At 42.3% G+C, this 285,682-nt stretch overlaps 2 protein-coding genes across 7 annotated transcripts; both read right to left on the minus strand.

The window, feature by feature from the left end:
• Positions 1–1,726: 1,726 nt before the first annotated feature.
• On the minus strand, positions 1,727–242,835 carry RERE (arginine-glutamic acid dipeptide repeats). Of its 5 annotated transcripts, none has more exons than XM_074609419.1 (22): positions 242,458–242,835; positions 169,677–170,147; positions 151,141–151,211; positions 120,189–120,294; positions 118,587–118,683; positions 114,870–114,974; positions 99,066–99,114; positions 95,237–95,361; positions 94,276–94,375; positions 79,679–79,777; positions 54,043–54,123; positions 16,898–17,060; positions 14,596–14,688; positions 13,626–13,825; positions 12,202–12,363; positions 10,619–10,729; positions 8,336–9,720; positions 7,704–7,926; positions 5,934–6,657; positions 3,923–4,069; positions 3,504–3,684; positions 1,727–2,435 (listed from the first exon to the last, which is right to left on the minus strand). In XM_074609419.1, exons 2-22 carry the CDS (start codon positions 169,999–170,001, stop codon positions 2,402–2,404), a joined length of 4,581 nt encoding a protein of 1,526 aa, XP_074465520.1. In that variant the 5' UTR covers positions 170,002–170,147; positions 242,458–242,835; the 3' UTR covers positions 1,727–2,401. The 5 variants fall into 5 exon arrangements, with proteins under 5 accessions (XP_074465520.1, XP_074465519.1, XP_074465517.1 ...); XM_074609418.1 differs by having other exon boundaries at positions 5,934–6,654; positions 10,619–10,732; XM_074609416.1 differs by having other exon boundaries at positions 10,619–10,732.
• A 15,366-nt stretch (positions 242,836–258,201) lies between these two features.
• Positions 258,202–273,518, minus strand: ENO1 (enolase 1). Of its 2 annotated transcripts, none has more exons than XM_074609502.1 (12): positions 273,064–273,518; positions 268,183–268,276; positions 266,770–266,865; positions 264,126–264,184; positions 263,155–263,224; positions 262,802–262,935; positions 262,412–262,634; positions 260,642–260,839; positions 260,190–260,391; positions 259,691–259,799; positions 259,211–259,269; positions 258,202–258,681 (listed from the first exon to the last, which is right to left on the minus strand). In XM_074609502.1, exons 1-12 carry the CDS (start codon positions 273,226–273,228, stop codon positions 258,612–258,614), a joined length of 1,479 nt encoding a protein of 492 aa, XP_074465603.1. In that variant the 5' UTR covers positions 273,229–273,518; the 3' UTR covers positions 258,202–258,611. The 2 variants fall into 2 exon arrangements, with proteins under 2 accessions (XP_074465603.1, XP_074465604.1); XM_074609503.1 differs by lacking the exon at positions 264,126–264,184 and adding an exon at positions 264,476–264,534 and having other exon boundaries at positions 273,064–273,188.
• Positions 273,519–285,682: the final 12,164 nt, after the last annotated feature.

Raw genomic sequence — 285,682 nt, forward strand, 5'->3', positions numbered from 1 at the left:
AGGTTTTTTTTTCTTAAAAACTGTAACTAAAAATAACAGCAAAAGAGAAGGATCGGAAGAAATGACTGAAGTGGCTGAACTCCCCCAAACTCCCAAATTCCACATGGTAAAAACAAGGAGGAGAGGTTTAACTGAAATGTGCCTAATTAGACCTTTAAAGTAAACTGAGGCACTCTCTCTGCTGAGCAGACCGATCTTACTAGCTACTCCACTGCTAGCAAAAGTAAAAAAATGTTACTCAGAAGAAAACCATTTCACCTGGTCACTGCAGAGCACGACTGAAGACGACTTTACCATCCTCAATTCTAGCTTGACCTCATGGTTTCCAAATCTCAGAGACACTAGCTGTTCCTCCTAATACCTTCACAGAGAGTTCAAATATAGCAGATGGAACTAATTAAATGCTATTACAGTTCTTGAGCACTGAGAAATCTGGAACAGAGGACAGAAAAAAAGGAAGATCGACATCAGCTGAAACAGTCCTCCTCTCCCTCCTATACACTTTTGCCTGAAGTGGACCGAGAATACCCCGATGCCTTTTTTTAATTGGTAAATTGATGTTACCAACAGGAATCTTTGGGCACTAACACTGCCACCGGTGTGAGACCCATGAGGTGGATAAAGCACTGTGCATGCCGCGCCTTCCATCAGAATCTATGATTAACTACAAGTTTATCAAACACGGCTCAGTACAGTCCTATGACACAACCATCACACTGAACAGTCTACAACAGCAGAGAGAGAGCACTCGTCAGTTAAGAGAGAGAATGGGGGGAAGTTATGCACCAGCAGAAAAAACAGCCAGCAGATTCAGATGTCCATTGGTTGCATCACCCTCTGCTCTGGCAAAGAAAACCCATGGCAAAACAGTCAGAAAAAAATATTCTGCCTAGACAGTAAGCGGAGCTGTCTCCAAAATAACGCTCACTGGCCTTCTGTGTATTCCTCTCCTTTTACCATCCACATGGGAACTAGCCAACAGGAGTTATTCTGCATGGACCTGTTGTGTTGGGAGTCAGTAAACGTTACTGTCCGTATATCCGGTTAATCCCAAAGCAGTTAAGTTCCTGAGATACAGAACACTGGTGGCAATTAAGAAGTTTTTGCTTATAAAAACAAAACTAAAACAGTCAAAGAGAAATACAGACTAGTTTGTAAAACAATTTTAAGAACACCGAGTTGCCTATCCACTTTTCTTAAGAACGTATCAAACGTACGAGGCCAGAAAGAGCACATCCTCCAAAAATATGCACATGCATACAAAATTCTGGCTGTACTAGTAGGAGCCACGGAAAATTTTTAAAAAGATATTTTAGGACAGATTATTTCTTTGAACCTTTGCCTAAAGTCTAAACCCAATGTAGTTAGATTAAGTTTCAAAAGGTAATAGGAAAGAAGTGCATTATGGCCACGCTGAAAATCAACCCTCAAAGTAGGCATCAAAAGGGTAAGCTAGTTCCAAGGGACACCTGTACTGCTGAGAAACCCAACTCAACAGAAATCATCTGCAGAACAGAGAGATGTAACACTAACAAAAAAACCCAACAAACCCAAACAAACCAAAAAACCAAGAACAGAAACAGTCATTTGCAACATTATCCCTGCAACTCCCTTTAATGCTTATTGTTGATATCAAACCAAATTTCAAGCTTTTACCCATTTGAAATTATTGATACCCATCACTCCCTTTAATTAAAGGGATAATTATATATATTTTTTTTTTATTAAAAAATCAACTCTGTATTCTGTCAATACCAGGTAGGAATTCACAATTTGTGATGTTACTGAAAATCAAGATAAATGTTTCTGGAGTTTTGTTTTGTTTTGTTTCTCCCCTCTACCCAAAAAAGTTATTTACAGACTTAAAAAGCCATGCTGCAGAACTGAGCTCTCTTTAAAATTATGAAGATTTCCTACAATGTATTAAAATAAAAGTAGATTTTTATTATTATAGCACTTGGATTCAGAGCTTGTTATGTCACCTACTTGCAATCCTTGTTTTTTTTAAAATAGCTATAGATGCATTGAGTGTCTCTTCACGCACAGTGACTTGTGTTGTGAACCTGATTCTAGCACCTACTCAAAACAAACTAGTAAGAAAAAAAAAAAAAACAAGATTGCAGGAAGTTCTCTGAATATTCCACACAGTCCTGTATTTTCAATAGGCTTCTGAATACGTTGTCATGCAGGGAGACCCACACCAGTCTTGAGAAATCTTCTCTACAAATGAACACTATGCTGATAAGTCTCTACTTGTTGGGTGGTTGTTTCTGTTTTAAATATATAAAGAAATCTTTATAAGATATTCTTTTCCTTTTGTAGCTCTTATTGTATGTAAAAATGTTCCACTCCTTCCCAAGGACTGGGGTTTCCATAGCCAGCATTACAAATAAATAATTTATTACAACTGTTTGTCGCCTTCTTTCTTCAGTCGACTGAAAGAGAAAGAAAACTCATTTTAACAAAGCGAAGGAGGTGTCATGACACTTCAGAGATAGCTTGCCTTTCTGCTCACCTCACCCGGGTGCCCTGAAGGGACCAGAGGTTGCAATAAGGACTCGTGAGCTCTCAGCACAAAAATGAGCGCCGTTGGAACAGCAGTGATAACACTGTCTGCGGCGGGAGGAAGCGATGACCTTTTGCCACTGAAGCGCTCCTTACATGTGAGCAAGATCACTCGTGCCAGCTCATCAACCTTCAGCTTTATCTGCAGTTGCAGATATGACAGTCGGCTTCAGGCAGACTGGCTGCCCCCGTGGCACAAGGCCAGAGGGCAATTCTGCGTAGCAGAAGCGAGGACTGAAACATCAGAGTAAAGCAGTGCAAGGCAGGTATTTAATATGCTGCTTCCTGTATATCCCTGCTACCCAGACATGCAGAATGACCCTTGCTAGGCGCTGGTGGCTTTTTCTTCTTGGCTGACATATTGTCAGTGGTCATTGCCAAACAGGAAATAAGGTAGCCCGCGTAAGGTGGGCTGAGAAGAGAACCACTTTACTATCAACACCATATAGCATTCTGGGGAGAAAAATCTCACATGACTCATCTAGGCATTCTCAGCTGGTATGCAGGATCTGTATTAGTCATACATTTCGACTTCCTATTGCCTTTAGTAATTTCTTAAGATTTATTGAATTCCTCCCCTCTTTTCATTCATAAAGCTTTTACCCACCTTCCTCCGCTGTTCTCAAGGAAGAGAGATGTGGAAGCAGCAATCGTAGGATCACACTAAAAAACCCCAATCAGAGGTAATTCTGCAATGTAAGACTCAACTATTCTACATCCTGTGCCAGTAACTGGGACCTAGCTTCCAATCTGCCCCATCATCTAGGCCCAAATTAGGTTTTAGTATAGCTTGACCATCTTCCATTACTGTATCAGGACAGTAACTCACCACACAGTAAGAAAGGCAGTAATTCATAAGAAAAAAGACATAATGTGGAGAAAGAAGAAGGAAGCTGTAGCACCCCTGAGTCTCCAAAAGCCCTCACTGCACCTCTCACCTGTAATAATCTTCCTGACTCGGTAGATGACCACCATGCATGTGAGGATGCCCGTGTAACCACTGCTGCTCCATTGCCAGTCTTTGCAGCTCTGCTGACTGGGCATGCATGGCCTGCAGTTGGTGGGCTGCTGACATAGGAGGTGGAATGGCACCAGGCAGATCTCGTGGATAAGGAGTACCTAAGAGAGAGTTGCCCATTTTTAGACACTTGTTCGCTATGAGCTCTGCAGAGAGTTGTCCTATGAAGGGCTTTTATTTATATTTTTAAAAAAAACAAAAACAAACCAACCAACCCTTGGCTGTAACCCAAGTTACAGCCCAACTCCACCAATTCCCCTCCCAGGAAATGCTAAGACCCAGAAGGTGACTGTTCAGGTCGAGAGACAATCTTCGTAGAGGACCATAAAATGCTCTCACCAAAGACTGGATGTCGGAGCATTTCATGCTCATGAGGTGGCTGTCCGAGCAATGGGTTGGGGATGGTCCCAGGCGGGTAGGGAAAACGTGCCAAATGGGGTCCAGCTGCTAAAGGATCCACCAGTGGATGAACAGGTCCTGCTGAACCTTTAAAAGAAGGAAAGAAAGCAAGCAATCAACTGCTTTGGGAAGCATCGCTCACTGTTGGGAGATCAAAAGCCCTGTTAGACTTGAGCTGGATCAGCATTTGGCCCAACTGGCATGTAATTACCAGGAGCATAGCTCCATCCAATTTGAAATCCACTTTTCTATCTTCAAGTGACATCTGCTTACCAGTCTTAAAACAACAACCCAGGGCTTCCAATTTCTACAAGAAAAAGAAATCCACCAAGCAATAGGAAAAACAAGAAAGATGGTCAACATTTAGAAAAATTTTCCCCGAAACTCTCTCCTGTTTCCCCTCTACACACATAAAATTGAAGGATCAGTAGTGACATTTATTACAGAAGCACTTCAGCATCCTTCTGACTTTAACAATACTACTCGATAGGCCAAAAGCTGACACTCAAGAGCCTCTAACTGTATTTTAACCTGGCATCCAAAATTAAAGCCAAATTACTTCCAAATAGAGGTGAGTGACTTACTTGACAATGAATTGACTTGGCTTTGTCTGTACCAGTCTCTCGCTCAGAGTGAGAATGTACTAGCCATATTTTTGTCCGCAACAAATAACTGGGGAGTATCGAGACTTACCTGCGCAGAGTGGTAAGTGCCTTACCTGGCAAGAGAATCCCTGTATAGACACAATCTATGACAGATTTCTCCTGGTATCAGTGGGGTATGCAAGCCTGCCTCAAACTGCACCAGTCTCGGCTGCAGTCAGCATCAACCAACGTCCATGCTGACAGCTTTAGGGATGCTGATATTCAGCACTATCATCTCCTACCTGTAATCCCTCGCCCCTTAACAGTCTCACAGGACTCTGCTGATTTCCTTGTTACACACAATTTGGCTTCTGCCACAGCACTCAAATTCCTTCCAAACTCCAAAAGCAGACATCCCAGCTACATTTAAAGCACGTTGCTCCAAGGCGAAGTAGGCTGTATTTGCTTGCACAAATACTACGTTTGCAGCCAGCTGCACCAGAAGCTGCACTTTAAGTACTTGGACTTTTTTTTTTTCCCTTACTTAGCAGCTACTGCACCTGGTGCCTTGCTTGCTATGATCTTTCCAGTCTCCCACAAGAAAATCAGAAAAATTTTAGTGGCTCATCTTCCAGACTTCAGGTTCCAGACTTCTAGAGGAGTAACCATGTCGCTTGCTTTAGAAATGAGCAAGGCATCAATTCATTTTTCAGACCATTAAATACTTGGAGAAAAAAATTCCATACAAGAAAACACTGTAGCTAAAAAGATGCCAACCCTACATTTAGACCGTTCTTAGTGAGACTTGACAGAGAATTTCAGCTCAACTAAAGCCAGATGGTCGGCATGTCAAACGGCTAAAGGCATGAAGTTCTTCTCTCCTAATTTTTTTTCCCAGCTCCTATATGGAAACACCAGCTTCAGCTCCTTTACTCGTAATGTAACAGCCATTAGCAGTGTTACCAGTTCCATAACATCTCCCAGTGAATTCCCTTCACCCACTGGAGTCTCCACCTGTACACCAGACACCACTGTAAGGTGGTGCTCTAGGACTCCAGCGCTTTACATAAACAAAACCGCAAACCTTCTACAGCGATGGCGTGCAGTCTCAATGAAGACTGCTGTACTGTTACCATCATTTGCTTTAGCACTGTTACTGGTCCACCCTCCCAAAAAATAGTCATTCGCATTTCAGTTATTGCAACTTTAGACAGTATAGACGTCACATCGTATACGACAAAACAGGGATTTTGCCAGTTGAATTCCAGAGTCACATTCTGCCTTGTTTTGGGCAGACTGCTGCTAACAGCTCATGGGAGAGGCTCCCTAGGAAACCGCCTACCCCATTCCCATTTCCCTGGGCTCACCTTGATGTAAGGGATCCTGTTGATGTAGGTGTAAATGCGAGTGTATGTGTGAATGTTGGTGATGGTGAGGCGTGACGTTGAACATCTGGAGCCGTGCCAACGGGTCGTTTGTCAGCGATGCCATCCGCTCAGCGTGTATTCTCTCTGCTGCCAGTCTGTCAGGGTAGCTCATTTCAGGCCGTAACTGCGGGCCTGCCAGTGCAAGTCTCTCTCTTTCAAGGGGGTTCAAGCCCGGATGGAAGGAAGCAAATGGGTGAGGTCCTGCTGTTGGGGGAATAGTCAGTGCACCATGCCTGGCAAAATGCTCCATGGGGTTAGTAGCTGGGTGAAGCGCATCTAGCTCTGGGGGCTTCACCTCAAAGCCAGGTTTCATCCTCTCTCTCAACTCCCTTTCCCGAATTTCTCGCTCCCGGATTTCCCGCTCTCGCAGCTCTCGTTCCCGAATGGTGGGATCCACATTGTAGAGGCCAGGCATGTGGTAGGCCAGAAGTGGATCAGTGGGGTTCAGGGGGACAAAGAAAGGATGATTACGGTTTGTTGGCGACATGACATGAGGACGGGCGTATTCACTCAGTGTTCGTAAAGCAGGTGTATCTGGACCAATATAAGGTGGTACAGCAGCAATGGTTGTTGGGGGAGGTTCGAATGAAGGTCTCATATGTGCTGGCCCACTGAGCTGAGACTCTCCAAGACGGCCTTCATGGGAGGAGCTGGATACCTTCTGCTGCACGGAAAGGGGGAAGAGAATTTTAGTTCAACTAGTTGGTACATGTCACCGCTATGGTCAACAGCTGGCTGGTGCCTGTCACCACAGACTATCAGTCCCATTTGCAGGGTGTTCTTCCTCTCCTCTACAGGCTCATCTGTACCCTAAAACTTACTAAACCCAAGGAAACTCATCTCCATGATGTGCAACACAACAAATCCCACTCCTTTCGCATCAGGACTTTGCATCCTGCTCTCCCCTCCCGCACGAGGGCAGCACAGCACTTCTGGGGAGGGCAGTAAGCACAGTTTACCCACACAATTGCCTAAGGATTCCTGTTCCCAAAATAAAGCAAAGTCCCCATACATGACACATCCCTTAATGGACAGATACTATATCCTTACTTTTATAATTCTACAGAAGCACATAGCTGTGATTCAGATCTCTGAAATGCACTATGGAATAGGAAGACTTTAGCACCTTCTTCTTCAGCATCAATAATGTATTACCAACATACCAATTCTGTGGGCCCAGAAGTAAGTAACCATTCCTTTCCGGCAGGCCACACAAAAATGGATTAGTTGTGTTGGGTCTTTATAGCAAGGCTGAAGTTTGGGTCTCCACATGAAGAGAGCTACTACGTGCCTTTAAGTTTACTTCAAATTTAAAGGCCTTCAGATCCCCTTTTTCTAGCAGACAGCACTCTTGCACCTGCGCAGTAGTACAAGGCAAAGGCATTCACTATTTCTGCAGAGTGCTTTTCTACTGCAAGTAAACGTAAATACTTGGCCTAGTTATCCCCAGCTGCTTGGGCTGCAGCACATCAGAAACAGACCAGGAGTAAAAACTCTCCATTTCCTTTAAAGAGAAGAAAGTCACGGGCAGGCCAGGAGGTGCTCGTAGCTGGTTGGCTTTCACTTAATACACAAGGCTGCCATATTCACAAATACCTGATTGCACATGCCTTAAAGCGATTGCGGGGATTTGCATTCTGTAGTCACCATCCAGGTCAGATCCTACCACACCAACTCCCTTAAACAGCTCTTAGCTACAAATCAACCTACCGCAGCTCTTTCTGCTTCTCTTTCACGCTCCCGCTCCCTCTCTCTCTCCTTCTCTTTTTCTTTTTCTCTTTCCCTCTCTTCTCTGGCTTTCTGTTCTGCTTCTCTTTTGGCCTTTTCAATGGCCTCTTCTCTCTTCTTGGCCAGTTTTGATCCTGCCAGAGGCATGAAGTATAAGTCTGCTCTTGAGCATGAATTGTAGCCACGGTCCAGGTGCTTATAGAACCTGAAAGAAATAAAACAGAAAGAGCTTAGCCTGGGTATAGATGCAGGAGTCTGGGATTTAAGAGCTGGATGTCAAAAAAAGAAAAAGTATTACTCTACGCTTATACAATAGCACCACCAGCTTCCCTGAAAGCCATGAGAAAATTAATTGTACTACGTTAGTCCACAGACAAGCAGAGTATAAAACCCCTCTCACAATTACAAGCCGTAATGCCCTGTCTGAATTCACTGGCTGAAACAGCACCTTCCCAGAAAAACAGAGCAAAATCATGCTAGAAAGAGAGGCCGACAAGATGCACGTGTGAAATACACTCAGCTCCCACAGGAGCTCGTTTCTCGGCTTTTGGGAGTACCCCTGCTACACAGAAAAACAGAGCACATTAAGGAAGCACTGCTGGCAACCTCCATACCTGGCTGATTGACTAGCATGACTTGGTGTATCCACCACGGTAGGTTCTGGTGATGGACTTCTGGGTGGAGGGGGAGGGCTTTCTGGTTCCTCAGCTTCATCTGGGACTTCTTCTTTGATCTGAATAGGTGGTAGCGTGCAGGCTGTCACCACTGGCACGTTTCCACTAGAAGCTGCTGACGTGGAGATGGAAGTCTGAAGTGGAATGCCAGGCACAGTGGGCGGCGTGGAAGTGGAGGGGCAAGAAGGAGGGGTGATGGAAGGTGGACCTCCTGGGACAAATGGATGCTGAGAAAAGGGGGGCTGGGAGGATACCTGATGGAGTCCAGATGGGGGGTGATTAGCAGGTGGGGGAAGGCTCTGACTCTGCGTCAGTACAGGAGGCTGCGCTTGCGAAGACTGCAGCGGCTGGCTTTGAGGCATCAGCTGCAGAGGAGGAGGGTGTGCAGATGGAGGATGATGAGTTGAGAGGGAGCTCAGAGGTTTTAAAGCAGGTGGTGGAGGCAAGTTGGAGTTCATTGAGAATGGAGATGGGCCAGAGAGATGAGGAGGGTGCTTGTGGGATGGAGCAGTGGGGAGCTGAGGGATTGGGGTAGTAGGGGGAGGTTTGATATGAGGCATGGCCATGGGCGCAGGGGGCAGGGGCTGCTCCCGTGGAGGCTGAGCCTGCTGCAGCGAGGTTGCAGTTGGCAGGACAGGCTGCGTTACCTGAACCTGGAGAGCGGAGTGAGAATGAGATGGTGCTTGTGTCTGAAGGGGAACCTGAGACTGAGATGACTGAGTGGGGAGGGAAAATGGCTGGGAAGGTACAGGATGAGGCAGGAGGGGCTGAGCCTGCAGGCTGTGAGGGGCGGGCTGGGCCTGACTGTGGAGCGGAGGCTGCGAGTGGGGCTGTGAAGAGGCGGGGGTCGGCTGGCTCTGCGACACACTCAAAGGCTGCAGGGGCGGGTGAGGAGACGGGAGCCTCTGCGGGTGCAAAGCAGGGGCCTGCTGTATGTGCGAGTGAGGAGGCGGCGGCGCGGGGGCCTGGGGCTGGCTGGGGGGCTGGGATGCCGATGGCGAGACCTGTGGCGGAGCTGAAGCAGCACTTGACGCTGCTGGCAGCGATGCTGGTAACTGGGCTGATATAGGTGGCGTGGGAGGAGGAGCCTGGCCAGAACCGCTCTGTGCCTGAAGCACTTGGGGCTGTGCCTGCAGCACTTGCTGTTGAGCAGATGAATCCGAGTCGCTCTCATTGTCTTGAGGGCTAGGGATGCTGGGTGACGTGCTCCGGTTATCCTGGTCAATGTCCTTGGGATCACTGCTGCCTTCGTCATTGACGCTGCGGCTGTCAGAGCTCTCGCCTTCACCCTCGCCCTCTGAGGGAGAATTTGGCCTGCTGATCTCCTGCAGGGAGAGGGGGAAGCGTAACCACTGTGCACGAGAAAACTGCACAAAGAACATTATCGGCATGCCACAGGATGCAACCTGTTACACATGCCGTGCAAACACAAGTGCGAGTAGCACCCTTTGAACCTCACAGGGCTTAAAACAGCAAAAGGAGGGTGCAAAGACCACGGAGCCCGTGGCAATGGGCACACATTGACATACATGAGGTTCTGGCTCAACCTAACAAAATGCTTTTTCACTATGAGGGTGAGCAAGCAATGGAACAGGTTGCCCCGAGAGACTGCGGACTCTCCATCTTTGGAGGATATTCAAAAGCCATCCGGACGTGGTTCTAGGCAGTCAGCCCTAGGTGGCCCTGCTTCAGCAGAGGGGGTGAACTAGATGACCCCTAGGTCACTCCCAACCTCATCCATTCTGTGGTTCTGTAATATGGAAAGCTCAGTGCCAAAATTCCCAAATCCTGTGCAGAGTGAACCTGGTCAGGTACACGGAGCTGAAAGACATCTGGAAAGTATTTAAATTGAGCTTTGATACCATTAAATTAAGAGAACGTCGGTGGTGGTCTTCTAACTTGCCACAGAGGAGGAAAAAACAAATTTCAATTACACAAAAATTGGACGGAAGGGGAGTGGAAAATAATCCAAGTACACTCCTATTTGATTGATAATTTATATTAGAACATCAAAAAAAAGGACTTCTGGACTTACACTATATAATTCCACTGTTTTTCAACAGAAGGAACACATTATAATATGGGTTGCTTTCCAGCCGCAGATTCGGTTACAATTTGCTGTGGCTTAAATTGATTTCATGTTTTTGGTTTGTTACCGGGTTTGCACCCCCTCCCACTCTCAAACTATTCCCTTAAGTGAAAATATTCCTCTGTGGGACTCACTTGAGTTTTGGATTTTTTGGCATTGGACCTGTCAGGCTCCTCTGTGTCAGAAGCCGCTTTTTCCCTCTGCCTCTTGGAGTTCTTGAGAGGAGAAGATACCTCTTCTTTTATCTTCTGCCACAAATGAAGCAGAACACAACAGTTACCAGTGATATAAATGCAAAAGTAAACTGGGCATATGCCAGTAGTACCATATTTTATACAAATGAATGAGAAGAGTTCCCGTGTAGCAGGAGAACTGATCAGAAGTCGAGATAGTCGGTATTTAACAACAATCCAACACGCATCTGCCCCTCTGTCCAATTACAGCTTGCAGAGGAACCTGTTCTGGAGCTGCTGCTGTATTCACCACCTGCCAGGAGCAGCTCCCGGAAGACATGCACCTACATAATGCTCCAGCCACTCAAATTTAAGACAGAGGAGGGCAAATGTAAGACAGAACCCCAAACAATTTTACTTCTGCAGACAGAAACCCAAGGGGCAGTTTGCACACAACGCCTGCACACGTTTCTGACACAAGCTAGTAAACGTCAAGGTAGAAAAAGGAATGTCAAGTAAAGCATTCATCGTCAGGCAGATGTGGTTTCGAGCTTTGAAAGTGAAGGATTAGTTTAAACAGAGCAGTTGTCTTCAGCTGTGCAGAATCAAGTCCATCAGGAACTCACACCGGATCAACTGGCCCAGGATACTCTTCTAATGGAGACCAACACCAGTTGTTAACAGAGGATGGAGCAAGAATTTCTGCAGCAGACAGGCACAAGATAAGCCTCTTTCTACTACATGAAAGTCTTGGTTTACTCCTGATACTCTGAGAGGGATATTTTTATACCCCCTCAAATATAGGGCTAACAGCAAGTGGCTATTACAAGATTACTACCTTCTTTCATGGCCTGGGACAGCTTTATATGTCACATAATTACCTACCCTAACTTCAAATTTTGCTAAGTTCTCAGTTCTAGCATGTGAAAACTTGCTCCATACTTCTGTTTTGACTTGGTTTTTTTAAGAAAAATATTTAACTTGCTACTTTTCAATTTACACTGCTTAATGACAAGCCTTCCCACTTCATCTGGCTTTTTTTCTTCAGTACTCTCTTGGAAAGGCGCTTACTCATTTAAACAGACTAAACTGTCAGCTTGCTCTGAAAAATCAAGCAAATATACATACAGGAACAGAAGTAGTCTAAATTACTACATATTCATATTCCTTTGTAAACAAAGATTAAGTACTGCTTAAAAAAAATCCTCAAAACCGTCTACTTGTCTCAGATATAGCATTTCTGATCTGTATTACGTCCACGAGCCTAATGCTTGCATTTGCATCCGAAATTGAAGGATTAATTTATCATAAGAGCAGTGAGGTTATGTGGGGATACTTTAATGGTTTCTATCACGACGCATCCTTATGTACAGGAACAAAGCATCAGTCAGATGCACCATTAAATTTTTTGCTTATCCACACAAGTAGGAATTTCTAGGTCACCGAGAGATTCCCTGGCCCCCTAGAATCTGCATCTCATTTTGCTGACTGAAGAGGCCTCAGGTGTCCAGTCCTAACACAAAAGAAGAGTGGGAAAATGTTACCTTGGTAGACTTCTTCACTGAATCTGCTTTGCTGTCATTACTGGAGGTGCTGGCAGCGCTAGGAGAGTTGCGGCCACTGGAACGGATGTCTTCATTAATGGGTGAGGCTCTACCATCAGGGCTGGCTGGCTGCTTTTTACGACCACTACGTAGTGTAGACATCTATTTGTTTAACAGAAACAAAAGCGTATCAAAGTCAGCATTTGTCCAACCTCTTTACTGTTTTCTGTCTTACAGCAGAGCAGGAGCGCTCCATCTATGCCTAAGAGCTTTAAAAATGAAAAACCAAGAGCATCTAGCATTGTTACAATTTTTTCTGGACTTAAAAGGAGACAAATCCTTAATTTGCCTGCTCAAAAACATTAAGTGACGATTATTTTATTTAGTAGCATCTGCTAGAAATGACAAGATTAGAAAGATGTTCCAAAGCTGCTGCTGTTTGCATGCTAGATTTACGTCATAAAACGCGTGCACGCACGTTTGCAAGCGTGTGTACACACAGAGCGAATGAGGTAGGATAGGACCCTCACGTTCCATTAAAAAAAAAAAATTGTCTACCTGTTGGCATTCAAGCAGTCGAGACCAGTTTCTAAAACCCCAGTTTCAATGTGCTCCTGCTATGCCATCAGGATCCACAGTAGAGTATATTTCAGTAATTAATGCTGTTTCCCTCCCAGTTTGGCGGCTTTTTTGGTGAGTGGCTACCACAAGAACAACAACGCCAATCTCACCTGACAGCGTAGCCGCCCAAGATTGTTTAGAAGCAATGATCATATCATCATGATCAAAAAGACAGCAAGGAGAGGGCAAGGAAAAGAAATGTATCTGCTGCTTTCTATCAGCCAAAACCCAAAGCAAACATAAATTAACTGGAGCTGCTGTCAGAGTTCTCACAAGTCACTTGGGCCCAGTCAGGCTCCCGGCATCTCACCCCGAGTAAAAACTCTGCGACAGGGCACACTGACCACAGGAGCAAACTACACTTTTCTGCAGGGAAGAGATTTTTTAACTCCAGTAATACGAGGAGATCACATAAATAACATTTAATTTTTTAGAACTCTTCCTTTAAAATAAGCCCAAGGGCTTACCTCTGACAGATCCAGCTGAAAGAAAGATATATACTAGTTCAAAATCTGTAACGATACACTGGTCAAATGCCCCCTTATGATGACAGCCCACTGCCAGTCATTAAAAACATGGAAATTACAAGTTTTACTAGAACTTGCAGAAGAGACATTACAGCTCATTTCCAAAGAAAGCTTCAACTTCAGCAAGTCTCACACAGACAAAAGCGGCAGCAGCAGGCATGTACCACGGCAAACAAGCAAGAAGGAAAAAGCGTAATTTTCAACGTTTGACTACCTTTTTCCAGACAACGCCTCCTCTTTAGAGAAGAAGCTGCAATGCAAGAGTGTTAAGCCTACCGAGCCCCGACTCCGCCTTGTCCTCATGCTATGCTTTCCACTGAGTCCATCATCTTCCTCTTTGACAGGCTTAAACATAAAGGGTGGAGGGTCTACAGGCTTCTCAATGGGTGGCAGCTCTCCGTATTTTTTGAAGTGAATGCGACAATCAGTGCACAATAAAATGTTTTCTCGACCGCCGTGGTGCCAGTCCTTGGAGGCTTGGGGCAGGAAAAGCAACAGCTTAGAAATACGCAGCGTACCAGATACTCAGCACAAACACATTGCATTATTAAAAAAAGCGCTCAACAACTAGAAAAGTAGCTGCTTTTCTACGGGCAACAAAGTTGGAGAAATTTCTGGAAAACTTTGTCCCATTCCAGGCTTAGTCTGTGTTCCAGTGCACATCTTCAATTTCAGTTTACAAACTATTCGTTTACTTACGCAACTACAGCTTTGAAAACAAAGAGAGAAGCCTTATTTGCTCTACCTGGGAGCTAACAGGCAGCTATTATTTTTCGAAGCTGTGGTTTCTTAAAGTGAAGTCAGCTACGAACTTCTCCTTTCCTTCCCTTCCCTATTTTGGGGCTCACGCTTCCATGACACGCGTATGCCCGAATATCAGACAACCTTGAGGAAGGGGGCTGCTGCAGAGGAGATCTGGTGCAGCGTAAAGAAGTTTTGTGTGTGACAGTCACAGTCCAATATCCATTTGCTCTATCACAAATTGATTATATAGATTACGGATTACGTAGGGTTTTTTTCCTGTATAAATGTCTATCTCTCGGGATTCTCCTTTGTCACCGCGCTATTAATTTGCAATGGCAAAGCACAATTAACTCTGCTAGGAACGCTGTATATTTTAGCTGACTCAACCCCACATTTTGTTGACCAGCCGGACGTGCACACGAACTGCTCGTGCCTGAATGAACTCGCATGAAATAGGCAGCAGCAGAAAGGAGAGAAATACAGCGAGGGAGCAGGTGCGTACTGGTTGTGAAGCAGTGACGGCAGGCGTAGCCCTTCAGTTCCTGTTCACTGTCCTCGCTGTCAAAGTCATCTTCGCTGGCCGAGCTCAAGTCCACTGAATAAGTAAAGAACAAGGGAAGAAGAGGAAAATGGAAAAGCAAAAACTCAGCAGTATTTTCTATTTCCTCCTGCTTGTCCAAAATAACCATCGATAATAGTTCTTGCATAAATTTTGTGACTTCCTATAACCCACCTTGCCTTGGATGGCCATTATTTCCAATTTTGCAAACTAAGCCTACAGATTAAAGGAGGATTCCAGGAACATGCCAAGTGATACAATTCACAGAACTTTTGATTTGGTACATGGTAGTTTTCCAATTAAGTTGTCTTTCAAATACTGTTTGTGCTTAGTTAGAGAGGCTGTGCTCCACAAGCACAATTCTCCAGAGAAAGGAGGTTTATTCTTTAGAACCTGGTAGAATTTAAAATAAAGTATTCTATACCTAAATCCTACTTTACTAGATTCCGTGGGCAGATACTATGGTGGCTTTTCTGGTTTTTGTTTCTAGACTTCATCTTCTAAACCAGATGGGAACCGCTGTTCTGCTGCTGGACAGTGGCTACGTTTAACCCCAGAGCCAGATGTGTTTTGTGGGTGGACGAAGCAATGCTTACATATGACGTACCTGTTTGAAAAACATGTTGTGATTCTTTTGGATGAGAGGTACTACAAGGTTACTATCTGCTTTCCAATCCTTACCGCAAGCCTCCTTGAGGGCTTTAACCCACGGCAAACTTACATTTCAAAAATGTCACATTTTGAAGATGTGGAGAATACAGAAAGGGTCGTTTTTCCTTTGCAGCAAGCAGTATATAGCATGTTAGCCCATTACAAGCCTGTGAGCTAAAAAGCCCCATCTAAACCACTGAAAATCCGCAGATCACAAAAACTGTATCTTACCTCATCTTCTGAAACAACTCCGAGGTAAACCCTTTCTTATTGGCAGTACTGCGTTTTTCTAGCACCACCACTATAAATTCACAACGTAACAGGTCTGTAATTTGTCACAAGCAGAAAGCCCTGTGGCTTCTTTTGGTCACATCTTTAATTAGAAAAGAAGTCCTTGACGCAAGAATACTGTTTTTCTAAAGGTTCCAAGAGGATATTTTGTAATACGTGCAGGTTATAGAGAGGGAGGGATTCTACAGTACTTGCCATTAGCATCTGTCACGAACTCATTACCCTTCAAATTAAAACAGGGTCCCATTTAATAACAGTAGCTGCTAGCACTCCCATAATTTCTACATTAACTCTTGCAGGTGTTTAAACCCTGACTGCAAAATTGACACCAGGCTAGAACTTGCTTTCTTTTACTAAATTGATTTTTCTTCTCTTCCTGAAGTCGGATCCACATGGATGGCTCCTTCCAGCCACATGCGCTCTGAATTGCTGAGCATCTTGGATTGAGCCGTAGAGTCAAGATCCTCAATTCTTGTGCACACAGAAATCAGCAATAAATCCTACCAATTTCAGCAAGAAGTTGTTAATAGCCCTTTCTTACCACCTCACTAATACCCTCTCCAGAATTCTCTACCCTGCCTGCTCACCACATCCTCTACCTCCCCCATGTTACTAAGATTCTGACGATTTCTGCCTTCCACATAGTGCCTTTTCTTTAGAAGGCATGTGAACTGTGCTGGGTTTAGTCCACAGAAAGACTTCAAACTCACAGGGTAACATAAGCCTTTTACATACGGATAAAAGTTTATATATCCATATGGACATGACTAATCAAAACCCTTTGGAATGCAGTATATTTCCCTGGTTTGGGCAATTATTTTTTGTTTAGACACTTCTGCTTCAGTCACAGCCAAAGTTCTTCCAAGGTGCATTAAGAGACAACAGCGCTGGCTGCGGCACAGTGAGATCAAGCAGAAGGTATGGGTCACCAAGTAAGGATGAAAGGGACTTCCTTCCAAAGGGATGGAAGTTTTCGCATTGGCACTTTTTTGCCTTTTCTAATTCCCAGTACTGTAATAAGCCTGGAGAAAACACAACACAAAACCCAGAAAAGAGCAGGAAAATTCAGTACCAAGGCAATGTTTCTGTCCTTACAGGATGCTTTTATGTTTAAGAACTGCACAAAGCACTTGGTGATCAAAGACGCCTACCACATTCCAGCATAATGGTATAGGAACAGGAGAGGGCAACTGCCTGAACTCCATTTCCTTGCTTCATTCGCTTGAAGGTACAGCACCATTACATTACTGTTGCTCCCTGCATCTAAACAAAGATAAATGCATTGCTTTTAGCTTCCACTTACAGAATTCACTGGAGGGGGGCCTGGAGGGAGTGTTGACTGGAGTGGAAGCAGTTCGAGTTTTAATTCTCCGAAACACAGCCTGTCTTCGATGCCTACGGTGGGCTCGAGAACTTGCTGCTTCAGGGGTTTTCTTCCAATAGTAATAGAAGGTGATTAGTTCTCCCTGCAAATACAGAAGGAGTATGTTAGAGGGGCATGCAAATCTGACTCGTCAGCTTTTTTCCTCCCTTTTGCTCTCTCTATGCGTGCACATGTATTTTTGTAGGAAGCTCCATGACATATTTTCAGACGGACAAAAGAATTCTTTAGCTAGGACAGGAAAAAAAACCCTCATTATTTTTTGTTTGCTTTTGCAGGGGAGGAACAGGAATAAATAAATGCCTTCTCACTCCTCTCCTAGAAGAGAAAAGAGGTCGGGCAGTTCGTATCCGGCCCCCGCCCGGACGCTGCTGGCACTGCTGCTCTCAGCCACGCAGAAGCGGGTGCCCCTGCCTTGCCATCAGCATCCTCTCCATGCCTCCGGAGACACTGCATCCGGACAGGTACTACCTTTCAGTGAGCTGTCAGAACAAATAACTGATAACTGCTAAGAAGTCTCTGGGGTTTACAGAAAGAACAGGGATCAATTCAGACAGACACTGCCATTTCGTCAACCTACATTCTGCGTCGATATTTTTCACTACGCCTGTTTAAGAAGCTGAAAGTTAGAATAAAAACGTGTTCAACAAGACGTCTATAGCCATAATTAAACCCTGCTACAGTAAATCGTGTTTTAATTTGAATCTATATGCCCATATCTAAATTAATTAAGCAGTTAAAAAAGCACACCTAGAGAAATGAGTGATAATTTCACAGCATCACAAATCTGGCTTACATTCAAAAACTGGAGCAGCTGCCATTCAAACTAGCGGATGTAATGCCGAACTAAAGAACAGCATGTGGTTTTAATCTCTTTTCTCTTGCTTTGAAACCCCATCATTTCCTGGCGACTTTGTCTGCCTCTAAGGTAAAAGGTGTTGTTTCTTTCAAGTTGCAAGAGAAAAACCGAGAAGTTCTAACCAGCCTCTTGAAAAATCAACATCAGAACAAACATACCTGAATTGCCCACAGAAAGGGTTTCTTTGAACTGCATTTTATGTGATCAAATAACATAACCTCAGCCTGCTCCCTCTGGGGGGAAATCCTGCAGCCGGCACTGGGGGCAGATCACTCAAGTTAACACTAATAAAGACACACCCTTAATCCAAACTCTCCCAAGGGCCTCAACAAGCAATTACAGCCCCAACTAACATCTGTACCACCGAAACACTGGGAAGACAAAAGGAGGATGTTGTTCTAGGCATTAACTGCTGACATTTAAGACACTTAGGAATTTTACCGATGCGTAATTTAAAAATAGAAACACCAGAAAAACAACAAAACCACAACTTTGATTTCTGGCGACAGGCAGAAGAGGTGCATTTTTAATCGGCACTGCTGCAGACTGGGATTGCTGCTTCTGATCTCCACCACAGACCTCAACAATATTCCAGCAGACTGGATTCAGAGTGATACTGAATTAGGAGGAGGAAGGATTAAGTGGGCAAAATTAATCGTTACCCACAACTGTTGAATCTGAAGGACAAATGCCATACTAAAAAAAAAAAAAAAAAAAATAAAATCTCTCTCTCTTTCCTGAAAAGAATCTAAAACTAAAAGGAGTGCAGGCTGGTGCTGAGCGTTCAAGCTACGTCCGAGTTCTGACAGCCAGCACCCTGCTCTGCTGCTGCACGTCCAACTGCCTGTGTTTGCTTTAGAAATACCATTTTACTCCGAGTCCATTAAGCGGGCTCAAAGTCCATCCAGCACAACTGTTTGTCAAACCCAGGCCATGCCCTGTGCCAGCAGGCGGACGGAGCTCTGCAGAAAAGCATATGCAATGCTTTTCGGAGGGAGAAAGTCTCCTGCAAATGAAACCAGCCACATTTTACCTATAAATTCATTTATATCAAATCTGAGGTGTCAGCACCAAGAAACAAGTCAGTAAATCCCATGGCTTTATGTCAGTGAATTAATGTGTCCTCTGACATATGGCAACAGCAGAGTGCGAACCAATCTGTTTTCCTCCCATCATAAAATGGGAAATGAGAACCTATTTGAGCTCTATTTACACATCGCAAACCCATCAGGTCCCAAGGGAAGTTTAACACATGCACTACATCATAAACCAAACTTAAAAAAAAGATATGGTGTATATTTATAAAAAATACTAACTTCATGATGATAAAGCTTTTCTTCCTGAGACCCTCCCAACACTGCAGTCACAACCGCGTGCAGATAAAGATGACGCAGAAGTTTATTCAACAACTTGTTTTACCCCATCTATGAAATCTGAGTATATGAAAGGCCTAGAGAATATTCTGTACTTCACATTCACCGGCAGACTGCACGGCTACATGACTCAGTACATGACTCAACCTTCTGACAAAGGCGGAGAAATAAACGTCAGAGAGGAAGCACACCCCAAGAATGTTGATGTTATATACAGACACAAGGTTAGGCATGTACTACACCAAAAAATTCCATGCCGGATCTTATTAGCTGCCTGGCTATCTAATGTTGTATTTTCTACCTAAGGGATTAAATGCTGGAGTGGAGTGAGGCTGGAAGGATTAGAAACAGCATACAGCGGTGACTGCAGGGGTGGCAGAAGCTTGAGCACAAAGGAATAAGTCAGGAAAGCTTTGGTTCTACAAACAGGGAGTAAAAACAGCTTCCAGCTTCCCTGCAAGTGAAGTCAAATGAACTTTAATCAAACATGCATAGTGTGCGCCGCCGAAACCCATCGCACATAAATTCAGGGAACAAAAGCTGTTGCAGAAATCAATAGCCTACTGCAACATTAACACAGGCAAGCATTGATCAAAGGGCCCTTTTACAAAAGGCAGCCTTGCAAATTAGCTGCTGCTTTTGCTTGCAAGCAAACAGAAAAGCATAAACGCTGCCGACATGAATGGCCTGTAATGATCATCTTGTTCCTGGCGATCTCACCTCACCGCAAGGTCTCGCGGTCAACACATCCTACATCTCCGTGCTGTAATTGGGAACAGCATGACGGACCCTGGCTCTCGGGTGCCTGTTCGCTGCGGGAGGGCTGAGAGCAGCTGCTCTCCACCTGATTTTCTGGGTAGCAGGTCTACACCCGGGGGAACAGCCCTAACCTAACAACCTGCAAATACATCCCATGTCTCCTTTGAAGCTTTTTGTGCCAGGAACTGGCTATTGCTAGCAACACACGCACTAAAATAGCGTGTAAAATAGAATCATCCTTCATTGCATCATTATACTCGTTCAACTTAAGAGCAACATCCCCCTCATCTCCAAATTTCAGAGATAAATTAAGGAGACCCAGGTCATATGAGGAGAGGCTGAGGGAGCTGGGCATGGTTAGCTTGGAGAAGAGGAGGCTGAGGGGAGACCTCATTGCCCTCTACAACTACCTGGAAGGAGGTTGGAGAGAGGTGGGGGTTGGCCTCCTCCCAGGTGAATAATGACAGGACCAGAGGAAATGGTCTGAAGTTGCAGCAGGGGAGGTTTAGATTAGATATTAGGAAGAATTACTTCACTGAAAGAGTGGTCAGGCACTGGAACAGCCTGCCCAGGGAGGGGTTTGAGTCACCATCCCTAGAGGTATTTAAGAAATGTCTAGATGTGGCACTTCAGGGCATGCTCTAGTGGCAGAGATTGTAGGGGGTTTTTTTTGTGTGTGTGTGTATGGTTGGACTCGATGATCTCAAAGGTCCTTTCCAACCATGAAGATTCTATGATTCTAAGGAAGGGGTGAGACCCCTGAAGCAACTACTGCCTGCGGTGAGGTCTCTGGCTGATGGGGGAAGGGAAAGTCAAGGTTTGCAAGCCAAGTTCAGGCAGGGCTGAACCTGCTGCTTGAAACAGTGACCGTGTTCACCACTCTCTACTCCAGTTCAGCGGCCCAAAGCGCACAGACCACCTGACATTCAGAGGAGCCCATCTCCTTTTGCAATAAGCACTGTCCGCCTGCTTCTGTCACCCTCTTCTCTTCCCCACACCCAATAACACGTTCCTGCTTAACCAAGCTCTGGGACCACTAATAAAGCTGGCATTAACAACCACTGCAAAGCCTCACAACAAAACGTGAACTCCAGCGACGCATGACAAACTGATTTACATTCAGCTTATCATGACTTTGGACGTCAAGTAGCAAGATTTTATACGGCTGCACATACATGGATGTCCCGTAACACATACGCAAATGAGAAACATGAGCGTTCAATGAAGCCATCCCTCATAGCACACGCAAAGCCATTCTTCAGCAAAGCTCCCAGCCTAATGAATCAGAGCAGTCACAACGTTCCAGATGTTCGGTGGCAACACAGTCAACTGTCCAGCAGGAAGGGTTTCCATGTCCAAGTCGCTGCTTCTTTCTCCAGAACTGTTCATGGGCTGCCTCCCATCCCTGAAACCCACCTCATCTCTCAGACCCCCAGATACCGATGTTGCTGGCACAGTTGTCCATTTTTATCAATTACCAGTAAATCCAATATTAGAAAGGCAGTCCCAATAAAGCGACCCACAAGTCTACTCCAACACCACCCCTCAAATGAGCAGCTCTAATTCCTGTACTGTGTCACATCCAAGAGAGATGCTATTAGCCCCTTCCCAGATCAAATCCATCAAGGAAAAGCTTTTTCCATCAGCGTGGGGAGAAGATTCATTTCTCTCACAATCTCCTTCGTTGCTCACGGTAGGAGCCTCACCTGCACTTGATATAACGCCACCTCTCTTTTCTGCAAACATAACTCCATTTTTCTACATTAACTTCTGAATAACCATCCCAAGCAATTTATCAAACACATATAAAGCAAAATGAGAAGCATTATTCAGGCTTTTAATGCCACCTTTCCTCCAGAACATCTACTTTCCCACTCCTGAAGTTTCACAAGACCGAGGGGATATCTTCTCCACTAAAAACCATGGCTCAGCTTTCATCAATTCTGAAATACATCTGCAGCTCCCAACTCCTCAAATCTCTTCCCGTTTTCTGCCAATGCCATTTCACCCCACGTTGTAGGTACATAGAAAAAAGTCACGCTTCATCTCCTTTTAGCTCTGTTCTAGGGATTATTTTTAAAGAGAAAGAAATGGTTCAGGTCCCCTCCCGCAGGATCAAGTGGCAGCGAGACTTTCTCTGCAGTTCAGCTCTGGAGGCTGAGCTGCCACATGAGTCTCCGAGTGCCCAACGCCCGCATCCTCCCCAGCCCATCCCAGGCCATCTCTATTTATTAGACTGCTTTCTTCGCATGCGGCACCTTTCTCTTACCACTCCCCTTGCTCTCACCCCTGTTTTTCTGCAGCTCGCCCAACTCTCCAAGCCACACCACCAAACCCCGGGGCAGGCTGAAGGAACTCTGCCATACCCCGAACAAACCAAGCGCTGCATGCCCTGGTTTCTCACTTCTTATCAGTAGTTTTCAAATGTAAAATACACAACACAAGCTGTGCCCCATGTTTGTGTTTAGTCTTGCCTTAGGTAAACAACGGATTAACACTGTGTATGCATTTCTGGATTTGAGAGGTTTTGACAGCCCTGCTGCAGCAGAGGCTGCTCCTGTGGAAGCCAATCACACAAACACATCAACCTACCTTCAAGTATCTGTTATGGTATAACAGAGTGAGCAAACATAATAATTGCTGTTTAATTTCCCCAGAGCCTAGCTCTGCCAGGGAAAAAAACAAAGTCACGGGGGAGGGGAATAGCTTTACAGTAATTAAACCGAAAAAGTAAATGACAACTCTCTTCAATGGCTATAAGCTAGTCATGGCAGAGCAGAGGGGAACAGATTGTCCAGCTGCGGTCTTAATGAATTCACAATCTTTCTGGAATGCATCAAGATTTTATTAAGTCAACTCAATTTAGCTAATGCTCACTGTTACTAAAGTCCTGTGGTAAAAACCCACCGTCTCCAGCGCCTCCTCCCTCCTCCACTCAATCCCCGGGCTTGAACAGCCTGGGTTACGACATCTGCTCAAACGCCGGCATGCCAAGGGGCGCGCCAAGAAGGTGGACTGCAACACACAGGTTGCCTCCTGAAACACCTTCATCGAACCACCCAGAATATTGCCATGCACTGTTAGACTGGGAGGCAAAATTGAAGGTATCACGCATATCTCCATACCTAATAGTTGCTAACACAAGAGGCGCAAACGCATGCAAAGGGTTCGACCATGCACGATCACGGGGCAAGTCCTCTGACGGGCTGAGCAGCGCAGCCCACCACGGCAAGGTGGAGACGGACAGTGAGCGGAGAGCATGGCACGGCTACATCCAGGGAGAGAAAGTTCCCAACTATTGTCTTGGTCTAAACAAGTTGAACTATTGAAAAAATGCAGCAGGGAAGAGAAAGAACAGCTGTGCGCAGCTCCGAAGAGCTGAACCTAGGCATTTTTACAATTTTAAGCCTGGTCTACACGCCTCTGCCAACTATGACAAATAGGTTTGCATACGTTCTAATTAAGCAATAAGTCTCAGCAGCTTATTCAGTAGCGCTGATTAATGTCCACCTTGGGTGCACAGGAATACTGCATAATCCAAAACATTACTGAAATTTTAAGAGAGGCTTTTAAAAAGCCAAGCAATACTTTACTAACACTACAAAAAAACACATCAAAAATTGTGGGATGCCCTCTAAGGAATATCCTGCAGGTCTCTCAGTTGTCTAGGCAGTTTATCTAGCAGTTCCTGTAGCCATTCGTTATCTTTTGGATGGCAATACATTCGTCTCTCCCTGATCTCTGCTAAGAACTCTACCTACAATTTTAGGAGAAGATTGGCTCTCCTAATTCTCTGTTCCCTTGTTCCACAAAGAGCAAGGTAAGCTAGTTGGTTTCGACTTTTATTTGAAACTCCTGGCAAAAAAGGCTGGCCAAGGGAGATTCAAAAGAGGAAACAGGTGTATAAGAAACCCAGGCGAACTCCCTCATTTTTTGTGTTGTCAGTTCACCCCCAATCCAGGAACAGTCACAGAATTTCCTGGGAACCCAGCCGAGGCTCCATCTGTATTTTCTGGATTTCATTTTGCTGTGGAAAAAACCTGCAATCGGATACAGCTTTATGCTTTCTAATTGTTTCTGCTAAATGAGCACTGCTACCCTGCCTAGTCCCCTACAGCCCAGAGGAAGAGCGAGCTTCATCTCCTACAAACGATGCTTTTGTTCAGGTAGCTGACACGGTCCAGGAGACAACAGGCCAGAGAACAGCATCGCTCCCGGCAGTGCTCAAACAACTCTGGGAGCTGCACATTTCACTTCAAAGTTCCTCAAGCAGTGAAAAGACTGAAATAATTTCATTTTTCATGTTACCTAAACACACAGATCACTCTTGTAATTCTCGTAAGAGAATGTATTTGCCCTCCTTCACAGGTGATTTTAAAAAAATCAACATAACGGGCGAGCGCAAACTAAACCCAACTCTTACAACAAAATGACGCAGCGGAACTGGACGTGGCCAGAGACACAAAATGTAACAGAATCACTAATAGAAAAGAGTCAGTGAACAGGGACTGTGAAGTGGGAAGAGGAAAGAAATGAACAGGATAGGATGTAAATAATCGCTCATTTGAAACAAACATTTATCTGCAGTAACACTCAGCCATAACACCCAGCATCTGCCATCTGATGACGAAGTCAATGAAGTATTTACAAATTAAGTCTCAGCACATCCTTTAAGTTTTACAGCATATAGAAAACAAAGGGACAAAACATTCGTAAATTGGCCAGGATCGATCCTGTGTGAGCAGCACAACTGTAGTGATTAACCCCAGAGGACGGGAACAGCTCCACCAGCGACAGCCAGGCTCTACAATTCCTTCGTAATTCAAAACCAGTCCCACTGGGCAGGCTCAGCCAGCCTCCTTCAGCGCAGACCCGGCCGACTGGTCCTCAACAGCTCAGCCTTCCTTTTGCCCTCAATACAAGCTGCCTTTTCTTTCAATTGGATATTCCTGTCTCATCCCTACCACTTGATTTATGGTTTTAGCAAACCACAGAGAAATCTAAACGTTATTGTCCGGAGCCTGAAAAAAAAAAGGCCAGTAACACGTCTTTGTGCCACATCTAACTCAAAATTTTCACGCGGTTCATTTGCTAACCTTTTCCAGTGTTTGTAATTAAGGTTGCATATACTGGCAGGAAGATAATAAGCATTATCTTACCCCCGCTATCTGCTCTATGCAAACAATTGTTTTTTAAAGAAAAAAATAAAAGATTTTATTTTCTTTTTTAGGGATTTAAGTACCAGCTTTAACAGTTCTGCAGAAACAAACACACAGCAAGCTAGCGCATTGTTTTAAGCCTCTGCCACAGTTAAAAGCTGCTGACCCTCTCTCCAGCTGTACGTCATGCCAGAATGAAAAGAAAGCTTTTGTAATTAAGGCTTCTTCCTCCAGAGACTCCTCTTTGTTAATCAACAGAGTTCCTAATCCCCGTAGGAACTCACAGACTGTTGGCTGCATCCATTATTAATTATTAGAGCCTATCTCTAGTAGTGTCAGTTCCAGCTCTCCAGGACCGCGTAACCACTGCCAGTGTCACCAGGTACGCCCCACAGGGATCTCTGGCGCCTCGTCAATTAAGAGGTTACCAAAATAGTGAGACAGTTAAGGACCTGCTTGCCTTACACACATTTGTCAAGGATTTATTTTCTACTCAGCTCTCCTTCGCAACTTACACGATCAAAATTTCTGAGGTGAGAAATCCTGATTGGCCTGACCACTTTTAACTCCGATCATTTAACTTTGGTTCCTCCCCCCCAAGTTTACCCCCTCCCTCTTGTCCTCCTGCACGCCTCCACCAGCTCCTGCCCGGGCACGGCTGCCCAGCCGGCAGCGCAGAGGGCTCTCCCGTTCCAGCAGAGCCCAGTTCTCCAGTACCAGTGGGATGTCTCCAGCTGGCACAGGGCACGAACCGCCTCATGCGGACAGACCCCGCAGAATGGGATTCAGCCCCTGTGGAGCCGGGGCATCTCTACTCCCACTGGGGCTCAAGGCCAGCATGCATTGCAGGGTCCTTCCAACCCACTGCTCAACATCCACGTGTTCTCCCTGGCAAATACACACATTCACCCTTTTTCCCTTTTCACTTACATCTTGATGCCCAAAGCGTAGCTACCTCTAAAAAAAACCACATGGACCAGGTGAACTAAGCACGGCGTAGTTCTGAAGAGCAGAGATGAAATGCGTTTGCAAAGACGGGAGAAGCTCCTATTTTCTTGAGCCAGCAATTCTGTCATTCCATTTTACAGCCCACATCAAAGTCCTGGGGTTCCCAGCTGTTTCCTGCAACATCGCTCACTGCCGGCCTCTTGTTAACTAGAAGTTCTCAATATTGGAGCTCACGCATCAGGACAAAAAGGGGAGTGGGATAAATACCCAGACAAATTAAACACAAGGTATGGAGAAAAGCTTTCAGAGCAGAGCTCACCATAGTCCTGGATCACGTCTTTCCCCCTTCACGTACGCTTTTCTATCAATTCTGTTGACTTCAAAAATTTAGCAGCACAAAACAAGGAACAGGATTTTCTCAATGAAGGTGCCAAGCACCAATACACCACCCCTTTAACTGCGCTTTCTTTTTGCACCAGCTCAATAATTAAGTTTACTGGTTGCATATTGCTAGAGTTCAGGTGCGGGACAAAAACCCGTTTCACTGCTACTGGCTACATCACAATGAGCTCTTTCTCTATGCCCATAATACATCACATTCTCACTATTTAAAGCAAAGGTATCGGTGGTGGTTCACGTGGGTGTGTATGTGAGAGAGAAGCAAGCCATAAAGCAGTTAAAACTACCACCCTCCATCCCGTAAACATTTTTCTATTTATCTGCCCTTCATTACATGCACAATCTTATTATCTCTGCACATCCTCAAAGCGACAGCCGTCAGGGTCACCCTATAAAATATACATCGGCAATGTTACATTTAATGACTGGAGCGAGAAGAAAAATGAAAGATGGGAGGAGTGGAATACCGCAGGATGTTTTAAAGGGATCATCAGTTATATCTATGCATTTCCTGAGGTGATAATTGAATGACAGTGGCTGGGGGGAAATCCATTTTTGAGCTTGGGAAAGGACTGTTAGGGAAAAAATGTTTTTGTACTGGCAGCATGTAATGGCTGCCAGAAAATGAAAAAGGTTTCTTCAACCACAGCAGTTGCTCTATTTTTATGGATTTTATATAGGGGCTGAAAATAATATCAAGTACCATCAGCTATTCAAACCAAGCAAAAAATATTGACAGCCTTTGGTCATTTCATCCCCAAGTAGACTACGTTCTGTTGTGGTTTGCATGTCAACTTGAATTAATTTAAATGGAAGACTAATTTGTGTATGCGCATGCGTGTGCAGAAAGTGACATTCCAAACACAAGGACAGCAGCATTTTCTACGTTCATAATTTTTGTTTAAACAAAGTATTAAAAATTTAATGCAACTATTCAGTGGGGATCTTACATCCTCCTGCATTTCAGTAAGGTATACAGGTGCGAATTTGTTTCCTAATTCTGCACAATTGAAATTAGGCTTGCAATTATTAAAAAAGTTTTACTCCTTTAAAAATATTTTTATTCTTGCACGATGACAATTTTACAAATAGAATCAAACTGCATTTATCAAACCATTTCCCGTGTTATATTGTTAGCTCTATTTGTTCCGTTAGTTGACTACTTCGCAGCAATAAGCAGGTTGGTATTTCAACAAACCACTGGCAGTTAATTGTCCCTTGGAATCAATACTCCGCATCACTGCGGGACTCCGCCGGCTGCCTCAGGCTCACCGGAGGACACTGACACATAACCGAAGGGAGGATGGAAAATACTGACTTGAAGCTCATCAGAATTAGAAAGGTTTTCTCTCCCTAGAAAACTGGGAAGGGGCAAGAACTCCCACACATTCACGCTCATTAGCTAAACCAGACAATCACTACATAGCTCAGCAGATTCCCCTTCTGTTCAGCTGGAAATTCACACAGTGCTAAGATGGATGACATTTCACTGATCTGAAAAGATTATTTCAAATGGTTAAACGCTTCCACCTTGCAATTCAAGTTCCTGCTCAACTCACCTGAGAAGACACTGGAGTCTATCGTTTAACAAAGAAGTTTCTCACTGTCTTTCAAGCTCCCATTTAAAAGCTGTCAATTAGTCCACGAGTGGGTAAGTGTTTCAGGGCACACAGACCACACTGTCCAACACTTCTGGGGCACCTTGGATGGTCTGGAAAAAAAGTTGCAATCCCCAGGTTGCTGCAGCTTCTCTGGAAGAGTCGGATGTGTAAATGCTAGCACTTTTGGTGGGCCATCGAGGACTGTCTTCTGTTAATCACAGCTGGGGCTTCTGTTTGTGCCCTTGTATGAAGCTATCTGTCTCACGCTTTCCCAGGTTAAGTCAGAATATACTGTATTACCAGGTTTCAAAACAAATCTGATTCTTGCCATATTCTATAATTGGAATCTGATGTCGTTCTCAGTAGAGTTAATTCCCATGATGTCAGATAGGGGTTTTTTACCCCTCTATTCCTTCACGGAGCAGATTTTTGCCTCTAGATGAAGAGCATGGATCACACGGATTGCTCGCACTGTGCTCTGCAACCCCAGCCCCGTTTCCTTCCTGGGCAGGCACTGGTCACCGAGAAGATACGCACCACAAAAACAAGGAAACAAAACCACTCAAATAAATAAGCAACGGGAAATTCTGAAAGTTTGATCAGCTTTTCCTGTTTTAATAGGGCAAGAAGAGCTGATAGGTATGTAAGGAATTAGCCATTTGTTTCTCAAATGTCATATTCTGGAATTGCTTTTATTTAAATATAGAAACAAGAATCGAAGGTCCATGTAGTTCTGAGACGATCACCAGCAGCACAACTTTGCAACGGTGCTGCTGGTGGCAGATTGCTGATGTGTCTGCACGCCGACCTGCATTCCACATCTCAATGTAACAGATGTTTTAGGTTTTCCAAACACATCTGTGATGAATCACACAAAGCCTGGCTTGTCAAATGCACGCGTTATCTTCCCTGACACACAGCTTCCTCCCTGCAGCTCACGGCCTGTAGGGGAGCTGTTGAGTTTTAACAGTTTATTATTAAAGTCATGTTAAAAACAACAGCATTCAGACAACACTGAAAACTACAGAGGAGGCAACAAACCTCGTAAAATAATCCTCACTGCTAATGAGGAAAGTGAAGATGCATCAGCTGCAAACAGATTTTTCCATCCCTTTTTTATTGCAGCTACCCTCAAAGTCCTCACAACTGGCCATTTCATGATTAAAACTATCAAACCCCCTGATTCCATGCTGAAGACAGCTACAATTTGACCTCTTAATAAAAATCTCTCGTCACAGGATGCCCAACACCTGAACAAGCCAGATGGAGGAAGAAAGCCATCCATTTTACACCTGGAAAGTATCAAATAAACTCATGCAAACGGCCAGGCTTATCTCCAAAACCTTTATTCCCAGACCACACGACCAAGGGTTTAAGGAGGACGGGTTCCCGCTCTCCTGCGCGGTCTGAGTTATGGACACAGCATCCAACGTGCAAACAACATCCCCAGACAGACACCCCTGCCATTAAGCCTTGATTTTAAACAGACTCGGCTTCTCTCAGATCTGATCCCCGAACAGCTGTTTTCCTTTTACTGCTCTCCAAGAACATTTCTCTAACCCAGTAGATTTTCTAGATTAAGTGCGGAGGGTTGAGGGGTACTTAAGTGTTTTCCTGTTTACCAGAGCAATATATGAAAAGAGGAATATTGAAGCAGGACATCAAGCAACCCCCTCACCCCCCGAAACCGCAAAACAACTGCCACGTAAGCTGCTTATCCCTCGCTTATTGTTGCTTCCCTCCAGTCTCAAATTCTTTCTGTTAGGAAAAAATCCTTAGCAAGCAAAATTGAACTAAAAGACAATGGTAAGAGTTGTAAAACAGTATTAGAAAAACCAATTCATTGTAGCTTACTGTAATACCTACACAGCGAACTCAAAAGTGAAAGAAATTGCTAATTCTTTACAGTTCTGTTCTGCCCTGGTGTCTCCAGCAAGCATTAATCCCAGCTGCTCCTGTGGAAAGTGAATTTGATCCCCACTTCACAATTACGGATAAGAATGGGAAGAAAAAAAAAAAAAAAAGGGCCCAGTAATTTGGGGCCTGACTGAGGGCTCTGAGTCCCGAGGTCTTGCAAATCATCCTATGGGGACTTCAGAGACGAAATCTGTCTGCTGCCATTAATCCTGCCCTCCCTGGACATGGCCCACGTCCCCAGCGGGGGTGTCAGGGCAGGCGATACGGTTGCCGCAGCTAATTTTACAAAGCATGCTAACTTAAAATGTCATGGATTTCAGTTTACGCTGTCAGTTGCCATGAAACAGTGGGCTCATTTTTACCTTTCTGTCATGTCCACTACAGGGACGCTAACCTCTGATAGAAGAGCCACGTAAGCAGGAGAGAAAAGCAGTACAGTGGAACAAGAAAGTTACGGTAATAGCATTTTTCACCTACCCAAAAATCAGCTGCCACTCAGAACCAGAGGTCTCAGACACAGAACCCAAGAGCTCTGATTCCCACCACCAGGCAGGCAAACCTTCTAAGAGCTGTTTCTCACAAGCTGGGCAAATTTCAGATTCTGACCCACTGGATGACACACAGCAGCTGCAGCACCAGAAAAGGCATATTCATCTGTCTGTCCCTGCACAGCACCCATCACACGGAACCGCAGCTCAGCCCGCAGGGAGACAGGAGAGCCATTAAAGCAGAAGGGCAGTGCTGGCAAAAGGACAAATGGCTACAGACCTTATGAGCTTTAATATGAAGTTTGATCCGTTCACGAAAGGGATGTGAGAGATGGTTGCCTGTGACAACAGAACTTTAGATTCAGCAATTCCCCCCAGCCTGTTCCAGCCCCGCATTCTTACGCCGGTGGAAAAAGGAGTGCAGACCCCAGGAAACCTGGCACGCAAAGATGCTGACCTGTTAGCCAGCCTGTGGCCGCTTACGGCGCATTTTCCTTACAATGCTCTGACAAGTTTATTCTAGAGCTGCCTTTCTGCTTCCCTGAAACATCTCTCTCTACATTTCACTTTATCACCCAAGAAAAGCCCGATTCCCTCATGTAAATGATGTCCGGTTTGTTTCCCTCTTCATAGGTATTGGGCTGGCATCGTCTTTACCTGCCTCCCTGAGTTCTTCTACAAGTTGAGATTGAGACAGTTTCTGATAAAGAAGAATAAAATGCCATTTTTACTCTGTCAGCAATCTTCTGAAGATTGAGATGAAAACTGCTCACTGTACTGCTTTATTAGATACGCAAAACTATATACCCAGCCCCTCCAGAGGATGTCCGACCACTCTGCCCACACCACACTTACACCCCCCCCCCCCCCCCAGCCCTCCATCACATCCCCTTTCTCGTTACCAGTTCATAAACACTGAAGAGTCGGTTCCAGCTGCATCAGTAAGAGCTCAGACATTCTTTACTATTACAGTCAGACTGTGCCAACATGCCTTGGAAGCACAAAGACTGACTGATCAGGTATTCCAAATGCTCAAGTATTACACCGTTTATTCCCTACTAACATGTCTAACAGTCACCGCATGTTGATGCCTACCACTAGGCAGCGTGAGCGATCGCTTTAATTAGTGGCTTGTATTCAACACAGCACCAAGCTGTCAGAAACTAAAAGGGAACCACTTATAATTGAGAACTTCAAAACAAGAAAAAAAGAGTTAATATCAATACCTGCTGGCCGCCCTTGAGAGAAAGAAGAGCCTACTAGTATACATTTATACTTGCGTGCCTCTGAAAAGGATACTCCATTATTGACTGATAAGCCGCAGCCACAAAGTTTCTGAGATTGCTGGAGTGTAAATCTTCATAAATTTAACAGGGGGCAACCTAAACACTGCATTATTTGCAAACAAAACTACTCACAGAAGCACCCTGCACTTTCACCAAGACGCTTCCATCCCTATTCGCCACGAAAATCACCCACTGCATTTTTTCCTTAAACTTTGTCTTTATGGAATCCTCTGTCTTCTTCGATTGCTTCCTAAGGGTGACTGCAGGTTTGCAAAGCGCTCACAAATCAGCCCTCGCTACACACATCCTTTACTACAGCAGTGCCACACAGGAGGCGCTACTTCCAGATACAAGTCAGCATTTCCACCATGAACCTGAAAAGCCATTACAGACAGAATTTAAACACGCCACTAGAGGAAAAAAAATTTCAAAAAGCCAAAGTGTCAGCAGCAAGCGGAACTGCAACTGTAAACTTAACCTAGTTTCACCTTTAAGCACATACATTAGAGTGAGGTTATACTGTCAGCTGGGACCTCCAGCCTTTGCGTGCAACAACGCCTTCATTTTTAGTCATCATCTATAAAATCAATACTATTATGTGAGTGTAAACGATAGTGAAGTAAAAACTAGCGATTCACCGCATGGAAAACTCCATTAATCAGAAGTGGGTACACACTGAGTTAGTTTAAGAACTCGTTCCCTGAAAGAATCAAAGAACAAATTTCTTTCCTCTCCCAAAACCAACCAACCTGTGGCTCTACGCATAGCAACACCAGCTTTCACCTATTATGAAGTTGCACTATGTTCTGGATTTGGTTTATTACAGCAAAATATTACGCTATAAGTAAATCCTTAAGAAAGACACAGTTCAGTGAACCAAAGCTTGAGACGGACATTCTGCGCGCTGCATGTGTAAGTTTGAAAACTGGAATGCCAAAAGTCTATTTGGTGGGGACACATTCTCATTTTTCCTTCTAACCATGGAAGATCTCCATTTGCAAAACAAAAATCAGTGTTTAACACAGTGCTTGTGCTCAGGGCCAAGTTCAGCAAACAACCACATGTAGCGCACAAGTTAATGTTTCCTGTAGACATCAAATACTTGTAAGTCTTACAAAGGGTTTCTCTGTACACTGCCCCATCGCATCAAACTTGGTATAAAACAGCCAGCTTAGAAAGGCCATGTTGACGTCATATGTCAAACCATTCTGAGAATCCTCCATCTCCTATCTTCTTCTTTTCCCTGTCCACCCCTGTCCCATTACAGATTACACCCCATTCCTACCTGTTCCAGTGAAATGGGAAAGTGTCAGTTAGAGGATACTCCTCCAAAACTAAAGTTTGGGGGAGACACAGAATCACAGAATGGTTTGGGTTGGAAGGGACCTTAAAGATCACCCAGTGCCACCCCCCGCCCTGGGCAGGGACACCTCCCACCAGCCCAGCTTGCTCCAAGCCCCGTCCAACCTGGCCTTGAACCCCTCCAGGAACGGGGCAGCCACAGCTTCTCTGGGCAACCTCTTCAATATCTCAGCATAAAAAATTTCTTCCTTATAGCCAAACGAAATCTACCCTCTTTCATTTTACAACTGTTGCCCCTTGTCCTGTCACTACAGGTCCTGGTAAAAACTCTTTCTCCACCTTTATATGCTGAATGGCTGCAATAAGGTCTCCCCGGAGCCTTCTCTTCTCCAGGCTGAACCCCCCCAGCTCTCTCAGCCTGTCCCCACAGCAGAGGGGCTCCAGCCCTCCCAGCATCTCCGTGGCCTCCTCCGGCCCCGCTCCAACAGCTCCGTGTCCTTCTGCTGTTGGTGCCCCAGCGCTGGAGGCAGCACTGCAGGGGGGTCTCCCAGAGCGGAGCAGAGGGGCAGAATCCCCCCCCCACGTTAACGCAGCCTAGGATACGACAAAGGTTCTTTGTGGTTGACATCTTCACAGCCTCTCTAAACGCAGAATCCCTCTGTTTTCCATATGAAATATTCAATAACCTAAGAATGCTCTCAGCTTTATGTGCAGTTCTCCATCAATTAGGAGCAAAACACGGCAGTGACAGCCATCTCGGCTCTTAAAGGCATCTGCTGCTTCAAACAATTCATCACCTCAAGTTATTCAACAGCAACATTATTACCTCACAACAGCCTTTCTGTTCTGCTTAACTATTCCCAATCTGTTTGTCCGGTTTTGGAGTTGGCAGCATCCTGTCCTACCAACCGCAAACCCCGTATCTTGCAGGCTCAGGCAAATTCAAATAAATAGAACACCATGGACTCAAGCTGCAAGCTCGTTTTTGATTACAGATACACTCAATTACCCAACCAAGCTGACACAACCAAGGCAGACATCTTGCAATAACAGGGATTTGAGACATTACACAAGAAACCCCACGACACATGGAAGACAGACCACAAACACTCGTTTTCTGGGTTAAAAATCACTTTACTATGCTGGATCTAGACACATAGATTATAAGCACAGCATACGTTTTGGGTGTCTCGTAGCGTTTTGTAAGTAATTCTAGCTTTCATATTTCTCCCCCCTTCATTAAACTAATCACCCTAACATCACTAAGACGTATCGTTTATTTTTGGTCCATCCTTGCAGGTATTGTTTGCAAGGTAACTGACAATTTCTCAATTTATTTGTGTGTTTCCATTGCTTAGGCCTCACTTGTGAAATCGCAGGCTGAGGTTCAGCCCATTCCTATACACACGTGAGGACAAGTGGGACTGCCCAGCTCTATACACTGCTGTTGATTAGCTGCCACCAAGATAGCAGGACAAAAAGCGGTGTCTTCAGGTGTCAAAAAACCAAAAGCAGCAAATTAAGACCAATACAGGTGCCTTCATGCAAATGGTACTAGCGATAAAAAGGAAAAGGGGAAAAATACAGGAAATGATGCACTAAAAAAAATAAAATGGAAAAACTTACTGGAATGTTTCTATAGCTCTATTTTTCACAACACTGCTACCATCTCTTTGAAACATTTCATGAATCTTTCACACACAAACACACACAAGAGGTCCCACAAACATCTGACATTCGTCTCAGGCATGTAAGAAATTTTTACATTGCTTATTTTATACCATGTAAAAATATTATCAGCAGCTCAACGTCCAGGAATAGCAAGGTGTAAGCAGCAGGGAACTACTACACATTTGTGGCTCCAAAGCAGGAAAGGGCCTTTGAACAGGTAAGATTTGCAGTTCTTCACTTCCAACTCAGTGGTTCAAATTCAGCCTGAAGCATCCGGGACAGAAGAGCTGGCAGCATTCCCAGGAAGCAAATATGCATCTGGGTGGATCAGAATATTTGAAGGAGTCAAGGAGCCTAAATCCACTCCTACCCTTCTGTATACAAGACACACAAAACATTACAAGAGAAAAAACAATGAGCAACTCATTTGTGTAAACCCTAATCGCTCTGAGCTGCTTCAGTTCCCCGAATCGGCCTCTCTTCAGAGTGATAAAGAGGAGAGAAACACTGCAAAACTCCAGGCTTCTGTGAAGTGGCAAACTGTGATCGAAAGGTGAAGCTAGGGAAATACTAAAGCATAAAAAAAAAAAATAATAAAGCAGTAGGAGTTGAGGGAGCAAAACCAAAGAAATATCTTTGCAAATTCCGCATTCCAGAAAAGCCTATCTTTACAAAACAAAGCATACAAATATCCACATTCAAACATACAAATAACCCATTAATCCTACTAATTGACTGCCCAAAGCTCCTTACGAAGTTCAACATCAGAAGTAGGTCGTGTTAAGAACTACTGTTCCTCCCAGTTCCCTTACATCCCCCTTTCCTCGGCCACCCCTTTCCTCTGCAGAACCTCTACGAACCCTGAAACACAGCCCCATCCAGCCAACTGCATCCTTCGCCCCCTACCCCGCTCCTAGTCCTCCTCCCTTTCCATAGCTTTAATCACCACCCCAAACAAAATATTTACAGAACGCCCCAGCTCAGAAGCCATTGAAAAAGGAAGAGGCAGCAGTAATGAATTACGTTCCACCAGGGCATCTGCTGCGAGGCGGCAGTGGAAATGTTTCTATCAACTCAGCCATCTTGTCTGGAAAATGATAAACCCTGCAGGGATGTTTGCTGTTAAAGTTTGAACCATTGGCACAGCAGCTTCCCGACCAACGCCAGTGACACAGAATAACGCCGCTGTTATCAACAGAATGTAATTCTGAAATTGTGAAGCACACACAATGTAAGATAAAAAAGCAGCATCGACCTACGAAAAGAAGAAAACCCAAGTAATTTTTCCACGTCAAGCAGACAATCTTGGTAGATCTCACTTGTTTGTTAAATACAGAATAATTTCATTTAAAAAAAGCACACATCTTTATACTAAACATTTCTCCTGTGGTTGGCGCTACTGGTTAAAACACTTCACCATTGTGCTCTACATTCAAAGGAAGTTTTCAAGACGTTGCCACAGTCTGACCGTATCTGTCCACGCACATCATTAATCAACCCTTCTCCCCCTCCCCATTACCATAAAAGGCTTTTTTTTTTTTTTTTATAAAATGTCAAGCATTTAGAGTACTGCTTATTTCAACAAACAGTATTTTTTTCCTTAAAAGACATTTTTTATCTTCAATAGGAAACACCACAAGTATCTGAAACAAGGTAGAACTGCTTAAAAGAAAAGGATGGGAGAAACATGGCATAAGGCTCTCGCGGAACATGCCAGAGGAAAAAAAAAAAAACAACTGCCATGTAACCCTGAAATAATTGGCTCCATCCTCTCAACATTAAAAGCAGCCCCTTTCAAGATAAAAGGAACGAGGCTGCCCAAGGTGCACAAGCGTAAAATCTCCGAAAGGCTGACGTTAACTGCATGTTTGAAAACCAACCTTCAGGAACAGTCACGCTGTCACCAGGCTGTCACCCCCTTTGTGTTGGAAAACTCTGCCTGAATGCAAGCCTGTAATTTTATTAGATTTAGGCCATAAATTTGGAATTACGGGGGGTTTGTGTGTGTTTTGACTGCTGTAGTTTAGTTTGGTTTTTTGTTTTGGTTGGTGGTTTTTGTGTATTTTTCTTTTTTTTTTTTTTTTTTAAAAAAAGCTACATTCTCATATCACTCTTGTTGCTTCCAACCATCTTTCACAGCTTCTGTCTCCCAAGGGAAGTGAACCAAAGAATGACGGGGACATCCCAATAATATAATGGATCCTACCAAAGTAGAGTCAGGTTACCCTAGAAATGGGTTAACTTTTTCCGATAACACTACACTGCTTCTATACAACCATGGGAGCCAAGTTTCCTACGTGGACATGCTGAGAGTGAGACTACATGACATAAGACCCAGATTAATTGCAATTTTAATGCTACAATAGATACCTATGCATATTGCTGCCTTCCATTGTGGAATGAACACACGCCGGTGCTATCACCTTAAAACCAAAAGTCAAGAGTAACTTGAAACATTGTCCCTTTCTCCCATCCCAAGTCATTAACTAGATGGTTGCATCGTATCCTAGGAGATTCCCTTGTTAACGTTAATTCAGCTTTCAAAGGGCAAGTAACTACAGTATCGGATAGTTGATGACCAGTGGCTGTAAGTGTCCCTCACGGCAGGCACTGTCGGGAGCCGAGCGGGAAAAGAGGGAGGCTTTCAGCAGCGTTGTGTTAGCTTCAAACCACCAGGTAACAGGGAGGGAGGAAACTGTTAATATTATGTTTTTTTCAGAATTATGTTGATCAGTAACAAGCCTGTTACTCAATCATTTTGTCCGCCACACATACTGCATTCCTCGGAATAAATTCAAATAAAAGTTTAACAAGTCCAGATAAGATTAACAGTTAAAAATCATTGTGTTATGTTTCCAAACCTATGATAATACTCCACACTGCAAGAGTTCAAAAGACAGTCGACCGGAAAAAATAATTAACCATGAATTGTAGCAAAGAAGGTAACAGGTCAGCAGAGCACAGCGTCACTCGCACGGCACGGCACAGCTGTAGCTAACCTAACCGTCAGGCGTACGGCGCTCTACTGACTTGTCTCGTGGCGCTCGCCCAAGAGGAATGACACGGCTAACAAGGCCTCAGCGGTGGAAGGGAGAACAAACCAGGTTGTTTCCTGAATTAGGGTATTCTCCGGGTACTGCAGTTGGGGGGGGGGGGTGTTTTAGTTTACACGTGAAAGAAAAAAAAAAATGTTTAACACCGAAGAATCACATCCAACAAGGTAGGAAAACACCAATTTCCTCCTCCTCTACTACGGCAGAAAAAGAACAGTTATTTACTCTGCAGATACACAGGATTATAAGAACATTTGCATTTTTAAACAGATTTAACATGTGGGACAAACTGAAAGCATCACAAGATACAGCCATTTACCTGTGTCTCTTTTTGGTGCCTGTGAGAAGAGAGAGTACCTGTTCTACACTCAGTGCTCTGGCAATTAAAAACAAGAAGCCCAACACCACAACCTAACAAAACCTAACAAACCCACAACTAATACCAATTATTTCCTTACAGTCAATCACGGCAGACAGTTTTCTGGAGCAGAGTAACATCCAATAATGAGAGCTCACCTAGGGATACATTCCCACAGCAACCTTGAAAATTCAAATTTTCAACAATGTATTAAAGGTGGGAAATTGAAAGTGGAACAAAGTATATAAGGGAATATCATACATAACTGAATTCAAAAAGTTCTTACAGTGGTTGTGTGTATTTACTTTGGTTATTTTTTGTATTTAAAACCGTGAAGACCTTCTTAATTTGCATTTCCCACTCAGAAGAAAGCTGTTGCTACCCCAAATCGCAGCACTCCTTCCTCCCTTCCGAAAAAGCCTCGGGCGTCACAAAGCAGCAAGACAGGTTTTCTGTTACTCATATTTCCCTAATCCATCAAACACATGCTACTGCAAAGCGGTCTCATAACTGAAACCATTCTAATTGTCAAATACAGGAACAAAAGCTGCTTCTGTGGCTCACCAGCCGTTTTTACCGGTGGTTTGGTTCCTCGCTGGGGTCGGGAATCGTGCACCGGCATCGCAGGTGTAGAGCCTCCAACCGCCCGGCACCAAGCCTGGAAAAGCTCCCAGCCTACGGATGGTACTGACTGCGGCACCAAATTCCTCAGGAACGCTTCAGAGCTAACAGAGGAAGGATAAGCCTCCTACAAAACGGCTTTTTACCTGTCAAAGGATTTAATTAGCAGACGCACATTCTGTTCAGAAAAGATTTGAGTAACAGCAACTTTTTTTTCAGCGTCTGCATCTCAGAGGGATCCATCCCATGGGGAACAGACCCCCAGGGAGGGAGAAAGCAGAGCTGCCAGGAACCCAGCAGCCTTCCAGCAAGCACCGTCAAAATTCATTATTACGGAGACAAGGCAAAATAATACAGAGGCAACAAAGCTTTGGCAGCATCTAACTTACTTTCCTCCTGCCCTTCAAAAACACTTCTAATGAAATAAAATGGAAATCCCCACTATATACTGCAGATGAAGGTGACCTTGGGAAGCGGGGGGGGAAGAGGAATAAAAGCAGATGGATGATCTTAGGAAACTGGTAAGAACCATTCAGAAACGGCCAGGTCTAATCGAAGAGCCAGAGCGAACCGTAGCTATCAATGTTTGGTCTATCCACCAGGTCTCCACTAGCTGGGTTTTTCCCCCGCACTGCTCGATCTGCAAAGATGTCAACTACAGCCATTAACCCAACTAAAGAAACTACCTCCTCTTATCAGCGTTCCTTCTGCCAATAGAGTAGTAGGAGTACAGCGAGAGCGCAGAAGCTGGAGCCTGATTCACAGAGTATTTGGGAAGTTACACAATGGACTCCTTTCAGCATTGAAGGGAGAGATGAGATATTCCTGGAGAGAGACTGAAGCAAGAATATCCAAAAATCAGTAGCTCGAAGAACTTCTTATGCCTAAGATAAGAAATCCCTGCTAGTCTGTGGTTTTTTGCTGTTTTGTTTTGGGTTTTTTTTCCCCCCCCTCATTTTGACATGACCTTTGTGGAACAACAAACCAAGACCCAACAGTGCACCAGAAAGGCTGTTTATCTACAGCCTGCAGGATTCCATCCGCATTCTCAGCTCTAAGATGACAACTAAAGCAATCAAACATAATGCGAAACTCTGTTTCAAAAATTTCCCATATCTTTTCTACATAAGTTCACTTGAAAAGGTCAAAGCCAAACTTCAGTAATTAAAAACCAACCAAAACCTTAACACTGGTTTGGCACAGACATAAATATATAAAACTAGCTATTCAGTGGTGATTCACATAAATTTGTTACATACTACTTAATTGCTGAAGCAACAAGAACTCCCACAGCCGCAATTTCTAAATGCCAGCATGGTTTTTTAGAGTCATGACTCGAGACCGTGTAAATATGGAAGATAAGGACTATAAAAGAGTGATCAGATGAGGTGGGAAAACAGTAGGGCCGTTTTCACTTAAACACTTACCAATCCCATCATTTTCTCTTCAGCAGCACCATTAATATGCTCCGTGGAAAAATATTCAGAAGATACGAGTGGGGCAAGTGGGGTCATCCGTAACAACCACAAACGGACGCCTACAACCTCCATTTCTCTCTCTGCAGTAGATACAGACCTTCAAATAAAACTTTCTGAAAGTCTATGCAGTATTTCCAAACACATCTTGGACAGCTATGGGCTAGAACTCTCTGGCTGTTCAAATCTTTAGATCCCTCCTTTTCATCCTTTAGCTGAAAATAATTTTAATCATTTTTGAAAGGCTTACAAGTTTAAAACACACAGATTTCTCTGAAACAAAAACATTAAGTCACCTTAAAGGAATACAAATAAGGGAAGGACAGGGAGGAGAGCTTTATGCCCACAGTGAGCAGACAAATTCTTTTGAGGAGCTCTTATGCTCACAACAAAAGAATGTTCTTCTAAAGCCACGCAACAACAAAAAAATCTATCACATCAAATGCCACAGAATAAGAACATGAGCTGGAACTGTTAAATCAATACAAGTTTAACACAGCATTGAAGGTGGAAGGCCTTTGTCCATGTCACTTCATCATAACAAGGTGAAAGTCCAGGTATACAACCCACGGAGTTATTCTACGTACTGGATCTGATTTAACAGCAGGATTTAGGATAAATGCGTTTTTCAACATGCTCTTTAAGCATCCGGAGCCTGCAAGGTTTACGGCACATATTTTTAAACACATCTGAATCTGCAAGGTACGAGATTCTGCAGAACAAAACCAGGGTCCAACCCAAAAAACCACCTATTTTTGCAAATTATATTGTTCCAGCATCTGAGCCCGTTCGCACTGCGAACTGTGGTACTCTTAACACAAGGAAAGGAAACCTAGACAGAAAGCGCAGTCTGCGCGACACCAGAATCGCAGAGAAGTCAGCCAAGCTGCAGGGAAACACCACCAAACCGAAGAGCGCTGCCCAGGCAAAAAAAACCCAACTTACTACACAACCCGGCAAGTGCAGAATCTGTGACGAGGTCACCAGGCTTCTGTGACGCACCCTCTCCTACACAGCCGGGCAACAAATGCGTCGTTTGGGCTCTCGCAAATAAGCCTTTAGAATGGCAAAATCCCTCTTTCCCTTATCTTGTGCTGCTAAATAGCAAAGACAAATACGAGTAAAGCAGTTAGCATCACACATTTGTCTAAATTCACTCTTAACCCTAAAGGCCTAAAAGAAACATCCGGGAAGGGAGGGACGGTAAGAGCGGGAGGGCTGCAGGAAGGAGGAGAAGAGGGAAAAGGGTTGTTTGTATCTAGTTTCATGGAGAGGGTTTGGTTGGGTTTTTTGTTTGTTCAGTTTGTTTGTTTGCTGGGGAGGTGGCATGATTTATTTCTCCAGTTCCCTCCCACTGCAATTCAGGTAATGAAAGACTCGAGCTCTGGCAAAGATCCCCTCCTTAGCCATTAAAAAAAAAAAAAAAAGAAAAAAAAAAGAAAAAAAGAAGAAAAGAACCATAGTTAAGCTTACCGGAAACAAACTAATCAAACTTGAACAGCAACAAAGGGCAACAGAAACACGTTCACTGCATCACATCTTCCTTGCTGGCCCAAAGCCCAGAGTTTTCATTACATTTTTTTGAACACAACACACACCCCCCCTTCCCCCCCACCACCATTTCACAACAGCCCTGGCCCAGGATGCCTCGCTTTACAAACTATATTTGTAGGAGGTCAGCTTTTCACAAGGCCTAAAACCCAGCATGTGGAAAGCGTTAAGACTTTCATGTAGTAGAGGAGGTTCTTAAAACTACTACTGTTCAACTCAAAAAAATCTTGGAGCTTCACAGATCATTAGAGGTTTCTGAACCGCAGAGAAGGGCAGAGTTAGCAAAATAAATCAAGAGTTCCTGTGGGATGTCCTGGGGCTTTACACAACGAGCGGCGCTGGGCACAAAGCAGGCTCAGAATTCAACGACGGGGAGAACTTCTCAAATTGCAGGAGGAAAGAGCTGGTTTATAACCCGGAATGCACGCTCCCTCGCTTTAAAGGTTAGGGTCTAGAGGCATTGTACGAAATAACTCCATTTGTGTCAGGGGCATTGGGAGGAAGGGAAAAGGGAGCACAGAAAGTGTGTCTGGGGGAGGGAAAGCAGAGGAATCAACTCAACTGTTCCACCCAGCAAGAACGATCTATTTCACCATGGCAATAAAAGTACTTATCAGCACCTTTTTAATGCCAGATTTCTGAGCGCTGTACAGGATAATAGCATAAAAAGAAACAATATTCCCTGCCAATTTTCTCTATACCAGATGACCAGAGCCAATAAGGATTTCCCAACCATCAGTACTGTCAGCATTCTTGATTTTCTCGTTAATCTCATAACACTCTATTTCCTAAGACTCCAAGTTCTTAAATACAGCGATTACTTAGGAAACCACCTCTCATTTACATCTCCCCAAAAGAGAAAGTTCCTAAGTTCACATTTATAAAGAAAAGGAGAATTGAAAAATTTAATCTTGAAAGATCTAAATCGGAAGGAAACACACCCGTCCACATTCTACGATTTTTTAAAAAATAAGGGATGTAGAAAGCAAAAGGTGGAAGGTTCTGTGGAACCTGCTTTGATTACTCCGTGTTTGATGTGACACTACCTGTACCTTCTCAGCTAGACTAAAGGCCAGAAGTGCAGCAGGGCGGTGAATTTCTGTACGGCAGAATGCGGGATGCTGCAGCACGAATGCAGCTCCACCTGGGAGAACGGCGGAGGCAGAGGCAGCAGAGGGAGCCCCTTTAACTCCAAGCAAAATGCACCAACGGTGGACCCCAGTCCCGCAAGATGCTTCTTACTCACGAGCAGGAATGCGAAACCCAAAGCCTAAGCATTTCACGTGGCTCACAGCTTCATTATCTCTGTGTTCCACATACCAGAATGCTGTAGTAAAATTGGTATTAACTAGAAAAATGGAATGTAACATGTAACCGAAGCAACCAAGGGACCCTGTCACTGCTGCTAAAAGTCATCTATACAGCCCCAACCATATTTCATCAACTATAGAGAAACAGTAACTAGACATGATTAACCTAAGATTGAATTAAGCAATTAACTACTAGACAATGTAGCTTTGTTAATAAGCAGGATATTTCTGTCAAGAGAATGATGAACTACAGGCCTGGTCAGCAAACCGAGAAAACCACCTGGAACTGCCGGGAGTAGAGGAGATGCAGGTAACAGGTAACTTCAGCAGGGGGAGATCGCGACCACCGACTCATTGACCACCGACCCAAACGATACCACCTACTTAAGAGAAAAACACATGAAGACGCCAGCGTCTGTGTACTAATTCACATAGGAAGCAAAGAAACCTTGACCAATCATTAAAGAGAATAACAACGAATATGTATTGATTGTTAGAACATGTAATAATCAGTGGATAAAAAGGCAAGTTTTTGAAACTAAGGTGTGCTCCCTTGGAATGAGCCCCCCATTTCTGCGCATTAATGGAATAAACTTGGAAATCCCTCTGCTCGGTGTGTTACTGGATTGCACAATGGGTAAATAACCCAGATTTCGGACAAAACGACGACACTAAGGTGCCTGAAAGCGCATTCTGCCTCCTGGCAGGGAAAGGAGTCCCCAGTGTAAATCCACCAAACACATGTATGTCGTTTGGATCTGCAGCTTTCCTCCTCCAAGGGAACACCTCGCAGAACACGCCTCTTCCCTCACACGCTGCTGGGATAAAAGCAGATGTTTCCCCAAAAGAACACCACCACCTCTAATCTAAGTAACCGCTAGCATTATTATATCCTGGGAATTTGAATTCTGTCATACTCCTGAGCATTTTTCTTTCAGATGCAAAATAGAAAGGGGAAACAAACCAAAAGCAAACGTAGCAGATTTCAGCTTGTGATATTAAATGTTTCTTGAAGCACAAGGCTTATGGAGCCTGTTATATCCACAAACTGCCTTCGTTTCCCCTATGGCACAGCTCCTTTAAACAAAAGCCACTATTCTTAACTCCTCGTTCTCAGTTTATTCCACAATCTGTGTATTTCCTGGGAGTTTTCCTTGGCAAGAAAAAAAAAAAAAAACAACACAAAACAAACAAACAAACAAACCAGTAATCAAGCACTGCTTCTTTTTTACAGCTGGTTTGAAACAGAAATGACAAAATGAGTGCATCTGTCTACTGAAGTTGTTATTGTCTTGTTCTCGCAGTACAGTTATAGCAGCATATTACAGGATATTTAGGACTGAATAATGTATTTGGGGGCTGATTCTATGCCAAAAAAACGCTGCAGATACCATTCTTACCATGCCATCTGGGGCAGGAAGCAACGATTAAGGCCAATGATCTGTTGTATAAGAAGAAAGTTAATTTCATGCTCAGTATGGCAGGCAAGACGCATTAAAAGTATAGTTTACTCTCTGCCAACAGCCGGGATTTTTTTTTTTCCTGGTGCACAGTCTCTTGCCCCCGGATGACTTGCTCTATTGAACTGCCCCCAACCTGGGCAACAGTTTTCTGAATGTCTGCGTTAAGGCACTGAAAAGTGCTTTGAACTAGTGAGCGCTCCAGATCACCCTGACTCTTACAACAGGTCAAAGCTGTTCATACTTACTTACTTCTTGGACTTGAAAATTCAAATAGAACTGCTGCAATACCTCTTGAAATTGTAATCGCTTGCTCTCGCATGCTGTAAATACACACGTGAGATGGCACCGCTTGGGACAACACCTGGATAACATCCTCAGTTCTGTTAGCTACAATCCGGCTGCCCCTCCTCCGTTTTTTCCCCTTAATGGTACATTTGTAATTAATCTTCATTATCCCTGACTAGGATAAGAAAGCAGCGTGGGTGCTGAGGAGGAGAAAAATCAAGTAGCAAGACAGAATGCCTGCGCCTCAAATGTAAGCAGGCCACCAGTCTGACAAAAACTGTCTGTGAGCAGTCTGCGCTGGCTTCCAGTGGGTAATTACTGATAAAACTTGGCCCAAATACACAGACAAAATCAAAAAACCAATTATATATAGGCCATAAACACCAAGTTTAAACACAGAAGTTGAATGAGCTGCAAAAACTGCCTGAGTTTCACTGCAGTTTGTTTTTCAATATCTCAGACTTGAGCAACTGCCACAAAACTCACTGCCTGCCAACCAAACCACTTGTCTCCACATCTCCCTCCCTTTCCAAAAACCCTTTTCGAAAGGAATTCCTTTGTCTGCTCCATACGGGAGTTTTTAAAAGTCAGCCTTCCCACCCCATTGGCAAGGAGGAGGGACTAACCAGCAGCAGGCAGACACATACTCAGCACTGACGTGCTGCTCTTCCCAAGAGTTGTGTTGTGTCCCAAGAGTTGAGTTGTGTTGCCCCCTCCAGTCCCCCCAGTTAGACACCACCATCTCCGATGCTGTGTCCATGCATAACAGAATTCCTTAACTTTCACTAAAACAAAGCCATTGATTCATGTATATCTTTTATAGATTAAATCAAGTACTTGTAGGACGAGATTCGCGCGACACCTCTTTCGCGTCAGTGCAGTCATTACAGAGGACACGCAGATTTATCCTCCTGCTTTGCCACAGATGCTTTCGCTTCCCCTGAGCGAGTCACCAGGTTTGCTTCTGACTCAGCTCTTAACTCGTAAAAACTCCAGTTCCACACCCAAGAGTGCTGTACGTCAGGTATACGACTAAAGATCACGAGATCCTCAGGTATCGGCTGTGGGTCTGTGCGTTAGTACCACAGCGAGGATTACGTGGACAGTATTTCTCTATGAAGCCATTTCAAAAATCAGACACCCAGCAGGATCATACAGATTAATTTATTCAAGGAGGTACCAAAATTTTGTAACATTTGCACTGCTCTAGGACAGGATGTCCCACAAATATCTCTGTTGCTAATACGACTTGTTTATTTTGCCTTTCTGAAAACCATCTTCAAGTTTTAAAGCGTATTTTCAGTCAATAACTGGATCGGAAACAAACAACATGAAGTGCCTGATGCACGGCATCCGTGGAAAAGAATCCTGCCAGGATAGGACACTCAACCATGAAGATAAACTGCACAATTTCTCAAATAGATACCTATTTTATGTGCCTGAGGTTCACAGGACCTTAGGATTCACGTCTGAGTATTCGATACAATCTGACAACTGCTACGAAAGAAGAAAAGCTATTATCTTTTCTCATCGGGAAAGGAAAATACAGAACAGAAATATACAGCTGTTGATGAACAAAAACATTTTAATGAGAGTCACACATACCCTTCAGCATCGATGCAAAAGAGAATTCACAAGAAAATAAACAAACCAAAATGCCTTACGACGGTGAATTATAAACAGAAGGTAAGGAAAAGGCAGTGTAACAGAACTATGAGGAGTCAGGGAAGCATTGTGTTCTCTCAGCTGCGGAGGAAGACTCAGACAATATTGTATCAACTTCCCAAATAATCTTGGCTTAGATCTTCAACTACATACCTTCCACTACAAAGCAGAAATTGTCCTTTTTTGGCTCTCTGACAGAACTCAATGCAATTGCCTAATGGCCCTCTTTTGCTTGCAACAATATTTTACCCCTACCTACCTCTAAACCTTCAGAGAAAAATAAACAATGAGTTTCAATCTTGTAATGTAAAATAATAAAAAAAAACCCAAACCACCAGAGTGCAGAGTTGATTTATTACCCACGCTAAACACAATTCTAGAGTCCAGCTGGCACGGTGAATACACCTTCTGGTTTTATGCTCTTCACCTACAAAGGTTTCTTAGTAAGAAGCTCAAACGAGCAGCCCAGTTTTTGAGCTGATGACATTGTAAATTACTTTTAGACTACAACAGTGAAATAATGCAATTAAAAATTAATTCACTTATTCTCTTAAGAGAAAGCTTAAGAGACTTAAAACAAACAAAACCAAAGCACGTTAGGTACTTTCTTTCTTTGGTTTTACTTGCTTCAGCTGAAATCGAGACACACGGGTATGCAAAAGGGTATTTTGGTCTTTGGAAGATGAACCCCAGTCATTCAGCAGATGACCACACGCTGGTGGCACTGGGCCCTGAAAGCGAACAGTCAAGGTAAACAGGCAGTTCACGGAGCACGGATTTAAGAGCTAAGCAATATATACCTCCAGGATATGTTAAGTCGAAAGCAGAAACTCAGGAAACCGAAACAAAAGGAACACGCATGGTATATAAAGCACAAACTGTGGCCCGAGCTCGTCCAATGAAGTGTACAGCCGGCAGCTCTACTCACCTGGAAGACCTGCAATCGGTTTTCAGAGATGAAGACGACATGGTGTACACTACAGTTAAACCTTTCTCTCTCTTTAAAGACCTTTCCAAACCTTCTGGTTTATTATCCAATAAAATGATGACATTTGTAATAGGTTTAACAGTTAAACTTTTAAAAACAAGCCAAATCACAGCAAACATGTATACTGAACATCCCTTACAGATGATCTGGGCTTTGTAAACAGCTTTCAGCTCAGTGCCACTTAAATTTAGGAATATCTCCATCTGAGCTCAGCTCCTATGAGCTCAGCATTTCATTAAATTCTTTGGCTTACTTTTCCTGCTCCTGGTGAGAAGCATGAACCGCATTACTGTATGCCTCCTCAGTACGCTGCTTTACCTTAAAGCCAAACATATTAATTTAGTGTTCTCCTTCAATCGGCTAAGATAGCCACACTCAAAAAAAAAAAAAAGAAAAAAAAGAAAAAAGCCAACACGCTCCCCAGAGAAGAGTTTGTTATGCAAATGAATCAATGGTTTCACTGACACAGGAAAAACAACTAACCGATGCCTCTGCCCATTTTTCAAAATGGACCGAAGCCCAGTAGGGTATCTGCTATGACTAAAGAAAAAATAGTGTTAGGCTGTCATTTTTAAAACGTGAAGCCTACAGTCCCTGCTTTAACAAGAACAAAACCCTCCAACTGCAATGGAAGCACCAGCAGCAGCGAGCAGAGATGAAATGAAAAGCAGCAGTGGCTGTTTATGTTGGCAGTCGCTTCAAACTCTAATGGAAAATTTCAGCTCTGGCTGCATCTAGGCTAGAACAAGTTATTAAGGCAAAAGGTTCAGCTTTCAAACAGAAAAGGCTTACATAGCCTGTCCCTTTCCGAACACTCCTGCAGCAAAGACAAGTCAGGAAATAACATGCCTTGACTCTGCAATGTATTAATATCCTATCATTAGGGAATATACCATCAAATCAAACACATTTCCTTTGGGAAAGGAGAGCAGCGATAATGCCCACGCCACAGACACAAACTCAGCTATTGGTACAAATAGGTTACATCCCTAAATGCAAATATTAAAAAGCAAATGTAGGGCTAACTAATCACTTTATACTAACAGCCCAAAATATATTCGCCTAATTAGCCCTCTCTTTTGATCAAAGGGAAACTGCTATTGGAACAATTACGTCAAGGGAGAATCTTTACCTTTCATACGCTCATGAGAATTTTACACAAATATTGCTGAGGCTGTTTGTTGACACGAACAGTATACAGTCTGTCCTCGGAGAGGACAAACACCTTGCCAGCCCGCACATATGGTAACTGCAGTGACCTTTCAGCTCCTGTGCGTTTGCACTATATTTAAGAGCTACTCAGGAAGCCAATATTGTATATTATGTAACACAAGATTAAGCATTAATGAGGCAAGAATAAAACTGTTTATCTAAACCCCAATCTAAAATTAAACAGAAGTTTATGCTGAAAGCTCACACTGCACTCGTTTTGTCTCCTAACGTTAACAGAGCACAGCTTATTTAGTCTGAGATAAGTCCCAACAGCATTTAGTTTGGAGAGAAGGATTTTACTCTCAGAAGAGAGAGTATTTTTGCTAAAGAAAGTGATGCACGTTTAGTTCTTACACACTTAAATCCAGCACATTGCAGATATTTTGATCTAAAGAAAACAGCTGATATTCATGACTTCTATTTACACTGTGTTTTAAAGCTAAATACAGAAGCATCCACCCAGAGGCAAGACCTTTCCACTGCTCTGTCATCTCTTGCTGAGCAGCCAAACCAAAAGTCACACACACCAAAGATACCTATGTGCTCAACAGGGAAACTCAACACAAAATTAGACCAAAGCCTGCATGCCTCCACAAAGATTCACTGTCCTCTTTTTGGGCGTCTCACTAAGCAAGAAGCTCTACAAGGCTCACTGAGGAGCGTCAGCCTGCCAGAAAAAAGACAAGCAGACAATTAGGCCACGGGCACAATCATGGGCCATAAACCTTCCCTGAAAGGAGTGTGTAGAGAAGTGGGGGTCAGATGCTTCTCCCAAGGAACAGGCAACAGGACAAGAGGAAACGGCCTCAAGTTGCGCCAGGGGAGGTTTAGGATTGATATAGGGAAAAAATTCTTCACCGAAAAGGTTATCAAAAACCAGAACAGGCTGCCCAGGGCAGTGGTGGAATTGCCATCCCTGGAGGTATTTAAAAGCCGGGCAGACGTGGTGCTGAGAGACATGGGTTAGGTGCTTTTTGGCAGCATTGGGTTGATGGTTGGACTCCATCTTAAAGGTCCCTTCCAACCTAGACAATCCTATGATGCTGTAAGAACACACTCGAGAACCTCAAAGCATTCCAACGGGTGTCACCCCAGTTTTAAGAAAAGGTCAAAAGTACTTGGGCCTATTCCCATGGAAGACACGGTGTTTCCAAACCCTCAATTCAATTGCAGCATATACCGTGGAGATCTAATGACATAACATGATATAATTCTTAAACTTATCACACACATCCCTCTCCATTTCCAGCGGCATGAGGTGTTTGAGTTCCGCTGGTCAGACAACACAGCTGAGATAAAGCAGGCTGAACTCCAGCCTGAGGAAAACAAGTCTGCGTCTTCTGGGGCCGTGGCCTTCAAAAGTCCGGGCACGCGGGAGGTGCACCCCAGCCAAAGCTCCCAGAAGCGTTTCCGAGGGACCAGCACAAGGGCGGGCTGAGGGGAACAGGACCCCGCTCTCAATCTGAGCAAGCTGACGCCATGACTTGGCCTCCTCCTCCTCCTGCTGGGACTGCACAAGCTCACCTTCGCTCCACGTTTCTATTTACCTTTGCCATGCCACCACCACAGAGTTAAGTTCTTTACAAGAACACAGTTAAGTCAATCCCCAACCTTGTAGGCATTTACGTACGTTTATCTCAGGCCTATCACAATGCTGGTGCTTCTAAACTCTCAAAGCCAAGCAGCTCAGTGTAATCACCTAAAGAATTCAGAGCAGGAGAATTTTAAATATTTTGAAAATCCTGTATTATCACTAAGTTTTAGCCAATTAACCCAAATCGGGGGGGATCACATTGAAAGCCAAATCAGATACTTAAGAAAACTTGTTTCCAGCTGTGTACCTTGCATTCTCACAACATATGAATTTTAATGAAAGTTATTAATGAAAACCATTCATGTCACATAAGTGCCTCAAAAATTTGCTTCTCAGCTTGCCGCGGAGAAGAATCCAAAGTGCTGCTAAGCACGAACCAAACGAGAGCAGGATAATTCACCAACTGCTCCACTCAACTGCAGCTATAACTGACTAAGAGAAAACTACTCGGGGGAAGGGGAAAGACGAAAGATCCATGGGAACCCAGGGAACAATATGTTTAAGACAGAGTTCAATGGAAACCCAAGGAAGTTTCCCAAGTTTTATTTAAGCTCATCTACATAGAGGTGCTTTTCCTGCGGAGTATCCCAAGGTTAACACTTACTGATCCAGCCTTAACACCGCTGGCGTCCCTCGATCCGTTTCAGCAGAGGGCATGCTCAGATAAGAGCTGATTTTAGTCCCCGTGTCTCTTGCTTATTAAAGCTTGAAAAGAATGCTACAGCTGTTTATACCCTCCCCAGCATCGACTTGGAAATAAACTGGAAATTTGAAACAAACTAGAAGAGGGAAGACCTAAACAAACATACAGCTTTGGTATGCAGCAAATATTTTCATTCATAAAGGCTTTTTTTCTTGCTGGTTATTCATTTAGAAGAAACAATTAAAAAACTGCTGAAAAACTGTCTTAAACTAGTTGAAATACACATTTACAAATACAGGGTTTCCTTCAAAGATACCGTACATTAACTATGGAGAGAAAAAAAGCAGAGGCACAGCTCAAATAGGACATTCCTTAACACGCTTGTGAAAACTTAGTACAGCGTGGCCTAATTCCCATCTCCCACCATGGCCACTTTACACCTCCCAATATTATAAAAGAAATACAATGTCATATTCACCTCTACATTCTGACTTTCCGTACGGCAGCCTCAGCTTGATTTAATATAAAACAGGCCTGGTCTCTACAATGATTTTGTGTTTCTATTGTATTACTTATCTCCCCCTATTTCAGCGTTCCAGCTGCAGGGCTTAAGGGGATATTAGGAGGAGTTCTGCCCCACTGAAAGCAGCATAAATATAAGCATCTGGAAGAGGCAGGCATTATACAAGAAGCATGATAATAAGGAGATTTAACTTTAAGTGGGTTTTGCAGAGAGGCAAAACCCCTGGCTCCCCTCCCCGCAGGCTTCAGTGACGAGTGCAGTAAACTCTTAATAAATCAGAAACGTGCAGGATGTACTGACCTACAGCCTGGTTTCCATTTAGGACAAGTCACATCAAGAATGCTCCTGACTCATTTTCAAGTAGCTTTTGCAGAACTCGGGAGCTGCCGCAATGCTTTTGCGCCCCTATAATAATTTTTAGCTTTTCACCTCATGTTAACATGGTGCCTAACAGGAAAATAGAGCCTTTTTTCTAGCTTTTCTGGAATTGCTAGAGGGTTACTTCACACTGCAACAGAAAAATGTCAGGCAAAGTATCCGAAATTATTCTGGTCATGAAAAAAATACGGACAAATGAATTCCACAGCCTTGCAATTTACATTATTCATTATTCCACTTTAAGGAAGAAAATAGATAGTCAAACAGTATTTACTGCAGCCTTTATTCTGCGTGTCTTACTAGGCAAAACTGCTGTAAATTCTGCCTGAAAAAGACTGGGAACGAAAAGAAAGCAGAAGTGAGACCTGTGGGCAAAAATAGGAAATGGAGATTAAACAATCCGTTGTAGGTCAAAGGTTACTTGTAGATCAGTTACCACTAGGGGCTAAAAAAGCCTGCTCAAAGCCATGGGCACCCTGCTTCCCAGTCGCTCTAACTTAATATCTTCGTCTTCTCTACACTCAAAATTTAGACGTAATAAACCAAAAATGTAACCCTTGAAAAACGATAGCTTAAAGTTTCACACCACGTGCAAACTTGCAAAACTTTTACGGAAGGCCTCAGGCCTGATACCCAAGTTCAAATGTAGAAGTCAAGGAGTACAAAGAGGGTCAGACACCTGCCCCCCCTCGCAGTTCTGGAGTTTTTCTTTTCCTTTCTCACGCAAACCGTTTTTCTCTATCGCAAAGAAACATTTTGTATTTAAAAGCGTATTTCGTATTGCTGCAATTCAAACTTCAGAAGAGTCCTTTTGCCTCTTGGTAACTTTCCCATCAACAGAATTCATTTCTAAAGTAAACACCAATTTGTTCTAAACACATCGCTAGGAGATATTCTGAAGAAAAGAGAAAGGACTGCTTAAGCTGCCTGTGTGCTGGATTTTTAGATGTTGCGAAGAAGGATACGATTTCAGCATTCCTTCTAAGCTGTCATCTTTCCAACAACGGGCCTTCAGGCCTCAGAATCCGACACAACACTAAAGCAAAGTCTACCTACACTTGATCAGTAATTAAGTTTTCCCATCGTTCGCAACAGACCCAGCGAACGTAAACACCAACTGAGGCGCTCCAGGAATCATTTTATCCTCCCCTTTCTATTTGACCTCTGCAGTTTACTATTTACCAAGGAAAGATTGTGATATCACAGTATCGTCTCACAAGAACATCTCAGAACAGACTGGAAACATACTACACTAAGTGATAGGTTTTAAAATATTTTTACAGTAACGTTCTTCCCCACTGAACATCCAGATTCCACACATGTAACAGTCTAAACAACCAGTTATGTTTTAAGTAAGTGTTTTCCAGATCAGTAACACATTGCTAGAAAAACAGCCTAACTCAATTTTCATTGAGTTACCTACCTTCTAAATTCAGAACAAATATGAAAACCGCTTTCCAAAACCACCCTCCCAGCAGTTAAATGACACCTGCAGAACAGAAACCGAAGCTTCTAGAGCAGCTTGGCAATTAGGACTAATGGAAAAGTAACTAGATTCCCAAGGCTTCCCAAACCCTCTTTCCTTTGAAGAAGTCAACCACTCCTCCCTGTCCATCTCCCTTCCAAGCACTTGCCAGGATTTTCAACAGAATGACAGTTAGGTAAGCTTTATGAAGTTCATTAGAGTAATTAGCCACAGATCAGTTCCGACACTGAAGTTACACGCTTGCTGTCCACGTTTCAGGAACGCAAAGAGTTAAACACAACAACCGAATTCTGCAGGTCCTAGGAGCAGCCGGCACATACCTCAGTCTTCCAGATTCAATTAGATTTTGTTTTGTTTTAGGCTTTCTTTAATTACCCACTGCCATTTGAGCCCAAGTGGGTGACATAAGTGTATTATCCCATCATAATGTCAGAATTTAAAATTAGATTTGGTCTCCATAAATACAGTTCATCCACCCTTAGTGACTCCGTTCAGCAATGACGACTATTTTATGTAACATCTTTCATACACTAAGATCTCAAAACTGCACTAAAAATTACAGCACCTTTTCTGGCTGCGGATTTCTCTTCCATTTATCTGAAGAGAATTCAGTTCAGGGGGAAAAGGAAATAGTTTTGTAAGATCAAACACTGAAGCAGCGAGAGAAAAAGCAAATTACATAAAGTCCAAATGTACTTACCGTCTCCTTATTCGGAAGCAACTCCTTTCGGATCCTGAAGAAGTTCTTGCCGTACTGCCTCAACCCCTTAATAAAACGTTTCTGCGATAAAAGATAACAAAAATAGTATGTCAGCAGAAGAAAAAAAAAATCAGAAAAAATATCTTGTTAATCAGCACAACAGTCAAACAATGTTCTTCGCTTAAGGACTGTCGACAGAAGAGAACGTATACCTACACAGCCACCGAAAACAGGCAGGGGAAAAAAAGCTTTGAAAAGATACTGAAAAATTCAAGCCACATTCACTTCTACGCCAAACTTCCAACCTCTGAAGCTTTAAAAAAGTCAGTACCACAGTCAGTTCTTCTCCGAAAGGACCGAAGGCTCCTGCCGCACGTCTCCCCCCTGCTCGGTTTTTCAATTAGGAAGCGGCAGCCGAAGGAAAATACGCAACGCCGGGAGTCGGGGGGGAGCGCAGCGCCGGCGGGGCTTCAGCAGCCCCGGCAGCCGCCGGCCCTCGGCACTCGCCGGCCGTCGGCACTCGCCCTCCCCGTTTTTCGGCGGAACCACCCCGAACGCCGAGCCCGGCCGAGCCGCCGCCGCTCCCCCTCGGTGGCTCGCAGCGGTCCGCGGTCGCTCGCCACGCCGAGACGCTGCTTCTTCCTCCTCCTCCTCTCGCCCCGCCGGCGGGTCGGGGCGGCCCCGCGGCGACGGCGGGGGGCCGGGGCGAGCGGCGGAGGCGAGGCGAGGCCGGCGGAGGCGAGCGGAGCTGCGCGGAGGGCCGGGCGGGAGGCGGCGGCCGCCCAGCATGTGATCGCGGCGGGGCTGGGCGGCGCGGAACCCGCGGGGCGCGCCGCAAAAGGCGGCCTGGATCGCCGGGCACCCCCCCGCCCAGCCTCGTCCGTCCACCCTCCCCCGGGAAAGCCCCGCGGAACCAGGCGCCGGATGAACGCTCCGCCGGTCCCCGGGGGCTCTGCGGCGGGGTGGGGGCTCCCTCCCCCGGCATCCGCCGCACCCCGCGGCCGCCCTTCCCTCCCCGCCCGTCCCCCCGCTTCAGCTGCCCCTTGCGCTCATGTTTCCCCGCTGAAATACCTCCCCCCCACACCGAGATAACCCGGCAGCCGCCAGCTGCGAGCATCGCTCGTCCCCCTCCTCCTCCTCCTCCTCCCGAGGCACCTTCACTCCTGCACCCACCGCCGCCCGGCTCAGCCAGACCCCAACATTTCACCGCCACGGATCAGTAGCAGGAGATTACAGCTAAACACAGGGTGCCTCTTCCGAAAGGCCAGCCCTGAGGGACTTTCTCCTTTCCTATAAGCATACAGGTATAAACACTTTGAAAATACCAAATTCTGCCTGCAAAAAGGATGAGGGATGCTGAGTATATGGGCACTAACATTCTGGGGCAATTAATTTCCTAAAAAGAAACAAACCTGAAGTTGACTTAATGCATTTTGCACCACATCTTCTTGCAAACACCTACTGGAAGGAGGTGGGCAGGTGATTACAAGCTTCCATATTACGAAGGGGATAAGGAATCCCAGAAAGGGTAATTCACAACCAAAATAGTGCTCTGTACACCTCAGAAGCTCCCACCACAATGCTGAATATGAGTGTACAGTCTCTTTGGAACCTCGTGCATATTATTTTGCAGATGTGCCCGCACAGGGATCTATCCTTACCTAACCCTGTCCCTCAAAGCCAGCAAGACTGCTAGGGTTCGCCAAGAACATGCCTGGGGGCACAGAGACAAGAATTAACCACCAGTTGTATATGCTTTGAGATTACAGTCCCTTGCAGTGTGTGATTTGCTCATACCCACCTCCTGCTTTTAAACCAGCAAACAGAGCACTGTTTGCTCCTTGGGCTTTGCACTCAGGCTCCCGAACAAGGAAATGTTAGTAAAAGCAGGGTCCCAGCCCCCATTCACAGACAGAAGTCACACGCACCTGCAGAGCGAGATACCCAGGCTGCCTACAACATGTAACCTGTCACTGACGCACGCACACACACTTTCTACCATGTGAACGACGAGGAATTTTCATCACACTGAGGGGGAGGCCAATGGCTCCCCTGGCACCACACGCACAACTCTTCTGACTTCTCGGCAAGAAAACATGGCAGCAGCAACAAGGCGAACAACCGTGTCCTCAAAGCACTCCCAACATCCCAAGAAGCAGCATAATTCCTGTCTGCAGCTTATCACGGAGAACGAAAATCAACGAAATCAGGAAACCTTTGAAAACAAGCAGTCCAAGGGGAAACTCAGATTCTAAACGCTGCAGCTGGGTTCCTGGCTTTGACATCGCGGCCTCCTGGACTGTACGGGAGGTACCCTGCTCTTCCAGCATCAGTTAACGGAGCATATAGCATAAATGAGACATACAAAGCTGTAGGGGAATAAGAAGAAACCAGAGCTGGAACACTCCAACCAAGGATGAAAAAAGACACAGGGAAACACGACAGCAATCTGGTCCACTGCATGAAATGAAAAGCCCTGGTTCCCTATTCCTCATTTTGCCAAAGACTTACTATGGTGTATCTCAATTCTCAGAGGACCATTTCATTTATTTTTTTAAGATTCCTTTTAACCAAACTATTTTACATTTGTTTTGTGTTGGAATTCATCTCTGTATTAAAAAAGCCTATGACAAACTGTTTTCCTTTGAATTCGGGAGACGTCAAAAATCCCTACCAGGAACATAAGCCCAGCATATAGCCCACCTGAATAACAGCATTAGAGGGAGCTTGAAACGCTGCTCCAAATTTCCAAATATAAATGAAGTCCATCCTTCTGGCATTCTGAAGTTTTGGCCAATTACGCTGTCACCTTTATCGGCATCATACAGAACTACCACTAGGCCACTGAGGCAGTGCCAGATATCCAACTATGAAATAGTCGTGTGCCTCTGCTGAAAGGCAAGCGAGCGCCACTTCTTAATACACAAAGAACAACAAAAGCACACAAAGATTACTTTTGGAAACCTAAGACAGAAATTCTAAAGCTTAATGAAATCGAGGTTTTTTCAAAACATTTTCTTTTTCAGATTTTCCTTCCTCTTCTAGTCTTCCATTAATTTGGACATCACATTCAGTTCTCCTTTAGCCTGCAGCAAGAACAGGTACTTCTTGTCTCCAAGTCAAGCACAATAGAGACCTCCAAATGTTTTTAAATCTAAAAGCACTAAATAGTTGCACACCAAATCAGAAGTGACCTGTTGCTCTCCAGCACCTCATAAAACAGACCGCATAACACAGCTTGAATTTTCTCTCCTCTGCACAAATGACACGCAACAAATTTTATGTCTGCATTTTAACAGTGAAGGAGATGTTGGTGCACCGCTCGCAGAAGGCATCTGAAAACAACAGCTGCTGAATTAAAATAGTCCTACGACACAGGGCTGGTAGAACAATGAGGCTTAAACCTATGGATGCATGAGAAAGAAGTTGGGATAAAGCGTGGAAGCGGCTCTAGAGCACAACGGTTTAAAAATCCAAGTTCTGTACTTTTAAAAATTAAGATAACATTTCATTTTTACTACATAGGTTTAACTTTGAAACATTATTTATGACAATTCTTTCAGCATCGTTGTTCGCACTGTTCACTGAAGACAAACTGTAACACAATTAAAAAAAAAAAAGCGGTGGATCATTACTGCTGTGAAGTCTGATTAGGGAACCCCATGGCTCGCAGGGTCAGGCAACGCTGACAGACGACCCAGTTGTCTTTCCCAAAGTGGTTACCATGGCTATTGACCAGCCACCACACAACATCTCCTAATACCATTTTATAATTTGAACCTCCCCGATGAAACGTATTAGACTCTGCAATATCCTGCTACACCGTGTAAACAGGGAGCTATAAATAACCCAGGAAGAACAAGGAACAAGCATGTTAACGTTTGCATATGTGTTACTTGCAGGTCCCATATTTTATCCCAAGAAACAAATATCATGACAAGATACACAAAGCCATTATGTTCTAACAGAGCTCAGATGGCATGTTTATCAACGTGATGATAATGCCATTGCAAAGCTGTAGTTAAGGTTATGCGTCAGGGTTTCTATTATCAAGAGATTACAGCTTGGCAGGAAAAATTTGCTACCGCATGCTGAAATTCCGCACCCCAGGTTTTAACCGGGAACTGAGGTTCCCGTTTTTCTTCTTTACTGCAGAAGTCGAAAACAAAGCTGTTTCTAACAGCATGCAAGAATAACACCTAGCACAAAATAACCTGTTTAATCAGCTTTAGAATTTCAGACTGAAACCTCATGGGCTTCCGAAAGGCACGGTGATCCTGATAAAACTCTAAATTCATAACTGCTACAAATATGTCTCTTCTGAGGTGCTGCTTCAATGAGGTTTAGATCAAATGTGTGTTCTCTTAAGAAAACCCATGTGCTATTTCATTCCCTTCCCATGACTTCCACCTGGTCAATTAGTGACAAGCATGTTGTAATGCAATATATTTACAAACACACAAACACAGAGCCTTTTCTGCTCCTTCTTAATCCAGGAAATAAGGACTTTTTTCCCCTCCCTCAATCTCTCTTAAAAAAAAATAATCTCCTCTTTAGACCATGTCCAAGAACAGCAAGTTGTTCTCTCAACCTTTTCCTTAATTATGATCTTATAAAAATGAAAGCGATACGTACAGCGTGTGTTTTGAAAGGCCCAAGGTTTTCTAGGCAGTTGCCAATTGAAGCTGTCACCATGAAGTTAACATTCCATATTTAATATGCCTTTTCAAGCTTTACAGTAAATACGGTAGGAAAATTTATGGCATTTTAATAGTTAACAGCAAATAAATGCCAAATGCATAAAGGCTTCTTTATTTCTTAAATTTCACAAGATGAAAAAATTATGGCAGTTGTTCTAAAAAGAAAATGAGATCTGATTATAGGTTATATCTGCGAAACTTCTGTTAACTGTGCAGCACATTTATAGATTGCCCCAAACCATTATTTTTTTTAGCATGCAGACACTGTGTATGCACACTAGCTGAATTTCAGTGCACAGAGTACATTTTATTAAAAGCCTGGCTGAGTTTTAACATTATATTTTGCTTGTGTACAGTGCAAATAAAGGCATTTGCTGATACTGTTAGATGATATATAGCGTCCTGTATCCTGACAGTTTCCGTAAGACGACACAGTTTAACCTAAAGATGTCAGGTACCTCTTACAAAAACACAACTTGTGTTAGTCACAATTTTTTTCCACCAAAGCATTCCTGGCTGTAGCAGAAAATGATGCTAGTATTTACTGCATCTTTACCTCAAAGGAATTCTATATGCTCAGTAACAGACAGGACGAAGCACTGCTCAGTAATTCCATCAAGGGCAAAAAGCGGTACTTTAACTTAAAGAAAATGCAGCTGTCACACATATCTCAGCTATTCTCAGAATCCTGCTAACCACTGCAGACACATAGTGTGCCTATTTAACTCTCTCCACGAGCTGCTTTGTTGCCTGAAGGCTCTCACCCAGAGGAGAAGAAAAAAAAAAAAAAGAGGGGAAAAGACCCATTTCTAGGGGTACAGGAGAGGGCAGAAGGGAGAGACGTTGCACAGAAATTCCTCGGCCTAAGAACACGCATCCTCAGAGCACCTTGCCACGAACAAGGACTGGTCCCAAGGTAACAGAATATTCTAGGCTACTACAGTAGCACTTAGAACAAGGAACAGGCATGATGGCTCACCTGAAACCTTTGTGAAAAAGAATATACAAAAATCAATCCACTAGGAAAGAGGAACTATCAGAAAAATCTGTGTTCAGGCCTCTGCTCCGTTCCTTTACCGTGCCCTGCTGCTGGAGAACAGGATACGCCTCAACCTCATCTGAACTTCATTTTATTGTTTCCTGTCACTCCCGTAACTCCGCTGAATGTTTTTTTAATCTAATTTTGAAGTAGCAAGTGATTTTACCCTTAGCATTAGCTACTCGTGCTGTTGTGTGTTACATCGGTTAACAGCAAAGCTTGCAAAAATCACCTCACTGGCAAACTTGGTTAATAGTAAGACACCCACAAGCCTTCCCTAAATGTCTCCGCGTGTTGTTCCACAGACCTTGGCATCGTATCAGAGATGTGTGCAGACCTCAAGCACGCAAGCAGATCTTTGTGGAAATACCTTTGTTTCCGCTGTTCCCTCAGTGTTACCCCTGCCTTTAGCCTACGACATCTCAGATGCTCTCAGGGTAACTCCACTGCTCTGTCCCATCTCTAACCACCTCTCTGCTCCTGCGGGAAGCAAGGCTGTCACCAGCTTGCAATTTAGAGTCTCCTCCTCAAGAGGCTGCAGTGAAGCACAGATCACAATTTGAAGGACCTCCTCCTCTTCTCTGACACAACCACGCAAAGGGACAAGAAATTGCTCACCCAGTTTGGCAACTGCTTGGAGATGTCTGCAATCGCTTAACTACGGATCTCTGCTGCAAGAGACCTCTGCTGTAGGGGAACGTCCGTGCTTTGATGACCGCTGACATGATACACGCGTGCTCTTGCACAATCTGTTTGGCTTGCAGAAAGTTGCGGAACACCAGCAAGTGAGGATCGTGCACTGCAACGCACCAGCCAGCTACGATGGTGAAGCATGAGCAGTAACAAACGCCAGCCAGCCCCGGCAGTGCCCGCTCTTGCTGCTTAACTACAGACTACAAATTTTTAAGAAACCAATTCTGATACAGTTTGTTGGTTTTGTTTGTTCTGTTTTTTAACAGTCCCCTTTCACAACTGTAAACAGGCAAATGTTTCTTAAATTGTGCCACAAACATGTTTCCAGACTTCCAGTTCAAGAGAGCAGGCTCACACACAGGTGACCCTTTCGTAGAGCAAGATGGAAGAGAATAATCTTATATATGTTTGTGGGTGTGTGTAGAGATATTTTTTTTTTGGTTGAAAGCATCCCTTACCTCTAAAATTTACTCACTCAATTTGCTTATTTCAGGAGATTGTGACCTTAGTTCAAAATACATACAGAAACTCAACTCAGCTTTCTTTTAATAGATACTGGTCTGTTTGTTTTTCCTGTCGATTTGTTTTAATGAAATAATTCTATTGTTTCAAGACAAAATTGTCCTCTAACCTTTGTGGTATTTTGAAAATAAAATTCTTTTTTCACCAAGTCCTCTAACTCAAAAATATTGTGGAAAAATGAAAACATTTTGATGGTATTCATTAGATACCAAGCTATATTAAAAGGCATTAATTGTTCTTCTCTTCAGAGTGCCTTGCTAGCCACCTACATGTTACAAAACTCTTATAGTCCTTAGGCCATATGCCCTTAAGATCAAGGATCCTCTATAAACAAACTGACAAGAGACAGATCAGCTGAAAGGCTTAAAGGTGCCAAACAATTAGCTTTCCCTCCCAGTCGGATTGCTCTGTCTTCCTGAAAAATTATACTGAAGAATTAAACTCTACCTCAAACTGTAAGGGATGCAACACCAAAGCATTGTACAGATAGAGAGAAGCACGTAACGTCCACCGCAGCCTGTGTTATGCATATCCCTAGCCATATACACAGACGGAAAGTCATTAAGCAGACTCCCTCGAGGGAATGCCAAAAGATCCTGAAATGATAATGATCCCCCTTCCATGGTGCTGCACTGGTAGCTTTTGTTTTGAACAATAGATCTCCCATGATACCTCGCGCTTGCTGAAAATATTGGTATTAAGTGAGCATGAGCACAGCTGTGTGTAAATTACATATATAAACAGATTAGATTTGTATATTTATACTGGATGCAAACACATTAATAGCACATTTGCATACACAGTTGGCTAAATGAGATTGCATGCAGAGCAGGATTACTAGTTACAAACACATTTATTTAGAATTTTCAATAAAGTATTTATCCTGCCAGTCAAGAGGTCAAAGTGGATTCATCCTCCTGCCTCTCCTCTTCGCCTTCTCAGGAGTGTGCAAAAACGCTCTCGTCAGAGTGCTTTCCACATTGCCGGTCCCTCCTCCCAACTACTCTGGAGACAGGACTCAAGCCAGCAGCAGAGACTGAACCAGGGCGCTTGCCTAAAGGTTATCCAAATTTCCTTCAGTTTAGTTCATTAAAGGTGATGTTTGGGGGGGTGGGGGTGGTGATGGTGGTTAGAGTTCTACATTTGACCACAGCATGAACTACTACCTAAATACCAGTTTATAAAACACTTCTTTCCCTTCTTCTGTTTAATGCCAGGGATAAATGCACAAAAGCCTGTATGAAAGGCAACATGATATCGAAGGTGACACAACAGCTCTCAGACATTTCCAAAGCTGGGGAAGAATTCAACTATTCCTTCACCCCGGGCTTTGAGCTGTCAGGGTGCTGCTAACCCTACGTGCTAACCCCAGCACGTACCATCAATACCATCAGTATTTTAACAGGGCTATTTTCTACAAAGAGAGAGATTTCAGGTTCACCCAAAACAGGAGGCAAAGCTGTGAATCACTTTCTGCATTGTACCTGTTTCTGCGTGAGAGCCCAGATGGGGAAGAGAAAACAGCGGGAAAAAAATAATCAATTATGTCTAAATGAGGAGCCTTTATTTTTGCTCTAATTGTGCCCTATGATTATTGGCTGTGGGTGCATCCCCAGCCGGCCAGTCTCTCTCGCCTTCCCATTTCAGGTCAGTTCCTGTTCACAGGTCCAGTCCTGCCTCTTGGGTTCACCACGCTCCCAGCCCCGCCGATAAATCATCTCCCGGCCCGCTCTCGGAGATGCGGTGGCCGCGGTGCAATGGCTCCGGCCCGGGTTGCCAGGCAACCTGCGCGGGAGGGATGGATGCCCGAGAACTGCTGACAAATGGCCAAGTGGCTGCAACAACGGACTCCTCTCTGTCAAAAAACCCCGTGTTTGGGAGAAGTGCCTCCCCCCCACCCCGCCTCCGCACTGGGCGAAACACGGCGTGATTGTAAAAATCAAAATCAAAAGGCTATTGTAATGAACACACACTTCCTGCTCAATTACTAATTGTTAAAAAGCTGCAGGGAGGCTGCGATCACACAGCGTATGGCAACAGAAATGTGATCCGGTAAACGAGATAAAGTCAACAGCACGCCAAGAAACCTGATCTAAGAACAGCCTGCAGTGGCACATCAGAAGCTGATGCACAGATCAAAAAAAGGCTGGATATTAAAGCAGCAGCAGGAGGAAGAAAGAAAACCTGACTTTACTTTTCCTGAGCTCTAGAAGGGGTATTTGATAAACAACCTTGACTCTTTGGAAAAAGAATTCATGGATTATTACAAGCATTACTACCATCGTTAACACCGCTGCAGTTGCGTGGTCCCACATCTCAACAGCAGGAAGAGGCAGGGACAGATGAGCACCCTTGTTTGAAGACAGCTTGGTTTGCAATTTACGTTCTTCTATAAAGTAAGGGTGGGAAGAGGAGGCATTTGTTTTTCCAAACCAGGTCTGGAGAGCTCAGCCCCTGGGGCCACCGCGACAGAGGGTCCAGCTGCAGGGGGATCTTCCAAGGAGCAACAAGTTCTGAACCTCCAGGAGGCTGGAAACGCACAATCCCTCAGGACTCTGCAAACCTCTCCTCCAACAGACATGCAGAAAGGCAGTTAAATTGCACACACAGGCAAGCATTTCCTTATTCTACTAAACTTAATCATTTCCACCAGCAAGAAACTTGTTGGCCAACTTGCCCACATTTATATTTAAATGCCTGTGACAGGCCTGCTGCTGCCATGTGTTAAGGGTCCACCTGCGCAGGCAAGCCAGGCAGATCCAGAGGTGTGCCATGCTCCAGCTGCTCACAAAGCCTCCCCGAGACACGTGCTCTTTCCTGATCCCCAGAAACAATCACGTTGCACGTGTCCATAAACCAGGTTTCACACAGTGAGTCCAAGACATCTATCCCCTTCTGCAGGCACAAACCTGAAAAATCAAACTGGAGACTGCCTTCAAAGTTGAAAAAAGAGCTTTCTATTTATATAACATTATCTGCAGATTGCCGTCTCCTGCCATCAACAGTTTCTCAGTGCTGCAAACAAAGCTAACATGATTTGAGCGTGTTTTTACACAAATGATTCCTTAAAGATGCATTTGAAGAGTTAAAGAGAACAAAGGTCTGGCACGCTGTGACCCAGAGAAGCAAAACAATATGCTGCTGCCAAGAGACAACAGAAAGCTTTTGATTAGGCTTCAGATTGCCTTTTTCTGTATACAAAGAGATTCACTTCTGATTGTTATTTTAAACCCCTGTTAAAATGCTAATATACAAAAAGCCTTCTTATACATCAAAACTAAAGAGCAAGTAAAAAGTTGGACAAAATGTTCCTTTTCAAGGACATCCTTCCTTTCCCATATGACATCTGAAAGTATCTCCATTTAATACAGGTAAGTAGTAGAAATTCAGCTCTTAACCTGCAAACTTCCAAGCTAAAACAAAAAAAAAAAAAGCCATTGCTTTTAATTTCTCAGACTCATGCTCACCCAGACTTGCTAAAAATGCATTTCCTAAAAAATAATTCATAGTTCCAATTGTTGTTGTTTTGAACAGGAAGAAACTAGTCGAAGTATAGAATCCAAAAGCAGAAATAAAGATCTATATAAAGCAACACATGTAATACGAACCAAACCAGAAAAGCAGCACTTGTGGAATATAAGCAATGCCCTACTACACCGCCTTGCCTCCAAAGGAAAGGCTCTCATGCATCAGTTTGCAGTATTAACCTTTCTTTTTCCTCACGTACTCTGAATCTCAACTACCTGTACCAAAACCCACAATGCCAGTGCATTCTTAAAGTTACAAATATTTCCTTGAATAATGCCAACACCAGAATGTAGAGCATCTTCCACTGGGCTGAAGATGCTCCTTATGGGTCCTCACCTTTACCGGGCTGAAATAAGCCAAGAGGAAAATATCATATATTAACCTCCCTCTGAATTTCATTCTCCTTGTCCTGTTTTGCTTAACAACAGGATTTTTACTCAACTTACAATACCGTAGGGAACACCACTCTGCTCGCTAACACAAAGCGGATCTCCATTAAATCATCAATACTAAAATGCCGGTTCTAGGCAATAACACGGGTGGGTGAACACAGATACACACTGGCCCCCAGCCCACGAGCCGCAGTTCGGCACCATCAGCCCACAAGGCTAATAACTAACACGAGGGTTAACAGAAAATAAGCTTCCACTTGAGCTCTTTCCTTAAACATCAGAACATTTCCATTTTCTCCATCATTCTCCCCAGAAAAATTCTCCTTTTGTTACAGAGATCATACAGAGTCCTGAAAATACATGTCCGTTTACTCAAGTTTAACACTATTACGCAAGCCCGAAGTCGTTCTCTTTCACTGTGACATTTTTTTTGTCCTTTCAGTCAATTTGTAATACTAAGCACAAAAAAGCGGCGCTCAGACTACTTGAAATACACTGTACGCTCCTTTCAAGACTCAAACATAGCATTTCTAGTGGAAGTTCCCTATTGCAGAAATATTGTTCCACTGGGATTTCAACCATTATCGCCAATTATTCTGGAGACTAGCTCTGCCTTCAAACAGCGGCTTCATGCAAATGACAGAAGGAAACAAATAGAACCACTTCAAGAGCAATGAACAAATCCAAAAATAATGAGACAAAATGGTGGCAAGAATCCCCAAGGAAATTATACATATAGAGAGGCAAACAGTTCTGTAGGTGACTTCGCCAAGTAAATAATTAAACAGCAGGGCTGTTGACGGTAGCAGGGCCCAGGTTTGAGTACAAGCACCAAAACACAAATTCCAGTTTGTGACCCTAACTAAAGTGACATAAGGCAACCTCAGCAAGCTTCCTGAATTTCTCTCAGGATCAGTCTGCCACTGACTGCAGTGTGGTGAAGAGATACCTGAGAGCACAAATCTGGATATAAGAAATACTAGTGATGACAAAAATCAAATTCCAGGCTAAGAGACATATCCTCAGTGAGAGACCTTTCCTCTATCAAGCAGAAAGCAAAATTCTTCCTGTGACAGGAGTTCTTCATCCTGCCAAGTTGTTTACAAGAAGAACAGGGTGCTCTGATGTGTTCCAACAAGGTGTTTTAACTATTGACTTGCAGAGAAATGAAAATTTAGTAATTCCCATTTTCACCTAAGATGCCACAGTATCAGAAGACCCTGAGCAAATACTTACAGACCCACATCCTTTTACATTTTTATAAGAACCGAACACCCAAATTTGACATGCACGTAACTTCATGAATTCCTTATTTCAGTTGTGTAGCCCAGCCTGACCCAGCAATGTAGCAGGTCCCAGGAAGAGTGGCAGCACCTACCTCCAATTTACAAGACTCCATGCTGAAACCACGTAACACAGCCCCTTTCAATAAGGAAGTAAAAAGGCCTAACCTTTTGCAGGACTTCGACTGATTGCTAATTAAACATTGTCTTCATAGCTTTCTATTTAAAAGAATCGCAATGTAATAAACAGCACCAACACTGTGCTAATACTCAGATTCTAATTCTTCAGCTGCTCCCAGCTGCCCGCGTGGGTACAAGCGGCACCCGAGCACCAAAATCAGCAAGAAGACTGATTATAACAAAGTAGATAAAGAGTCAGCTAAGTTTGCCAATTATAACCATTAATAATCATATTATTTTTATTATTTTTAACCAATAAGTCCCACTGCACAAGGTTTCGGTTCCTCGCAAGCTCCTGTCATGATCCCCCACCGCAACTCTCATTATCCACAGTAGTTTCGTACGAAGGATGTAAGATTTTAATTTGAATTATAGACTTCTGCAACCCAGCCATCCGATTACTGAGGGAGATGTTGGCTCATACGGTGACCTTGGCACTAACGTATAAAAGTAGTTTTAAAAAGAATCAGAAGATTCGTAAATTCTCTTTTCTTTTGTGGTGGGGGCCTGAATAAAAACATCTACTCAGGGTGGGGGAAATGGTGCCAAATGTGAAAAAGTGACCCACAAATAAGAGAGGAAATAAAAAAAGATTTGAAAATGAAGGGCCAGAAACGCATCTATTGCAAAGGTGAACACTGGCAAAGGAAACCTGAAAGGCAGATATCTGGGGGGAGAGAGGCAAGGGGGAAGCGGTGCTGAGACTATGGAATTACCTCCCCAGACACGTAGAACTGGACAATATCTTCTGTAACAGATAAATGAAATATGCACCCTAATAAAACAGAGGTGCCCTCTTTTGCCTTCCCCAATTTGTAACAAATGGAATGTTTGATTTGAGTGTTTGAAGTTATTCCAATGCAGTGGCGGGTAATACACTGTGATGCTTATTTATTAGCTCCTCTAAATGCATAAGCCCCTGTCTGATCAATCTCCCCATGTAGCCTAAAAGCTATATAAATCTGAGCGGATACTACGGAGGGTGGGGGGAGGAAAGGAAGGAAACGAACAAAAGAAGAAGAAAAACCACGGTGGATCACACACAAGTGGACAGGGAAACAAGCGAGATATCAAGAGGCCAGTAAAAGCTGAAGCAAAACCACAAACCCAGAAGCTACAGGCACCTTGAGCCTTTACCACAATATATTCAAAACCACACGGCACATGAAAGTACAAAAGCAACATCGGATGAGGAAGACAAAACACTGGTTTTTAAACACACTGTTGTGAGCGTTGATCAACACAACCCGTCTTCTACCCCGTGGAAACCCCTCACGTTTGTGCATAAGCAGCCCGAAAATTCAGCACGCTCAGCTCTAGCAGACTTGGGCAGTACAGCAGGTACCGGGCATCTCTCTGGATCAAGTCCTTATTTCCTGTCAAATTCTTTTTATGGCAGTATAATCATTAGCTTTACTGGCACCGTTACCCTCGTAACTAATTAGGAATCTTGGATGGATGCAGAAAATGATTAATATTTAGTCACTATGAGTCTACTACAGAAGCAGCCTATTATCAAACAAGTGACACCTCCACAAACTTAAATTAAATAATGGCTCCCAAAGAGGATTCCGAGCCGCTGACAGAACGGCAAGTGATTTAAGTAACATAAAGCTGAGCAACTGGTGATGGATCGCAGTTTTTTCACTCGCTCTGTTACAGCCTGTAATAGAACAAATGATCATTTTTCAGCCTAATTGAATATGGCCGCCCCGTTTATACACAAAAGGAGACAAAGCTATATAATTTGCTTCATTAAAATGCATTTTTATGTCATCCGAAAGATTAAAAAAAATCGGTGCCGTTGATAGCGAAGATTAGAAAAATAAAATTTATCACGCAAACAGAACTTGCAAATGAGGTGTACTTTGGCATTCCTACCACTTATGCTTGTGCAAGGAAGATACGTTCTGAGCACTCACGCGCACACAGCATCCATATTGTCACAGGAATCAAAGTCTCTTAAATAAGAATTATGTCACTATACCAATCTGAAGAAGCATTTTGCCATTTTCTGCTGCAATGGCCACTGGGCCTTACTGAACAATTCTCAGATAAGCTGTCAGGCAGAACCAGAGTATCTAGTGACTTTTGAAACGTTTGGGAAATTTTTATGGTTGGTTTTTTTTTTTTTTACAATTATTAGAAAAATCAAAATGCCTGTTAAAAAGGAGCCTTTCCCAACATTAAAATCAAAGGTTCAAGCAAGAGTGCTGCATTTCAAATATAACCTTAATTACACTACAGCTTTCCGGGATGGCACGTTTCGGTCCTCTCGCCCTCCACAAGCCAGGCGGCAAACCTCGTTGTTCCTCCTTCTCCCTGCTCCAACCCCCCCTTTTAGCTTTCATTGCCTGGAGATGCTGGGAAGAGATCTCGGAAGCTAGAGAGTTATTTAAAATCAGTTACCATTTGACACCGGAAAGGAAAGTTGTTACCTTCCATGTTTCTAGCTTGGCCAAGAAAGCACCACGGCCTCTCTGCCGGCTCCACGGAGCATCACTGATGCCAGGAAACGCCGCCGTGGCAACGCAGATCTGTTACGGACGGCAGCCCCAGCACCGCAACGGAAAACCAGGTTTGTCTTCCCTACCAGGCATGGGAGCATGGGCTGAGCCCACAGAATCACAGAAAACCATACAGTTTTCTGAGTAAAATACTCCCACCTGGGTCCAGCTCCACTCATTCTTCAGTCTCCTTGACCAACACCCTCTACAGCTGCAGCTCAGCCACAGGGTTCCCCTTGCCTAGTCCCAGCTGACAGCCTCCACGGCCACGCTGAATGGAAAGCAAGGCTGAGAGATCCAAACTACCAGTAGGAAAAACTTGCAGAGGAAAAACAAAAAAATTTAAAAAAAATCAAATGTCGTCTTGCCAAGTTGGAGAAAACACTGATCTGTCTCTGCACTTGCTTTGTTTTAGGTGGGTTTTTTTGTGTTTGTAAAGCAAATCTTGCTAAGAACAGCAAGTCACCATTTCCCATGGTTTAGGCAGCAAACAACTCTTTGAAAATAAAATATTGATTTGCCATATCAAGTAATCCTTTCCTGGGCTCTATGTGTTTAATAAAGTGCAATTCCAACATAAGTGTTCCAAAACAAAACACTTTTACCTATATCAACATGCACTAAGCCAAAATTACTTGGGAAGACACTGGAGGTTTCTATCATACACTTAACATGGAAAAATATCAAAGCACTTCATTATTTATCACTATATTATAATTGCACTTTTAGGTACTAAGGAGCTAAGGATCCTGTGGACTAATTTAAATTTCTTAACACCTGCGAGACAGAGAAACTCAACCAAACTACTGAAATGACAGGACTATTGAAATAATTTGAAATCAAACCAAGAGCTCTGGATGTTGCCATCGATACAAGCCAATAAACCAGCCACCCCTGCTTTACCATTAGAAAAGATACACCTAAATTTAAATTACACTATTTATAGAATTTCCAAAAGAAAAGAAAAAGATCAAAAAAAAATCAAGAAAAAAAAATCAAATCTTGTGAAAACAGATAGCTAACCAACATTTCTTATATTTAAATTATGAAATTGTTTTCAAGAGCATAAATTCACACAATCCTAGATGTTGGGGTGCTGGGGTCACGTACACCAAGGAGCATGAGCCAGAAATCTATCTAAGGCCATTTATTACATTTGCATTCAGAATGGGAAGCAACCTGTGAAACGCATCTTATTAACACTATCCGCCTTCTAAAAGTCAACCATACTATTAACAACTATGGATTATCTTTAAAAAAATAAATTAAACTTCAGAATTTGGAAATTAAGTTATGTACAAAGAAACAGAGAGTAAACAGGTCAGTGGGAAGTAAGAAAGACAGATTTGATACACAGCGTCTTTTAAAAATTAAATAAAGAGGCAGATACAGGGCAGAAAAAGTTTTACTATGAACACTTACAGTTACTCACTTGCTTCTGCTTGCTACAGCAGAAGCACTAACCCTAGGAACTCCCAGAGTTTTGATCCAGATGCTCTTACTGTTGCAGTGTCATGACTCAGTTTCCTTCTGGAGAAGAACAGGACACAGGACGATGTTCTATTTAACCCACATTCCGGATCTCATAGCAGATAAAATCTGAATAAAAGGTCAGCGTATTGAAGACAGTAAGCGTGTCACTGACCAGAATATCATCTGATGGGGAGCAGGAGAAGAGACAGACGAGTCCATGCCGCGTTACTAGCGCGCTTGGGTTATTTTCCTCCCCTGCACAAGGCAGGGGGAACAGTCTTTGTTTCAGCCGCGACACTGCTGAGCCACGCAGCTCAGGCTTCTATACATAGAACCTGTACGATATACACGAACATTAAAACCGACTCCAGCTCTGTTGCTAAGAAACTAGGAAGGATAGCTTTTTTGGCCCTCTTCATTTATAAAATAACCACCTTGCCCTATGGGAGAACGAATGCAATCTCTCAAGTCCCTCAGTGCCTTGTTCTCATTTTGAAACGAACACAGAAAGATGATCGAGAATGCTAGGGAGTGCAAGCGATCTCCATTTTTAAGATGTCCTTGAAAATGAGATGAAAAACATGGTTTCAACAATCAACTGCTGTCGTATTTATTAATCTTTCAAGCAGCAGATTCTTCCCCCTTGGCAACAGTGAACTCTGTATGTGCTCCTGTCTCCAGCACAAACCCTTTTCTGGAGAACAAAACACACCACCAGCTTCTGAAAGCACCTACCAATTATTTAGTTTATACTAGAGTTAAACTCGGGAGTTTAGAGTTCAGCTTCCCGTCCCCACACAGAAATAGCCTTCTAAGCTGTGGCAACTGGCCAGTGTAAATATTTGTTGTGTTATTTTTTTGGGATCAGCAATATGGTAAGTGCTTAATAGATAAAAATATACCACACGAAGGCAGAAAGACGATGAATCAAGAAACATATGGCAGTTAAACAAAGCAAATAAAAAATGATATTGTTAAGAAAAGACTAACTTATCTGGCAGCTGTGGAAAGATCAAGATTAGCGAAAGCAGCGAAATCACCCATTTTGAAGCCAAGGTCACTGACAGGATTTATAGATTTATCCCTGAAGGCAGCCTTTGCTGAACATGAAATGCCGAAATAATTTTATTTTATTTTTTTTTTTTTAAAATCTACTCCCCCCACCCCATTTGGGCTATCTCATTTGCTGGAGGCTTTTAAAATTCATTCCTTTTCACAGCTGGTTAAACAATGGAATCTTTCTGCAAACTAAAAGGACAAAATTGATTGCCCTACACAAACTTTTCTGCACGTATAATTGATTTTTAATTCACTGTCTTATTTCCGAAAGGACTTGACAATAAACTCAGTGCTGTATGTGCAATATTGATCCCTTTAAACAAGGGCTTGGATCAAAGACCGATGCAAGTTAATCACAACCAAAAAGACTGTTATCTTTTCTCCAGAAATCTGTGTTTAAACTAAATTCTCCTTTTCTAGCCATATTACACCTTATATTTTCTAGCTGTACTGCACCTTATCATTTTGTAAACCCGTCAGCAGCTAAGTAACTGTAATTTTATGGAACTTCTAAACAATAACTGTTTTCCCCCAAGCAGAATAATTTCAGCCTTCGTCGGTTACTTTTTACTGCAAGGACTGATTGTTCTTTCATACTATAAGTTCTTAGAATAAGCTACAGAAAAGATTGTACATTCCCACTCTTTCTTCTAAAATCTTATTTATTTTTCTTCAAATAAAGGTCCTACTAGACCATGGCAATTTGTGTTTGGTGGTTTCTGGTTTGGGTTTTTTTTTAATCTCAATGCTCAGTTAATTTTCAGCTGTTACTGATTAACACACTTGCAAATGGCATCAGATGGCTTGATTTCTGAAGTCCAGAAAATGTTAATTTAGTAGGTACCACCACTCTCCTACGAAGCTGTAATGTTTAATTTTTGTGGATAAAAATTTAAAACTAAGCAGTAACTGATATCTTAACCTTCGAAGCCCACGCAAGTACCGCTGCGCAGCCATGCAACACCAACCTCCTTTTTTCAAATATCCCTTGATGATTTCCACCCCCCCCACACTATTCCAGAGGCTCTGTTTCAATTTTGCTGTGAATTCCATTTTCTATAGCTGCCGTATAAACAGTAAATAAAATTCATGCTATTTTTGCCCCAGTAAGCAGCTCTGTCTTCCAGCATATCTGAAAAGCCTGGCTTCAAAGGAGCGAGCAATGAAAACAATGTTTTCATGAGCAGATACTCCAAAAAGGGCAGACCAGAGACATTTGAAGAGGATTCCAGGCAAAGAAGCCAAGCAAATAAGTACGTGTCTTTTGCATAAGTAATTTCTTGACCAGCTAGACTGGATTACAAATACTTGCAAACATGTTAGGAAATTAGTTTGCTGTATCTTGTCATTTTTGGCAGAAGGATCTCCCCTTGTATTTTATGACAAATGAGCTTTCAGCTGAAGCCAGGTGTGGATATTTTAAAATTTATGAACTTGTAAATCCATGTACATGGCCAATTAAGGTTTATCACCAGCAAGGATTAACTATCCCTCCACATAAATTTAAGAGGTTGTTTGAAACTAGGTTGTTTACCTCAACTACTCTACATCAAAAGCAATGTAAAATATTTAAAGGGCAGCGTATTTCATGATAAAAGCTAGTTATCAAGGACGTCATGGTGTGTCATCGACAGTTCTGCACAGAGATGCACAAGTAAAAAAAAAAAACCTCCTTCCAAAGGAACATTTAGTAATTTCTTTTTGAGAATTTAACATCTCTGAAAAGATGGGACCAAGTACAGCAGAAAAAGGAGGAAGTGTCCAAGCAATAATGCAAAACGACCATTTCACCCAGATTCTCTTTAACTTTGGAAGATGCAGCCCTGACTTTCAAAGATGGTTCCATTAGCCTCGCTCGTCTTCTTCATAATCAACATCTGAATTCTAATTAGGAGCACAATTCCATGCAGCAAAAGCACCCCTGTGCAATAAACTGCAACACAGCAGCAGTGAACTCTGCCTTTAGCTAGCATGCATAAGTAAACAGAATTAATAACTACCCAAGTGTGGACGGGTGACTTAATCTGTTTCGATTAGATGCAGCTCAGCCTGAGGCCTTTGTGTTATTTAAAATGTGTTCATCATGTTTAATTAAAAACCTAATAAACTAGAGGTTCTTTTAGTTCTGATTTGTATTTCTCTCTTCTGTAAGCCGTATTGATTCTGTTAGTACTTTTGATAAAAGGACAGGAAAAAAGCACATTCTGAATAAAGAGACAAAAATGCAAGATCAAATCCGCAGGACTGTGTGTAAAGAACAGTCAGAACTACTCTATTTCCTTCACCGTTTCCAATACATGAGGCATACCAAAACTGAAAACCGTTTCATTACGGTAACAAAACTTAGGATGAACATAGTATGTTTTGTAAACGATAGCCATTTGAGGGGTTATTTATCTGAAATGGAAGCGTGCACAATAAGCTCATTCTTGGACCTGGAGTAAGTGTAGGGTCAGAACTGTACTGAGCATCACTCAAAGTGTAAAAGTCATTTTGCAGAGAAGATTTTGTCCCAAGAGAGTGGAAACTACGTAGGGACAATTCTTCTTTTGAAATATTTCCACTGAAGCCACACCAGGAAATCTGGGTGTTCAATTTAACCTAAACTGAAAGAAGCAAACGATCATAGATCCAGATTTGGAGTCTGTGGAAAGTAAAGGAGCAAAGCACCAGGGCAAGCACCAGAGTTCCCATATAGGTGCTCAGTTTCAGGTTTGTTGTACTTATTCCTCATAGACAACAGACTAAGTCTGAATGTGTCAAAATACAATTTAATGTCAGTTTTGAAACATTTACAACAGGAGAAGAATTCCGTTCTTTTTAGGGATTTCTGATTGCTTGCATCAAAAATGCCTGTACTCTATCAACAATTAAAAGAGGTATTTTTAGAGATGCAGAGTAGAGCTCGCTTCTCTCTCACTCTGACAATCTCTTGCTGAGATTGAGTGAAGCATCTTTGTTTTCTCGGTGCCTTGAAAGCAAAACAAATACTAACTACATCTTGTCTGTACTACAACCTGCTGCACAGAATGACAAAAACAGCGTTCAAGACAGTGGGTGTCACCAGGCCTTTGGGACACTAAGAAAGGTGGCCGAAGAAAATGAAAGGAGAAAAGAGGTTACTCTCTAATCTCTTGTTAGGGAAAGATATCCCATGGAACATGTGCCCAATGGCTAAGTCAGTCCCCCTTCCCAGCTACACTCACCTTGCCCCAGCAGCATCATGCCACATGCAGACAAGGCATTCGACACAAGAAGCTTGGAAGAGGGCACTGCCACCAGCTGTGTCAAAACAGAGGACTTGTCCCATGGCTTCTTCCAAAAAAAACCCAAAAAAACCAAAAAACAACCACCAACAAAACAGCACAGCTTTCTATTTGAAATCACAGCCCAGCACTGCCAGGGGTCCACCAGGTGATGCTGCTGAATGCTGGTCTATAGTACACGTGCTTAGTGTGCTTAAACACGGCATTATATATGACAATTGCTCGACAAATTTGTCCACAGAAGTGAATTTGTGAGCATTACAAGAGAAACCAACCACCCCCTCACCACATCATCGCTGGAAATTGATGTTGTCAGGTGTAGCACAAGTCTTAATAAACAGGAAGCAGCTGCTGGCAGAGCTGCACGCAGAGGCCCCAGTAAAGAAGTTTCCTTCGCCACTTTTATTAGCCAGTGTGGAAGGCTGGTGTTCACAGCCTGCCTCGGCATTTGCATACTGGAATAAAAAAGGTTTAAAAATAGCCATAGGTTTAGAAGCACAAGGGAGACAACAAACCTCTGTCTTCATATTTACAGAGCCTTGCATTTAATTCAATCACCAGCAAATTTTATCCTCTGTTTAATTTGATCTAAACCTCTGTAACCACATCATCAGTAGCAAAAAATAACATAACTCCCATCCTTTATTTTCATCAGTGCTGATCGCTGCAAAGCAGCTCTTACTTGACAGTTTGGTCAGGCAACAAAGCTGTTTTAATTAACAAGAAAGGCTTTATCTTTGGGCAACAGATAGTCCACAGGGAAAGTTAAAAGCTTTATAAATATATAAGTTTTCAGTAAATTTGAGTTATTGACACAGTGTTATATCACAAATACTACTGAATACTACAGAGACCTGTGCTGGGCACAGCGTTGCTATGGTGTGCACAACAAAACCAGCTACATTCATCAGCCAGCACAGTGGACACGGACCCAGTCAAAATACTTGGGCAAGTAATAGACCAACCAACTTACAGAGGAGTTTTGACTTAGGGAAGTTTTAAGAATTAGTTTTGTATGAAGTCAGTTCTTTGCCTGCATCAAAGTGACCACCCTCCTACTGCAGTTGCTTTTGCCCAATGACTTGACATTGCCACGATGCTCCTTTCCCTCTGCTCCTTCCAACACCTTCCCTGCAACAGGACTTTTCTGATGCGCGCTTCAAAAATCTGGCAGAAAATTCAGAATATCAGAAAAATCAGAATAACAAAAGGGGGAAGTGTGACCTTTTTGGGGTCCAGAGGCATGGCAGGGGGCAGAAAAAGATTATAGGGTTAGAAAGGCAGGAATGGACAAACTGAGAGAACAAAAGCCACGATCTACGTTATTTCAGTTGGCCCCATGCCACAGAACCTTTCGCAGGTAAGGAAGATAGCTAACAAAGCTTCGTACCCGCTCTGGTATCTGCTTATTTATACAAGGTGTAAAAATTAAATAAGCTGGGCCACAAGAAGAAATTAATTCTAAGTCCAGCACGAACAGGGACAGGGTTTGGACCTGGGTCTTCCACTTTACTAGAGGCTTCCTCCTGCTCATCACTTGCCATCATGGGGCGGGGGGGGGGGACACTTAAGGTTCTCACCAAAATTTAATTGTTTTGGCTAGACTTTGGGTTTGACACATCAGTGCTTTCTTCGTTGTGGAGTTCCTAGGCAGGTTTATCACCCTATGGGTCACACAGAGAGTTTTCTCCTTGGTTTCACAGAGCCAACGATAAGGAAACTTCCCTTGCAAGTCTCAGGAATGTTCAGAAGTGCAGCACAGCTGCTCTGATCTGGAGCGTTCTACAAACTCCCAGGGACAAACAGGCTCTGAGGTTGTGCAGGTGGAGCTTAGCTGTCTATAAATAAGAGCACAGTTTGATCTTTGGCTCCGCCGAGGCTGGAGGGCTGCCAAATGTTTCTGGAAACTTGGATGGAAGAGAACAAGAACAAATACGATAAAATGAGCAGAGACTGACAATGATTTATAGAGTCAATGATCATTATTCTGTACTCACAGTGTTTGCGCTTTTGGAGTAATGTTTCATTTTTCAATAAACTTGGCTTTTTCTTATTCGTAAGGCTCTATTCTCTACCCTTTAACACAGACTGCTCACCAAACCCCCCTGAGCTGCAGCAGCAATGGCATTCACAGCATAGTGCAGCTGATGGAAAAAAACAAGGAGACTGAAAAAAATCTACACCGAAAACAAGGTGTTGGCACCACACAATTTAACCATGAATGCGGGAAAGAATATATGCAGAGAAAACAGAGGTTAAAACAATATGAATACAAACTTAAGCACAGGGCAGAGCACTTGAAGTATTTGTTCCGACAGTCGGTTCTGTAAATAAAACTCCCTTTTATGACAAGACAGCCGTAAAACTTATCAGGAAACAGTGTTCTAGGCTTTTTACTCATCCTCTCCTTCGCTTTGCTGCTGGTGTTAGCACATGATCCTCTTTCACTCTACGACTTCAGGCAGTCTCCTTACCACAAAGGTTCTTTGTTGGATTTCAGAATAAGCCTACTTTAATGGGGGTTTATACGGCCTGCCCTACCCCTAATCTAGCTCCTGCAAAAAGGTTTACATAAGGAGAGAGCAAGCACACATAATTCATTGGAATAATGCCCTGAAAGACTTTCAGAGAAACTAGAGCTTAAAAAAAAAGGTCTCTCCAGCCATTGTCTGATTAAAAAATGCTAAGAGGCCACAAAAGCTTCACCCATTATTAATAATTTCTATTTTATAGCACTATTGCAACTTTATTAGTAGCTTAACAAGACCACAAAATTTTAATTTTTATTTTCTTTCTTCACATACTTTACCAATTAACTAGCTTAAAAATTAATTCAAAGAAAAAAACCCCAAAAAACTTCTCTTGTCACTTTTACATGAACAACGCTGTCTTGCACCGTTACCAGATTTTTTTCATGGATATACCTAGTAAGCATACATGACAAGTTGAATTTCTAACCCTGTTTATTCCAATATGGTACATAAGAGAGAAAAACTTTTCCAACAGTGAAAGGTAAAAACCATAAGCGAGTCTGAAGTTCTTCTGTGATAAATATTTTATCAGAACTAACTTCCAATCATCTGATTTTCTATTTTGGTGCACACTGCAGCCTAATTATTGAGCTAGGAAATATAACGTTTTTCCTTTTTCACAAAAGCACACATGCCTGGTCAGCCTGCTAAAGAGGTCCTGTCTTCCTACACGTTACGTTTCACAAATCTGTTCTGTTAAGTGCAATTAACATCAGCATTAAAATGCAAAATATTTTTAGGATGTAATCCAAGTGAACATCTTCAGCATTCCTCCTAGCTATTGAAAATGCACAAGTTTTGCTTTCCCGCTCCCCCCCCCCCTTTTTTTTTTTTTTTTTTTTACAGTCAAGTACTTGTGTGCTAGCTTAAGCTGCAGGGTCTGGAAAACAACGGGTTGTGATGCAGCAGCCTTTGGAATCCTAATGCTGCCAGAAAACGCATCTTGTGCTGAATGCAATATTTAAGAATCTGTTTGTTTACAAGGTGTCAGCAAATTAAGATTCTATAATTTGCTCCCAACTTCACATGATTTATTTCGGTTTACAACCCTACAGAAAACAATTTCATAGGCACGGTTGCATTATATCATATGTATAAAAATTAAGCCAGCAGAAGCCTCACAATTGCAGCGATTAAGCTGCAGAATGAACCACAAGAAGCATCTTTGCTTCAGTAGTTCTCACACAGATATCATCTCCCCCAAACTCTGGAAAAAAAACCCAGAAATAAAAGAAAAGTGTGGTCCATTTGAGTGCGAAGTGCCTTCCCAGCAGCACACCCTCTCGGTCAACTAAAGCTTTTATGAAGAGGTGTCTTTCACAGGTCAAAATTACTTTTTTTCCCCACTAATCAGCCTGCAGAGCAGCATCTTTTCGTAGGCTAGTAACGGCAGCAGCATTTCAATCCAAAGCCATATACACCAAAGACCCCAACCTCTGTCCAAAGGAAAGAAATGACACGTTTACGTGTCCCTTCCCTGCCTGCTCTGCAACCCCAAACCCAGAAAGTCTAACTGCCAGCACATGCTGAAGCAGCGGCCACGTGGAAGAACCAGCACTGCGACTACCAAGTTGTGTAAGTTGATGAGCCTCGCAGTGCACCAGAACGTTAAACTCTATGAGCCCAAATCCCTCAGCAGTTCCCGGTCCATAAACGCGATGATACAATACTGCAGCTGCACATTTACTGCACGCCCCAAACTCATCACGTCCATACATTACTTTGGGAGCTCCACCTAAGATGGATGATGCACTGTTTTCAGTACGGTTTTGGAGCTTGACCATTTCTACATACTGTAAAGTAAATGCGGATGGCATGGCTAAATCCCAGCTTTCAGATAATCTATTTTTGGTCTGCTCTTTGTCAAAGATTCATCCATCAAGAACTGTTCCAGTAAACACTTTCTAATATTCCATAAGAGGGGAAGAAGGGACTTAATCTCAAACTCTGTTTAGGAGAAACACTGATATCCAACCTCCCATTAGCCAACTTGAGCTGACACTGTAAGTCTCCTCTCCAACACCAGCAGGGAAAAAAAAAAAAAACAAACCACAAACAGGGAAAAAACAGGGTCAGTACTTTGTATGCCTTTTACATCTTGTCCTACTCCGACTAATGAATGTGGCCAGCCTTCCTGGAGGTGAAGATGAAAATAAAATTCAGAGCCCAGAAGTTTTGCAGCTGTTCATTTACCCTATATAGCATCCTCCCAAGAACAGCCACTTGATCTTCTCCTCTCTTGTTCTACTATTAGAAAGGTATTTTCCCCACTCTAATAAAGTTGCATATATCGAACAAGGGCCCACTATCTCACAACTGTGCAAAAATTTATCCTGTGCAGCAAATTATTTGCCCCTTCTTTCCCATAAAGATAACCTCTTTAGAAAAAAAAAAGAAAAGAAATACAAAAGCAAGAGAAGCAACATGAACTATAAGGCTCAAGGGAATAATTCATTTCCCTACCACTTCATCTTCAGTCCAACACTTCTCAATCAGTTTTGGCACAGGTTTCTTCACCAAGCGCTGCAGGGCTTTTCCAGCATCATAGTTACTTTCATGTAGCTAAAAAATAAAGAAGACAAATAGATCATTCCGTGGAATTAGCAGGGATCTGATATTGGAGAAAAAACACTAAAGGGGGCCACATGAGATGTTCTATGCCTAATTATTTTCACTGTTGATATATGAAGAGAAATTTACACAACCTGAAGGGTAATTGAGGCTTTATTAGTAGAAGAAACAACATTAAACCAAGTATGCTTTCCCCTTCCTTCCTAAACTTCTCCCAGATAATGTTTGAGTCCATAAAGCACTGAAGATTTTTTTAGTTAACTTTAAAAAATACATTTTACATTAGAAATTGCAAGGAAAATTTTAAAAAGCTTCAACAAAATATTTTTCAAAAGGAGTTGTATCTTATGCAGCTTATTTTGTTCAGATTAGTAAAACCAACTGGAAAAACTAACAGAGGAGGGATTGCAAGCCATGGGATGTCATGTTTATCCACACAGAAAATCCTCTTTATTTTTATTGCCCTGCAAAGATCACCATGTTGTTGGGAAACAAGAATGGAAAAGAAACAAAACCTCTACAGATAGCTACAGAGTACATAAAAGCAACTAGGGATGTCTAAGTTGACGTTACTCTTTCAGATGGTCACAGCCTACAGTGTACCTTATTTTCTACAATAAATTCAGTATCTATATGATCAAACGCTGTCTGAAGTAGACAGTAGACATTTAAATCACGGTGAGGTAGAAAAACAACTACGCTGGAAAAAAAAGATAACTCAACAATGAACCCATGAGACTCTCCGGCTCTTAACTCTTGATAGAAAACATTTAGCACACTGCAGATTTATAGCCTGTCCTATCTTCAAAGTACAGTGGGATTTTAAGGACTGAAGGACTAGTCAGGAGCCTGCTCTGTGTCTTCTGAAAATGATCTCCAAGAAAAAGAAATATTGCTGGGATGACAAAAACTGAATTACCTTCCTACACCCAAGAGGGAGAACAATTTGCATGCAAGCTTCCCTACACACACACGAGGTAGGTGTTTCTAAACAACGTGCTAAGCAAACCAAAGCTTCGAACCTATCGATTAACATCACAGAATTTTACAGACCCTCCAAAGTTTCTTTACAATAGGGACAGTCAGAACATGATTCTGTACACTGATCATCTCCTGCTTTTCCTTCCCACCCAGCATTTATCCCGAGCCATCTGCATCTCACCCATGCTGCTAGAATTGTGCTTAATCAGGCTCAGAAAACATTTTTATACAAGTACTATAATTGGTGAACTTCTCCCAAGACTTATGAACCGAACAGGGATCAAGATACAATTACTGAACAGTGACAAGATATTAACTACTTTGTCACTATTAATATAAAGTTATAACAAAACCTGATTACAAGAGGAAAAAACTCCTCATTTTTCTTATGTCAAAAGGCTCAAATTTTAGAACAGCATTCTGTTTCAAATAAAAATAGCAATATTACTTTCTTACTGCTGCTTGCTGTAGCTATTTACATCTCTCAACCAATTCATAAGTACCGATTCTGTACATTTGACAATGGTGAGACCCCTTCTACGCTGGGGCCACCTCCTAACAATACTGGTTTTTTTTTCTTGTATTGCTTCTTTTGTCCGATCTTGCCTTCACTCAGCCCGTAAGCTCTTCGGTGCACCAGAACGCCCTGCATGCATACTGCATCCAGTAGCATGATTCACAGACTGTTAAAAGCTCTAAGTAAATTACTCAAATTTACTTCTGTTAAGTAGGTCTAAGTGATTTCTACTAAGAAATAAAGGCAGATATTGGAATCAAGAGACAAGGGAAAAAACAAATCACTGGCCTTACAGAAATTTTTTTAGACTATAATAAAAATCAGTTTCTACTAAAAGCCAGCTTTGTATGGTTCTGCCAAGAAATAATCTATGAAAGGTTCATGCACTGACTTTTGAAAGCCACCACGCAACTTCAAGAAAGAAGAAAGTCAAATGGCACCTTAGATTGCTGTGATGGCATTTACAACAAAATACAGAGATGCGTGCATATATATGTGTGTGTTTTTATTATAAATACAATATACATGCTTCTTTAAAGCTGCACCACTGTTGAATCTAGGATGAGCCCGATCTAAGAAGCCTGCATGGCTCCAGAGCCATGGTCAGGGCAGAATATTCAACAAATCTTCAAGAGCTGCAGCAGAACGTGGGAAAAGCTGGGAAATGGAAAGCAAAGCTCTGCGCAGGACTCATGCAGCTGTGGAGAGAAAGCACATCTGTAAGGCCTGGTACAGAGCAGTCTTCATTTTCACTTCCTGGATTTTGTCAACTCCGGTTTTAAATAGCTTGTGCATCTGTAAGCATATTGTTTTCTTATAAAAGAGGGTTCGCTTTTTCAATAAAAGCGATACTGTAAGTGGGCAGGGAATTTCACAGACCAAGAAGTGCCCATTTCACACAAGGCACTGTGGTCCATCATACTGGCGCACGCTATGAAATGGTGGATTTTGGATACCACGTACCATGCCGTGCCATCTTCCAGTCTATTTTATTGGCATCTCAGGTGTCTGGTCACGAATGCCACAGGACGGACTGTGACAGTCTATAAAGCCAAGCAGTCTGCAGTACAAAGCGCACCAGAAATGACTTTCTTTTCTTTAGTAAAGCAGAAGTCCCCGCACGTGAACCTCAATGTGTTAAAAATAACGTGCTATTTATTCCGTTTACCGATGAAATTTCAGTTCCATATAATCTTGGAGCCTCCTTTGTAACACCTGGAGAGCTGAGTTTCCAGAAAATATTTTGATCGACAATTGTTACTAAACCCCTCAAAGCAGTTGGGTATAAAAGCAGAAGTGCACAGCCCTCTAGAAAATCAGGCCACCCAGAAGTCAGACTGCGCATCTCCCACTGACAGGGAGGAGCATCTTATCAGCCGTGTTAAAGAAGACATTAGCACATTACGGGTTACGCTTCACACAAATTGGTTCAAACCTTCTCGTATCTGTAGGAAGAGATCTTGAACTGATGAAGGTGCTCTTCCACCTCCACCAATTTATTGGGGCATTCAAAATTTATTTATACTTGAGGACTTTTAAAGTAAAATAATTCTAAAAATAAGAGGTCATGGCTGGGCAGAGATCATTACCTGCAATGTGTTTTTAGAACAAACACCAATATTCCCTTAACTGGGGGCCTGAATTTTTTTTTTTTCCCGTAACAACAACTAAAATAACAATAGCATACAGGGTGTTACTGCAGTAAAATAAGCACTCGGCTATTATAATGGGAACAAGAAAGAAAACTAAGCCAGGGTAGTTTTCTATTCATTTTCAGCTTTCTATACGGCACCTACCGGAAAGTTACAGATACTCTGTGCAATAATTATAACCATGTGTACCTTGGCAGAGTAACCATAGAAAACAATGCCTCAGCTTCCGAAAAATAATTCCCTCCCCACCCTAATTTCTTCAGCTAATTGATCTCCGTAAGCTACTGCCACGAGATGCGCTAACACATCCGAGCCACCATCGGCACCTCCCGCTGCTGAGCATCAGGGAGATGCGTTACCCGAGATCACTCAGCAGAAACCATCGCCTCTCCAATCTGTCTCCCAGGTGGAATTTCCTGAGGTACAGCAGAACCATGGCTTATAAATCTGTCTCTGTTGACTACTCCCACGGCTGTACCTCCGTGCAGGTGAAACCATGATCTCGGCCCATCTGACATCAGCCACAAGGCAAAGGATAAGGAGTCGAAAGCTCGACTTGCAGTGCCCGTACTCAAACAACACGACCGACTTCAAACTTTTTTTTTTTTAAAGACTCCTGTGGTATGCAGTACCTACTTAAAGGCATGAAAATAAGATGTTGTCTTTTCTACTGGGCACACATTAATTTTTCTCCTTGTTTGCACTCCAGCACTGGGAAGAGATCCATCTTCAAGAAAGAAAGGACTGTTTGTTTTGCCAGCTCACCTTGCAAATGTTTTTTTCCATGCGTGCCACTACCTAAAAGATTTTTCACTTCAGAAATCTGACAGCGTTGAAGAGAATGGTGCTTCTGTTTCTTTTCCCTGCTTGCTCCCTCCCCAAACATGCAGTAATGCCAAAGCCTCTTTGTAACTTGGAGGGCATCTTTATTTTGCCTCAAGGACAACACGTGTTTTTCCCTGGCAGCCCTATTGCCCAAGCAGTTTAAACTAAAAAAAAAAAAAATCAGACAAGCTCAGAAAGAATGGACTGGTCTAACAGGCAACTACTCTGGTTACTGAACGATAGAAGAGTTTACAGGCCATCAGAACTGTCCCAAATCAGCAACAGAAAATATGAGTATTAACTTTTGACCAAGTAATTACGTTAATAACAATCACAAAACCCGTAAGCACAGACATGAAAGAAGAGCCATCTAACAGAAAGGACACAGATGCGAAAACAGGAGAAGTGATACAGGTTTACAGTCTCCTGAAAAATGTTACTTTTAGCAAGCAGGAAAAAAAAAAAAGCTTTTATAAGCGTCAGGAGTAGGATAATGCCCAAAAAGGAAAAATATTTTTTTATAAGTGCCAGAGTTACATTTACTTGTTTCAATCTGGCTTATTAATTCTCTGCTTATTACTTTCGGTCATTTAATATATACAAGCACTTTATTGGCAAGCAACTCAAACATATAAATAATAGCTAATGATGCCTGCCTATGGTTTCATTAACTGCTGCTTGAACTTTTCAAGGTATTGCTATAAACACTAGATTACTACCCTGTCATCTAGAGAATCATCATTTTTAGCATTAACTCTGCCATCTAAATTTTGAACCCCGGTGACACTGTGCACGTATACAAACGCACCAGAAGGAATCAACACAAATGTACTTATACTTTAAAACAAAACCACAGCGATTTCTGCATCACTGGATAGGATTTTAGATTAAAGAAAAAATTCTGAACGTGCACGTGCCCAAAAACCTCTTTTATATTACGACAGCCATTAAACAAAGCTCCATCACAGGCAAGGCTTATTACCATAAAGTCTGCACATTACCACACGGTTTCAAGTTTCTACTACAGCTTCTCAGCGGAGCTGCCATTTTCTGTCTGCGTGAGGTTGCAAATAAATTCTCCTTTTGGCATGGCTCAGCTGTCAGGCACCTCTGTTCTGTAATGAACCCATGAATTACATCTTGCAGCTCTGACATCTCTGGTCTTGCTCATCAAAATATTGTTCTTCAATTGTAATTTATAACTTAATTTAAATGTCCCTTTTACTGTGACCTTTTTAGATCAGAATGGCATTGCATCTGGCAGCTTCTACTTCAGCAAGGCATCCTTTTGCAATTACAGTCATTATGATCTCCGCTGAAAAGCCCATCTGAGTTAGACTGCATTCATGCTACGGTATTAAATAATTGCAGTCCATTAAGAACACTGTTAGATTCCAGAGTCTTTTTCTCTAAGGAAAAATTGCTACTATACAGCGATAAAGCAGTACCGAACTACTTTGAAGTCTACCCAGAAAAGGCAATACAAGCAGAAGGGATGGTTGAGGCAGAACACCTTTTTGTGGGGACGCAGCCGTGTCCCACACTGGAATTCAGGAGCTCTGCAGGTTGGAGCACTGGCTCTTCCACCGAGCCATCGCTGGCCACGGACAATCCTGTCCCTTCTCAGGGCACACGGATATAAAGCCTGACCTGCCAAACATGAGCTAAATACCCATATTGCAAGAGCATTTAAAGACTCAATACAGATGAGTTGAAAGAGATTTTTCACTGCTGCCAAGCAGTGGAATTGTAAAAGACGACGATATTTGCCTGGTACTCTATGGATTATATTTACATAACTTCCCTATTCAAGCACCAGTTATTGTAATCTATGCAGGCTTAAGAACATTGTAATTATTAATGAACTATTTGCCCCTCTCACTGAAGAGGACAATGGTCAAGATACCCAGTAGCTCCATAAAACTGTAGCACCTTTAAGAGGGTAGAAAATAAAGAGGAGAGAAAAGGAAAAAGACAACAAGGAAAATGAAAAGCAGAATGAGAATTACTGCGATGTGGCTTGAGTAGCTAGGTCTTTTGGTGTAATTACTCTAATCCAAGCACCTAATTTAATACAAAATGTAATCGAGGCCACTTTCAGTAGCAGAGCTGACAAGTTTCAGTTTGATGCAGATACTCTTTATAGCTACAGACGTCTTGCCCTATTATCAAATGGAATATGCTCCATAGCAAATATCTTATTAGGTGAAACAGCAAAATCTATTTCCGAATTTGCATCATCCTTTAAAAGTGCTCATCCTCCAAAGTCACAAGATTTGATTTTTATCAACCATGTCTGCTACTCAACAAGACGCTAGCCCCAAATGCCCTTTAATTCCAGGAATTTCCTTTCCTCCCTCCTCTCTGAAATTCTACCTCCTCCCCACCTGCTGCAACACACTGAACAATCTGGATCAGAGAAAAAAAATAAAAATACTGCCCTCAGATAACAAAACTACTTTGCTGAGCTCCCTCTGGTGCCCAAGGACAATGGAACCTTGAACCAATCAAGAACCTAAACCCTCCAACAGAAGGACTCTGCCCAACAATCTCCTTTTGCTAACCGGGACAGTTAACTGGGAAGTTTTGATTTATAACTAGTTGACACAGCTTGGCCTGCAACAGAATTTGAAACGAACAAAAGAAAGAAGGTGACAGAAATCAGTAAGCTACCAATTTTCCTACTAAAAGAAAATTACTACTCGTTCTGTTTTTAAAAATACCTGATTTGTGCTATCCGACAGCTTGAAAATACAGAAAACAGTCGCCACTGGTTTCAGGGCAGGGGGGAAGGCACCTTCCATCTCTTCCCCACAGTTCTAATCTATTTTCAGCTTCTAAATAAACTCTAATTGCTACAAAGTTACCTGAGACACTAATGATGGAGATTAAAAAGCCAGATGCTTGTGTTACCCCCACTTCTCACACACGGGTGCTGCCAGGGCTCTGCCAAACAGCTCAAAAGACAGTCGCAAAACAGAGAACGGCAGAGGGAGCTAACTGTGCCGGCTGGGCTCGAGGGTCCACGCTGCAGCCGTGGCTCCTGCTCCGCCGGGCAAGAACTTGCCAAATACCTGCAAAACTTGCAGCAGCATTTAAAAAAAACCCCAAAACTTTAAAAAAAAATTATATATTTTACGCATTCCCCCAAAATTTCTAAAAGTAACCATGGCAGTCATTTTTGTCCCTTTTTATCGGCCCGTTTCAACCGTTTCTCTAGAAAGATTTCCTGACTCATCTTACAAATAAAGTGCTGCAGTTTTTCCCCTAAGAGGAAGGATAAGGATGAATGAAAATTCAAAGTGGCAAAATTGTCTTACGCACTAGAAGTGGCTTCGTTTTCCAACATGCCCAGGCAGAGAGTGATAGCCCCTGAAGTGCTGCGCTACCTCATTTGAACCGTGAGAGTAGCTGTTAATTAAGACTCATCCAAAAGGAAAACTAGTAATAATAAGAAATGCTAACATATATTTAAATAATTTTTTATGCTTTCAACCTTGTCTGTAGTTAATGAACAAGAAAATCTGGTCTAAGGGCAAGTTAAAACAGGGAGTAATTTGTCTGGGTGACATCTTACTTAGAACTGAACTTCCTTAAACCGATATTACACTGTCATGTTTGTCACTCATAATGACATGTTCCCATGTAACAGTGTTATGAGAAGTCAGAACAACGCTATTAGTAAAGAGAGATTTATACAATATTAGCATATGATTGTTTTGTCTTTCTTCCATGCAGTAGTATGAGAGCTTAAGTGGTGGTATTTTCTTACCATAGGAGGATAAATAGAGTTGCTGGCACTTCGATTTCCCCAGCAAAAATCACATGCACATCAAAATGACCCAGAACTCTGAGGTTCCCTCTTACGCACTGAGTCTGCACGCTGTCATTTCCAATTCCTTTTCTAGGGTCTGCTGGTTTATATAACTGATGCTCACACTGGCTCTTGAATCAGAGCAACGGGCAAGGCAGAACAGCGAGAATTATTATTATGGAACCGGGAACAAAGAAGTAATTTAACTCCTCCTTGACCTGGATGCTCTGAGAAAAGAATTGTAGAAACTCTGAACAGCAGGCACAGGTCAAAAGCAGCAAAGGGTAAGAGAGGCCATGAGTTTATGGGTTTGTGTTGGTATGGAGCACAGAAAGGACCTTAAAACAGATCTGATACTAAATCAGAGCTCTGGAGGAGAGAGGCCAAGAAACGGGAGGAAGGGAGGGGAAGAAACTACACCAAGATTTACCCCAACTCTTACTCCACAGGACTCGCTAGCAGCGGCAACTATGCTTATGCTCAATATTCAGCTTATTACAATCTTTCCACGGATTGTCAGATTTAGGGCATCAGCTTTCTACCACGGAGCAGGATGAACTTTCTGAGCATATTTTTTTGCAAACCTATTTGTCAGCCATTTCTGCTCTCCAAAATCACTGCTGTAGTATTAAACACTTCTTTTGCTAGCTCTAACCTGCAGTGCTTGCCAGCTCCAGTTCTTGTAACAGGCCCTCACCACATTAAGACATTTTAAAATCGATTCTTCCAGCCTTTGCATACCCAAATTCTCGATACGATGACTTCCTAATATCCTTGAAAGTTTTTGCCTGCTTTTCTGCTGAAGCCATGATTTCAGCGAGGTTCCAACACTACCCCTATGGTGCAAAGTGAGATGAAGACAGAGGAAGAGCCCCTTGCTGCTGCTCCTCCTCCTCCCTACGCACAGCTCCGCCTCAATCAGCTTCTGCAGCACTTCCCGATACAGTACGCTGGGACACCAGTAACTCCCACGCTTTCTTTTACCAGTACATCAGAGAAAACAGCTCATTTCTTTAGAGAAAACGAACAACTCTGACCAAGAGAGGTGAACGCGGAGTTTTCGCTTGTGTGCCACAACCAGGTAGGTGTAGGAACAGCCACAGGCTTCTGCCTAAAATGAAGGTGATATTAAGGCACTCAGGAGGTGGTATCAGCTCGCTCCCATTGTTTCACTTGGCTCTATTTCTTGCATTATGAATGAAAGCACGTGCAAAGTGATCCAAACCAGCTGCAATTAACACCAGCCTACCAGAAACGTGGGGTTTTTAAATGAAAAGGTCTTTCTCCTTGCCTGGCAACTTTGAAAAGGACATCAGTAAGTTTTAACTAAGGGCAAAACACCACTAATGTTTCCACTGGAAGAATGATTTAAGACGTTCCTACCACCTCGGTTGTGCTGATTCAACTATTTGACAGCCCTCCTACACGCTGCCCGTGTGATGTTACTTTAGAGTATCCCACAAGCGGTACACGCTTTGTTTCGAAAAATGAACAAAACCACAAAAGCACCACTTTGGAGGTCACATTAAAGTTTTTACAACCAGAATACTGTCAAAAAGCCACAAAGCTCTTCTGTGTATTTACAACCTTTGCAGATCCTTAATAAGGCTACAACAATCATGCCAAAATCCTCCTGCACATGCCTCACAGTAGATAAAGTTCTGAGGGTGGGATAAAAAAAGGAAGGGAAACACTGAGGAAAACACCTGTGAAAACAAGAACAGTTATTCATATGAAGACAAACTAATACAACTTTGGCTGTTGTGTGTATATAGAAAGCTAGGTAACAAGCCTCCAGAAGGTACGATGCTTAAAGAATTACAACCGTGATACAAGTACCTGTAAATATTTGTTTTCCATCTCAAAAAAACAAAGCAAAACCCACACAATGGAGCCAGAGACTTACTGCTTGCTAAGTTTGCATGTTGCTTTTTCACATGTACAAAACCAGGTTTCAATATGATTGACCTTTAACTGACTTGCCTATAAGCTCTCTATGGTGTAAGAGCTTACAGCATTTCCACCAAACACAACACAAAGGGACCACTACTGATGTATTAGTGTAAATTAACCTTGAGGAAATTACGGAATCACAGTACAGTTATCACTTCTGAATTTAAAAGGCAGAAGTGATGTACGTGGCTCTGGATATTAAGAGAAGGGCACATCCTGTTACATTTGAAGGCAAACACTCCTTTAGATTCCTAAGGAGCAAGACAGAAATGACTCCAGTGATCCGTATGCCACTGAAATGACCCTTCCAGGACTGAAGTGTAATTTTAAAACTTGGTCCTTAAGACAACGCTTGTAAGTTTTCTGGTATGCTTTGTTAATCTGGTCTTTAACACTTCCTGATCTGAGTGTTAATAAAGGCAAAACTCAACATCATTTCTGCTTTTAAGAACATTTAAACTACTTTCTGTTACTTTTTTGGTAGGTCAATACTGAACTGCATGGCAAAAACCTAACCTGAGTTGTCTGACACCGCAAGCCACAGTCCAATAATCCACATAAATGTTTTGGCACTATGTATTAGCTTAAAAGGCCGATGTGGACAAGAAGGACATTCTCTGTAACAAGCTCTAGGATCACACCTCTATGAAGTTCTCAGTCCCACAAGGAAGGAACACTCAAGTATAGAATTCCCTATGTCTAAGAGGACTTTTGCAAAACATAATGCCAGAATTGGAGTCTTGCACGAGAACAAGGACACACAAAAACACAAATCAAAAAAAGCTTCATCTGCTTGTCTGCACATGCTGGAATTTGACCCGGCCATAGAACGTTAAGTGCAGTCTTGCTGGTGTTGTGGGTTTTTTTGTTTGTTTTTTTTTTTTTATAAATTTGAAAACTGGAAACTTCTTCTCATGCTCCACATAAGTGTTAGAGATGGCCCAGGTTACCCGCCAATCGTATGTGTTACAGAAGAAATTTATCCACAAGTAAAATATACTAGCACCACAATTGGCCATTTTTTTTTTAGAAAATACTTCCACAAGACTTCTTTCTTCCTTCTACAGAAGGGAACAAAAGGGTGCGTCAGATGCATTCCCACACTGAACATGTCATTAGAGTGGGCGACGCACTCACAAGTAAAGACTGCTAAGCAAAATAAGGTTGTTAATTAAACTCGCCTGATTTGGAAAGGGAATAAATTCTAAGGTTTTCAATTGATTTCCAAATTTCAATTAGCTTGGAACAGACAAAAAAAAAATCCAAACACCCACAAATGGCTGATTAAATCCTGGCTCTCTTGCATGATTTTCTTTTTAAGGATCTCCATAGGTATGTTGTAAACATAGTGTTTTGAGGGGCTTTTTGACGGTATTGTGATTATTAAAAAGTGATGCCTATCCACACTCAAAGCCCAAAAGCGAAAAGTGCATTACTACCGAGTGTTAATTATAAAACTTTCCCATCAGCCATGCTGGCTCTCAGAACGCAGTAATGCTGTCCACAGTGACCCAAAGTAAGGTTTGGGAGTAACTCAAATGAGCATTTCCATTTCCCTTTTCGCTTATTAGGAAGAGCTCTGCCTCAAAGCAACGTGGTTCTCCAGTTCACAAGACAGGAGGAACCGGGTAGCTATAAAAAAATTAAAATGTTTCCATCACCTACCGTTTCACCAATAAAAAAAAATGCAAGTTTACTGAATATGCACGTTTTTATTTTACATGACTAATATTTTAAGGTCTAATGAATCAAATCGCCTTTGTTCATTAATATTTAAACAAAGTGCAAAAGACAGTTTTAGAAAGTCAGCCACATTCAGCTACCTGTTCTATGGTAGTATAACAAAAAAGTCTCTCTCTATCTAAAAAGATAATGTTGAAAAACTTTCAGGAACAAACATGTCCTCCTCCACGGCTCTCCGTGTGACAGCCACCACTCATCAGGAGGGCAACGAACTCCAAATGAAAACTTTATTTCCTTCCCAAGGGTTAAAATGACAAATGTGGCATCAAATCCCAAGAGCCAAACAAAGGAACAGGAGTTGAAATTCACCTGGAACATTAAGTGAATAATCATTTCAATGAGCTGATATATATATGTTGCATTGCGCCTTCCATGATCTTCATTTCTATCTGGTATAATTAACAATAAATCATTCTAGGGGCTACAGCATCTGTTATTACATAAATAAAACACTAGCAAAGGAGCTTGTCAAGACTGATTTATATGAAGTGCTGCTCTGAAGTTTATTGCATTTCCATAATAAGAAATCATACCATATCAATTTTTTCTACGTTAATCTTCTGGGTTGCGTATGATAATTTCTAAACAAAAACACAACTTACTGCAGGGTAAGATTCTCACAAATCATTTATCAGATAAATCTGGTATGTTTTAAACGGATGGTGAGCAGAAAGATTACGGGCAGCACCATTTTGGCAGGACATGAAATTACCTGTCTAGACTGCTTTAAGTTACCCAAAAAAGTAGGCTCTAAGAAATAAGCCAAAGTTTCTTAAAATATCCCACACGACAGAACTATCATTCATAAGAGAACACTTTTCTAGAAAAATTCCAAGTGAACAAGGAAAGTATCTTCGCTAGTTTCTAAAAATGACTATGAACAGTATTAGTTCCCAGAGTAGATTTTTGAAGCGTGAATAAATCAAACATCACAGAAGCCTAAGGACCTTCCAGGAGCCGTTAAGGTCAAACCTTGCAGGTTGTATTTTCCTGGAAGTACAACAGTCCAGGTTCAGGCAGACTCTTTAATGGGACAGACAAACAAGATGAAGAGGATAAATTAAGACTCTGTATAGTTCTTTTATTTCAGAAGTGTGAAGTCCTCCCCCACTCAGAAAATGAATCAGCAGTGATTTTCTAAAAGAGATGTGCACTAGAAATACAAAGAGAAAAGAATCAAAAGAACAGAAACAAAATATTTTAGGACTAATCTAAGTCTCAGAAGCAAGAAGTCTAGAAGTGCAACTCCTCAGGCTCCCAAGTGATTAAAGGGGGTAATTAAAATAGATAGCGAAGCAGTGAACCTAAATGAATTTTCTGCATTAGTCTTTTATTATAGATGACAAGGAGAAAGAAATTCCCATTTCAAAAGTTCCTTGATGATTATTGGCCTTAACAGAGATTTGAGTCTCTAAGAAGGATGTTAGTGAACAACTTGGAAAACTGTAGAGTGGTGAGCCCCCAGAATCAGATGGCACCCATCCCAAGAAGGAGGAAGGAAAAAGTTGTAAAACAGGTAAGAAACTGAAGCAGCTGTGCAATACAGACCTAACTACAATTCTTACCAAACTGTATAAAAATCTTTCACACACTGGTTATCTTTAGGAAAGGAACCAAAGGACTAAGATTTATACTTTCCCCTCAGTTCTCAGGTGCACTGCGAAGCACGGAGAAGACAGACTTGACTTGGCAGCCGTAAAAGTGAGAATAACAAGGAAGCATTTAATCTGGTTATAGAATTTGATCTTGGATTTCAGCTGGTTACACGTGCGACTGAATAGACTCTATTTAAACAATTTTGCAGAATATGACTGAAAGTTCTGTTGCTGTTTATTTAATAATACTACAGGGGCACATTTTAGATCTTAATCCTATTTTAGTCCTGTCTGTTGCAGGAAACGACCAAAATTGATGCACTCTATGAAACACATGTAATCAAATAGAAACGGAAATAAAACCGAAAAAACAGTGCAAGTGGGTTTCAAAAGTGAATGTTACCTAAATAACACTTTTCATGTTAAAGAATACAGGCATTTTAACTTTAGTGGAGATACCAAGTCATGCATACCTAATCACAGACTTGACCAGTTACAAACCAGTTCTACAACTTAGATCAAGCTGCTTCTTAACTTTCTGAAGTATTTAAAAACTTCATGTAATGGGATGTTTTACTGACAGTAAAGAATCAGTTAAGCATATTTAACGTGATTAATTTGATAAGGTCAGTTCCAATCACTTTAATAAAACAACCAAACACCACCACACTTAGGATACTTCCTCTAAACAAACAGATAACCTGTTTTGTCGCAGTGATTATCACTGTTTCTGATGTGTATCACAGACATCTACCAAGCTTTTAAGAATTTTATAAATAAATGGTTAAAAAAGCCCCTACGCGCTGTAAATAATTAAAGCATAGCAAGCAGAGGCAGACATAATATACTGTGGTCATTAGGTGGTGTTTAGCAGGAGTACAGCACACTAAGTTGTTTTTTGCTGATAGCACTAGTAGTTTTATTTTTACTAAATGAAAACAAATTATTTGAGCCTCAAGCACTGTGAGCAACGTAACGTATGAGTCACTGGAGATAGTTATGAACACTGAGGCAGAACATGCTTAAAATTTCTTTTAGGAAAGGAGATCTTCAAAAATTAAATGTGAAGGTACACGCTGCATCCTCCCTTGGCAGTTTCCAAAAAATACGCTCAACTGAAGCTGCTCCCAGCTTCCAGTCCTACCAGCTCCCCATGGGGTCTGCACATTTCTATGGGGATTGCCCCCAAAACATATTACAGATTTAGCTAGAAATTAATGCAGCAGAGGGTACACATCTTATCCTTTCTACAGCTTTCACGAGTGCACGTGACTACAATGTAACCAATAACCAATTTTGATCCCAAAATCTATTTTACCTGCTAAATATTTTATGCACTACTTGCTTTAAGTAGTCCAGAAATAAATGGAAAGACTGTTCTTCCACACAGCAGTTCTACATATACTTACTGTATTGAGCGCGTTAAGTGTAGTGTCGTCACGGGAGGCTGCCACACAACCATCTTCTGTGGATCCTCCGTCACACATGCCTGCAAAAGCTGCCATGCTCCTTTACAGTGTGAGGGGGAAAAAAGTTTAAATTCTTCAGCTGTTTGATGCACACATCATGCAATACACAAATAGTATATGTATACCTTAAATCACAAATTTCAGGGCCTTGCGATACTGTGTGCAATGAGTAAACAAGGCACCACAAACTCTGCTATTTGTTACGCAAACCTGAGTCGCCTCAGCATATGGAATAATTAATTCAAGATTAAAATCCAATCTAAGTGGATCTCATCAATTAAAAATCTGCACTGCAGTAGTACCAAATCCTGATCAGGATTACGGAAGATACAACCTCCAGACATGAGGACAGAGTCTCACCGCAGATAGCAAACCTTTTGTTATAATCAGTTTCATTATGTTAGAAAACTGACTTAAATTGCAGATTCCCCACATCTATGAATTCTTGCAGACTAGAAGTAATTTACTCATATTCTGAATTATTATGAGGCCCACCAGTGCACCTCATTAATCTACCAGGCATACCAGAGACCCGTATGAAACGGAGAAGTGGAGCTTATTCAAAAATCATTTATTCTCTGAAGGAATCCTGTGCTGTCACGGCTATGCCACTGGTAGCAGTTACTTCCCTTGTTACATGGTACACATCCAACACCAGCACATACTGCTGGTTTTGCCTTTTAAATCCAAAAGCCACAGCCAATGGAAAGACTCTGTGTTGGCCCAACATCAAATCAGAGCATTCTTGTCTCGAACTAAACATTTCAGCTTCTCTGGTTGACTTCCATGCTACACCAACACTGAATAGAAAGGAGTGACCGTAGCCAAGCGCACACACATGGCAGTCCACATTTCCACTACAGCATTCCAAAGACATTGGTAATACCTTGGGGGAAATTACCTTGCTGCCCTAAGGTACATAAGTAAGTCACAGTCGTTGACGCCTGGCATCCACACGAGTTCTTCATGCTGTGTCACCGTGTCACCATCTGGGGAAGGAAATGGCTGCAGATCAGGAAGTTTAGCCTGGGAAGAAAAAAAAAAGAAACGAAGAGTTCATTCAGACATTACAGTTGTTAACAATGTTAGGAGGATGCACAAGTGTTATAACAGAGTTTTTAAATTCTCTAGAATATTATGATCTCATAGATGGAAGATATTCAGACAACAGGTGGTGAAGGTATTTGATCCAAGTTTCAGAAGTTTGAGGAAACTGCGTCATCAAGCCCCAGCCTACTCTCTTTATCCAGCATTCCTTCTTCTAGCAGGGCAGGTCATTTCCTGACAACTGTGCAGGGTTAACACCACCTCTCAGACCACCACCAGCAAAGCCCTTCTCTATATAGACCAAGTGCAAACATGCCTGCAGAAATACCACAGCTTGACAGTAAACCATTTTGTACTGCACATTTAGTTCTCCACTGTACAGAAGTCAAACACTGTTGGACAATGCACCCCCAAACAGACGCTTTTCATTTGTCAAAAAGATGCTGTTACAACTCCTGCTTGCCAGGCTAAAACATACTCACCTAGCATACTACCGTGAAAGATGGCGGGAACGTGGCTATCATATGTGTACCACTTCACATGACTCAAAAACCCTATACATTTGACACTAAGTTTAAAATTAAGTCCTCGGTAAATCATTAAAACTCTAAAGAGAAACAAAGAAATTTCCTGAAAGTGAGATAGCTCAGTGAAATGAACTCTGCCACTAAATAAGTACCACACTGTATCCAGAGACCCAATTAGCATCTCCAGTCATCTACCGCTATGGGATGAGATAGCTGAGAGCCTCTTCAGAAACAGCTTTTAAGCCCTATAATTACCTCCTATACTTACAACGCTAAACATATTTGAGAGGCAACATTTATACATAACCAGTAATTACAAGTCACAGGTTCAGATGTCTTTCATGTTCTGCTCTTTAATCTGTACTTTATATTTTACTTCTTCCCTGAGAAAATGGATATGCCACTGAACTTCTCGTCTGGAAAAGGGTAAGCAAGCATTTTACCAAGATGAGGTCTCTATGAGAGCTATGCATTCTGGCAACCGGGGTGCTTTCACAAGTTAATGTTCATCCTTACGTACCCTAGGAACATGTTTAATTTACTAGAGTTACTCCTAAGAGCAACTTCCTCTGAACACCTCTGGCCATTAATTTGTTAGCCAAAAGTTTTCACAGGAGAACGTTTAGCAGAGACCCACTCTCCTCCTCCTATGCGTGTGGATTTGAGAACAACTGCAATCCTACAAAACGCTGATCTTCACTCATGGCCCTGCTTGCTGTTATGATACAAGCAGTAGTTTGAGGCATCTGTGCATTAAGTATCAAAAAAACCCAACAGTCCTCCAGCACCTGTAACACGCACAGTTTAAGGAAAATGAAGGCAACAGATATTCATCAGAAACCACTACCAGGACCTCAGGGTTCTTTCTGGATTCTGCTACATACACCTTATTCTCAGTAATGTAGGTGGAGGAAAGTTGTATCCATTCCCTCAGTTAACAAAGCCCAGTGTACAGAGGAGGCTATTTTTACACCTTCCAAAGAATGAATCACACTACAGAACAGAAGGCAACAAATATCTTCAATCTGACCTCCTACCGTGGCCTACAAGCAACCATTCATATATCTTAAGATTATGCCTTACGCTAATTAATGGGATGACGATATATCCTCTTAGCGATGACATTTGTCAGAAACACAGATGCTCAGCAAATGAGTGAAAGAATAATGGAAGTTTAAAATATTAAGCAAAAGCTAACATTATTCTACATCAGTGGACCTTCTTCCTACTTTTTTTCCCATCCATAAATGCATCTGGTAATTATAGCTTACAGCACAAGTGACTAATACCTGCCAAAATATTAGATGACAATTTGAGATGAAAGTTGTTTTGAAAGTATCATTTACAGCACTCTTATTATGACTAATGAAAAGACTACTACAGGTTTAATTGCCGAGGATTTTTTTCCTCTAAATGCAAAATATCCTTAAGAATGTTACATAGGTTCCACAAATTTTAGTTTACTTTCACTAGTTATTAAATAAGATTTTAAAAAGAGTCTGAATGAATATTCATCACCTGGATGCAAACCCCCAGTACTTGGACAGTACAAAGTCGACTGCAGAGGTACAGGAGAGCACTCCGTTCCCAGTGACAGAGCTGGCCTCACAAACCAGAGCAAGTTGTACGTTAATGCTCTTTAAGAACAGATTATTTTAAATGCTCATGAAGGACTTCCCTCAAATTAGAAGGACACACCAGGAAGAACATAACATCTAGAGTCATAACCTTATTCTGCTTCCCAGTCTTTGATCCTATTCAGCACGCTTTCTCAATTTCTATTCTAACAATCCAAATGACTTAAGGCACTGGTCTTAAGAGCTTATGGTTCTTACTGCTTCTCACAGTCAAACACACACCACAACTGAGGTCTACCTGTCTTTAAAATCAAAACTTCTCCTCTGTACAGCGTCGGAAAATAAAAAGAAAGCCTGCACAAAAAAACTTCCTGGGAAATACAAATAAGATACTACAATTATAACATGACTTCTGTAAACTATGGACAAAAGGGTATTTCAATAATTGTCCAGAACTACTATGACTCCCAGGTTAAGAAGAATTTAAACTGCTTTGTATCAGAGTTATGCAGTTAAAAGGGTGAGGACCAGCTAACCTCTTGAATGGCAGAAGGAGAGTGTGTTGGTGATGCTGGCACAAGGCAACACTCGAAGAGGGTATTTAGAAAGAGGTCTGCCCTAAGAGCTGCCAAAACCGCTCCAATTAGAAACAACTAATTTTATTTTTAAGATGACTCTTGAATTACTAAATAGACAATGCCCCCCCCGCCCCTGACTTCTGTGCTCAAGTACCACAGTTGCCCAAACTCATTTAACATACAAAACTAGGAAAAGATGTGCAGACTTTAAGTGTAAACATGAGTCAATGAGGAAATGCAAAGCCCTAGACATGACACCAGAGAGAGCACGCTCGGAGACAAACATAAAAGGGGGAGCAGGATTACAGCAAATTCTGCATCGATGACAGCTACATTAACAGACATGCTTAAAAGCACTGTATCTGTGTTAAAAACTGAATAAATACATAAATATATATGTATCTCCGGTACAGGAAAGACACCCTGCTCAGGTTTGAAGTTCCTCCATCCTTCTAATTTTGTAATGTTGTTCTTGGAAAGCTGATGTCCTTTTTTTAATCACTTATAACAGAACTCCATTTTGTTTAAATATAGATTCACAAAAAGGACTGTTATAGGCAGCATACTATCAACTTGACAATTTTACTATGTAAATTAAAAGATCTACTTAGAATGTAAGTGTAAAATACCAAATTAATTTTTTATAGCTTATTAAAAGCACTGCTTGGTGAAAGCCAGCTGAGAATGCTTTAATTTTTAACTCCAGAATGTGCCCAATAGTAGCTGAGATTTTTTCCCCTCATTTCCAGTAATTACTCATATTCCTTCAATCTTATTCTAGAATTAACCCAATAGCACTTCTGCTAGTAATAATCATTAACATATCAACACTTGACATAGAAAAATCTCATTAACTGAGCTAAGGAATTCTAAAGAACCCATGATGGGTCTAAAAGACTCACTGTATTTGAATGCATACCATTTTAAATAAGTGTCCTCTGAACAGATCAAGTGGCAAAAGCATGCCCTCTGGATATTAGAATACGAACAAAATCCCTTACCTGATGGCTGGGTCCGACTCTGATTTCACCTTGGGTACTGTTTAGCCTCCTAATAGGTAAAGAAAAAAAAACAGTAATAAGAAAGAATTACAATTAAGGACATTTAGGATCATATTCTGTATTTTTTGTCATTGCATTTCCAATGCAAATGGAAGAGAAGTAAAAATAATACATTATTAAGAAAACAACTAAGGATATACGCAGGTGTATTACAGGCTACACTGCAAACGGCAAAAACCAACAGGGCAAGTCTGGAACTTTTGGTCAAGCAGTTGAAGTCAGGAAGAGGATCAGCACGATCTGTCCCCACAGCAGCACCACCAACTTGTAATCAAGACCCCTTAAAAGCCCCTCCAGCTCTGACCGCGCCATGCTTTCGCCAGCCAACTCAAAAGCCTACTCTGCAAAGAATCACCTTCCAACAAGCATCTGACTTTTACTGTGTTCCTTCAACTGCTTATTTCAACAGCAAACCTAAAACAATGCAGACAATATGCTAAGCACTGTGCTACAGATTACTACCCAGGAAATGCCACGTCCCTCATAAACATCTTCGTGGTCACTTTCATTTTGAAAGAGAAAATATCTTAAATTAAAATATTTGGGGTATTAATCTTTGAAGAACAGAGCCTTGTATTACCAGCATTGGCAAATCTAATTCCTCTTTTTCCAGGCAGAGCTCATGGAAAACCATTCAAGTTACTTCGGATCTCACATGCAAGATTATCTAGCTCTCATTTTAAGAAGTTAAAGTTATTATTGCTACTGTTAATTCATTTGCTAAAAATCACATCAGATAATATGACACAGAAACATGGAAAATCTAAAAAGCAATGAAAACATGCCTTTAACATTTGTAGAAGTGAATTTAATTCCATTAATCCAAAAAGGGATTCCCTTCTACATAATACACTTGGGCCTTTATATTTTTCCACTCTTTTAGAAAGATATTTATATAGAAAACTTCAGGTTCCAAATGAACTGTCCTCCGTGTAGCGAGAATTACACTCTGAAGGGCTCATGTTTCGTGTTTTCACATAGAATTGCCCTGGCAACAATAGAAAGTAAAGGTATGCCAATATAAAGCAGAATAACACATCTGACAGGACAGAATTTATTCTTCTTCTTAACTTCTGAACAGACTAACAGAGTAAATAAAACTTTATCACTGAAGAGTGCCCTGTGACCCTTTTTTCTTTATTAAATATATTACAATATAAGCAATAAGAAGGCACACAAACAAAACTATTTACTGGAAATATTAATTTCTTGAGGACTGCAGTTGAATCCGTGGGACCTCTCTGCTGTGATCTCACACATCCAGCTCTTGCCAAGAGCCAGATCCCTACAGTCTGTAAAGGCTCTTGCACCTGAATGCTGGTATTTGTGGTACTGAAGGCAGCTGCGGTTTGAAAACTTAAATGATGCTCTGAACCTCCTGTAAAATATCATTAAAAGAATACAACCAAATCCAAGGAAATTCAATATCCCTAAAATGAACGTTGTTCTTTTCCTATAAATTGTTATTTAAAGGGACAACAAAATTCAGAGCTGTTAGGAGACAAACTTTTGACTTTTAACACTTCAGTAACTGCAAGCCATTGAAGTGAGTGTCAACCCACCAGCAAGGAAGAGCGCATGGGTAAACTGAACAGACGACCATCTTTAATCCGGAAACAGCAAACTCGAATTCACCTTGCAATTTGCTGGTACAGGGAATAACGACATCATTTTACAAGTAAGCTGCCACACTGCAGGATTTCTTATTCACCCTGCTGTGTTCATAGGGATCACAAGCAACAGCTGAGAAACAGTTTCCTTTAAACTTTAAAAATTAAGATCACAACCATAAACTGCTCGCCCTGAGTGAAATTACCAATGGACAGTCCAAACCATTAAATACCATTTGAAGCCAAAAAGGTTACTGGAGGGCTTTTTTACATGATCATTTGCTTATCTGTATGAACATTTTCACCTAAAAACTTCAAAGTATGTTGCACAGGTGTATTAAGTTAAACTTCTCCTTGCCGACCATTCTGAAGTGTTATTCACAGGTGCACAAGTGGGGAAGCTACAGGAGTGGGTCTGAGTGTCCCTTATCCAAGGCAACCAACAGGAGAACCCACCAGATAGGAATAAACACGGGGTTTGGAATACTCAGTCTTATGTCTCAATGTCTACACAACGCTACCTCCCTGGTAAGTGGATCCGCTCTAAAACGTGTGCCAGAAGTCCCCTGCAAGGACAAGAACATGTCAAAGTGTCTTTCTCCAATGCATATTTTTGCAAGACGTGATCCAACATTGTTCTCTTGTTTTCAGGTTATGCAAACAAACGACTGAACTAGTTAGAAATTAAATAACAGGGTACATACATTTTTTTCAGCTACAAGATGTCAGACTTTTTCCCTGTGAGGAATGAAGGGGAAACTGATAACAGAAAATGCTGATGCTCTTCCTTTAGTCCCAGAATTCATTTTAAAGCCATGCGCATCTCCACTAATCAGTGCAAGTTAAACTTAAAACATGGGTATGCACTTTGTGCCAGCTACAATACTTCATACCAGCCAAAGGCCATAAAAGTAGCTTGTGTACTTAAACAGAAAATTATTTTCCATTTAGATAGGGAAAAAACAGCAGTCCAAATATTCCCCAACTCTCAATTTCTTCAGTTACATCACACCAAATATGATAAATAAAGAATCCAGACTGATTGTAAGATGCTGGAGCATCCCATAACTAATTGCAAACGTAAAAGCAAAGTTCTGTACGGGATTTATGCTCCTAAAAAAGTGGAGTTAGCTGGGGAAACACATTGGGGCGATCCAACCATGATTCCTCACATGAAAACGAAGTGTCAAGATAAATATTTCTGAGAGCCTTTTCATCACTCATTTGCCATTCCCCGATTCTATTCCCACCCCAAAGGCGCTCCCTCCCCTGCCCCACGAGGTAAGGGCCAGGCTGAATTCAGCTGCTGCGCAGCAGCGCATTCAGATCGCAACACACCACGCTTCTTTAAAAGGGCACGAAGCTGACAGCTCTGCAAGGGCACACAAGCTGTTAAATAATTTTTACTGTTTCCACGGCCCCAGGAACAGGTTTGCAAATGGAAAGAAAATTCTTGCTACGGGAACGAAAATGCACCGTAGGTTTTTAAGCTAAATTATATTGGTGGAGAGCAATTACAATAATAATGGAACAGCACTCCGTGTTTATTCTATGGGAAAGAAAAAAGAGGACCCAACACTGTATATGAAATCTGACACAAAAGAAACTGATGTAACAAAGCAGTATCCATAGCAACAACAACTTAATATTTCAGTCCTCTTCAGCTGCAGTGGATTAAATATAATGACAAGATGTTCCCTTTGAAAAGTAACCTGTTGCCATGACAACGTTGTATTCTGCAAAGTAAACAGGGGCTGGTCAGAAAGGAGATGGAAGCCTGCGACTGAATATCAAAAAGGCAAGCAGGTTCTGTAGCAGAGCAGGGCAAAACAAGCCCACTCTAATCCGAGAGCGGCTTGTTCCGAACAGGTCCGAGAGGAGAGAGAGGATGTTCAGTTCAATAAAGCTTTGTCCTTTCAATTCTAAAGCAACAGGGGAGGCTGGAGATTCAAGGCCAAAAGCAGCGTCGCGGAGAGAAAACGGTTCAGAGGCGAGGATGGGAAAGGAAAAGGAGACAGCCCAGGGTGGCGTGGAGCTGTGATTTATCAGCTTTAGAAAGAAGGAAAGAGAGGAAGGAAGGCTGGCAACAACAGCTCGTGCACGATTTCCCACAGACAAACAAGTTTAACCCTCTCTCTATCATCTACCTCCTTGTCGATACTGTCCACCAGACTCTCACCACTCACACAAAAACTGGCACAACCGTCAGCGTTTGCCCGTGAAAATACAGCAGTGCAATGTCATCAGGGACTGAAACATGGCAACAAAAAGAACTGCCACAAGACATTTGAGCTGCAATGAAGTACAGCAGCTCAGCTGTGAGGGAGGATAACTTGGGTTCAGGACTCCCAACACCAACGCTGTTACGGTATAGCTGGAACTTAAAAGGACTGAGGGCTGGAAACCCGGAGCAGAAGTCTCCAGAGTTTGGAGGCAATGGCAAAAGGCATTTCCAGATTTCTGCGTAGCGCTTCTCTGCACTGTCCTGTCCTTGACGTGAATACAAGGCAGTTCTTTTCCCGGCACGTTGAGTGCAGATCTCTGCGAGGAAGCCAGGCTTCTGAAAGAAACCACAGAGGCTGCATACCTCAGGTGGACCTTTGGGGTCAAGGATCACATGTACAAGGTGGAATCTCAGAAGTTGCAATACTGCTTCTTTCATGTTTTCCTTTTTACTACCACAGTTCAGCAAGAAACACGCTATGCAGTAATTGCACATTTTTTATCCTGACTTACATCCCTGAGACAGGGGTGAGGGGGTGGTACCACTGCAGTACCACATTGACCCGACTGTTCCTCATCCGCTCATTTCACCCAGCAACAGACACGGTTTAATTTCGTTCTGCTACGGTCACCACATACTCAATGCTCTGTACCACATACTGCACTTCCACTGGCTTTCTGAAACACCTGCTACTAGCCAGGAGTACCTCAGAAGGCATGAAAATAACTTAATGCTACTATTAAGTTTGAAAAAACCCAAAACAAACAGCCAAACAAAACACCACGACCCAAATGTCACATATAGGAGAACATTCTGTGCTACCTGTTTAACCACTCTTGGCATAATCATTCCTGATTCTGTATATTGAGGTGATCTGCAATTAAATTAGAGGATTACTTTAACAGAAAAAGGTTTTTATACCAGCCAAAACACTCAACCACAGACGACCTCTCAAACAGCCTTTCTGATTCTCTTCAGAGCTCTCCAAGGGTTTTCAAAACCAACTTGCTAAAAACCACTGCCTACTGCAACACATGCCTATCACTAAAGCAAAGTTAACAGTGCAAAAGAAGTTTCACCAATTAAACTAGAAGCACCAAATGCACTAGACATCTAGGCACAACTTAAGAAGCTCTCGCCATCCCGGAATCCAGCCTGCGGGAAGGGACAGGGCTCTCTGGAGCGGAGCAGAAGAGGTACCAGAGCAGCGATCCCCAGGCATTCAGCCACCACGGCGTGGGGACAGGCCGGTAGCTAAGGAAGTGTGCAAAAACAGCTGGAAGAGGTTATTATTTTTATGTGACAAAAAATTAAAAGAGGAAAGACATAGCTTAAAGCTAGGACAGGCAGGGGCTTGGGGGGGTTGGTTTCTTGTTTTTAATATGCAATAACAAGCTAGAGCACTAAACAATCTTATGAGATTTGGGTTTATTTACAAAGCCTGGTAAGAAAATCGATGGCTTACTAAATAAATCCAAAACCACATTAGATATATATATTATAGGCAGAATAGATTACAAATCGCAATCATACACTTTAACAGTGATGTAGCCAAACAGTCACTATTATTGGCAAGATAATCAGTTACATAAATTGAAAGTGTGATGCAGTAAGGCAATTCCTAGATATTTGTGATTTCTGCAAAATTAATATAAATCTGAAAGAGTTAGTAAAGTCTCAAGAAAATGTTTTTAAAAAAATCCTTTTATGCAAATGGTCCAATACCCAAGATGAAAAAAATGCTCTTTACCAGCAGTTCTAAAAACATCTGGCAAGGATCATTTTGTTCCATCTCTAGAGTGACAAAACTGGAGAGAACAAAATTATTCCACTCCAAGTTCAGCTGGTTAAAAAATAGTTTATCAGGGCCTGAAAGGAACTGGCATTACATTCAAGAGATTCATTTGCTAGGACATTCTGTTTTGTTTTATTCCATGAATCCATAAAACAAAATTCAGAACCTCCCTTGCCACGCTCCTCCCTCATCCAATGCTACTGCAGGCTCTGTCTGCAAAGACTTAACTATAAAAGAGCAGCTTTACATACATTTGCTCTTCTGCAGCACTGAAGAAGTCATAAGATTTCACCACAGTCATGCAAAATAGACTGCCCAGGAACACAACAAGCCTCTGTCATACATCACTGCTCCTGTTCTGACTTTCTCCCAGCATCTGCTTATGGTCGCTGCTGGAAGTCAGGACACTGAGCCAAATAGATCCCCGACTTCGCCCAGCAAAACCATTCTTACGCACGTTACCTTCCACACAGTTCAAAATACAAAAGGGACAATCAGGTTCAGGCCATTTAACCTCTAACCAAAAAGCCCCACCACCAACCTGTGAGTTAGGTGCCTAAGAATAAGGGAATTGGCTCCCCCTGCTTCTAAACAAACAGCAATTCTCGCTTAAAGACAGGGAGTTGGTCACATTGTTTTGTTTTCATTATATGGGGATTGATTGCAATTTACAGATGAAACAATGGCTTCTTAGCTTTTTCCAATGGTTATTTTCTACATTAAAAGTTTTACTTCAAGTTACCCGATTTCATGTCTCCAGCTTGCACTTGTACCTTAAACCTCCAAGCCAGATTTTAAAAATCCCCTTTCTAAAAGTATCTTAATGCTCAGAAAATATTCTTGCTAATGGCCAGCCTCTAGTAAGTTTAAGTTTTGTTTAAAACCTGTTGTAACAGTGTGTTTTAATAAAAAAAAATGCACAAGCCAATTTTGTGTTCTGAGTGGAAAAAAAAAACCCAAACCCGAAGTTCAGGCAAATGAATTTATACGGGAACGTTTTTAGTGATTGCTCAATCTAAAGCAGGAATGAATAAACATGTACTAACGTTTGTATCTCCCGTACAAGCTCAAACCTGCTGACTGCTTGCAGAGTCAGAACTTTAAGGAAGCGGAGGACTCGGTGTTCTGCACCCATGCCGCTGTTTGGAGAAGGAAGTACTTGCAGAAGTTTGAGTCAGACAGGAAAAACTTTTTCAAGATAATGTTATTTTTCATCAGGTTTATATATGAGGGGAAAAAAAAAAAAGACTACACAGTCCTTGCAAGTATTGTCCCCTACTCAAAAGGCAGGATGGAAACGATCAGAATACAGCCCTTCTGACCCACAAGTTACTGCTAGGAAACAAGCATTCCCTCCACCTAGGAACTACCTTTGTGGGTAATATTTTCCTTGAAGATTACATTGATCACCTCTCTAATCCTTGTTTTCCAATATTTGTTTACTTTCAAATAAGGAAGATGCCAGTATTTTGATCACAAATACAAAAAAAAAAGAATTAGTGGAAACCTTTGCATAGTAAGAAGTTTTTTTTATCTGATCTACATGTGATCTTAATAGAACCAGAATGTTACTTATTTGCAAGCAACATTTAAACTGATACATAAATATGTAAATGGATTCAACATGGAATTATGTTGCTTTAAATGTTTATCTTGTACATTTTCTAAAATGGCGAGGCAGTACATTTGCACTTCTCAGAGCAAATATTCACTATTAAAACAGACTATATACCACATTGGCACCATTTCTTCAGCACAACCACAGTTTATATGCAGGACAGCGGAACCAGGCAGCAACCTAGCAGTTAATTTTTTCCATAAAGCTTCGTCAAGGTTAGACATAACGACCTACCACGCAGTCTCTTAGCTTGCTTGACAACACAAGTCTCCAGCTTTGTTGAAGAGCAGATACATGGAGAAGCAACAGCAAATGTTAAAGCTGAGCAGTAAGAAAATAAACCTGAAGATACCCCTAGTTCAGTCATACGCTTGGATGTACGAAGCTCCAACCAAAACAATTTAAGCCTAAAGAATTGGAAGGACTGGTTTAAGTCTTGAAAAAAGCTAAAATGAAGCCATAACAAAGGGAAGTAAGACTATCAAGTACTTGGCCACTATTTCTTCATCCAAAGGACAAAACAAAAGCACTTCCCGTAATATATTCATAACTTCAAACAGTTGTTGGGAGTGGAACTGCAACCCCCCCGACCACCCCTCGACAGCCTGAACTGGGGAGAATCTTCTGGGCATCCAGCCAGCTTAAAACTTCCCCATCAGCAGTAACGGCATGAGCCCACTCCACGGGCTGAGCAAGGGGAGAGGCTCTTTTCAGCACACTGAATATTTTGCCAGTACCACAGATAACTTAGAGCAGACAGCCTGCCTTCTACTGCTACCAGGCATTTGTGTGTGTGTGTCTGTCTGTCTTTTTTCTGGTGGGGTGGTACCATGGTGGTTTTTTAGGGGGAGGGGTTGGTTTTCTATTTGTGGTGGTGTTTTTTTTTTAAACCAAAGTGCCACAGCCTTGTACACCTATGCACAAACCTAAGGAACTGCTTTCATTATAAACTGGCTGACCAACCCCACAGCTGGCAATACAGGTGGAAGACGTGTGTTGAAGCATGTGGAAAGGAAAAATTGAGATCTCAAAAAACGCTGAAGGTCTGCTGTGAGAAGAATTCTGCCACAGGGAATAAAAATACCTATACATTTGCTAGAAGCGGGAACCACCTGATTCTACATGAGCACAGCATGGACACCAGAGGCATCCCGCAAGGAGGGGTGGTCTGGGAGGCAACACAACCAACACCACATCCACAAGTCCTCACGTGGAAGTGATTAAATGAAGAATGCCTTAATTGGCATATTATTCCAGCAGTATTTGTTTTGCCAAATGTCATACTTTTGTTTGACAGTCAGATTTTGTTTTGTTACAACCTGGAGGTGTTTCCATTTTTTCCACCTGTGCCACTGTAAGTTAACCTTACAGTTTTTTTAAAACTAAACCTGACCAAATTTTCATTTTGAGTTTAGAAGTGGCATTTCTTTCAAATCTTTTTTAAATGCATGCACAAGCTACCACTGAAAAACAACACTAAACAGACTGCTTTGTGCCCTCCCCATCCCTCCATGCATTCTCTTCTGCTTATAAGATTTTAAAACAAACGTTAGGGACACAGATGTCATATCCCTGTATTCCTGCAGAGCACTGCCATATTCCTGTACATAGTCAGGTAGCTCCTTTAATAGAATAAGAATGTTTCTGAAGCCTAGGCCTACAGGGAGAACCCTTTCAATTCTGAGGTGATTCAGCCATTCTGAAGTTCAAGGGAATTGCCTCTGTAATCACAAGCACAACTTTGCTTCAGCCATCGGCAAAAGCAATCAGTGACCCGCACTAAATAGGTGTTCTGGATTTTTATGCTCTATAGGTATAAAAGGAAATGGAAAAAGGAAAGACACCTCTGACAGCAAACAGGTACGGACATGGCACTAAAATGGACAAAATGATGCAGACTTGTTGTTCATCATTCGCCCCTCAGCTTCTGACAAGAGAAGGCAGGCAGCCCCAGCAACGCCGACTGCACCGGTGAACGGCTACGTGCGCAAGGCTAGAAGTCAACCTCCTGCTAAGAAGTTGCAGAGATGTCACCATGAGCAGCACAAGCCATCCTGTCACCTCCAAACCCAATACACTCCAGTAACTCGCAAACAAGTTGCCCTGATTGAGGGACTTCCCCTCAGCACCAGACCCCATGGCGCCGAGGTCAGGCCTGCAAGCCAGTGGGCTAGCAGAGGGCCACAGCAGAGCGGCGCCCAGTTCCGCACCAGTTCAGACACCATCGGGAATGAGGACACGCTGCAAAATTAGGTTTACTCCCATTCAACACACCCAAGTCCTCTCAAACACACTTATATTTAGCGGCCACAAGCCACTGACGGCTGTCCCACAAGGGCCTCAAAGCCAGTCCCAACCATACTGTCATTACACAAACCTGTCGAGCCCAAGTCCTCTATTTTATTCAGATCAGTCTAAAAAATTTAAATTCTTCACTAGCCCGATAAAACCGATCTGGGTGCTGCTTACACAGCTGCCATGTGAAAAGCTTCTCAATGCATAAGACTATATTGTTGCATTTTAGATGCATACGTGTTATTTGTGACTGAAATAAGCAGAACCACGCTGGCTACTATTTTTTTTTTTCTTCATACTTAAGGAATTACCAGCAGGATCACTGCCCCTCCATCAAAAGGAGAACCACCCATCCTCAGGGCAACCTGCTGATCCACAACCCTCCTGTAACATCATCTAAACAGTCTGTTGCAGGCCCAAACATTTCTTAATAGCCACTTCGGTAGCCCTGCATCCTGCCGAGTGCCTCTGCAGCTCCCCACGGACCTGCCAGAAGGTTGGCATGCAGACAGCACAACTGAAATTAAAACTGCACCACGAGGGAAGGAAAAAAAAATAAAAAATAATATAAGCCCACACAGCTTCTAGGTTTTGCTTCATGCACCCCTCAGGCAGCAGATCGCCTGCTCAGCGCCCTCATGCAGCTGCACGGCAAGGCTGATGTGATTACAAGGTTCTGAGGAACATGCAATAGTAATGAAATGATTTCATAAACATTTCAGAAGTCACAAATAACAGCAAAAATCATCATTGTTTAGGGGAGGCCAGAGTGATGCAGCCTACCTGCAGGGGCTGAATGGATCATCCATGACTATGACAGGCTCTTGTGGGTTTAGATGTATTCCTGAACCCTCTACTTAACAGCTAAAACTCTGCCTTTTCCACTCTACCAACTCAAAATGGAGGCACATGCAGTCTGAGAGACCTCAGAGAGCTTTCACTGAGCTTGTGCTATGACCTAAGCCTGCACGCAGAACGCAGAAACTTCGCCCTCGGACTGGGAGGACTGAGCATGTGCTGTGACCCTCCCTCAGCCCGCGCGTCTCTCGTCTCTCCTCGCTCGGCGCGATCACCATCCAGCCCCACCGCCCGCCGCCGCCGTGGATCCGGTACCCAGCCCCTGTGCAGGGACGTGGGGCCTTCGCTGGGGGATCCCGCACAGCCAACGCGCCGCCGCGCAGCCACGGCCACGCCAGCGCCGGGGATCGGCGTGCCGGCAACCCCTTCTGTCTTCTCCAAGGGAAACATGCATTGATTTTTTTAAAAAAAGGCTTCTAAAAAGCTTGTTTTCCTTTGCTCGCTTTTAAAAAAAATCACATCGATTAAAAGGCTTTCACAGATGCTTCAACTTTAATACACAAATTACGTCAGGAAACAAAGCAGCAAGCTGATTCACAGAAATACTTTTATTCTACCTGAACATTTTAAGAATATGAATTCTCAGCAACAATGCCACTGTCATTTACAAGCATGTGCCAACACAAGGTGAACCCAAGAGGGGCCAGACTTCACTGTCTGAACTTCCTTCAGCATCCTTGATTTTTGGCGTTCCTGTTTATTAATACAGTTTTCAAAAAATTCCTAGCTACCCATTTATACGAAGGTAATACCCCTTCCCCCTAGAGCATAAAACCCTTTAATTAGCGTACCTGCCTCCATTTTAGAGCACCTGAGATGCCCGAATTTACTGCGAGGCTAGAGAAGGATAAAAAGTTTCTCAAATTTGGAATTTTAAAGAGACAGAAACAGATTAAGCAAAACCGACCGGGCCACAGAACAATCTGAAATTTTGTCTCGTACAATAATCCAGTGAGAAAATTTTATTTGAATATAAGTGGCTGCAGCTTTCTTGTTGTCCAGATTATGTTACCTCCCACCCCCTTCTTAGGAACCTTCACCAACATAGTCTGGCTCCTGCAATAACTCAAACATTCAGTAACTTGAACATTTCAGTACCATGGCCCTGCTGAAACTACCTGATGCTACCAAAGCTCATTCATAACCTGAAGGAGCCGTTCCCTAAAACACAGAATAAAGGGGCTTGGCTCATGCCCGTTAAAACAAAAAATCCCAAACACAACTATGATAAAAGTTCCTAAGTTGTTTGTTTTGTTTTTTTTTAAATACTAAGCTATACTAGGCTATGTATTCAAAACTTCCAGAAAAACATGAAGTTTTATAAAGTGCTTTAAAAAAAAAGAAAAAAGACAAACCCACCATAGCATTCTATCAGCTCACACCTGTTATAACACAACTGTCTGACCAAATCTCCCCAGACTACAGACTAGAATACTAAGCTGAAGCTTTGAAAATCCTATTTACACACAACGGCACACTGGCTTATTGTAAGAATATACACTCTTATCTGTTTCTAGAACTGAAACTTGTACTCTACCCACTATCCTTTCCATAGAAAGGAAGGAAAATTTAAAAAAAAAAAAAAAAGAGGCTCTTGATTCATACTTTCAACAGAAAATAGGAAGCCATGAAGGACATGCAAAAGAGCAAGTCACCTTCTATTTCACTCCTGGGAACACTCCTCTCAGAGACACAACAATACTCATCTAGCTCACACCACCACCCAACAAGAACACTCTAGAAGAAAGATTCAAAACAAAGGAAAAGCAAATGTTGTGGAATAAAACCACAGACAAGATCCTGGTCTTCCCAAAACATCTATTCAGAAAATTCACCCGTGCCTTGAATGCTTGGTCTTATTTTGTCCTACAGTGCAAAACAACATTGCAGAAAAGTAATTTAGATTCGTGGCCATGAAAACTGTAGAATAATATCTGATTATTTCTAATTCCAAGTAGAAATTCAGGAGCATTTAAGTCTATGCATATTTACAGATATCAGTGTCAGACAAAACTTCACAGTGTGTTTATTTACTCCTGAGATCAAAGAACTGATTGCCTAGCACATGCCGGTACACTACAACAGGCCAATACCCATGGTGCCAGGTGGGATGGCTGCATCCTTGGGCAAGAGGGCTCCGGGTTGTTTCCGTAGGTTCGCACAGGATGGCAGGGTACCAAAAGGAAGGGCCAGGACAAGTTCTGGCCAGACTCAGCTACGTCTGGCACTACCCTACAGCTGGGGTAAGAACCAGAGGTGTAGTAGAGGAGTGGGAAGACGTGAGCTAGTGAAAATCAGCTGCCTGAGGTCAGGCACATTCAAAAGCATCCCCAAGCCTGGCTGAATATTTCTTTTAAACAGAGCCGATTTCTGACTCAAATGCCAAGAAAAACAGCTTAACTCAAGCTGGAGCAGTTACCGATTTTCCGAAGTGGTACCTCAAGTCTGGTTTTCCTTTCCATTAAAGCTGTTTGACTGCTGTTCTATACACTTTGTAATGCTTCTAAACCAATTCCAGGGCATATACAAGTCACCTAACATTTCTTCTTTGGTAAAGCACTCGTCTTATCCAGCCATTTGGGGAACCCAAAAGCTTGAGCGCGATTCCACCCTAGTGGAATTAGTCAGCATTAGAGCAGTCACTTCTCTGAAGAGACATGAAATTAATTATTTTAGAGTACTTAGCATAAAATGAATTTTCTTTCTCAGCTGGCTATACAAGTTTAGCGAATGTATTCCACGCTCTTGAGAGCCAGGAATATATTTCAGGTCTGCTTACGAGCTTGATCAACGCTCTATTCAAGGTGATAACACCCAGCCTCTAGCTTTAAGATTAGTTTAGGGGTTTATTCCACAATCAGATTTTTCTCACTGATGTGAGAGTTACTGAAACATAGGAGGTAATATTTTACCAAACTCTAGGAAAAAAAACAACAACTTGATACACATTGAAAAAAAAAAGTTATCTCAAACCACACAGGTTTACCACTTCCATACTACGGAATGATCAACAACAGGATCGTGGTTGATATTTTCCAAGCTGAACCTATAGCCAGCAAGATTTCCAATAGAAAAGAAAGGACAAGACACACTTCCCTTTAGTACCGTGCACTCCAAGAACAGAAGGGCCTCTTAGTACACGTCCACCACATCAGTGTTTTGGATGGTTTTGGGGGGTCTGGGATTTTTGTGGGTTTTTTTTTTTTTGCAAATAGAACACAAAAAAACCATAAAAAATAGTCAGATTCCCAACACACTGAGCTGCACCCGAGAGTACTGGAAAAGTATACGAGCAGCTTATGCTGAACACAAAATAAGATCTCTCAAACAGAAATACGTCTTGGTAGATGCAATCCACAGCTCGAGCTTGTTTGGTCTAAGAATGTATCCTTTCACACACTTCAAGTCACTTGAGGGGATCACACTGCAGTATTCAGAACCTCATCTACAACATGTTATTACTTCAAGCTACCACGAACATCTCCCATCCTTTCCATGGGAAACAAAACACTGCATTAGAAAAGCAGATAAAGTTCAAGACAAAGTTTTGTTTTCATAGACAAATCACCAACAGGTCATCCTGGAACGTGTGCTACAATAATTTTACTTCCAAAAGCAAAATAAATCTAGAATTAGGTATCCAAAGAAGCATGGATTGTAAAGCAATAGCAAACACACAGGTCAAAAATAATCAAGCAACCTAGACTCTGGTCCTTTTTCTAAACCTCCCCCCATTCCAAGACAAAATACGGACTTGAAGAGCTAGAATTAAAAAAACCCTGGCTGCAGCCAACTGAAGAAAAGCCTACATTTGGAGAGCTGGCTAGCCTGAGTAATTAGCTGATCACTAAGTGCTATGCTTTGTCATTTCATCGATCTTTTCAGGCTCAGTTATTTTCTAATAGCTGGAAGAATTAACAGCTACTTCTACACAGAAAGTGGGTTTAGAACTGCACTGACAACTTACATAAATGACATTTTATAAGAGAAATCATCCATTAAACACAGAACTTGAACACTAATACAAATAGTTCATTTAGCATCCACACCCCCAAAACTAAAATGCATTGAAGAAAAGTTAAATACAGGGGGCAGGCACAGGGCTGAATGTCAGAGAGGTGAATCACGGCAAACTTCATAAATGCCTCACCTTGTTGGACTGCTCCAAAAAAACCCCACAAATTATGCTACAAAACCATTTCAACATACTGTATTTTAAAACATTATAGGATTTCATGCCCAGAGCTCAGCAGCATACACTAGCACAATTGCCTCCGAGGGACTTACACCGAGAACAACTGCTATGAACCTAAACCGACTGGATCGAGGAAGTTTACCTCGTCCCATACCCTCTCTCAGACACATGGGCAGTTCACCCAGAGTAAGGTACAGGAAGCCTCATAAACAGGCAATTCCACAATAATATGCCCACACAGGGAGTTTCTTCCTAACTGCAAGCACTTCGTGGTTGGCTACGCCCTGAAGCATAAAGATTCATATCTGCATTAAAAGTGGTAAATCTACAATGTAACAATTCAAATAGTTATTACTTATATGCCTATCAAATCCCCTCTTAAAATAATACTTTTTGCAACAATATCTCTAGAAATCAAGGCCCACAAGCTAATTGTGTTTTCCGCGTTGAAAGAAACAATACAACTTTCAGCCGGCACAGACCGCGCTGAGCCCTGTCACGCATTATTAATCTTTTACACAAGTGCTCATGGAAATACGCCCATAGACAACAAACTCTTTCAGGCTGGTATTTGTAAGGCATTCTCCGTGTTCACAAAACTACAGAAGTGAAAATCTAAAAGTTAGGGTTTGGACCTGAAAAACAATGAAGGCATGGTCTAGTATCAGCTTTGATACGCAGCTGATAAACACTGGTTGGACAACTCCCAGGCAGAGTGAAAGAACTGTGAAATGAAAGAGCGTGCTGAACATAGCTTCTTCAAATATGTATTCGTTTCCAAAAACAAAAAAAGTTATTTTCGTACCTCTAACTTGCTCCACGCCAGCAAAGCATAGACTAGGAATTGTTGACGTGGGACCCTGCATGAGTCTTTACACTTGCCAGCATGAATTTCCACACTTAAAAACTTCCAATTTGATTTCTTAAAAGTGTGTAAGTTTCAACATTGCTTACTAGAAGACGTGAATGTATTTTTAAAGGTATTTTCAGGGGTGTGCATTTAGCCAATGAGACAGCTAAGGATTCCTGCTAGTGTTTGCACCCGTTAAAAAAATTTCACAGTTCTAAAAACCTGTTTTGAAGGAGTTTTCCTAGTCCTTCAGGCTCAGAGCAGTGGTAAAGCTTGCCTTTAAAAGTCATTTCACTTACCTTGTCTCTGGATTATAGCCCAGTATATAGAAAAATGAATCCACTCGGGCTTTAAACTCTCTAGCAGCAAAGATGTCAGAGAAATGGGAGATATTACACTTCCCTCTGGAAAGAAAGAGGGAAAACGGTATTAGAATTCCATCTTGAATAACTGCTACTTCAATTAAGCGCCACTGCAATCTGCGTACAAGCCACAGACATCCTTGTGTTCTCATAAATGTCTAAAACTTCGTAAATATAAGCCTGTTGTAACAAATAACCCTGCAGATTCTTCCCATGGTGGAAAGAGAAGAAAATTCAGTTGCAATGTCTCAGATGGCGTTCTATAAACATTCTTTAATGCTCATTCAACCAGCACAGAATCCTGAGGAGCCCAAATTTAATCAGACTAATGAACAATACCTGCCTTAGAAATACAATCCATAAAATGTCTTTCTTAAAGGTTTTACAGTCCTATTATACTTACATCTGTAAGGAAGCTTCAAGAATTCTACTATTCATATTTGGGAAGTCAGCTTTTCATTTAGAAAGGTAAATAAAACTTTAGTTTAATAACACCTCCAAATAAAAAGCAAAGCTATGCAGTCTTGCTAAAGCCAGCAATCCCAACAACGCAAATTCCAAGCACACACAAGTTTCATCCTTCTACTTTCATACATAAAACACATGGAGACATTTAAAAAGAGAGAGAAAAAAAGAAAAGAGGATTTATTAGCTGCTTCTACAACAGATTGTTAATTCATTTTTTTTTAATATAGTTTGTTGATGAAGTCATTATCCTTAAGGATGAGCTGTAACAAATTGGATCACATTTCCCCAAGGGTTTGTTGGCGCGTTGCTGCTGGGGAGCTGCTCCTGTTCTGTCCCTCAGTGCAGCGGATGAGAAGCGGGCAGAGAGGAACGGGCCAGCCAGCCAAAGAACCACTGCTTTTCTTCTAAACCTGATTCCACGCCAGAAACAAAGCACAAGATTTTGCACTTTTTCTGTATGTCAAGCTTTCTAGTATTAATAAAGATAGCATCTCTTTGCCCTTGTATTTACCGAATAATATTTGCTATTATAAATAAGCTGCTACAGGGGTTATTTAACACTATTAAATAAAAAGGTTTGCCAATCTTGGTTAGAACTGGATGAAAAGTGCTATTGCCAACAGTAAACTGAGAAGAATAATTATTTTGCCTGCAATAATACTGGATCTGTTTGCCTAGTCTTCTCACCAGGGCTTAAAAGCACTGCATACCTGAAAAACCGCACTAGAAAGTCGAAATGCTAAGCTTCCTTCCCTTCCTCATCTTTTCATGGGAAAGCCCTCAAAAAAGGCTTACCAACCAACAGCCACCGAGAACTCTGCCTTGGAACTTGAGTTCTACGATTCTCAACATCAACTACTACAGGTGAGGAAAACACACACCAGAAGGATGAAGGATGAATTAAAGTTGCCAACTGTTCCAAGACAAAATCGACACGGCCATCCTGCGAGCTCCAGCTCCAGAATTGTCCCTATTTTTGCCTAATTCTCAGCCAATTGCCTTTCTGGCAAAGGACAAAGCAACACCGGATTTTGCACAGGTCGTCGCAGGTTGCAACGGACCATTAACAAGGTCCATAATTGAGATGCCTCATGGAAATACTGAAAGACAAACTTGTTCACTAATATTTATTTTACCCCCAGTGGCTATTTAGTCCTAGTGTAGTCATTCAGAAAGAAGAAAATAAGGAGTGTTTGTTTTGATATTTCACATGATATTCACATTTTTGAAGTATTTTGGGGAAGATGATTTTGTTTCCTTTCAATAATTCACCTGAGCGTTAATAAGCATTTTCCAGATAAGCTTGTATTATCTGTGTTCATGAAAGCAGTACATCTTGTTCCCAGCACTTCAGACAAGTAGTACTGCACAAAGATTCACCATATAGGTAAAAAGGACATAACTTTATTACACACTTCCACCGGGATCTACAAGTATCCTCTGGTTGAATTCTTCCACTGGTTCAAGCAGAAGACTGGTAGTTACAGTCACTGGTTTTATTTCCCAGTTTGTCATCAATTCATTGTGTGACCAGAGCCATTTGCTGGCAGAGGGCAGAGAAATAATCTCATACTTTAATAAATTAGAATTTCACGTTAACCCTCCTTTCATGCATCACAATACATCCTGCCTACTCTATGTTCTCAAACTGTAAGAACATCATGTGCAATTACCCCTATGTTGTTCTTGTACACTGAAAGTTACTGATGTGTATTAATCACAATTTGCTAGGAAAGAATCAGCAAAAATGTAACCTGCATCCTGCAAAAGTATATTCTCTCCATTACGAGCATCTTCAGATACCATCTACAAGCCTGTAAGAACTATCAGAAATACAAACAAGCCAGAACACAACAAAACAGTGAAACCATATGCCAACAAAGAGAAAGAAGAGAGTGATCTGAAAGGTGCCCATGGTATGTATTTTCAAACAAATAGGCGGCAAATAAAACACAAGACAGGTTGAGGAAGTGATTGCTTTGGTCTTTCAGCAGCCTCCATTCTTTTTTGGAAGGAGAGAAGAGAAGGTTATTTTTCAAGTTTGCTTGGTATGCACATATATTCCAGTTTTATCCTTCCATTTTTGTCTTTTCTTTAAAGAAAAAAAACAGAAAGGATGTAGAAGAGAAGTTAAAATACTCCCAGGGAAAATTCCATGTACGCAGTTCAGTTTCTCTCTGTTTAAGCAGTCAGGTAGAGCTCCAAGACTGGTTCCATCAAGACAGCCAACCTCCTGCTAGCTTGTTTCTAAGCGTGCCAGTTTAAAAGTGGAAGGCGACCTTCTGTAACTCAGAAAAGGCACTGGGGAATTTCATGAGATTATAGTACACCACTGGAATTTTCTGAGTTTATAAAAAAGTCCAATACGTAAATCAAAGACTTCTTCCCACCCTTATGACAGAAGTCACAGCCAGTTTGTCTTGAAGTAAGTGGCTTCAGCAAAGTGACTCTGAACAAAAAATGTTTCCAGATGGTTCTAGTGAAACACCATCTGAGCATTATTATCAGGGAGATTATTCAATTTGCATTTTGACAATACCCATGCACGTTAGGCATGTTGAAAATCTGCTGAAAAATAACGCCTCACTGTTTCTATTTGAAAACATTTTGAAGTAATGGTTTATCCCCTCAGCCCAGACAAAGGTTGGCCACTTCAGTTAAAAACTTTGCAAGTAAAAGAGAGCAGCAACCTCCAGGGAAGGGCAGACCCCGCGGCGAACAACACAGGGGTCCATTACCTCCTGTCTGCGCAGCCAGTTTTTAATGGAGCTCTTAGCTGAGCTGCAACAATGACAAGTGCCTCAGAGAAAAAGCCTTTAACGCAATTTAATCAGGGCAACACACTAACAGTCACTTTACTGGGAGATGCTATTGTTAATAACGAAATCAAACACGGAGGAGGGAAGGGTAGTATTTCTGCAGGAACTAGCAATAACCTAAATTGGCAAGGATGGAAAACAATATCTTCTGAGCAACATTGATTAACCGAGATGAAAACGAGATTGTAGAATTACAGCTCCTTTTTGAATGAGAGCAGATAACACAAGTTAATTACTGCAGGAGAGGAGGAGAAAGCTGAGCAGTACACTAATGATCCGCCACAAAACCAGAAAAAGCATCTCTCTCACTCAAGAAGATTTTTCTCATCCGGCTCCGAGACCCAGCACCGCATCCCCTGTAACTCACCTGAGGGCAGCAGCGTGGTAAGTGTCAACGTAATCTGAAATGAAGAGCTCTCGATTCTTGATAACGGGGTCTGTAATAACAAGCTCTCGTCCAGAGTCTGCCAGAAAGCAAAAACACAAACAAGAAAAACCACCGACACATTAGCTGCAGTCTGAAAGGATCTACCATTGCCATTTGCAGGTCTTTTTTACAGGTTAAAGTTTTGGGGATGTTTCTTAGATACTATTTAGTGTTAAGATGACAAACATTCAGATAGTTTACGTGGCCTGTAAGGTATGGAAATAAGGCAATACCCATTTTTACACGTGAATTCTTCCTTGCCATATCTAGAGAACTGCTGAAGGGAAAGAGTTTTTAGGGGTACCGGATGACACATCTTATCCACTGCCCACTAAAAGTGGTCACTCCCAGGTGAAAGGAACTAAGTAAATTAATTTGTCACTGACTTCTGGTTTTCAGGCCAAGCTTTTGGTTGGTATGCATATTGAATCTCAATTCTTCAACAAATTCTTGACAGTACTAACTGCTTTGTGCTCAGCTTTGAGATAAATATTGATATTCGTGTTCAAATGCAGAAAATTCTCAGTGCTAATTAAAAAATTGGAAGACAACTTTTTCCATTACATCTTAATAATAGCTTTGAAGAACACACAAAAATACTTCTCCACGTGCACAGAAGTGTGACATAAAAAAGCAGCCATGTTATCAAAACCGCTCACTTTTTGACACTGTGCCTATAATCCCATTGTTAGAAGTTTCAAATTAGTAAGAGAAATGTTAGATTTGTGCAGCTTTTGATAAAAGCACACGCAAAATGCCCTTAACGCCTGCAAAAAGGAGAATGTACGCTCAACTTTGTACTGTCATGCACCAAAAAATTGCTGTGTTCCATATTTCAAGCATCAATTTTTATCATCACAATTCACCTTGGAGTATCTTCAGAATTTTAACAGTTGCCTCAAGGAAATTCCCCAGTAAGAACAGAAGCAAATGTTATGTCTCCCCTAGAGGCAAGAGATAAATGACACTGGAATAGGTACTAAAGTTTCTTCTGCTTCTATTAAACCCAAGATCACACTTGTTTTTGCAAAGAGAAAAGAGGGAAATCAGCTACGAGTGCTTCAGTTACATCACTTACTGCAATATTAATCACAGTGAGGATTCACACACACAAGGCAGCATGAATGTAAAAAATGTAGTTCTCGTGACACTATGGCAGAATCACTAAAAATAGAAGACATTCACAGTTTCTTCAGACAGCTTGGTCTTCAGCCAGTGAGGTATTAGTACGCTGTCCAGGAGGCCCATAAAGGATCCTATGTTATTTTTCTTTTCTATTCTCTCTTAAGGCATTAGTGTAATACAGCACAATATTTAAACCATACCTGAAACGCATCTGCTTACAGCTACGGTTACAGGACACACACCAGTTAGAACAAACAGGGCAGGTAAGAAACACTCTCATCCATCTTCTACCACATTGTTTCATCAACAGGCCTTGTTTCGTGTCTCTACGCAGAAGTGTTCTTGCTTTTTAGACTATTAAAACCGAAAATTCAGAGTACAAGTAAAGACAACCTTACTCTACAGAGCCTAACTTACCATTCTCATTGTGTCTGTCCTGAACCAAATGCTGATAGACTGAATCTGGGACTTCAGACTGGCGATAGTACCATTTGACATTCATAAGGAGGTGGTCCCGTTTACTCTGAAAAAGAAGGTCTAAAGGCATTACTAAAAAGGAAAAATCAGACCACATCTGACATAATCTTCTAAAGTATAAATTTGTTTTCACACCGAAGAAAGCCTAAGGTAAGACCCAAAAGGGAGGAAAACGTATTTCTGGGACAACAAAACAAAAGCAATGTGGGAAAGACAGATTGACTTTGAACCCAGACAAAGGCAACAAGAACCCGCTGCATCATCATGCGGTTTTATCTCCCTGTACATGACCAGCAAATACCAACCTGCTCATACCAAAAAAATAGCCCAAGAAAAGAAGAGGCAGGGATCAGAAGGATTGGAATTTTTAGCCTCATGTAACGCGATCTTAGTCTGCTAATTCCTACAAAAAAGTATTTATGGCAAAACACAGGGCAGGGGAGGGGAAAAACCCAACCCAAGAGCAGCATAATTCAGAAAAAGAGAATACCAATAGCAACATAAGTCAGTGCAACCATTCTTACCAGCTGTAACCAAGAGATACTATATTCCGCCCCCCCCGCCCCAGGACAGATGGATTCAGACGTTAATGGTAGATGTTCTTTATTACACTGTTACACAAAAGAATAGGATGCTGCACTTCAATCCCAATAATTATAGGCTCCGACTGCTCACGTACCTCACAAAACCAACAGCAAAATTTACACAAAACTATCTTTTTCACTTAACTCCTTTTTCATTTGAGAATCCAGCCACCAGTTTGGTCCTTCTAAGAAGGAAACTGAAGCATAAACACCACTTAAAAAGAGAATTTTTAGATCACAAGTTATTACAGACTCTCTGCTTCAGTATATCTTTGAAACCCATGGCTGACAATTCTTTCTACTGCTCCAAAACATTTGCAGAGGCAGAGGGAAGCCTAAAGGGAAATTAACATTCTTTTGGCATGAGGCAACTGCGAGCACCGTTCGCTTTTTCTGGACTATGGTTCTCTAGACCCTTCTAGGACTGCTCATAAAACATTTACATTTACAAGTTAAACCACAAGTTACCCGACCAGAAAGTTCTAATCGTCTCTCCCGTTCACATCAGCCTAGTTGTTACAGCAATTTCCACCCTTTCTGCTTAATAAACAACACAAAATCTTTCCATTAAATGCGCTTGCAGCCTTTGATTAAAAACACATGTAATGCCACTAAAAAACTGCTAGTGGCAGCATTGTGCCAGGAAAATAGTTTAACTAACCCACCACTACCACATGTGCTCTATCTACTCAATGCCTCAAAAACCATTCAAGAACACACTAAGCATATTTGTGCTCTACAGCAGAAACCTCAACCTGCTTTAAAAAAAAAAAAAGGAAAAAGAGACACACATTTGCAGTCAAAGCCAACAGGCTTGTCTAACGAATTAAAGAAACCCAAAAGGACTACGTCTGAGAGGCAACACTGATTTCTGCTGCCTGCTGTTCAAAAGGGTGGTTGCAGACTGAAATCAAGTTCTGTGCATCTCCGTCTTTATGAAAAGTCTCTCTGAATTCTGAAGACCAAAAAAAAAAAAAAAACACGCAAGTAAACGTTTTATTACCCTCTTGCTAAGAGTTCATAAATTCTATTAGTGCTAGCAAGAACTGTCTGCAGCAATGACAGGAACCGTTAACCCAGCCTTTCTCTGCAAATTCTCTTTGCATTTCTTAGTTACAAGGAGAAGGCACCCCTCTTGTGTCACCCAAAGCCCCGAGAGCACTCAGAGAGCAGCACTTTGTGGCACGAAAACTACTCACTCATATGTATGGACACTTTACACACAGCATCAAAAGCTAATGCTGCGGTTTTCTTGGGTTGTGCCACTGAAGTTGGGCTTCTTTCAAACAGTAAAACACTCCAAGGAGCATGGTACAGGAGGCATCAGTACCCACGTACATGCAACAACCATGAAGGAGGAGTACAAAATACAGCATTGTGGGTGGTGGCAGTGGTGTTTTTTAACAGCAAGTTACATCACAGGGAGGAGAAGGACAGGAAATCTGTGCTGTGCTCTGCCCGGCATGGGGCTTGCAAACACTTATCTACAAACCAAACCCTCAACAGCCTGAACAACCACCAGCAGCCCATGGAGAGAGCTGAGGAAAGGAAGCAAGTTAATTATCTTGGTAAAAAGAAGAGAGAACAAAGGTAGCAAGTGATGAATGAACAGATGCAACCTCCTATGTGACCTTCCAGTGATGGTGCTGCCAGGGGACTGCTTTGCAGAAAGAACTCTGGAAGGGTACAAATTCTGTGTGAAGGTACATCCTTTACCTACGCATGCATTGAGGTTATATTACAACAAAAAGAGGAGGATTAAAACTGCCAAATGCTTTGATTGCCCTGGCATCATATAAAGCCGTGAGCTGGGAGGTCACAGCTTTATTTTGAATTAGGCTGAGACTGAAAAGGAGAGGGTGACGCAATCACTTCACTTCCCTGGCTCGGTTTCTTAATATATCTCAAAATATTTCTCAGAACAGCAAGCAGCACATGCTCCACAACGCTGAATGCTCTTCATCATTTAAATCATGCCCCGAATGCACGCACAGGGCACAACTCAAAGCTCCCATGCATAAGGAACACGGCAACAAAAACATCATGTACAGCCACGATGTACAAGTAATTTTTTACGTAAGTCTCTGGACAATGATGCAACTGAAAATATGCTGGTGTGAGAACATGCTGCTGTTTGTGCTCTGCTGATAGCAGTTGGGTTGGGGTTTTTTTGGAGGGGGTGATCTGGTCTCCTTCCTAAATACCTCTTTTTACCACGATTGATGCTTTTGGTCCAATTAATTCAAAAGCTTCATCTTGAAAAGTATTTTCTGTATCTGCTCTCCAACTTGCATGATTTTGTGGGGTTTAGTCTGAAGTTTCAGTCTCCCTAAAAATATAAAACGTCTGTCATAATCTTGTTTTTCACATTTACATCCTTCATTGCACAGACATTCCTAGACATGCTATTTCGTCAGCCAACTTTCTAAATATGTATGTCATTTACAGAGCAGACTACTCAGAGGTGTCAAGGCGCCAACTTCTGTGGTAGACTATTTATTTTAGAACCATGTGCACACAAAAGAAATGTCCCCTGCTTCATAAAGTGTTACTTTTTCTTTTTTACACCTTTACATATGAAAAGCTGCAGATAGTCACGTGCCAAATTCAGACTTGCAGAAATCACAGCGATGGCAAGTGCTTTAAAGTATCTTTCTGGCAGCTCAAAAAGATTCCCTCTGCTACAAAATTCCATTCTGCCCTTAAATTAAAGTAGTGTTTATTGCTGCAGTACTCAAAAAGCACTCATTTCGGGGTTTTGTTGTTGCTGCTGTTTTGGTTTTTGTTCCTTTAAAAAAAAAAAAACAACACGAATCAGTTTTTGGACATTAATCAAGAATTAGATAAAATCTGTAAAAGGATTAAAGCATCCCAGTTCACAAGCATCTGCTCAACTTCTATTTAAAAAAAAGCCTCTCCCTGAAAAGGGAAAAAAATAATCTTGCAAGTTCTCTTTAGAAATATGAATGTACTGATTTCCACAGCATTTGTGACAATTCCAAGGTGCTGGTTTTCTGTTAGGACACACTCGCAAACAGCCACTGCCCGTTACAATTCCTGTCTGAAGAGATTCCACGTTCTCTTCCCGGGGTTATGACTAACCAAATTGTGCAAATGATCACAGATGTCCTGCAGATTCTCTCCGAGGGATTTAAGCAGTATCCTTCATTACTTGCCCTATTTAGATACCACGTTAAATCACAACTAGCTTTGGAAACAGTATCCCAAATGCTGGAGCTGACAGATGGGCACATTGGAGCCAGTGAATAGCAGCTATTTCAAAGGAACAAACAGCAAAACAGAAACAAGGAAAACAACATCTTTCCTTTCAAACATATTTTCAACAATTAAATTTTTCTATCAGGGAAAAAAAAATAAAAAGATCATGTGACTAATTCTAGGCTACCAAATTCTTTGTATGATTTTAGCAACATTAAATATTTTCACAGTCACTCCACTGTTGAGAATAAACACCTTGTGCACTGCGGCATAGAAGCTCTGGCCTCACAAGGCCAGTTTTCAAGTGGACATTCTATTTCTTTTTTAACACTAGAAATTAACCCGCTCCTTTGGGGCATCATTTGTCCCTCCAAAAAAGATGATTTCATTATACACAAACGGTTCTAGTTCTGCTGCATGACACAGTATTCGCCTGACTCCCACACCAGATTTGACTTGCTCCACTTGCTGTGCCCTCCCTGCCACGGTGAATCACTACCTTATTTCTATTCCTACTGGAGAAATATTTTTACAGTTACTCAATTTTGACATTTACTAATATTCAAAGGAGGGAAAAAGAAAAAGAGAGACCACTCATACCGGATCCCCTGGGGGGGGGGGGCGGGGGGGAGACAGGGAGGGGACACAAATGAAACTATCTGGAAATCAGGAGCTAAACAGATACAGCAAGGACCATTTTTCTTCCCCCTCTGCAATAGCACATGTAATTTCAAGTTCTCAGGACATCATTGTGTAGCTGTTTTCTAATTAAATAAGAAACCTGATCAGCTGTTGTAAGCCAAGAAAAGCCAGCTTGGAAACACAGAGGTTATTACTACAAATGAATGTTATTTTTGCAGCTTGATTATTTAATTCAGATGCATGCATATTAACACGTAATTACTTCTTGCAAACACAGAAGCTTTGTCAAAAGTGAGAGCTATCAGTATTCAGCAAGGAAATACGAGCACTAAATACAGCAACGTGCAGTTTAATCCTCTCTGCCCCTCAAATAGAAGGCAGCAGCCCTTTTGGTTCCTGCCCTCCTAACCTGAACCAACACAAAGACTGCAACCTTTAAACCTGTTAGTGTTATCTAATGAGTATTCCATCTACAAGAGCTTTTTCTAATAGAAACATGCCTCGCCGGCTTATCTGGGCGCAGAAGGCAGGCCACAAAGAGGGGCGGCTGATGGAGCGCAGTAATGGCCGGCAGGAAGCGAGAAGGCTGGGTTGAGCCGCGGAGAATCGATCAGTGCATTCAGCCAAGTGGGAGCTGAGCCAGGAATACAAGCTGCCTGGGGTATCAAATATTGCCGTTTCCAGGGTAAAGTCCCATTTCTGTGATCTATGTAGGAGAAAGCGTAATTTATTGACAAAACAATATAGGATTTTTTTTTTCATAATGCCTTGCTCTTGACATGTTGTGTTTGTTTACAGCAAGATTCTCTCTTATGTCCCTTTTATTCACAAGTTTAACAAATGAAACTCCTTTTGGAATTCAGGTGGAATTCCGGCATGCCGGAAATTATTTCAGCCTTGTGTACAAACAACTCGGATGTAAAACAAGCATCACACCTTCCCCTGAATCTCAAACTTCTACACTCCAACACATACGCACGCGAAGACTCCCCCAGCCTCGGGGACACGTCTGTCCTGAAGGCCGCACGAGAAACACAGTCCTTTTGCTCAAAGCCTTGCTGCTTTGCTGAGAATAGTATTTATTCTAGATCTCTGCTACAGTTTCTACAAAGTTCGAAGCAAAACTGTTTGCAAACGCCGGCAAACATTACACAGTATAGTCAGGTTATCTGCAGACAGAATTGTTTCCTATGGAAGAAGAAAGGAAAACATGCAAGTCCCATAAACACACCTGTAAAACTCAGCCTACATACATACCCATATACACATATGCAAGTAACAAACAACAATCTGTTTGCCTACACCTTTATGCAATTCCAAAATGCAGCCAAAATTAGTCTTAAATCCTGACATTATCTGTAAGGCTGTGTTTTGTGTGCTGTGAGGAGACAGCCGGGTAGCCAAAACCTTAGAATCCAGCCATCAAGGCTCAAACCTTTTTAAAAACACTAGGTGATACACCACTTATCTGCATGCTAATTCACAGTAGCTGCCATATGTTGTCTCCTAGTGTGGGTGGTTTGGCGTTATAGTTGCTAGACTGCCTTAAAAAAAAAAAATATACAGTCTTCAGATCCCCAGAAGAACTCTACTATCAAAACTCGCTACGCTGCCATTTTATGAACAGTAGATGTTCTGGTGGGGTAGCCGTTGCAGTCACCCGGCAAGAACTATATAACATATACGACAGACAAAGAATAATTATGGCAACTGAGAACTATGCAAAGGTCCACCAGAAACTGCAGCAAACAGCAGTGAATGACTGCATGAACCTCCGTGAATCCAACAGTAATGTCAGCTTCGTAAGGACACAGGTTCGCACTGAATTTCATTGTGCTTCAACTAGATGCTCTTCTAAAGCAAAGCTGAACAATTTGAGCTATCTGAAGGCATTCTTCTCTCTGCTCCTCATAGCTGTCTTCCCCTCCACACTTTTACAAAAGTCAATATGGAATAAACGTTACCTACCAGCTCTTAATTTTACTTAGTACCACTCATAAATCTTCCCTTCCCCTCAATTTCTGCTTTCCAGATGTCCAAAACATCCTGAAATAATTAAACCAATGCTCAGCCCCATTCACCCAAGAGTTGATACGCTATAATTCGAGCAAAGATGTAACCAGTATCTAGCCCCATTCCTCCCCAGTAAAATCAGTATGCTGGAGTAGCGCTGTCTTTTGCGGACACGCAGCCACTCGCCCACCAAAGCGGGGAGGGTTTGCAGATGGAGAGGTTCCAGCTCCATTGGGGGCTGTAGGAGGGAGGCGTTACACATTAGCACCCCACTCATTAGCCAAATATCACCCCATAGAAATGGCACCAATAAGGAAGGGAGCTCCGCACTCCTAAAATACACTGTAGAGATAAAATAATCCTCTCCACCATATTGATAACAGCTTCATCCTCAAAGAGCTAGTAACTCTCAGCCAGAATCAGATTCGGATGATAAACTCTTTCAGACACCTCTATTCCCTTCTTCTGCTACTATTTTCTCCCTGTTTTCAAAACAACGTCCTCTAATTACTTGCTTCCAAATGAACTGCCAAGGGGTGCATGTCAGCAATTCCCCTTGACACAGAGAGGCTGCCATTGATTACGCGGAATGCGGGCAATAGGATATCAATCTGTGAATTAGGCACCACATGAAAGGAAAAGGAAACACAAGGAACAAATGAAAATACCACTAGGCAAATAGTCATTGCTTTCCAGGACCTAAGCCCATATGGAACAATAGCTTTAATAAGACACTTGCCATGAGCCAAACAAAAATTAAGCCTGTCTTTTTTGAACCTGGAAAAATATTCTAAAAAGCAACTGTGAAACAGCCAACTGAAATGGAGTGGTTTGGGCTTTACCAATTCTGTTAAAGAACAGGTAACTATTTAAAATCTCATTATTTGACAGTGTTTCTTAAAGGCATAGGACCATTAAAAGTTAACATGAAGTCTCCTGTTTTCTACTGAGACAGAAGAACAAAGTAGTATGTAAAAAAATGTACTGTGTAAGTTACTGGCCCAAGTCAGCGAAGTTAGTTACAGAATGGCACACGTTTACATGTGCAGAAGAGCAGGTGTAACTACATAAAAACAAGTGCAAACTAGAATTGATCGAAATGAGACTTTATGGTTACTTGAAAATGAAGCTACAAGGGCACCGGCCATCTGTCAACGTAGAACAGTTTTCAACACATTCAACTTCTAACCAGCTTTTGTGCCCAGGCTCTGGGGACTCCTCTCTTTCAATATCAAAAAAGTATCCATCTTTTTTCATTCTTTTGGAATTTCACTCATATTCACACCCCAGAAAGTGTGATCAATCAGCACCCGACATCATCTTCCGCTTTTAATAAGATCACAAAAGAGGTCAATTGGGACCAAACAAGAAGCTACTCTATGCAGTCTTTGCCCATGTTATTTGTGTTTGCTACCCAAATTCCCCAGGCAATTTCCTCCTTACCTAAAACACTCAGGATTAACCCCATCTTCCCTACTTTTAGCTGGCGGTGACACAGAAACAGAGGATCAGAAACAGCACGCTAACATCCCACAACACATCAAATATCAGACATTACATACATATTCATTCATAGGCTTTCAACTTTTGAGCAATCCAGAAACAGAATGGAATACAGCCCCATTCAAGCTTTCAAGGAGAAAAAGAACATTACTCAGTTCAGGTCACGACCATAAAAGATTTCTGTATCTAAAACAAACTACAGTATTTGCTCCATAAACTTTTCAGCTTTACTAGAAACAAAGCTGCTTGCTGTGCCAAGGTCTAGCAAGTCACCTGTTTTCTTACCAGTGAAACACACTTAAGTAAATACCCTTAAAATTTCAGTGCAATTCTAAATGACAAAAGATAATTTCATCTTGTAAAAAAAAAAAAGCAGTTATGCTTAAAAACTGACTGGCTTAAAATAAAACTATCATAAGATCTTTCATGAAGGTTATGGGTCATTGCTTACTACCTCATTTAATTCCTTTGTGGTATCTTTCTGCTCCGTTTCCCTTTTATGTTCTTTGAATCCCATCTGTGGTTCATGGTGTCAGTTATGCTGAGCAAAAGCATAAAGTAACCACACAATTACAGCGCACAACTACCCACGAACAAGCCTGTTTAATTATAGCTGTCAGGGCTAGTAGACAACGTGGCCACCCATTTCCCCCCTCCCCCAGGAAAGCTGCTGTGGCACAAAAAGCTTTCCCCAACCGACTGCTCCCTTCCTGGGGAAAACAAGCAGCTGCCTACACCAGTGGGGCCAGATCCGCGACATGTGTGTGTGCGTATCTGATAAAATCCGTGCAGATGAACTTACTTTGTCTGTGCTGCCTCCACCAAACAGAGTACGGACACAGTCCGTAGCTGGGGACAGGCAGTTGCGTCCAGCCAGGCTTGTGATTTTTGTTTGAGCAAGCCACATCCCCACGCAACACGGCACTGTGCTCCTGCTGGGGAGTCCTCTCAACACACAAAGCTGCTGCATTTGATGGCACCGGGGAGGCCTTAGAGCCCCTTCCAGCCCCTAAAGAGGCTCCAGGAAAGCTGGGGAGGGACTCTCGATCAGGGAGGGGAGCCATGGGACAAGGGGAAAGGGTTTTAAGCTGAAAGAGAGGAAATTTAGGCGAGATATTAGGAAGAAATTTGTTTGCTGTGAGGGTGGTGAGCCCCTGGCCCAGGTTGCCCAGAGAAGCTGTGGCTGCCCCATCCCTGGAGGGGTTCAAGGCCAGGTTGGACGGGGCTTGGAGCAACCTGGGCTGGTGGGAGGTGTCCCTGCCCAGGGCAGGGGGGTGGAATGAGATGGTCTCTAAAGTCCCTTCCAACCCAAACCGTTCTATGCTTTCTGTATGTGCATATATACGGTACTCTCAGTTCTACTGTACAAAAATCACAGATGATGCAGTGGAGATGCCATATTTCAGACATTTTTTCTACAAGTATCACGAAAGCCCTATACGAAAGACACAAACTGGGCTGAGAATTCATTAATAGGCTGTAATTAAAATCACTACTAGGGAAAGCACAAGGCATAAGCACTATTTTTGACCACAGCATCTCTGTTCACGTTTGCTGCTTCTCCGGACTCCACTTTGATTACAGATGATGCCTTTCCAACAGAAGGGAATTTGGCAGGAGGCTGCTGACATGGTATCGATAGTGACCCTCGTCAACACCCGGCCTTATTAGCATCTCTATTGCTGCTCCGCATCCCACACACAGCCGACATCAAATATACTCAGTGTCAAGCATAATAAGCAAACAGTTACCTAACAACTAATGGTATTACAAATGCATTTAAATAATCATTGAATATATGCTCCGGTAATTAAATTCCATTAAGGTTTTTTAAGCATTATCCTAAAGAAACCCAACATTGAAATGAAGATACCATTCAGACTATGCCTGACATTTGCCATTAAATGTCATTTATAGTATATAGCTCAAATCTAATTGCTGAGCACCAGCAGCTGCAGTATTTATCACTTCTATTAAAACAAGCAGCACACACAGCGGTGAGACTATTTGAAGCCATCATATACAGTTTAAATAGATTTTTCGCCTTTTAAATATCAAGAGGCCATATTTTCTTTAACATCTCACTGAGGGGTTTACCTTTTAACAAAGAGATACCAAGAGCTGAAAGGATAAAACAATCAGCAGACAGTTTGCTCTGCAGACCCAGCCCAGAGTTTAAACAGTCGTATGGCTGTTAAAATCTTGCCTAACAGTCAGGGGAATTTTATGACAGGGAAAATTAAAGCACCTCTGCAAACTGGCCCGCTCTGCTAGCAAGCTGGATTTTTAAATTATAAAAACAACAACAACAAAAGACTGATCAGCCAGATCCTGTGACTTGGCTGTTTCACCACTTAATCAAATGCTGTTCCTACGAGGAAACAAAGCGTATTTAGAAAATAAATGCCTGGAAAGGCAATGTTTCCCTGTGCAGCTTCTCGGAGGATGTAAGCATTTGCGTATAAAATGGTCAGTTACTCAAATGTTTACATCCTCTAAGAAACTGCAGCTAACACACTGTGCTATAAAAAAAAGCTAACATTTTAAAACAGAAAAAAGTTTTCTACACACATACTTCATGTATCAGGGTGTTCAGACACTGGCTGATAAAACAGGGTCATGACACAGCCTTAATAAAAATAATACTGACAGTAATGCCCGTGAAACAAAGCAGAGCTGCTCATCAAGAAAAGAAAACAACAGTCTTAAAAATGTCAAGTTGCAGAAGACATGACTGTATCTTACTATGCAGGGGATTTCTAATACAGATTGGTGCTGTCTGGCACGATATCAATAGCTAGAATTAGCAACACTAGACTTTGTATTTTTTTCCTTTGTATTTATATGTAAATCAGTAATAAATAAATATACCCCAAACCATGTCCACAGGCTACAATCTAATCTAAACCTGTAGATTGGAAAGATGGCCTCCATTCATCTGGAAATACTAGATATTGAAAATGCTAAAATCAGAAAATAACTATGCTGGAGAATAAAATGGATGTATTTACTTCCTATAAAAGAAAAATGCTCAAAGGAAAAGTTGGGAGCAAGATACAAAAAAAACCCACCCCTTTTCTCAGGTGCTGGAAGTCATGAGTGAACATACGGACAACCAAGATGAACAACAAGAAAAGGACTTCCAGAACAAAGATATACAGTTTTTAAATATATAGTATGTGTATGAGGGACACCATCTGCACGCTCATTTGAATTGAGGTTGAGGGGAACACAGCCAGCCAAGCCAATATAGAGTTCTAAGGCTAATCATTTGTCTTGGGCAATATAATCGTCACTGCACTACAACCCTAACAAATGAAGTTACTAACAGCTTCCATTTAAAAAAGTCAAGGTGTTAATTCACTCAGATCCAGAAGTGAAATGCTTTGAGACCAACTAGTAGTTCCATAAACCATTCAGTCCTCCTGAAGAATTCAAATTAATTTACTTTATTACTAGAGGCACTGGATGGAACCCCTCATTGCCAGATTCAAGTGCTCTTGACTCAGAAATCATCAGGTATTCTTATGGAAAGTTGATACCTTTCCCATTGTTCTGAGCACAAGGATTTATATGAAGCATATCATGATAACCAATTTTTTTTTTAAATACTTATTGAAAACAACAGGACACCTGTGTGCAACCATTACCTCTAATTGCAGAAACCAGCAGAGTACCTTACAAAAAAAGAGAAACTTTTCATAAAGCAAACCAAAGCACCCGAACCAAGAGATACTAAACCTTAAGGAAATTTGCGTAAACCTTATTTGACTGTTTTAGAGATAGCTCATTATTTAGATTAGTTTCCTTTCACCAAATACAATCTTCTCAGCATGACTGAGAAAATTGTTTTTAAAATCGCCATGAGTTTAGTTCTTCAAGCTGCTTACCAGGAGTCTTACTGGGGGGGGAAGTCTTCATGATTATGCAGTAGAACAAGGCACCTTCCCTCTCTTTGATGCATACGTTAGAGGGAGAAGCCTATTTAAATCAATATTGAAGCACGTATCTGAGAAGCTTGTGCAATTCTCTTCAGTCCTGGCCACGCCATCGCTCTGACTTCTGCTTTCACCACCTCGTGTATGTGACTGCCCAGAGGCCACGGCGCAGACCCTGCGCTCTAACGCTTGAGAAGTCGTGAGAACGCTGCCAGGCTGGAAGGGATCTCCGATATTACTTCAAACTGGAGGAGAAAAAACAAACCCACCAAAAAAAACCCAAGAAAAAGAGTCCTAGTGCACTGGGAGCCTGAGCCTAAAAGGTGTGGAACTACCTGAGTATTTATTACCTTAGAAAAGTGAGATAAAATATTCATGTGCTGGGCACAAGCAACACTGACAAATCCATTTTCCAACACTTAAACTAATGTAAACTATAGCACTCGTCCTACAAGTGCTTTCCAATGAGCATGGTAATAAATGAATCTTTAATGTAATGCAATATTAGCTCAAATTTAAATATTTACTGTGCAGCTAGTGTATTTCAAATGCAGGCATGCTCCAGGTACTCCCCCAGCTGTTTATTTTCCTAGCCCAACATCTTTACTGACAAATAGCAGCCTTGGCTTAATCACCTCTCCGCTTTCAGCATCCAAAGGCAAGTGTCAAACACCAACGTCAGCTCCTGGACCAGCCCCCTCCGGCATCAAGAGCCAGCAGGGTGGGGAAGGCCAAGGCCATGCCCTTCCCCAGCGGCAGCGAAGCTCACACAGGACACAGGATTACACCAAGGAGCAGGTTCCACCAAAGAGAGCAGAGAGCATCACGACAGCTGCACTTTCCAGACAAAAGATTTATTATGATGTCTTAACCACAGTTCACAGTTTTGCACTTCAGAGTGTGAAGTTTTTAGCTTAAAGGCCCAAACTACTTCAAAACTTAAACAGCTTCTATTGAAAGAACGTTCTCGGGGCTCAGAAAAGCAGATACGAACAGCATCTGAAATTGGTATACAATTTTCAGATATTTCCCTACAAATTTGCCTCGGCTAATGCAGGGAAGCACTCAAACACAGTCCATACTGGCAATAATAATCATCTTTGATCGTTAGCACAGCACAGGGAGCAAGTATTCCTAGGTTTACGAACAATTTTGTAATACAAATATGTGAAATGCTACAACACATCACAACTAGAAAACTAACACCAAATAATTCCTTCCTTTTTTGAAAACACAGTTCTCCACCTTTTCAGCAACAGACGTTCTGAAAAGCATCCAAGGGAATACCCTTTCTGCTGATTTCTTGACATACATTGCATGCATTGTGTGGTATTATATATTATGCACCTTCTGCCTCATGAGGTCCTAAGGCTCAGACATATCAAAGCACCCAATTGCCTTTTTTTTTTTTGCCTTTTTCTTTTTTTTTTTTTAAACATGAAGAATATAAAAGCACATGCTGAAGCTGGTCCTTGTTAGCCGGCCCATTTTCATCTCTTTAAACTCAAAGAGAGCAATTCCCTTGAAAACTGTCACAGCATTTTCGCAATCCATAAAGAGGAAGTTCAACAGCCTTAGGTCACTAATCATAACTACAGTAGATACAGAGCATAAATTATGTCTTTCTATTTCACAGTAGTGAATCATGTATATTCTTTTATCTTAATTACTTGATTCTTCCCATAAATCGAATATTCCAGACATGTTTGTAGCCAGTAGGGTGTAAACAGCAGCAAATCCTTTCTCTGAAGTAATATTCCTAGCATTAATGTTTCATCTCCTTTCCTTTCTGCAAGGTTACGTGTAAACCTCATCTTAACCATTCCCTTCCTTTTCTTTTTCTATATACAACAAACATACAGACGCCACATTTATCGCCGTTTCTACTGCACAGTTACTTGTAAACAAATTGGCAAAGCTGTCAAGTGGCCATAATGCTATCAAGAATCTTCTCCACGTAGGAAAGCACTGTTGTGTCGATGAAGTTGCACCTATTTTATACTGCAGCTACTCCAGCATTTCTTAGATAGTTAATGCAGTTCATGAAGATGCGTTATTACACTGAGTCATAACCATGGGATACAGACTTCCTGGGATGCTCATTCACTGTAAAGCATTAGCTGGCTTTCCCAGCAAAATTAGGATACGGAGCATAAAAGAGCAAGTGCAAACACTTCAGTGGCGTTGGTTATTTGAAAGAGTCATAGAATCATAGAATCTTCATGGTTGGAAAGGACCTTTGAGATCATCGAGTCCAACCATACACACACAAAAAAACCACTACAATCTCTGCCACTAGAGCATGCCCTGAAGTGCCACATCTAGACGTTTCTTAAATACCTCTAGGGATGGTGACTCAAACCCCTCCCTGGGCAGGCTGTTCCAGCGCCTGACCACTCTTTCAGTAAAGTCATTCTTCCTAATATCTAATCTAAACCTCCCCTGCCGCAACTTCAGACCATTTCCTCTGGTCCTGTCATTATTCACCCGGGAGAAGAGGCCAACCCCCACCTCTCTACACCCTCCTTTCAGGTAGTTGTAGAGGGCAATGAGGTCTCCCCTCAGCCTCCTCTTCTCCAAGCTAAACATGCCCAGCTCCCTCAGCCTCTCCTCATATGCCCTGGTCTCCAGACCCCTCCCCAGTCTGGTCGCTCTCCTCTGGACACGCTCCAGCACCTCAATGTCCCTCTTGTACAGAGGGGCCCGGAACTGAACACAAGAGTCCCGCTGAATCAGACACCCACTGGAATTCTCCAACTGCAAACCACAGCAGAAGGGACAAATCTTTCTTCCCCACAGTCACCAGTATGAGACACAGCCAGCAACAGCACCTTTACGATTCAGTGTCGTAAGGAACTAAATTGATTATTTGACCTGCCAAAATCCTCACACTGCCCATGACTAGTACTCAATCCACTCCATGGAAACCTCAGTTCGAAAAGAGAACACACAGCTTTGCACAAATCCTTAGCAATGAAATCTGGGTGAGCAAGACCCAAAAGTTCAACCACCCTAGTGATATTTGTGATATAAGAAAGGAATTTGTAAATAGAACCACCTTCCTCACGGCTCGTCAAATCTCATTTACAATGTCCTAGACTAGAACCTGCTGCACTGGCTGTACAGGTTGATTCCAACACTTGGCCCAGCAAAGTTCCTCACCCTAAGAGTGAGGCACTACCTCTACCCTCTACCCGACTGACATATTTTGTGCTAAAACTCCAAGAACTTCCAAAGAGCTCCGTGACATTAGGCTCAGTTTAGGGCGCCTCTTTCACCTCTCTCCACTCTTCTGATATTTCCAAGATGCTTACTGAGCTAAGGAAGTATTGCCTTTTCTGACTCTATCACATGATGTTCAAGTCAATAGATCGTTTTATACAGCTCATGTTTCAACTGAATTTTTGAATATCATGCTTAGCTACAGATTACTGCCTTTTAGAGAGCAGTCTATAGATTGCTGTGAAGGCATGCCCATCATTTGATTAAAAAAGCCAAGGATTCGTCAAGACTCATCTCAAGAAATCCACAGCAAATCACAGCTACAGAAATAAAACTCACACCAAGAGGCCCGGTCCATTGCTCCATCTGTGTGAGTGCGGAATAAGTCCTCTCTCATCGTCCCAATTTGCTATGAAAATAGCAGCTACTAAAAAATACTTATTTTCATAGCACCACACTCTCAGAACTTTTATTTTTGAGAAGGATCCTCACATTTAGATGGATTTCTACTTTATCTTTTGTTCCGCAATTACAACTAGTACTTTGCTATTTTTAAAAGGATGTTTTACAAATAAAAGGGAAACACAGTTTGTTGGTTTATACAGCAACAGCACATACAGGTGGACGGAACAAGAATTGCTTTACAGAACAACACGGCCTGTATATTTTCCAAAAGGAAAGAGAGTTCAAATAAAGTTTAAGATTTGCTTAGCACAAGTTTGTTTGTTTTAATAATTCTGCATTGCTTTTAACCTTAAAGTGTGCCAAGAAACAAGACACTGGAAGGAATAAGATTCAAAAAACCACAGAAGTTCTGCTTGGAAAGCAGAGCAGGATACTTATACACTACTAATTTAATTAAAGAGTTATTTTCCTTTTAAATACCCTCTAATGGCCCAAAACGAACTCAGGCTGATTTAAAATCAATCATTTTAATCAAAATTACAAGTTCAAATTCTCCATGGATTAGTGTTCAGTGACTACGAAGTCAAAAATGCACATCCATCACATCCCTCCTTTTTACTTGCTCCAAGTCCCACGCAGGGAAAAGCCCCAGTTATCTCATTTACACAAACCCTGCGCATCTCGGGCGCCCGCAGCCAGGCAGCCCCTGAGCCCCGTTTCTGCTCTCTGAACAGGCCCCTGGCAGCACCCAGACCTTGTGCCCGCCTTCTGTAGAGAAGGAGAAAGAATTTGCAGAAGAGCTGAAGAGCTATGAGAGTGTCACGAGGCGGAGCTGACTCGGAGCACCTTGCTAAGCGGCTCCATCAGGCTGCGCTGTATAAAAAGGGGAGCTGTGCTGCCTTTCCTGCTGCTCAAACACAGAACCCATCCCAGGTATCCAAAGAGCGTCTTCTCCTATTTTCCCTTCCACATGCCAACATTTTTGTAGCTCTGACCAAAAGCCTGCTAGAACAGATGTCTTTCCTAGTATTTTTTTAATCTACCCGAAATCAACACCTTTTGACAGTGTGGTGTACCAACCCCAAATTTACCAACCAAATAATCCCTTGCCTTGAAGAACAAACTTGCTCTACACAACAGTCCCACAGCAAGACCAGGGCAGTGCGTAGAAACGACACAGCAGCAGCAATAATCAAGAAAGCCGGCAGTTCAGAACACATGCCCGTTGCCCAATGTCTATCACATTATCAAGTGTTTCATAGTAAAGAGGAACAACGGCCGATCGGTGTGGATAAAGACAATTGCTACCCGCTTCAGCAGCGGCACAACACAACGCCAAGAAATACTTGCAAGGGAGGCTAGCCCATAACTGAAGATGGACACCTACACATGCCAAGAACCTTAAATGTCCCCACGTCCTGAAATGTTAAGGAAACTAGGGAAAACAGGAAGAAAGAGTCCAACCAACTCAATCTGGGGCTGGGAAGGAGGAGCAGAGGCTGCTGGTTACACCCACAGCTCTACACGGATTCAAGTGAAGAGATTTCTCTACCAAGACTGCCAACATCACAGACCCTTCCCACCTCCCACCTTTGACCACGCACTGCTATTCTAGAGCACTTAGGACAAAACCTTTAGCGAGGCAGTCTCGGTGATGTTTTCCATAACTCAACTCCAACTCAATTGCGCTTTCTCCAATGTAGCTAGAAAAAATCAAAGGTGTCTATTTTACATATTACACATTATTCTTTTCTGCTCCTGTTCTATTTTTTAAGCATCCAGATAAGACGTATAAGCTTAACAAGATGCTCGCACACCTAAGCTGTCTACACCTAGCAAGTATGCCTGTTCCACAGCCGTGATAACACAACAACAAAACACAGCTCCCCACCAAAGCCATGGCTAGCCCTGATAGCATTTTGTAGCCGGCCGTGGGATGTTTATTATGTCCTACACCTCCACATGCTACAGCGAGCATTTTATTTCCACACGAGCATTATGACTACCTTGAAGAGCCATATGAGGCACACCAGTGACGTTGCCCTTTCCCAGGAAAAGGCAAGCAAGCAAATGGCGAGGGATGGGTCACACCAAAACTTAGTGACCACAGTGACATTTCACATTCCTTACGGAAAACCATTTTGAAAGAGAGAAAACAAATTTCTTGAATGAATTACCTTCACCAGCTTACGAAGCATAACAATGTATCTTTGGAGACATAGCAGAGACACCAGGAATCTGACAGTGCTCAAGTACCCCCAAATGACCAGAGAGAAAATTTCAACTTCAATAATCCGAAAGGTCAGAAGCATTATTAAACATGACAGATGCCCTCGCTATTCAACACTAGAGGACATGGCTAAATTTATTCTAACTCCATTTGCTCTTGCTACATGTAAAGCAGCTAATGTACCATTTAATACTTTTTTTTTTCCCCTGCCTAAAAGCTAGAAATAACAATCTTTTTTCTCCGTATTTTCCAGTTGACAACTACTGATTTCTTTAGCAGTCAATTATCTCAGCACCAGGTGTAGGAAGCAGCTAGGTTTACTTTGGGCAAGCAGAAGGAAACAAGACAGTAGAAAAGGCGGAGGGAAATGCCAAGGGTGCTGAAGACCACGCTCCCATGACAAAGGGTCTAACAAACCTAAAAATACGGGTAAGTCAAATATACAGAGGGATGTTAATAATTCTATGGTTCCCGTATCTAAATCAAGACGTTGCTATCAGACATATTCTCATGTACAAATTTATGAGCCACACGTGTCCCTCTTGATAGCCCAGTACGGGAAAGCAATCCCGACTGCACTCCACAACCGTGAGTGGTATATTCTTCTTTTCCCCTGTTTGCTCAATATCTGGTTTCGTCCTTGGCTCACAGTCAGATGGGGGGTGGGTGGGCACATTGTTAATGCAATTTGTACCAATTGTGCTTCCTGCTTTCCTTTTTATAAAATTAGGAAAAAGAACACAATAGCAATTTTGCAAAACGAGCACGAGATTTCACATTTAGTCCTATTTTTGTCCCCTTGCAATTCTTAGAATTCCCTGTTTTATACAGAAGTTGGCTCTCAAAATAAAACAGCTTTCCAATGAACGGGAGCGATTTTCTGGCGCAAGGCAAGCCGACAAGCATCATCAGCTCCTCTCAAGGCGCCGGCCGCCATGTTCTCTCTGCTGGAGCCCGTCCATAGCATGGTGCACACGCAGAGACGCATCTCGCCAGCGGCAGCAGCGCAGGATGCGCAGGCAGCTCCGCCGCCACAGCCGGGGACGGAGCCTTTGTTGGGGGTGAAGCCTCAGCAGCCTCCAGACAGGATTTTATTTCTCATGTGGCAAGAAGCCAGCGCTGGAAATTCCAATCGCTGGGCTTCCGAATGCCACGCAGTGCAAAAACGATCAGGGTGATCACATTCAAAAACAAATAAATAAAATAGCCACAACAAAAAAAACCATGGATTATTCTGTGGGGTTTTGGTTGGTTTGTTGTTGGTGGTTGGTTTTTTGTTTGGGTTTTGTTTTGTGTTTTTTTCAGATGTAGCCCCTAAGTTGGACGGTCTGCATTTCAATTCTAAAGAACTAGGCCATATGGAGGAAACGGAGGAAGAGCTGGAGTTGAGCCCTAGAATACATACATACATATATATAGTCTTAACTTCCAGCTGTTTAATCCTTATTCCTACCAATGCTACCATCTGTTTTAAACCCTCAAATATGAAAATTCTCTCCCTTTCCAAAAGGCAATGATGCAATTCTGACATAACATTGTAGCTCTGTATAAATTAATTTAGTTCCATTGATGCATTGCACTATCAAAGCTACCGAGTAAAGCAAAACCAACACACCCCACAAAAATGCTCAACATTTTTTACTTGACAAAATAACGCCACGGATGAAATCACAGATCTCTGCCAGCATCAGGCAGGTCTGAATACAGCATCTTCACACAGCCCTGCGCGCTTTGGGACTGCGCGATATGCTGGTTTAGCTACTTCAGAATGGATGGTCTCTGCGCTCCCGCCTTCAGAAGATAGACAACAAAATAAAAAGAATGTTGCTGTATTTTTCAAGCAAGTTGAGTGAAACTCCAATACCCATAAATCCACAGAGCAGCCTCATTCCTCTTTCTTCAATTCTGGACTCTTGTGCAAAAGACATTTCAAATACCTTGCTAATTTAACACACCGAAAGCAAAGCAACTCAGCACTTGAACAGTCTGTTACTACAATAAGAAAAATTTTTTCACATGTATGTGACAAGACCAAACCCTATTGTGTACCACAGCTTAATATCTGTGTGAAAATTCAAAGTGTCATGTGGGCAAAAGTAAACCAAAAAAAAAAAAAACACACCTACGGAAAAGCACTGTAAAGAGGAAGGGAATTATCAAAATGGATTCATAAGCATCTGGAATGATTTTAATACAAAATGCCCAGCAAATCTCCCTGTACTGCTGACAAATCACCGGCTGAGGTAAATCCCAGATAATGAAACATTGTAAGAAAGGCTCTATTTAATAATTTAGCCCCTGTCAAGGAGTTTGTATTGATTCTTGTTTTCAGCGCAGGGAGAGAATGTTATCTTCAGCCTTACGGCTCAATGACAGCATCACTGAATTTAATCACTGTGCAGCTCCTGCCATGCAATCCTTAAACTGTCACCTCTGATTCTTCATCATTCCTTGCTCCTTCGGTCCAAGCCCCCTAGACCCACCTTTTCATACTAATCTCCCACCCCACACATGCCCCACCGTAATCACAGCAGCCTTTCAATCTGCTTCACATTAGACAGAAAAACCAATCTCATTTGCAGGCTAAATTTTTATTTTTTTTTTTTACACTTTAAATAATTCAGCACTCCTTCAAACGTCTCATTCGTCTCTCTCAGATTAGCGAGTCTGCTCTGTACCTTAACAGCAAACTTTGCCATGCTGAAGGCAGGACTGAGCGACAGGACAGCAGTTCTAGCAAAGGTTTTGAGTAGAAAGAAAATCTTTTAGCCTTTTCTTGGCTGTAGAAGGGGAGGTGATGCTGGGGAAGCAAGAATCTATATTAATCAGCATTTTTTCCACACCAAAAAGGAAAGGTCACGCTGCCTCATAACTGGCCAGGAAAAATTAGCCACATATTAATTCAGCTGCAGTTCAGGAACAGAACATCAATTCATCTACAAACAGAACGAGGCTTTTAAATACATAAATGCTTGTGGCTACAGAAACCTCACCCAGCCATTTGCATTCAAAAACACTAACTCCTGTAACAGCGCAGAGGATAACAGATGTAATTTTAACATGTTTGCTAAAATGCAAGGCCATACGCAGGAAGAATGCAAAGGAGAGGAAGCACAGACTGCCTAATTCAGAAAGACGTATTTCTTTCAATTTTTCCCCTCTATTCCAGGTGATATGCAATACTTTCCATTTTATAATCCTTTGGATCACAGCAAAATGATCCCACAGGCCCACACAGCCAAGGTCATCACACGCAGCTTTTCTATTACAGGGCACTAGCGGCATTTCACAACTGTCTTTTTATGCACTTCTGCCTTTCCATCCAGACTATAAATTGTTACAAGGCCCTGGGGCAATCCAGCTGTACGCTCCATTCAAATCAGGCTTCAAGGAGAAAGCACCACAGTCGAGATGCTTCAATCAAGTAAACACACAGGCACAAAGGGCAACTGCATCACAATTAATAATGTTTTCTTTCGGATGGCAAATTCACCATTAATTTTTTTTTTTTTGTTTTAAAGTTTCTCGCTGATGCTCAGATTCAAAGTGTGGCCCATTAGCATTTTAAATGTGACATCAAATTAAGTCAGAATATGATAAATCAGAAGCGTGCTGCTGAAATCCATTTGCTGGTTGGGTTCTGGCTCTCTCCGGAAAAAAGGAAAACCTTAAAAAGGCAATTTGGACTTATTTATCCAACACCGGAAATTCGTACCAAGAAAGGTTTAAATGACAGGGTTAGAGGACAGATTTGCAAGCCGTATTGTATTTGTACAAAGTAGCTGGCATCACGGCCAGAGATACCCTGTTATTACCAGCAGCTCTGCGTTTCTTTTGGCCATCAGTTCTCGCCCTTTGCTTTTGCTGTTCTTGTTTACTTAACTCCCCGCTTCACCTCTACTTGTTATTGCAGAGAAAAAGCATATAAGCTTCTTGGATGATACTTGCACTTTCTCTTTCATTTCTGATGTGACTTTTTTCCCCTTTCAACTTAGAAGTTAAGTTGGAATTGCCTTGGTTTCAGTAAATTAATCCGAATCTTATATTCAATACACTCATCAGTGTAACATTCTGTGACTAGCCACGTTTTCGAATCAGTACGCTCTTACTGGGGATGGAAGGTAAAACTTAGGGAATTTCTGCATTGTGCTTTGTTTCCTTCTGCCAAAACACTAATATTCAGTAATCTTATTTTACCACTGATCTCTGCATACACATAAACATATTTCCAATATCCATGGCTCTTCACTACTTTTGATATTTAAATTGAGACAAGTAATCAAAGCTGGATACGCAAGGGTTTAGATGCATAATTAACATACTCATATTTGAAATGTAATTACTACTGTTGCATCATATATTTAAGCAAACAGCTGGTTATTTCAGGTGAGGAGAAAAGTTTTATTGGGGTAAAACAATCTCGTACCCAACCCTGCAGGCTCCTGCCTCCCGAGGAAGCCGTTCGCACCAGGAGACAGATCAGGAGCTTGGAAGGCAGCGTCCGTGTCTGTGTTCCGCTGCGCAGAGACAGAAATGGGTGCTTAAGTTCTACAGCACTTAATGGAATACGCTGTTGGATTTCTCACCCACAGCGTGATGCAGGGCTCTCCCAAAGCCGGTTTAGTTTACGTAATCGGGGGTGTGCGTGTATCTGTGTTATAGAACGGTTACCTAACCCAGTGTCACGGGTAAGCTGACATTAATTATCATTAACACATCTCCACAAAGGGCAGTGCTTGGCCACAGCCCGAGGTGTGCAGCCCCTTAGGAAGAATAGGCAGCGGGGTGATCCTTGGCTTTCCAACAGCATCCCTTTCCATTCCAAATGAATTATGTCCCTGAGACTTTCTAACACACCTCGGCACGCCTCTCTGGCAGGCCCACCGAACACAAGTGGCAAATTATTCAAGCTGGTCTGTCTCACCTACGTACCCCTCTGTCTGAGCCCCGCTGGCTGCCCAGGTATTTCACACTCCTGACGAGCTCTCAGCTACCGCTATGAGCTGCCTCCCTCACGTCCAGCCCGTGGGACAGAAAGAAGTTTCCTTCCAGGTCAGTGGGGTCCTATGCAAAAGAGCATCAAAAGCCATCTCAATGACCACCTTGCATGCGTATTAATCCAATTTCTGCATATTGATTGGATTTTCTCATACAACTCATCCATCTAAGTTTTAATCATGTTTTTTCATCATCTGGAAGTAATCACAGTCAACATTTTAATTAAGATAAAGAGAATGGACTGAATGTTAGGACCTGTTAACCATTAAGAGATAAAGGGAAACTTCACTGTTTATAATACACTGATTATAACACAAAGAATCCGTCATGGTTTAAACTACAATAGAAAACCAGGAAATACTATTTAATACAAAAAATACATTCCTTTACAGCTCTGAAGCTATATCCTCAATCTGATGAGAATCCAAATCTGTTTCTTCAAATTGTCTGATCCAAAAAGAAATTCAGTGAAAATTTCCATTTTCAAAACATAGCCGCCTTCAATTAAAAAAAAAAATAAAAAAAGGAAAAAGGACCTGGGTTTTTTTGGGGGGGACAGCGAGCTGGGTGGAATGAAGCAGCAAAAAGTACCAGTGTGTGAAAGAGAAACATGACTGGCTGAGCAGATCCGTAGCTATTTCCTCACGAATTCCACATACTGTTCTTCTGCCAGAAACTCAGAACAAGGGGATCAAAGTGATTTTGGTCAGGTTTGATTTATTCTTAGCAGAGCTTAGACGCCAATTCAGAGACCGCAATAACAGGATAAGTAACTGGAGTCAGGCTTACTTCTGAAGGACTACATGAAATGAGTGAAGATAGTATCAATTCCGGAAAATTAGTGGGGGGGTTGGGAGGGATGAAGGAACATTTAATTCCCATCTATTTATTTCAGAACTATTAAAGTTCAAAATTGCAGACAATTCACTCCTCCTCACTTCCTCTTGATTGCCAACTGAAGTCCGACTCAGGCATCACGATTGTGCTGTCTACGCTTTGATCCGTGTATTTGTAGCACCAAAGAATATTTAAGAAATACTTTGTGAAGTCTGCAGATTTTTATTTTTTTATTTTTTTTTTTTTAAGATTTGACTCATGCCAAATGAAAGTGAACAAAAAGTATGCTCCCATAACTTTGTGATGACTAGAAAATTTGTATTTATGACAGCCGGGTGCTCTGTTTAAACAACTGCATTGTTAGAAATGCAGCAGTATTATTGCAGAATTAAGTCAAAAGCAGCAGACTGATGTACAGGAGACATCTCTTGATGTAAACAACCGTAACGGTTTCTCACAGAGAGAAAAACTAATCAGAAAAATTTACGTGGTAAAAATAGAATCCGCACACCTAAGGATTAGCTGCTTCCATTTTATTGGCTTGTCCACGTAATTTAAACCCCAAGATGTAAGATGAAAAATGAACTGTAGATGAACCCTGAATTAAAAGCTAACGGATCCCAGTTCTACTCCTTTATCAAACACCATTTTCCTTCTTATAGTTGTTCAACAGTCACGTTAGGTGAATGAAGTATTAAAGCCACATTGTTATGCCCTTTTTCAAGCTTTATCCACATATTCCAGCTTCCCAATTATATTTTACTGCTTCTTATTTGAAAAATAATATTTTTTAAAGTAGACATTGTAAGATGGATAACACGGGCTTAAAGTAAATGGGTGAAGAAGTGTTTCCCAAGGAACAAAACACGGTTAGAATAGTTGCTCTAAAGCTAATGATAACCTTGCATAATCCAGATTTACAGAAGTCCACTTAAACCCAGCCACTTCTTCAGCTGCCCCAGTGTGCTACTGGTTGGAAGGAGGGAGAACATCTACTACAAAGTAATGGAGAGCTACCGCGTAGTACCACCCGTGACAGAGAAGGAACTGAACCAATAAAAATATGTAAGGCTATAAACCAAAACCAGATTTAAGCATTGCTTCACCACAGTTCGTTCCTAATCAAAGTCCTTAAGGATAATCTGGTCTTGAATCCTGAAAGAGGATAGTATTAATCCAGAGCAAAATGAATTAGCACTAAAGAGAGGTTAAAAAAATTTCTGGGTCACAAGGAGCACGCAAAACCCAGTCAGTAGGGAAAAAAGAATTTAGTAACTTGTTTTTGCCGGGGGGGTTTGGGGTTTTTTGGTTTTGTTTTGTTTTTTTTAAAAGCATAGACAACTCTCTCATACTCTTTTGACAGGCTAAGGCAATTTCAGTTTTAAAATGTATTAAGTTCAATAATTCAGAACTGGTGAAGTGAAGCAAACAAGGAAAGCCTTTATGGCATATTACACCCTTTTGCATGACCCACCACCCCACCATTCTCTCTAAGGAGTGGAAAAAGAAGCTGTACTTGTAACAGCCAACATCTAAAAGTACAGTAAGTATTTCTCTATTTGAGGGCAAAAATGAAAACAGCAGATTTCCAAGGAACTTACTCTTCAGTGTTCTGCAAAATTCCCAACAAAAACCAAACCATCACAAGTAACTAGCAGAAAAGTATGAGAGCTACAGAAACGGTAATTCTGTGTTTTTACATCTTCGAGATGTCACTTCACAACAGAACAACCGCCTTGAGCGAACACCCGAAGCGCTGGATAAGACCAGGGACATCCCCCTCAGTGACCCAGCTCGGACAAAGGGCATCTTGGTTTTCTAGTGGGGAGAAACACGGGGCAACAAAAATCCACTACACGCTGCAGTACAGTTCAACGCTCCGTCACAAAGAGAAGCGATGCTCACTTCAAGCACACGCATCTTTTTTGCTTTGGAGAACACGTCTGCTCTAGTGCCATGTAATTTTTATTGAAGCAATTTGGCTCTGTAGGCAGCCGGGGAAAAAAAATTCCCTTTTCTAAGCAAGACAAGATTCAATGGAAACAATTTTCCATTCCTATTGGGCAATTATTTTCCACCAATTCCTACTCTTTCCCTTCTATAAAAATGGGTTAACTAACCAGGTTACTATCTACTGTTGCAGAAATCAAGCTTTCTAGCAAAAAAATAGAGTGCTAAACTCAGGTTTATAAATGAAAATATACACTTCCTTAGCACTTGACAGTTCTTGTTGTCATCAGCAGACAACATCCATACTAAATGTACTGAGTATTTCCAGGGAGAAACTTAAATTACATTGTAATCACTACTATCTTAATAAAAGCTAAATTAACAAAAAAAAAATCTATTAGCAAAGACATCTGGTCTAGTAAAAAAAGTTAACATAATGCCACTATTTGGAAACCTGTAAATTTTTTTATCCAACAGCTCCATTATTGCACTGTATTAGATGTGTGCGTCCCTGTGGAATTTAACAGCTCCCTGCACAGAGAAAGCTTTGCCAACAAGAGCCAGTTCAGATCAGGCTACAGTGGGTTTAGCAGCATTTTTTACCTTTAAAAAGCCATCAACAAAATTACCTTTATGCTAAATTCTGCTGCCTGCCTGAAGAGTTATGGACTTCCTCCAGAACACCTCACAAACAGCTGAAATGGTTTGTCAAAGGACAACCTGTCACCAGGGAAAAGATCACTGTGCTGCTCTATCGAAGTCCCCGATAGATACCGGTAATCAGTTCTGGAGTTTGTCACACAGAATGAACGCAAAGAGAAAGTCTGACAAAATTAATGTCGCAACTAAAATTTACTGTCAATTCAGCAATTCCCACTTAGTGGCCACTAAAGACATAGAAATTTTAGCAAAATTCTTGATTATGCGAAGACAAAAGAGATTAGAAGGCAAAAGCTGAAAAACATGATCTATTTTTTTAATGGTGTAAGGAAGCATTTGATTCAATGGATAGACCGGACCAACACTGCACTTCTAATCTGCTGAAAAACGGAGAGAAAGAAAAATACCTGCATGTTTTCCCTGCTCATCCATCATGAAACCTTACCAGCTTTTGAACGGAACAGGCTCCTACAAGAAGCAGCTGGTTTTCGAACCCAGCGCTCAGATCTCAGCATGCAGCCAGCAGCTGAAACACAGGAGTTTTCATTCACCCCCAGTCTCTGCATCCCATCCAGCTGCCGCCTTAAGCAAAATTCAGGCAGATGAAAATAAGAGGAGAGAGCCAAGAGACTCGGCATTACAAATACTCACTGTTGCCTCACTCCAGATTCCCAACCCTTTGTTTGGGTCCAAAACAAGCACTCAGTTTTCTGGGATTCTAAAAATAATACTACACCAGAAAGAAATTGTATCTATTTAGAAGGTGTTTTTTCACATCCATCATCATTTTGTGGCAAGGCGAAGTAAAAGCAAATGTAGTACTTGTACTCGCTGTGGCATCCTCCGCTGAAACAAGACACAAACAAAAACTGCCTTAAAGACATACAACAGTTTGGGGTCTTTCCTCTGCGGTACCTTTCACATCACGCATCATTCTGAACACCAAAAACATAGTCAATTTGACTAGTTTCTTAAAAATTCGCCATTAGAATGAGTCTCAGCTATGCAATAATTCTAAAACCAGAACACAAGACTGTAGCAAACCACCAGGGAACTTAAGCTGCCACCAGCTACTAAAGTATCTTCCGTTCCTGTTCACCACACCAATACCTCCCCTATTGGTACAAACTCCAGTTTAGAGACAAGCAACTTTTCTGGCTTTTATGCCATAAGTAGCATTTAAAGAAGAAAAAATTATTCCTGATTGTTTCCTTGCTAAGAATATTCTACACATATATCATTAGTGAGAAAAAGTGAAACTTGTCAGCTGCCCAACTAGGGGAAGTTACCACTTGGATTCGCAGTTACAGGAGAAAGCTGAGAAGCATTCCTATTTAAGACTAAGAGATAGCTTGTTTCATTGTCTCCAAACCTTACTGGACATCCTTGTGTATGGAAGTGTTTAAAACAAAAAACAAAACAAAAACAAAAAAACCCCAAAACCAACCAAAAAACCCCCCAAAATCCAAACCAAAGAAAACAAACCAAAAAAAAGAAAGTAAAGAAAAAAATCCCAAGACTCAAACGAACAAAAAACCAAACTCAAAAAATCCTACCAGAACTACGGAGATCAGACACAGGGGCCGGGGTGTGTGTGTGTGTGATCATTATATGAACGCAACTCCCTGTACGTATCGGAGAGAATTGAGCGTAACGAAACCTCTGAAGTGTGACCAGGAATCGAGCATGCCTTTTCCTTCTTGAAGCCTGAAGCGCGTTATCCCAAGCAAACAGCAAGTCTGAACTACAGGTGTTTTTTCAAACTCCTGACCGGCACCACAGAGCAGGAAAGGACAAGCAATAAAGGAAGAGGTGAAGTCCCTTCTGTCACCAGCTCGGTTCCCTCACAGCGCACTCGCGGCTCCCGCAGGTTTCAAATCACCACTTTGCAAAGCGGTTTCTCAGCTGCGGGAAGAGTCAGCCCATTTCTTACAAGCACGCCAAGGAGCTCGCAGCCTCTCCTCACTTTGGTGCTGGTGCTGTTGAGCTCTCTCCCCAAGAACATCTGACTCTCAACGTGTTACTGAAAGTGATTTTGAAAGACGACATTAATCTTACAGTGAAAGCCGTGATATGGAAGCACTGAAGCAATGGCAGACCAGAAAGGACACAATAATTACTTAAAGTGCCTCTTCTTGTCGACAGTTTCGCTAAGACACAACACATCACAGTGAATCATATTTTACTTCTCCGTTCCAGAAAGTTGTTTACACGAATCCCAGAAAGTTTGAGGCAATCCAGTACCACAGAAATGGAAGAGACAGAAGAGGATAAGTGCTCCCCCATGACAGTGTTTAACAGAGTTATGCTGGATTGATCAAATCACTTAATTTCTTCCCACGTGGCCAGCCTTGATGCACCATTGGATTTTTGGACTCCCAAAGTCCACTGTGCTCCCCCAGTTGCCCCAGTGCTGGGGAACCAAACCCACTGCTCTTCCTCCCAGCCTCAGCTTATCCCGATACAACTCACGGTGGGAATGTCCAAATCTCTGCAGCATCACAGCTCTGATTCGTGTGAAGCAACACACAGCAACAAAACGCAGGATGGCAGAGACAGATTACAAAGAAATTAGCAGTAAGTAAAGCTTCATCACGAGGATTTTATGGCCACTGGTGAAATACAATCGCTCTTCAGGAAAGCAGAAGAGCCATCCCTCTAGTATAGTCCTTAGTAGAACCTGTTCATCTTCACGTCAAGAAAGTACAAGCTAATGCAATAAAACATACCATGTTACCTTCCATAACTGCTGGCACTGCAAAGAGCATGCACAGAAGAACAATTATCGGTTTCTCCAAGTCACAAGCTCTAGGCACAAGTACAAAGCTGCTCTGAACTCATTTGTCACATCTGCTTCTGCAGCAGCATGACTTCACTGAGTTATTAGTAACCAACCTCACCCCATTTTCCACACGGGTATCTGTGAAAGTGAAGCAGACAAAGCAGTTCTAACCACAAAGATGCTGTTTCTAATACAACTCGATTAACATGAAGGGGAGTAAACCCATTTATAAGGAATACACCATTCTCTACTTCAGTATTTGCTTCTGCCGTCTTTGCCTCCTGCCATCTGTCTGTCACATGGAAGAAGCTTGAATGCTAAACTAGAAGAAACTGGCAGACTTCATAGAACCAGTTTCTAGTTCCGCAATAGATGTGAAACCAAATGTAATTGTGATCGAAGGTCTTACTGAAAAAAGCAAGTTAAACTTCAGTTTAAATGGTGCTCCAGCCACTGCCCCAGAACTGCACCTACAACAACAGCAGGAATGGGGCAAGACTCATACACTCACCCGAAACCTCCTAGTTTATGACAACAAAATAACATAATTAGTAAGCGACATTTCAAAGCTGTTGACTCTAACTTCCCTGCTTCACTTGACATACTTAGCTGAAGGCTAAACGAGACTGTTGGCCTGCTGGTATCTCGCCCTAGGAAAGAAGTTGAGTGCCCTTTCCACTGTGCATCCTTCCTTTCCCCCCAGTAGTAAAAACAGTGACAAACACACTGAACATTCGTTTTTGCTAGTACAGTCACCATGAAGAGGGTTTTTGTTTGTTTGTTTGTTTTTTGTTTTTTTTTTACAAGTTCCTTTTATGCATGATGTCGGTAAGAAGAAAAAAAAAATCTAACAGAGAAATGAAAGGAACTTAGAGCAGGCAAAAGTAACCATAAAACAATGATACTGTTCCCACGTGAAAAAAAATATGCAAAGTTGCCAGCAACCCTGATGTCATATCCTTTGCAGGTTGAAAACACCATGGTCTCACAAAATAAACTTGTATGGAGTAAAACGGAAGGCTTGAGTAAGAAAGCTTGGAAAAGGAAGATATATTCTGATAGCAACAGATAGCGGGTGATCTACACCTGTAGACTGCACATTGATCAGAAAGACAGTTTATTACATATTCAGAACTTCCAAAAGCCAACAACAGCAAGATGATCAGCAGTAGCAGTTCCCTTTCCCAAATATCCTGTTTACGCTACCCGAAGCACTGCAAACTGCAGAACCCCTTGTGTCCCCTCATGCCCAACAGGGCTGCCACTCTGCCCAAGCAGCAAGGGGCCTTCTGGGCAGCTACAGCATACTGGGAAGGAACACGTTTAACCTTTTAAGCACACAAATAAAGATAAAAAGGGGCAAACCACAACTCCAACTAGTCTGGTTCTTGCACAGGCCCCTGACTTTTCATTTTAAAAGAATAAAGCGCTAAAGCATTCTTAAATATTATTTCATATTTTCCAAACCAGTATAGGCTTGTCATACTGGTCTGGCCTGTCAGCCCCCCCAGCAGCTGAGATACAGGGGTCACCACAAGTCAGCCCACGTGCTTCCACTTACACAGCTGTGCTATATAAAGCTGGAGGTAAAGGCACAGCCAAATTTAACTTCCCAGGAAAAGCTTAACTTACTGAGCCACAATTTCCCGAAAACACTCAACTCCGTATTTCTGCGGATTACAAAACCGTATAATGATGTAGACCACAATGTGAACTCCACAGCCCAGTTAACTAAGCCTATACCAAAGATAGATGGCTGTCCTAATAGCAAAGCGGCTACTATTTCAGAAGCTAAAGACTTACTCAGAAGGATCAAGGAGCTACAGGAAGAGCTACAGCCTAAGAAATATTGCCATCTCGCTGGAGAATGGGGCAGGGAAAAGGAGAAGATGTGAAAAATTTTCCTTACCAGTTTGAAGTCTTGAATGCTGCAGATGAAATACGGGGTATTCGGCCGGCGACTTTCAATATATACGCAATCTTGAAAAAAAAAAACCAAGATTTTAAAATAATGGAAATTAACTTCTGTACCTCCAAGAAAGAACATAAAAACAGGATAAATTAAAAAACAGCTTAAGCTTAGAAAGAGCCACCATTTCATTTGCATAACATGTAATTTATCCCAAGTGTGATCTAAAAATAGAAACTAGATGTTTTGTGATGATAAATAAGGGAATTAACTGCATAAAAATTAACGATTTGAATAGACATTTTGCTAGAAAAACAAAAGGAAGTCATATAAGACCATTCAGAATTTAGTTAATAAAAATGACCAGGGCACAACCTACGAACCAGATCAAAATAAGACAGGAAACTAATCAGATCTTTTGTGGTTAGCTTGCTATTAAGAACCTAGTACTAACATATTTTCTCCTCTAATTGTGAGGAAAACCAAGGCAACCAATCATAGATGAAATGCAGCAAACTGAGTTACATTTACCTCGGGGAAGGACTGGGCTTTCTCAAATTACATTTGACATGACAGAAACGGAGTAATGATTTTTGTTTGCTTTTGACAACTGGACTCTACAAGGTTGCTGTAAAATAAGGTCTGTTGTATTAAAAACATTCTTGGCAATACTCCCACCAAAAGCAGTGCCTCAGAATAAAATTACAGCAAGGCTAGGAAAGATGTGCCTGATTAATGATAACGACCTTAGAAATCAGAAGACTCACACACAGCTTGCTAGAAGCCACAGATTGTACTCCCAAAGCCAAACAAATATTCAAAAGGACGGTCCTTGTGTTTTCCTTTTATATTCAGATAGGTAATTGCTATTCAAAAGACAGAAGACAAAGAACACCAGCTATTCCGTGAATGATTCTCCATGGACCTATTTATATTTCTAAAGAAAAATTCCAAAGTCTTAGAGTTTTATAAGACACATTTCAAAACAGAACTAATACCCTGCTTCACGTCTTGTAAAATCTAAAAGTTGTTCAAGACAAACATTTTCTAGTTTGTATGCTCCACAAAGAGCATTCCTAAGGATGCACTTGCATTGTTTATAGCAATAAAACATCTCCCTCCTGAGAGAAAACCCCCTTCATTAATCATTTGAAGCCCAATGTGTTCTCAGGAATTCTCTCACCACTGAGAGTTAACTCAAAGATTAATTTAAAAGAAGGAAACTTAGCAGCTATTTAGCAGGAATACCTTAAGACTATCGGAAAGCGCAGAAAGAATCTTAGGAACTACATCAACCAGGCTGGAGAAAGGCCAGGCAATTCAGATCTATAGCACTTCGGTGATATATGCCCGAATTACACGGTTGTGCGTCTGATTTTAAATGTGGCAGCAGTATGATACCCTGTTCTAAGGGGAGAGAGGTGTACACTACCCACCCTCATCCATTTCAGGTAACTGATGCCTTGCCAGGATCAAAGCAACTGCGCCAGCAAACCAAGCTTTACATGCAGGTACCACCTCTCCCCAAATTCTGCACGGCTTGTTGCCGTCATGCAGGTCTGGACTTGCTGCTTTTGGCTACAAGCACAGTCATAGCCAGCAAGGCTAAATTATACTAGTATTCCAGTAAAACACCATTATCTTCTTTTTACAAGCCAAGAAATAGTAGCCTGAAATAGTCAGGTGACAGGCTGAGAACTCTGAGAGTTACGTGTTTGAGGTTGGTTGTTTTGGTGGGGTTTTTTTGATGAAGCAAGGGAACGAACTTTTGAGTTACAGTCCAATACTTCCTACCATAAAAACTCTTCCTACATTGGGACAGAATGTCCCAATAATCCCATAACCACAGAATTTGTGTTGTGCTTACACCAGAAGACATTCCTCTCCATCTCAGTGGCGAGAACAAGAGAAGAAAAATGTTGGAAATAGTTCTAGCTTTTCTACCAGTCACGTAAAATTACAGTGTGAAATGATTTTTTTTCCCCCCTCTGTCTTCCTTTTCTGTACCTTCCCTTATCTTCCCAAATTCTGTTTTCAGCTTATCTCTACAAATTTGCAAGTAGGCCTTTATTTTGTCCCATGTCAGCATTATGCCAAGGCAATGTAGTCAAGGTTTCCAAAAACAACTGGTCCCAAAAAAATTACACCTGAAAGCTAGCACACTCTGTTTCAGACGCAAAACTGTGCGCCTCCAGCATCTTCACTGGGCACTACCCATCAAACTGACACTTTTTTTTAACTGCAAAACCATGACAGCAGAGTCTTTTCCCCAGTAGACCATACAATAATCTCTACATACTGGTCTCAAATTGAGCCTGCTGATCGGTATAGCTAAAACTCCACATTCATTGGAAGAAATCCAAAAGCAAAGGTATTTCTCAGCTAGACCAACCCATGATCTCAATCTAGACTGGAGAAGATGTCGGTCTGAGCACAAGTTCCCAGAACAAATCTCCTGCCCAGGAGCATCGCCCAACCCCACGCAGAAAAGCACCGAGGGCTGAGAGCCGCCGTGTACAAAGAGTGGGCTGGAACCTGGACTTGAACATCTGCAGCCTCTCCAACACTTGTGCCTTGCAAAAGGCAAGGAGTCCCTTCCTGCTGGTTTATCACATAACCATAGGAACCATCAGAAGCAAAGCCCGTAAACCCAAGTGTCCAATTTCTACCTGCAATGCTATTTGTAGAGCGGGCTTCTTCACCAGACCGATCTCCGTCCTTCGCAAGCTGCGCTGGTAATCGCTTCGCAACAGCATTTGGGAAAGTCAAATGAGCTTGACAAAACAGGTGTCTAAGCCAAAAATCTATTGTGTATTTTATACTAAGAGTCAAAGAGACAGGGTAAGAATCTAGATTGATCTGAAATCACAGTTCTATCCACAGTGAAGCTCCTCTTCTCTGTATGCAGAAGCAGTGTAATTATAGCACAGTCATGTCCACGTTCCCACAAACTAACGACTCACAGCTCGAGTGTTCTGAAGCATGCGAGTTCCAAACCAAACAGTTCTGGGTTTTTTTCCTTTTAGCTATAAGGTAACATTGGTCAGCTTACACAAATTTAACTGAAATCCCTGAGATTTTGTTACGTAATAAATTTTCGTCATTCATTACAAAAGCATCCACTAAGACAGCACTGAAACGAATTCACGACTTCTCAGGCCACAAGTTCCAAAAGCTTTTTTTTTTTTTTACATGAGAAGCACCACTCAGACCTTCCCTAGGCTTGCTGTTGGTTGTAGCTCCGTGAACCCTCATCCCTTTTGAGAAGAACTGCACAGCTCTTTTTAGCATAAAAATGCCAACAAAAGTAAGAATTTCACTTCGGTACAGCTGGCACCTCTTTACCAGGTGCCATCTGATGCAAACTTAACCCCAACTAAATCGAGAGACGATAACAAAGCCAAGAAGGATAATGGCATCAACTGAGGAGTGAAACAATCAACCCCGGACAGGCAGGTGTTTAGACACTTTTTGTGCTATAAGTATTAAATAAAGTTTTAGAGCAAAGAATTTTAAAGCCGAGGAAATGGTGCGAAAAAGTTAACTGGCATACTGCATTTATTCTGAATCCTTAATGCCACTCCAGCATTCCAGCAGAGGAGGAGACATGGTCAGGAGTACAATCTTCCAAAAAAAATGCTAGTGCTAACCAAGTATTTACTAAATACAGTGATTTGTCTTAATGATGATGGCGGCATCACAGGAAACTATGCTAAACAGCAAGGCTACATAGGTATCTAAAGAGTATTGGTTTGAACTTTGCTGCTGCGTACTTCCAGTGCCTATCATGCGAGAAGCCAAATACCTCACACCAGGAGTCTCAAGAGAAACAGAAGTTTCATGGATGTAAAATACCCTAAGATCTTGGGGTTTGGTTGGCCTTTTTTTCTTTTTTAGTAAGAAAATAATGATAAACAGTTTTATGTAACAACCTCCAGTATCTCTGTGGAATCAAGAAGAATTACATCCATTCATTTCAAGTACAACTTGCCTTTTCCAAACGACCGATTTCAAATTGTGTATTTCCTAGCTAAGACAGTAGCAGCTGTTGCGACAGCACACATATGTACATTTTAAAGGCTTGAAATAGCATAGATGTAATCAACCATCAACACCAGAAGAACAGTAATCTATCTGTCTTGTAACGCACTCTTATATAGCACTTTTCATCCAAAATCCTGAAAATCCCACAGAAGTCAGGCAGGTAAGCATCTGAGCTACCTCGCACCAAATGCGTCCTCTTTGCCTCGATACAGTATGATTCAAGCCGGTTTATGCAGAAGTTATAGCAATTTAACCGTATCAAAGTATTCCCGCATCATTTTGTTATCTCAGATTTACTTGGCTAATCATTCCATTTAGGCATTCCATTTAGACAACTGCTCAGTATCCCAGGTTAATCACACATTCGCATGACGTTCCACCACTCATTTGCAGGAAGTTTTTCAGGATTCACTGGGGAAAGCGTACAAAAAGCAATTATTTTTTTTTCTTAATATCTCAGTTTCACAAGCCTCAGTTTCAGAGCTATCAGACAGCCCGCAGAATAAGCGGCTAAGCATCCCCCTCAAATGGTTGACACAAAAGAAAGAGAATCTGGCATCTAGCACGGATAAAGCAAGCATGTTGACTCACCAGTACACTGCATTTAAGGAAGGCACTGCTGGCTGCCCGCCAACATTTAAAAACAAAGATGACATCCAGTTAAGATGTCTCCAAAGCAATAGAGGCCAGATAAGAAAAAAAAAACAAGTTAATCCAGGTGCAAAGCAATGTCATGGTAGAAATTGGAAAAATGCCAAAAGGAGAACATTTACAGATGCATCCACATTATCTACTCAGAACTCACCATAAAGAGCAATTACTTTCATTTGCCAGAAATCCAAAATACAAATATCTTATTTTGAAGGACTTCAATGTGGACCCAAGCAACAAAGAAAAGCCGTATATCATTTTTCAAATGCAACAAACCTACATAGATAAGACTTACGCCCATGGAAAATACAAAATAGCCCCTCCTTACCCTTAGCATGCTGGAATGTGCTATTGCAGCCTTTTTTTCCCCCAACTGATCCCATACTTCTGGAACACTTCTATCTCTATATGGCTGCAGAGAATGACAACTTCAGTCAATTCTCATGGCTATTGCTCAGGCTGCTTTGTATCCAAGCATCTATTGCCAGTTTGTGACAACTACAAAAGACGCCCCATTTGTCACAAAGAAACAGCCAAAAAAAAAAACAACTTAAAAATCACAAAATAAAGATGCTCCTCACACAGACAAGTTTACTTGCTTCTGAATTCTTTTACTGCTCAGCAGGTTTATATATATTGAGTGACATGTATTCTCTTCATGCTAAATGGAAATCTGAAGCCTGAGGCTGTTTGTCAGCCTAAAACACAATGAACCCACATGAACCTGCCCTTCAGAAACCCAAAAGAAATTCTGGTCGGTTATTTCAACTCCTATTGGTCTAGAAAGAAATTCACAATACAGGCGTATTTCAGACTTCTACTTGCTCCTACGATATTAATATTCATTTCTACTAACCTTAACATTCAATCCTTTCCACTCAAAGCCCAAGAAAAAACTGACTATGAATTTCCTAATTTAAACATGTCGTCAATTGAATGGCTCATCGTCATGTCCACTGAAGTTGCTGTACAGTAGTGTACAATTCCTAGCCCCCTGATTTTCAAATAAATACCATCCAATAGTCAAAATGTTAATCATCTCACTCCATGGAATTATAGACTGAGTGGCCCATCACTGTAATTAAGCCATTACACTTTATGCCCACCCAGCCAAGTTGAGTAAGTCACCACTTTGCCCTCCCTGCGCGCACCTTGTCAGCCTGCGGACTCACTCGGTTGCAGCTACTGACATTGGGCAGCTTAAGGGCAATACACATTTGCAACGTGCAGAAACCCTGACAGGGTAAGTTCCCTACAAAACAAAATACAATTCAGAAGTCCAGCAAATACTCAGACACCCCTACAGTGGCTCCACATCCAGCGCTTGCTCTTTGCTCTTCCGTGACAAGCCTTCTCCAAACCCTGGCTGCCTAAAACCCAGCCTCACAAGAGGCCTTGGTTAAACATGCACAAATTAATCCCACCACGCATACTGCATCACCATTATACTTTCACTTACCTTCTCCCTGTTCCCTTTCTTGAACTTCCAAGGTAGTGAAAGCCTTAAAAGTATTTTTCTCAGCCCGTATTCTGTCCACCTCCAAACCCTTCAAGTCTCTTTCCTTCCCAGTCGTTTTTTCTTTTCTAGTCCTTATTAGAGTTGCATCAACAGCCACCTTCTCTGTCAGCTGCTCTGCCATCTGCAAAGGCCCCTTGAAAACTGAACTTAAAGAAGTGTCTTGTTGGGCAAGATTCATGACCCCCTCTATAGACAGAATCATACCACTAAGAAAATTAAAGGAGATGCCTGATTATCTACATTAACCCATTAAAAAAATCAGCAGACAATAAATTACTGTAAATTAAGCTATAGGATGAAATCTAGCAAGCAAAACTTGTTGCCCTGAACATCCTTCCACACTTATCAAAGCACAAGTTAATTTCTTTTACTGATAGTCATCTTTGCATCATCCTGCATTTATTAGTAAATAAGAGCAAGCATGAAGCAGGTAACCACAGAGGAAACGCGTGTGCTGTAAATTCACACTCTGCTTTCTCCCCAGCACAATAACATCCATGTGTCAGCTTCCAAGGGCCACCTCAGACAAGTTAACCACCTCCTCTGTTACACCACAGACTCCACTGGTGACAAACCAGCAAACTCTCCAATGGGGCAGAGGCAAAGAAAGAAAAAAAAAAAGGAGGGGGGGGCTTTCCATAACCTTTGCCATTACAATGGTAAAATAAAGACATCTTAAGTTCCCCACATCACTAGTGGGATTCACTGCCCATCTCCAACCACGAGCACATTTGCTTACTTTCCTATTTCATGTAAAACGTCCCACTGGAGATGAAGTATTTCTACGACACATGGTACAGAGTCATTATGCCTTTGGGCTTGTGATATTCACCAGATGTGCCCTAGTTCTGAGGGGTTACGTTAATATTCCCGGACTAAAAACTGCTCTTAAAATTAGAGCTTCAAGACATGGACTTAAAGATCTTTTGTTAAAAAAAAAAAAAAAACCCGACCACTTCACTTTTCTGAGCATATGAATCTTTCTCAGATTAAACGCTGCCGTTTATGTAGTAACCATCTTCACAATTAGAATCCTTTTATGTTTTACCTAATGAGTCAACACTTGCATCATCCAAGAGACAAAGCCGCAGGCTCTCCGCCCAGCGCCACGCTTCCACAGGGAAGATCTTCCTTGAAAGCCATCAAGGAATTGTCTACAACCCCCTGGCATCTTATTTCAACAGTCAGAAGTTCAGACTTCAGTGTAGCTGTAAACAACCAGAGTTCCAATATACACACACAAGCACACCAGTTTTGTCATCCCAGTACCATACTGGATTACACATTCTTTCCTTCATTTCGCTTTCCTTCAGATATTCTAGACTCAAAGGTTCTGAAAAACGATGCGCCAGATGTGTAAAAACCCACTCATCTCAATTTAGATACAACCTGGGGGAGCTCGTCAGACACCAAGTTTCAATATTTCACGCACCAGCTCTGACATTGTCCCAACCAAGCAGACGAACCACCAGGCTCGCGTAAGCAGCAGTAACACATGGTCCGTGTTCAACCATTTAATCGAGCAGAGCTTGCTGCAGGGCCCCCGTCCGCTCCTGTCCCACATCCACTAATTCTAACTTCCTACAGAGACAGCACTTACCCCAACACTCATTAAGTCTACAGGTTCAGTTGCACCACAGTAGAAATTTGTGTGATGGATCTGAGAAACTAAAAGCAACCAAGTACAATTTGTGGCACAGGCAAATAATTAAAGGATATTTACATCCCAAAATTAAAGGATATTTACATTCCTCCATTCTGATGTTGAAAATTAAAAGGCTTAGCTGTCCTAGTGCCATCTGCCAAGCAGTGCAGAAGCACGATCAGACAATTCTGGACTCTTCTCCAGAAATACCTCTGCCCCAGCCAAAACTCGCGGGACCCCCCCCGCAGCAGGGCTCTTCACTTCAGTGTCCCACGTACTTAAAGGCAAATGCCACAATCCTTCCCCACCACCACCCAAGACAGTTGAATGCCATTAGTAGCACAATATTCACAGTTTCAGATCATCAGTAACCAAGGGATACTTTTCAAAGGATCAGAAAAATATCTGTGCAACATTCTGAATGTCGCGATCTGAGTTTTCCTGTGTTCCAGATACAGGAAAATTACGAAACCCTTAAAAACAAAAGGTCGATAGTGGAAACATCTCTAACTACAGCAACGCATTTAACATGATGGCTTAGTAACAAACATAGGAAAAAGAAAAGGGGGGGAGGACTGCATTGGGAACGACAAACACATGGTTTTAAGTAGAAAAATATTCGGGCTGACAGGTAGGGAGCCGTACAGTTGCCTCTCTTCCCCCCATATGGCTGACAACAAACAAATTGCCAGGCTGATCTTTTAGTGTCACTGCCTGCTGAGCAGATTTCAAGCAACACTGCTGGCTCCTTGTCAGAAAACAATGTGCTAGAGCCCTGTTCTGCAATAAACGGTTCAACCAATTTACTGTGTTCATTTGAAACTCACAGGAGTATTCCCGATGCCTGGCCCAGAGTTCCTATTTGGCAAATGATTTTATTATAAACTGGTATCATAGCGAATCCATTTTCTTTAAGGGGTTTTGCTGCTGTTTAATGGACTGTCAGTATAATTTAGATTTCATCTATTTAAACTCATTCAAGCCTGGCTCCTGATTGTACAATAAATGGAACATATTTCTATTCAACAAAATTAATGACAGCTAATTGTAGTCCGCAGTTCCCAATTTTATAAAAGCAACTGCTCTGCGGTTCAGGCACCCAGCTACATGATTTCCCACACCAATTATTTTTCTGCATTTTTATGCATGTCCACAATACTATACAGCTCTTTTCTTGTAAGATGCATTCACATATTGCATTAACAATTTGATATAAACCAAGCATTTTCTTACAGAAAGCAGTGTTACCAAGAAACACCACACTGAAAGCAAAGACATTGTAGATGCTCAGCCACTAGCTCACACTGGGGTATCCTCCTATCCTAGAATTTTCTTTTTCAATTAAATACATAAGGGAGGAGGGGTGAGAATAAAGAGTGCAGGCCACTAAAAAAAAAATAATTAAGTAGCCAGTTAGTCTAAGAGCTTCTTCTTTAGCAACAGATAAGCTTTACTGCACACATGCCATTTAAAACAGTCTTTTCTGATCTTTTAAGGTCACAGCAAACTTCTGCTAGAGATGCAACTTTTGCTCCAAACGCTTCTCACTGACATCTTGTGGCGACTCAGACCTGCACTGGATGCGTTTCAACAGCTCGCCATGGACACTCGTTTCCAAAATATTGTGGAAGACACAAAAAATGAGCAGCCCCATTAACACATCACTACATGACCTCACTTTTTTTTTTTTTTAAGATATCCTTAACCTTTTGTCTTCTATTAAAAATTTGTTAACATGCAAATTACAATACATGAAGAACAACGGCTACAGATAATTTCTCTGGGACCTTAAACACAAGCATTAATAATAAGCCTTAAGAAACCACCAGCAGAAGTTGTCACAGGCTACATGAAATCAACTGAACAATCTCCACGCTGTCTTTGACTAGAGCATGCAATTGGCCAGTACACACAAAACCCCGCAGCGATTAAGGGATCGAGATTCTGTATCACTCGAGATAGAGAATCTTTCTTCTCGGGCACTTTCCATTCACTCGTGTTTCCAAGTTTTGGTAATGAGTCGATGGTGACATTAGAAGAAACGAACAGCGTACAGCTGGCCCATGAAGCTGCATGTAATGGAAAAACCAGCACCTTTACATGGCTTTGAGCTGAAGTTCTTCTATCATAATTGTAACTCCGTGCTCTAGTAGGCAAAACAAGCACACCAAGAGGACTTGGAAAGGAAAGTTCTTCTATTCCCAAGCCCACCACAAACACCAAATGGTTGCTTAACTTCTCTCCCTCAGCTCCCCTTTTGACAATTAAAGTGCAACACAGTACAATACCTCATCGCAATATGGATGGGCTTTATTTGTGTAGCCCTCAACTAGAGAAAAATTACAGCCGTTGCTGTTTCCCTAGTAACTGGCCCATCACTTCATCTTCCAGATCAGACAAACGGAAAGAGAGTAACCCATTCTATAAGTTGTCGGGGCAGCCCTGAAAAGAAACGCATGTTCAGAAGGGGAAAACTAAATGTGTCACTTGGGGGAGGATGATTTTCACAGAATACTGTATTTCAAATACTACAGTCTGTTGCCTTAAAGCCTGCTGAGACGCAAATACAGACACTCCTGTCAAGTAAGATTATGTGATATTCTCCCTATTGTCCGCTAACCTGATATTCACCTAGCAGCAAATACCTAGCAGCACTGAAAAACAGCAGTATTTAAAAAAAAAATCAGTATGTATTTTCTAAAACTAAAAATATTTTCCTATTGTTTCAATTTGCAAGTGGCTCTGACAGATTAAATTTCACTCCCTCCCTCCACCAATTTATCAGAAAAAACTTCCAGATAAAAGTTAAAGCAATCTGCTGGCATAAGGTAACTGTTGTGTTACATGGGAAATCCATACAGAAGCTAAAATAAGAGTTTAGTTACTGCTCACCCAGGTGTTGCCATTATCATTGACCAAACACTCCTTTATCTAATGGTCGATGAAAGATGTGGCAACTTCCACATAGTAAAAGTAAGAAAAAGGGCTGATAAATCCATACAACTAGAAGCTCAAAATATTTGGACTGAAATAAATTGAGGGCAGGCCATGAACAAATTACTGCGGCCACAAACTCCCCTTTCACTCCTTGAAAAACCACTATTTCAAGGAATTCCTTCCCCTTAGTCCAGTTTTCCACAGTTGCTTCCCACTCGCTGTGTTTTTATTTCCAAATTTCCATTTGCCTAATTTCGTAACGGCATGCTGCATTCCCCATGAAGTATTACTTTTTGCTTAGGTTAAAAATCTTTCTACACCCATCCTCCACAAAAATAACGCCCTAATGCAGTCTGCAAAACCGCTCTTACCTTTGTCCCACAGTTACCTGTGGTTACCACAGATTTTCAACGACAGCTGTCGCAGTCACACCAGAAAAAGTTGTGTCAACAAGGTGTTCACGTAAAGCTTCCCATTCATCCTACAGCAGCTCCAACACACCACTGCTTTACAAGGTATTTTTATTTTGCATTACAAGCTTCTCAGGGAAGATGTTATGAAGGTCCTTTAGTACACAGCATACGTTTACCGAGTTCACAATCCATGTTGCCTTTACCAATACTTCATGAGAGCAGTTAATGGTAGTACATCTCCTTTTATTAGTGCCCCATGTTCTGTTGCGATGGAAGGCAGAGGGATGACCCCCAGATAAAGTACTAACAGTAACCCTAGAGAGAAAGCCTTAACTAAAATTCTCCACTTGCACAATTCATCTGTTATTACATGAAATTGGGGCAGTGTTTTCACAACAAAGACAATACGAAAAACTACCTGTTAGACCAGCACTGGCCAAGGAGTGTCCCCAGTCCCCCCCCAGGGAACGCCCACCTCCTCAGCACTGCTCCCCAGGGTTTATACCCAAAAGCCAAACAAAGCCAGAGGAATCCATTTGCCAGATCAACCTTGATTTACACTGAAGAATCCATCTGTCACGCACCACCAGCTGTCCATGCAGAGCCACGCTTGCCACACTTAAGAGCAAATACGACCTCAGTAAATGCATCGCCTTTTTTTCCCCCTGGTTTGACTTACGTGTACTACTTATGCCAACAGCACATATACAGAAAATTAGTTATATGCAGTTAAGTAGTCAATGTGTGCTCTCATGGAGCCTTAATTTCATTTTCTACACTTAATATTATTCACCTCCTTGCCTGATCTTTGAAAACCCCACTTCTCATAAAATCTCAAATGCTGAGTATATCCAATAGTACAGAACAATAACAACACAAGTTTCAGCTGCATGTGTTCTCTTCAATCAACGGCAAAGAATATTCTCTTGTGATGCTTTTATGCATTTTAAATGCTTATGTGCATTTTGGTCACCCTCCTGACATGTTTTAAGATTCACCTACTAATCCAGGCCTTTCCTCTTAACATTTGTTTTCCTTCTTTTAATTATTAAAGGAGGAATGGGTAAAGAATGTATTTGTTTCCTTTAAAAGAGTCTTAAAGATAATATTTTCTTAAAAATATTGTTAGGAGTTTTCCTCACCCCTATTCACATATGCAGAAAGGTTGAAAAGTCATGTAAGAGTGAAAAATAAGGGGAACTCTTATAATTAAGCAGCACAGCTCCCAAGGTTATTCCTCTTTACAGCAGCTGAAAGTCTGTCACTGAACATCTGATTACTTCAGTGATCTGGTATCACAACAATAACAGACTTCCAAAGGGAAACACGGAGCACATCATGTTAGAATCCGTGGTTATTTCACCTACAGAGCTTTTGAGAGAAGGCCACACGCGCAAAGCCAAGCATCACCGTGATAAGCTTGGGCAATCCATACAACACGGACAGAAAAGGGTCTGGCCAAAGACCTCCTAAAATTAAAATGTACACATGAGAAACTAATGTCATTGCCTATTTTCCTTCTGCACAAGCACAAAATTCAAATTTTAAAATTTCTCAGAAAAGAATTAACTTCTCCCCCCCCCCCAACTTTTCAGCAGCCTAAAAAAAACACTTGCCAGAACTTCAAGATTTGTACAAAAAAATTCATGTTCATATATTATACGATTATATGTGGTTTTACATTTAATTCTGGCATGGCCACCTTTCTCAGCTGGTAAAGCTGTCAGAATAAATAGAAGGCAGCATCAAGAAGAATGTCAAACACAAGGGTCAATGTCAAATACAAGCCTATCGCTGTCAGAGCATAAGCCAAATTCCTGCATTTCAATTTCACCCGCATTCAACCCAAATACCAGCATACCGCTTATTAATAAAGTAAACAGAGAGAGGAAGCACTTCTGTTTGGTTTTTGTTTATATATATTTTTATAAAATTGATGAAGGTTTTTAGATTAAAACAATGATTTCAGCAATTTCCTCAGTGACAACAATGCAAAACATCTCAGCACAGTTATAGTAAAGGGAACATTTAACAAATAATTTTGCTAGCCAAACTAAAGCTTATAAATTTAGAAGTCCTAATACTTGCTTGCTAACCAAACTGACAGTGGATTTTAAGATAGCTAGAAGAAATCTCAGTCCAACTAGATCTTAGGTAAATATAATTCTGGTTCCGCTGTGATTGGAACTCCTCCGGCCCCACGTCACAGGACACAAGTTGCACCAGGGGAGGTTTAGACTGGATATTAGGAAAAATTTTGACACTGAAAGGGTTATTAAGTGTTGGAACAGGCTGCCCAGGGAAGTGCTTGAGGCACCATCCCTAGAGGTATTTAAAAGACGGGCAGACCTAGTGCTCAGAGATACAGTTTAGTGACGGTTTTTGCCAGAGTTGATGGTTGGACTAGATGATGATCTGAAAGGTCCCTTCCAACCTGGGCCACTCTGTGATTCTATAAGATGACCCATCTTTTGTTATTTTCTCATTGTGGTAGTGCAATAACCCTACCCCTGCAGGCTTCAAATCTCAGCCGCTGATGACTGCAAACCATTCCAAAGCTTATGAAGTGCTCCCTTTGAAAAACAGCCACATGCACTATAACACAGAACGTATCGAAGTGAAAAGTATGCAAGATCTCACTTTGATACGTTTGGTGACAAGGGAGCAGCAGTATTTCACAACAGCGCGTTCGGCCTGCAAATTCAGTCTCTCTCCTTCTCCGATGCCTGTCCGGATAATAGCTTATGGGGTTATGGTGCCTCCTAACAGCACTCAGGGACAGAAATCTAACAGAACTTTAAAGTGACATCAACCTATAAATCCAGAAAAGTTAGTACTTGACTCAAGTTGTATTTTCCAGTAGCAATATCTCACTTTTATCCTAGTGACAATGATTTCCCATACCTTAAAAAAAGGCAACTAAACCAAGGAGTCCAATAGCTGTCCCAACCAGTCATTGCCTAAGACATCTCAAAGTGGCAGAGACGCATTCCTATTTTTTTTGTATACTAAGCCAGATGTTGCAGGATCCACATAAAGCTAATTCTGCCTCTTTCCCTGCACAATATCAAATCACACCTTCCATACCCAACACTCCGCACCTCTTTTTCCAGCTTCACACCAATCTTACAACACCTAGAACACAGACTCTCATGTAAGCTATTCCAAACCAATTTGCTAGAAAACGATGAAGTCCTATAATGCACTACTCTCCCTGCAGAAGTATCTCACCTTGTGTTACCTCATGTTCATTCCTCTTGCTGATGTGCTGTTCATATAGCTACTGATGTCACTGTAGAAACAGATCCTCATAAATCCTTTTAATTCCTGCAGATCCTTTTAAATGTTTCTACGTAGACAGAGCAAACAACATTGTCCTCGTCTCCAGGTGACACATCAAGTCACCTGTTTTCCTGAGGCTCCAAATCAATTTAGACTTTCATCCAAAGTGTTTCCAGTCCAGCTTTCAAGATGCCATCACGATAACAATGCAGAATTCTGTTCAATAGCAACAATATCCTCGGTATTAAGTTCTGTGGCTTTAACAGACTAATATTCCTTCCTGACTTGTTGAACAGACCAAGACTGAAAGGGGACAGGGACAACACAGCTTCCTCCAGCAAGAGAAGTATGCAAGAGTTCAGAGAACAAAAAGGAACAGGACAATAAAAGCAGCCACATGACCAGCTATTATTTTGATGCAGCCATTCCTGCTATGTACTTTTTCTGGAATCTTAACTCATTGATTAGAATATTAAAAAGAAAATCTCTGTGTTCAAGGACAAGCTGAAGATACAGAAGAAAAATACCTCCATACATCAGGCCACTGTAAGACTTCAAGCATGTTGCAGCCCTCCAGCACAGGGAGGGGAAAAGCGCTCCCTGGAACAGTATCATCACTACCGTTTTCATCTTTCATTATGTTGGCCAAAAATTTAAAGTTACTGACAGTGCTATTTGTTTTCCATCACATAGCTCCCTCTTCCAGCCAGGCAACTCATTCTCTTAACCAAGGACCAAAAGCAGGGCCTAAACAAAAGTCGCTATATTCCTCAGTGTTTGGAGCAGCACAGCACTTGGACAAAGCCTGGACGGCTCTTCCAGAAGCCCCTCAGTCACTGGAGTCCAGTCAATACATCGAGCGCCGTTTGACTGACAGTCCTTCACAACCTATAGAGAAAATCGTACATGGAGACCAATTGTCTAACCCAAACAACAGATGTAGTTCTAAAGTCTGGTTTGCACAGCTGAGTATCAAAGTATTCAAATTCGCTTACAGTCTGACAGTCAATCAAAAAAAAAAAAGTAGAACTGCAAAAAAACCTACTACAAACCAAGATCATCAGTTTTAGAGCACACCCACTTAGGAGCCACGTGTTAACCATATTGCATGTGGATACAAACTAGACGGCATCAACCCTTTCAAATCACGCTGTATTTTGGTAAAAGCCATCAGGATAGAAGGGAATCAATCTGCACTAGAAATGGAAGGAAATTCAGCATGAAATAATCTAACTGAATCCAAAAGGAGAAAAAAAACCCTCAGTCTTGATGCAACTATCTTATACTGTCATTACCTTATGCTAAGAAAGCCTATAAGTGAATCTGAATAAATGCTTTACAATAAAAATTAATTTGTTACCATGACAGTCGTTTTGACAAAAGCAAGGGAAGAACTGCAAGAAAAAAAAAAAAGGAAAAAACCCCACAGATTTGATTTGGAAGGAAGTGGGAGGGAGGTTGTGGAAATGGAGAGGACAGATGGGGAAGTGGGCCAACAAGCTTTCAGCATAGGCCTGGGTGATTTCCAAAGTCGAGAAGATTAATTGCATGGCATTGTCTAAGCTCTACTCAATAAATTTTAATACATGGTTTAAAGCTATGCATATGTTCATTATATCTATGCAAAAATCAGTATGAACAGTATTTATATAGTAACAATGCAGTGTAACCTTTCATTTGAAAAAAATTCCAGTGTTCTTGATTATCTATTTATTTCCAATTTATTTGCTATTACTCAAATATAGCTGCTGAGCTCAGCACAGAAAAAAGTAATATCAAGTGTTGGATTAAGACTGTACAGCAATGGGGTAAACACGGGAGAATTTGACCATGGACTGCAATGTGCCAAAATACAGACCTTTAACATTGATCCATATCAGACAAAAGTATTTAAAGAGAAAGAATCAAACAAATGGATAGGATTTCCTTTCCTTAAAGCCTAAAAAATGTAGGCTGAAAGCAGCAATCCATTCTGCACACACCTTTAATTTTCATCTTTCTAATCCTTGCTGTGCAAGTCTCATTAATTCAAACTCTCTTAATCCCTCTTAAATTTTATGTAATTCGTACCCTTAGCTACAAATACATCTCCCTATATGTATGCTAGCCTTAAGACAGAAGCTAAGATTTTCTTCCGCAATAGATGCTAAAATTGCTTTCGAATACACTACACACTGGAATGTATATTCAAGATCTCACTCCTGTTAAGAAATTATGTTTTAAATAAAATTTAAAAAGCAGTACAGCCAATTGAGGTTTCAGCTATGCTCATGTCCCTCCAACAATTGTCTGGCAAAGATGCAAACTCTGTCTAACTACAGTACGGATTCCTGCTGTTCCGCAAACATCCCTCTATCCAAGCACTCCCACATCAGAGCTACTCCGAGCGCTGCATCTACTGGATAAAGAGTGCTAATACTTCTCCATCCTACTGCAGGATAAAACTGAGATCACAAACAACTGATTTTCCACCTTCATCCTAAGCAAAGGCTTTTCGCAATAAAGCCAGCGTATCGCATTGTACCACTGGGCTCACACAACAGCTGCTCTTAACAGATTCTAAATTATTTTTTCATCTTCTGACACCAAAAATAAGATTGCCACCAAAGCTGACGCTTTTCTGCACGCTCCCTACTGTTACTGCTCAAGCAACAAATATTACTCAGCTACAAGCCCTGACCAAGAGAAAAACATCTTTTGAACGGTTTGAAATGCTGTTTGAAGCATTTCAAGAGGGAAGCTATTCTGACAAACGCTGGCAGATCTAAGTGAAAACCGACTCTACAAGTTTCACACGGAAGACCAAGGCTGGGATGCAAGACCTCCAAACCCAGCCGTATTTCAGCCCATCCATACCCACAGCTGATGCTGCCCAACACACAACTGGCATTTTTAGAGCATTTGCAGCAACTACAACTGGATAGAGCATTTAAAACATTTACATCTGTATTCATACAATGAAATTTTAGTAGTGGAGATACACAGCACCTCATGGATAAAATCAGACAAGATTTTAGCTCATTCATTTCCATGGTTTTTAGTTTGAATCCATCTCTAGTTTGCTCCAGCAGTTACTTTTTCTGTAAAATGACGACTATGCCGTAGTAATATAAAACTACCGGAGCCCTTAAGCCGATGCTTTGAACAGTAAAGCTGAACACAACCAATTCCTTGTGGTGAAACAAACAACTGCAGTCAACACTTTTAAAATGCTGTGCAGATGAACACAGAAGTTTTTACCCAAAAATGAAGAATACTGCTAGCTGAATAATCTAATTTTCGAGTATAATTTCATTTTGAGGAAAAGATTAGCTGGCAGCAGCCATGGGTTACATCTTGAAACCTTACGTGAGACCCTAAAAACCTTATGAGAATTAAGAGGCACGACCGGAGCCCACCACAAGCTTCTGCTTCTCTCCCCAAAACATCCAGACTCTTGCTGATACCGACACTGTCTGTTTTGGCGAACAGCTAAGCTGCTGTACATAGACATTAATTAGCTATTAACGAGGGGGGTGAAATCAATGGCATAATAGGTACGAGATCTTAAGCTGCCCAATTTATATTTTGCAAGCAGAAGACAGGAGAGGAGCTCTACAAAGAAATCTCAGATTCACAGAAAAACTCGTCAGAAAGGTTGGCAGCCATCTCTCTGTGCCACCTCTGCAAACCCCCGGCTCAGATCAGGTCTCCGTTCAAAGTTGGAGCAAAGTGCTCGGTGCTTTACCCAACTTAGTTTCAAAAATCCCAGAGACAGAGATTCCATACCATACACAGCTAATTAGCATAGTAAAGGGAAAAAAGGGTGGCTCTTTTTTCAAAAGGCAGCTAAGTTCATTCCAACAAATCAAGATATTACCAGATACAGTAAAAAGTTTTGCATGCATATCCATATTTCTCTCTAGTGGAACTGTGGCAACCTGCCCCTAGGACAATCATAATCTAAATTAACAGATAGTACATTGTGCTGTCTGCTGCAGGCAACTAACTGGTAGCTCTGGTGCAAAATTACTTTCAACGGAAATGTAACATAAGGATTTCTTACCTCCGGGCCTGTATACAACATCATCCTCTGTGATAAAGGACGTTATTTCACCGTTGTCTGTTCTCTCATATCGGGACTTCTTCTTGGGTGGTTTCTTTTTGCTTTTCTTTGTGGACTCCTCTGTGGTGGCGCTGTTGTTGTCATTGTCCTCATCTTCACTGTGGTCACTTTCTGCGTAATTCTTGGCGCCTCCTTCTAACGTACAGCTCCGCCGAGGACGGGAGTTCTCACTCTCCCTCACCTTGTCTCTCTTGTCTCGCTCCTTATCCCGGTCTCTATCCCTGTCCTTCTCTTTGTCTTTGTCTTTTTCTTTGTCCGCTGTCATGATTCGCCACGTGCCTTCTTCTGTCCTCTCACGGCTGGGCCTCCGTGAAAGGTAGACAGTGAGCCTGGGCTTCAGTCTTCTGAATTTCTCACTCAAATCCAGGAAAAATTCAACCACTCCAACAACCCCAGCGTTTTAAAAAGGTTCTTGAAGGGGTAGGGGGGGAGAAAGAGGGGAAAAGCCCATGTTAATATTCAAAATTCTTCCAATTACTGAAAAGAAACATTAAAAACAAAGAAAACCCCACACCCTAAAGCAATTCAGTATGGAAAACACAAGACAGTAAAATACCAAGGTGTCTTTTGAAGCATTCGTAGAAGCAATAAATTATGAGGGGTCTGTAAAATGTTTGAAGCTATCTCCATCCTCAAAAAGATCTCACAACTCCGTAAAAAAAATTCTTTTGTTCACTACAGAAATACAACAACTTCTTGGATGGGAAGTGCTCACTGAGAACACCTATCATTTTATACCTGAAGCTGAATAGGAAGCATGCAAGTGGGAAAAAATATTTAGGAAGGGACAAGTGCAAGAAAGGAAGAGTCTACAACTTCTCTTCTTGAAGCAAATGAAGAAGTTCAGCAAATGGCTGTGCTGTTTTAGAGCTCGACACCATCAGCAGCAGATGCCCTACAAAGCTGGTACAGAGTAAAGAATGCCATCTGCCACCTCCAAGGCAATCTGGTATAGGAAGTCTTCCCCTTCCCCTGCTTTTCCAAAAATAGAGCTAACCTGTAATCCACAGATTACAGGAATGAATTAATTGAAGCCAAAGCAAACCACAGTAGTTACAAGTCCACTAACAAAACCTGATTTTCCATACATCAAAAATATGACCTTTCACACTTGCTTTACCAGTTAACAGAACACGTAGAGTTAGATTTTGTAACTCATCACCGTCCCACATTCAGTTTCCTACTGGGGAACACGAAGAGATAAACCTCTGTTTTTACTTTCCCAATCATTTAATCAAATACAGTTAACATCAATTGCATCTTTTTTCTTCCTTCAGTGCAAGTTTGAATTCAAAAAATTGGACTTGCTGTTACAAAAGTATTTGCAAGCTTAGACCTATGGCCAGGATCCTCAAACGAGATGATCCTACAACCAACAACCACACAACAGTTGTCTACAGTCGTGGTTCCACCCCTATGGGCAGCCAAGCACCGCACAGCCGCTCACCAACTCCCCCCTGGTACCCCGCAACTATTACCGTACCTCGGTCAAATACGGGCCAAGAATACTGACGCAATGCAGTTATAGCCTTCATTCTTTTGACTCAAAATTGAGACTTTCCATTCTATTGGACAAACCAAAATGATCTGGACCGACAGATTACACAATACATCTGAGTGACAGCCAGCAGCACGTACATTAGAATTTGTGGTACCTTCTCTGGAAAGGCTCTACTGAATTTGCACCAATTGAAGTAATTCCAAGTGCCTTTTAATATTGCTCAAGAGCAGCAGTCTGAACAGTTACAGCCACTACTGAACAAGAATCATAACATACCATTTTTTCTGTAAATAGCCATGAAAGAAGGATATTTCAAGGGTGCATCTAACATACAAATCTAAGTTACCTTTTCTCCCTAGTTCACCAATTCAGGATAAAGCTGAATTTACCTGCATCCAATTCATAAGTTTTCAGGAAGCTACTATTTGGTGCAACCTGAAATTAGTCCACTGTGTAGAATGCTACAGCGTGAAAGTCAGGGACCTCAGAAGATAGACTGTTCATCCATGAAGCCTCTGAAACCACATTTGAGAAGGAAAAAGACTATTTTGATTTTTAAGTCAGCTGAGAAGTCAGCGATCCTGTGTATTTGAAATTCCTTCACACTTACATGAATCTCAGACTACAATATTCTTGTCCCTGTTGACTACTACTTCCAGCGATGGAAACAGCCAAAGAGAGACAAATTGCTTTTGCTGATACAATTCAGGCTGTGGCTTGAATCTCTCAGGCATTTCCTGAATGAACCGATCATCCAGGTAGGAAATGATTCTATTTTCTTTCCTCCTTATAGCAGCTGCTGTCGTTCTCGTAACACACAAGGGGAATCCAAGGAAACTCCAGTAGAGAAGACTACAATGAACCTGCCAATTGCCAGAGAAGCTGCAGATAATAGCGATAGCAATGGTCTCCAGGGACTCAATAAGAAATGTCTTAAATTTCTAGAGGCCAGGAAATTCCCCAGTAGCAATTTTTTTTCTATTGTTGTTGATATAAAATTCACTTCAGAGAGTAAATAACCTATTCATTTTGAACGAAAACTAATTACTTTCCCAGGGCAATCTAAAAATTACAAGTAGTGGCATCTGTACCTACGTCCAAGAGATCTTTTTGTGTTCTTTAGAGACCAGAAACTAAAGGACACAAGAACAAACACTGCAGGACTAAACAGAACTCCCCACAGAATTGTAGATTTAAGTCCTTGTTGTTCCTCAGATTAAATTCAAGATACTTCCGTGTTTTTATTACTAGTACAATTATTTTGGATTTTTTCCTTTCTCTTTTTTCGCATAACAAAGTTCTGCTTAGAGAAGCAACATCAAATAAATAAACACTATCTTCGTAACAATTTAGTTTACTGTAGGGCCATGCAAGAATTTGCGCATACCACAATTTGCTCAGTCTGTTTGTCTATGAAATTTCCAGTGACAAACACAGCAAAATTGCCACCCTCCTCCTAGCTCCTGTTTCAGGAGAACCCATGCAAAAGCAATTTTCACAGCCAGTGTATTTATGAACGGTACAAGAAGTCTCTTCATCTACTCAGAGTCTCCATCTAGTTCAACCAGCATTAAAAGGCAAGTGATGAAATCTCCTCACAGGCGCTATTCAACTTTCTACACAAATAGATCACATTTCCAAGAATATTTTACTGAAAAAAAAAGCCAGCCCACTCTATTTCAAAAAATATTGCGGGATTAAACCAACGTCATGAAACAGTGACTACTTTTGTCTCTCTAAGAATAAAGCAGTCACATAACCTAAAGAGTACTTGTACCATGACTAGGGAAAAAAAAAAAAACAGAAGAAAGCTAGTGTTACACGACCTCAGCTGTGGAGCAGTAATACAGGACTACCAGAAAAGCAAAGAAAAAAAAATGTTTTATCAGCAACCACCTAATTAAGATTAAGCCATTATTACCACAGAAGTATTTGATAAATAATCTTTATTATTTAAGCAATGACCCAAACATGTTTTAAAGATTCCACGAAGTATTTTGCCTCTACAGTGAAATACAACATTTCCCCTTGCTACCTCCCCACTTTTTATTTACTAACACCAGAAACCAAAAGCAAACAGCGATTTATAAATAGAAGCATACACTCAATATTTGGAAGGATCTCTTCAACCATAAGAGCAGAAAGTATCTTACAACTGAAATACTACATCATCTAAACGTCAGCATTTGCATTTCATCTCCCACATTCTTCCTTCACGCACCAACCACACTGGAACAGGAGAATACTACCAACTCCCTATTCCCTAATTTGCCTAATCCCTCTTAACCAAAACGTAAATACTCTGAAAACCTGTCTGCTGACTCAACATTACTCATCACTTACAGATGTTGTAGCAGGTCAAGCACTTTTACCATTCTATACGTAATTACGCATGAATATGGAACCCATAAAACTAACACCATCACAAAAATTACAAAAATACCGCAAGCCGCCTTTTTTGTTCTCTGAAGTAAACTGGGATAATACATCACGTACACTGCCAAACACAGTAATCACACAGATGTTTAAATCTGGATTAGGACAGTAAAAGCAAATACATAGCAAGTCTTAAGTGGTTTTTGGCAAGCTCTGGAGCTTGGGTTTCCAGTCTTTTTCATCACTGGCAGCTCCTGAGTCTCACTCCACCAAACAACCACCGAAGTGGCTGCTTCTCACATCGTACTACAGAACAGAAATTCAGGTTACAGCACCACAGGTTGAAGAGTATTAACTGCCTTTGATAGTGGTTTACTGCTGCTTCCATTGGGAATTTTTTAGAGATTAATCTCAGCTAGAAGTCATTTAAGCTAAAAGAGGAACGTTCACTTTACAATGGCTGAGGCTGGCATAGGAAGGAGTGGAAGAATAGGCCCTGTCCATTATTTGTCCAATGCAAGTTGAAAAACCTGAGGAAAAATGTTAGCTTTACTGCAATCAACTCTAAAATATTTCTGTTGTTGTCATTTTTTTAACTAAAGCCTCGGGATATGTCCATTTGTCCAAGTAAGTTTATTACATTCATTACAGGATAACTTTATTTATCTGTACCCAGTATGCCATCCGACATCAAAGGTCCCTGTTATCTTAAACTGTTTAGAAACCAAATATAAGCCCAAAATGTGTTTGCAGAGCTACTGCTAAAGCCTTCTGTTCTCTGCTTTCCAGCAGAGAACGCAGATACCTACGGCTTCAAGTCACATTCAAATGCTCTTATTCCTGTTAAAACGTTCAGGCCTCCAGAGATGAAGAAACAGAGGAAATGAGGATTCTGGTAGGAGGCAGAAACGCTAACTTCAGAGTCTGGGCCAGACACGATGGAGGCAAGTTGGCACTAAATGTCCCAAGGAAAGCAAAGTCTGAAAGCTGGTGCTTCAGCAAGTCAGAACATTGCCCCTACAGCATTCTGCTACTTACTGCCATATCCCAAGCACATTAAGTGCTTGCAAACACTATTTTTATACAGAAAAAGGTGTTTAACATGGCACAACAGTTTCTCGGAACAGCTGAAATTGTAACAGCTTCAGACAAGTCTGGAGGATGGCTCCTCTGCCCACAGAAGTTTCAAGAGGAACCCTTCAGCGCAAATGCTTTTTCTGGAAAGAAAAGCACTGCAGTTAAGAAAAGTCCCTGCGTTCCTGAAATGCTCTTGTGCATCTTTTACCTATGTGACAGGCAACTGGAGAGCAGCATCGCTCCAGAAAGTGAAACTCAAAGGTCCCAGCCACCTTTGAGGACAAGGGACATCCACACCTCTTAGTACTAGCCCTTCTCCAGGCAAACCCAGAAGTAGCCACGTGTTAGATTTGACTCAGTTCCACTCCCAAAGGCAGAGAGAATGAAAGATGTCATAACGAATGATTAGTGATTAGATCTGCCCATACATTTTCAAAAGCAATCCAAAAAAAGTTATCACCAAAGTATCTTATGAGAAATCAAGCGGGTGCAATTTAACCTCTAAACTTCATTTAAAACTCAGAAGCGCAGAAGTTCATAATCATTATTTTCAACTGATTGTTACCCCACATTCGCCTGGCTGAGTGGTTTTTTCCCCAGCATTTGAAGTCTGGTTCAAATTAAAATTTCATCATTTGTTCAGACACAAGAACCTCCACATGCTCCTATCCGAGTCCGGAAAGAGGGATACCACTTCTCCCAGAAGAGATGAGTGATAGCCAGAGCTGGGCACTGGGAGTTATTAAGATGGGCAAACTGCAGTTACCCAGCACACACGGCTCCACAGTTATTTGATCTATACACCTGGAAACCATTATCAGACCAAAAGGCACACATACCACCTCTTTGCACATTAAGTACTTAAACCTCTTAACTAGTATTAAAGAGTCAGGTTTTAAAGATAATGTGAAAGCAAGTCCAACAGAAACACTATGAGACTGAAACAAGAAGGCATCTAAGTCTGCAGGGTAACTAAAAATACGGAGAAGAGCTCCTTTTTCTTATTTAAGCCAGACAGATAAATCTTTTAACAAGATTTGTTTGGTCATGTGTTACCAGCCTTAATAAACACAACAAGACCATTCTTCTGTAAGCTTTTAGTCTCATATTGCAAGATAAAAAGGCACTGTTTTCAGCAAATGCCAGATTAAAGGAAGAATGTGCTGCAACTGCTCGAGTTCCTTGCACAGAGTTTTTCTAATTTTGATATCAAGGAAAAATTTTAACTTGGTTTTAGTGCAAGGGATTGAATTAAAAAAAAAAGAAAAAGAAAACACCCCGTAAAGATTCCCCCATATACTCATAAGGTTTGAAGAACTGCTCTAAGAAAATCTTCAAGATCATTTGTGGAAAAATAACCCTAACAAGACAACATTAGGAAAAGGAAATCTCGGCTGTAACAGACAGAACAAAGTGCTAAACCGCAAGTACCAAAATGCAGCACTAGCACTGTAGCTCAAATACACACGCGCCTGCTTCAAACACACAGAAGAGTAGCTTCTACACAGCTCGCACTTGAAAAGATCCCACCTTCTATTATAAAAGCTCATTAATTGCATGGGCTCCACCTCCCTGGGAAGGCACATAGAAGTTTAACCTTTAAGTTTCAGAAAAGGCTAAAAACATCCGTTACCAAGTTTCTCCCACATTCTTTCGCTGTCTTCCATATCCCGTTGAAAGTGTGAGCTGCAGATATTCGTAGTGACAAAGTATTTTAAGAGTTCAATGCAGGATATCCCTCGGAATATTCCCCATCCCCATGATCCATTCATCATCCCAAACTGGGGAGGCAGAGCTAACAGCGTCATGACAACACACATCCACAGCCTGCAAACTGAAGTCAAAGTCAATGAGAAACTAGCATAGGAAGGAAAAGAAAAATTATACAGCAAGAGGGTTCTACCATTACACTTGGACAGGATTTCACAGTTTGGAGAGAGATTTTACTAAAGGCACTTGCCCCAACTTTCGTAATTCTGATCCTGCGGAGTTTAGGTACAGTGTTTTCCAGTCAACTGCCACAGCCAGAGCCTAAACACAAATCTCTCCCCTCCAGTAGCAGGGAAAGGAAAATGAAGACAGGCCCCGAAGGCCGGAGCAGAGAACTACCCCAGCTGGCAGCACACAGAGAACTGCAACATACACACACAAACTTTTTTCCTACAAGATTCACACACTGGCCAGTAAAAACGTTAGTTTTCTTCCTCTGTTCTCGTGCAGCGCATGACTCTCCTCGAGGCGAGCCTAGCTCTCCTAGTCTCCAAAGGGAGTCTCGCTGGTGCCTCACCAGCTCTACAGCTGAGCGGGTGTTGAAGGGCTCCGCTGCCTCTTCTTGAATGCTCACGGGACTAATCCGCGACCCTCCAGGAAGCAAGTTTGCTGACAGTCTTTTAAAAAGCTCTTAAGGTCTCTCTCCAATGAATAATAGGCCTCTTATCAGTTGTCCTCCTTATCTCCTTCACTGGCATTTTGAGTTTATAACACAAACATAGCACTGGAACACTCTGGCCAGCAATGGTCATTATGAGTTACATATTTACAGTCCATAGCTCTTGTAAGCCCTCTAAGTGCACACAATTAAAAGCGTGTTTGTTCACTTTGAACTGCTCTCTACTAATCATCCCCAAACGGTTCCAGAAGCCAGTGTGCAGAGAAAGAAACAAACAGGCACTGACTTCATCAGCATCTCTCCCAGCTGAGAAATAATCATCACTTGAATAAAGGCAGACAATTCAAGGTGTTTCTCATAACAGACAGCAACCTTTTTACCCCCCCCCCATACTACTTACCCAACTTGACCTGAGAAAAGAAAAACAAGAGACCTCCTATTTCTGAGCCGTGCCTTACACCAGCTATGCGCACAGCTGACAGTTTTTAAATCATAGTCTGTATAATGCTGCACATCAGCACTCTCCCACCGCACATTCCACCTTCACACCGACACGCTCTGACTTGGGATATTCTGGCATCACTCTGAGATCCAGGTCGAGGGTCTGTCTGACAGACGAGCTCCGCAGGATGACAGCTCAGATAAGATCTTAAGTCCCTCTCTTCAACACAATGTTGATGCTACAAAACTTAAAGGAACAGAAGAGAAGAGAGGGAAGCAGATTCATCCCAAAAAGCAAAGGATGATTTCACAAGGCAAAAAATTACTTCTGCGTTTATCAGCAGAAAGTGACAGGCTATTCTGCAGGCCCGTCAGAGGAGAAACATGTTTCATTCCATTTTACTCAAGACTGTTTCCAGTATCTTTAAATCCTTCCTCAGAAAGCAGCCAGGTTTACCTAGCAATTAGGAGAATTTTTAAAGATTGGACTGGTAAGGATTTAAGAGAGGAAAGTCACATTTCACTTTGTTTGTGGTATTCAAATTGGCATAGGATGGGTAGAACTACTACCTATCTGCAAGAGGTCATAAATTCCTTAAGTAAGAACAAAATTTCACAAGATAGTCAGCTTTGAGCACAGAGTAGACAAACACATTTGGGGTGAAAGTATCAGTTCCTATCTCCTCTGAAAATGGTTTGGCTATTTATGTGCCATATTCACACTAGTGACCTGAGAAAAGCTTTTAGGAACGCCTGCTTTTAGATAGTTCTACACATAGGCTTCCATAAAAGCCACACAATTCCAAATAAGTCACAATTTCTCCCCATATTAACTCAAGAGCAGCAACATAAAATCAATATAAGGTTAGAAAGTCCTGTACTCCCGGTAAGATTTCCCAATTTTAACAGATAAATTAACTAGCCTTTCTATTCTCTCTATTACTGCTTGGTGGGGGATCTAAAATAGCAGCAGTGACACTGGAGCTGCCTGCACACTCATTTTGCTACCAGGCTGTTTGGTGAGCAGCTGAAGAGCTCAGCCCTCCTTTAGCATGCCCTGGTCCAGCAAACGTCGAAGACACACCCGACGCACCCCCCCAGAAAACCCCCAGCCCCTTTCGCCTCTCACACCTGCCAGGAAGCTTAAGGGCCGAGTGGCGAGGTGGCCACTTGAAAACCAGAGAGCAACCATGATACACAACTATGATTATAGCACAGAAATTCAGATCCCAGCCCACTGTAGTGATCCACTCTATTAAACTACGAGATGCTTAGAACTCCTCTGCTCATTCAAAAAAGTGCTTTAATGGCCTCTATCATAACAACATATGGGAACAAACAACGATCCACAAACAGTAAATACAAAGCCATGTATTTACGACTTCTTTTCTGAAGTCATTCAGGCTAATGTAAATGATTACTACAATATAGGTCTGAGTAATGTGAAGTAGTTGTCCCATAACACCATTTAAAAAAAAAAAAAACAGACTTTTTAAAAAGTCCGTATAATGCAACATAGCTCCCTCTCTTTAAAAGGCTGTTAGGGGAGAAAAGGCCCAAGGGACCTGTAAAGAGCTGCTATTGTAACAAGAACTATTATCGAGGGAATTTCATGTCATTTGGAGCCAAGAAAACATCTGCATTATAAGGTTGCTCAACAACATTTAAAACAGGAGAAAGTTAAACAAGAACTTGTTATGATAGCAGATTTGAATAGATTCTACTTCTACCAGGCACAGTTACTTTGCATTCTTTCCAGCAACTACATCAAGCCAGGACTGGATTTGCAGGATTCAGCCAACAAAGCACAGGTAAGAGAAAAAAGTGAGATTAGGGTAGAGAACCTAAAGCAAAGGCAGTGGCAACCATTCCACCATCAGAGACTAGACATGGGACCATCCAAACACCAACAAATAAGTTATACTTTCTCCTGATAAATCATCAAGTATTGTAAAAAAAAAAGAAAGAAATTTGCTGACAGAGGTTTAAGACAGAAATTAGTTTTGCATAATTCTACAAACATTAATTTGTGTACATTTATTAGAATGAGATCATTGCTGCTTTGCAAGCAACTGCAAATGTAACTACATCTATAACTCTACCCGCTTACAGCTAATTTCAATCTCCATTCTACATTTTATTTCGGTACCTCCATCTCTGCGTCATGTCTACAAGTATCTACCAAACTGTCAATCCCGGGATGGATATAGCTACACTTTTCTCCACTGGATGTTTCATTTTTAAATGGCTGAACACTCAGCTGCCCTCTCTTAAGCCTTTCATCTTCTAGAAAGCCTCCAAAATATCTTCATTTAAATCATCCAAACGAAAACTAGATCAGGTTATTTTTGGAAAACTCCTTTGAGCGGCAAAGGCAAAAATTCCGGTCTTCAGCCACATTAGCTGTTTTATTTAACTCCACACAACCGCCTGTATATTTGAACTACTTAAAATGGAAGAATAACTGCAGGGTGGGCTCCTAACATGGGCTGACTGACCAGACGTTTGCACTGAAATGTGGCTATAATTAAAGCAATTTCTCTCTAAAGAAAGCAGCATCTGAGAGTTGCAGAGAACATCGACAAGGCTAAGTAACACTATGCCACTTAAGTGCTCCACAAAACTCCACAATGGTGCAAACAAAGAAACTGCGCTCTTTCAGCTCAGCGACAAAGGGGAAAAAGTGGTACAACGTTATAGGCATGAGCAATAAATATTATCAAGACATGATTTTTGTTGTACAACGTTTTAAAATACATTTTACATAAGCATGGAGACAAATTATATTTTTGTCTACTGAAAGAGTCGTTAATTTCAGCCATTGGCCTCATTTTCTTTGAGAAGCAGCTTATTTTGGTTAATGACAGAGCAGACGTCACAATTTTCTTCCCCACAAAGCCTCTCTGCCCAGGACAGCAGCTCGGCCGTAATCAGGAGATTACGTCTGCGCATTCACGTGTGAAATGCAGGCTTGATCTCTGCCTCGCATTATAGACTGTCTACAGCAAACACTCAGCGTATTCTTCATAATACTTAACAAGTGAAATGTAGTAAATTACATCTCAATTTTTGTCAGTGTCTTCTGTAAATGCAATATAGCATTTAAAGTAGTAAAACCTTACTAGTGGAAGTGTGACCTTTGATCTTTACTCTTCAGCTACAGGAGCAGGTTCTGCTATAAGGCAGCAGGAATATTATTCAAAAACCAAACATACACAATATGAGTGCAAGAAAGAATAAGAGCAAGCATAGAAAGTTGAGAGAGGTGTACTGTTTAAATATAAGTTCGTCTGGAGTAACCTACACAACAGCTAATTATCCTTCTCTGTTCTTGCTGAAGGTTTCAAAACACATGTTAAAAGGTGTTTGCAAGAGGGTTTGTATTTCAGGAGACGGTATGGTCTCTTGTATGACCTTAAGTGACAGAAAACCAAAGTTGTCAATAATGGCATTTGACTTCCAACATATTTTCATCCCAAAAAAATAGAGCTGAGTGTCTTTTGGACATCCATGAAAACATCCAACTGGTGCAAGGTCACACTGGGACCCTGGGAGAGCTGCAATAACCTGTCTCCAGACTATACTCATAGGACTCAGCAGGAAACAAAGCACAGACCCACCTCCTCCCCTCAACTTCATCTCTACCACCCCAAGGAAAAAAAAGAATAAAAAAAAAATCAATAACACAAAAGAAAATCTACCCTGCTTATGCCTACAGCTATATCACAGCAAAATTTGTTACCGTCCAAAGTCCCTGAATTTATCTTCCTCCCTCTTCAAACAGTAAGGACTTAAATCACCGCATAATATTAAGGCACATTTCCCTGTTCAACCTGTAATATTGTGCAGTTGTAATACTTCATTTCGTTTTAATCAGAAAGGGCCAGCTTACTCCCATGCCATCATCAGCTAAGACTGAATGTAAGATAACAGGCAGCAGGGAACAGGTAATTAGGAAATATTCCAGCACTTGATGTCAGAAGCTTTTACACGCAGGACAGAAACTGCACAAATCCCACAGATTTTTCTTGACAAATGGCAAGGAAAATTAGAAGATATAGGTTAACACATACCATCATGAAGGAGACTAGATTAACGAACAAAAAACCATTGTCTATACTCATTTTTAGATTATTCTTCCTAAGTTAGGAAAGCAGTAACATTTGTTCCAGCACCAGTAACTTCTACAACTCTCCTTGCACAACTGAACCAGTTACAAAGCACTGTACACCCCAGCAAACCCGAGCAAGGAACCAGCAGCAATCCTGCTTGGTTCCTACAGCTGCCACCATCTGCAACGCTGGAAAGTCATTAGGAAAGTCATGTAGGCAGAGAGGGTCTGTATTTACATCACATTAAACAGCCCAGGGAACTCACCTACACGCTGTTCTCGCCTGTGTCCATACTACACATGAATATCCAACTTCTCATTTGCCCCATGGCATCCACTATGACTTCTCACCAAACAAGCTTCTCAAAAATTACAGAAAAAGTCACCTTCTTCATAGACACGTTACTGCTCCTGGGCAGCAGCCAACTGAATTCCTCATTAGCTTTGAACCACTATTTTTGAAGAAAAAAAAAAAGGACCAGTTCACAGGTCTCACACATTAGTTGTTCCAAGGCTATACATTATGTTTCAAACAGCAGTCTCTCTCTGCTACGAGAGCGACTGCATCAGTAATCTGCCGGCCACTGCTAATGAACCCATTTGAAAGGGACTTCATAACTGGCTGCATCTGTCATGAGAAGAGGAAGAAAACATTAAGAAATGCTCCAAGTGATTAGTCTGCTTCTAATCTAAACCAAGAGGAAGTATTTTAACACTGCATGAAATAACTTCTGGCATTGGTCACGCTTCAGACATTAATATAATTTCTACTTCCAGTCCTCTCAGTAGATACTCTTAACTATCGTATCATGGAATCTCATGTATCAGGATGAGGCAATATAGTCGTATTAATGGATTTAGGGCTGATCTTGTAACCTGCTGAGAACGTTGCAAAATTAGACCATAAACCATTAAGCGTAGAATAACTGATGCAAATGATTATTAAGCCACATTGAAATTTGGTGGCCCCATTCCCATGACAATGCCACCACATCTCATCATTTGCCACCAACAGTAACTGGGAGATGGCAGAAGTACTGTGGCAAAGAGTTCTATTTTGTGGCCTTGTGCCTTGCCCTCCTTAAATCCCGGACAACTCATCCTTTGTGTACTGAATGATACATTCTCACAAAAATAAGATACCCAAAACATTTAAGGAGAAGAATAAGCACATTAAATAAAAAAAAGGAAATCTCCTTAGCTTATATAATTACATGCTAATACATCATGACATGCAAATTAAGACCACATAGGCCATACTGAAGATACGTTCAAAATGGAGGTTATTTTGAAGCAGTATGAGATTCCTAACACCATTTTCAAGGTAAACTTTAAAGGTTGGACATAAGTAACAGCTCTGAAACAACGTGAAAAGATTACCAGAACTGTTTGCAGTCTATAGCGGACAAGGTACCAGGCTAAGCAGAGCACCATAAACTGCTCATAGCGGTGTTTAACTGATCTGTGATCAAGGCATGTCTTCTAAGACCGTCATTATTCCCACAATAACATAAACCAGGATTACCATATTTCACTTGTTCTTTCACCTAAAATCCTGAGGTGATCCTTTAGCAACCAAAGACAGCAAAACAAATTACATTATTTATAAATATGATGCAATGAGCATACCACTGAAGATTCTGGTCTATGAAGTTTCCGGTCTATGAAGTTTCCATCATTTACCACATAAGAGCATTTGACAACTAAACACAAAACAAAGTTCAGGAGGGTGTCTGTCATGTCACGAAGTTTTTGCCCAAAACACCAACCTGATCAGGAGCTGACATAAGAGCTACTTTCGAGATACTCCAGAAGAAAATTCACCAAGTGCCAGTTACCCAAGCAACTGGGACCTAATTAAATCTACCCACCACTTCAGGGATTAGCCTGTTTTCTCCTGCCGTCCTGCAGTATCCCCCATGAGATAACAGAGACAGCTATGGCGAGATTTATTACTTGCTGACTGGTTCTTAACATACACGGAATTATGATCTGGCCTTTGAATCGGAATGAACTTTGGTGTAAGTGACATTTCAAAATAATTACGTAACTATTTTTTCATTCAGAACATGAAATAAAATTTTATGTATAGCATTCTGATATCGAATGGCATTGATAGGACCAAGAGAGAAAAAGATAAACTCCTACAGAAGGATATTTATGAAGCTCTCGGCCCAGTAGCAAAGTGAAAACCTTTTGATGATTTTTCACTAGGACTGTACGTATTATTTCTTTGTCCGTTACTTTCTTGACAGGTATAACTTCACTCACACCGCTCAGCTTAAAAACTCCCACAAAGTAACAGCCTTTTTGGAGAGCTGGGAGGGCGAGACAAAAACACCAGTAACAGCCCCCAACAAAGCAAAAAACCACAGCAAGAGTTCCGAGAAGAACATCCCTATTTCATTCCAGACCAAAAAAACCCACCCAACCACCCACAACCACTGTTTTCCTCACATATTAAAGACCTATGCTTCAAAACACAAATAAATTGAAGTCACACACACAATTTAGAGTATAAAAGGCAGGAAAAGTTTCAAACATGTCCTAAAGATAATCATGGGGAAAGTTTCTATTCATCTATTTTTCTATTCATCATCTACCCACAAATGTATCTATAGGATCAATCACTTGTTCATCCACTTAAGAATAGTTAATATACTTTAGAACTTCGGTGGAAGCAAACTCAAAACAAACTTAAGCTACTGGTGCATTTCAAATGTTCAAACTGCATTAAAAAGTCAGTTTTGACAAAAACCCCCACCAGTGTTTATGAAGCATGTCTGGCCCGGCTGGAGTTTCCGTGAACTCCCCGATACCCAGAACAGCAACGCAACAACACACTGCAGAATCGCATGCTTAGTGTTTTCAATGGGTATTTCAGCTGTGTCAGCTGTCTTTAGGAATAAATATGTAGGATCTTAATAAAGATGTAGGACCACAGAAAAGGTAGCCTGGTGTACTCTTCAGCTTGCAGCAGAATAACTGAGGTTTTCTTCTGAAGCAGCCTGGTAAGGACTTGATTTTTCAACTATGAAAAAGCCTATGATAGAAACCTAATGTATCAGATCAGCTTGAAGTCATGGCATTGTACTAGTGCTGGAGAGTCTGTTCACACCAGTTCAATGAAGCTCACACAGCTCCGCATGCGTGGAGATGCCGTCACACCCACATTACGCTACGCTTCCACTTCTGCCATGCCAGAGGGCTCTGCACTGAAGTCCAGCCAAGATGCTCATGCCACCACCACAGTGCCAAGACGAATGTGGCAGGCAGGAACCCCCACCTGAGCCCCAGGAACCCCGACCTGAGCCTGGCAGCCTCTTCGGGCTCTCTCCTGAGACCCATGTCAACTCCACATAATGCACGAGTTTGGGAATGACCTCAGAATTTTATTACCCTGACACACAATGCTTATCGTTTATCTCCAACAACAATTCTCTGTATTCAAAATGAGCTGGCAGATGTGCACAGAGCAAAGATTTTGCTGTCAGAAATTCTGCAGTGCTCCTGAAATCCTAAACCACTGCTGAACTCTCAAACAAGTGTAAGACAACAAGGCTGTTACGTTTACCTTTGGCATCTCAAGATACCATGGTATGTCCTCAGAAGAAAAACACACAGCCGAAAGCATGGATTCAATAAAACTTTATGCCAAAACTATAACTTTATACAGCAGCATTTGTTAAAAGAGTCAAACTCTAAAGTTCAGCATGTACATCTTCAGCTGCATTCTAATGACTAAAGACTCCACGCTTCAAAAATCCACAAGAATTGCTCTCACCAACGGCATGGTGAGAGTCTGCACATCTTTCTAGGGCAAACTTCAATTAGTCCCTGAAATCCAGACTCTGACTCTCCAGCACCAGCAGACAGAAGTGACGGGATACGGGAGGTTACTGCTGGCACCTCTCCATCCTCATCATCATCCCGCTGGAAGCAAACCGCAATGGTACCTGCACTCAGGGCACGCTGCTGAATCCCAGTGAATTGGCAACTGCCTCAGAAGCAGCTAAACCCATCCTCGCAGCAGGGAGGGGACTTCTTCGGACCTCAATCCCAACGTAAACCATTCCCAGTTGTGATTTAGAGATCATAGCTATTCTTATTTTTCACATTAACAATATATTAGTCACAAATTCTATCACTCAGACACAGAACTGATTTGTGCACGACATCATCAAGTTAGGTTAAAACTTATTTTTAATTTATTTTTAAAAAAATCTTAAATTCAAATTGATATTCCCAACGTACTGGAGCATTTGATCATGGGCTACTTGAGTTAAAAAAAAAAAAACCAACAAACAGAGCATCATGACTGTTTCTTTCCAATCACCACCTTTTCCTTTGTCAGGGCTGCAGAGAAATACCCCACCAAGAGCTGAAGTTGCCACAGCCCTCTTCAGCTGCAACTCCTTCATCCATTCAGAACTGAATTCTTTCAGTTTAGACCAGAACGTACTTCAAATTCTCTTGGCAACGCTGGCATGTACTATTGTAAAAAGAACAGATCCAAGGTGAAATATTATCAAGAACCGAAAAACCTCACAGAAAACCTATACAGACAGATGGCATAATTTGTTTTTTTAAATGCTACTTAGCATTTACAGCTGGAAGTGGCAAATATCTAACATGCTTTGAATATGCAAATTATAAGATCAACACAAAAGAGGACAATGCAATTTCTTTTAAAGACAGGCAGTCATAATGTTGAAACAGACTGCAACCAATTTTCATACACTATTCATAATTACTTTATTACACTGTGAAAGGGTAATCAGTTTCCAAATGATCTAATAACCTTGGGCTGCTCTTAACTCTTTTATACCAGCCTGAACTACAAGCACAGGCTGGGTCTCCAACTTTAACGCAATTTCAACAGTCTAATATTAAACACGCAGGCTAGAGGTGCTCTTCCTCACATACGCTCACGCAAACCAGCGTACAGGATTACTTAAGGATTACCAATTAATAAACAGGAACTGCTATATATAAAAAAAAATTCCATTCCCAGCTCTAATCTCAAAGTAATAGCTTTATTATCAGGAAAGGGAAATCTGATTTGGGGCTCCTTGTTAGATTTCAATGTGAAATGGAGCAAATACAGTATGTTTTGACTACTTGGAAGAGTAAATTCTACAGAGATCCGTTACTATGTCAAAGAAAAAAGTCCCCAACGTTAAGTGCTTCAATTGTATTGACTCTTACATTATGGCTCACTCATTTTCATAGTGTCTTGTAACTTAACTACCTGCTGAGGCCACTTTTAGTCATCAGTCACTGACTGAATCCAAGAGAGCTCACAACATGCAAAAATACAAATAACTAAGCTCCCAGGTCTAACTCGTGCTTGGGTTGAAATACCTCCTACTCTCTGCTGGGTTTCTATGCTTTCCCAAGCACTAGCCCGGCAGGGTGGCCCACTGGCAACCACAGCAAGGCTGGGAACTCCTCACAGTCAGAGGAAGTCACACATTGGTCCTGGTTTAGGTAAATATTTTGATTTTGTAGACTGATTAGATTAATGGGCTGAAACCTCCCCAGTAAAAAATGAAACTAAAGCAACATCATTTTTAAATTTTAGAGCTTTTTACTGCCATCATCTCACTAGCTCGATGAACAAGAATAGAAATTACAGAACTATGGATTAAAATATCCAATGTAATGGCTAAACCCCCTGCACTTTCTCCAGTTCCCAAACTCCTCCCAAGCAGAGGCCTTGATCTTCCAAAACGAAGATTAACACACAAAACCTGACAATAGTGTTCAAACTACTAAATGCTTTTCATTTTAAACATCTAAACAGAATAAAAGCTTATCACACTGCAGATGCTGCTGAAACACTTACTGCCTATTAACAAAAATTCAGCTTTATTTCGAAAACAAGTCATTTTGATCTCTACTAATAAGCCAACTCACAAACTGCCAAAACCAAAGCGCTTTTTTTATTGCTAGTTACAAGAAAACTCGAATCAGCACCTAAGATAAAATTTATTACATATACAAAACTGGCATTACAGAAGCAGCCATGTAACTATACCAAGATTGGTGAGGTTTAATAAAAGGTTTACCTATCATACAGCTTTTCACAGTCAGTTCATTAAAAAAAAAAAAGGACTGGAAAATCTGCAAGCATAACCTTAGGAACTGATACTAATACATTCCGGATTTGTTATTTCACACCGTATAGTCATCTTATATGAAAATGAAAGTTATATCCATTTTCAGAGAAGCATAATCAAAGCAAGTTCACTTTCAAAATTTGCCATTACATCACAAGAGAAAGTGTATGACTTCATTGTTAATGTTAAATTTACTGCCACCATTTCTTCTGTGCCTTGCTAACATAAGAAAAAGCCTGAACCCCAAACCCACCATTACTGAAAAACACCCATGTGGCTGTAAGAAAATCTACGCACCACAATCAAATACTATTTATTCCAGTAGTAAGATGTTTATTCAACCACCAAGACCTTTCTTGGCAAAACTTGACCAAAAACTTTCCTAAAGGCAGCCAGCTTGTTTTAATCATTTACATTTTTCAACACTATTTGTTCTCACTTTGTATCCAAAGGTCAGAACTCAAACCACTACCCCAGGCAAGCTTTGGAATAAATATTATTTTTGCCCATTCTTGTGGAAAAAAATTCACCTCTATTAAGAAAGAAGAAGTATAAAAAACAGCTTTTCCCCCGATCCATTTAAGGATTCTTCACGATATTTTTCAGAAACAGAAAGCTAGCTTATAGGACGTTTTTCATGGGTCCTATCCTTTATTACTTAATTCAGAGTGTCACATGATTGTAAGCTTCTGCTTTCTTTAGTAATACAGAAATTTGTTCTGCAAGAACTACACACACCAACACGAGAAGCAGTTAAATGAAGAGCAAGGCTGCGCAAGGTCCAGTTGACATGACAGTTTGAACTATGCCAACTAGGATTCCAGTTTCCCTGACACAGCCCTTCTTCCCTAAAATGTCCCTTCATACATATTAGAGAATATTTACACATTAATCTACATGTTAATGACTAGTAAATAACTCCAAGAAAAGGACCACTCATCTTAGTTGGGAGTCTTCATGACACTGAATGCTGATATCCATACCACATCAGCTCAGTGATGCGCAAGAGCAGCAAATTGGAAGAACCCCCCCTCAGACACCAAAGCCAATATTGGCACCCCTTGGACAGACCTAAAGCCACCTTCAGTGTTCTCCAAACAAAGATAAGAAAATCTTTGTTTAAAGATCCATTCATGCAATTGACTATCAATATTAAAGGTTCACGTTAGAGTAGCATTCTATTCTCCAACCACCGTGACTAAGATACCATTTTTCTTATTTACTCTTAAAATGCAAAATAGAGCTACTCAGTTTTCTTCTAACTCATTTACTGCTCTGAGTCTTGCACTTTAAATACACAAGCTTCAAAAGAAAAAAGATTTTAAAGGAAGAAGCAGATATCTTGGCAAAGACATCACAGCTCACAAAAAAGCAATAAAACTAATACGCAGGCTTGTTGAGTGACCCAATCACACCTGTAAGCGACTCTGTGGCCTTTGTGGAGATGAAAATGCTGAGCATCTGCCTCAGACACCACAGGCTCTATGGAATTCCTGCTTCCTAAATGCCTAGAAAACACTGCTAGTTGTAACCAATTTTGTGAACCTCTCAGCTCTGGAGCCAAGTAAACCAAGTCCCCAACAACTGTCACACCCCTAAGAAAGAACTCTCAGTTGCACGTGGCAACGTGGCTCCTGAACTGCTTTTGTTTTCTGCCTGGTGCATTCAGCTAAGGCAGAATTAAAATTGGTTTAAACAAACACGTCTGGCCGAGGACAGTTCAGGTTTCCCCCATGGTTTCGATACCCCTGCTTTGGGGACTAGGGTGACCACGGTCACCAGAGGGATAAGGCCGACAGCTGGGGACTGTAACAACTCCCGTCATCATCTTTTAATCCATTCATCTGTCAGAACCCAGGCTAATGCTGCAAAGAAGTATCCTTAATTTGAAAATCACTTGGCCAAAACAGCATTTCATTATAATCTCCACACATGATATCTATTTCCACACTCTGCCTTCATAATTGTTTTTTAAACAGTAACTGGATCTCATCTGAAATATCATGTTATCCATATATATCAACAAATTACAGAAATACTGGTTTTCAGTGTTCTACAAACTGCTTTTACTTGAAATTCAGCATACACAGTATCAGCACAATCTCCCTATACCACTTGAAAAAGTCCCAGAACAAGGAAAGATTAAAATATGCATGCTGACCCAGCACTCAGAGCTAGCTCTAAAACTGTACGTTTATTAGAGAATGCAATGCATCTCTGCAAGAGACAACCATCCTAAAAATCTGCAGCACCCCATTACCAAGACAAAGCAGAAAAGTGACTGGAAGGACGGCTTTTTCTGCCCATACACCTCAAACCCATCAAACGCTACCAAGTAGTTAACTTAGGTCCTCGGCATGGGATTTTTGGATTACGAGCTGGCTATCAACCTGCACTTGCAGTTGGTTCTGAAGTAATTCCACTGAGTTTGTGGAGATCTGAATATTTTTCACCTGCTGGAATTTGGTCCATTAAATCAAAATGTCTCAGGTGCCAAAAAGGAATAGCATTGTTTCTATACTTTAAAAGCAGTGGGGTTTTTCCAGAGAGCACAATCACCCCTTAAGTGCTTTATCTACCCACAGGTCAATCACTACAGCAGGAACTTATTCACAGTACACTATGAAAAAATAAAGATAAAAAACTAAAATCCACGGAACACCACTGACCCTGTAAAATCAGGAAGTTAGGAGTTCCTTCTGGCTACTCTCAATCAAAACAATAAGTAGAAAACCCCCCTCAACCCCAAAAACCAAGGAGGTTTAGGATTAGTTTAATAATAAATAGCTTATTTTCTTTCCCACACACAGAAATCAAAACAAAGCTCTTGCGGATGAGCTATTAACCACTTACATCAGGAAACAAAAACCCCATCTTGTCACCTTTACATAAATCAGAGTGAGCAAAAGAGGGGTTGAGACACACACCAAGAGATTCTCTCCAACCTGTAGTACAGTTGCAAAGACAGTCGATGCATTCTGACAGAACAGCTGTATACATCATTATGTTAATTAAAATTAAAGTCTCATCTACTTAGCATACAAGCAATTCACTGAACCTTAGTGACAAAAGGAAGGAACCATTTCCTCAAAAAGGCATAATCACATCCAACTTGTTCAAGTTGCCTGCTTATACTGAAGGCCACAGCGTAAAGCAGATAGAAAAGTATTTAAGAAACAGTCTTGGCTATTTTTAATAAAACAAAGCACTATCAACTCTCACACACACACAAAGGAAGTGGTAGGATAGATTACGTCAGCCCTTGCCTCAATTCATAAATCCTAACCGCAAAACAAGGCAAATTCTTAACTGCCTTTCTCTGGAAAGATGTTTGAAGTGAATACGTGCAGTTTAAGGCTTAAAATACGCTCTCGAGCCCCACTTGCTGATGCATCACTGTCAGACAGCCCCGGGGGGGGGGCCGGGGGCAGTGCGGGGGGAGAAAATGGGGTAATCCCGCACAATTCCATCCTGCCACCAGATCAAATAATATCTCCCCCACCGCCTGCCAAGCACCCGGCCTGCCAGGGGACAGTCACCACCCAACTGCTCTGGGCTCAAACCCACCTTTCCCTGGTCCCAGAGATCTTCATAAAATAGTTTAAACACTACTAAATTACAGGGTTGGAAAAACAAATAAAAGCTTTTAACTGCTGCTCCCACACAATTCTCAACTTGCTGTTAAGGCATCTAAAAACGTCTGTCTTGTGATATTCACTAGGCACAAAGTATTCAAAAATGCGACTGCCTGTAAGAACAAAAACTGACAAAAATGCAGAGTTGGTTGCACGTCTGGAACTAATTGCCTGCAGATTAACGGCTTTACATTGGAATAGTGTTCGGCTGTAGGGTTTTAAATCCAGTTTACTTTAAACTGAGTTCCCAGAAGAAACATGTTGGTGGAGCATCTGAAACTACACTAAATTGCGATTCTCCACTTTCCTACATGCCTAACATTAATGTTAAGGTTTTTTTTTTAAAATAAAAATATTAAGTGGCCTTGTCAACACGGCAAGCAGCCCCATATGGCTGTAAGGAGGCCATCCAGGCACACAATGCCCCATGCAGGGCAAAGCCACATGTACTCGAGAGGAGCTTAAAACCAATTGCAAAACAAAGCAGAGCTGGTTTCTTCCTCAGGAAACAAAGTGGCCAAGCAGATCTCCTGTCGCTATCTTAAAACACGATTAAACACCGCTAAAAAAAGTTACACCACACACCGTACCAATTAGTACTTCAAAGACATTCCATTTTAACAAGTGCAGGGAAAAAGGACTTTCTTTCAGGATAAGGAAAATGCAATCCTTATCTCATTTACAGAGAAAAAAAAAACAGAATTAAACACAGCACTCCGTTTAGCTTAACTGTTTATATTTAGAACACAGAGGTGAAGCATTTGTTATGGAAAGAAAACCCTGCAAGTCTCAAAGCCTTCTGAACTTCCCAGGCCAATAAAAACTACTGCCTCACCTCCCAAGTGAATCTAACTTTTTTCTGAAAAAACTGGAGCACCAAAAGGGGAAAGGGAGAATTAAGTCAAGCTTTTTCTCCATCCAGGTGTTTTTCTGTGTTATCATTGGCTAAGTAACAATTAGTCAACTTTTAGAGCAACCTTAATTTTCCTCTTGGGAACACAACGTGTACGCACACAGGCACCGAAGTTCCCCGAGGGGTCTCGGTTCGGAGACCCACTCCACTGCCCCCCAGATGGAATTTTAAAGGCACACACACACACCCCCCGCGGGACCCCCCTCCCCGAGGTCCGGCCGCCCGGGGGTGGGCGCGGGGAGCGCTAACTCACCGCCAGCCCGGGCTCGGCCGCTGCCGGGCGCCCCAACTCCCCGGCAATCCCGGCGGCTCCTACCGGCTCACCCCGGCGAACCCCGATGTCTCCCTCCGGAGGCCGGGGAGGCGGGGGGAGCCGCTGTGGACCCCGCGAGGAAGAGGAGGGCGCAGGGGAGGGCAGCGGCCGGGAGGAAGCGGGGGCGAGGGGAAGGCGCCGTCGGTGAACAAAAGGAGGCCCCTCCGCCCGCCCGCCCGGCAGCTGGGCCGGGGTGCGGAGCAGGCGGCGGAGCCAACGGCGTCTCCCGGCCCCGCCGCTCCCCCCCGCCTCCCCCGGCATGGCCCCGCCGCCGCCGCACGCCGCCGTTCCCCGCTCGGCCCCGGGGAAAACCCGGCGCGGAACCCGTGCGCCCCCCCCCGCCCCCTTCCCCACACCCCCCTCGCCCGGTTCTCACGCACCGGCCCGGCCCGACCCGCCGCCGCTTCCCCGGCTCCACGCACACGGAGAGACACGCTCCTTCCCCCGGCGGCGGCCCGCCTCCGCCTCCGCCCCGCTCAGCCCAGCCGGAACCGGGAGCCCCGTGATTGATGGCAGCTCTTTAATAGCGTGGTCAGCTAGAAAATGCATCCGCAAGCAAGATGTTAAGGAGGCAAAAGCATCCCCGGGAGCGGGCGGCGCTGGCAGCCCGGAGCTGCAGCCGGGAATATTAATGCAACCAGCCCTTCTCGCCTCTCCCGGCGCTCGGCAACACACACACGGGGGTGTGGAAAATGCAGGGAAAATAGAGGGGTGGAGGGAATCCATCCACACACGGCCATCCTTCCTAAGATGGATAAGAACGGGATGCCTGGCCAGTGGCACGTTCAAAGGCACTTCTACGCAAGGGGTTTGTGGCGGTCTATTCCATTAGTAAGCCATTTTGTTTAAAAATCCTTCCCGCGACATCTTCCTTCCCCCCATCGGAAACAGAAATTCATCTGCTCTGCAAAACACATTCCTTTTAATTGTATTTAAAAAATAATGAATATTTGTCTCTTACCATGTGTCTTCATGCAAACCTGCAACTTGTCTGAACCTCGCAATGTCTTGCACTGTTCTTTAACACCACAACCGTGACCTTTCAGCTCCAAGTACCAACTTAATTTTACAGCAAAGCTTTGCTATTTCCCTCGCAGAATAAAATGCAAAACAAGTCATCTATATAATCTGTTACCTGAGGGCAACATACACTTTTTCCCTGCCAAGCAAATCCATTTCCTAGTAGCATTCTACCTATAAAATAAATAGGGGCGTACACCTTCTCTGATATAGTTTTACAAAGCCAAATTTAAAAATAAATAAAAAATTATGATAATCAAGGTTCACAGACCCAGTTAATTAGAGCAGCAAACTCAAGTACTGTGTGCCAACTTATTCCTTCCAGATGCTGTTAATTATTTGTAGTTGTATATTTTCCCTCTATTTATCCGTAGGTATTTCTCCCACGTTTTGTACCTTCGAACAGGAGTCCTTCAGGAGACAAAGGTCCAACTTCAAAATTTATTCTGTACCTTCTAGAAATAGCTACCTAAAACCACTAACACAGCTGAAGTAGCTGATTAATTCAAATGCCCTTGCCACATTGCAAGACTGCTATGATCAATACAAATTGAAGACGGTGTGCAGCACGAGCTTCGCTCCTACAATATTCATCGTATAACAGCTTCTGAACTGGAGCCTATCTTTGAAAGAACTGGTTCAAAATAAGCTTTGTAACCAAGTAGCCATGCGATAGCTCCAAACCTGCCGGAGCTGAAATTCAATCCTCAAGTCAGTACACAAAGAAACCACATCGCATTTATCCTTACTTCAATTTTCTAATCAAATGTGGCCTGACACCTGGCAAGTCATAGAAGGGAACTTACTGCTCCAGTGTGTATTTAAATCAGTGTTTACTTCTAAGGACTTCCAAAAGAGTTTTCCAGCACTAAGTTCATTCAGGCCAAGTTCCATTTATTTGAAAAATATCCTGTTTGATGGTATTTGTTCAAAACACCTTATCCCTCCAGGACAGATGACCCGCCAGCTTGGACCACAAATTCTAAAAGTCAGTATACATTGGAAAAATGCACTTGAATAAGAAAGGAAAAAAAAAAAAGGCGGATCTGTATAGTGTTTGGTATCCTATCTTTTGTTATCCTATTAGGACGAAAGCTGCTCAGTGCAGAGTCCAGCATCCAGCAGTCTGAACACAGCAACAGACCTGGAGAGTATTCTTGAGTCTCAGACGCTGTCTTGCAAATCCAAGGCAAGCCAACTTCAGAACCGGGCAATGTGGGAGACGGCAGTGAAATCAGCTGAACGCCCATCTGTTTTTACACAGCATATTGGAGATTCTTGAATGAACAGAACAGCTACAGCATTCAGTCACTGACATCAGAAACAACTGAACTTTCCACTAATTGGCTTTCCTATGAGATACGGAGATCTGCCCCCATTTCATAGACTAAAACAAAAAAATAAAAATCCCCCATGCACAGAGTACAGCCCCAAGCTCCATTTTGCAACAGGGACTTTTTATCTTGTCTTTTGGAAATGGATTATCAAAAATGAAAAAAAAATCATTTATTGGGCATGAAATACACCTTTGCTAGTCACAGCATTAAAATAGAAATGCTGTTGTAAGTTTAAGATCAACTAAAAGCATGCATATCTGAAAAAGGGAGAAAAAAAACAAACCTCATGAGTTATACGTACACAAAACCCATCAAGGCTACTCAAGCAGAAACTAACTCCAGAAGGGTGAGGCAAATATGCTGTAGCGAAGGAGAGCTGGAGCAGGCTTGAGCGGAGATTCACAGACTGATGGTGATTCACACAATTGCTGACAGACCTCGCAGGACGCACTGTTGTGTTTGGTCCAGCAGGCATTAGCGAGCTGGTGTTACACAATGAAATAAAGCTCAATTCCACCGCATGCACAATCCAGGCCAGTTTTCCTGGCGGCCTCCATTTATCAAAACAAGCCTGTCATGTCGAGTACCATTAACAGATAATGAACAGAGACAAGGGATGCGGTTACAAGCAAAGCCCTCTGCATGCTACAGGCCTAAGCACGCAGCCAAGGGAGCCCATACCTGACTTTACTATAAAAATTATAATTAAATAGAACACCTAGTTGAAGAAACGTTACAGACAGTAAACAACTGAAGCTGGAAATTTGAAAAAATAAGGCTTTGACTTGGTATTTGTCGGTAATTCCTTATGTTGCTTAAATGCATGTACACATACACCCAGGCACACCACCCCTCCTCACAGCTAAAAGACTGGAAAGCACCCGTTATCTTAGTCCTGTGTTTTCAGTGCTTTCCGAGAATACTGTAACACTTTGTAGACTGTACCTACGCACGTCAGCTCATGAAAGATTGAGCACTGAGAAGTGACAGACAGTGTATCTTCAAAGGGCTGTAAAATGTGCTGCTTTCTAGACATACTACTCATAACAAACACAAATAATTCATAACTTCGCACAAGTCTACCATATTTGAAGCATATTAAATAAAGACATACAAATTTGAAGCGTATTAAATACAAACATAGAAATTCAAAGAATATTAAATATAGACATACTCCCTCCAAGCCACAAGATCTATGGATCAGCAGCATTCTCCACTTCTTCCAACAGAATTAGCCATCACATACACATAAACATTTCCCCCACTAGCAAAACTGTTCCGAAGGAGCAATTTCAGGTTTACCAGATATGTATACACTTGAAACACAAACTAACCATAAACAGGCTTAATGAGATTATACAAATTAAATGGGTAAATTAATTATTTTATTTTTTTTAAAAAAAGAGACATCCAAGTCAAAGAGGTCCCACAAACACTTAAAAGCAGCTCACTCCGAGTTCATGCAGTCGGCTCACCCAGGTAACTTTTTTAAAAGCAGGTTCAAGTACGTTGCCTGGCTTGCACTAATTGTACAAAAAGAAGCTGTGAACTTACTCTTAAGAACACGTGGAGCTGTGATCACGGCAAGTGTTTTCTAAAAGCTACTATAACACTACTTGCCAGCTTAGACAAGCAACAAGTCCAACACATTAAACCCCTGCTAAGCCGAACCTATTTTTAAAAGGGGACTTAACACTGTCTTCAGAGCTCCACGTAAATCAAGCTCTCCGTTTGGATCCGGCATTGGGCAGTGGGGAAGAGAAAGGCAGTAGTTCCAGGAGGACAACCTAACAGCTTATTATTGTCACAGCACTGTTTTTCCTGGTGTGTCACTTAATTCCAGACCTCATCAAAAGTTTCCCTTTCCCCGGCCGTGCCTATATTCCCAGCCAAAATAACAATGATACTTCCAGTGCAAGAAAAAGGCTGAAGCAGAGGCAGTTTAAGCTGAAAGTTAGGAGAATTCCTGAGGCAACACGTCAACTGAAGATTCCTTAGCAAAGGAGCTGAAAAGTAGGCTGGGCTACTCGCGTGGAAGGTCACCTCATAACTGCTCGGAACAGGAGCACTGAATATTTGTTACCTGTTTCTATCTGTTTTCAATGCAACATCAAAGCCTCTAGGCTCTACCTGTTCTAAACACAAAACCTTCGGTCAGGTTAGAGGTAATGTTTTCTTCCTTTGCAAATAACGCACTGTTTTATTCTCAGCTGTGTTTATACTAATAAATGATACTCAGCTCTTGACAAAACAGTTACTACTGTCTACACACAAATTCGAACCTGCTTGAAGCAGGAAAATTGTCTCTACTTGCAGATCTGTGAGCACGTGTAAATATACAACAGGAAACATGCATCAAGTTTTAAGCAGCTTCTTGCCACAGCTTCTTTAATTCAGCTACAGCTTGTTCCACAATTATATGAGGGTGCTTTTCCACACTGCTAAAACGTAATCTCTAAGAGGAAATTCAGTGCAATGTTATTACTGCTTCAACATCATCAAAAGGCCATTTCATTCTGTAATCCAAGCCCGCCTAAGGAGACGGTAAACTCTGCACACAGTTAAACACAGTCAGAGTCTTGTCCACAGTCAGAGTCTTGTCCACTTCCACTCCACCACGTTTGCATGTGCAGCAGTTCCTAAAAATCAGCACATTAAGATTATTTTAATTTAGTGTATAACTGCTGCAATTTGGATCAATCATTTCCTTGCCACTCTCAAATCCCTAAATGGAACCCGTACGCCTTACAGACCATGAACTTTCAGAGGTTTGGCTTTTTTTGTTGGATTGGGTTTTGTTTGGTTGTTTTGTTTGGTGGGGTTAGTTTTGATTAGTTTGTTGTTTGGGCTAAGAGGTTTTTTTTTTTCCCCAAGCCTCTAAGTACACAGCATCTAACCTAGAAGCTGCTAAACCAAACTACTAACACTATCACACATTTTATGGTTCAAGAACTTTGACTCCTTTCCTGTACTTACGCAGTGTTCAGGTTTATATTTCAGAAGACCTCCAGTCAAGCTGCATGTCCTTCCAGCTCACTGTTAAAATGTCACACCACATCAATACTCTGGGAAAGGAGGACCCTATCAAGCACAGAAAATTCTGAGGACCTTCAACAACCCTTTAACTGCTCTTAGGCCCAAGAATTCCAGGCACCGCCCTTGCTGCAACTGCCACCGACAACTGCCACCAACGACTCCTTTGCCACCCCTGTAAGGTAACACACCTTTGGGCCAACTCCACCTGCTGAGAGGCACAAGTCTCAAGAGCAAAAAAACCCTCCAAAGAAAAAAAAAAAAATCGAATAAATGCCAGGACCTGTGCACTGGCGGTACTTACTGCTTGTTAATAGGAAACAACACAAGTTGCCTCAGATTCCCCCGCAGGCCATCCAGAACCTGCGACGCAGCCAAAGAATTACTGTTGGTCCAGACAGTGCATCACTGAGCTGTAGAATGGGGATAGAGACTTCAAGGCCATGAAGTCCAGTATAACTCCATTCTGTGTGTCTTTGGAAGAAATCTGGCAGGTTATTTTTATACGGCATCTTGGATGCACGCAGCATTTGTCACAGTAGGAAAGAAAAAACACAAGTTGCTCCCGCCGGGAGCTGTGAAGACTAAGGCAATTCACATGCTAGCATGTGAAATCTCAGGATTTTACAGGAAGGTCTAGCTTAGGAAGTGTTTGGGGGGGGAGAAAATACCCACAAAACCAACAAAAAAAAAACCCTGAATACAAACAGATCTGGCCCAGCCCACTTGGAGTTCCATCTCAAGTCCCCATGCAATTAAGTGAATGCTCACAGTAATGTCAACCCAAACCCTTCTCCCTACTTTTGCCGCTCTAAATGCCGAAGACTTAATTCCACCAGCTACGCAAACCCCTGAAACCAGACTTCAGTGCGCCTCACAAAAAGCCCAAGTAAACACAGACACGAGGCAGAGAAGGGGAGACAGCATTTTCTATTTCCAGTTAAAACTGAATGCAAGGCCAATGCTCTGAAGTAGGTGTACTTCAAAAAGGACCAAATTCAGCCAGAAGCAAAGTATGCTTTCTTTGGGAAGAAAGGAGGAAAAAAAGAAAAGAAAAAAAAAGATGAATGATCTGAGGAATGCAGCAACTTGGCAAGCAGTTTACAATGTTCTGTTTTCTGTGCATAGGTAAGTTAAGTACGAAGTGTAATAAACTCAGTTGGGATATCACGACCAAGCTACCAGGGAACAAGTAGTGAGACAAGTAACTTGAAACCCAGCTACAGCTTTCATATCCAGAAATCAAAACAAAACCAGACAAGACAAATTTAGGCAAAAAAGTTTGTGTCTGCTATTCACAAAAATAACTTTTTTTTTCCTCCAATATTTTTCCTCTGGTTTGTTTCCTCGTCTCTGTAGGGACCAATACTTAAATTCAAAAGTGTTTTTGTAGAAAATCCCTGCCCTGGGAAACTCCAAATTACAGAATGGTACGTTGTAAGCCAAAAATATCAAAACAAAATCCACTTGTGTCTGCCAGATTTTGTGGTACTTACAGCAAGACATCAGCCTGTTCAGCAGCTCCTTGAATTTAACGACAAACTGACAACACACAACTTATTTTTGAAGGTATTATCTTAAAGAAAACAAGAAGAAATCCAAATATCCATCAAGAAAAAAAAGTCCTATTAAAAAATGAAAATTTACATCCAATAAATGGATTTTAAAAAAAACCCCAAGAGATTTGTTCTCAGCTGTATATGAAAAAGCAAAATAAAACTCTCACTAGTTAGGTGCGTGTGGGGAAAAGGGGAGGGGTAAAGCTAAAGAAAAGGAGGGCAGGAAGAAGTAAGCAAATGCATCTTTTTCAACTTCATCAAAGCAGTTGTTTAACAATGGAAGTCTGCCCGTTCTTCCCTCCAGTTTCTACTAAAAGTAACGTTGGGAATGGAAAACTTGATACCTCTATCAACAGCCTGTGGTATGTTTAAACTATTATAATATAAAGCATGCTTATACTCACAAGCTAAAGGAAATGACTGCCAAATGTTTCCTTTACAATCTTCCTTCCAGAGTAAGACAGATTCTTTACCGAGAGATTTTTCTCACCACACCAAGTATAGCAGAAATTAAACTGATATGTAAAATTCGCAATGGGTTTACAGTTTTTTACTGAAATCATAGCAGAGATAAGACATGTAACTACAGCTCACAGTTTTTTAGTGTAGTAGTCACTTTCACATTCAAAGGCTTCAAAAAAATTCAATAGACTTTTTTTTTTTAAGTGACAATAACCACAGGATGTGACCGTACCTATAATAATCTTTTCCTCCAGACAGGGAGATAAGCCCTAAAAACAGGAAGTTTCTACTATAATCTTGAAAAAATGTTACAGTCTGAAACCACATGACTCCAGTTCAGTTACATGGGGAAGAAACCCTTGATTTCCCAAAACTACGGAAGAAGATACGTCGGGTACGAAACTAATTCAGGCATTGCTCCACCACCACCCCCAGAATCCCCCAAACCATGCAATAACGTCAAGGTTCTTAGTTTATTCCTCTTCTCCTTTTTCCTCCACAAATTCGTAAGAGTAAGCAAACAAGACAGCTTTTTGCTCATAGGAAGAAATAGCATTTTATGTCAAAAATTGATACTTTCCCACATGCACCCGTAACTTAAGAGTCTTAAAAAAATACACCAGGGTAAAAATTGCAACCAAATTTAGGCAGGTATCCATCTTGACCACGCTGTAGCTTATTATACTTAAGAAACTATGCCTTTATCTGTCTGAAAAAGGTCTCTGTACACTTTGGAAGACTTGATAAAGAGAAATTCAGAACTGTACTGCTCAGAGTGCGACATGACCTTCCTCAAATCAGGCAAATTATTTAAGCAGTTTGCTGGCCTCAACTTACTTTGACTTGGTTTTCAAACAGATAAGGATTTACTGCTGTAGGAGCATCTTTCACACAGCAGCCTTCAACCACCTACACAGAAGCTTCACCTGAACTAAAAGGAACGGCAGACTTGCGATAGCTAATATCAACCAATTAATAGTCAAAAAGGCCTTTCAAAATTAGTTTCACAATATTCCTCCCACTGTAGATGAGGAGGTGGCAATAGTTAAGCATGGTTTACGCTAGCTTATCAAACACTCAAAAGAATGGATCCTGCTGTATATTTTAACATAAATCAGTTCTGCGCTACTTGTCAAAACAATGCATATTTTCTATCAGCATTTAACAAAAAAAATAACACAAAAATCACACAAAGTACTTGAAAATCCCATTCACATGACTATTTCCTGACACTGAACTTCCTTCAAAATTCTCAAGCAAAAAAAACACACTAGTCTTAACTATGTTCACCTTGGTTTCATATATAATGCAGCTTCTACAGAAACACACAAATTAATATTTTTAGGACAGCTGTACTGGCAACATGCCAGTTTTCCCTGACACTGTTCCTTCAATGGCCTATCAGAAAGAGAATTTAATGTAAAAGGCATTCGAGATCTTCTATTTAATTGTCTCGTCTCACGACATGGAGAGAAAACACATGAATCCACACAAACTAACACAGAAAAACTTAAAATACATAATCCCCATCAGAATTGGCAGCCAAATAATTTCAAGGCAACATAGTAATTCAGATATGCAAGCGCTATGTAATTTCTTGAAAGTACTTACAGAAAACTGTAAAACATCAGAACACCATTCCCTCCCATTCTAAATTGTGTTCCAGACGTTACATCTTTGATTAAATCAACTGCCTGCAGGTTGCAAATCAAGACCTTACCGAAACACAAACACACAAAGGGACAATTCCATAAAACAAAGATTCATTTAAGAAAATATTTCATGTTCTATATTAAATTTACAGAAAAAGCAAACATTCCTGGACAAAAGGAATGCATGAGTTTCAGAGGATGTGCGGCAAGTTTCCAACATAACAATACACAAATAGCTTTAAAGCCACTGCATAAGAAATCTCTTTTAATAAGAATGGCTCAAGAGTAATCAGTGACCATTTGTAATGAGGTGACATGGTCAAGCTGCAGGACGCCATCTAGTGTCAGCCTCCTCCAAGAAGCATTATAAAACCCACCAAAACACTGTAAATTCAAGTCAAGCCACAAAGACCATGTAGAAACTTCACTTTGCAGCTGCAAATTTTAAGTTTTCAGGTTTCCCCTCAAGTGCTGAAAACAGCATTAAGAAAAAAACTACAACGCACAGAGTCAAGCAACATCACACAAAGTTCTTTCTTATGTTTGGTTCCCACTCCAGCTAACAATTGGATTCATTAACCAAGATCTGAACTAAAGAACAACAAAAACAGTGTGCAAAGTGCAGAAAAATCCAGAGGAGCACAGGCAGGTCTTCAGACCTGTGGTACATAGAACATTAGACATGTTCTTGGTTTGGTCTTTGAGCAATTATCTCATTCTCTCATATTAAAGCTTAGCAGGCAACTTCCTCATGAAATAGAATCTACTGCTTTGTTTTTTAGGATCTGAGCATGCCAAGGGTGGCATACCAAGAGGCAAAAACATAAATTAAAGGTTACACTTTGTTTCAATTTCCCTACCATAGTCATCATTAAGCAGTCACAGAACACATTCCAGGTCACCCATTTCGTTCCTGTTTATAACCTCCAGTCAAAAAGGTCACACTGCATCTAACTTCCATGCAGATGCCAGTGCGTAGCACAAGTCACGGCTGTAAAATATATTAAGTGGGGGATTGTCAAGAATGAGCTAACAGGAAAAAAAAATCAACTAAAAGTTTAGAGAAGAGGGGGAACTGGAGAGCTTGCTAACTAGAATTAAAGCCTGTCTTTTCAGGCTCATTTGTACAGCAGTTGTTAATAGTGGTTATATATTAACAGTGAATGCAATCTCAGGAAAACAACATGAATTATATTCCATAGTCTCTCTTAACAGACATGTTAGCCATGATTGCTTAGTCCATTACTCAATTTACAGGATTATGAGACATCAATTCCAACCCCAACCCCACCCACATTTTTCTAAAGGAGTGGGCAACTAAATATGCAGTTGTCATCCCCCTTGCTACTTCTTTCTTTGGGAGACCAATAACCAGATACGCAACAGACATATTTGAAATCAGCAGACCTCACTGGACAAATGAGGTCAAGAAGCCACCTGACAATCCTGTTTGATTCAGTTCTTGGAATGAACAGACAGTGCCTTTCATGGCTTCCACTACAAAGAAACCCATAATTAGGCCTCGTTTTTGTTAGTTCATCCAAAGATTGAAGATATATACAGGAGGTGGTGTTTAAAAGGAAGGATTTTGAAATCAAATAGCTCCCAAGAATATTACTATATCCCTTTCAGATTAAAACTTCCGCCATCTTCCCTCCATTAGTCCAATTTAAGGTAGGAAACACCGTGTTTTGCCCATTAGTTTCAGACCTTGGGTGGGGGTGTTTGGTTTGTTTGTGGGTTTGGGTTTTTTTAAATAACCTTTAAGATGGCTCTCGGTTGATTAATCCATTTTCATCCTTCAGTGAGTTTGATTCCTATTAGTTCAGACTGCAGAGAAGACATTGATTTTTACTACAGTCAGGATCACGAGAAGTAACAGCTTTTCCAATTAAACAACTGCTCACCACGTTAAGCAGAAAAATATGTCCACGGCAATAATGTGCAAGTGTCCAAAGCACTCTTCAATGCCAACAAAAGCTAACAGACAGGCTTTTAATAACTTTAACCTTTAACTTGAGAAAGGAGGAAAACTCCATGTAATACAGACAGTTCAGCTCCTGTTAACTCTGCTGATAAGAAGCTGTAACACCGAGCAAGGCTCAGAATTACAGACAACTCATCTCCCAGCTCTGAATTACCGTCATTATACCACACAAATCACCACATCGGGCTAAAATAGGAATCACAACCAGAAACGGTCTAGTAGGCTGCCACTTCTTCTCCTCTTAAATGAAGCTTTTATACCAAACAAATCTATACAGTTCTTGCGTTATAGCTTTTCAGAGTTGCACTGTAAATCAAATATTTCATTCCACAGCCTGCAGCTATTCCCACATTTAATAACTGACATGGGAGACAAGTTTTAATCTCCATCAGGCTGAAACAATTACCATCCTCATAACCACTCAAGTCAGAGGTAAAAATTATGAGTTTTGTATTACCTGATTGTATATTCAAGGGGAAACAGTTAAAACTTTTCCAGCGGAAAAAGGCAAGGCATATTCAGTACAAAAGAGGGGAACCCGCACAACTGTACTCCCCAGTTCTGCATGTCCCAGAACGGCCATGCACTCCAAGCAGTCAGGCAAGACTTTCTTTTAAGCTGTAAAAGAAATGTATCATTCTTGCCACAGAGCAGCAAAGGGAAGAGAAATCTCAACAGACGCTACATTTGCCGATGTAATATTCTCCAACCAAGAGCTCGAGCTACAGCTTTAGATAAGACCTTAAACAACTGGGGACTTTTTTTAGTCATTAGGGAAACAGTTCTCGTGCTCAGAGGAAAATCTACAGAAAAGCTGAATTAAGTGACCTGGAAGTCTGTCCTATATCGATGCAATTATTGCCAATGCTGTCTTTTCACATTTTAAAATACTCATTAAAAGAAGTTGAACTTTTAATTTAGGAAGTTAGTTTAAGAGCAAGAGCCACAGCTGGGACTAGCAGTACCGAGACTCTCCCTAAAATGCTCCCAGCAGTTCTAGTGCTCTGCCTTGGTCACATACAGCTGGGTCCACGGACATACGTCGCTCCGCAACTGCCAAAAGGAATTTGATATGGTATCTACTGCAGTCCAACACTAAGCAACCAAGAACCACGAGCACTTTGAGGCTTTACAACCTCTAAGCAGGAAAAGCCCTCCCCAAGGACAGTTATTTAGTCGTCTGGGCAAGGATCACCAGACTGGATGTAAAGGCAAGAAAAAAAAAATAAAGTGATACAGGGACAGTTATAAACAACAGGAAAAAAAATTACTACGTGAAATCTCAGTGTGGAATTTGTACTTTATTACACGTTTTACTAGCTGCTAGAAAGGAATATTAGAAATCACAGCAGGTCAAGACACTGCTTCTTTACAGATATATTGAGGAAAAAATGCAGTATTTTACCTCTTGTCCAAGACAGGAAGAAAATGCCATCAAGTTTGAACCATTCATCCTTTAATTTATGCTCTATAAAGGCCCAAAAAGATACTTCAAACATTCAAATTATTTAAGTCAGCATGAAAACAACAGGTAAGGTGTTAGAGCTCACAGTGTTTTGGAAGCCTGGTGAAGGAATCCCCCCAGAGCTAAATAATTAAGACGCATCTCCCAGATGAACTCTCCAGGCCAAACCAATAGTCATGCCACCAACACACTGAGAGGCCGTGTGGCTGGGGAGAAAGACAGAAGGAACATATAGAGACTTTTATTGCTTTTCCTCACTGAAACATCATCTTTGCATGTTAACGGCTGGGAAAGAGAACACTATATTGATTTCGAGTGCCCTCTACAGTCAGCTCCTTATTAATGACACCATACACCGATGCCCTCATTTACTTTACGAATTCACACCACTGGTACCTGCAGGTTTCTAAAAACCCATAGTATTTTACACAGAAGGTGACAACAGTCCCATTATATATCAGTAGACACAGTAAAATCGTTATTTTTCAGACATCAGGGGGATAAATGTATTCTTTTTAAATTTACATACAGTTTGTGTGTGTGTGTATATATATATATATAAAAATTTACACAACTTACCTATATACCAGTTTCACATCCACCAGTCCCAGCTGGGAGGAGGGATGAGTGAAATAGCAGAGGTGGAATGGTGTCTCATTGCATGAAGCCATTTTTGCAGTTTTGAATAACTATTACCATATTTAAGCAGGTTGTTGATACTTGCGTGATAGTACACAACTGAACTCTGAGTTTAATTTATGAAGGGGTGTTGCTTTTACTACACCCAGTGCAGCTTTTCTAAGAGTACAACGTCCCCAGGAATGATGCCACACCCCTAAAATTTTTCGGTTTTCCTGTAACGAGTGTTCAGAAAGTTCCTGGTCTTTTAAATATTGCTAAACAACAACAGGCACCATGCAGGAAAGCTTCTTATTCAGTATGGATGCGCTTTTGCACCTTTTCTTCCAACTACCCCTAGTGTTTGGATAAGCTTCCTGGGAAAAACAAAGGTGTTTGTTTTGGTTTTTTTTTCTCTGAAATGCCAATGCCCAGAGGCAGTTACTCAAAAAAAAAAAAAAAACACAACCCACCAACCAAAAAAAACCCCAAAACAAGCAGTTTAAAAAGGCATTTTAGTAAATTCCTCTTACAAACTTCCACTCTGAACCGTCTGGCTTCAGTGAGATGATGATGTTGCAACATTCTTCCCAGTTTATCTCCGAAAGAGCCCTTTCTTCACAGAGAGGAGACTCGGCAACTAGTTTCACTTCTGACGAATCTTCCTACCCAAGAAAATTTAATGGAGAGTGGGAAATAATGGCAAAGCTAAGAATAGAACTGCATTGGAGTCACCAAGCCCATTTTGTCATTAAGAAACCTGTCACAGAGCAGGAAAAGCTTAATTTTTTTTCTTACGTTGGAGTTAGCACCTCTCTTCTTTTTACTTTCTGTCCCAGTTTTGTGGGAACACCAAAGCTTTTCACAAGAGAAATGTCTCCCATAGACACAGCCCAGAATAAGTGATGTACCTGGTTAATAAAAAATACCAACATGCTTAGCTAAGAAGTTCTTGAGCTTTTTGTGTCATACGCCTGGGAATTATCTGCATTTCTATAGTTTATCTAAAAAGAAGTTGATCATCATCTTTTCTACTGACAGGCACAAAATAAATTATTTTTTTAAAAACCCCATGTTCTACAAAGGAACACAGCTTATCACACATACAGCCTTTCTGTACAAATTTCAATAAATTAAATCCATCCTCATCAGCCTTAAATGGTGTCATAAGTTACTAATTTTGATCTCCAAAAGTACTAAAGAATTCATTAAAGACTATAGCATCTACCATGAGATAAGCTTCTTATCTGAAACCTCAAGGACGCCAGCATCTTGATCTCTTTTTCCCCCACGTAGGAACCCTTTTGAAGGAAGGTATGCATGAACAGTCTCTGTATAAACTCCTAGATGTTTTTTCCTCTAGATATCAGGTGACTCCTGCATACTCTCAAGAGACCTAAGCAGCATTAAATCCTTTGATTTTATCAAGTAATGCATGTGTCCATGTCAAAATGGTTCTTTCTTCAGGCATGAAAGCTGAATAGGTATGCTACCATTGCTATGACAGGATATAGCAATAGCAAGAAACAGATCCTCTCATTACCAGCCCCATTTATTGGCCACTCTAGTTGCCTCCCTCATCGTGACATGAATAAGGCTATGTAAGTATTCAGGCAGACATTAAAATGTCACTAGAAAAAAAAAAAGTCTCCTGAAATTTGTCCTATCAATGTGCTGATAGCAAAATAAAACACTACCTCTGATTAAAGTACAAAGCTATTAAAAAATATTGCTGCTTCTCTGTCAATTTGAAGGCGAATTAACTCTCTCACGTTGAATAAAGATTAAGTTTTGTTTTCATAGACTTTATGTGCAGCTTTCTATTGAAGTGAATAAGGAAGCCGCTGTTTCTCAGATTTTTTTTCCCTCTCAGGCTGACTATGGATTGCAGGAGCAATCTGTTGATCTGTTTTAACATCGGTGGTGTCTAAGATTACCTCACAGTCATAAGAACTGGAGTTTTTAATTATTATTTTTAAGTGAAAGATTTTAAGGCATGTGATTTCAGTTAATTAAAAATCCACTGAGTTATCAAGCTACTATTAAAAGACCTATTTCAACCCCAAACGAGGATAAGTTACTGCCATGTGGAAATACATCATTAAATTCTTGGTCACCGATTATAAACTTTTTGCTTAAAGCGGGTACATACAAAAGATAACACTGACAAGAAAGGAGCTATGCAGAGGGCATCCAATAAGTAAACTACTAATAAATTCAATTATTAGTGATTCATTTTATCCAAATCTGAGCCCTTGGGAGCAAAAGAAAACACCAACAGAAAAAACAGAATTTAATGGTGTCTTTTTTTTTTTTTAAGCCTCCAAATAAGGCAGACTCACAACCGATGGCTGAGAAGAGTGAACAAGTTCTAGCCTGCCATGAAGGCAACCTATGTTCCCAACCAAGCAGGGGGAAGGTGTTTGCCCCACCACCAGCGCCCCATCTTCATTCTCCAGTCTAAGAGCCACATTTTCTATTCCAGAAAAGCAAGTAAACGTACCAGGTGATGCTCTTGAGCTTTACTCACGTATCTCACACTGGAGACCTATCTTCTGTTTCAGAAAATCTATGATTATCCTTCTAATCTTTCTTGAAGAGGATATTCATCCTTCATCTAAGGGGATTCAAAAAGATCTCTTGAGGACCCTGCTTTTGGACACAGGCAGTAACTGTAAGAACTCTAAGGGCCATAAGAATTCAGGGCTATCTTCAAACAACTACATCCTTTAATGTCCTTTAAAGTAAATCACAGGAGGAATGAGTTTAAAACAAAGGTGGTTTTTTTATTTATAAACAAGCTCAACATAAAGCCAAAGAGGCAGAAGAAAATAATTTGTCTCCAACACACTAACTCATTGCCAGGAAAATAAATACGGGGGGGGAAGGTCAGAAAAGTTTTTTCCAATATGAACAAGCAGAAACACTAGCCTACAGAAAGGATCTAATAAGCTTCCATCACAAATTATCTTCCACAAAGTAACAGCTGCTCTTGCAATTGTCAAACAAATACAAGTCAAAAAACTCAACCTCACAGCCACAACAGCTATTTCACAGCTACCAAAACCAGCTAGGCTACTGCAAAAAACATCTCAGAAATCCTAGCGCGTTCAGTGTAATTTAGCGATAAAGCCGTGTCTTCCCTGAAAACTATACATGTGACTTTTTTTTTCTTGGTTTCAATCAGTATATCAAAATAGCAACTACCTATATGCCTTTTTACAAACAGAAATACACATCTGTGTGGGTGACCGTGATACGCAATAAAGCAGTTGCTGTACACTGGTTAACATTAGGTTCCCACACCTTAAAATCATTCTGGATGTAATCTTTACCAATATACTGATGTAAATAAGTGCCAAACTACCTAAAACATTGCTGGATTAATAGTATAATTTGTAAGATACTGCATTTTGAGCCACAAAAGCTGTAAATTTAGACCTCGGAGGCTGTGAGTTAAGTGTCATATACAGCTAACACACCTACTAGACGTCCTGTTTACAGCCCTATACTTCTACTCATACAAAGTTTACAGTTTTATAACAGTTGTCAGTGCAAAGGCAATTCGGAGTTTTAAGCTCGTGCCTTTGTATATCTTTATTTGTCTTTGAACATCAAAATCAACAAATAATTGAGAACAGTGGCTAAAAAAAAGCATCTATTGTAAGACAAGTCTAGAGCCTTTGATAGCTACAAATCTTTACTACATCTCTCAATACAGATTATTTTTTCAAAAAGGATCAATAGCCTGGCCACTGTTTTAGCATAACCCATTCTTTCTGTAGAACCACTACTGCTCCAATTCTGAAAATGAGCAAACTGCTGTGCACATAAAAACGCACTACCTGCAATTCAACTGACAGATAAGTAATCTTGGGAGCTTTCCCGTCTTTTGTTAAAGAGCGTTTCCTCAGACCTCATTTCCCTTTCACTTGACCAAAATAGAAAGATTAAGGTAAGCCGTTTACAACTTAAAACTACATTTACAGCTAAAACTCATTACATGTTAGTTTTAACTAGCTACACTGAATTTGAAACACACATTCGGAAATTATGCCACGGCTTTCAGCAGAAACATTTATGCCTCCCACAGCAAAAGCCCGTGCACCGTCTCCCTCCCTTGTATTAACGTGTTTATCGAACCATCACTCCATTAGCATTACGTAACACAGCCAACCTTCTCAGACATTTTATAATTACCTCACACCAACTCTAACGCAGTGCACACGTACACTTGGCCTGTGAAACTCTCAGCTTTTAGACCTCGCTGACATACGAGGAACTGTCTGATGCAGAGCTAAACTGAGACCTTCACCCCCGGGGCACATCTGCCTGTATCCTTAGCCAGACCTTCACAAAACAGAGCCACGGTGCCACTGGCCGATGCCATCTTTTCTCATACACACACTCAGGACATACTAACACAATTATTTTAACAGTTGTGATTCTTCCTTTAAGAAAAAAGAATCTTAAAAAACCACATTTAATGTTTGTCAACTGACTACCTCTCCTGCATGCCGAACAGAGTAAATACTCTTTGCAGTTATGTCTGTAATTCGACATTAATTCCTTAATCTTCTTAAGTCAGGGCAAGCTTGTGGATCATTACGAGGTTATTTAGAAGAGCACATTTGAAGTATTACATGAAGTGTACATTTTATTAGGAAAATAAGTTAACTCAAGTTTTGTATTTCGTCATTCATACACCTGGAAATAAATCAATCTCCTTTGGAGAGCAATAAGATACACTCTGAACTATTATTGCAACATAATCCTCTTTTGTATGGTACAGTATCTGCTAACAAGATTGCGTAGCTTTCACATTGGATCAGCAAGACTGTGACCTTTACCGACAGTTATTCTAATATTAATGCTAGAGAGATGGCCAGTGCAACAACCTTCCACATTTCTGCTCCCTGTACAGATACCGCAGGGATTAGCTTCTCCCGCCTGTCACCACTTGCTTCTTGCTTGCATCAAAAAGCAGAGGGATCAGGCCCAGCAATTATTTCTATTGCCTGTGCAACACCAGCAGGCTACACAAAAAAGCAGGCTTCACCAGAATAACCCTTACTTTAGCGGTCTTCGTTGTGCCATTCCTCATTTAGAAGACAAGAGCAAACAGGGTCCTCACTAGGGCCTTTTCCAACCATTGATAGGGACCCTCTGCAGCTCCCAGCACAACCGTTTCCCACTGTATCACTTCTCTTCAAATACACACTAACAGTTTGTGGAGGAAACTCCCTCTAATGAAAACAATTGAACACTGGGTGGCTGGTACCAGCATTACGAAGAATGCATTATCTTCCCTCAACATAGAGCCAAAAAAAAAACCCCACCCCAAACATACACATGCAAGGGTAAAACAGGCATAAGAACCCCCGTGCTTACAGACAGAGTGCAAAGTAAAGCGGACATAGAACTCTGAAAGAACCTGGGCATTAGGAAAGATGGCCGGGTCGTGTCAGCCTTCGCACGTAAAAAGGCACGGGAGACAAGCCGTTACCTCCAGTCACTTTAAAGAGCTTTTGAAAGCTAGAAACATACCTAGATGGCATTGCAACTAGCAGAAGGTGGCGTGGCAATTTTCTTATGTAAAGGTGTGGAGGAAGGAATGGAGCTGAAACAGATCAAGCGTTCAGCTTATCTGTGTGGAGAAATCGTTGGGAGTAAAACTGCAATAGCATGTGATGTTTTTATTATTTTTTTTAAGGCAACTAAAAGTATCAGTTACCTTAATTTATTCCCAAATGGACTAGTTTAACAGTACATGAAGCACCCTTCATGAAAAATACACATCTACACAGGATAATACTGCAATCTAAATCCACACTTTGGTTGATTTCGTTAGAGTGTTGGGGTTTTTTTGTTCGCCAGGAAGCAATTCTTAACCAATTGAGGGGAAGGGGAAAAAAAAAAAAAGAATAAAGGAAAAAGACGGAAGGAAAGTCACCCTACGAGCCTGATCACACAGCAGACCAAAGAACACAAGCAGCATGCCTTGACCACTGCCAGCTTTTGTCCATGGAACACCAATTCCAACAGCATCCACGACTCTTCCAAAAACCTAGAAGTCAAACAAACGAACCCCTCTCTCAAACAGGTACCTTTAGGCAACTGTTATGATCCAAAGTATTTGCACTTTTGAAGTCCACTACCTGCTCCCCAAATAAAAATAAAAACCCCAAATTGCCACAAGACAGAAGTAGTCCAAGCCGAGTAACTATCCTTCCAGACCCACTGCACGCAGTCCTTCGCTTGTATACACAGATCTTCAGCCACACCAACGTGCAGTTGCTGCTCTTGTTGAAATTTAAGTTACAAATCAAGTGTTTTACTTAAGCCAATGAAGATGAGCTTCGAAATGAAGATGAGCTTTAAAAAAAAAAATCACCTAGGCAGGGTCAGCTGCTGAATTAACCTGCACTGAAACTCATACTTCTACACTGTGAAAGAAAGAGCCGAAACTAGAAGTGAAAGGAGGAAGAGTGAGAAGATGAGACGACACATACTAGACAAAAATAATTCCTCTTTAGTACATTCACCTGGCACTTGACAACATATTTAAAAACCGAATTTGCATGCAAGAGTCAAAAGCCACAAGAATTAAAGTTACTTTTCTTAAGTTTTGTAAGAAATTTTGCAATGTGCTTAAATTTCCAGAGCAAGCTTCATTCTGATGCAAATTAGATCATTTTGCTTGTTCATACACTAGCTGCTAAAACTAGTTTTTGCAGAAAACAGGATCAGAAATAGCAGCTACATCTATCAGCAAAATACTTTTTGCTAGGTTTAGAATCATAATGCATTTTGTAATTAAATTGCTAATGTTGCAGAACCCAGCTTTAGTGCAATATACATGTAATTACATTAATCAATTAGCCTGTAATTGCATTTTGCCATTTTTGATTCCTAAGGCTTTGCTGAGCATATTTGAAAAACCGATATTCCCTGGTTCTGGTTCTTAGGGTGGGAGGGATATCAATACCACACTACAACAGAGGCTGCATGGTTTTAAATATGATTATGCTTTCAAATGAAGGCTTACCTGGAAAGCAGAACATGACCTTCAGTGTACAATGTTCTACCTGCCAGAACGGGACAGAATCCGTGTCTGACAGGTCACAGTGCAAACAACTTGAAAAAGGATAAAAATATTACACTGCAGCATTCTAATTTAAAAGTACTTCTGAAGGCAGAAGTGAGCTTCTTAAACTCCTCTTTCTGCCTCTGAAAGGTTTCTTCTGAAATGATTGCTGTAATTTCCAGGGAAGATAATCTAACAAAAAAAAAAGGAAATCCTATTTTTGAAATTTTATTTGTCCTTCGTGCTCATCTGGTGGAAGGAATGACATTTCAGTACCTTTTCCTTCAAAACACCAATAGAAAGACCACACAACAAGGAATACCTTGCTTCAGGATTTTGCCTAAAGATTCGAGACACATAAACAGTTATAAATCCAAACTCATAAAATATGAGCTAAGTAGGAAGCATTTTTTTTGTTGCCACAGAAAACTGGAACCCAAAAGCGAACAGCCAGCCAGGCATTGATCCTAAACTTCCTCTCTGTAGTATGTAATTAAAAAGACACCTTTTATTTCCAGTATCAAGACAGAGCTGAGTCCGCACAACAAGGAACTTAACATTTTGCCAGACCTCCCTATAATGACAACTAAACCAGAGGGTTTGTTTCTCTGGGAAGTGTTTTGTTTCTAAAAATAAAGATGCAGAATATCCACTATAAGTTATCTGATATTTCCCCAGAGGAGTCATCAAAACACAGTGGTACTGCATGACTACCAACCCATACACCACAGTAGAATTACCACAAACAAGTTAAAAAAAAAAAGTAGTTCTAGTGAGTTAGCAGAGTCTGGCAATGAAACATAACCAAAAGAAATCCCTGACCTTTCCCTGAGTCACTGTCATCCTTAAAGATGAAATTACTCATCCAGATCCCACTACAGGTGCAGGTTGGTTTGATGTATGCCAAAAGGATTTTATTTTAAGCAAGCAGCAGTATCCGTTTCAGGAGCAGGTACTTCCCAGCCATTGTAGCCTTGGATTCCTGTACAGTGTTCCCTGAACGACTACTGGAATCCTTTAGAACAGATACCCTAACCAGAGAGCCTTAAAATTAGCTGAGAACAAAGTTACACAGGGATATTTATACCAACTTCCTTCCCCAAAACAACCACGATTGCTGTTGAGGTAGTAAATTACTGTTGAGGTAGTAAATTACTGTAGCCTACACTTCATTTGAAAAATTCTGCTTTAAGTGATGAGCAAGCAGTAATTCTAGCTGAGAAGTAATCCCATTTTAAGAACTCCCCTTAGTGCATTTCAGCTCTATGTGCCAATTTTGGTTAAGAACCCAGTAACTTTGGTCTTTCAGTTGATTAGGATCCAACCAAGGTGGATTTGCTGCAATTTACATTTCTCAGAATGTCGTAATAAGATCAAGTGTGATCAATACCACCAACTATGAGTTATTTTTTCCACCAGACACTGCAAAAGATATCCAAGTTATCAGTTAAGATAGCAAACACGTGGTTATAACTGACAAACTGTTGGTTCTCACTTAGCACGAACGTCTCTGCCTTTCCATTTTTTCCGGTTTGTCTCACCACTTATTAAGTTTTACAAACAAAAGCAGTTGTGCCCTTGCCAACAGACTATCATGTTTTATTATCACAGCTAATTTTAAAACATCGATGTACCTACATAAAGAAGAGTCTTGAACTGCCAGCGTCTTCCACCAATTGCAGGAGAAGTTTTCTTTGTATCAGCTGCAGACATACAGCAGAGTTTTGTACAGAATTGCAGGATAGTGTTTTCATCTACCATGACAGCTGAGGTTGTGTAGATACCAAATACACAGTAAATGTAGCAAGCGTTTCTTTTAATAAACTGCCACAGAAAAAGTATGGGAAAAAATGATTCAAGCTGAGGACATATTGATGGGTACAAAATCCTTGAGGCATTATGCAGCTCACACAAGCTCATGGATCAGCATTATTGCGGCAACCAGTAGCCGTCAAAGCCAATTACCCCAGGGACTTTGCTATGGGAGGCCTGGGTTCCGTAGCTGCCTCCTGTAACTGTCAGCGGCTCTACACGCTGGAGAGAAGAGGGAGTGCTGAAAATCTGTCACAGCCAATTACTGCCAATGTTTTATTTATGTCAGGATACACCTGATCAGCGAACAATAAAGCCATTTTATAAGAGATGATGATTACAAAAACAGAATGCAAAATGGCAACAACTGGTAGAAAAATTTCATTTGTAGATAAAACAGCACGTACACTTGCCACGTACGCTTGGAACATGTAAAATAAATTCCCGATGCTGAAGCAGTGACACACATGGGTTTTAAAGCCTTTGACTCCAACCGTAGGCTGCGTTTTTCAAACGCCCTGACAAAAGGCTGATTTGTATCTAACTTGTTTTAGAGACAGGAAGATGCAAGTCAGTGTACTACAATGGATTTGAGGAATTAAATTTTATATGAAAGGAAACCAGAGAGAAAAGAGGGTAACAGAAAGTACTGACACAATATGGAGGTAAGTCCACAGAACGTCTTTGCTGTGCAACACCAGCCTTTATTTCAATTGCCCAACTCAACTGACAAAAGAAAAAGGCTATCTTCAGGAAAAATACAAAAATTATAACATTCTCCAAGGCTTGAAAACCTGTTTTGTACTTACTCATCTTCATCTTACAATATACTACCTGCATTTTAAAGTTAAACAGATTTAAGTTGAAATCTGCCCTTTGGCCATGGGACTCAACAACACATCCCAAATTAAGTACTTATTATTTTTTCCCTCACACACAAGTATATAAACTGTGCCTAGTTTTATTCATGGCAATTTTCAGCTCAGTACTTTCAAGAAGAAAGCATTGCACAAACTATTCTCAACAAACAGATCAGCTAGAGCCTTGTCAGGCAAATACGCTGCTGGGGAAATCCTTCTTTCGGCAGAACTGGCCTCCCAGAAGCTGTACCAACCACCACGATGGAAGCTGGCACTTCTAGATAATTCTCTTCAATTATTTTGCTGCCTTAAGTTCCAACTGCCAACATTTCCTATCCTCTCTGGCGAAGGACATATCATGGCCCCCTCCCCAAAGACACCACCGACGCACGTGCAGATGCAAAGGAGATTTAGTGACTACACCAACCACTGCTCTGAAAATGTGATTTCCAAGAGTCTCCTGTGACACAACCAACAAGCTAGTGTCTATACAGTATGGCCTTTACAAGCACCAGTTCTAAACTGAGTGGTACTCCACTTTTTGTAAAGTACTTTGGAATCTATGGAGAAAGCAATATACATAATGTTAAGATTTAAAAGAAAAAAATTGCAATAATCATAAGAGTCGGGGAAACATCTATATTTCTTATGTTTCAACATTGAAAATCGCTTAGAATAATCTAATCTACTACTCCGAAGAGCTATGCAATACCGCCTGCCACTTCTGTTTACTCTTCAATTTTAGTGTGTAACAGTTTAACCCAGGGCCTGAATATAACTTTGGCCCACATGTGTACATAATTAAAGGAAATTCAAGAGACCAGTTATCATAAGGCTCCCATTTCAACAAAACCTGCAAATATATTAAACCTGCTCATCTCCAGGATACAACAGTACTTACTCTCCAGAAACAGACATAACCTGAACTTCTCTGACTGCCAATATTACGCAGGTATTATTTTCAACTTAATTTACAAGGAAGCGTTTACTAAAAAGCTGACCCCATGAGTCAAAAAGGCACAAAACACAGAAAGCTGAGGCGTGGGAAGACTCCACATCCAATAGACTGTAATGGCTTACAAGGTATCTGACAGCTCCATTGCAACATGAGGCCGAGTTTGACGCAGAATTTGAGGAATATCCTGGTAGCATCTTTCTCACTCCACCTTCCTGCTTGCTTCCTCCTGCCCCTGGGGAATTTGGCTGCCCAGAAGCTCCAGTACATCAAAACCCCAAGGACAACATGCCACAGATTCCAGAGAATTATGCACTGCAGCATTCCAAGTTGAACACAACTCAGGAATCACACTGGCCATCTCTACCTGTCCCAATAGCCATCTTAAAGACATAGGAAGCCCAAAGATACAGGAACCAAAAAAACCAAACACCACCCTAAAAGCTACCACAGACAATAGACAAGAGTATTTGGATATGGCCTTCCCTGGGAGGAAAGAGTGCAAATAACAGGCATTTTAGACCTCAAACAAAAGCATGAAAGTGATGGCTTTTGGGTGCTAAACTGAGTATTAGATACTTGGACTCCTTCTCTTTCACATAGGGTATATGCAATATTTTTCAAATGGTCTTTTTGTTCATGAGTCAGACACTGTGCAAGTACAGCTACAGAATAAGAAGGCATTTTGACAGAAAAATATACCCTCTATTTAGAGTTTATGCACACCCTTGGTATATTTTTAAAAATAATCTGTCCTATAGCTATTAGAAGCAGATATATAGCTTACTGTTTTAATAGAGCTGCATGAAAGTGGATCAATATTATTTTAATTTTTAAAGGTCTGTTTATGAAATGCAATCATCCTTCATTAAAAATGCAAGCTGTGCTTCACAAGAGGTTAGTGTAAATGATTCATAGTTTGATATTTCTCCAGTATAATCATCCTCTCTCAGGAGGACCCATCGTACGCTTCATCACACCACTCAAGTTGGTATTATTAAAAAATACTTGCCCATGACAAAAAACTAACACTTTTTTAAAAATCCTGTCCCACGCATCCTTCATCCCCAATACCTATAGCTCTCCTACATATGTATTATCAGATGCTTGCCTATGTGGTTGGATTATCTGTGGCTAAAACACAATAATCCAGCCACAGTTTTCTTCTTACTAGGTTTGAAAAAACCCAAACAAACAGAAAAAACCCAACACAAAAAAAAAGTCCATACACACACATTGCATTAGAGAAACACCTTTTGCCTAAAGAAAACAAACAGACAAAAGAACCTACCCCCGCACATTCCACACTCAATGTCACATTAGGGGAAAAAATAAACCAAACTTAAACTGTTCAAATTCACTTACCTAGCCTGGCATTTCAGTAAGATTACTGCCTTTCATTACAACAAAAAGAAAATTTACCTTCAACACTAAGCTTCAATAGGTTCCAAAGATTGAAATCTTCAAAGTCAACGCTATACAGCATTAAATGCAAGACCCTTCTATTTAAAAACACTAATTGCAGCTAACTGTTTCAACATAGCAGCATCTGGCTAATTATGACATAAGGTTTTAACTAATAAATCCTTAATTATTAAACTCCAGTGTTCAATTTCCTTCACACAAATAAAACAACATCATATTATAGCAATTACAAACACTATGGATACACCAGTTACCAAAAAAAAAAATGTATCACAGAAATCCCTTTTTAAAAAGCTCACCAGCTGCTACATTAAAGCGCAGAATATAGTGCTTACATGATAACAATGTCTACAGAAGTGTCCTTATGAACTATTATGCACAGATGTATACAGCCTTTATGTGGCTACCAGATATTTCACCTTGCTATCTGTGCATGCATAACACCCAGCAGTTCTGTTTGTGCCCATTACAAGACTATCTGCCAATAATTTTCATCTTTATTCTTTTCTCTCCAAATACACGCCTTTGAATTTAATATAACTGTAATACTATCGCCCGGCGTATTTATGTATGTGGTGCTGAAAATATATTTAATCAAGGCAATATTACACACTGAGCTCCTGAAGTTCCCTAGAGAATACATTTGGTTCAGGCTTTAATACCTGATGGGGACACCCCTCCCCTAAAAAAAAAAATAAAATCAGAAATATAGCAGATCTGACAGAATATTTTACAATGGAGTTGCACAGTATATGCATTCAATCGCTCCATTTCCCAGAAGATTCATTACAGTTACATTAGAAAGTCAAATCAGGCAATTCTGCAGTCTGGTGAAAGCTAGCATATGAAAGCAGGTTAATACAAAAGAATTTCATTTTAAATAGAGGACATTTAGGACTTTTAAAAGCAACATTATGATAAAAATTTCAGGGTGTTTGTTCTGGCTTCAGAGCGTGCTTTTCAAGTCTTGTTTCAATGATGTAGCTGATTTTCTAAGGAAAGAGGGAGGGGATGTTAGATCTCCAAGGTTTGCCATCTTAATTACCCCACTGCTTCCACACGTCGCTAAGAATCACATTGCAGATACACTTCCCAACAGCCAGCGTGTAGCTGGTATCAGCTCTTCCCAGCGAAAATTCCAAATGCATTAGTTAGCATTTACGGAGGCTGTGTATTACACACTAACAAACCGCTGGGGAGTGCATTTTAGACAAAGGTGTTATTAAGTATGAGACACAACCCATTTGAAGTTTTCTGCTTACCTTACAACAGAAGTATTATATATAATTATTACCATTTAGAACCTTACCTCCATTTCAGCAAGTATTTTACTTGCAGATAGGGAATGCAATTACTTATTAAGCTAATAATGTAAGAATTGAGTGACAGGATGGAATAAAAAAATCTGTTCAAAGCAGTATTAAGTGTATAAGCTTATCTGAATGAAGCCAACTAATTTTAGAGCAATTGTTTAATATAAGCAAGACACCTATAAACACACAAGCTATACACACACAATTACAACACCAAAAAAAACCCCACAGAACACAAAACGTAGCTGTCAACAGCACCAGCTCTGACAGTGTTAAAGATGAACATCCTGCACCCCCGCCTATATTTAATTTAATGCAAAACTAAATGCAGTCAAAACATCTGGTGCATTATTGATGGTGAGCATGATAAATGAAATTTGACATTTCACAGGAACTCCGATGTTCTACCCCACACTTAAAGCGGAAGACCTACATTTGTTTCTGATGCTACATCTTTTTGGAAAATATGCCTTGTGTAGCTAACTGAGACTTCATGAAAAGGCAGACGGATGTATTAGGATCTCTTATTCCTAAGCAATATTAAGCACGCATAAAATAAATACTTGCACCTTTTATGGAGGGGGGGAGGCAGGGAAGGCAGCTCTTAGTTTCTTTCTCTCTTGCTTACCCACCAGTTCCAAGCCATTCCACCCCTACCACTGGAAGGCATGGGAAGGTACCTTAACATTGAACCATCCAACCTCCGCCGTAAGAGTTCTGACTTTCTGACAAGACAGACCCATTTCTTTCTTGTTTTCCTCTCATCCCATTTCACAATGCTTCTTTCACTCATCCCACCAGCTAACAGGCCTTTCAGGAAAAAAAAAATATTCTAATCCTTGCTCCCCCCTTTTTTTCCTTACTTTCTATTTGCAGTATTATGGGAAACCTGTAAGTTAAGTTAATAAGAAACTAAAAACAAGCTTTTACTCAAGTTTAAGTCAAGAATACTGTTTACCACTTTCACTAGATAAATTTCTCAGTCAGGCATAAAATGTTGTTTCTAACAACGCAGTTAAGTTTAATTTTTTTTTATTATTTTTGCATGAATATTCACTGTGCTATTTGCATGTATTTGATTAGGTCTGTTACATTCACCATCTCTTAAATTATTCTGAGACAAACTGAAGCCCCAGAAGTACTCGGAGCCCAGCGTGTTTGCCGGGTATTGTCTGAATCTGAAGGGGGGGAAAAGGAATCAAGACTCATAAGTTTCCATATCAATCTCCACTTGATCTTAAAAGAAGGAAAATATGATGAACTATTACACTATCCTACCAGAAGAAACTAAGCTGATATTTCTGGCCCCCATATTGCCAACGGATCAACTTGCACGGTGTATTACTAACATTGAGCTGCTGGTACAACATCAGAAAATTAAATGGAAAGCATTTTACGTCAGTCACGTTATAGTACAAAGCAGGTATACCAAAACTGGCAAATGAATATTAATTTGACCACAAAAATATCTGAAAAAACAAGGGTTATCCTCTTTCCCAACCTCTGATGGACAGGATAGAGAATTTAAGCACCACAAACCACATTACTTTTTTACCCTCTACTAAACACAATGCTACTGAAAATCAGATAGTTTTCATAGCATTTTTCCCCATTTGAATGGCAGAGATCACAGGTAGGAACAATACAGGTACAGGGTCATGCGACTCCTAAACAGAGATCAGAAAGTGAACTCCCACCTCTGTTACAGCACTACTATAGCGAGCCACACAACAAGGCTTCATGCAGCCTTTTTACACACCTCTGCGAGATAATGCTATGCATCAGGTATAAATACACTGCAGTCAAACTAAGAACCGTGTTTCCCTTTAATTCCTCACATCTTGACTCAAGAGCTGTACAAAAAGTTATTAAAATTAATGCAAGCTATCATAACTGTCTTTTTTATTACTGGTAATATTCCTTCTAAAATATTAGTCTCCTTGGCTGAACCAGCATGTCTTTTTGAAAGTTGCCTTTGAAGATCAGAAACTCTTTAGCATAAAAAGTGAAACATGCAATCATGTTAATTTGACAAGGTAAAGGGAAAAAAAAAAAATCACTTCAGCTTAGTATTTCTGAAACTCAGGCTATTCTTTCATTTTTTAAAAAAGCATTTTTCTTTCCTGGTTCCCTCTACAGTAATTGAAGTGAAGATGTACAAAGGCTTTTGGTACTGCGAGCATTTTAAAAACAAAACAAGAAAGTATCAAACTTGGCAAGTGACCCAAGTAAACACTTCCCACCTTAAACAAAATTAGTAGGTTAGAATCATTTGCTGAAGCATGAACAACCCTAGCAATCCAGTGAGCACTCATTTTTTCCTTGTTTGCATAATGAATACCGCAGCTATATATATGTGCATATATACATACATGAAGGCGGTGAGAGCAAGAGCATGAGCACACATGTGTTCTATAAACAAGAAATTCAAGCTGGAATTTCTCACTCTTCCTTCTGAGATTTGTGAGCTGCGTGCCTAGCCAAAACATCATACTATCCACAACTATTTTGTCAAAAACAAAAATAGAGCATCCACACATTTCAAGTTTTTGTACCAAAAAAATTAAAAAAATATCAAGAACTTCATGAGCTGGCAGAAGTATCAGTTTGCCAATATTCAAGTACAGTTTACGATAACACTTATGCATGTGTACGTTACACTCCTGAATCATTTGTTACTCTGTCATCTGCTTTGCACCAGGAAAAACAGGTACTGCACTTGAAAGACTTAGAATAGCCCATTTCTCACTACTCCCATGTACCACTGCATTCTTACTAAGTAATCTGTGTTACCATTACTGTTCCTAAATATTTATGAATTCCTTTGCAGTCAATTACAGACTCTAGATTGCAAAGTTCTAGTATAGTATGTCTGCAGTGTCAATCAGCACTTTGAGAATTGCATACTTTTCAAAGCCATCCTGTGGGACAAATTAAATGCCAAAATTCAAGAATGACAGAGATGCTGGTACATAATCATATTTGTCTGAGGTTCTATTTTGCAGAGGCATTCCCTTTGAAACCTGAAGTTCTACCTCTATACTTAAGCTTCCTTCAGGACAGACACCCATATTTTACAGACACGTAAATCACCACACACCAAGTCTGAAGTCACAACACAAATACAGAAACAGAAATTCTGTGATTGCTCTGACTGCTGACTCCCCAATGCTTGTTCAAATACTGAATACTCAACTGTGACAAAAGGAACCATTTACAGAAGTGGCGACTAACCTCCTTTTCATAATTGCTCACTCAATTTTTAAAAGCATGTTCCTCTCCCTTACAGTTATAGAATTATTTCAAAAGCATGAACCCATTAAACATTTGCCTCAGTCTGCCCTCAACAATAGCCTCAAGAGATAAAAATTCTCATTCGTTTCAACAGAGGCCCTATTGATTCCGCTGTCACAGACTATGACTATTTTCTCCTCATGCTGCTTCAGAAGAGCATTCTGTCATGGCGCTATACATTTCCATTCCTGTCTCTTCACAGCAGCTTTGGAGCAGTGGTTTCTCACACCCCACCACCCTTCTCCACCCTAGCAGCCAGCTTCCAGCAGGCAAGGTGTAGGGAAGTCTACTCCACACACACTGATACACAGGAGAATTAATGCAAAAAAGCAACAATGGGTGGGCTTTAGTCTGCAGGCATTCACATCTAAATTGGGGGGAATACCAAAACTCTCCTCACGACCATACCTGCCATTCCACACTATCCAGTAAGAACATCCAAGAGACTAGGAGCCAGCTGGAGATGAACTACCCGTCTTACAGCAGCCACCCACTGCATCAAACAAATGCTTATGGTTCTTTAGAAAAACAAGGTCAGCAGACTTATTACTGGCAAATCTGTAAATGTGAAAGTCTCCAGGCATGATGCTTGGCTGTCACTGTAAAGCTGCCAAGTTTTATTAGAATTGGGGAGTATTGACTGCATTCTGTCCCTTGAATGTCAATGATCTGATCCTTCAAGTTAAGTCAAGTGCAATTTCCATTCCCAATGATGCAGTCGCTGATGAACTCATGCCACGGTTACAGAAGCTTAACAACAGCTGTTTAGGAAAGCCAGTGCTACTCACAACTGGATGTAACTAAAAGCATCCTTTACTCAGCCTCAGTACACATCAAAGATTGGGACTTTATTGCTGCATCATTTCTTGATGGACGCAAGTTCACCACAGATACTTAATTTCCAAATTAAGTGCTATCTTTCCCCTTTGATTTTTGCCAAAGTCCTTTGCATTCTTCCTTATCAGGAAGAGTTATTATTTTGTTTCATTTGATTTTTTTAAGTGTGAAACATTGCACTGGACACTCAGTTTCACCACCCAGAAGCATTTACTCATCATTCTATATTACAAACTAACAAAAAACTAGGAAAGGGAATTTGCAGGAAGACAGATGGGAAAGCCTGCATCAAATTAAAACCAAAAGCAAGCTATGTGATAGGTACTTTTTGTACAAACTGCTTGCAGAAGAGCAAACAAACTAAGCAGAAAGATCAACACCCACAATTCAGACAAGATCTCCCCTGCTGAGTGGGCTTTTCAGAGCTTGACATTGAAGAGCAAGTGTCTACAGAAATCAAGCAAGGTCTTAGAACTACAGGTTTATACGGAAGCCACAGGGTATCGCTACAGACATTCCAATCTGCATCCCACCTCGTTGGTACATGTAGATAAACCACTACAAAACCAAAAAGAATGTTTTCAGTGTTGATTTTAATTTGGCCTCTACAAAACTAACTATCACATGGCAACTTGATCCAACTCAAACTTAATTTTCGGGTTCTGTCTGATACCTGCTTTCCCCAATGCAAGATACGAGGTGAGCAGAACAACATAAGGAGAAGTACAAAGGGGGAAAATTTTCACATCAGAACCAATTTCTCATAGTGCTCAATTCAACGCTGTCATCAAGCTACAATAAGCTAAAAAGCACACAGAATGAGTGATCTTCTGTGCACCTCAGAAACCTCAAACCTTTGACTATCCACTTAGACATAAAGCTGCAAAAACACACATACTCGTACATACAAGAGCCAAACAATACCTCAGAAGAGAAAGCACTGCACTTCCAGTCATGTCACCTTAGCATGTTTGTTCAGCCTGCGGTTGACAACTTGAGCAGTCAGTTTGCTACAGTATTTTCTAAAAAAATTAAAAAGCAAGGCAATACAACTTACATAAATAAAAAAAAGAATCAGTTTGCTAATATTTGGGTCAGTATGGACCAGTCCCTGAAATATTTCCCACTGATTTAATTTCCACTGCAATAAGGACTAAATGAAGACATCAGGATTTAGCAGACTAAGTATTTTACAGAGTTTACAGCTGGACCTAAAAACATTGTCAGTGATCCTCCAGTTCCACTTTAGTTACAACGCTGCAGTGTCACCTTTAGCTCAGTAAAAAGAGCTTGTTAAGTATTGTGAAATTTCAGCTTCTTCGATAGTAAGGAAAGAGCATTTAGTGAATCCATTTCATAACTACAAGTTAGCTGCTAGATATGAGGTATTTGGGGACGGGCTAAACTAATCTCAAGAGCTACGTGAAGCTGCTTAGGCTCAGAAGCCAACAGTGACAAAATCAGAACTCTTCACAACCTTGCTAGTACCGTGAGCCAGACTACCTGTACACCCTGCCATCAGAGCCTAATGATTTTCTGCAGTAGGCAGCTCACTGTCCTACTGAATTCAAGCGTCTCCAGTCCTAGCAGAATATTCTGACAGACTTATAAATCTCCTCTTAACCTCTCTACTTTCCTAATCCTCAGAAGCGTAAGAACTTTTCCCCAGTATCCTGAACCGTTTCAGTGGTATATAACTCACACTTGAGAGCTAACATATGGTTCAAACAAGCATCACATTGCTGCATGGTTTTCATACCAGCCCTCATAATCCCTGGGTTCCTAACATCTGTCTTTCATTTGTGATATAATTACACATTTATTTTCCATTTTGCTAGTTTCATTTCATATACTGTTTACTTGATCTTGGGTATGATTTCGCTGCAGCCGAGGGACATCATTCTTCTTACCAATATGAACATGTTTCATTTGAGCTTACAAAGTTCTGCAGTTTTCTTGTTCACAGATTCACCTACGTACAGAAGAAAACTGCTCATATAGCTTTTTTTCCCCCTAAACTACAAACACTAACTCTTAATATTCACGAAGAGCTAGTGAAAAAATTACAAAAGCTTGATCGGTTGTTCTATAAAAACTTAAACACAACTGCAAAAACTTTAAGAGTGTACTGGAAGGTGCGGAGGGAGAAAGAGGTATCAATATTTCATTTGCTGCTAAAAACGTAGCATCAAAGCTGCATCAGGGTGGCATAACTTTGCAGCTGGTTCCATTTTTGTGTTCATATATTAAGAAACCAGATTCTCCTTTTGCGCTATGTATTAAATATTATTTATTTTAGAATCTCAGAAAATAATCTCTAAGCCTTCATAATTGAAAAAATTGCATTTAGCATTTTACCAGCTAGACATGCATGCATGAAATGCTAAATTCAAAGACAGATGTAATGTTAATTTCTTGATAGTCCCTTCTGATATATACCCCCTTCTTGAACTCAGTACATCTGGAAAACAGAGTTATCAATGTAACTAATATGCCTAACGTAAAGCATGTTTGCATTCTTCATATTTGAGCAAAGAAAGATCAGACGTTCTACCCACACAAATTCCTTTACTGAGAAAATTGCCACCATGTGGTGACTAGCTATCATGTATATATTAAAAAACACAAGTTACATTTCAAAACAGTGATGCATTCATCAGAAGTTCTGCAATGAAAATCTGGTTTTGCAGGTTGCTACGGACAAAAATAGTGTTTTCACAGTTCAGAGCAGAACGCTAGGAATGGTCACTGCTTTATAAGCTTTCAAATTAACCTCACACACATCTCACTTAATACATGACCGCTAGATACCGTCACATAACACAAAGTCTTTCTGTAAATTCAGTAAGCTAGGCACACGCTTACACTGACAACATAATGCAACCATCATTACGGGGCAGAAGGAAAGCCGGATGAAGATAAATTGGATGTATTGTTAAGAGAATACACTTTTGGCAACCAAAGAGCAATTAAGATTAGGATTCTTAATCATATCAAACATCTCCAAATTTGAGATAAGCGTATTAGCATGTGGAAGAGTTAGTGGTAATGTCAAGTTTCACAGTCATCGTTTCAAACAGTGGGCTTAGCATTAGTATCACACGATGCTGGCGCAAGTCTGCTATGATGCACTGACTCAAGTCTATTCCTGTACAGATAGATCTCCTTTCCCCCCAGCCCACACAAATTCAAAGAACTACAAGGGAACTTCCTGTTAAAAATGGGAGGGAAACTTATTTTTTAGAAGGCAACATACAGAACAGAATAGTGCAATACATTTCTGTAGTATCATAGAATATGCTAGAAACTGTTTTTACTATATCCATTAACAAGTCACTCTACACACAAGAATTCATCCCACTGATTACCTTTCAAAAATAATAGGTCACATTTCCACAGTGTATCTGTGCATAATCAGGCAACATAGAAGTTTGCCATATCATCACCCATATTTGTTTTTCCTTGTTGCAGCCAAAATACATGCAACTGTGGCTAAAAGTTCTACAACCAGCCTGGCATCCATTATTAAAAGCTAAACAGATGTTTACTCAAACTGTAACGTCATTGTTTGTAAAGCATATAGGCACTGTTTATATCGGCACAGAATGGATGCCATTTACTTATACTGCTCTAGGATGAATCGAAAGCATAACAATGAAAGGCATTCACGCACAGCTAAACTCTCTAATAGATTTTGATAACAGCAGAGACACCCACTGGATTCTTCATTACTGCGGCAACGTATTTCACCGTTAATTCTAAACAGATCTAGACACATATAATAATACGAAGCGCCGTATTTCAACATATTATTTATCCAAGCGCAGGATTCCTTCAATGCCTTTCCTATATTGACTAACTGACCAGTGCAGCAAGGATTTACAAGTCCACTATAATGGAAGCTATCTTCTCCAGAATCTGCTCATCAGTCCTTTATGCTCATTTGTGCCCTCCATGCTTTAAGTGGTTTTACATTCTTTAATAAAATACTTCTCTGGTCACACCATTAAGAGGATCATCACAAAGTAACAGTACACAAAAACATAGAAAAAACAAAACCTATTCTTCCACTCAATATTTCTAAACAGCTAAACATCACATTAAAAAATAATAGTAATAAAGACGACAATCATTCCGAAATACAGCCTGGTTTTGTCAGCTAATGTAGATTTTAAAATTCAGATGCTTGCATTTTACTTGTCTGCCATTACTGGCAAATAAAAGCTATGAACAAATGCTGCGTAGGCAACAAATAGTTCTACTAACGTGCCAACAATCACTTTAATCTCTTCCACTTAACAACTCATGAACCTTTTATGAACATAATCTTCTAGAAGGTAACTGGTAATACAAGATAATCCCAGTACAAGTTTAATTAAAAATACAAACTACATATAGCTCCATGCTCACCAACTCCTTCATGCTGAGAAAGCAAGAGTGGCTATTATTAATAGCTCTGTTAATCTGGCAAACTGAAGTGCACAGAAACAAGCTAAAGAAGTATTCAACAGACCATTTCACACTGAAAAAAAAACAGTACTCACAAATTATAACTTGCCTTAGCATAAGCATTAAAAAACCCATATTTTAAATAGCTGAACTGAAGCATGCTTGCAGATTTATGGATCCTACTCTTTTAAAGAAAATCCAGTACAAGATTATTTTTTGTTACAGACTACAATGGAATTAATCTAAAATTTAGAAAAAGCAATTTTCCTTCAAGAAATATAGAATTTGAGCCACTTGGCTGTCAGATGCAAGTCAACATAGATTTGAGTTTTGAATGCCAAGAACCTTACTTGACTGGACATAAAATACATTTGCTATTTTTAAACATACCTCATGTAATCATTTAACCAGAGCCCTGTAATTCAAACTGGAGGGCTCTTTTCACATTAAAAAGCTGATCAGAAGACAAGCCTTTACAGATCTGTTTAAGTGTTGGCTTGTTTCCATAAATAGATTTTGTGCTCCCAAGCTCCCCTAGTAATCATCACCACAGCTCTTCCCCATTCTTCTAAACCCAGTTTGAAATATTTCAAACTGTCTGAAAGTCTCCGGAAAGCTTTTTCTGCTTGCCTTTACCACAGCCACTGCCTCATACCTGTGGCAAGCAATAAGTAGTCCAAGTTGGGTCAACACTAGCCACACAATGGACATGCAAGAGGCAATGTGTGTATCCTTCTCTTCGCTGCTCTGACCATGAAGTACAAAGCTTTACTCTACCCTTCTGTGTGGTGCGAACAGTCAAACCTGTCACCAATACAGACTCGAACTGTATTCCAAACCTGAATCAATTTCTCACCTCAAAGATTTCAGCCATGTAATTCTCCAGTTTACAGTTATTCAAAGTCACAAACGGAATTCTCTTTAACATAGAAAAGTAAATATATCTATAATAAACTATCCTGACACACATAGAATAAAATGATTTGTAGGTGAGTTGACACTTCTTGTTGAGAAGCACACTACCCAAACCAGTAAGTTTTCCATATAATCTTCTTTTAGATTAGACTATGGCATGAGCTCTTTTGGATTAGACTATGGTATGAGCTCTTTTCACTCTGAGAAAATAGCAATTTCCCATGTTGGAGGGGGTAAAAAAAAAAAAAATATATGTGCACAAGCAAGCAAAATTAAACCTTTTAATCTAATGCAGATTTCTTTAAACATGTTTCAGCTATGACACTTCCCTGAGAACTAAATGCATAGCAAATATTTTTGCCTCCTACAAGGCAGCATCAAATTTTAGACACAGCTAAATGAGTTACCACTACAGAGAAACATGGGTTTCCTCGAGCTCAGGATCATCAAAAAAAGCAAGACTATTCAAAGCCTTTGTTTTTTCAGGAATATACTCAACTAATCATAATGAACAAACATAATTCAGATGGATATCCAGCTCCTAAGGGATTGGCGAAGGGTGCTACTTCTCGTAGGAAGTCCTTTCACATTTTGAAACCGACTCCTTTAGATGTTGCTCTGTAATAGCGTACATCAGCTTCCTTCTCTTAAATGATTTTATGTATTTCATTACCCAGTGCTACCCTCAAATGTCAGGCTTTCTGCACACCCTTTATCTCTAAGCAGTTTCTCACTAATGTGAAAACTCCCAATACTAGCTTCTGCAGTGTTCAGTCCCAGTAGTAGTAGAGGTTTGTTTTGATAGCAGTAGTTTAAAAAAAGTAAAAAATTGTTCAGTGCTATAGAGACAACACTTAAGAGTCCACCCTGACAGCCAGTTTATCTACAGTCCAAATTCATAGCTAATCAAGTCACTACAGCGAGCATATTGGCCACGTACCATGCTCTGCAAGTTCTTTCTGACAAATGCTTCACATCTGCAGTCTTTTGAAACATAAGACATTTTTCCACAGCTACAGAAGTCAGACTGTGCTAAGGATGACTGGCCCCTAAAGTCCTATTTCTGCAAGTAGGAACTGATGACCTGAGAATTGTTAACATCAAGGAACTAAGCAGGGAACAATCTCAAAGGGATGTGTAAGTGATGCTACCCAAATAGGTTCTTCCCACATGAAAATCCACTACTTTCAAAATTCAAAATGCTTTTTATTACCAAGGCATTTGCCTGAACTTAAACGCTGAAGACAAGGGATCTGCTGCTACAGTGAAGAGACACTTTTAAGGTATCTTTTAAGTCTGGTGTCTTTATGTATTGTCATAGTGTGGAAAATGAACACAATGGATATTGTCTTCATTTTGTCTCTCAAAAAAAAAAAAGAAAGAAAAAGATCACATTCAACAACTCATGCATACTCATACACATGCCTGAGTACCTTCAGAAAAGGAGAAAGAAACCCTCTTACCCCTAGACACGCTCTCTGGTAATTGTTTGTATGCCAAATTTTATTTTAGAGCTTAAGGAATATTTTGGTTTTACTTGTGACACCAGCTCACTACAGCCGCCACCTCTTCTAATCACAGACCAGACAAAAGGCTACACAAGCTCAAAGATACACGCAGCCACACAGAGAATAGGCCTGGTTGGACTTCAAACAGAAACTTAAGATCACAGAAGGATCAGTCTGTTTTCCGCACTGCAAGTATTAATCTCTTCTGACTAATTTTCTTCTCTGGAACCCTTCCTTCCTCTCACCTGGGGACAAGAGGGGAAAGCAGGCTACAGAGAATACAATTTTTCTTCTTTATACACCTACTGAGCCACAGACTGATTTTAAAGAAACATATTTAAATGAGGTTCAAATTATGTTCCTACTGAACTAGATTCTAAAGAACATATCTTTATTAAAAGCAAACATATACATAGAAGTAACCTTCTGGCTTTCCTTAGCTCACTAATGGGCAACACCACCTCTTTCCATCTTGGAAAGCTCATTCAAAATTTATATCTTCACCTTTGTACACCTGAAAGCAAAATCGCAATTTCATTCACTTTAAGGAGGTAGAATGTTACTCAGAATGTATTTCCAGTATTGATTCAGAACTGTCCTCTGAATGAGCAAATAGTCAATTAGTAACAAGAGGGAGACTACGTATAGGAGCTCTCCATTAGCAATACCTAGAGACATCCTGCTATTACAAAGCATAGAGGCATATATTTTCAGCTAAAAGCACAAATAAGTAAACCAGGGAGTAAGAAGTCACAGTAATTCCTACAAAGCTGATTTTAAAGGTAAACTCAATTCAGGACAAGAACTGTAGCAGAAAACAGTTCTGAGAACCATGGAAAATAGCAAGCTAGAAATTTATTCTAAAACTTTAAGAAGAAAATTTAATATAACTCAATTTTGGTAGCTAATAGAACAGGCATTTAAAAAATAAGAATAATTTCCATTCAATACTGAAGAAATAGATATTTTCTACAGCTGCTGTTATGAGAAAATCCTTAACTACTTTGATATGGACAAATAATACCAAATGGACATTGATGATACATCAAGACGCAAAGTAACAAATGCAAAGATACAACAGAAAGTTGCTATCAGAGTTAGATTTTGAAGTAAAAGAAAGAACAACCATGTTTTAAATTAAAAGATACAGTGAGAAAGCCATGAGCTACAGCCACAGGGAACACAGCTCATTGGTGCCTTGATGCAAATATACCACCTCATATATATCAATCTCCAGACATCAATATAGGAAAAAAAACCCAACATCAAACCAACATCCATACTTCAAAGCACATCTTACCTCACTGCTATGTTCCAACAGGAAGAAAAAAAAATACTAACATGGTAAAATAGAAAAAGAACTTCATTCTTCACTGGGGGGGGAAGGTGCAAGTAACCACAATAAACTGAAAAGAGAGCTACTCGAATTATATTTTTTAAGTGTAGTCATTTCTTAGCCAGTAGAACAACAGGTTCCTGAGAGTTTACCTATTGTTTCTATAACCCACTGGCACAAACTGCCATTAAAAAAATAAAAAAAAATCTCCACATATTTCATCATTATTTTTAGAGCTTGCTGGTCCTCTGTACCAAACAATAACATACCACAGAAAGAAAGCTAAAGGTTTGCCACAGCACAGATTTTCATGGTTCTGAGACATCAAGTCAAGTTCTCTCTGTATTTGGGGGTGGCCAAGCTGCTAGGCTTGGGAGGATTGGTTTGTGTTGCTTTTAAAGCAGTAATCGGCTCCTTCAGGATCAGCACAAAGAGGAAATATGTAATGTATACCTAAGTTAACATACATTTTCAGATTAGCAAAGTAAACAGATACGAAAAATTAGCATTTTCATATTGCTTAACATCTATAAAGCCTCCTGATAACAATGACAGAGTATCATCACATCTCTCATAACCAGAAAGACACAATTGCAATGTGTTGTTCAGCTCAAGTTTATGCAGCAAGTTGTGGTGGTGTTTTTGTCGGTTGTTTTTTGTTTGTTTTTTTGTTTTTTTTTTTTTTTTAAAGTGTCTGGAACACAACCCTAATATTGCAATACCAACGACATCTAAATTCTTGTTATGAATTAACAACATACAATCCTTCCAGTCTTTCTTGTTGTCTACCTGTAGCATGACCCTTTATGATCTCCAGGAATTAAATATATGACCTAATTAAAATATCTTTGGGGTTTAATATAGCAAACATGTTTAATTTCAACTGAATGTTATAAACAAGAGGCCTCATTCATTAGTAATCCCTCCCAGCCTTTGCTTCTATTCAAGAATACCTAACGTGCATTTGGGCATCAGAAAAGTCCCAGCAAGGAAAAGTGTGAATATAACTTACCAGGACTCAGAAGACCTCACTAAACATACACAAAAGTAATTACTTTCCACATCTTACTGAACTCGTACTTTGGGACAAAAGCTATGGAAGGAGTTATTTGATGAATAATTAGTGTAGGGAAGAGAAGAGGGCTCTCATTAATTGAAGCAAGCCTGCACGGAGAGAAGGGACATACAATGACAATACAAGTGGAGCCAGTTTCATTTTTCATATATTACAGACATGGAAAGACAAGCATGCAGTTAGACAATAAAATTTAACAATAAAAGACTAAGTCTATTCAACATGAAGAGAAGCAGGAAATAGGAATCAAATGACTTTTTCCAACCAGAAGAACGAGGAGATACGCTGTTTACAGAACTGTATTTTACAAAGCCAGCCATGGAAGGTAAGCTGTGATACAGACTGAGAATCAAGGAAAAAGACACATATCCTCAAACATTGACATTAATCACCAAAAAATAATAACACCAGGTAGAATACCAAAACCTACAGTAGGGAAACTGGCATAATTATGAAAAAAGTATAAGCAGAGGTACAAAATAAATATGTTACAAGCCACATACATTTCTACTGACCTGCTACAGGACATTTGACATATAGCAAGATATCATTGGTAACTCTAGCACCTCCCTAAAAATTAGTACAATAAAAATAAAATCTTAAAATTACTAGACTATGCGCACCACTATCTTTTCACCTACTGCACTCCTACAATCTCTCAAAACTTTGAGGAAGACATTCAAACAGCAACCAGGACTGTTTCAGCAGGTCAGACGAGAACTTGGATTCCGCTTAAGTTTTCTTCCAAGAGCGTATGGTAACAGTTGACTTGGCCCTTTTCTAATCCAAATATTATTCAGAAGCATGTATTGCAACCTCCCCCCAACACCAAGAGACTGCCTATAAACAGAAAAGCCCTAAGTCCATGCTCCCTATATTCAGATAGTAGGCTCTTTTATTTGCATCTCTGCCTTAGGAGAACTACTTCCACTACCACACTCCATCCATGTTTCTTCACAAACACGCACCTTCATTGAGTTATCCATGTTTGCCCCTTTTCACTCCATTCCTTCAATTTAAATTTTAGCCTTTGAAACAATACCCTAGTCTAGCTTTGGCCAGCCAACACAAGAGCAGCTTTGAACAGTTTTTGCTACTGTCATCCTCTGAAAGCCTTCCATAGCTTCTGCCCTGAGTTCAGTTGAATTAAGCAGCAGGGAATATAAAATTTACCATGGAAACTGAGTCACAGAAAACACTGCAAACAAAGAAGGGGGAGGGGAGGAGGTTTCCCTGATTAATCACAAATACAAGGGGAAAATCACATCAAGTTCTCAAAAAAAATAAGACAAAATGGGTTTTACTTTACTAAAACCATGCCCATTTGGGTTTTTTTCCCAGTAACTTCAAATAAACTTGGGTGTGACAATAATAAACCTATAGTTTAAGTTTTACAAATAAAATACATTAGAAACCAAACCCACAGCTCAAACCACTCTTAAAGCAAGCCAATTTGTTTCCTGATGGCTCTTACTAGCTAGGCATTGGACTCACAGAAATCTTAAAATGTATGGATACCTTTAGGTTCATTCTATCATCCGGTAAAGTTTCTCATCTTAAGGGTTCACGTTAGAAGGCAAGTAGCATAATTCAGTGACTTACGGAACAGTCAGAGGCCGGTCTATTAAGTTTTGTCAAAGTGAATGACCTTGGAGACATAAATTAGATTTCCTGCATCTCACTCCCAGTTTGTAAAAGTGAGGATTACGTGTTTAAGTCTCCTGCACCGACCTCATTAGAGGATCTCTAATAGAGACATTGCATTCCTTTTTATACAAGATGCACCATCGTGGCACAGAGATATCCAGTATCAGAACAACACACAACTATTGTTAAATTGTGGGTGTTTTGTTCACCTAAAGAACCTGTGACCTTTCCCATTTTTAAATTTACCAAGATCAAGGAGCAAGGCAAAGTGTTCTTTGCAGAATCTTCTCAGATACTGGGCCTTAACCAGGTAAGTGTTCAAGTTTCAAGCAATTTCTCCAACATAAATTCATACTTCTACTTCCATACTTTGAAGATTCTTTCATACTTATAAGTTCATACCTCAATTCTAGATCATACAAGAACATGAGGTGAAATACCTGCATTAAAGCTATTGCAGACAGAGGGGATGGGAAAACAAGCTGAAGAATTATAAAGGAACACGGGTAGAATTCCAAGAGACAGGTTAAGGTTTTTTTGGGCATTAAAAACTTCCAAACAACAGATGAGCACCAATATAAAAAAAAACCCACAACCAAAAAAATCAAACAACCAACCCTCACACACAGTGGAAGGCATAAGTTTAAAAGAAAAGGAGCTCCCTTCAATTCCAAGTTTTCCAAGCTCAGAGAGCCGCTCTTCAATTGCAGGTATAGGAAAGTGTTTGATGTGTGTCCACACTATCACCATGAAGCATTTACCCTGAAGAACCTTCCCACACACCAAGTGCTCTTTCTTATTTCAAAGCAAATCTGAAAAGTCCCAATTGCCTGGGCACCGTGATTTTTTTACTGGGTTTAATTTTCTGGAAAAAGACAACCCTTAAAGCACTTAAAATTCTATGATGTACCACCACTTTCTTCTCTCATATTCATGACACTTCGTGTTAACATGCACGAATGGATGGAGACTCCTAAATCAAGCAAAACAGGCATTTAATCAACAACACCATGTATTCTAGTCCCTTGTGGTTGTTGGTATCAGCAGGCTAATGTCATATACGCATTTGTTTAAGAAGATTCATAATCCTTAAACACATATATTTAATAACTTTGATATTTAGAACAAAGCTTCTGATCCCCTAGCATCCTATAATACATAGTTAATTACTAACTGAACTTGCCATTTTTCTTTCAACTGGTTGCCAAAACAGTAGGCTTTGACAGAAACCATCATGTTCTGGTTTAATTCTCTATTCCACCACACCAATACACTCAAGTCTAGATCATCCTGTTTTACATAGCAATGCAGCCACGTAATTATCACAAATGCTCAGGTTAAAAACAAAGTACAGTCTTAAGAGATGCCTCTAGACCACTGTGATTTCAGCAGCAGTATAGGAAAGACCTATCTCCGGCATCAAAAGAATGACTCAATGCCTTTAGCTGCAACTCTTAACACTAAAAGTCTACTATTTGCTACACATTTTAGCTGTCCCACAGTCTACGTGCTTTGAACTGTTAGTCACTTAAAAGAAAACTTAAAACCTCTCTTCACTAGAGCTTCTATTGCCAACATTACAAATATCTTTTGTCAAAATTTTTAAGATATGAGCTAAAACAAGACAATTTGTCAGTTTAGGTAATAGATGGGTGCTTATGGAATGAGTAGTACTGCACGGACTGCTTATTCCAGGTACAAATGCGCAGATGAGGTCCCATGAGTCACAGCCACTCTGTGTTAAGCGCCCAGAGCTATTTACTAAAGGACAGAGGTAAACAGGGCTGCTTGAAGTTACCCGTCCTTCAGAGAAAGAAAACCGGCACCTCTCACATCTGCTGTCATTGAGAGTGAACACTTGCTCTATATTTAACATTCAGTAAGTTACACAGCAACTTACCCTACACTAACTCATTCACATGCCCCTACCTCACATTAGGCACGAATGTATATAGTTTACATTCATCGTGATGTGCGTTATTAACAATCCCCACTAAGTAGATTCCACCATCCATTCCCGTACACACATTCAGACTACCGTGACTTCCTGTACAGAAATCTGACTGTAGGATCAAGAGCTTAATATACAATATCTGCCAAGGAATTTAATATATAACACTTGCAAGATATCTGAGATCAAATAAGATGTACCATTTTTCAGTCCCCTAATACGAATTAGGCTTACTCTAGATAAGAATTCATTTGTTGGAGAACTGGTATAAACACAGACACACCAAGAGTCATGTCAAACCAAACAGAAGCTTGGTTTTCTAAAGTTTTAACAGCATCTTCTCACTAATAAATTCTGCTCCTTAATGTTTTTATTCATTTTAGCATAATATACAACAAGAATGTTCCCCTATGTATTTAAGCCTGCTCCCAGACCAGCTGATCACTAAGAATGCTTCCAAACAGCTCAAAAAAAAAAAAAGGAAGATGATCTGCAGGAAGATGGGCCAAATTCCCAAGAACTTGTCTGTGTCCACCCCAAAACAGTTGGCCATAATAAAAAGACGAACAGAAAGGAGAAACTGCTCATCATGCAGACAGAAATATTTATTAGCACTAGATGACAGAACTCCCTTTCTCTTTCTTTAACATGGTTTCTCAGAGAAAATAAGCCTCCCTAATTCACCTCACTTTCCCCTCTCCTCCCCTCCCCAGTTCCCTTATCCTCTCATTTCATGCCAGTAACTTCTGGTGCGTAATGAATTTCAAACAAGCCTGCCACAACAGTCATCTCAGCAATAACCGACATTCCTGGAAGTTTTGTGCAAACCCGCAGATGGATCAGAAAAAACTCTCTAATTAATTGCATCCCCACTACAGCATGGCCAGACAGAAACCAGCATTTTAAGTTTTGCTTAGCAGCCAGCTAGTCTGTAGGCACATCCACGTCCATTTGCCCATCCAAGTGTTATGAAGGACAGGGGCAAAGAAAAAGTAACTGGTAACAGGGATGAAGGGGGCAAACTTCAGGACTTACAAGCTCTTCTGTCCTCAAAAGAGCTACTAGAATACAAGCTTCATTAGTACTGCCCGTCATGAAAATAAGTTTATGCCACAACCTTCATTGCGTGCACTAGAAAAGACCACGTAACACCCATCATTCTAAAACAGAAATCCTGTTACGTATTTGAAACAGGCCAAAATTGACTATCAGTATCAGGGATTGATAATACCATTATAACATTTTTTAAAAAAATATAGTTAATCTATGTATTTAATCTACTTGCCTAAGAACTCAAAATTAACGAGCACTCATTTTCTTCCACTTACCTCGAATCTTAAACAGTGAACTAGCCTCTCATTCATAGGGAGAACAAAAGACAACCTACGCATTCAAAGAATTACCTGATTTTTGATAATTCAATCATAAAAACTTACTTTTTAATCTACCAAATTTATGCAATACCTAAACCGATCTACATTTTCAGAGATGCACTTTTAACAGAATTAAGATGGCAAATACAATTGCAACCCTTTATGCCTAGAATTCAGAGAAACACCATCAGCTCTGACACAGTGCATTTCATGCACACATTTCCAAGAATTTCACCACAAAAAAGCCCGTCATTATCCCCATTAGGCACAGAAGGAAAACTGATGTTTGTATCCAGGCTAGCTTCACTTTTCTCTAGGTCAACATGCTATTCTGGATGCTCAGTGAGCTAAACAGGCATTTGTGTTTAAAAAAACCCAAACAAATAAACAAGAAAAAATCCCCAAAACAAACAACACCTACTGAAACTGAAATACTCAGCTAATATTTCAATCTGTTTGGGTTTTTTTTCAGTCACTTAGAGAAATTCCTTGCCCCAGTAGACTTATAAATAAAAAGGAGCCACCACAGTATTCCTATCTTGTTTGCTCCTTTGTTCATACATCAGCCTCTCTGAAAAGAGCAGTTGGGCACAGCTACCAACATTATAAAAGCTTGTGTAAAATGCTGCTGGCAAACCAACATAAAGAGCACAATACCGCGTTGTAGATCCTGCTCCCTAACACCTCCTATCACTCCAAGAAGCAGCTAGATTTTTTTTTTTTTTTACTAACAACTTGCTGAAAACACCATTTCCAAACTGCATCTAATCACACTCCCCTCCTCCTGATATCGTCCACATCACCAACATCAATCTCCCTATTGCAACAAAACAACTCAACATCAGTGGAGTACAAGCTTCATTTCCAGCAGCTTTAAAAAAAAACACACTAAATAAGCAGGTCTCCAATCAATAGGGGTTTTGCTCTGTTTTGGTTCCAAGATAGGGCTTTTTTTGTAAACATACCGTATTTTAAGCCTATTGATTTAAATTTAAGCTCTGCGCTAAAGTCAGATACTAAGCATCCCTTTAAGTCAAGCAGGGTGATTTGTTTAGGCTTCATGCAACTGAAACAACTGCAATATATTTCCATAGCAAAACCAGAGTGAAAAATAGCTGAACCTTAAAAACACTTAGTCTAACCAGGATACCATACAAAAAAGAAAAAAAAAACAACCCTGTACATTAGAAAGTTAGAGGGTTGATTGTCTTTTTTTTTTTTAAAGGCTAACTCCAACCCTGACCACCCCTTTTAAATTTATGAGTCGCTCACTCATCTGTTTTCAGGATCGCATAATAACTAATTGTTTTCCAATTGTAATTATTTTTTGAACTAGAAATTAACTACAATTCAAGTACTGTATTCATATGCCAATGACACAGAGTGTAACATGTTACTGAAGCTTACACTGTCCTTAAATATGGCACGTAATGAAATCAAAGCTACCCTCAGGCAATCTTAATGTACAAACAGCTCTGCTGAGAGAATAACACCGGTTCTGCTGTGCCATTACGCAGCCAGTAACACACACTTGCACGTTTCTATATGCTCACAGCACACTTTATTCCTCCCACTCCCAAAAGTGAAATAACTTCTTTACAGGAAAAACAACTACCCAGTATGTCTAGAACAGAAAGATGCGGTTTATAGCTAGGATAGTAAATTAACAAACAGTGTGTTATTAAAAAAACTCAACTATTAAACTGCAACATCAGAATGCCATTTTTCTCACCTGAGCTGTAATCAGCATTAAGAGTTACACACGCCATATCTCTTCACATTCGTAAACGTTGTTGATTATTAGTCTTTTGCTGCAGCAGCACTGCATGTACACCCACAACTCCACAGGATAGACTTCTGCAGGCATAGAAAACCCCCACTAAGATAAAACTAACCCTCGGATGCAAGGAAATCACCACTTGTTAATCCAGCTACGTAATTACTGTTTAAGGCAGGTCTGTCTCTTCTAGCTCCACTTACCTTTTCTGCCCAAGAAATGCTTCCCATTTTGTGCAGGGATATCAAGAGCTTTGTCCACGTGGAGAGTTATCCCTCTCTCAGTCACTCTATCCCTCGAATTCACATGCCATAGGAATCACAAAGCCACAGACACACAGCGTAAGTATTTCACTGTACCTCTCTGTGAACTCAAATCGTAGCATTCATGCAGACAACAGCCTGCAATAATGTTAAAATGATCTCTAGCCACACCAAAGCTATACACATGGTAGAAATATATATTAAAAAAAAAGCATCCTTAATCCAGAGACATTCACCACCTGATTTTATTCAGGCAAGTAAACTGAAGTCATTTACCCCAATTATAGACTGAAGTCAGCTTAAGAGTCAAAATCAAAACTTTGAGGCCTCCCAATTAAACTAGGACAGCCACTGCTGCCTGTTTTCCAAAGGATCTAGCACACTGGCATCTTTTCCTTGACACCCACGTTATTTTTTTACCCCCTTCTGCATACCTCAATACCACCAGCTGGTTGAAATTATCAGTGAGCTAACTGAGATATTACCACACCTCAATAACTCAAAAGCTCAAGCCCTTGTGCAGCAGTGGCTCCTTTACAGCTTCAGCACACACTATAGCAGCAGTTCTGCGAGGAGCAGGGAGTTGCACTTGATGATCCTTACGGGTCCCTTCCAACTCCAGATATGCTGTGACTCGACAATTGGGTGGGTTTTTTGGTTTTTGGTTTTTTGTTTTGTTTGTGTGTGGGGTGGGGTTTTTTGTGGGTTTCTTTGTTGTTTGGGTGTGTTTTTTTTTCTTAGGGATGCTGCTGTAAAAACAGAAACATTAAACAATCATCAAGAAAAGAAACTATGTGTACACTGAAACCCACCTCTGCACACTTCCTTTTACTTTTGTCATCCCAATGCATTTATCTGAAGTATTCTCCCTTGGCAGCAGTTTCCCTTGCACACGTGCCTCCAGACCAAACATCTCAAAGCTAATATACAAATCTGGAGTAATATTTTTTTTTTATTTCAAGACAGCTGGGGTTTTCATTTGAGGGGAGAAGGTAGAACATGAAAGAAAGTTGAGAGAGGTTCAAAAGAGTGTACTTCCGAGTCTCACCTCATGTGCTCCCTCTCTCTATATATTCACTTGCAGACAGAGAAAGAAGCAGAGCCAGCACTGGGAGGGGAGGAGGAAAGAACATACAGAATGTTTTGGCGCCCTTTAGCTTCTAATTTACTATTTTGCTTTTTTGCAAGGTTACCAAAAGGCCACCGTGGGGAAGGAGGAAACAGGTAGAAAATGCTTCCCATTCTGTATCTTTCACTTCTCAAAAGAAAAAGACACCGTGTTTGAGCGAGAACACGGTCCCAAACACAGCAGAGTGTACGGCAAAGAACAATGAGCTCCCAAGCCTGGGCATTGTGTGCATCTACCTCCTTCTCTTCCCTCCAGACCTCATCAGCCGACACAACAAATCTCTAAAAAAAAAATAATACTGCTATTCATCCAAACCAGGCCACCGAAATCAACCCCCATTCATAGTTTAAGGTATAAACTCAAGGAGTAAAACCAAGATAAGATGTATTTACCAGAAGTGCTTTTATTATTATAGAAACGCTTCCACCCCTCTTAACCACCATGGATTTCTCAATTCTAAGGGAGCAGTGTACAAAAAACCAAAATGTTTGCCTGGTAATACTAGAACTACAAAAAAAATATTATACATTGCACATTAACTGGACATTTGACACGCGCCTTTTACAACCAAGAACTACTTCTTTGACACAGTGTTCATTTTTATCTGGTTAAAAGCCGTATTTAAGAACGGGCATACTATTTTATTTAAGTCACTTCACATTTGTTCTAAGAAAGCATTTTTGCTAAATTGTAACAGTAAGCATTAGTGACTGAGGCTCCTCATTTCAGTTACACTGGTGCACAAGCAAAATAGTATCTTTGATTTCAATAATTGGTCAATGCAACTCGGGAGTAAACAGACATCAGACAGTAGCCTGCTGACTGCATAAAAACGTTCTGAGCTTCTTATCTCCAAGAACATCACTGCTTCGAGGAAAAACTCAGCATAAGAAGTCAGCAAATCAAAATAACTGCAACCAGTGTGTAAAAATAAATCTAAGGAAAAAGACACTTCAACAATGAATCATATTGTTTTCTTCCCAGCAATTTCTTGAACAGCCAGTTTCAGCAACGAAGCCTCTCATGTTGTCTACCTCCTACTACTTTTCTGATCCTGAGCATCTTGTTTTCACACTTCAGAAAGGGAAACGGGGGGGGGGGGGGGGTAGAGAAAGGAAAAAAACCACCCTTTCCTATGCTACTAAGAATGTTATGATTAAATTCATTTGCATGAAATCTTCATTTCACAATTCCATACCTACCACACGTGAAAATAAGTGCATCTTTTACACACACAAGCCAACCTCCTCTGTGGGTCCATTTAGGTTAAATATTTCCCAATCTCCCGTTTATTTAAGAGGTTAACAAGTTAAACCTTTCTCTTAAGCCCTTCCTCCACTGACCATTAGCCAGACACGACACGACACTCTGGCAGAGGAGAAAACACACAACACACCGAGGGCCGGGCCCAGCCCGCGGGGGCACCCCCGGGGCCGCCACAAGTCCGGCCCAGCCGCTCTCCCCGCCGTCCCCCGCCCGCAGCCGCGGCCCCTCCGCGCCCTTCCCGCCGCCAGCCCCGCGCATTCCGCCCAGCTGCGGGCGGAACGAACCCTCGTCCCCTCTCCCGCACTCATTAACACCGGCAAACAAATAAATAAACCATCCCCGCACCGAGGAAGGGCCTCACCCCCCTCCCCGCCCTCAACCCCCGACTCGCCGCCACAACAAAACCCCGGCAACTTGCCCCGCTCCGCGCCCACCTACCTCGGCGCTGGGCTACACCATCAACGGCGGCTGCCTCTCGCTGCCGGGACAAAGCGGCGGCGACAGCGGCGGGGCCGCGGGGCGGGAGCGGGGCGGCGGCGGCGGGGAGGGGGGAGCGTCTCCCCTCTTGCCCGGGCGGCGGCGGCGAGCGGCAGGGTCCCCGTGCGGCGCCTCTCAACGGCGGCAGCCCAGGGGCATTTTAACGGGGAGACGAGGAGCGGGGCGGCAACCGGGCCGGGGAGGGGGGAACGGTGGAGGAGGAGGAGGGGCGGCGGCGGGCCGGGGGTCCAGGCAGCCAAGCGCTGCCTCCGCCTGCCTGCCTTCCCTCACGCACGCACGGACCGAACGGGCACCCAGCAACGCAGCCAGGCCGGAGCCGCATGCCAGTATCCGGCCTCCCCATTGGAGGAAGAGGGACACCCCGTGACCCGGCAGGAGGTGGGAACCAATCGGTGCAGTGGATGGAAGTGATTTAAAAGAATAGGGGGAAGGCGGAGGGGGGGGCGCTGGGGGGAGCGGGCCCGGGGCGCTGCCGGGGAAGGGGCGCGGGGCCCGGCGGCACAAAGGGCCCGACCCGCCAGACACGGCCTCCTGCGCGCCCACACACATCGACGCCCCCCCGAGCCTCTCTGGGTCGGTTTAACAATTAAATGTCAAAAGATTCGTGGGGGGGGGGATAATCGTTTTCAGGTGGCCTTCGTCCCCTGCTGCCATGGCACGCTGGGCAGGAGAAGATAACGGGGAGCGTGAGCCCCGCGGCCTGCCCGCCGCCCCCACGGCCCGGCCCCGGCACCACTGGCCCGAGCAGGCGGGTGGGCATTAGCCATGTGGCTCAGGCCGGCCCCGGGAGCCGTGCGAGGCCTGGCACTGAGGCAGAGCAGCCCTGGTGTGGCACCAGTGGGTTTGTACGTGGCCCAGTGCCCTTCCACCGGGGCTGTGTCGTGGTACGTGTTCAACGTGCCTTTTGCCTGCGAGTGTTTCTTACAAGTCGTCTTGTTCTCATGAATGAGTAGAATCATGGAATGGTTTGGGTGGGAAGGGACCCTAAAGACCATCCAGTGCCACCCCCTGCCCTGGGCAGGGACACCTCCCACCAGCCCAGGTTGCTCCAAGCCCCGTCCAACCTGGCCTTGAACCCCTCCAGGGATGGGGCAGCCACAGCTTCTCTGGGCAACCTGGGCCAGGGGCTCACCACCCTCACAGCAAAGAATTTCTTCCCCAGATCTCATCTCAATCTCCCCTCATTCACCTTAAAACCTTTCCCCCTCATCCTGTGGCTCCCCTCCCTGATCCAGAGTCCCTCCCCAGCTTTCCTGGAGCCCCTTTAGGGACTGGAAGGGGCTGGAAGGTCTCCCCGGAGCCTTCTCATCTCCAGGCTGAACCCCCCCAGCTCAGCCTGTCCCCACAGCAGAGGGGCTCCAGCCCTCCCAGCATCTCCGTGGCCTTCTCTGGCCCCGCTCCAACAGCTCCGTGCCCTTCTGCTGTTGGTGCCCCAGCGCTGGAGGCAGCACTGCAGGAGGGTCTCCCCCGAGCGGAGCAGAGGGGCAGAAGTAAAGAGTTATCAGCATTACGAGTAAATGTGTTTGAAGTGTCTTCAATGGGAGACAAGGTGCAAAATTTTATGGCTGTGTCAGAAGCTTTTGCCTGTGCTGTGGCTCCATTCCATCAGACCTTTTAGGTCCGCACTCCATATTAGTCACATTAATCCACCATTACTGGTCTTGCACACAAAGTGAGGATTATGCATAAGTGCATTTCTAGATAAAAAGCTGATGCTGCTTCTTATTGCTCTGTGCGGTGAGGAAGTTGTCACAACAGCAGAATTCCAAATTACTGAGTAGCAATTAATAAAATACTTGGTCACTTAGGAATTTTTAAGCTGCTTCATCTCTGAGCTGTCACATAGTTAGAAAAGATAGCACAAAGGTACCAGCACCGAAAACAGCACAAACTTGTTATTTAACATTAACCTCACCTTTCATCCGCAGAACACAGGCCAGCAAAATAAATCACATGGCTGTAAAGAAAGTCACACAACCTTCCTGGGTATCTGAGAAATTTCATGTGGAATTATATCTTCTTTTTGAAAAAGCACTAGGATATGGCAGGACAGATTTTGCCCTCAATTACAGTTGTATAACCCCAACTGTTTGCTGTCTGTGTAAACTGTCTTCATGGCTGATTCTAGTAGCATCACTGGAGATAAGTTGGAGGCTGTTAACGTCATTGCCTTTAGCAGAGGGAAGGGGGAACCGTCTTCACTGAAGAGAAAGGCACACACAAGGAGATTTGAGGTCTGTACATCAGAGGAATTTAGTTCTTTGCCCTGGACATACAGGACAAATTTATCCCTAGCATAACTTCAGGGACATTACCACCAGAGGTTGAGACACGGAGTTGATGGTGTTCTAATAACTAATTTAGATAAGCGTCTAAAAATGCACATCAGTTAAATGTCTGACACAGCCATTTTGGAGGCTACACTTAAGCTGTCCTTGATAGAGTCTGATTCCATCTCTCCTATTTTCTCTGCTAATTACAATTTCATGTTCCTTGCTCTCTGGATGTGTGCATTAAAAACTGTGAATTGCCACAACGGCGGGCTTGCCTTCAGCTTTCCCCAGTCACCACACCTCTGTGATGGGAAAATTCTCCCCAGCAGCCCCTCTCTCTCTCTCTCTTTCTCTCCCTTTTTCCTCTTCTACTAACCTCCTGGTCATCATGTCACCACACAAGGATTAGAAGTATTTACTCACAACATCTTGATGTCATATTTTATTGTTAAACAAAACCAAGCACGTTTGGGGGGAATTTCCTCCTGTATTGTGTAACTAACATCTGTGTCCCCCTTGGAATTCACACAAGTTGAACTGCAGAAGTAGGTGATTATTCACAGCCAGGGCATACCCACATCCTCATACCACGAACAACTGATCCAATTATAAGTTTGCTGCTTAACCGGAGGATTGTTGCAGGAATAGCACTTGAAGCTGATTTTTTTTCGCTTATTTTTGGCAAACATGCAGCCCTCCCTGCAGATACTAATAAACAAAGTCACAGAGCTTGTCCTGTAATCTTCCACCAGCTAAAGTAGTACAAGGTGTAGTTGCCACAAGGAAGATCAAGGAAGACCCAAACGCTGCAGAGAGAAATTGTTGCTCCTCTATCTGGTGACTGCAGGTTTTCATGGTTCCCAGCCCAGTGGACAGAGATTGAGGGTGAAATGGTCTGGGCATGTTCTACATGTGAAATATTTTATGTACGTATAGATTGTCTATATGAGATACCGGCAGGTCTCTAACAAGTCTGTTTCTGACATCTTCGCAATGTTTTGTGCGTCTATCCCCCAGCGCTCCTGGGAGGTATAAAATTGCTGACGCAGAGAAAGCCTAATTGGCCAAATCCACAAAGAGAGTTGAATTCCAACATGCCACATAAGGTATCTACACACAAAATGTTAATCCTCAAAATCCTGTTCCTTACCCCGGGATATATTCTAAGGATCTGATGCAGCAACATTTCTGCTATCCAAGTATTCTGGATCTGAAACGCCGCTGCTGCTGTCAGCTAGAAACGCCTCTGTCTTGGCCGCAAGCAGGGTCCCACCGGTCCCACCAGAGTTCTGCTGGTCATTCATCGGCATCCACTGAGGCAAGACATCGCAGAAACTTCAAATATTTAGTAGTATTATCCTTATTTTATGTAAAAAAATCATAATGTTTTGTCTGTTACCATTCCATCTTCTTCATTACAAAAGAAAAAACTAAAACCCACAAACAAAAAAGCCCGTGGCAAAATACCACTTAGCGAACGGACAGAAAGCAGGCGCTGATGCAAAGGAAAATCGCTTTCAGACAAAACAGGTCATCAATGAGTGAAGAGTTAAAATGTTTTGTGGCAACTTTGCTGCCAAATGCAGATAACACTCGTGTGGGTAGAGAAAAGTATCTGTGGTGCCTCCAGCAAACCTTAGAAAGACTCTTGAAGGGAATAAATGCATTTGCATAATAATGATGTGAAGCATTTCTGGATTTATTAGTGTGAGTTCTATTACAACTCCTACCCTGGGTAAAGGAAGATTCTGCAAACAACTTTTGACTCCTTTCAGATGCTGATCTGGTTTCTGCACATGCATAAAAATTTTCTGACACGTCCCTTTTGCTGCAAAGTTTAGTGGCAGTGTATGGGAGAGACCATGAACTTACCTGTTCAGTCAGTAGCCATGGAGGTTTATTACACGGATAACTGACTTAGTTCTGGCCTAAATTGTTTTTTCTTTGTAGTTTTAGATGACGTTTCTTTCTTTCTCCCTTTGTTAGCCCTTGCGTCTATTATATCTGACATCTGTAAGTTAGTGTATGTGCTGTATTTAACTTTTTTCAATAATCTCTTTAAATATGTGTTTTAACATGGCTTTTTTTTTAATAACTGTCACTTTGCCAACTGAAGGACACAAAAATCTATGAGGAAAAAAATCTACCTAAGAAATATGAAGTCAAAAACCACCAATACTGAGAATTCTGTGAACACCATTTCAACCCAACTAATTAAAATAAGGGAGAGAGCTTTGGTGGTTTTTTTTATTCTACAGTCATGAAATTACAAACCAGCCCTTGACCATGACAGATGAGTCAGGTTCTAACCTCAGCAATGCAGTAAAAACTCAGCTCTAATGAAACAGGCAAATGTCAATACAGCGATTAGCTTGGAAGATAATATTCTGAGAGGCTTTTACAGATGACCTAACTCCACTCACAAAAAAGGATTATGTTCTTTCTTTCCCTTTGTAATACCTGAATACCAGCCCTTCAGCTGAAAACTGTTTGCTTTGGGGGTTTTTCTGTTTTGTTTTGTTTACTGTAGAAATCCTAGGAATTTAAAATCTCATTTTCACACATATTGCTAGAGAACTTCTTTGGAAGGCTCGTACCACTTGATGGACAATGCACTGGATGGTTGTGAACTCCTCCTGGACACAGTTACCTCTAGTTATAACTGGCTGTATGGGTTGCAATGAGAGCAAATAGTAATTTAAGTGAGATTTAAACCAGATTGAGCGCATTCACACACAAAAGTACAGCAGCTCAACAGAATCTGTTAAAAAGAATCATGTTTTTTGTTAGTCTGAGGGAACTTTTTAGAAACTGGAGAAACAAGTTACCATCAGGATAGGCCAAAGTGACAAGTCTCTGGGTACCAGCTCCCCCGCGGTGACTACGGCACCGACGCTCTTGGTGTCTTGCGGTGCCACTGGAAGAGGAAGAAGCAACTGGTTATTTATCATGGAGTGAGAGTGTGCCCACTGCGGAGCTCACGGCGTCAGCGGCACGCAGCGCGTTCACAGCCCGCTTCCACCTTGGTGGCTTCTTTCAGATTCTTTAACATCAGGCTCCTCAGTCACCTTTGAATACATTTTTCTGTGATCTAAAAAAGTGTCTTGTCTGTATCTTTGCATAAGGCTCAATCATTATATCTCTGCTATGAGGTATTTAATACATTGATAGCACATACAACCCTGAAATTTCTGCTTTTAATATTCTACAACATCCCAGAAATGTAAAATGTTATAAATTAGTTTCCTCAGGAAAAAAAAAAAAAAAAAATCTTTTTATCTTTTAAAGGTTTTCCATTTCCCTGACTCAGACCATTTCCTAGTGGGTTCTGCATAATGAATATTAGCAGAGGTTGGCTTACCACAGTGTCTAGCGAGACTCATTTATCAAAGCCCAGGATGTGCGCCATGCAAAGGGGAAAAAAAAAAAATCCCATTGAAAACGAACAAAAAATTTCAGCCCTAACAATCGTTCCTCTCATTTTTGTATACTTGGGCATGTTCCAGTGCATGCAGCGGGAAGACAAAATGGCCATCTGCAGAACATGAAATGTATCTAACGAGAGATTTGTACACCTTGAAAGTCACCAGTGCTGAAGCTGCAAATGACTAATGACAGTCTTTCCTCATGAGCGGGATTAATTGCATCACCCCTTGACGCTTATTTCTGTAGCCCGTTTGTACCTGGGGATAGTCACGAGGTAATTCATTCTGTGATTTACATACCAGATAAAATCTGGTAAGCAAAGGAAATATAACAAACTTACCGTCAACCCAAAACAGCTTTTGGATGGTAATAACATCACAAACTGAATGTAGTCCTTTTAAACCGAATACCGTAAAAAGGATCCTAAGCACCGGGGGGCTTGTGTGTGTTTTTGTCGTATATTTTTGTACCTTTTCACTTCCAGGCGTCTTCACTTCCCCCGTTTGAGAAGCAGCAGCCACTGGCCATCAAGTAGCGGCTGAGGACGAGCACATTCACACACACAAATATAGGGGCTTCTTTAGATCTGCTTCGGTAGCCATATGCCGGGAAGGCAGAGACACATCAATCTGCTGCTTTCCCATAGAAAAGTGCCATTTTTGCATAAGGTCACATCCTGCAGACGCACACGCGTCTAACGCAGCTCCGAAGCGGGTGTATTTCCAATTTCATCTAAACTCTTGGGCTGCCGTAAGGAGAATTCACTGTCAGTGACGAGCTTTGGCACAGGGCGCTGGCTCATTTCTGCGTTTCTTATGGTTAACATCAAATGATTGCTCATAATAGAAGCGTATGTAAAAACCAGTTGAATCTGAAGTTACAGAGTGGAAAACTGGCTGCCTCCGACGTGCCAAAAGCGTGATGGGGTTGGTAGAGGCTCACTGGCCTTGCAGGAAAGGGAGCTCTGGAATCCCAGCACTGGTCCGACAAGGCATGGACCAAAAAAAAGTGGGAAAAAAGTGATTTCCACGTGCAGTCAAGAACAGGGGTGAGGGGAGGAATTCAGAGCTTCGCAGTGCCTGCTGTTGGGCCCGCTGAGCTGGAAGCAGATTCTCTTGCTCCTGGGGAGGCCGAATTCCACCACGCTGGGAAGAAGCCCCATCTTTTTGCCGGCGGTGTCTGTCCCCAGGCCGGCAGGGAAGGTTTCAGGGGGAAAGCAAAAATCAGGCTTGTGCTGCCAGCACAATGGGACCACAAACCGAGGGGGACGCGAAAGGAGACGTGGCGTAGACACCTCTGTGCCTTTGATGGAAACTCCGAGCAGGGCAGTGGAGGGAAGCACAAAGCTGCTGATCCGTCTGGCTCCCGCGGCCTACGTGCTTTCTGTTTGTTCAAAGGTTCGCTCTGATATTTTTGAGCCATCCTCTACCGCTAATGTGGAACACCTCATCTGTGCACTTACTGCATTTCCACTATAAATTCACTGCTTCTCCTCTAGTGCAGAAAGTAGTAAATGGATTTACAAGCTTCTCTTCTTGTCCTCAGTGACTGACTTCACTTTAAACTGTTATAAATGGCCAAAGCGTTCAAGGGAGAGAGAGGTGGATTGATTGCAGATTTGCATTTTTGTCCTTCCCACTGCAAATCTGCTCCTCCTGGAGGAGGTTTCTGGCTCCCACCTCCCCCTTGTAGCTGCTCTTTCCCTGGTGTTGCAACACTGCTGCCTTTGATGGTACATTTGAATGGACTTTTCTAAAAGGAGAGAAAATACAGTGACAGAAATGGGGAAATTTCCATTTCAAGCACCATCTCTTTTTCTCCCCCTCAGCACTTGTTATCTTCAAAGCACTGTACAAAATCCACCGATGAATTCTCCCCACCGTACTGGAAAGTGTCATCCATCCCACGGGACAGGTGAGAAAAGTGAGCAATAGGGAAATGGAACAACACATCCAAGGTCTCAGAGTAGGTCCAGGGCTCCTGGAGAGGAGAGCTCAGGGTCTCCCAGCACCTGCCTGGGGACTGTGTCCGCTGGAGAGGCCTCTTCCTAACACTTTTCATCTGGAACAGCTGGGCAAGAGGATTTTAGGTTTTATTAAGTAATAGAGAAATCTATCTGCCTTCCCAAAGATAATACCTCTCCTGTTCAGAGACTGAAGGCAGGTTCAGGCTGTCGATAACTGGAAACATCGGCTCTCTGGATTTTGGTGGGACGGTAGGCTTTCAGGCTCTGAATTCAGCTTTTCCCACTGTCAGCGAGTTTGTAGCCTACATAGAAGCCACGATACGCATCTTTCAATCACTGTTTGTCGCAGGAGATGAGAGAAGAAGCCGAGTGCTACAGAGCATAAAACCACAGGTTAGGACTTTGTTTAAAGTAGTGCAGTAAAACGGATCTGACAGCTTTGCAACGGAAGAGCAGCGCGGCAGCCTGGGAGCTTTTCTTCCCCAGCTTTTGTTTGCAGACCTGCTTCAATGAGGACACAAATCAAAAAATAAAATACAGTGGAGGTAGGAGCACGCCCCGGAACCTTCGCAAGAGCCTGCAGCTCCACACTGATTAGCAAGCGGGTCTTTTTGAGGGATGTGTCACCTACCCTCCGAAGGCTAAAGCCTGAGGAGCTTTAGCATACACGGCTTTTTCAGCATCTTTTTGATTTTGCATGTGCACACACCAGTGCAAATGAGACGTGGTTGGCGTTAGGCTTCTGATGCAAAAATCCCCAAGCCCAACCCACACGAATAATTCACCCACCAGCTGGTGCCTCTGGGGCAATGGCGAGGCTGGGACATCGGCAGGGCCTTTTCTCGGCAGGACTCCGTTCCGCACAGCCACACCGCAACACTTCAGACACCCAAAACCAACGAGGATTCTGGTCACAGTGAGAAGAAAGCAAAAGGACAACACAAATATCTGTTCTCCACTGCAAAATCCCACCCCTCTCCGCCACCACTGGGACTTAGGCCGAAAAGCATCTTACCTTGCATTTGGGGTTTAATATCTGCATAGGTAGTTGAATTAACAGAATCCGTCCTCTTATTTTTCAGTACTGGATGCCTGTTTAATGCGATATATGTTATTCAAGACCCTTCTGCAAAGTTTCAGGGAGCGAGAACAAGCGCTTAAAAGGAGACATGGATAGAGCCCGCAGCAGCCAAGGGAGGCACATCGGCATCTTGGTGTGTGAAGTTCTGTGTCCTTTGCTCTGACCGAGGCAGCCGCTGTAGGACATCGGTGCCTTCGTGACTGACGCTGTTTGCAAGCGCTTTGCAGGCAAGAGTCAGCTGGTGGGTTTGGGTGACTTCTCAGATTAAAACACATCATAAAACGCTTGCCATTAAACAGACTCCCCAATGAAAGTAAGTGGGTTTTGCGGGGCGAGAGGTTCAGGCAACTCATGTGCTGCAAGTTGAAATCAAAGTTTCTGTTTCCCTGTCCACACACACGTTGTGTTGTGTCACCTGGAATCCGAGACACTCGGCAGTGGGGAACATTAGCAAAGAAAGCGTTTTGTGTGGCAGGAAGCATTTTGTTTCTTTATTAGTTTGGTTTAAAAGCTTTCTTGAGGAGTTTTCCAAAGAAACATCCTTTTAAAACAAACTATGTCAATGAAGTGGTTTTTTTCTCCAAGTGCTAAAACAAAACACACCATCAAGCAAATTATATTTTCAGCTCAAATCACTTTGCCAAGTTCATGGGCAGTTCCAGGTGGGCAGAAGTCATCTTTGCCCTTCGTCACCGCTAGCAGGAGTTTGATCTGTCTGCAGTGAAGCATCTGGCAGAGAAGGAGCCACCACATCTGAAAAAAACCCTTTCTGAACAGCATGGGATGGTGCTTGCTGGGGACAGTCCTGGTCCTTGCAAAGAAACCAAGGAAGACACCCCTATTCTGCTTTCGATCCCAATCCAGGTGCTTTCCCAGCTCATTTTCAGAGGGAATGCTACACCCTCCCACCCATCACGGAACTCCCTCCATCTCAAATTACTCTTTGGACGACAGGGTTGACCTCACACACCTTGTTACGCCGGTAAAATTCCTGGTTGCTGACAGCAAACAGCAGCGAGGGGAGAGGCTGAACTGGAGCTGAGCTCAGCCAGGGGGAAGAGGCTCATCCCTGCTGGAAGCAGGAGGCCATGGCCCGGGGATGCTCAGCGCTGGTCACGGAGCCTCTGCTGCAGGCACCATCGTCAGCCAAGGTGTGATTTTGCCTGGGCTTTGTCCAAGGTTTTTATTTTGCAGAACTACTTTGTATTTCTTTTCTCTCCTGTAACTTAAGCCTGTAGGTGCCACCCTGGATGATGAAGCGGATGCGTTTCTAGACAGAGCTAAGCCTGTGCGTTGTGTTAGAGACACGAGATTTCACCACAAGCAAACTTCAAGTGTGGCACAAGGAGGTGATCTGCACCTTGTGGTTATTTTCTTCCTTATAGTTTATTGTGTCTGGACATTCTCATTTGTATCATCTGGGTTCTTCACTTGACCCTTTTTCTTCTTCCCTCCTCAGTTCTCTTCCCTGGTTTGTTGTTTGGTGGTTGGGTGGTTTTTTTTCTTCCTCTTTTACCTGCAGCTTTTCATAGCAGAATTGAGTGCCGCAGCTGGTATGGCTTCATTTCTTCTTCTCCACACCCTGCACTTCATCTCTCTGCGACTGTATCTATCCCTGGAGCACAAAGTACACATAGAGCGCATCAGACCTCAGAGCGCTTCGGTCCTTCTCGGGCACCGAAAGAGGGAACACAAACTGGTATCTCTCTCACTGTAGAAATGACCAAACTGGGACAGCTGGAGCACCGTCCTGCTGACCCCAGCAGGCAGCTGCAGGGAGGCTTTGTTCCCAGCTGCTCAGAGAGGAGCAGGGTTCTTGCATTTTATTCTCACACCCACCCACAGCTCCTATCTACAAGGAAATCATTTCACCCAGCCATACAAAGAGAAGAGTAATAAAAGCTTTCCCAGGGAGTGGTGGGACTGAGCTGGTGCCTGGCACGGCTCCTTAAACCCTGCTGTGAAAGGCAGCATGAGGCCGCAGCCCGAGATGCCGCTGCGGGGCAGGCAGGGCTGTCTGCCCGGCCGGGATCCTCGCTCCCTGCATCCACCCTCACGGCTCCGTGCCCTCCGTCTGCACAGCAGCAGGAAAGCCAAACATCCTCCTTCCAGTGGGGAAAACGCCGAAGCTGCCCTCCCTTCATCTGCTCTTACTGGTGCCCGTGTCCTGGTGTGGGGCTTTTCCCCCGCAGCCGCCGGCTGAGGAGCCCCCAGCAGCGTGCGAGGCTGTTCACCCGCGCCTTTATGTCTGTGAATGAGCGAGTGGGTGTTGACGACGCGCCGCAGTCAATGAATTGCCTTCAAAGAAAGATGGCTCACTCCCACAGCTTCCGCCTCTGCGGAGACAGGGGAATGTGGCACGGCCTGCGAGGTCCCTTCCTGGGGACACCAGAGGGCACAGGGCGACGGTCACGCTGGGTGCACACAGTGGGACAGGGACTTTTTTGTGCCCGGGATTAGCAAGCGAGAGGGGAAAGAAAGCACTGGGTGTAAAATTGTTCTTACCCACATTAGAGGCAGTAAAATCTCTTACCTGGCAAGTCTCAAGATTTCACTGAGCTGAGCAAGGAACAGGGTCGATCCACAGCCCAATTGTAGTTTTGTATCTTTTTAAAAATCAATGATCTAAAAAAAAAAAAAATCATTTCTAACATTTTTGAATGACGCAAAAATCAGAGAAGAAAGGCGAACAGGATGAAAGGCGGATAGTGAGCAGGGCAGATCATCGCCCCAGCCAGCAGCGTGTTGTGGACGTGTGTAAAGTCAGGTCTCTGTGCTCAGGGGACAGAGTTGTCCCCGCCAGGCAGGTGAGCTGACAGTCAGCTCCTGAACGGAACAGGGAAGGTGTCGGTACTGCTGTGTCTGACACCGGTGCTGCTGATGGGGCCTGGTTTGGATGCCCATGACACTAGAAAATGAGTGAGGAGCCTCTATGGGCATATCAAAATAACCAAAGGGCTGGAAAACACGCCTTGCACCGCCAGCTTCAGTTTCTGAGAGCGAAGGTTGTGATCGATGGGCGTAACTCCCTACCGGGGACCAACATCTAGTGAGAAGGCCAAATGTTGAATCATTTGGTTTCTCATTGATTACAGGGGGATGGCAACATTCCTTTCTGGCCAGAACTAACTCTTTGAGACAGGGCCTGGATGAGACCTAGAAGCCAAGGTATTAGGAAATTAATACCAAGAGCGGGCTGGGCTACAAAGCAGAAAAGCCACCTCTACAAACCCAGAAACAGAGCCAGTGGGTAATGGGAGATCCTTCCCTCTCCAGTCCTTTGCATCACCCCATTATACATCCTGTTACCTGAATAGCTCCCGAAAGTGCCGCCTGCCTCCCCTCGCTGCTCATCAGTCATCTCTCCTGCCTGCTCCTTACTCCAGATCCGCTTTTAAGGCTGCCTGCTATTCTTGGAATAGCCTCCAGTTCATGTTTGCTAAGCCGATGCCTCCTTCTGCTCCAAAGAGTGCCATCCCTGCAAATTATTAGAGTAATAAAGGCGCTGGCTGTGCTACATCTGCACTCTGTTATAAGCAGAGCCTTTCGAGTAGGAGCTCCATGGGGACAGTACCGCAAGGCGAGGAGCTGTGCAGCGGGATTCCAGCCCTGATTAAGGAGCAGACACATCTCTCCCTCTCTCTAGCACTGCAGGTTCAGGTCTTGATTTTCAGCAATCAACTCTTGTTCCCTATTCACTTATTCCTCTCGCTCCAAACAGACGCACAGCGTTACCAATCATTCACTTCTCTCTAACGCATTTTCAATTTTTATCTACAAACCCCAGTCCCGCGTTTCAGCACTTACCCATTCTGGTCTCTTTTCTTCCTTTGTGAGTAACTCCTTTCAGTGCTGTGGCCTCGTTAGGCAGAGCCTGAATCCTCTGCAGCTGGAAGCTCCTTGCTGCTCTGGCCCAAATACTCTCGGAGAGTTCACTGGAAAGCTTTATATCGCTCTGGTTTGACGGGACAGGTGAGCACAGCATCTGACACGGTGGGATTGATTTCCTGGTGTTGGAAGGAGCATTCAGTTCAACAGCACCCGATTTTGGCCTTTGGCTTTACGCCGAAGCCACATTCTTCTGACCCTGCCATTTTACATGCCATTTCCCAATTATTTTAAGGCACAACTCCTCTGGTAGTTGTACCTGCAACAGTCCTCCCCCTTGCCAAAGCACAACAAGGTGTTTTGCTTTCTGATGCTTAAAAGAAAATGACCAGGTGGAAATACAGAGGCCCGGACAGGGTGGGGTCAGAATTTGGACTTCCTGAAGTCCCAGGTGAGAAACAGCCGTGCTACTGCGCCCTAAGCAAAGGCTTTGGTTCTGCTAAAAGCTTTCCAAACCATTTTGCATATATTACAAGCTTGCCTCTTTGACAGAAGAAGAAAAATCCCTTGATAGGATTTATGTGTAATTAGCTGGTTTATTCATTTAAACAGGTCTAATTCAGAGATCAGCTCTGTGTGAAAAAGTGCACCAAGCTTCAAATCTGCGTGGAGCGCAACCAGCTTAGACCAATGCCTTCAGAAAGGACAAATATGGGCGAGAGGAGGCGTTTACCGTGTGCTGAGCTCGGGCTGGTAAATTCAGTATTTATAGCAAAGCTCTTCTTAAGAAGGGCTTGACAGAGGAGATAAATCTCGTGAGAAGCAGTTGCCAACTGCCCAACAAAGGGATGTTTTCATGGCAGCAGTTATTGCCGGTGGTTCAGGAGCCAGCTGTGCCTGCGGCTGCTTTCCGAGCCCATCTGCGGAGGGGCGGCAGGGCCTGGGGAAGGATAAGCTGTGCTCGGGTCTGAATCCGCCCCGCTCCCACCGGGTCTTGGTCCACGCTTGCTTGGATGCTGCAAAACACAAACCCGGACCCAAACATACCCACATGCCAGGTGATGGGAGTTCAATATTCCAACCTGGGTGAGCTCACGGGACGGTGGCCACATCCCCGCAAGGGCCGAGCTTCAGCCCTTTGCACGGGGGCTCCTGGCACCAGAACGTGCCGCGCTGCACAAGAGCCGTTATTTTGCTCCCTCCGGGGCTTCAGTTACAGTGAAGATGCCAAAACCTCCTTCTTTCCCATGCGAGGGGTGTTCAGCATTCCTGGCGTGGCAGCTTTATCCAAGACAAGGTATTTTGGAAATGCCAACAACAGATGAGTCTTTCTAGTTAAAAATAGACAACAGACGGATCAATAGACGCTGTAGAAGCCAGGCTTTCCCAGCGCCAAATCCTTTCACAGCTATTACTCATCCCAGACCTGGGCAGACCTGACATCTCCCAGCAGCCCTCAGACCCCCCGCTCTGGCTCCGCGCCCCCCAGGGCAGGCTCGCAGCCCCCCTCCTCAGAGCGCTGTTGTAGGGGTTTGGTTTGGGGTGTAACACCCAGTCCTCACCCCTCACCATTCTATTGCTCCGTACCTCCTCGCGGCCCCTTCTGAAATAAAATGTGTTGGTTTTTTCCCCCCTCCAGACTAGAACTGAAGATGTTCTTTAAGACGCAGGGTTTAAGGTAAATGATGACACGTACCCTGCAGCATCGCTGCCTTTAAATGTGCCATTTCCATCTTCCCAATTGAAAACCACGAGAGGTGTAAAACTGAGCGACCACCGCACTGCAACACAGGCCGCGCCCGCAGCGGGGCACTGCGGTGCTCCACACAGACCAGAAACACCTCCAGCGGCAGGCAGTTTAGCGCCCTGGAATTAAAAGACGAGTAGAAGAGTCATCGAAGCGACTTTTGAATCTTGAATCTTTTCCTGCCAACTCCACCATTATGGGAAAAACCAAAACCCATAAGGAACAAGAACTGGCTTAAACGACCTCCTCCAATAATTTGCTTTTTCCCCTACTGGGAAGGGACCCACGCAGAGCCACCGTGCAATCTCCTGCCAAAGCCCCAGGAAAAGGGAATTCTTTCTCCTCCTCTCCAAGAACACGAGCACCGACTGACGATGCTTCGCAATCTCCCTGCCCTCCCTTCCTGGCCCAGCCCAACCCCCAGAGCTGCACCCTGAACACAAAGGGCTTTGGAAACATACGTATTTGCTCACGAGCCTTTCTGTTTATGGCCATCTGTTCTCACACAGCTGGAAACCCCCCAAAGTCTTTTTTCCCCCCATGTGGAAAATGGTACCTAGATACTAACAGGGTAAAAATTAAAGTGCAGCTATCAGATCAACTTTCAACTGCACCTTATATTGGAGTGCTATTAACAAAGGTAAAAAAATGCAGCAGTTAACGTTGACTAAGGTTTTGTAATTGAATACAGCATCCCACTCATACCAGGGTTCCTTGTACCACGTTACATGGAAATATCTATAAAAATCTATCACTGATTTCATATAGCATAGCTTTTTTTTCCCCTCCTCCAGGCCCACAGGTTCAGGCCAAACACTGTTCCACAACTCGCATCCCATGGAGCTACATCTTCTCATAGAGACCAATCAAGACAGAGGTTACAAATTCGCTTTCAACATGGTTAACGCTGTGCCAACCTCTTGCTCAAAGCCAAGACTGTCACTGAATTTTTTCAGCAGTACTGTGACAAGACTGTCAAGCAGCCAGCCGGCACAGACCACGATAAAGGTTAACCCCAGCACTTGTCAGGATACACCTCATCTTTGATAAGTGAAGGAAGACCTCTTGAGCTTTTTTTCCTCTTCCCCTGCAGGATCGCAATTGATCTAGGGATTAGAAACCTATTCTTAGTCCCCCTTCCAAATTACTAAACATATCCTTGAAGGCCACCTCTTGATAGCAGGCACAAACATTCAGATAATTCTTTGGTTATTTGTCACAAAGCAACTTAAGCCCACCCGATGGCCACAGGGACAGCAGTCCCACCCTTGCTCCCTGGAGAACAGCCTTAAAACAGGGTATGACGATGCAGAGGTAGGGACCCCAGCCTCTCAGCCTCCCCCAAAGGAACTCAAAGCCACACTTTGTTGGGTTGTTTGATGCTTTTATTTATCACATGTAAAACCACTACTGTTTCTGTTTGCAGGTACCTCTTTTGCTGCACTGCAAGCCACACAGCTCCAAACATTGAAGACCAGACAGGCAAAGAAAAGAATTAAAGTGTTTATGCCCAGAGTCACAAAGTCATGGTCCCAGAGGGTGTTTAACGCACAGACCCCCCCACAGGGACTGTTCTACAAAAGCAGTAGAGCATTACAAGTAACAGATCAGAGTTGGTGAAAACACTAGGTGAAAGAATCATCTAGGGGGGAAGAGGACCTGCAAACTGGTCTTTGCCCTTCAGCTGCCCTTAACTTTCTAGTACAGGTAATTGTGATCTAAGTAAATGACTAGTGCTTTAAACCGGAACAGGGGTTGACTGAGCCACACGCCTTAGTTGACACGAGGGTTCCTGAAGTTCCTTCCAGCAAAGCGGGCCTTGCTGCCAAGCTCCTCTTCAATTCTGATGGAAAGGGAAAGAGAGTGCTGGGTATGAGCAGACAGCGTAGAACTCCTGCATTAGCACAGCTGCTGGCCTTATCCTGAATCACCTGATCTACCTGGTACTGAAGGTACTACCGGAGTCACAAGCCAGTTCCCACCAAGCCACTTCACCTACACGCACGTTTAACTGCGCTGGTCACTATCACCCATCTAACATAACTTTGCCCAAACGTTTTAAATGCTTGCCCAAGGGAATGGTACCATGCAGACAGAAGGACAGTGTCTCACATCTAACATCACAGGATGCGTTGTATGATGTTCCCCTTTAGCATGTGTCACAGACATTACCCATCCAACTCATCACATAGCCTACAGCCAGCTCTGCAAGTGCAGCACCAGCCCAAAAGCATCTCCACCCGTGTATGTCTTTAAGCTGCAGAATGTTTCTAATATGCAGAAGAGCAAGCTGGGCCCCAAATGCATTAGTGGAGCATCCATTCAATGTCAAGCTTAACCCTCAATCCTTTCCCTGCTCCCCAGAGTCTCACCTCAGCAGCTGGTTGTACTTGGCTAGACGCTCAGATCGGCAAGGGGCACCAGTTTTGATCTGAAAGGGAAATCAGAAAGTTAGTACAGAACTACAACAGAAATAAGGCCACAGATGATAACACAAAACTATTTACTCTGTTTAGAGTAATAAGCATAGTCACGAGCTTTACTTCAGCATCAGGCTCTATATATCTGTATACTCAAACAGGAAAGGGCTCGACAGCAATAAATATTGTTCATCTGCTAACAGCTTCACTATCAGGAAATCCCAATACACCCACTGGAGTTCACTAAGATTTTTTTCAAGTTGGTGGTTAAAGGTGAGTTTACAGAAGATAACATTGTTCCCTTGTCACACTCCCATTGAACAAATCGGCAAGCCCACATGCCTTAAGTCAGAGCAGGCCTCATGTGCTGTGCAGCATGGCTTTATCACATCTCATCAAATAAAAAGGCAAACTACAGCTAGAGATACCAACCTGACCAGTGCAGAGACCAACTACCAGATCAGCAATGAAGGTATCTTCTGTTTCTCCAGAGCGATGACTCACCATCACACCCCAGCCATTGGACTGGGCAAGCTTGCAGCTGGAAGAGATAAAGAGGTGAAGCATCACACCATGCCTATTTGCTCAGCAGCCTTTGCTCTAGTGGTGCTGCCAAATGGCAGGTATTCCTGCTCTGGCCAGACAGAACTGCCCTTTGGTACACGTTAAGGTTAGGTTCATGTGACAACGGTGTGACACAGAGCTGCTTTCACACATGCTTAGACCCAGTGAAGTTGTTTGATGTGCCTATATGACTTCAAGACCATGAAGGTACAAGGTTTACTTGCCAATATCTGCTATTAGTTAACAATTGTTCTTCCTTCACAGATGCCCAGTCAACATATTTCTATTCCACTAGCTCTGGACTGTACGTTCGTCTCCCTCAATTACACAATCCCCTCCCTGGCATAGCCAAAAGGGGAGAACTTACGCTTGCAGGGACTCTGTCACAGAGCCAATCTGGTTGACCTTAAGAAGGAGGCAGTTGCAGGATTTCTCCTCCACAGCTTTGGCAATACGCTTTGGATTGGTCACAGTCAGGTCATCACCAACCACCTGGATGCCAACACTGCCAGTGAACTTCTTCCAGGCAGCCCAGTCATCCTGGTCAAAAGGGTCTTCAATGGACACCACTGTAGAGGGATACAAGGAGCTTTAAGATAACAGCACCCTGTGAAAGGTCTTGTTTGAAAGCAGTGGTACCAAAGTGCTGCAGCCCCAAAGAACTACCCACCTCAAGGAACATTTCTAAGACCCCAGAAACGCTAGCTGTTTGTTCTGCTTTTGATCCCTCTTATAAGGGAAGCTGCACCCTAACTCTTTCCTTCAGCAATCACCCCTATTTGCCACTACTACCACACTTCTTGTTGACAAGCAACTTACAGGGGTAGTTCTTGACAAAGCCCTTGTACAGGTCAGCCAGCTGATCAGGAGAAATGTATCTGCTGGGATCATCAGGGGATTTGAAGTCCAGGTCATACTTTCCATCACGGTAGAACTCTGAGGCAGCCACATCCATGCCAATGACAACCTTTTCAGAGTAGCCAGCCTTGCTGATAGCGGTCTTCAGCAACTCCAGAGCTGAAACATAAGGTAATTCTGAGTTCCTGCCAAACACCTTAACTTAAAAGCTATTCATTTACCAACAACAGTACATTCACTTGGCAAAGAATCTCCTTTACCCCGTACGGAAAGCCCAAAGGCCACACAGAAAATGTTCTTGGACTCTCCCACTTCTGAACTGACTGGAACAAGATATTACTTTAATACTCTTTTTAGCTTGTAATACCATTGAGACACCATTATGGGATTCATAATCTCTTCAGGCAGGACTGTATGTCAGCCCAGAAAGCTTAGTACTAGATGATACTACATCCTCTTTCAGCTTTATGCATGTGGGCAGGGAGTAGTGACTACACTTTAATTCCTTTTAGCTCCAGATCAGGTGTTGACCATGACATTGGTAAGCATCCACACTCCAAAAGGCGATGCAATACACAGCCTGCCTCTGCACAGGGCACCCTCTCTTTGCGTCTACCTGTTCTTCACTTGCACATTTATTTGCAGAAGAGGGAACAGAACTAATTACTCAGTAGGAGTCTCTGGATACTACCGACTATGTGACCCTGTTTGGCAGAGTCCAAGCAAGGAAATCCAGTATGGTCACGACCAGTAAGACTCTCCCAATCACCCTGACTCAAAGCCAAGCAGCTGGGTCAGACAGGCTATTTACAGTAGGAAGCTTAGATCAAATGTTTTCATTTGGTTTCTTTTTTTTTTTAATAGATGTTAATGTAGCACAAATTGCAAAAGCAGCTGCTGCCAACACCACAAATTCCTTGGACTGTACAGTCATTCAAGATCATCTTCATTGATGTCTGCTAGGGTACAGACCTAGCAAGAGCTGCATGCAACTGTGGGATTCAGAAATACCCCAATTTCTACTGCTGGCTCAGTATCTTCAGTGTCAGTTCAAAGGCCACCTCCAACAATAATATAACCAACAGCTTTAAATTAACAAGTGACATAACAGTTCTAGTATTCTACTGGCTTACTGGCAGCTCCATTTCTGCAAAAGAGGCAGAAAAACAGCTCTTCCGGTACAGTTTTTGCAGTAGCAGGTAATTCCCTTTCCACAAGGCAAACTGCCTCCCCCCTGGTTTCTGAACAGAGCTGTCTGGCTGTGGAAGCAACAAAAGCTTCAATTCCCAGGCAAGCCTTCATGCACTCCCACACAGTACCAAGCATAGTTCAAACTGTTTTCCTTCTTTGTCAGCAGAAAAACAACTCCACTGAACTTGGACTACTGACTTCTAGGAAACCTGCACTGCATGCAGACATTGCCACACCACTTTTCAACTGGAAGGGGACAAGATTCCTTTATGCTGCTATAAGAAGGAAACAGTAATGAGGCATTGAAGTCAAAGCCATCCTGTCAAGCTGCATACACTGATGTTCAAGGGAATAGCTCTGTGTTCCTATACTGGACCACACCGGTACAGCATCTTGGAAAGTCTGTCAGGATAAGAAGCAGAGCAAAGAAACAGCAAGTCCAACAACCTACTGATCTTGCTTTCCATCCATACTGGACAGATACAGCCTTCATTCCCTGGCTGTCCGCTACGCCTTCTCCCACATGTGACTCATTCTTACCTTCTTTATTTTCCAGGATGTTGGGGGCAAAGCCACCCTCATCACCCACATTGGTTGCATCCTTGCCATACTTTTCTTTGATCACATTTTTCAGATTGTGATAGACCTCGGCACCAATGCGCATTGCCTCCTTGAAACTGTCAGCACCCACAGGGAGGATCATGAACTCCTGCATAGCCAGTTTATTGCCAGCATGGGAGCCACCATTGATCACATTGAAAGCCTTGGAGTAACCAAAAAGAAGAGCCAAGTTAGAAGGTTTCAGGGTAAATCAGTAACAGCATTTATGTTAAGACTCTTCATTCTCTAGAAAACTTGATCTAAGACCACAAGACATCATGAAGCACCTGGTCAGATCAGGTCTTTAGGTAGCCCTATCAAGAGACTTACAGGAACTGGAAGAATGACTTCTGCATTTCCAGCAAGGTCAGCAATGTGACGGTACAAGGGAACACCCTTCTCAGCAGCACCAGCTTTGCATACAGCCAGAGATACACCCAAGATGGCATTGGCACCAAATTTGGCTGAAATAGGAAGAAATTGTTTACAGAAATGTTATGTCTTCATTAAGAGCCTCAGCAATACCAGCACCACAGTCTTGCTTATGGTAGTGCACAGCACATGCCATGCACTGCCCATTGTTTCTGATAAGGTAAGCTACAATTCTATAAACAAATCTTTATGGCTCCCTGCCACCGCCCCCCCCCCCCCCCACCCATCACTGCAACACAAAGCCCACTTACATTTGTTCTCAGATCCATCCATTTCCAGCATCAGTTTGTCAATCTTTTCCTGCTCCACAACGTTGACATTCTGCAGAGACAAGCAAGCAAAGCACTGCTTGACACCAAACATGGCTCTACATACTTTCATCTACCCACTGCATTTTTACTTCCTTAGCAGGCACCAAGACTGGCTTAAGGGTAACTACCAACAGTTGAAGGGACTAGTTCTAGGCATTATCACACAGCAGCATCTTCTGGTCACTTCCAGCAGACCAAGGCTGACAGGTAAGTTGGACACATCAAAAGCTTGTTTTGTTCTTCACATCCAGAGCTGCAAAACTATCATGTCCCTTGACTTCCTGACATTTAAACTGTTACCTGCCTGGCACGGCCTAGGAGAACACCCCAGTTTATGCCCACTGCCCCTTTAGTGCAAGCTCAAAGACAAACAGCTTGCTCACAACATACGCCCATTTGTGACTTAATACATAGTGTTTGGAACTGTCACTAAGAACGTGCAACCACTTTATGCATTACCACTTATTTTTGCATCATCCTTTCTAGGTAGGGCTTAACACCCACAAAGCACACAAAAATCGCACTCAAGCAGGTTTTACTAAGATCCCCTCCGATTCCCTTCCAAATTAGCCAGCTTCGATAAAACCCAGTCCCTCCCCATCATTCAGCCATCCTTTTAAGCGTAAAGCAGATTGTATCTTAACTGCACACCACTGAAGTTCCCAGGTGCTTAAGTACTTCTGCATATTACAACACTGGGCTGCTAGAGATTGTTTTGATTAAATGTTATATCCACAGTCATTAAGTAAAGCAATCGCTATAGGTCAGTTTGTTCACATGCACTCCAATACACAGGTTAACACCCCCCCATGTAATACGTTTCCTGTAACTGTTTCTAGAGAGACAGCCCATCAATTAGGACACACTGAACTGGCATTAGCTAATGTTAGCAAAAGACAGATTGCTCCTACCTTGCTAATCAGTGCAGGTGCAATTGTTTTATTGACGTGCTCAACAGCTTTTGAGACACCTGTAAGGAACAAGCAAATTGGACACTGGTCAACCACACTGGTTATGCAGGCATTAGTAGGTGATCTCGGTATCAATAAAAGTCTCAAGAATACCACCTCATGCTATTCAAAACCCCAATCCAACCTGAGCTCACAGCCAAATCTAAACACTTAAGAGATCATCTTGACTGAATGGAAGTTGCATGAAGTAAGCATCATCTAGGAATGCCTGCTGCAATGTTAGTTTGCAAGACCATGCACTGGAGAAATTCATCCAAGTGACAAGGTTGCACTGAATGCACATCCATTACCTGTGTACACAATGCTGTCGCCAGGAACTCGTTAACATATTTAACAGCTCTGGATACACCTGACAGAAGTGAAATGGACAAGAGAATCAAGGAAGAGATGAAGACTCACAGCCAAAACCAAAGCCAGTCATGCAAGAAAAAGGAAAGGACACAAATAGGTAAACAGACCTACAGGTCAGCAAGTGACCGATAGTGAACAGCAGACCAGGAACAAGAGGGTTCAAAGGGTAGACAAAACAGCACATCAGCCAGTGAGGCCGTATTTGGTCTTTCCATCCAGGTTTCTGTACTATGGCAAGCACCACTGTGGACCCAAACCTTGAGTGGCTGAATGACTGCATTTAGAAAAGGTCTTAGGATAAGCTACTCCTAGAATGCATGAGTGAGGGGAAAGAAAAAGGTTTCCCCAGAAGTTAAGCATGCAGCAGCTCAGGCATTTTACTATCTACCATTATTTTGTAACATTGCTAAAGCATCACTTTAGCACATGTTTTAGACTTGATACAATGCTGAAGTACACTGACTCTGTACCTGGATGCAGGCACAGAAATTGACTGTCTGCTCCTGGCTTCACACAGGGAATAAGGTACAAATACAGCACCATACTTTTAATCTGTGGATCCACCACTGCACAGACTAGCAGTTGCAGTACGAACCTGCGTCTCCCCCATAAGCAGAGACCATCATTAGCCAGCTACCAATATTAGCCTAAGGAATATTGTCATCCCTGTGTCGTGTTTAAAGATTTCCAAAAACCTAAGCTTCAGAACTGGTGAATGCTAATTAAGTGCACTCTGAAACACATTAATTGCCTTTTAAATGGTCTAAGTCTGCAAATTTATATTACAAGAGACCTACCAGCTATCTGCAACTCATCCCATTTGGTGATTATTTTTTCATAACTCATGTTATTCCCCAGCTGACAGAAACCTTCAGCTGTGATAGCCTGCTGTGGAAGCTCAGGCTACTCTCTAGTAAAGTGCCATGAAGAACTGCCTGTAGGATCAGATTTAACAGGTCTAAGCACACATACATTCAGCACCCTGAAGTAGGTACACATTTACTCTTCTCAAGGAAAAGTGCCCTAGGTAAACAGCATAAGCTCTTCGGCCCTTTGGGATATTCAGTCATCTAGGAATTTATTCTGTGTTAGAGTAATAACAACCATGAATCTCCTCAGACAAGGCTCTTTGAGTTCAATTCAGTAGTTATCCACTCTAACTCTATCCGCTCCACTTTCTGAATAGGCACAAAGTATTTCAGCTTTCTTTCACCTGACTGGCAGAAAAGTTTCAAGACAAGTAATTCTTTCTCCCAGACAAAAGTTAAGTTGATTTCACAGACTTGGAAGGCATCACCAATGCTTTTAGAGCACCAAGTTAAAAAGGAGTCCTGACCATCCAAGCTCCCAGTGTAGTGATAAGAATTACTATTAGGATGTTTATTAGGTAATGACATCTTGTATGCAGCTATTCATTTTCCCCCATGCTTGTTCCCAAGCCAGTCTGGTGACTGCTGTGTTTAGTTTCCTTTCAGAACATACAATCAGTATCCAGACAACTAAAATATTACACCACTAATACAAACTTAAGTATCCTGGATACCTATAATGACAGAAAAAAGCTAAAGTGGCTTTAGCTATTATACAGTCTGAAACAAAAGCGTCTTCCATGATTACCAGTATAAAGCTGCCCATTAGCAGTTGGCATAAGCCTCACGTTCAGGATTTAACATGCTGGGATCTAAGGAGTCCACAGTGCCAGAGCAGATATATTTAATAGTTCTTTGAAAATTTTATCTATGAAGAGATCTTGTGACTAGCTGCAGCATCACCAAGCCTTTTGGAGCAGGTAGTTTGGGTGCTCTTACAACACACTACTAAAACATTCTATACTCTGACGTGCACCAACGTGCAGGGCAACAGGAGTGGCATAACAAAGTACGGTCAGGCATACTGTACTAGAGACATTATCACCTAGCTGGCATGCCCAAGCTCCACGTACTCAGCTATGGAAGTACAGTCATCTTCACCACTATGCACGTGCACTGTTGGAGGCAGAGTCACTCTCCACATTGTCCCCTGGAAAATCCAGCACTCTGTGCTTTACCTCTGCCCCAGCCACACAGCCTATGTGTGGTATGCATTGCTATCATTGTACTCCATTGCTCTGCCTTGTACAGAGTACAAAAGGCAGTAAAGGAGCCCAGGTGTCCTCTGCTACAATATGGCATAAACATATGCAGCAACACAGCCATTGTAACAGGCCAAGCTGGGTACCAAACTTCAGGTTTACCTTTCCCCATGTAGCGTGTCTTATCATTGTCACGGAGTTCCAGAGCTTCATAGATTCCAGTTGAAGCACCGCTGGGAACAGCAGCTCTGAACAGACCTGTAACAACAGAAAACAAACAGTCTTAGCACATCCAAACCCACAAAACATCCTCCACCCATATACCATCCCAACCTACCGCATACCTCTCCCATCTCCAGGGATGGAAGTAATCTCAAAACCACGTCTCTGCTCACTTATACAGGGATTCTGAGAGCACTGTCTGCTCCTTTACAGCACCACCAATTCATCAGTGTCTCCCTCATACTGATCAACAGCAAGTTGCCTCACTCCTCTTCCACTGTGCATTTCACGTGTTTAAGTTAGGAAAGTCATCCATTCCAAAAAGGTTGCTTTATAATCTACTTTTGAGCTCAGTCTGGCAGGTGAACTCTTAAATTCTTCTAAGATACAGCATACAAGGGATAATTAGGAGGTCTCTTTTGTTAATATGAGTTCTGAACTCTTCTAACAACAGGACAACCACTCAGACAGCTCATTCTTCCAGCCAACTTTGAGCAAATCTGTACACCGGAGCCTGTTCTGCCTGTGCTTCAAGATGCCAACTTCACTCTCCAGTCTTTCCCTTATCCCACTACAGCAAGGAGCTTAGTAGGGGCAATCTCCTTAAATGACTGCATTAATCTTTTGAGGCAGAAAGATCAGCTATTTAGTTAGTGTATTACAGCTATTGTGTTTGCTCATTCCACCGAACCAAACTGGTATGTGTGCGCACAATGCCTTTGTCAGATCCTATCAGATGTGGGATGAACAAGTAACAAACCAAGGGAAAGTCCTACAATAATTAAAAATATAAGATGTTATATGTGAAAACCCAATTAGACGAGTTGTTTAGTCATGCCTGAGTACTTACACAGAGAAGAAACCATTACCCAAGATTCAGCTCCAAAGCAATAGACTGTTTCATTACACAAAGTGACTGCTAGACAAACCAAGAATTAAACTTCAAGTGCAGTCATACAGAGCTTAGGTAACACTGAGAACTAAGACCATTAGCAGAACCGAAGGCCTCGTTAACTCAGAGTTTGCAAGTGCTATCCCAGCTTACACTGAGGGCACGAGGAGGAATGCAGGTTTGGATTAACGCTTGCACAATTTAGACTGTAAGAAGTGGCACACTTCAAAGAGCCCTTCACTGTCCAGGCCAATATCTTGAGCTCAGTAAATTCATCCCTGTAGAACAAGGTAGAGATTTTTCCTGCAAGTCCCATAGCAACCTCAGCAACACATTACATGCATGGAGGAAAGAGTAAGCACAATTCCACTGCTAGAACAGGACAGTTTGTATACTTTTGATTGCCTCTTCAGTTGTATCAGAAAGAAGAAAGGAATAAACATCTACAGGTAAGGACTCACCTTTGTTGGTATAGAGGTCTACCTCAACAGTGGGATTCCCACGAGAGTCAAAGATTTCACGGGCATGGATCTTGAGAATGGACATCTTTAACACCTGAAAACAAGATTTTAGCATTAATCATAGAATGGTTTGGAAGGGAATTTCAAAGATCATATCATTCAATGCCCCTGCCATAGGCAAGGACATCTTTCGCTGTATCAGGTTGCTCAAAGCACCATCCAGCCTGACTTAGAACACTTTCAACAATGGGGCATCCACAGCTTCTCTGAGCAACCTCTTCCAGTATCTCATCACAAAAAATTTCTTCCTTGTAGCCAAATTAAATCTACCCTCTTTCAGTTTAAAACTTACAGTTTTAACCTGTTCATCAATATTCTTCAAACACAGCTCTGTGCAATCAATTTTTATGTATTTTTTTTTTTAAACAATGCATGCCTCCCTTCCTTGCCTGTCCCTCCAGCTACAGCCATTGACTGCAGCACTCCAGTCATGTGATTCATCCCACCAAGTTTCAGTGACAGTAATTAGATTACAGCTTTCTAGGTGCACAGAGGCTTCCACTTCCTCCCATTTGTTACCCATGCTGCACACATTGGTATAGGAACACTTCAGCTGGGCTACTGACCCTGTCAACTTTTTATAACAAGCCTCATCTTTGTTACTCAAAACTCCATCTCTTCCCCCCTGCTTCCCAAGTCTAGTTTAAAGCTCTCATTTTAATTCTGGCCAGCTTGCTGGCAAAAACGCTCTTGCCTCGCTTGGTCAGAGAAATCCTATCACCTCCCAAAAGACCTTCCTCTGACTAGGATAATAGAGGAGACCACCACAGTGGATCAGCCTAGAACAGTGCACAATACCATCTATCTTCCTCCTGCTCATATCTATCGCACTGCCTGTTGAGCACCTCTTATAACATAGTTGTTTGTTCAAGGAGTTTTTGCCATGGTCGTACTTGCAGCTATGACATCCACCACTGCCTTAATGTGCCAGGGGGACTTCCAGATACTGAAGCTTCATGCAACCATGGACATCTATCCCAGTCCTTGGGAGGACTGTTTGGACATGTCAGCATAAGCAAGCTGTAATGCTTCTGTCTGGATTTCAACCACAGCCTTGCAGTTGCAGCAGGTGGACACCATTTTCTTTCAGTACATCACAGTCCCCTTAAAGTTCTTAGGGGGGAAAAAAAAAGTCCACTAATAAAACGGTAATTCTTTTGAAAGATGCCATCTTTCTAATTCACCTACAGAGACCTAAAGCTTCTGGGTAGGCTTGCACCAGCCACCAGTTGAATTGAGGTGACTGTTAGGTTGCAGGCTACGCCTGCAGGCGAGCAGACCTGGCAGCAACCCAGGCACAGCACACCCTTCCACAAGAGCTGCCACGCAAACTGCTGATGCTGCTCTGAACAGACCCCCACTCCCTGTTTCAATGCCCTGGCTGCTGGCAATCCCGAGAGGCCGGTTATGTGCGGCATCCAGCAGCTTGAACTGGCACAGGCACAGCCGGCACCATCCAACTCTCACTCACCCCTCATGAGACCTGCTGCACGGTCCCTCTCTCACACAGCCCAAGGGTGCCAGGGGCACGGAAACCCCCTCAGACGCTCTCCCCAGGGACCTCATGAGCCTTGCACTCCTCTCAGAATGCAGCAACTGCTGCTGCTAGCATCAGCTTGACATTTATATCCTGCAGATCAAAAACATCACTTCACACTATTTCAACTGGGAACACTTTTTACACTTTGTGAGAGTCAGTCATATGTTGAGTGGACAGAAATCTCAACCCAGGTGGGAAGAACAGTCTGAAGCCAGAAGCCTTGTTTCCAGAGAAATCTAAGGGAATGTCACCTCACCACATAGGAGCAGCCGAGCAATCCTAATACAGGAAATATCTGCTACTAGTTAGAATTCTTTTTGATAAAAGGCTAAAGTGCAACAGTTCTTAGTATGCACAGCAGCTGTTCAGAGCCAAACGTAACCTATCTTGAAATAGAAACAGTCACAGCTCTAATTAAGAGCTTGTATTAATAGTTACACCCTGTCCTGAGTATTTACAGGAATAGCTTTTCCTCTTAAAAGGAAGAAAAATCACCACAATCTTCTGTATACTTCCTTTCCCCCCCCCCTCACATATCTATATACTTTTCCTTAAGAAAACTGCAGTAAGGGATGCCTTATGTAAGCTCAGCTACATTTTAAAAATCAAGTCATACAAATGCCTGTAAGCCATCGACTGGCACCAAACCCAGCTCATCTGCAGAGAGGAAAGCTCAGCCTCAGAAGCAGAACGATCTGGAAGCTGTCTTTCTGGCAAGCTAATGTGGGTGGTAACCCTGTTTACAGAAATGGTCACGAATCTCTCCGCAGTTAGTGCAAAGTTAAGAAAACAGGACCTTAGAAATACTGCTGCTTGTACAGAGTGTGTATGTGGGGGGAACACAACCTGGTTCAAACTGGCTTTCATGCTGCCATTACTTAATCAGTAAATATGTAAGCTAGAAATAAATCTCTGCAACTCTCCAGTTATCAGTCCTAACACTTATCTCTCTGCACATACACTGGGCAATGGCTAATAGGAAGAATCCCCATTTATCTGAAAAGGGTTTTCAGAGCTTGTTAAGCTGGCCCTGCTATGCCTTACTTTCATTTTCAGAAACACGGCTTTGCAACATAACTGTTAGGTGCCTTACTCTTTGAAAGCACAGACAGTTTACAGGAAGTTCTAGTGCAATGCATGAACTGTCTGTTGCGCCACAAAGAAGGTGGCACATCAGGAATACACACTGCAAGAGCTCCATTAGGATTGTCTGCCAGGTTTGATATTACTCAAGTGTCCTTGACAACTGACCTCTCCTGCAGTCCCTCCCTTTTCTTTAGAAAGGGACATTTCACAGCACTGCGCCATTCCAGAAATTCCTCACACCATTTTTTTGGGCTCGTTTTGCAAACCCCCTCACTTCTGTGTTCAAGGAACAGTTTTCCCACTGAGCTATTCCTGGGTAAGAATCTGATGCTGTTTAGCTCATCGCAAGCTAAACATTACATATTCTGCCTCAAGCAACTCAGTCAACTCATCCAGGAAGCGAGTCAGCCCATGCACAGGTCTAGCTGTGGAAATGCCAACTGAACACGAGAGCTCATCAGTAGCACTGCCTGCCCCAGACCTTTGTACTCAGTAATGGAGTTAGCTAAACACACACAAATACCAGAGTGGTATTTGCATGCATTGCCTTTTTTTGTATTTGCATTTTTTGTACTATAATCTGTTGGTAAGGTCAGTGCCTCCCTTTAGCAGAGGAGCCACACACACTAGCTCTCCTGGCCTTCCAGGAGCACACATTATTACCTACTTCAAGGCTAAATTACAGCTCACTGCACCACTGACAGTTCTGAGTACCAGCTTTGCTATCAACTGGAGTCCCGACAAATCATCACTTATTCCCTATCTGATCCTGTGCTCTGCACAGAGAATGCAGTACTCTAACACCAGCGTGGACTACTCCAACTTAAAATAGTTTCCAGGGATTTTGTCTGTAGCCAACTTTATCACCAAAAGCTGTACTCGAGAGCTATTTTGCAGCCACGTTTCTCTTAAGTCAAGACAGCATTAACCCTGAGCACTTCAAGCACCTGAATGGAGATTAAAAAACAACAGTTAAGTTTGGCCATAGAAAGAACTATCCAAGTTAGTGTCTTACTACTTAACTGGCATTCAGTTATCAGTGGAAGTCCTACGTAACACTTAAAGGTCCTATAACGCTGCAAAAAGCAGTCTGAAAAAACTCTGAAAAAAGCTTACTGCTCATTAGACCTTTGACCTCACTGTATTAGATCCTAACTCATCAATTCTACTGCTGAAGCACGCCTAAAAACTGGACAAGTGTGGACCAACAAGATCACCTTCCAATCCTATTCCTTCACCTTCCACATGGTATTAATTGACCTCTATGCTCTGCAACACGAGGCAATGTGTTTTAAATAATGCCCAGCAGGGAGCAAGCCAAAGACACGTTGAACCACTTTCTCTTCTCGTTGCTTAGTAAGATGGAGGCCTGAAACTGCACTGCCTCAGTCTGTGGGTTTGGATGACAAACTTCACTACTTCCTGCCAGGCTCAGAAACTCATAGCCCTGCCCTGTGACTCAGCAGCCATGTAACGGAACAGGAGAGAGACCAAGATCCTCTCTGGCAACCCTGCACGAGGCAAGCTGGTCAGAAGGCAGTTTTTTTTTCATACACCTGAACATCCAGAGATGCACATCAATTTGTCAGGTGCTTCTTCCCCACAAACGCTGCCTTCAGATAACTAGTACTTAATAACACCACTGGGAGACCTAAAGCACAGAGATCTGAGTGCTGACATCAAACATTAAATATTTGTGATGCGAAGCTGAAGGACATCCACTGCCACTAAAGAGGGGAAGGTCCAAATCACGACACGCAATTGGAGAGCAGCTGTTAATGATTAAGAGAGAGAGGTTAAACCCCACCTTTGAAAAAAGCCTTGACCCACCGTATTGCCCAGAAGATTTTAACCCCCTCACCGCCCCCCCACGCCCCCACCGCACCCCCTCTCCGCGCACGCTGGCGAGGCTACGGCCGGCGCAGGCCTCCCCTCGCCCCCGCGATGCGGCTGCGGCGCTGTGTGGCGGCAGGCGCCCCCCCTCAGCGGCCATCATTCCTTCACGCAGACCGCCTAGGCCCGACCCGGCCCGCAGGCAGGGCCCGGCGCGGCCCCATCTCGCGAGGGCGGCGGGGAGGGGAAACCGCGGCATCACCGGGGAACCTCCCCGCCCCGCGGGCAACTGCGGGGTGGCCGGGCGCCTGAAGAGGCCACGGGCGGCCGAGAGGCCCTGCTACTGCCGCCGCCACACTCACCTTCGGCCCAGCAGCCCCGCTCCGCAGCACAGTCCCGCTCAGCGCCTCGCCTCTGACTGAGAACGAGCGATTGCGCGGACGCCGGCCTATACCCCACCTCGCGCAGACGACCCGCCCTCCTCCACGCCCTCTATTGGCCGGCTCAGCCCCTCGCCGGCCTCCCATTGGCCATCCCGGCCCCTCGCCGCCCTCCCATTGGCTACCGCCTCCTGGCGCCAGAGGCGGGCTCGGGGTGCGTGCGCTACGTGCCGCGGCGGCCCGACCGGCTCGTGGAAAATCCCCGGGCGGGCGGAGGCGGTGCGGGGCGGCCCCACGCGTGTGGGGGGGGGGGGCGGCGGGACGCGTGTCCGTGGGGAGGGCCGGACCCGCGGGCAGGGACCGGGCAGGGCAGCTCCGAGGGGGTGATAGCCACGGGGCTCCTCTGCTGGCGGGGCCCCGCGAAGCCAAGGATTCCTTTGTGCGCCTACGCATCCATGGGGCACGTGGGTTCTGCATGGGCCTGTGTGAACGTACGCTTGTGGGGAGAGGGGGAAGGGATTTCATAGAATCATGGAGTGGTTTGGGTTGGAAGGGACACCTTCTGCTGTAGCAGGTTGCTCAAAGTTGCATCCAGCCTGGCCTTGAACCCCTCCAGGGATGGGGCAGCCACAGCTTCTCTGGGCAGCCTGGGCCAGGGGCTCACCACCCTCATGGCAAAGGATTTCTTCCTAATATCTCATCTAAATCTCCCTTCTTTCAGTTTAAAACCGTTACCCCACATCCTATCACAAGGGTATAATTGCCCAGGGACTTCTTTGTTGGACACCCCTATCTGGAGGCACCCAGCCCAGGCTGACCCTGCTGCTGCACCTTTCAATTAAATCATTTATTTTTATAAAATCCGACCCAGGGTCGGTCAAGCCTGAAGAAGGCGGGAGCGTGTCTGAGAGTAAGTGTGTGTGTGTGTGGAGTCAGAAGGGGCACCCATCAGCTCATGGGGGTCGCACACTGCAAAGGGACCCCGGTCTGGGCAGTGACAGACTCGGGTGGCGTGTGTGACTCCTTGGATAGGGTGCAAATGCTCGGGCAGCGGATTCTCCTTCAACAGCCCCAAGACATGTGCGTGAACACTATATTGTGACGAAAAAATAATGGAGCAGAACAGAGATCAACAGCAGGCCACAGAGTTAAAGACTTTGCCAAAATGGGGTGACTCATGCTCCTGGAAAGCTCCAGTTCTTCCATGCATGTTGAAAAAACCATCAAATTATTCACTGATAATTATTTACTCTGCTGCATTATGGTGCAGTATGAACCATGTACCACTGAATGAACTGAGTGCCCTGTGATCGGCAAAGCCTCCATCCCTGGAAAGTACTACTCGACTGTCTATGGACTCAGCGGTCGCCACGTGTCATGGTGTTTAATAAGAACATGACCACTCACATGAGTTACTCCCTTCTGCGGCACTGTGGAGGGATCCTGTTTCTTCCTGGACTTATTTATCCACCTCTTGCCGGTAGCTGCTCCCTGCAACCAGCTTGGCGAGGTCCCGCTCCATCTCCTCCTGTGTGCTGGAGTGTTGGACCGGGGGGGTTTGAGGTGCTGGCGGGGGGACATGCCTCCTTCCCCTCAGCCCTGGTTGCCACCTTTCCTCCAGGCTCTTCCCGGCAGTATGGCTTGCAGGGAATATACTGCTTTGGTTACGTTAGAGAAGTTGCATTTGGAACACAAGGTCTTGGTGGATTTATTGTGGAGAACAGCTGTGCCCACGCTGTCCATAAGCCTGTTTTTCTTCCGGGATTTTTTAACTGAGGGATAGTCACACATTGCATGGTGGGAGGGAATCTGCAACGAGGGGAGTCCCATTGCAAGGTCAAAACATTTGAATGTGACCCGGGAAAGGCACAGTCTTGTCCCTTCTCACCTTCTCGTGCCTGTAGCCTTCACTCCTGGACATGATTGCTCCCGTTCAAGGCAGAGCGCCATCCCCAGCTGTGAGAATGTGAAGCCCCTAGCAGGGACTCGTGGCCCAGACCCATGTGTGTAATCCCATGGGGACTCCCAGTTCCCCTGGGTTTGCTTCCTCCCATTTCACCTGACACTACACAGCCTGCGTTCAGACCGATGAGGGCCTGGCTCTGCAGTATTTCAAGTATATAACATCAAGCCTGGGAAGATCCCCAGGCCTGGAGTTGGGGTGTGGGTGCTCCAGGGGTCCGGCAGTGCCCAGTTCATCCTGAGCGCGCCACACAAAGCCAGGCCGTTGCTTGCAAAGTCAGTTATGTTTGTGCTTGCTCCAGGACTGCCTCGCCCTTCCAGCCTGGCTCTGACTGATCTTTGCTTCTGGGCATATTTTTCTTTCCTTCCTGCGAACATCCCCCCGAGACGAGCTTTAAGTCTTAATAAAAAGCAAAGGAAATCTGTTGAAGTGACCGCCTTCCCTCGGCACGCCATGCTGGCGCAGGACCCCACCAGCCCCCGCTGCGTGACTCCTAGGCAAGGAGGCGCCGTTTGAAACCCAAGCTGTTCTGTGACCATGCAATATGGCCCACACGCCCAGCGCGGCACCGCATGCTGTCTTTTTGTGCTTTTTCTGCCTTTCTGGGGGTGCAGATTCACGTGGGCTGCACAGCCGTGAATCACAGAATGACAGAATCTTCATGGTTGGAAAGGACCCTTAAGATCATTGAGTCCAACCAAACAACCTACAATCTCTGCCACTAGAACATGCCCTGAAGCGCCATATCTAGATGTTTCTTAAATACCTCTAGGGATGGTGACTCAACCACCTCCCTGGGCAGGCTGTTCCAGTGCCTGACCACTCTTTCAGGCATCAGGTTGAAATGCTGTTGGGTTACACGCAGCTGAGATAGAATCATAGAATCCCCTAGGTTGGAAGGGACCTTTCAGATCATCTAGTCCAGCCATCAACGTAACTCTGGCAAAAACCATCACTAAACCATATCTATGTTTAGATAAGCACTATGTCTACCTGTCTTTTAAATATCTCCAGGGATGGTGCCTCAAATACTTCCCTGGGCAGCCTGTTCCATTGGCCAGGAAAAGCCTTTGGAATTAAAGTGTCAACTTTGTAAGTAAATGATTCTTTGCAGTGCCAACCTCCCCAAAACTGCATGTCATAGCCCTTAAAGCTGTGTCCTTGGCAGTAGTTCCTGACTTCTGGAGCTTTACCCTTCCTGGTGCAAATGCAGAAGAGGGGAGCACTCCCTGCAAAAACATACTCCTGAGCTATCAGATGCTGGAAAACATCAAATGGATTAGAGATGCTCCACCATCTTTGCCCTTTGTAAAAGTCCCTTGGTTGCTATGCATGGAAAATCACATAGAGGTGCTGAGTCTTATAATGAGCTAGAAAAGATGGAGCACAAGAAAGCCTAAGGCCAAGGGAAATTCAGCGCTGAATTGAGCAAGAAACTGATGGGGGAGTATGGTAGGGTGCTCTTTGGGAATAGAAGACATATTATGAGAGGTCATAATTAGCTTGGTGGTGGGCAGAAGTGGAGCATAAACAAACCCTGTGGCTGGGGAGGCTGAGCACTGAGGCTGTTGCATCTTAGTATGCCTTTTTAATCGAATCAAAGCTGTGGGAGAGGACTGGCTGTAGAAGACCAACCTAAACTTGTCCCTTGCTTTGGCTCTTCTTTCCTTGTGATGACAAAAACGTCACAAAGCGAGCAAATTTCCTCCGCTGGAGTGTGAGCAGCAAGCTGTGGGCTGAGAATCTTCATCCCCCCTTAACTCGCACGGTCCCATCCCCGGCAGACAGGACTCACCGGTGGTTCTGGCCACAGACGCCGTGCCAAGAGCCGTGTCCGCTCCACTGAATCGTGTGTCCGCACGAGAGGGAGCAGCTGAAGACACTACAGTAGCTGGAGGCAGCATTGATCAGGCATCCATGATCAGAAGTCTGGCACTGGTCAGGTGTTGGTATAATTTTTCTTGGATCAGCAGATTTAAGATTGCACTCTGCCATACATACTAAAATAAAAGTCAGAGCTGATATTAAAAATGCCACTGCTCAGTCATGTATCCTGCCTGATTTTTCTTTTTCTCTTTCTTTAAAGGAAAAGTTAAGCATCCCTAAGGCTATGAGATATCTAGCTGGCATGAGTCTCTGTGGGAATCCAGGCTTGTTACCAGTTAATCAAATACTCTGCACTCTTAAAATAATGTGCTTCTTTCATGGTTTGAGAGGGGGATGTATGGCTAATGGGGTGGACAACTGCGAACAGAGAGTTTCAGGAAACATAAAGCCACTGCAGCTTTTTAATCCAATTTGGCAGCCCCGCAAGCACGCTGACACACTGGTGTAACACGCTGATGGAGCAGATGGGGGAAAAACACCGACACGGACCTGGCTTACAGGCATCCACCACCCAGAAACAGAGAACAATTCTCGTGATCAAACTCCCCTTCCATTGCAAGGCCTAGTCATCCCGCGTGCTTTGCAGGCCATGGTGAAATGGTAAGTGTAATATATGTGAGTTTTTACTGATTGCTTGCAGCACGCTGATGAGCACAGCAGCCGACTAGGCCAGCCCTTTCCCTCCCCGGTTAAAGCGGTTGGGCAGGAGAGTTCAGAGTGTGAAATCGCCGGTTCAAACAGTTGAGGATGCCGAGGCATCCTCCGATGAGCAGAACCACTGCAGATCAGGACTTGTTTGCTGGGGCACTAATATGCTTAATAACCATTACGCAGCGCAGGGTGCGTGCCAGGGCGTGAGCTTTTCTATCACCTTGAACGCGCTTCCTGAACGCTGCAGGGACTTCTCTTACACCCCAGTGCCTCACAAAACACCTGAAGAACATGTGTCTGGGTCGCTGCGCACGCACCACCCTCCTCTGCTCCAGCCAACAGCTCTGCAAGTGCCGGCCTGTTTGTGTTTTGGTAGGTTTCCTTTTGCAAAGCAGTCCTGCATTGAGGTGGCCTCATCAAGGAGGAGTTCTGGCTGCCTTCCTACGTCACCGCAGCCGAGCTGGGATCTCCGGAGGAAGGCAATCGGATGTACCTCCGGCACGCCGTCGCCCAGATTTCTTCTCGTCATTGGCTCTGCAGACCGTGGTATTTTTAAGGACCGTTTGTCGGCAAGGTAATGGCAGAGTCTGACTAAAGGTGTTTCTGGGTATCTGTTAAAATTATCGAATGATTATTTAAGATGTTTTCTTCCAGGCATTCAAAACCTCCTCTGACTTTACATCCTTTACATCGTGCGTCTCATCCCCCTTTTCTGTCATGCTTTTGTTTTACAGTTTAACTCTCGGATTAAACACTGCAGGTTTTAGGCACATGAATAATGAAATGACTTGAGATGACAGACCTGATGTCTTAATGCTTCTATCTTCCACTGCTTCTCTTAATTCTCCTCTCTTCTCCCAGGATTTGAGAGATGGGCTAGTTAGTGTCCTGAAAATTACTTAAAAGCCACCAATTCCTGCATTTAATAGCCAGTCTGAAAGTAACTTCAGCACAATGACTGGGGTCTGAAAGGGAAGGACATAGACTGAATTAGATCTTTTCAGGTGCTCATATAGAAAACTTGCAATTACAGCACAAAAATGAAACAAAGAGTTGTCTGTGAGGATCTGCTATCAGAGTGACAAAACCTCAGCCTGCTGTCTCACCTGACAGTCTGGTTTCTGATTTTCTCCGACTCCAGCTGGCTTCAGTAGGTTTGGGGATTTGACTTCTCTATGGAAATTACTGCCCCCCGTTTTCAAGCCGGCAGGGCTCACAGACCTTGGCCAGAGAATTTCATGTCTGATTTTCTATGAAGTGGGAGCTCAGAGTTTATTTAGTACTAAAGAGGGTTTAACGGACGCTGAAGCTGCAGGTAACATTAGATTAACTGGCCATTTTTGAGGAGTGATACTATGGGCACAGGTTTGTGTGCAGCTATGAATATGTAGCATGGGTCAGTCATCAGCCTGCAGGAATACACGAGAGCTGTGTTAGACATTCGTGTACTAGCAGAATACTTTGAACAGGTTTTATTTGAAATGGAACATTACTGCACAACAAACAGCAACAGCAAAAAAGCAGGTAAGATGGCTGGAATAGGAAAAATATAGACTTCTTTTTAGCTACTGTAAATGCTAACCTACATATAAAACTACTACATCCATTTTCAGGTGATGGTGAAGGGTTATTTGGAAGTGAACCAACGCACAAAACAGGGTGCTAATACCAACGAGTGCATTTACCAGCAGCTAATGATCTGATACAGTGATTTGAGGTGCAACTGAAAGCTTTTAAACCAGCTGGATATTAATTGCCAGGAATTGTGCACCGAAAGGCCATAGCTGCTCATTCAAACCATGACGAAACCATTAAGTAATCCCCTTTATAGAGGCCAGCGTGCAAGGCTTCCACTGCTTCTTACAGGGTGTTGGAGACTCCTTGCTGAGCACATCTTTCCCTCTCACTTGGAAATATATTCTGCTATAAAGGGGAAAGCAAGGTAGGAATTGATTAGCCATTAAGAAATTGTATTTGGTATTTAGTTTTTTTTAGAATGGAAATGTGAAAAAAGCCAGTATGAGTAAACCAATAACAACTCATTTGTTTTCTTAATGAGTGCATAATTCTTATGCAAAGCACAAGGGCTATCAAGCAGGATTCTCTTGCCACAGAACAGGTACAGCACAGACGGTAGGATTTAAATTTCCTTCATGTTGTCTTCCAGCCTTAAAAAAACCGACCTCATTCTCATGGGAATCGCTTTTAGCTCCTACCATCTTCCCCCTCTTGGGCAGGCAGTGGTGATGAGCTGCTGGCAGGAGAGGCTGCAGGCGCTTCGGCTCTTCCTTAATGTCCCCGCATGGACCTCGCCTGCGGCAAAAAATACCACTGCAGGTCTGAACAAGCAAACTCTGGGGCACAGACAACACGGGGCACGCAAGGACTGATTTCTTGATCTTTGAAACTGGGTGCAGCTGCCCATAGTTTGGATCTCTGAGTCATGCAAGTCTGCTTTGATAATCAAAAGGAAATCCATGTCTGGACTGAGCTCAGAGGTATCCATATAAAACACAGCATCTGTATCAAGGCTGTTTCTCTGCATGGGCTAGAAAAGAAACTGAAGGTGGCAACCTCACACCTAGGCACGTAACTTTTACATATCTTCCTGGATCTTACAGTCTATGGGACATGGAGTGACTGCACCTGTAACACTCACTGAAAACTCACTCCCACAGGCTGCCAGCAGCTCAGCAAACACGCTCTGGCCACCAACTCAGCTCCCTTGGCACGTACCTCAAGCACAGGCAAAGAGTTAGGCAAAGCCTGAAATGCTCCAAATGCTACGATTAAACCTCCATCAGAGACTTTATACGCACTATTCCTCCCCATTAACATGAGCCAGTGGAAAACCCATCTCTTGGTCCATTTCTTTCTTTGTGGAACAGATGTTTGCTAGCATCCGTCTGGGATGCCCTGCTCCATGGGTGAGACCCAGCTCCTCTTCTCCACTGATTTGTTTTCTCATTTTCTGCATCTTCCAATTTACCTGTCACACCAGGAATCCCAGTTAACCACTGGGATCTCATTACAGTCACATTTCTTCAATTCTCCCCCTGTATTTCTTAATCCAAGTCCATGTTTACACTCCCTACCTTCCACATCTATCAACAAAGTCCCCTGACAGCTTCAGAAAACTCCCTGCAGAAGCTTTTTCCTCCGGCCAGGCCTCTGACAAAGCATCTCTTCCAACCCAGCTCTGGTCCTGCTCTGTCCTCTCAAATAGGTTTCCCACAGAACCATGGGCTCTCTTGCTCTAGGGAAAAAGAGCCCAACCCTTCTCTCAGGTGTGGCCTCTTCATCAGATGCTGCATGATGAGCTGCACCTTTCTGATCCTTTATCTCTCAGCAGCTGCTCTGCAGTGGTGGGTGAAGGGCCTGATCTTTGGCCCTGGGGCAGGCTCTCCTCCCTACAGAGCTTGTGGAGAGCTTGGAGAGTGCTTTCCCCTTCTCATGTGGACTTTTAGGGTCACTACGTTCATCTGTTTCATTGAGCTGTGTAGGGGTTAATGAATTACTGTTTATACAGGGCTTTGTAGATGAGAAGTGCAATGGAAAGGGCTCTGTTATTGTTACCATGTATGAAGAGTTCTGTACCAAACCCAACTGTATTGTGTTTGGCCACTGGATGTCACAGCTGCTCAACACACAATGCAGCTGAAATAAGAAGGAAAAGTGCTTACCCAGCAGCGGGCAACAGCCACATTTCCAGAGCTCTCGTTTGTTCTGTGAAGAGTGTTTGTTTGTTAAGGAGCTTCGGGTCTTCTCCAGTGTTTGGGCACTGCTAATATTGCTTTGCAGGGAGACCGAGCAGCAGCTGTGCTTCCTCTGCATGTTATTACACTGTGAGATCAGGAGCAAAATGAGTATTTTTATGGAAGGGGGAGTGGATATGTACAAAATATTAATAACACGGTGTCTGAGGAGGTGGACAGGTATTTGCATGTGCTGCCGAGCTGTCTTGTCACCAGATTATTCCTTCTTTATCCCACCACCATCCAGTCCACAGCACAGAGCCCTGGCATGATGGAAAAATAGTCTCCCAGGCCGGCTCTCAACATCACTCCTTCAGTCCCCAGCCTCAGGCCACGCTCCTGCGTACCTCACACTAAGTGCAGAGGGAAGACTGACCTCTCCCTCCCCTAACCATAGAATCATGGAATGGTTTGGGTTGGAAGGGACCTTAAAGATCACCCAGTCCCACCCCGCTGCCCTGGGCAGGGACACCTCCCACCAGCCCAGGTTGCTCCAAGCCCCGTCCAACCTGGCCTTGAACCCCTCCAGGGATGGGGCAGCCACAGCTTCTCTGGGCAACCTCGGCCAGGGGCTCACCGCCCTCACAGCAAAGAATTTCTTCCTAATATCTCATCTAAATCTCCCCTCTTTCACTTTAAAACCATTCCCCCTTGTCCCATGGCTCCCCTCCCTGACCCAGAGTCCCTCCCCAGCTTTCCTGGAGCCCCTTTAGGGACTGGAAGGGGCTCTAAGGTCTCTCCGGAGCCTTCTCTTCTCCAGGCTGAACCCCCCTCAGCCTGAACTCTCTCAGCCTGTCCTCACAGCAGAGGGGCTTCAGCCCCCTGAGCATCTTTGTGGCCCTCTGCTGGACCGGTTCCTACAGGTCCATGTCCTTCTTGTGCTGAGGGCTCCAGAGCTGGACACAGTACTGCAGGTGGGGTCTCACCAGAGCAGAGCAGAGGGGCAGAATCACCTCCCTCGACCTGCTGGCCACGCTTCTTTTGATGCAGCCCAGGATGCGGTTGGCTTTCTGGGCTGCAAGTGTGCGTTGACGGCTCATGTTTTGCCTCTCTTCACGTTTTGTTTTTTTTCAAAGTCTCAAATAAAGATCCAGAACATGAAGTCACTTTCAGCAAAGTCTGTGGAGCAGACCTAGATAGTCATTACAAGACCTGTAATTACATTTCCTGGAAATGAAAACGAAGAGGGATTATTTCACCATGTTCTCCTCTTTTTATAGCATCCCATTGTCCTTTTCGCCACCTTGGGGAAATGGCGAGTGAAAGGCTGCTGGTGCTGGTGGCGTGCTGAGGTGATAACACCCCAGAAGTGATGTGAACATTAAAGAGGGAAAAGTATTTTAAGACAATCCAAGGGCTATAGCTATAACTAAGAGTAATTGGCTGAAACTGAGCAAAAGAAAATTTAGGTTGACAATGAACCGCAGGTAGTTAATGCTCAGATCTGTTAGACCGTGAAATGGAATTTGATGAGGAAACCTCTCTGCTTTATATCGGGCAAATCCTGCTTTTGGGAACACTGGTGTAAACCTCCGGTGTCTCTCTGTGACTACCTCAAAGCCCGTATCTATCACAAAGCTTCAGTAGAATCAACATATGTAACTGAATTTATGTCGGTAGAAGGTGAATTTAGCAAAACACATCAAAGCATTATATAAGAGGAAGGAGACCTAAAGGGATTGTGTGAGCTGGAGAAATGAATTCTGTCGCTTTTCTACCTCTGACTTCTGTGGTCTCTGCAGGCAGTTGAAAGACAGGGGGGAAAAAAAAAAAAACAAACCATGGGCAAAATTCAATATTTCAAAGAAGCGAGGGCCAGTTTTGGCACGAAGATGTAAAAACCTTACAGGCCTTGTTGAATAAAAGGGTCTCGTGTTTCCATCTGCACAGCTATTGCCAGCTTTACTCGTGGGTTTGGGTCTACCAGCACTAGCCGCTTTTTGTCTTTCGTAAAACTTGTGTAGGCTCTGAACACTTTTGTTCATCCAGCACGGCTTCAGCAGGGAGAGCTCTATTGGAAGAGGTTTTTAGACTCACTTACGAAAACCTAGATAGCCTGATTGAAGGCAATCTGTCTGTCCCACATCAAACAGCCTGTTCCTGGTCAAATGTTTGCTGGACTTGGGAGTGATGCAGCTATTACTGCAACCCCCAATGATTCAGAGGGAAAGGAGTTAACCCTTTCAAGTTCTGGGTCAAAGGAGCACTGAGGTGTCGAGCCAGCTACTTCAATGCAATGTCAAGGTTTTAATGTGGCTACCGATACTCGGAATGGATCTGAAAGTCTGACTTGAGCTGAGCTTTAGGCCAGCGAGGACAGAGGGAATAGCCTGGGAGAAGCAGGATTTAAAAGATGGCAAAGAGTCAGGGAAAACTGTAGAGATAAAAGCAAAGTGCATGGAAGCCAATGATGTGGGATTAAAGGCTTATTTCCTACTGTAGTCGGGGTGGGAGGGGGGAGGCTGAAGTCCGTATATCTGTGTCTGTGTGAAAGTCGTCTGCCTTTGTGAAGAAGTCATGCCAAGAACACTCATGGCTGAGACGTTGGACATTAGATTTTCCCGCTGGCTAAATCTGGGTGCAGAGATGATTCCTGTTAGACCTACAGTCTTCTCCGCCTGTAAAACACCAGTTTACTTCAAGCACTGTCCTGCTGTGATAGCTGGAGTTCCTAGGCACTGCGTCCATACTTCTCTCTAGCAGTTATATTGAGGTAGAAAAATACAACTAATAGAGACAAGCCTCAAGCCAGCCAGGTTTAATACCATATACACTAAAAAAAGCAATAGCTCCAAGAACCAATAAGCGACTGTCGGTATGTGCAATACTTCATACAGGAGAAGGACTCCTTCCTTATTATTCAGCTTGTGGTTAGAAGCTTAATATTCAAATACATTTTAAGAGTGTAATTAAGATTATTCTTACGTCATAAGTCCAAAACAAATTCATACTTGGTGCCCTTAGTAAATCCTCTCCCCCGATTGCTGCGTCTTCCAGAGTAGCCACGAATCTGGGGGCAGCTAACTTGAGCTAACAGAGATTTGGGGTTTGGATGTGCCGAGCACCCACAGCTCCTGCTGATGCCAAGTTGAAACGTCAGCAATTCTAGCGTGTTGCAAAAGCTCCATTAAAAATTAATTCGCTGTCATCTCCAGTTTCCTGGCACCAGTACATTCCCGAATGGGCTTTATTTCAAATCCTTTGTGCAGACTGGGCTGGCTGATCGATAAAGCACAGGCAAGAGAGTGAGCTTGTCCCTAAGTGACACCCATTTAAACACCCTTGGCATTCACACAGCGGCAGGGCGAGGGGAGGGACGCTTTGGTGCAGAGGTGACCTCCTGTTCCTGACACTTGTTCACACCCTCACGCGCTGCTGTGTGGAATCCTGCAGCGTGTAACAGGTATAAACCCCCCAGATTTCTCTTCTCAGCTCATTTCAAAGCCTATCTACCCAACTGGATACACAAGGATTATGAAGTGCATTGCAGGGCGTGTTTGATTAGTTTAGTCCTTACACAGTTCAGTGCAACTGTCAGAACAAATGACTTCTTTAGGGGACAAAGAGAAAAATACACATCTGGTTAATCAACTCGATATTACAGCAGTTCCCAGAGATTAAATATGCACTGCATAAAACAGCAAACCAGGAAAGGCCTTTTAATGTTAACAATTCACTTGCAAGGAATAAGATTTTGAATAAAACACCTGCTTCTGTTCTTCAGCACAGTCTAATCCTAGAAACCTGATTTCGCATGAAAGCCGTAACTCACCTATGGCTCTTATTGTTGAATTTCTGTTATTATGTACCTCTTCGCTGAAAACAGTAATTGCAAACATTATTGCAAGTGGCAGAGACATTGCAAACAGGAGTGCTGAGATTTCACCGCTGTGAGCTTTCTCACCAAGGGTTTAATATTGCTGCCCGTCACCTGAAATCAACAGCAAAGTCTACTGCCTTTGGTGGAGGCTGTAGCTCTCCTCGGCACCAGGTGAAAATTCCATTCCTGGGGAGATTTCTGCTCCCTTTTTGTTATTAAACCATGGGTTTAGGGGTCGAGAGGCCCTGGTGGGCAGAAAGGGCTGTCGGCAGTGTGTCATTCTTGGGGGAGGAGAAGGCTTTTCAAAGGGAATGACATTTGCCTAGTAGCAGGATATAAAAAGGCAGGCAGAAGTTCCGCACTCTGTTCCCTGGTCTGCCGAATGACCTTTTTTTTACTGGACCTCGGGCAATTATTTGCTTGGGACACACTTTTAAGGAAATCGAGTGTCTGAAGATGTACAGAGCAGCTGCTGAAGTCCGCAAGAGCATTTAGACACCTGACACCAGCTAGTTTTTATTTGAA

This window comes from Larus michahellis, chromosome 16 (assembly GCF_964199755.1).
Source record: "Larus michahellis chromosome 16, bLarMic1.1, whole genome shotgun sequence".
Taxonomy (NCBI): Eukaryota; Metazoa; Chordata; class Aves; order Charadriiformes; family Laridae; genus Larus; species Larus michahellis.

Coding starts and splice junctions, on each gene's coding strand:
- ENO1 (XM_074609502.1), bottom strand. CDS start 273,228: ATGGGAGGCCGGCGAGGGGCTGAGCCGGCCAATAGAGGGCGTGGAGGA. Junction 266,866..268,182: donor AGACCTCTATACCAACAAAG/GTGAGTCCTTAC, acceptor CTGTTGTTACAG/GTCTGTTCAGAGCTGCTGTT. Junction 259,800..260,189: donor GTGACAGAGTCCCTGCAAGC/GTAAGTTCTCCC, acceptor TATCTCTTCCAG/CTGCAAGCTTGCCCAGTCCA.
- RERE (XM_074609416.1), bottom strand. CDS start 170,001: ATGACAGCGGACAAAGAAAAAGACAAAGACAAAGAGAAGGACAGGGAT. Junction 118,684..120,188: donor GGACAGACACAATGAGAATG/GTAAGTTAGGCT, acceptor GCTTTCTGGCAG/ACTCTGGACGAGAGCTTGTT. Junction 14,689..16,897: donor GCCCCCCTCCAGTGAATTCT/GTAAGTGGAAGC, acceptor TTACTTATTCAG/TGGACTTGAGCTCGGCCAGC.